The sequence below is a fragment of the Microtus pennsylvanicus genome, chromosome 6 (genome assembly GCF_037038515.1).
Source record: "Microtus pennsylvanicus isolate mMicPen1 chromosome 6, mMicPen1.hap1, whole genome shotgun sequence".
Classification (NCBI taxonomy): domain Eukaryota; kingdom Metazoa; phylum Chordata; class Mammalia; order Rodentia; family Cricetidae; genus Microtus; species Microtus pennsylvanicus.
In genome coordinates, this window is record NC_134584.1 from 57,564,684 (window position 1) to 57,853,041 (window position 288,358).

The 288,358-nt window shown below is 43.0% G+C and overlaps 2 protein-coding genes and 1 pseudogene across 11 annotated transcripts; 2 read left to right on the plus strand and 1 right to left on the minus strand.

The window, feature by feature from the left end:
- The first annotated feature begins 30,702 nt into the window (after window positions 1-30,702).
- Tent2 (terminal nucleotidyltransferase 2) lies at window positions 30,703-82,789 on the plus strand. 8 transcript variants are annotated; one of them, XM_075976306.1, is made up of 17 exons: window positions 30,703-31,308; window positions 31,629-31,698; window positions 40,852-41,025; window positions 41,217-41,306; window positions 43,578-43,815; window positions 52,339-52,453; window positions 52,542-52,633; window positions 52,744-52,776; window positions 53,829-53,907; window positions 59,135-59,204; window positions 62,455-62,531; window positions 62,882-63,010; window positions 70,202-70,245; window positions 75,403-75,539; window positions 79,795-79,886; window positions 81,219-81,298; window positions 82,522-82,789. In XM_075976306.1, exons 3-17 carry the CDS (start codon window positions 40,889-40,891, stop codon window positions 82,594-82,596), a joined length of 1,488 nt encoding a protein of 495 aa, XP_075832421.1. In that variant the 5' UTR covers window positions 30,703-31,308; window positions 31,629-31,698; window positions 40,852-40,888; the 3' UTR covers window positions 82,597-82,789. The 8 variants fall into 8 exon arrangements, with proteins under 8 accessions (XP_075832421.1, XP_075832423.1, XP_075832424.1 ...); XM_075976308.1 differs by having other exon boundaries at window positions 31,629-31,680; XM_075976309.1 differs by lacking the exon at window positions 31,629-31,698 and having other exon boundaries at window positions 30,703-30,993; window positions 31,208-31,308.
- Window positions 82,790-85,684: 2,895 nt separating this feature from the next.
- On the plus strand, window positions 85,685-181,932 carry Cmya5 (cardiomyopathy associated 5). 3 transcript variants are annotated; one of them, XM_075976316.1, is made up of 14 exons: window positions 85,685-85,940; window positions 125,716-127,421; window positions 127,491-135,901; window positions 139,088-139,183; window positions 140,868-141,101; window positions 142,882-142,904; window positions 149,234-149,352; window positions 154,246-154,395; window positions 157,081-157,227; window positions 158,928-159,075; window positions 170,879-171,012; window positions 172,128-172,227; window positions 174,949-175,122; window positions 181,082-181,932. In XM_075976316.1, the coding sequence occupies exons 1-14, from the start codon at window positions 85,780-85,782 to the stop codon at window positions 181,326-181,328; spliced, it is 11,850 nt and encodes a 3,949-aa protein (XP_075832431.1). In that variant the 5' UTR covers window positions 85,685-85,779; the 3' UTR covers window positions 181,329-181,932. The 3 variants fall into 3 exon arrangements, with proteins under 3 accessions (XP_075832431.1, XP_075832432.1, XP_075832430.1); XM_075976317.1 differs by having other exon boundaries at window positions 125,716-127,319; window positions 127,527-135,901; XM_075976315.1 differs by having other exon boundaries at window positions 125,716-135,901.
- Window positions 181,933-245,514: 63,582 nt separating this feature from the next.
- Window positions 245,515-246,746, minus strand: LOC142852015 (glyceraldehyde-3-phosphate dehydrogenase pseudogene; annotated as a pseudogene).
- Window positions 246,747-288,358: the final 41,612 nt, after the last annotated feature.

Genomic DNA, 288,358 nt, shown 5'->3' on the forward strand with positions numbered 1-288,358 from the left:
CCTTTAGACTCCAGAAGGGTATATTACCTAAGAAAACAGAAAGTGCATTGTAAGCAACTTCCAGAACTCTAGAATACCTGGACAGTTACCCAACGTTGTTCTGTACTATTGGGGCATCCATCTTCAGCCTACAGGCCCATAGTATCCAGCAGACTTTTCCATGAAGCAGGGAATTTGAAGATCTCTTTGCCTTGTACTGGCAGAGTTCATCATTTGCTTTCTTTTTTTGTCCTGCAAAATGTCTGGCAGTTCTCTCATGACACAGGAACCCGGAAGGACGGTCTCACCTTAAGGCAAGTTCAGCAGTCATTTTTTCTGTGGGTCCTGCAAGTCTAGTTCATCAAGCAGTCCAGGCAAGAGTAGTTTCTTGCCCAAATGGCTAACAGACTCTATAAGGAGCCATTTGGATGCCCATTATCCTCTTGAAGTAGATTGGAGCATATATGTCTCACTGTCATGAAAAGTCTTAAGCTCTTAAAACAATTGAAATGCCATATTCTGAAAGTCTCTGGAAAATTTGAAGAATACCTATCTAACTGAATTATATCTTTATATATCTAGAAAACTTAACAAACATAACTACACACTTGATTATTACAGATGATTGTCTATTGACTTATATTTCTTAATTATACATTACATTTTTAAATGAGCTGCAGAAACACAATACCTTAATCAAGAGCAGAAATATACAAGTAACAAAACTGACCTAAAACTTGTATCAATAGACCAAGATTCATACCAATGAAAATCTCTCTAGCATAGCCCCCTTTAATTGTAAACAAACATTTGTAAACATTATTTGGGAATTTGGGTGTAGTTCTCTCCAAACTGCTTCCTGCTTTTTGTTGGGCAAAGTAAGTTTTGGGAGTGTTCATGGTGACCTTTCAGGGTGTCTTGGTCCTTCAAACCACATTAGTATGGTAGGATTACACAGGTTCTCATCCTCTGTGGAAACAAAAGAAGAACCTCATTTCCAAAACAACATACCCTGAGACCCAAATTTTGAAGTCAAGAAACCTTTAAAACATATATGTTGGCTTATCTTAGCAGCCTGTACAATGATGTGTTTCTCTGTACTTAGCTCCTTCACAGTTAAAGAAAACATAATAATGTTCATAATCCAGACACTCTGTGTATATTCCATCTTTGTATGGCTCATTTTTCTTTATTCCTATTACTTTTCTACAAGTTTATTCTGTCTCTTTAAAGACTTTGTTTTGTTTTTTAAAAACCATTTACTTTTTATAACTCTCTATACTCTTTTTCTTCTCTCTTCCAATTCTACGTACTTTTTTAAATGTACTATAACTCATTTAGAGTTCTTTTTTCAATCTGAATCTGTCTTTATTGTGTATCTGTAATTATTTACTGACCAGAAGTGCTTTCATTTTTTTAAATGCTAAGTGGCCCTGCCTGCTTGCTCCACCCAGTTCAATGTGGCAGAGTCATATTCTCTGCTTCTGAGAGTAATATACATTGCCCATTTTTAGGCACACAGAGGGTCTATGTTGTCACTAGGCATATTGTAGCTTTCTGCTCACAGACCCTACTGAAATGCTTCATAACTGGACTTCCAGAAAAGAGTCAGAGCCAGTTGTGCTAGTGAACAAAGAAGCCTTCTTAAAGAAGCCAAACAATTTTTGCTGCTACTGCTGAGTCAGGAATCCTTCTCTTAAAAAAAAATACTGCCTCTGCTTGTTTCTAGTGAACAGAGCCTACTCAGGAAAATGCTGCTACTAAAAAGTCATGCTTAACTCTGTTCTTTTGTATATAGAATTTCTTTTTAAGCTTTCTCAAGTTATATGTGGATATAGTCAACCACATTGGCACAGCAATTTGTCTTGTTTTCCTTATTATCTTATTAAAAATGGTTTGAAAACAGGGCCAAGAATGAGGCACTTTAAGAAATAATACAGTCTTTACAGACTAATAATGGACAACTAGTTGAGAAGATCAATACTATGGAGAGGGATATCATCAATTTGACAGAATTTTCTGAAAGGATTTGTGCTGTTGAATTTAACAATCGGAATATCTTGAAAAGTTATAATATATTAATGGACAAGGTATCTTTTCAGGAAGGTAATATGTATACCAACAAAATTATGTCCAAGGATGAGATGTTATCTTTACTGGACAAGTTTCATACATTGGAATCCTCAATGAGGGCATTAGAACAGAACATTGGACAGAAGATTCAGACTTTACAATAGGCAGTAGTGAAAAGAATTGAGAAGATTGAGGAATTTATTGAAATTGATGAGCAGGGGCAGAAGGTACAAGGACAGAATTTAGCCTCATCAGTACGTTTCAGACCCCTGGATGACTTATACAGAGTTGTAAATTTATATCTAGTAATTTTCTCAGAAAAACCACCTGGCACAAAGGTAGTCAAAGAATATGCATGGGAATCAATATATATGTAAGAAATAAAACAAGCAATAGTTTTCTATGGGCTACATTCACCATTTGTCAGGGAAATGGTGAAAATGTGGTCTTCAAGCACTAAAGCACCCCACACGATTGGCTTCAATTAATCTCAGCAGTCCTAGAAAATGAACCTCAGCTGCTTTGGAAGTGTTATTTGAGAGAAGAAGCAAAAATTTTAGAACAACAGAGGAAAGCAAAAGGATTTGAGATTTCCCAAGAACAAATTATTGGTGAGGGTCATTACTCTGATCCTCAGGAGCAAGCTCGCTACGACAAACGTACCTTGTCCCTATGTAGTACAGCATCTTTAAATGCTTGGGACAGGATTCAGGAACTACAAAGGAGGACCCAGTCATATATTAGGGTTAAACAGGGCCAGAGAGAACCCTTTACTGACTTCTTACAAAGATTAACTAAGGCTGTACAATTATGAGTGACAGACCCTGAAGCTAGACATATACTAATTGAATCCTTGGCTTTTGAAAATGCCAATTTAGAATGTAAGAAGATGCTTGGGTCTGTAAAGGTTAGATCAGCACCCATAGATGAGTGCATCTTGCATACAATGAATGTTGAAACATTTAACTATGGTACTGAAGCTGGGGTAGGAGAAGCAATTTCCAGTGGTATAAGGAGACACCAAAATGCCAAAAGTTTTAATTGTGGAAGAGTAGTACATATAAGAAGGGACTGTAGACAAGGAATTCCTAGGAATAATGTCTCCTTAGGAATGACAAAAATAGGAGGACTCAGCCTTTTGGTTGTGTAGAAGGTGTGGCAAAACCCGACATTAGACTAGCGAATACAAGAGACGGACAAGGCAATCTGACACTACCAGGAAACTCCTTGGGGGGCCTCTCACAGATGCCCATGTCAAACAAGGTCTAGTCATTCTGAACATCTGTGGAGACATGTCACACCAGGAAAATTAAACAATCCAGTGCTTACTGTAAAAAAAAAAACAAAACATACTGTTCTGGATGATGGAATAGACCGGAGGATTAGTTTAAAAAATAAAACAAAAAAACCTCTAATAGGAAATAGGAAATGTATGTTTTGGCAGACATTCTATGAATGATCAAAGACCAAAACTAAAAGTGTATATAAATGACAGTGTAATTGAGGGATTACTAGTCATAGTTGTGGATGTGACTATCATTACCCTAGAATCTTGGCATACAGATTGGCCTCATCAAGAAGCAGATATTCAATTCCAAGGAATTGGAATCCTATCTCAAGTAAAACAAATTATGAGGTGGGTTGAATGCATAGGCCCAGAAGGACAGAAAGGAAGGCTGAGGTCATATGTAGCTAATATTGCAGGAAATTTATGGAGTTCTGACTTATTGTAGCAATGGAATACTCAGGTTAACATTCCTGTAGTCCCAAATGCTCATATTTATGGGAAGAATATTATAAGTTATTATAAATGAAGGTTACCAGCCATTCAGGCTGTACAAGAATACAAATAAACTAGCAAACCTTCAGAGGTACTAACAGCCTTGCCTTTAAAATGGTTAACTGAGAAACCCATGTGGGTTGAACAATGGCCTTTAACAGAAGACAAACTGCAGGCTTTAGAACAGCTGATACAGGAGCAATTAGATGCTCACCATATTGAAGAGTCAACCAGCCCTTGGAATTCTCCTGTATTTGTTGTTAAAAAGAAATCTGGAAAATGGAGAATGGTGACAGATCTAAGAGCTGTCAACAATGTTATCCAACCTATGGGCCCTCTACAGTCTGGAATTCCTCTGCCTTCTCTATTATCAAAAGGATAGCTTCTTGTAGTTATTGATTTAAAGAATTGTTTCTTCACTATACCTTTACAAGAAAAGGACAGAGAAAAATTTGCTTTCACAGTGCCTACTTCTAATGATTCTCAGCCTACTAGGAGATACCAGTGGACCCTCCTCCCACAGGAAATGCTCAATAGTCCTACCCTGTGCCAATACTTTGTAAATTAGCCATTGGAAATAATACACAAGCAATTCCCTAATTCTATAATTTACCATTACATCGATGATATTTTGTTATCTGACTCAAATGCAGATACTTTAGAAAGAATGTTTTAAGAAGTAGAAAAAGTTTTGCCTAAATGGGGATTACAAATTGCTCCTGAAAAAAATACAAAGAAGAGATTCTGTCAATTACATAGGTTACAAAATAGGTTTACAGAAAATTAGAACACAAAATTCACAAATTAGGAAAGACCAGTTGTGGACTCTTAATGACTTTCAAAGATAGTTAGGAGACATTTCCAGTCTATGACCAGCTGTTGGGATAATACCTGACCTAATAGTTCATTTAAACAAAACCTTAGATGGTGACAAAGAAAAATGATTTCCCAACCCCTAGTGGCAATCAAATACTAATAGTTTCTCAGATAGAAGTGCAGATTCCTGAGCCCTCTTCTGCCCATGCTAAAATTTTTGGCTGACTTGATTTAGTAGCCCCTGTGAGCCTATGAGGGCAATGGCCGTGTCGTGCTCAGAAGACATTTGTCAGCCCTTTTTCCGTTCTCTTGCTTTTACATCCTTCCTGCCCCTCCTTTTTGGTGTTCCCTGAGCCTTGCAATGAGTGTGTGTGTGTGTGTGTGTGTGTGTGTATGGCAAAAAAAGAGAGAGACTTATGTGTTTTATGTGCAGCTATTTGTCCATGATCCTTTTCTTAAATTAATTATTCTCTCCAAAAATAGAGCTAGTTCCATCTCCCAGAGGCATTTTGTCAAACTCTATTTGACTCAATAACTATGGCAGGATACTAGGTATTCAATAATACTTTATAATAATAAATGGTGTTGGTTGATAGACTAATGAGAAAAGCAGAAAATTCTTAATGAAATAATATGTATCATACAATACAACATATATAAAGTACATAACAGAATTCTTCACAGAAATCAATAATCTAATTGTCTACTTCTTATGAAAACATAAAGAACCAAGCAGAGCTAAAGCAATCCTGAGTAATGAAAGAACTATTAAACACATCATCATCCTAAATTTCAAATTATACTACAGAGCTATAGTAATAAAATGAGCATGACACAAAACAAACAATGAAATCGAAATTAGATTTCAGATAGAAGTCTACACAAATATGGATACCTGATCTTTTTTAATTAAAAATCCAAAATACACACTACAGAAGAGACAGTTTCTTCAACAAACAGTGCTAGCCAAACTGGATGGCTGCATGTATAAGACTGTAAAAAGATTCATACTTATCACCCTGAACAAAATAATACAGAATGAATCAAGGACCTCAACATAAGAGCAAATACCTTGAGTCTGATAGAAGAGAAAGCAGGTTATGGACATCATCTCATCGACACAAGACGTTTAGAGCAGGGCACTGATAATATGGGCACTAATACTAACAGTTGATAGATGGGACCTAATGAAGTTTAAAAGTTTCTGGACAACAAAGGACAGTATCATTTGAGCAAAGCAGTAGTCTACAGAATGGGAAAAATCTTTGCCAATTATCTTAAAGAGTGTCATTATGTAAAATACCTGAAAGAGTATAAAAGAAAACTGGACATCAAAAACAAAAACAAATTGCACAGTTTAAAAATGAGGTAAAGATACTAAACAGGGAGTTCCCAACAGAAGAAACACAACCAGCTGAGAAACACTTAAATCATTCAATGTTCATCATCTCTAGTGTCTTAGTTACTGTCCTATTGCTGTGAAGAGGCACCATGACCAAGGACACTCAAATAAAACATTTAATTGGAGACTTCCTTACAGTCTCAGGAATTAGCCCTTTATTAGCGTTGGAGGAAGCATGGCATCAGGCAAGCAGAAATGGACCTGAAGTCTTACATCCTGATCCCAAGACAGGCAGGCAGTGGGGGGGGGGGCCTGACATGGGTCTTTGAAACTTCAAAGCCCACCCCCGTGCCATACCACTTCCAACAAGACCACACTTCCTAATCCTTCCTAAACAATTCCACCAACTTGAGACAAACATTCAAACATATGAGCCTGTGATGGCCACTCCCATTCAAGCCACCATACATAGCATCAGGGAACAATACACTACTCTGAGATTACATCCTATAATGGTCAGAATTGTCAAGATCAATAAACAATGGCGGTACATGCTAATGAGGATGGGGAAGGGGCACACTTATTTATTGCTGCTGAGAGTGCAAACTTTGTATTAGCTACTATGGAAATCAGTGTGGAGCTTCCTCAGAAGGTAAGCCTTGATCTATCTGAAGATCCAGTTCTACCACTCTTGAACATAAATTCAAAGGACTCTACATCTTACTACAGAGATACTTGATCATCCATGTTTATTGCTGGTCTGTTTTTGATACCCAGAAATTGAAAACAGTCTAGATGTCAGTCAATTGATGAATGAATAATAAAAATGTGGTATATTTTCACAATGGAATATTATTTAACTGTTAAGAAAAAGAAAATCAAGAAGCAAATGAATGGAATAATAAAAAAAAGGGTGAGCAAAGTAACCCAGAGCCGTAAAGATAAATATGGTTTGTACTCTCTCACATGTGGATGACAGCTTCTAAGCCTTTGATGTGCTACAATCAGGATAACCACAGAAGTTAGGTACCTTATAAGGGACGAGGAGGGACAGGGCAACCTCCCAAGGGAAGGGAAATAGAATATATTCTTATGGAAAGACAAAAAGGAAACCAGAAAAGGAAGACTAACAGGAAGGGGTTGGGAGACAAGGGTAAAAAATGGAATATGGGAAGGGGCAACTCATACCAAATGTCATTTGAAAAACTCTATGGAGCCGGGCGGTGGTGGCGCATGCCTTTAATCCCAGCACTCGGAAGGCAGAGGCAGGCAGATCTCTGTGAGTTTGAGACCAGCCTGGTCTACAAGAGCTAGTTCCAGGACAGGCTCCAAAACCACAGAGAAACCCTGTCTCGAAAAACCAAAAAAAGAAAAAGAAAAACTCTATGGAAACCTTCCATTGTAGAAGTTTCCTAAAACATATACATATATAAAAGAAATCTGAATGTATTCACAAAATAATAGGGGAGATAATGCCCCAACTAGACATCCTATGTCACCAAGTAAAACCCCCAGCATCAGCAAAATTATATGTCCAAAATGAAACTCTTAAGTAGATAAGACTGTTTTCAGAGTTTTGTTTTGTTTATTTTAAAATGTGTTTTGTGCTTGCTCTGTTGGTTCTTTCCTCTGGAGACTGAAGGGCCTTTGCAACACAACTGGAGGCCAGGGGAGGACTTACTATTGCCTTCCTGGACTTGTGCTGAGGGGGAGAATTCCTTGTAGTAGTAGGAGCAGCGGGGCTGTGTCCCCAGCACCCCGGCCACCTACCTGGCTAGCTTAGCTAATGCCCTGAAATAATTACACGGAAACTGTATTCTTTTAAACACTGCTTGGCCCATTTCTATCTAGCCTCTTCTCGGCTAACTCTCGCACCTGGACTAGCCCATTTCTTATAATCTGTGTAGCCCACGAGCTGGCTTACCAGGAATGATCTTAACCTGCATCTGCCTGGAGTGGGAGAACCATGGCGATCCTTGACTCAGCTTCTTTCTCCCAGCATTCTGTTCTGTTTACTCCACCCACCTATGTTTTAACCTATGAGGGCCAAAGCAGTTTCTTTATTGCTTAACCAATGAAATCAACAGATTGATATATGACACTCCCACATCAATTCCTGAAGACTTGACCACACCGGGCACTGGTTGTCTAGTGATGGTCCTGAGGATGAGGCAGGAGGAAGAGGAAGGACAGAGCAGATAAGAGTACAAGGGGATTTGGGTGCCCCTCCGATGCTGACTGTAGACAGTCTTTTGTCATTTCATTGTTATTATCTCCTAGACCCTGTACTTGTTCTTGGTAAATTGGAAGACACCCCCACCAGGGAGAGATGATGTATGATTACACTTCCAATCATTCTGAGAGTGGAAGAGGGGGCCGAGCTCAGGTGTTTTGAAGGTCTGATGGCCTGAGAAATAAGAAGCACCAATTCCTGGAACCCAAAGACAGAGACTGTGTATGAAAAGCTCTGTCATAGGCACAGTTGGCCCATGATGGTGCCACAGGCGAAAATCTGGAGAATAAATAACTCAGCCTCTTTCTTCCATTTCTCTGATCTCTCAAGGCTCTACTTCAGTTCAACTTATGTGGAAGACCAGTGGGCAAAGGCCAAATCTTTCAGGCAGAAAGTAGTATAGGCCAGAGGAGAGACATGAGGGCCAATGGAAAACCTCACACTGCTGGGAGATCTGTTCATCTTTCCTTTGTTGGAAGCAATTAATAAAGTCAAATTATAGCAGAAAATGCTTAGGCAGTATAGATCATAGTAAAACAAATTTCTTTACTGGTATTATTAAGCCTTATATTCTAATGCATTCAATTCAAATTTAAAGGTCTAGTGCAGATCTGAGAATTTGAACTCCTGTTCCAAGAAACACATTGCTGTTTAGTGTAGTGGTACAAATGATCTCCTTTTTATAATTAATTTTTCTGCATTTATAGCATAAGTCATTTTTCATATTGCAGATTTCATCATATGTTTTATGCACATGTATATAAAACACTATGATTTATACTTCTAATGGTTATCATTTTTGCAAAGAAAAAAACTTTAAACATTAGTTTACTGCTGTCCCTCTTCTATATATAAATGAGAAGAACATAATAAAGGTGAATTTATATATGTATTGAAGTAGTCAGGTAGGCTCATTCAGTAGCCAACAATCCTGGAGAATCAGTATTTTTGCATGTATCAGTCAAGCAGTAACCCCAGGACTATAATCATTCCAAGTCCAGATGTGATACAGTCAAAAGGTCAGTTCAATAAGACTTATAGTCAGGTATTTTTTTCCTTCCTGCTGGGTACTGGATGCTTGCTGTCAATCAAAATGGGCAAGTTCATGAAATCCGAAAACTGCTGGTCCTGGCTGGATGCTACTCCTGAGGCAAAGTTGTCATTGTGAAGAGCATTGATGATGGCTCCTCAGACCACTCTTACAACAATGCCCTGGTGGCTGGAATTGATTGCCATCCCTGAAAAGTGACAGCTGCCGTGGCAAGAAGAAAATTGCCAAGAGGTCAAAGATCAAATCTGTGGTGAAAGTTTATAAGTGCAATCACCTGATTCCTACTAGGTACCCTGTAGATACCCCCTTGGGCAAAGAGGATGTCCTTAGAGACCAAGGTCAGGTAGGAGGCCAAGGCTGAGTTTGATAAGTTTGAGCAATGATGTAACACAAGGAAGAACAAATGGTTTTTCCAGAAGCTTTGTTTTTAATCAAAATTAGAAGAAAAAAAAAGACATTATGGTTAGGTTAACTGATTTTGGATTTTTGTAAAATTCATTATCTGAAAATCTCTTTGGACTTACAATTTAGTATTTGGTCACTGTGTACAACATACAAAACAGAATAAGTGAAGGTCAGGTACCCATCACTCAGGTAGAAATGATATCACCAGCCTGTGCCTCTCGCCCTCTGTCCCTTCACGGTCTCATTCTTCTCCTACTTCCACCATGATGTGCTGCCCTGAGTTTTGTACTTTCTTTTGCTTTTCTTGATCATTATCTCAAAAATGAATGCACAAATTATTTAATTTCCTACTTCTTTGTCTATATCTGAGATAATGTTATTTTTCCTGTCTAGCCCCTTATCTCAATGTGCAAGTTTATGAAATTCATTATATGAACATATGTTGCTGCAGTTAATTTTGACTTCAGTATTATCTTTCATTTTATGATTTTATGAGCAAGTGCGGTTATTCGTTTATTTTATTTTGGTAGTGGTGGTCCTAGGAAGTGAACCCAGGGTCCCATGCATGTAAAACAAGTGCATTTTCATAGAATTATATCCCCAGTCCCTCATTCAGCTTCTTGTATTTGTGCGACCAGCCTTAAGAATGTATGTACTTATTTATTTACATTACTTTTTTTTTTTTGTTTTTCGAGAGAGGGTTTCTCTGTGGCTTTGGAGCCTGTCCTGGAACTAGCTCTGTAGACCAGACTGGTCTTGAACTCACAGAGATCTGCTGGCCTCTGCCTCCCGAGTGCTAGGATTAAAGGCGTGCGCCACCATCGCCCCCTTTACATTACTTTTGAAATATCTCTTGGTGTTTCATTTCTTGATGGGAAACATCTCTTGGGTAAGAATTTCTGCAGAGTGTTTATGTAGGCACAGAGTTGCCAGATTATGTGCTCAGCTTTATTTGAAATGCTGTCTTTTCTTTAAAAAAAAAATTGTCGGCCGGGCGGTGGTGGCGCACGCCTTTAATCCCAGCACTCGGGAGGCAGAGGCAGGCGGATCTCTGTGAGTTCGAGACCAGCCTGGTCTACAGAGCTAGTTCCAGGACAGGCTCCAAAGCCACAGAGAAACCCTGTCTCGGAAAACCAAAAAAAAAAAAAAAAAAATTGTCTTGAGCAATTGACAAGTTCACTCCAAGTGCTTAAATATTTCAGGCATGTCATTCTACAGATGATAGAACACATAGAAAAACCTATTCTGATTACTCTTGGCATGTCTCTCTTCTCATGACTTCCCTTTTTGACCCATTTTTTTTTTTAACCTAAGGTTTTAACACAAGCTGTTTCTCAGATGCTGAGCAAAGTGTGGAATGGTGTGTAGGTCGATCGATAAATAATCCTGATGTTCATCAGCCTGGTGCCCTCTCAGTGACACGCTGGCCCCATGCTCTACCCCTTCCCTCAGTTACACACACCCACCTCCCCAACAACGAGTTGTTTACTGGGTGACCGTGCTGTGGTACCTTGTAGTAGTATGAGCGGCGGGGCTGGGTCCCCAAAACCCCAGCCGCCTGGCTCGGCTAGCCTATGCCCCGAAATAATTACACAGATACTGTATTCTTTTAAACACTGCTTTGGCCCATTTCTAATCATCTGTGTAGCGCCCCTAGGTGCGCTTACCGGGAAGATTCTAGCCTAAGTCCATCCTGGGTCGGAGCTTCATAGTGTGCGTCTTCCCTGGAGCAGGTAGCATGGCGTCTCTCTCTGAGGTGTCTGCTCTGGAGAGGAGAGCTGCGGAGTCTGACCTCACTTCCTCTTCCTCCCGGCATTCTGTTCTGTTTACTCCACCCACCTAAGGGTGGGCCTATCCAATGGGCCTAGCAGTTTCTTTATTGCTTAGCCAATGAAATCAACAGATTGATATATGACACTCCCACATCACTTCCCCTTTTTCTGTTTAAACAAAAAAAAGGAAGGCTTTAACCTTAACATAGCAAAATTACATATAACAAAACAGTTATCAAGTAAAAGTTACATCAGAAACATTTATACATATATCAAAATTGACCGTAAATCTCTATCAATAAAGCAAAATCTATACTAATGCAAATTATTCATATCTATATCATATCCCCCTTTAAATGTAAAAGAACATTTATAAACATTTTTTGGGAATATGGGCGCAGTTATTTCTCTCCAAACTGCTTCCTGCTGAACAGGGGCGTCGTTAATTAGGTCTTTCATGGTATAACCTGTGTGCTAGTTTCATCTCAGTTGGCAGTTGAGCGAAGCAATTTTCTGAAGATGTTCACAGCAACCCTTCAGGAGGACGTGGTCCATCATACCAAATCGGAATAGAAGAAATGAACAGGGTCTCATCCTCTGTGAAAACAAAAGAAGACTCTCTCCAAAGCATCATATCCTTAGACCCAAATTTTGAAATCATAATACCCTTATCATATCCGTTCTGGTTCCATTTGGCAGTCCATATAATGAAATGTCTGTCTGTACTTAGCTCCTTCACAGTCAAAAATTTTAAAGAAAACACAATGTACATAATCCAGACTCTCTGTGAATTTTCCATCTTTACGCGGCTTATTTTTATTTATATCTATAACTATCTGTACTCTGTCTCTTTAAAAACTTTACTTTTACTTTTTTCTTTTTAAACCATTAACTTTATTCTCTGTATTCTTTTTCTTCTCTCTCCCAAGCCTACGTACATTCGTCCAACAGTGTGACTCATTCAGTGGTCTGAATCTGTCCTATTGTGAATCTGCAATTTTTTACTATCCAGGAGCACTTTTGATTTGCGCCTTTAAATCACTAGGCGCTCAAGAATCTAAGCTGTGACATTCCTAGGTTAACTTTTTGCTTTTTGAGCATATATCTTTGACCTGGAATAACCCTGTAGACCAGGCTGTCTTTGAACTCTCGGAGATCCGCCCGTCTCCGCCTCCCAGGCATTGGGATTAAAGGCGTACACTACTACACCTTGAACTCACAGAGATCTGTTTGTCTCTGCTTTCTAAGCACTGGGATTAAAGGCGTGTGCTACCACACCTTGAAGTCACAGAGGTTTGCTTTAAGAATTTTAACTTTTAGTCTGCATATATTTTAACACTGTAAATCATTTAAAATTTTTCTTTGTCTTTGAATCTCTCTTTACTGTATATCTCTCTTTTTCTGACCACATGAGTCTTTAATTTAGCAAGCAATATCAGTAGAATTAAAGCCGTGGCTTTGCGGGCTAGATGTAGCCCATTCCTTAGCTTTCCAGCCTCATGGCTGAGGTACTGGCTGTAAGGTCCCTGCCAGCCAGCAAGCTACAACAGACAACACTCAAGTCCTCTCTCGGTAGCCGGCCCTCCTGCCTCAAACAGTCAGAGTTTGCCCTGGCAGGACAGCCCAGAAAGCCGGCATTTTTAAACGCGCAGCTTTTTTCCTGCTATGGCTGAAAACCGAAAAGCATGCGTTCAGCTTTTCGTCAACACCATTTAAGTGTTTCGTGGCAGGACCTCTTAATGAGCTGCAGGGTTTTGCAGCTAAAGCTGAGTTAGGAAGCCTCTTGGGGCTACCAGGTAGGAGCGGCACTCAGCACTTTAATTCTGAGACTGAGCATGCAGCACAGAAATTCCTTTCATCAAAGTTACATCCAAATCTGACACGCAGAGCACTGCGCAGTCTGAAAACACATCCCTGTATGGCGGCAGGAATCCGCCATGCTCTTCTGCCTGCCTAAGCCTGATTCTGCCTTCTGCCCAGGAGCAGGCGGGGAGCTCTGAGTCATCGTCACGGTCTCAGAGCACTCTCCTTCCGATCCCAAGCGGGAACACAAACATAAAGCCAGAGTTTGCACTGGCGGCACAGCCCCAGGAAGCAGCGCTTTAAGATAACGCAGCTTTTTTTCTGCTGCTGTTGCCAAATCAGGAAATCTCTCTACAGCACGCCACCAACAAACAGCAAAAATCTGTGTTAAACTCTCCATTATTTTTAAGCCTTCTCAGGTTTTTTAAGTGGGTTTAGTTAGCCACACGTCTGGGCGTCATTTGTAGTAATATGAGCGGCGGGGCTGGGTCCCCAAAACCCCAGCCGCCTGGCTCGGCTAGCCTATGCCCCGAAATAATTACACAGATACTGTATTCTTTTAAACACTGCTTTGGCCCATTTCTAATCATCTGTGTAGCGCCCCTAGGTGCGCTTACCGGGAAGATTCTAGCCTAAGTCCATCCTGGGTCGGAGCTTCATAGTGTGCGTCTTCCCTGGAGCAGGTAGCATGGCGTCTCTCTCTGAGGTGTCTGCTCTGGAGAGGAGAGCTGCGGAGTCTGACCTCACTTCCTCTTCCTCCCAGCATTCTGTTCTGTTTACTCCACCCACCTAAGGGTGGGCCTATCCAATGGGCCTAGCAGTTTCTTTATTGCTTAGCCAATGAAATCAACAGATTGATATATGACACTCCCACATCAGTACCTGAATGGAGGCAGAGCTCTAATGCGCATCATGTGACCTAGGTATCAGGATCCATACTCCTGCCTTTGGAGCCACCTGATAGATTGTGCAATTGCAGAAATTAAAACTGAAGAGTTCAACTTGGCAGACATTTCTTCTAGATGTTAATGCTAAAATCTCACTCAGGGTTCATTCATTAGAGTAGCAATCAAGCAGTGCGGGTGCACATTTCAGGGTGAACCAGAGGATACTTCTCACCTATGCATAAGAAAGAGCATTTTACACAAATCCTGGTTTGGTCTTGTGGTGGATGTCAGTGGTCGGTGGTAAAGTTATTAATAATGGTTAAGATTAATCATGTTCATACTCCAAAAACTATAAAATAGACAAGCAGATGAGATAAAATTCAACTATTCTCAATCAACTTCACTGAATATTTGATAATAGTCATCTAATTCAAGTTTTAATGGCACTAATAACACTAAGCATTATTATTTAGCTTTTAGAATTTTTAGTGGTACTAAGAATTTACTCATCCCAACAAAGAGGTAATTCTGGTATTTCCATCCAAGTTCCAAGTAGGAACTTGCCTCTACTGGGAGACAGGAGGTGGAGGCAGGAGAATCCCTGGAAGTTTGTGAGCTAACTAGGCTGGCATACGCAGCACTTAGCAAGAGAGACCCTGTCCCAAACAAGGTGCAAGATAAAGACTGGTACCCTAGGCTATCCCATGACTCCAACAAATGTGCTGTGGTACATGGATGCTCCCTCTCTCACGCACACAAATGAAGTGAGCACACATGTGTGACACACACGCCAGAAAGAAAGGTAATTTGCCAAAGGCCCCGGGCAGTGAATGGAATGACAAAGCTAAAATAAACATGAAATCCATAGGCAAATAGACTTCATGTTTTTGCATAACGCCATGACTTTGAAGTTCTTTTTCTTTTCTTATATTATTTCAAACACATTTCTGTTTTCTATAAACCAGAAGTCCCACTCCAGAGGTCTATTCTTAGTTTTCTGGCAGCTTGGACAAATACCCAGATGACTGGTATTTCAGTCTTTTTTTCTTTTCGAAGTACTGGCTTGTAGGTGGCAATGCTAGTTTCAAACCCTGCTTTGCATTTTTTTCCCTGTGGAAGATTAGAAAAAGCCATCTGGCTAGTGTCACCCCGAAAAGCACTCTGAGGGGAACTTTCTTAAGGAAAAATTGCAAGCAAAGAGTATAGGATAAAGCAAGGCAGAATATAGAGAAATCTAGACAGTAAGTAAATCTAGATTAAATTCTGATATCTGTGGCTATTGTCTTCCTGTATGATAAAATCTTGTATGATAAAGGTATTTTTGCTAACCTCTCTTCATATTGTTTTCTGAGAAGAGGCTTCTTTGAATGAAATCTTTGTCTTTCATGAAAAATTTTCAAATCTTGCTCAGTTATAGCTTCTCTAGTCTTGAATTTTGGGCTCCTTTTCTGTGCAGCTGTTTCTTCTATGCAGGCATTCATTACGATCAAGCCCATCTCTTAAATGTTGACAACCTTACCAAGAATATTTATTCAGAATGGAATCTGGTAAACAGAGGCTATTAAATATGTTGAATAGTTGAATGAATGAATAAAAACCGAATCAGGGAACAAAGAGGCATGGAGGAAGATTAATGTGGCTATATACTTACCCACATATATTGTAAAGAAACCTTTGTTTCTAAACAAATGACAATACCAGTTGACATGCCAGTGTGGATGGGGGAACTCTCAGAAGGAAATCCTCTAGATAAAGAGCTATAGGCTATTGATGGCTGCTGAGAAAGGGAGGACCAGTGTTCTCCAGACAGTAAGCTCCTGAGAGGTGTTCTAATCCCAGTCAGTTCTAAACCATGTCCATGTGAGCAATGTTGAATGAGTCTAGCAAGTTATATTATACATTTATATATTAGTAAGTGCATATCATATATTGCCTTTATTATTTTTTTACATATATTACAATGATAATTAAAGTAGAAGAGGCATGAAATAAAGAGAAGCCTTTTATACTATTATATTTTTACATAACTTTAGCCTTTATTAACATGTACAAAAATGTTGAAGGTCCACATGTCTATATTTTCAGTTCTTGGTTCAAAATAAAACCCCACTAATTTAAAATATGACTTTGAATTCAGTGAAATTCTTTTGGTCTAATTAACTCATTTAATTACAGTTATTCTCTTCAGCTACTTGGAACTACAATATTGTAGATCCCCATTTACTAGAAAATTCACTTTCCATTTGTAAAATTTGTCTATTATATTTATTTGAATATTATTTTACATTCTAAATTATTGCTCAGAATGCTATTTTGCCTTAGTCTTTTATAGTTTTCAAAGTAATAAAAGCTAAGAATCATGATGTTAGTTTGTCCTTATGGAAGCACACATGTTTTACAGCTATTCCCTGATGCCAAAAGGAAAAGAGGAGAAGAAAATTGAGACAATTTGGACTTATTTTAAAATGACTTCTTATTTTGTTTTAAGTGTGTGTGTGTGTGATCTATTAAGAAGGGGAACAAGGGAGGAGACTGAACAGGACGTGCAGCCCTGTTGTTAGGTCAGTGGGAAATTCCTTAGCCAGATTTACCCATTCTGCATCATGTAGCCATGAGCTAACACCTGGGTCCCTGCCGTGCTGTTGTGTGCTAATTTCTTCCAAACTAAAAGCTTCCATTTTCTAGGAAAGCTTGGTAAGCCACAGAATGTTAAAAGGGAGGTGCAACAACAGATAAGCTAGAACATTCCATCCTGCAGGGAAACAGGTTAAGTTCAGGAAGTAAGCAATTGGATTGCTAGTAAGTCCCTGAAACCCATCAGATTCACTAGGCTTCTCCCTCTCCTGAATATACAGGCAGTAACTACTGCACGTACTGGCTTTGGGGGAGCCTAGGCAGTTTGGATGCTCACCTTACTAGACCTGGATAGAGGTGGGCGGTCGGTCCTTGGGCTTCCCACAGGTCAGGGAACCCTGATTGCTCTTTGGGTTGATGAGGGAGGGGGACTTGATCGGGGGAAGGGGAGGGAAATGGGAGGGAAATGGGAGGCGGTGGCAGGGAGGAGGCAGAAATCCTTAAATAAATAAATTAATTAAAAAAAAAAGAACTGCTAAGAGACTCTCTCAGCCCAGCCAAGCTGCTTGAAAGAGAATAAGACCAACTGAGCTATCTGGAAAGGGCATTCTTTTACCTGTCCAGTTGCCTTCAGGCTGTGCAGTGAGCTCCAGGTTTCCAGCGCTTGTGAGCTGCCACTGATGCTGGGGGTAGTCTTTTAGTGATGCAGCTGTCTGAGTCACTTCTGCTCCTACAAGTAATCCCCCTCACCCATACTTCTGTAAGTAACCCCAACAAAATTCACTGGATTACCAAGTTGGACTTGGGTATCCTTACTTCTGTCCAGCATTAGATCCCTATCTAGGATGACTAGACATGTATTAACATCTCCCCAGGACACACAACACATGCTCAATCATTAGTTAGTTTCTATAGGAGGAGCAGTCTCAGCCATCAGTGTGGTGGTAGCTCCAGAGACACAGTAGCCTGGCTTGTCAGTCAACTGCACCCTCCACTTAGGAGAGCCTAGCAGCATTAGGTGTGGCCACCTTGCTTTCTGTAACAGGTTAGTTGCCCTTGTTATTTGCTCCTACAGTAAAATATATTTTCCTATTCTCTGTTATTATCATGAAAATAATTGTCTTCTAAATGTTAAAAAGCTCCTGCCCTCCTTTTTAACTAGGAGCTATGTAAAGATAGTCATTAGATCCATCTTATTCATCTGCACTTCTTAAGTTGCACGAGAGGCACTAATAGGTACAAATATATTAATAGTCACTATTATTGTGACTATTATTTTTTTCTTTTCTTTTTTTTTTCTTTTTTTGGATTTTCGAGACAGGGTTTCTCCGGAGCTTTTTGGTTCATGTCCTGGAACTAGCTCTTGTAGACCAGGCTGGCCTCGAACTCACAGAGATCCGCCTGCCTCTGCCTCCTGAGTGCTGGGATTAAAGGCGTGCGCCACCACCGCCCGGCTTGTGACTATTATTTTTTACAGGGCTGAGGTTTGGACCCAAGGACCCCACAGCATGCTTGGCAAGTATTCTACTGCTGAGCCACAACCTCCAGTCTGTGTTTGTTATTGCTTGGGTGGTCTTTGCTTTTCTGAGACAGTCTCAGTATGTATCAATGGCTGGCTTTGAATGCATTATGTAGCCCAGGCAGGCTTTGAACTTTTGATTCTCTCGTTTCTGCCTGCTAGGATTACTGGCACATAGTAGTTATCATCTGTTTCCACTCTTTCTGTTGTTTGACACATTAAAGAATTTATTCAAATTAATCTTGCACTACAGAAAAATTACAGGTTACATATTAATACTATTTTCTCCAAAGCATCTTTATTTTTTAACATATTAGCAAGTTTTTTTTTTTTTTTTTTGAGACAGGGTTTCGCTGTAGCTTTAGAGACTGTTCTGGAACTAGCTCTTATAGACCAGGCTGGCCTCAAACTCACAGAGATCCACCTGCCTCTGCCTTCCGAGTGCTGGGATTAAAGACGTGTGCCATCACCACCCGGCTGCAAGTTTTAATTAAAAGTGGAGAAGCTTTGAAGATGGATTTATGGTTGTACTAATATAACTCACACATAAAGAGAGAGCTCTTGTGCTGGGCATGGTGGTTCATGTCTTTACTCCCAGCACTCAACAGCCAGAACACCTAGAGCTTGGTGAGTTCAAGGACAACACGGTCTACCTAGGGAGTTCTAGGACAGCTGGGGTTATGTAGAGAGACACTGTCATGAGAGAGAGAGAGAGACAGAGACAGAGACAGACAGAGAGACAGAGAGAGGGGTGGATGGATGGATGGATGAATTGATGGAGGGAGGGAAGGAGAAAGGGAGAGAGGAAGAAAAGAAGGAAGGAAGGGAGAGAGAGAGAGAAATAAAAAAGGAAGGAAGAGATCTTGGTCCTGTGATAAATTCCTTCTGGTTTCGTTAATGGATATATCATGACTCCTTTCCTCTTTAAGCACAAGAAATATTTTTAAGCTAGTGATTATTAGCATCTGTCTAAATAACCTGCTTATATTAGTTACCTTTTGTCATTATAACTAAATATAGTACAACCAGCAATGTATGGAGGAAGGCTTTCTTTTGTCTCACAATTGGAAATGGCAGTGTTTATCATGGTGGAACTTGTGGTGGTGGTAGCATATGACTAGGGTTTCTCACATTTCCTGAGCACTAGGACACAGAGAAAGAAAATGTGGTGCTCTTTATATTCAACGTAAGTTCCCAGACCATGGGGTGGGTGCTTCTCACAATCAGGATGAATATTCTCTCCTCCGTTATTTCTCTCTAGAAATAACATCAAAACTAAGTAAAACCCGTACTTCCAAATGACCAGCGTATGTTATAACATATAAAAAAAAACCATGCACAGAAATTTAGCCTAATTGCAACACAGACTAAGAACTTCTTTCTAATTTCAATAACATTTTGTGGTGTATTTGAGACAATGAGTTACATATATTCGTACACACAAACACACACACAAGCTATAACGATCAAGGTAATGAACATGAGCCTTACTCTCAGAAGGCTTCGTCACATTCCTTTGCAATCTCCCCCATCTACCCTTCTCTGCTCTTACTCCATCTACCAAGCTACGTGGACATGCTTGTATAATCCATGTTGGTTTGTTAGCATTTGGGTTCGGTCCAGTTTCTTTCAATGATCTGTGTTGCTGCATGCAGCCGTAGTTCGTTTGTTTCTATTCTGAGCAGTAGTCTATTGAATGGATAGATATAGGCAGGCTGGTCTAGTTCTTCTCATCATTAAGACATACGGCCTATACTTCCGAGTGCTGGGATTATATAAATGTACCAATAGGCCCGAACTGTATACTTATCGTTTAAAGAAGCTGCTGAAATGTTTTACATGGCAGTTATACCGTTTGGTGTTTCCAATAGTATTGCATGAGAGTTTCAGTTGTTCCATATTCTCACGAATGCTTCTTGGTATGGCCAGTCCTTGTGGGCCTAAGCAATTGCTCTACCACCGAGTATATCTTCAATCTTCAATGATGGTCTGTAGGCTGGCCTTCTTTGCTTTATGTTTAAAAACCACCTATGAGTGAGTACATGTGATAATTGTCTTTCTGTGTCTGGATTACATCACTCAAAATAATGTTTTCTAGCTCTATCCATTTTCCTGAAAAATTCAAGCTGTCATTTTTTTTCCTGCTGTGTAGTACTCAATTGTGTAAATGTACCACATTTTCCTCATCCATTCTTCGGTCAAGGGGCATTTAGGTTGTTTCCAGGTTCTGGCTGTGGTAAACAAAGCTGCTATGAACAAGGTTGAGCACATGTCCTTGTGGCACGATTGAGCATCCTTTGTCTATATCCCCAAAAGTGGTATTGCTGGGTTTTGAGGAAGGTTGTTTTTTAATTTTCTGAGAAATCACCACACTGACACCCAAAGGGGTTGTACCAGTTTGCATTCCCACCAGCAATGCAGAAGTGTTCCCTTTTCTCCAGCATAAGTTGTCATCAGTGTTTTTGATCTTGGCCATTCTTGCAGGTGTAAGATGGAATCTCAGAGTTGTTTTGATTTGCCTTTCTCTGATGACTAAGGATGTTGAACAGGAATGGTGCGCACATGTTCAGCCCTTATTTGCATATCAGACCCTGGTGGTTTGAGCAGACCAGGCAAGAGCAAGCACCCTGTCCTTAACTTCTCAGTGACTCTGGAAAAGCTGCTGGTCACCTTCTTGCCTTCAGAAGGCCAATGAGGAAAAGAGTTCATTTTCTTTCTTAAAATTTACTTTTATTACTTCTAATTATGTGAAGGTGTGTAAGATTTGTGTGGTTTTACACATGTCAGCTCTGGTGCCCCCAAAGCTAGAGCCTTCCCATGTCCTGGAGATGGAGTTACCGGAGGTTGTGAGATGCCTTACGTGGCTGCTGAGAACTGAACTTGGAACCTCTATAGCGGCATTTCATTTGTATTTTAATAAATAAAGCTTGCCTGAAGATCAGAGAGTAAAACAGCCCCACTCCACTGGTCAGCCTTACAGACTAGGAAGTGGTAACACACACCTTTAATCCTAGTAGCCACTCTAGTTGCCTTAGAAACTGGGTGGTGCATGCCTTTAATCCCAGTGGTGCATGCCTTCGATCCCAGCCCTAGAGAGGATTATAAAATGGGAGGATTTTATATTATAATCCCAACCCTCAGATTCATTTTCATTCTGAGGTTTTCTGGAGACAGGATCACCATTTCAGACTGAGGTCAGGGTAAGAGTCAGTAGCTGTCTGCTTTGCTTTTGGATCTTTAGGTTGAACCCCAATTGCTGTCTCTGAATTCTTATTAATCATGCTTCAGTCCTCTGAAAGAGCAGTTCCTCTTAACTGCTGATCTCTCTCTCCAGGCCCCCTTTCCATTTTTAACAAAAACTTTTAATACAACATAATTTGATCATGCTTTTCTCCTCCCTCAATTCCTCCAAGCCTCTATACCCACCCAATTCTTTTCTTTCTCTCTCTCTCTTCTAAAAAAGGAACAAGAAGGTAAAAACAAAAACAAAAGAAAAAAACAATTATATTCCATTGATCAAATGTCTGTTTTCCTGCCAAGCCCCTGTGATTTTTATTACTGCAGCTCTGTAACACGACTTGAAATCTGGAACAGTGAACCTCCAGCAGTTCTCTTATTACTCGGGATTGTCTTAGCTATCCTGGGTTTATGTTTTTCCACATAAACTTAAAGACTGTTTTGTCAATTTCTGTGAAGAACTGTGTTGGAATTTTCATGGGGATTGCATTTATCTGTATGTTACTTTTGGTAGGAGGGCAATTTTCACTGTATTAGTCCTACTGACCCTTGAGCATGGGAGCTTTTTCGTCTTCTGTCACCTTCTCTAATTTCTTTCTTCAGTGTCTTAAGGTTTTTATTACACAAGTCTTTAGGTTAGAGTTATCCCAAGATTTAGATATCTTTTTGAGGCCACTGTGAAAGGTGTTGTTTCCCTGATTACTTTCTCTGTCCAGTCCGTTTGTCACTTGAATAAAGGAAGGCTAGTGTGGTTTTTTTGTTGTTGCTGTTGTTGTTGTTGTTTGGTTGGTTGGTTGGTTGGTTGGTTTTTCGAGACAGGGTTTCTCTGGAGCTTTGGAGCCTGTCCTGGAACTAGCTCTTGTAGACCAGGCTGGCCTCAAATTCACAGCTATCTGCCTGCCTCTGCCTCCCAAGTGCTGGGATTAAAGGCATGTGTCACCACCGACCTACCGGCTGAGGGCTAGTGTTTTTTGTGAAAGAGTTTTTCAGCTGTAGAAGTTTAGAAGTGGAGTTTTTAGGGTAATTTATCTGTAAAATCATATCATCTGCAAATAAAGATACTTTGATTTCTTCCCTTCCTATTTGTATCCCCTTGATCTCCTTCAGTGTTCTTTTTTTTATTTTTTATTTTTTTCCTTTTTTTTCCCCTTCAGTGTTCTTAATGCTCTAGCTAAGACTTTAAGCACTATATTGAATAGGTATGGAGAGAGTGGACAACCTTGTCTTCTTCCTGATTTCAATGCAAATGTTTTACTTTTCTCTCCAGTTAGGTAGATGTTGGCTGTGGGCTTATGCAAACCACCTTTATTATATTACGTCCTTTGTATCCCCATCTCACCAAGACTTTTATTACAAAGAGATACTGGATTTTGTCAAAGGCCTTTTCTCTTCTGTTGAGGTGATTATGTGATTTTGGTCTTTCAGTCTGTTTATGTGTGGATTACATTTATTGACATACGTATATTGAACTACCCCTGCATCTCTGAGATGAAGCCAACTTAATTATGGTGAATAATCATTTTGATGTGTTCTTGGAGTTAATTTGCAAATATTTTAGTGAGATATTTTCATCTATGTTCATAACGAACATTGATCTATAATTTCTTTGTATGTTTGTGTAGTTTTGTTATGGGGTAATAGTGGTCTTGTAAAAAATTAGGAACTGTTCCTTCAGTTTCTATTTTGTGTGATAATTTGAAGAGTATTGGTGCTAATTCTTCTTGGAATATTCTGATAGAATTTTCCACTGAATCCATCTGGCCCTGGGCCATTTTGGTTGGAAGAGTTCTAATTACAGCTTCTATTTCACTAAGCATTATAGGTCTAATTAGATTGCTTATTTGATCTTTATTTAACTTTGGTTGGTTGTATATATTTTAAGAAATTTATCCATTTCTCTTAAATTTTCAGTTTTATGAAGTACAGATTTTAAAAGTATATTCTTATGATTCTCTGAATTACCTTGGTGTCTGATATATTGTTGCTTTTCCCACTTTCTTTATTTTTTTAAAATTTTATTGATTCTCTGTGGATTTCAAATCATGTGTTCTCACTTCTCTCTCTGTACCTCCCATCCACCCTTTGCCCCTGCAACTCCCCCCCCCCAAATCAAAACCAAATTTAAAAGAAAAACCAAAAACCAAACCAAACAAAGCAATTAATTAAAAAAGGGTGTGTGTGTGGGGGGAAGAATCTTGTTGTGGAAGCTGTAGTGTGGCATGAGTCACACAGTTACCATTAGTCCATTCATCTTTACTTGCCCATGTTCATTACCACGACTCATTGGTCTGGTTGAGGCCTCTGGTTTTTGTTACATCACCCATAATGGGCTCTCACTGGGGCTCCTCTTGGATATCCTGTTGTCCTGGATACTGGAGATCCTGTTGTTTTGGATCTGTAGGTTCATCCCCTTCATGTGTTTCCGTGGATGTTGGGGTGAGCTAACTCATAGCCCTGGTTCTGGGCCTGGGTGGTAGTTGGCTGGGCTGCTCAGCCTGCTAGCTGTCCCTCATCATCACTGTTGTGCTTTCCTGTCGCTTTAAGGGACAAGCCACGCCCACTCCCATTACCTCTGACCTGCCCGCCGCCATCTTGGGCCCTTCCTTTTCTGCTTCCTTGATGTGCGTGCTTTTTATTATAAGGAAGACCTGGGAATGTTATGGTTTTGGTCCCTTTAAGAGACAAGCCACACCCATTCCCCTCCCCATCCGCTGAGGCAGGCTGATCTTCAGCTTCCGACCTGAGCTCGCTCTCTTTTCCATCTTCCTCTCGGAGAGGCAGCTTCGCTTCTGCCTCTCTCCCACTTCTCTGCCTCTTTCTCCTTCTCTCTCTCTCTCTCTCTCTCTCTCTCTCTCTCTCTCTCTCTCCCTCTCCCTCCCTCCCTCCCTCCCTCCCTCCCTCCCTCCCTCTCTCTCTCTCTCTGTCTCTCTCTCTCCCCCTCTCTCTCTGTCCCCCCCTTCACCCTTCCTCCTCCACAACCCCCTGAATAAACATTCAACCTCACCCTTGCATGTCATGTCTATCCATGTTTCTGTCTTCTGCCCGCCCGCCATGTGTCTCCCTGCCTGGAACTAGCCATTGCTCGGGGACCAGCAGCCATCTCTGCCTGGGGCCCACTGCCTGCTGCCACATGGCCCACCACCACTGCTCTGGGACCCACTGCCTGCTGCCACATGGCCCGCCACCACTGCTCTGGGACCAGCAGCTGTCTCTGCCTGGGACTGGCTGCTCCCAGGGCCTGCTGTCTGCCGCCACATGGCCCGCCACCACGGCTCAGGCCACCACTCTGAGACTGGCAGCCATTTCTGCCTGGGACTGGCTGCTCCCAGGGCCTGCTGCCTGCCACCACATGGCCCACCGCCACCGTTTGGGACCTACAACATTTCTGCTGCCTACTGCCGTGGGGATCTTGCAGCATTTTTAAAAAAGAATAACAATCACTACCGGGGTGATCTATCCAGCACTGCCTTGGCTAGTCCATCCAATGCAGCCTGCAGTAAGGAGTGGGACCATTTCTCCTGCTCTCAGACCTGGGTCACCACACTCACATCACCAGGGCCAGCTCTACTGTTTTGCCCAAACAAGGAGTAAGGCCCTCTCTCCTGATTACTATAGGGGGCATATGGTGTGTGTGTTGAGGGAGGGTGTCGGGGGCCAGCCTTGACAAAAATACCCTTTCCAGAGCAGAGGCGTGGGAATTTACAATATAGTAAAGAATAAGAACTGGGCGGTGGTGGAACACGCCTTCAATCCCAGCACTCGGGAGGCAGAGGCCAGCGGACCTCTGTGAGTTCAAGACCAGCCTGGTCTACAAGAGCTAGTTCCAGGACAGGCTCCAAAGCCACAGAGAAACCCTGTCTCAAAAATCCAAAAAAAAAAAAAAAAAAAAAAAAAGAATACGGAGACGTGAACATATAGGATAGTATCGGGAGGGAATTTTTCAGTGAGTACTGAAAATTCACTTGTGTTTAATTTCCAACTGGTTAATATACCCCTGACCCCAAAATGTAGGAGTAAAACAAAAGGCTGCATTAACATACAAATTGAAATTCATGGGCTGCATTCACCGCTCCCGCCCTAGAGTTACACTCTAGACCAAACACTCTGTAGGCAAACCACTCCCTGGACAGAATCCCAAGTTATTTTCATAAAGGGAACTGGAAGTTAGTTGGATCCTTAGGCTTTTGTTTTAGGTAGGAACCAACTACTATTCTATTTCAGGAGCAGGAGGTCCACACCTGTTGACAATAGCCTCAGAGAGCAGAACTGATTTACAACTAGAGGGGAACTTTCTTTGAGTTAGAAGCTCAATAACCTTGAATGAACTAAAAACAAGTCCCAAACTCTCTGACCTTTGGCCTCTTTGTGCCTCTACCGAGAGGCTCAGCCTCTGGCTCTAACACCCTCAGGGCTGCCTCACCTGCACACCCAACAGCAGGGTCAGCTCCAGTTTGCTGCCCAGATTGGGAGCAGAGCGGGCTCTCTAGTGCACTGTAGCGGTGAGGGTCAGGGCTGGCTCTCCCATCTCACTCTTGTGATCCTAGGGCTAGCTCTCTCACCACCGCAGGTGACAGTGGGGGGCGAGGGCATCTTTCTCTGCTCCCCGCCACCACAGGTGAGGGGACCACAGGGTCAACTCTCTTACTCTCACAACCTTGGGGGAGGGGGCTCATTGTGTTTCTGATCACAGGATTAGCTCTAGTGATAGGTGCCTGCCTGTGGTGAGGGGTGGGGCCATCTTTCCACAGCGCAGGGCACAGCTTGCCCCTGAGGTCCAGGGCCAGTGCTCCTGCTGCTGTATCCAGTGAACAGTGGGGCTGGCTCAACACAGCATGGTTCCTATGTGTCATTGGACGTCATCACAGACCTCAGCTGCAGCAGGACCATGTTGACCCAGACATGGACCTTGGCAGCAGCTTAGGCCAGGACTTTACCATGGCCCCGGAGGCAGCACAGGGCACCCAGATGAGTATGGCTCCATTGGCAGCAAGGTTCTTAGGCATCAGCATAGTCTCATGTGGTTGACCAGACCCTGGGCATCTGCAGAGTCCTCAGTGGTAACAGGAGCTATGGAAACCACCCCAGACCCTGGCTACTGCTGGACCATGAACCCAGCCAAGGCCCTCAGCAGTGGCCTGTGCCTAGATGTCCCTTTGGTCCCAAGATAGCAGTACTGGACACCCATATCAGTATGGCCCCTTATTAGTGGCATGGTCCTTGGACACCAACATGGTCGCAGGTGGCTCAACAGGTAGGTAACCTGTCATCCACATGGCCCTCAGTGGTAACAGGAGCCACAGATCTCAACTCAGATCCTGGCTGTTGGGGTCACATAGACCCAGACAAGGCCCTCAGCAGCAGCCCTGGCCTGGATGATACCATAACCCCAGATGATGGCACAGGCCACTCAGATCAGCATGTCCCTGGAGGTAGCACAGCCCTTGAACACCCTCTTGGTGACAGTTTGCAACCCAGACCCCTAGAGATCTGTGGTCTTTGATGGCAACGTGGATCACAGACATCAGTACAGACCTTGGCTGGAGTAGAACCGCAGACTCAGGCATGGTCTTATGCAGCAGCCTGGGCCTGAATGTCACCATGGTCTAAGATAGCGGCGCAGGCCACTCAGACTGGTACGGCCCTGCAGCTGTGTGGCCCTTGGATGCCAGGATGGCCCCAGGTGGCAGCCCAGACTAGGTCCCCGCACAGGCCCCGAGTGGTGACAGGAACCATAGCTATGAACACAGGCCTCCTCAGCTGCTCCAGGGTCCCAGACCAAGACCTGACCCATGGCCCTAGGTAAGGCCTAGAAATCACCCCCGGACTTGAGTGTTCAGCAGGCCATTCATGTCAGCCCTTTCTGCACCACACTGACCTCTCCAGATCTGCCTCTCTCCTCAGCCAATGAACCGTTCCACCTCCCTCTTCTATCTCCCCTCCCTGTATTCTCCTACTGCAATGATGCCCGACTGCCTGGCACCAGGGCTCTGGGTCATAGGTAGTGCTTGGGTGAGTCCGTCCTGCTCAGCTACACGGCATGGCACGGAGCTGTGGTTGTTCCTGTCTCCCATGCCTGGGCCTAGAAACCTTGGGCAGCATTTGGTATGATGGTGTCTAACTGCCCCTACATCCTCAACATTTGTTGCCAGATTTATGATAGCATTCTGACTGGAGTGAGATGGTGTCTCAAAGTAACTTTTCCATTTCTCTGACAACTAGGGATGTTGAAGTTTTAAAAAGAAATTATTTACGTTTGTTTATAAAAAGCGTATGTTCAGCAGCCTGACTGCTGACTGGCAGTTTCTTTCTTGGTGTTTCATTCTTCCAGTCCTGGAATTCTGGACATTAGGCCGCTGTCTTAAGTATAGTTGGCATAGATTTTCTCTGTTCTGTGGGCTGTTCGCTCTGCTCATAGTTCTTTTGCTTTGCAGAAACTGTTTAGTTACATGTAGGCCTATCTGTTGATGCTTGGGGCTTGGTCGTGTGCTACTGAAATCTTGTTCAGGATGCACTTTCTGAACTCCAGTGTCTGAAGGAGCATTTGCCATGTTACCCTCTAGAAGTTTCTGCATTTCCTGTCTTAAATTAAGGTTTCTGATCCAGTTTGGGTTGATTTTTATGGAAGCTGAAAGATATACTAGTCTGGGTATAGTATATACTTTATAAAGGAGACCAAGAAAGCAGAGAGTTAGGAGATGAGGAAGGACAGAATCTACATAAGTCACAGTCCAGCTCGGTCATAGTTGGTTGGCTTTGTTTTGACTGTGTGTGGTGGTTAAGTGCATACAAATATTGACAGTGAAAATGCATGCGGAGCCCTCAGTAAAGCTTCGTGGTTCAGAACAGTCATTCTAATGTACAGACGTCCAAGGGGGTATATAGTTTTTGTTACTGGACAAGTGTGAGCATGCTGTTGCTATCCTGAACTCCCCCATGCCTCCCTAGCTATGATGCTCTGAAACTGCTGAAACCACAAGCTAACAAAAACCTTTCTATTGTGGGAAATCCTTCAGTATGTGTGTTGCTTTTATTGGTTAATGAATAAAGAAGCTGCTTTGGCCTGTGATAGGGCAGAATAGAGCTAGGCAGGGGTGGGAGGTTAGGGAACCAAACTGAATGCTGGGAGAAAGAAGGCAGAGTCAGTGAAAAGACGGGTAGCTGCCATGGCAGACAGATATGCTGGAATCTTGTGGGTAAGCCACAGCCATGTGGGGATACACAGATTAATGGAAATGGGTTACCGGGCTGTGGTAGCACACGCCTTTAATCCCAGCACTTGGGAGACAGTAGCAAGCAGATCTCTGTGAGTTCGAGGCCAGCCTGGGCTACAAGAGCTAGTTCCAGGACAGGCTCCAAAGCTACAGAGAACCCCTGTCTCAAAAAAACCAAACCAAACCAGAAATGGGTTAACCAAAGATATGAGAGCTAGCTAACTAGCAATACGCTTAAGTGACTGGCCAAACAATGATTTAAATAATATAGTTTCTGAGTGATTATTTCGTGGTCTGGGTAGCTGGGGATGAACAAGTAGTCTCCACCAACACCTTTCTTTGCTTCTTCCTGTCAAATTTTTTGGTCTCAGTGAGGAAAAAAGTAAATACAGTTTCCCTTTAGAATGCCCATTAGCTGTATCCACCATCAAGCTGGAATGCCAGCATTATGATCAGATAGAACTTACTCTAGAGCAAAGAACAGATCACTTAACACGGGGGGTGGGGGGCAGTCCATAATAATAAAACTTTGTAGGAGATGAAAACTCCAGCAACAACTGATAGACATACGAGAAATATGGAAGGAGCCACATTATAGTCGTATTTCAGTACTTTTCAAGCACTGGGCATTGAACCCAGGGCCTCACATGGTAGGCTGAACTCTACCTACAGCCCCAGCCCATCAGTACGCCTTTCTTGTAATTAAAAGGATGAGCAAGGCAGGAAACTGTAGGGATGTTGAAAATCTGAGTAATAATATCACCTGACCAGACTTGATTGATGTTTGTAAGACATGCTATCCAATGATTTTATATTTTATTTCCAATGCACAATGACCATTACCTCATTGATACTTGGACTCATGTGACAAGTTTTAATACATTTAAAATGACTAATTAGAAATTATTAATAGAAAGTATTCAGAAATATTTCTTTTTGGGGGGGGTGTTTCGAGACAGGGTTTCTCTGTAGCTTTGGTGCCGGTCCCGGAACTAGCTCTTGTAGACCAGGCTGGCCTCGAACTCACAGAGATCCGCCTGCCTCTGCCTCCTGAGTGCTGGGATTAAAGGCGTGCGCCACCACCTCCCGGCCCAGAAATATTTCTATAATTTCAGACATTACTGTACTTATAAAGCACCCAACAGGCCAAAGAAGAAATAACGTGGAAATTATATAGGATTTCAAAATAGGATGTGGAATTCAGCTAAATCGGTATATAGTATAGTACTATTTAGTATATATTTCATAATTTGTATTCATTATATGTAATCATTATACAATGAGTAATCAGTATGTAGTAAGATAGCATACTATATAGTAATCAGTATATTTTATAATAGTATATAGTAAGTTATTAAATGACCAAAAGTATATGACGATGACCTCTGTGAGTTAAGAGAAAAATTAAAGTTTAATAAAATTTTATTAACTAAAAGCATTGAAAATAATAAAGAAACAACTAGAAAAAACAAAAGCAATAATCACATCTACAAAAAAAATTATCAGTTTAAGGTATAGAAGCAGTCGGATATTGTCTGGGTGGGACAATAATGGGACCATCGTTAACAGATTTACATCAATAAACCAAGAAGTTTAGACAGTTTCACAAGATATTAAACAGCAGTGAGAAACAGCAGTGGCTGTTGGACAAGTGAGACAGGGTACTGGGTGGGTTTGGGGCATTATAGGCCATTTTTTTTTTTTTTTTTTTTTGTCTCCAAGACCAACTAAAACTCAATACTGATCTTCCCAGTAAGGGCGAGGTGAGGCTGATTTTCGACAATCTGGAAGGCCCGCTACGGACAGAGCAGGTCGGCAGGAAATAGCCAACGGAAGAGCAGCTGCACCAGCCCTCGGCCGAGGAGCACAGGCAGCGCACGGTCCCCGTCCGGTCCCTGCCCAGCACCGCGCCGCCGACCGCCAAGCCATCCCAAGGCGGCCAAGCTCGCGCCTGCGCAGTTCAGCCAACGCTCTCCCCACAGGCGGCTGCCGGAAGTCTGACCTTTGGCTCCCGCTGCATATTCCCATCCGGGGTCACGTCGAACTTCCGGATATCTCTGACAGGGCTGTCTACACCGCCTTTTCGGCGACTTTTTGGTCTTCCGCTTTTTTTTCCTTTCTTTTTGTTGTCGCCGCCCCCAACCTTCCACGCCCGCGCGGGCCTGGCCGTGTCGGCTGTCGCCTCGCCGCCGCCCTGCCGGTTCCTGGGTCACCCCCCCGAGCTGGGCCTCGCCGTGCTGCGGGCTGCTCGGGCGGCCGCGTTGGCGGGCGGTGCCGCTGGGCCCTGCTCGGCCCTTCGGCGTGGACGCCGGTGAGTGGGGGTCTCCGGAGGGGATGCACGCGTGTAGGCCCTGCTCCCCGGCCGGGCGCGCGAAACTTTTCTGAAACTGGCGCTGTGTTTTGCGCGGGAGAGGGAGAGCCTGGCGCTGCCCTGCGGCTCCCGGACTAGGGGCGTTCCCCGGGTGCTGGACTCGGTGAAGAATGTTGGCGCCGCTGGCTTCTCTCTGATTCCGCCTTCTCTCTAGTTCTCACGCCGCCTCCCGCGCTGTCCTCACTCCCTAGACCGAAAGAGTAAGACTGGCTAGATACTCCCATCTGGTATTCCAAAAGGCCGTGGCGAGCCAAGGTAAATGTCCACATTAATGTGCTATCGTGGAAGGCATTTATCTTTGAGGCATTTAATTAAAATAGCGTGAAGTCCCCTCGGTCAAAACACAGGTTGGGACGGGCTGATGGTTTCCCCGGTCAGATTTCGTGGCTAGGTGCTCCCAACTTTTATCTGGTTAAGAGCACCGGAGTGGTGGTGGGGCTCCTGTGTTTCCCAGACTCGGATCTAAATTCCCTGCCTTGGTTTGGCCTCTTTGAGCTTTGTTTATGAGAAATCGATTGCGCATAAAAGAAAAGAACAAGATACTTAAGTTTTCTTTCTTGTTTCGCTTCTTTCAGCTTTGTTTAAAAGTAAGATTGTTGATATAAGGAAGAGAAAGAAACGATGCAAGTACGGTTAGAAAATTAAGTACGTGGGTTTTTTTTTGTGTGTCTCTTGTGTTTGAATACAGATGGACTACCATCATATAGTTCAGTCCTACCAGGCTTTGGTGTGCTAACCACGATAACATTTTTAATTTGCACTGACTGATAACTGGTATTAGAAACATTACTTAGTAGTGTGAATAGCCCCAATTGTATTGGATCTAGAAATGTCCCGTACTACATAGACTCCGTGTGAAACAGGCCAGTTTTCAGTTATTTGAGAAATGTCCATTTGGAGCCGTGTTGCTAGAGTTTCCTTTTAACTCTTGGATGGAATTTAATTCTTAATAAAGAAAGGAATGCTCCGTTAAAACCCGAAGGTGGTTTTGACAGTGGGCGAGCAGGATTTAGGAGTTAGACTTTTTCTGTTGTGGAGAAAAGAACTGAACATTTTAGGGGATCAAAGATACTTAGTTAATGTGAACAGAGAACTTGATCTAACCATTCAGTTCTTGTTTGTATTAGGGAGGTGCTGCTTTCCAAGGAGTCTTGGTGAAGAGACCATTATGTAAACTTGAGTCTTCTATAACTTGTCGGAGAGATCAATTGGAGGACAATAATTAAGTTGCAAATTAAGAGACCAAATACTGTTATCATTAGAAATTCTTTCTGAACTATTTATCTTGTCTCATGTCTGCTCATTTGCATATAAATCTGTATTAATCTTGCACTGGTTTAAGCATATTAGACAAAGCAGTCTTTAAGGGTCTTTTCTCAAGGCAAGAACCAGTATCATGGTTTTAAAAGCGGTAATGATTTTATCTAGGTTATTATGTTTCACTGTTCAGTACAGATTAAAAAGCCAGTAATTCAAGGTAAGAAAAGTTCGATGCTATCCATTTCTGGATGTTAGTATAAAATTTATCATACTACCGCAGATAGCAAAGAATAATATTTTACAGATTGTGTGTAGTGAGGAAGCTTCATTAAGACTATAAAGAAACCGGGTCTTTAATCCAGCACTCTCTGTGAGTTCAAGGCCAGCCTGGTCTACAGCGCTGTGAGTTCCAGGACAGCTAGGGCTATTACACAGAGAAACCCTGTCTCGAAAAACAAAGCAAAGCAAACAAACAAAAACTATAAATTAGTTAAAATTTTATGAAGTTCTGGTATAGTGATTTTATTTCATTAAACTATATTTTTATAAAGATTCCTTATGTTTTGCTATTGAGTCTCTCATACCCTTGGCTATCCTGTAACTTGCTTTATGGACCAGGCAGGCCTTGAACTCAGAGATCCTCCTGCCTCTGCCTTTCCAGTAGTGGCATCAAATGTGTGTGGCACTACATCTGGTTCCCTTGTATTTTTGCAATAGATCATTGTTTCAGTATCATTACAATCATGATACTGATTTCATTTCTCTAGATGGTCAGATAGGCTATTTGTGGGGGTGAACATCGAATACTATTTGTTAATTCTTAGGAATGGTTCTATTTTGAAGGTTGCCCAGTTAGGAGTTTGACTTAAGGGTCAAGATTCTTGAGAGAGCCTGAGTAGTATTTTTTTTTAGAAGTACTCCAGAAGAATGAATGCTTCTCAGCGTCAGACTGATCTCTGTGAATTCAAGGCCAGCCTGGTCTGCTTAGAGAGTTCAAGGCCAGCCAGCTTAGGACAGTGAACCCTTTCTCAATAGAATAGTATAATAGAAACTAATGCTCCATTTTTGCATTGGGATATGCTGAACTAGATACATACCCTAGAGTAAAATTTTAATTATTTTTAACAATTGTCTAGGCTTCAAAGCTTTTAAGCGTAGAATCATTTGGTTTTAATGTTATAGAGTAGTTCTGGGTACTGTATCATCTTTTAACTTCTACTTAGTTTGGAGTTGATTGTGTAATGGGATAGAAATATAAGTGAGAGGTGTATCCTTAGCATTTTTGCATCTTTAAGCATATAGGGCCTTATTTGGGTCCAGAAGAAAAAGACAGTTTATTGTTTGTAGTTAAAAGGTTGTCTAGATGTTGAACAGTGAACCTCTGTAAATGAACCTCAAATAGCATTTGTTGTTGTTTTTTTTTTTGTTTTTGGTTCTTCGAGACAGGGTTTCTCTGTGGTTTTGGAGCCTGTCCTGGGACTAGCTCTGTAGACCAGGCTGGTCTCGAACTCACAGAGATCCGCCTGCCTCTGCCTCCCGAGTGCTGGGATTAAAGGCGTGAGCCACCACCGCCCGGCTGTTGTTTTTATTTTAGTTTTTCAGATGTGTCTATTATTTTATGTGTGTGTATCACACACATACTAGTATGTACATGCCTAGTACCCTGGAAGGAAAGAAGAAGGCATTGGGTTTCCTGGAAGTGGAGTTACAGATAGTTATGAGTCACCATGCAGGTGCTGAGAACCATACCTGGGTCTTCTGTAAGAGCAGGCAGTGCTCTTAACTTTTGAGCACTCCAGCTCCCATGTTTGCTTTTAGAGATGGATTTTTACTCCTATGGAACCCAGGCTGTGCTTAAACTTCAGACCCACCTGTCTGAGCCTCCTGGATTCTGCGATTTCAGACATGCACCACTACTCCTAGCTTTGAAATAGAACTTTGGTGTTGTGTTTTTTGAGACAATCTTATGTCCAGGTTGGCTTTGAACTTGATGTGTCTTCCCAACTAGTCTCAAATGCTGACCATCCTTCCAAGTGCTGGGATTCAGGTGTGTGCTACTATGCATGACTTAAAATAGAACTTTTTAATTCTAGTTTTTCTAAGTAGAGATGGCTTCTTTTAGTTAGGTCTATAGTTTCTGTATTCCTGCAAAATGAAATGTCAAGCAAAATTTGTTATAGCTAATCACTTAATGACTTTTTTTAATAACTCCCATGAAAAAGGTTGTTTTAAAATGAGAAGTTAGTTCACGGAAGTGGAATAAAGGGAACCAAATCTTAACCATCATTTCCCTCAAAACAGTGAAATTCAGAGAGTACAGGTCAGCAGATATAAAAAAAAAAAAAACAAAACCAAGCAACCCCTCCCCCCCAATAATAGGAAGTACAGACTTCATGGAAGAATTTGACAGACTTATTTCCTATAGACAATACTTTGTTTCTGGTAAAAATTAGGGTCAAGCATTTGGAATGAGGTATGATAATGGTGGTAAGTTGCCTGTCCACTACTTATGATGAAACTTGGACTGATGAAACTGATTCATAGTGGTCAACCTAGGAAATTTTAATCCCATAGAATTGGAAAACCAAGGAACCAAATTTGTATGTGTGAGTTTTAGTAGCTTTTCAGGCTCCCTCCCATCCCCATTCTGTCCATTCTAACAATTTTTCTAATCCTTTTAATGTCATTCTCTAATACATTTATCTGTTTAGGCTTTGTTTTTCTTCTGATAAAAAATTAAGCTTTTGTAGTTCATTCTCTGATTTGCTTATCAGAAAAGAAAATTTATCATTTTTTGTAACCTGAATAATCTTTTACATACACACTATATACACACCTAAAACTTGACATATCAGTATATAATTTCATAATATAAAATGTGTAAATATACTGTATAATATATAGTAAATGATATATAACAAATACAACAACTAAATTGGTATATTTAATGGTTATATTATTATAAGAAACATATTGCCAGGCTGTGTGTGTGGTGGCTCGTGTCTTTCATCCTAGCATTAGGAAGCTTAGGCAAGCAGATCTCTAAATTGGAGGCGCCCTGGTCTACAAAGTGAGTTCAAGGACAGTTATGGCAACACGGAGAAACCTTTTCACAAAAAAAAAAAAAAGACCCCAAAACCACTGGGCAGTGGTGGCACCCACCTTTAATCCTAGCACTTGGGAGGCAGATTCCTGTGAGCTCGAGGCCAGCCTGTTCTACAAGAGCTAGTTCCAGGGTAAATCTGATAGCTACAGTGAGACCCTGTCTTGGAAAAAAGAAAAAACAAAACCAAAAAAAAAAAATAGAAAAACACTCAGGTGTGATATGGAAATGACGGGAGGAAGGGTAGATTATTGAATCTACTTTACTCCAAAAATTAATCTCAAAATATTTTACATCGATAAGAATTTTAGTTTATTGGTACAAATTTAAAGTTATTTCTGTTATGCTGTATTGTGTTTCTACTTTTGTTTGGGATATTATTTTTAAGCAACTTATTTAAAAATATAATGTATAGTTAAAAATATAGGTTAATAGTCATCTATAATTGTCAAACTTATAGTCATGTAAGGTATGTATTCAAGGATAAACATATATTTAGATAGATGGTCTTCAAATACTTCAAAGACCTACAGAATATGGCATTTAAAATGTTTTAATAATATAAGGCTTTTTATGACAGGGAGACATTTCTGCTCCTGGCAGCACTAATCTACTTTAGAGAAGGTGATGGGCATCAAAGAAACTCCGTATGGAGTTTGTTTTCTTTATGGCAAAAGCTAGCCATATGGGCAAAGAAACTGATGATGGTTTTTTTTATCCAAACTGAACCAGCAGGACACATACAAGGCGACTGCTGAACTTTGCCAAGACAAGGTAGGACAGTCCATCAGAATTCCCTGCTTCACAGGAAAGACTGTCAGATATCCTAGGCTTGTAGGCCAGAGTGGATGCCCCAGTATTGCGAAAGAACTTTGTATGACTGTCCAGGCAGCCTGATGTTCCTGCTATTAGATAACATTTTATCCTTCTGGGGTCCTTGAAGGAGTTAAAGACTAAATAGTTAAACTTACAGTTTTTTTAAAAAATTATGACAAAAAGCAAATTAGGTATAAAACTTTAGATTCACAAAGATAGGATAGATAATAGAGTATTTTCTCTGATTTTGCTAAATACAAATAGATTAGATATTATGACTATAATTCTTATTTAATAACTGTTTTGTTGTATATAATTTTACTATGTTAAAGCTAAAACCTTCCTTTTTAATTAGAAAAAAAGGGGGACATACTGTGGAAAAGTCCGTCTGTACTCTTTTGTAAGTTATGCTCTGATTGGTCTAATAAAGAAGCTGATTGATCAATAGCCAGGCAGGATAAGGTTAAGCAGAAAAGCCAAAATGAGAAGGATAGGAAGAGAAAGGGCGGAATTGGAGGAGTTGCCAGCCAGATGCTGAATGAATTGGACACACAAAATGGGATAGAGGTAAAGGCCATGAGCCTTGGGACAGTACCTGGATTAATAGAAACGGATTAAATTATAAGAACTAATTAATAATAAGCCTGAGCTATTGGCTGAGTACCTCTGTTTGGTAATTTGAATGTTGGCTCCTGGGGCCAGAAAAACTCTGTCTGCACTAATAACTCATTGAATACTCTATAAAGTTTCTTTTCTTTTTTTAAAAAAAGTATCCTTCTGTGTAGTGACTTTTATTAGTACTAAAGCATTATTGTTTTTTATTTTCAAGAGGATTATATCATTTCCTTTTCTTTTTGTTTTCTTCAAATCCTTTCATTTGCCCCTTCTTGCTTTCTTTTGAATTCACCGTCTTTTTTCAAATTTTTGCTTGCATATATGTAAACACAATATATACTTAATTATAACCTGTTCAGTTTGTATATATTACTTGTATGTATTATTTTAGGGCTGACCATTCGGTATTGGATAGCCAATTGGTGTGCTCTTTCCTGGGGAAGACTATTTCTCCCATGCTCAGCATACCTTAGTTGACTGTAGTTCTTTGTGTACGAGTGTAGCCTCTTTCATTACTAGGAGACACAATTTCACAGCAAACTCCCTGATTGTCTGGCTCTTAGATCTTCCTAACCCTCTTCCCACAGTGTTCTCCATGCTTTAGGTGTGGAAATTGTGTTGTAGATGTAGCCTTTGGGACTGGGCTATATGACTCTGCATTTTCATTGGTTGTGGTTTTCGTAATGGTCTCTGTTTATTTTAAAAAGAATTTTCCTTAACGAGAGGTGAGAACTGCAGTAATCTGTGGGTATTAAGGACAAATATTTAGAATGTGGTTAGGCATTATGTTAGTTTAGTAAAGTGATGCTTGTTGGGTCTCTTCTAAGATCCATGACTTCACTAACTCTGGGTAGTTGACTAGTAGGTTTTCAGTACCAGGCATGACCCTCTTGTTGAGTCGAATTAAAGAGCTCTTGGTTACTGCCAAGGCATGCATGCCACTACTTCACCCTTAGGGTTATCGTGCAATGTTAGTGTTTGTTGTGGTTCATAGGCATCATAGCTCAGTTGGACTGTTGGTTGCTTCTCTCCTTTGGAAGCTTTCATGGTATCTTCAGGTACCATGACAGCTAATCTTCAGGTTAGTTCCAGCTCAGGCCTCTGGACTCTGTGTATTAAGTGCATGGTGTCTTCAGGAATAGGTACTTAACTTTCCACCTCTGTGGGGGAAACCAAGGGCAGTAGCAATAGCCTGTAATGCTTTGGGAATCTGTTTGGACAGCTTTGACCAACAGTTCAAAAGGGTTTTGTAGCTGGGTTTGGTGGTGCACGCCTTTAATCTCAGTTCTTGGGAGGCAGAGACAGGTGAATCTCTGAGTTTGTGGCCAGCCTGGTCTACAAAATGAGATCTAAGACAAAACCAAAGGGCAGGGGGGGGGGTTCTTTTCTCATGCCTGGCATTGGGGTTTTTGTTAGTTATTGATTCTTGGAAGGTTTTAGGTTAGTTAATAGCATGATTCCTTATGACCTTTTCAAACATCCTTACTGTTATTTAACCTTCTCCCCTCCTCCTATATATATTTATTTCCCTCCCCCTTCCTAACTAAAACTTTCTCCTTCCCATTTCCTGGATCAGATCACTTGTACCCTGCTAGTCCCCTCTTTTGTTCTCCCACCCCTGTGCCCTAGCAATGGTTCCTTTTTCCTGGTTTCTGCAGTAACTCCAGGGTGTGTCCTCACATCTGAAGATTTGGAGCTAGGAACCTCTGATGAGAGAGAACATGCCACATTTTTGGGGGGGGGGGGTCTAGATTGCCTCTCTCAATATAGTTTTTTGTTTCTCCTATTTACCTACAAAGTTCATGATTTCATTTTTCTATACAGCCGAATAGTATTCCCTAGTATATTTTATATATACCAGTTTCATTGTATATTTCTTAGTTGAAGGACATTTATTTATTTTGGTTTTTCGAGACAGGGTTTCTCTGTGGTTTTGGAGCCTGTCCTGGAACTAACTCTTGTAGACCAGGCTGGTCTCGAACTCACAGAGATCCGCCTGCCTCTGCCTCCCTAGTGCTGGGACTAAAGGCGTGCGCCACCACCAACGGCTTGAAGGACATTTATGTTGTTTCCATTTCCTAGCTACAAGAAGTGGAGCTGGGTCATAACGTAGACTTACTTTTAGCTTTTTGAGGATTTACCCACACTGCTTTCCAGAATGGATAGACCAGTTTGCAATTCCACCAACAATGAATGAATGAGGATTCCCTTTCCCCCATAGCCCCTTCAGCATTTGTTATTGGTTGTTTTGTTAATCTTTGCTATTCTGACTGAAATAAGATGATATCTCAGAGTTGTTTTGATTTGCATTTCTTGAGTACCATCTTGAGACTACCTTTCTGCTCTGATTTTGAACTACTGTTAACTTCCCTTCCTTCCCTTTCTGGGAAATTGCCCTAATGTGGTTTTTCTGGCTTGAGACTCTCCTTGTGTACCGAACTGGTCTTGAACTTGGCGATCCACTTGCTTCGGCGATCCACTGCTAAACAGTTTTGCACCTCAGTCTTAGTGCTGGGACTACTAGTGTGCGCCACCTGCCTCACCTTTCTCTTTTTACGCTTCATATCTGCAAATATTTTCATTTTCCCTTATTGATATTATCCACAGGGGTAGCCTTCTGGCTTTACATTTTACTTAAGCTTTAAAGCTTTAAAGGCATTAATTTGTGTCTTGTGGCTTCCACTATTAGAAAGTCCAAAGACATTTTGATCCCCAACTTTTTAATATTTCCTCCCTTCGAATATTGATAAACTGATTTTCTCTGGATATTCTAAAATTCCATCTCTCTCCCCTCCCTCCCTCCTCCTGCTCTGTGTTTCTGTTTTTCATGGACTTTTCTGTTATAATTTTGACTCACATACTTGGGTTCTCAACATATATATATGTTGAATGTTTATTTGATATAGTTTCTGCTTATTTCCTGTTTCTTTTTCCTCCTTCATTGGTGATCTGTGGATGCATTATTTTGAGTATGAGCTACTAGAAATCTAAATGAAAGCTTCTTATATGTGAGTGGTACCTGGTGGCTGTTAGGATTTCTTGTAGGTAGGCTGAGCACGTAATTCTGTTGACTTTTTTGGTGGTAGACCCTTAACTTTTACTGTGTTTTAATGTTTTTTTCTTATATCGTATACTGTCTCTCAGTTGAGTTATATAGTTTAAGAAAATGGTCACGCAAGTATCATTTTTAATTTGTTTTCTTGGTTTTTTTTTCTTTCTTTCAATTTTCGAGGCAGGGTTTCTCGGTAGCTTTGGAGCCTGTCCTGGAACTAGCTCTGTAGATCAGGCTGGCCACGAACTCACAGAGATCCCAGTGCTGGGTTTAAAGGTGTGCACCACCACCTCCCGGCTCTTGATTTTTGTATGCTATCTCACCCACCTTTTTGAAGATCTTTGCTGGATTAGTCATTGGAAAAAAGCATCTAGTGTCTTACTAGGTTAGTGATGTGTTCTGATTGTCCTCTACAGTTTTCCTCCCTCTATGGAACTGTTTGATTGCAAGTCTTTATGTATAACTGCTGAGAAGAATCTTGGAATTTTATGAATTAGTAGGTGACACATATTACTTGTTTCTTCAGATAATGTAAAGTACCATGTCCTAGATATCAGGTTATCACACGATAGCATGTACTTTTTATGAGTTAGGTTGTGAATAAATGTAAGGATCTGTGCAATTTAATTAAATCTCTTGAATGATTTCTTTTATTGTTTAGAATAGTGGTGGTAAAAGTTATGTTGCTGTTAAGGTACATTGATTAGAGCATATTCATCAGAAAATTTGAAACATGCACACTATTGAAAGCCTTTGAATGTGGTTTAGATTTTAAATGAGCTATTAGTGATTTGTTGCCCATAGTAGAATTTAAGATGCATTAACTTTCAGAAATAACTTTGCAAATGGAATGACTAATTTGAAGATAATTGTTTTAAGTAGTGATATTACTAACCAAAGAGTTCTATGTCTTTAAGCTGTAATAATTTAGTATTATCCTTTAAAATTATAGGTAGAAGAATACATGTTCAACCTCAGTGAGCAAGAGCATGTTCCCAAACTCAATTTTGGGTCGTCCTCCCTTCACTCCAAACCACCAACAGCATAATAGCTTCTTTGCTCTCTCACCAACTCTTTATTCACACCAGCAACTTATTGATGCACAGTACAACTTCCAAAATGTAGAGTAAGTATGCTGTTGTTTTGGACCATGTCATGACGCTCTGTTTCCTCTTTGGTATAATGTTGTTGTATGCAATATTTGAAAGCAAAGAAAATATTATTAAACTTTGTTTTCTTTTTTCTAAGTATTTAGTTTGTGTGGAATTTTTGGTTCTAAAGAAAAATATTTATGTTATTATTCTGTGTTTTTGGTAGCTTGTCTAGAGCTGTGACCTTACAGCCCCTGACATATGGAACTGTCAGTCCAATACAGACCTCCACATCCCCATTGTTTCGAGGAAGGAAGTAAGTATTTTTCAACTTTTTAAAAAAAAATATTATAGTAGACTGTGTAGCAGCTGTATGAAATTATGTGGAGAGTATGGCCTAGGTTTTGTTTTCTGATACCTGTGCAGTTAGATTAGTCAAAGAATTTTAAAACTTCTTTGGGTTCAAACATTTTAATAAATCTGGAGTTGTTTTATTCTTGCCACTGTGTGTTTTAGATGGAATAAAGCTATGTTTCTTTAGAAATCTGTGTTTTAATTGATAATTTTAGCCTCATCAGATGCCTTCTTAGGAATTTACTAGATTTGCCATAGCAAAGTGCTGTAAACTGATACTTGATGCCATAAGGAGACTAAAAATCGAGATCATACTTAGCATGGCTCTGTTCCTTTGCAGCCCTTCCTTAGCATGTAGATTCCTGTTCTTGTACTGTGTATTCTTTCCTATGTGGTGATCTGATCTCTGCAGGACACATTATAACAGATTAGGGTCCATCCTCCAGGAGCCCAGTTACACTTAATTGTCTTTTGAAAAGTTTTATCTTGTAAGACAACTTTTTGTTAGTTTGGATTTTTTTCTGAGCCATGTTTTCATATATATATATAGCCTTGGCTGTTCTGGAATTAGCTCTGTAGACGTGACTGGCCCGGGACTCACAGAGATCCACTTGCCTTTACCTTCCAAGTGCTGGAATTAAAGGCGTGCGTTACCACACCTGGCTGATTTAAGGCTTTCTATAGCCATTTCAGATACCAGTCAATTTTAAAATAAATAATAGAATTTCAGAGGTATTTGTTAAAATAACATTTCGTAATATTTGTACAGTATACCTTTTAAAACCTAGTTTATAGTTTCTGTGTTTAGTTAAAAATAATAGTAATTTAAAATGTACTAGTGTTCTAAAAACTTTAAAATAGTGTCATTAAGTCTCATTGTTATCTTCTTGCTTATACAAAAGCTGTAAGATACAGAAGTTATAGTTATTCAAGCAGAGATGGTATAGCTGCTTCTAGAACCAAGCTTATGATAAACATAGGTTTTTCTGGATTACCATTGGGAAAGTTATATAATGATTCTAAGAATATTGACTTTGTTAGATTTATAATTTTGAAATTGCCTTAGTAACCAATTGGTAACTCATGAGTGAAGATTAGTTTAATTAGTTCATAGTAACAGATACTGTTAAAAATTAAGATTTGTATTTTTAATTGAAGCTACTCAGTGTATATGTTTAAACTCAAGTTTAAAAAAAGCAAATGTACTTTTACGTGTCTAGCCCTATATATGTTTATTTATGAGTAGGAGTTCCAGATCTATAAAGCGAATACTCTTGGAGGAACAGTGTAATAATAAACTTTTAGATGGCATTGGCCCATAGGATTTTAGAGCTTGAAAGATATTGGACCATTTTCTGTGACAAAATATTTCATGTGAACAGCTTAGGTTATCAATGAAATAAATATCATTTTCCCTGTCAAATTACTCATTTTTACTCTTCCTGGTACTGGGGTCTGAGCCCAGGGCTTCACAGGTACTTGGCAGGTTCTTTGTGCTTACCTAATTATTTTCTTGTTATTTTGAAAATTTTTAAACTTTCTGAAAAATGTAAAAGTATATTTTCCCTTGATTCATTAGTTGTAAAGTTTAACTGTTTTTTTCTCTTTTCTCACTCTCACACTTTTTCTCCAAATTATAGTAAAGGAACTGTTGACATTAACTTTATCTGAAAACACGTCAGCCTTTTCCTTATCAAAGTAAAGACATTCCCCTCTGTAACCAGAATGCTTTACTTATGCCCATATATCTGTGTTAATGTATATTATCTGAAATGCAGCTTGTTTTCAAGTGTCTGTTGTCGTCTAATACCCTTTATAGCTTTTATAAAAATGTCAATTTAGTTTTTCCCATTGATGAGCCAGAACATAGGTATATTCAAAGAATCTTTAACAAATGTCACACACACATCACTCAGTTTATTTACCCTCTTGTTAGAATTTATCTTTAATTCTTAGTGCTTGTATAATCCCACAAGTATGCATTTTTCTGTATTGTTTTCACTGTTGGGGATGACTCATTTTGGTAATTCAAAAGCCATTAATTATCTTTGTTTTTGGAAGACGTTGGAAGGCATCTCTTGTTCTTAAAATGAATATTAAAAGTCCACTAGGGAGTTAATAATGTAATTCTATCCAAAGAGCCACAGCTGTTATTATCTGTTTCTATATTTGTATGCTTCTGTTGTCAGAAGGTTGTGTCTCTAGTCACTAAGGTGTATTTGCTTGCTTTCAGGAGAATAAGCGATGAAAAAGCCTTTCCTCTTGATGGTAAACGACAGCGTTTCCATTCACCCCACCAAGAGCCAACTATAATTAACCAGATAGTGCCTTTATCAGGTGACCGAAGATACTCCATGCCGCCATTGTTTCACACACACTATGTACCAGATATAGTAAGATGTGTTCCACCTCTTCGAGAAATTCCACTGTTAGAACCTAGAGAAATCACACTGCCTGAGGCCAAAGATAAGGTAATTATAATGCAGATGTTCATGTAGCCTTTTGGAAATTTCACATAAAAAATGTATTAAAAGGATCAGGAAAACCTAATTTTCTACCATTTAGGATATGTGCTTTTTTTTTAATGTTTAAAGTTTTATTTACTTTCTAAATTTCACTTTGATTTTTTTTTTTCCTAGCATAAGTACATTTGTCAGGATCAGATTTTTTCTGATTTACAGATTTGAGATAAGAGCCTAAAAGATTTCATTTCTTAGTTGTTAGAGAATTCTCCTACAACTGGTTCTTTCTCAAATTAATTATTAATGGTGGTAGTGGTTGGTTTTTGAGGCAATCTCTTTATATAGCTCTGGCTATCCTGGATCTCACTCTGTAGACAAGGATGGTCCAGAACTCAGAGATCTGGCTGCAAGTGCTCAGATTAAAAGTGTGTACCACCATGCCCAGTGAAACTTCTTTTTACTCTAAAAGACATGAATACTCATATGGTAATTGTAATAAAATGTTAAAAAGTATTGTCTTTTGGACTTTCTCTGAGAAGATATACATTAAATGGTGTGATCATGAAAGACTTACAAGGGGCTGAAGAGATGGCTTAGAGGTTAAGAGCACTGACAGCTCTTCAGATGTCCTGAGTTCAGTTCCCAGCAACAACATGGTGGCTCACAACCATCTGTGATGAGATCTTGTGCCCTCTTTAGGCATGCAAGTGTACATGCAGGCAGAATATTGTATACACAGTAGATAAAAATAAATTAATAAAGATTTATCAAAAAATCAGTAAGAATTATTTCGATTAAATGAAAGTACTTGCTCCTCCTTGGACAATGATGTTAGTGTTGGGAACAAAGAATTCTTTACTGTCTAATAGAAGAATGTTGTTCTCCTCTGTAGGTGATTGGGAAGGGTGTGTAATGTCTACCATCCTTTTGTTCGTAGAGTGATACTGTAAACTCCCCCCTCCTTTCCCTCTCCTCTACTCCCTCCTTTTCTTTCTTCACAGAGTCTTGCTTTGTAGTTCAAGCTGGCCTTAGATTGAAACTCACCCTTTTCAAATGTACAGATCAGTAGATTTTACTAAGTTCACAAAGTTGTGCACTTATCTCTTTCCAAAACATACTCAACACTCCCAAGAAAGTTTGTACCTCAACAGTGTTCATTTTCCTTCCCACTTTCTGTAAGTAGAATCCTTTGATCTATGGCCATTTGTGCCCAGTTTCTTTCATTTAGCATAATGAAAGGGTTTATCCATGCTTGTTTTTATTTTCAAGACTACTTGCCATGTCGTTTAGACGAGCCTTGAACACATTATGTTTCTATCTCAGCTCACTCAGTGTTGAAACTGCATTGCTTTTCAGTAGGATGATATTTTGTTGTGTAGATATACTCCATATCAGTCTAATGGACTTTTAGGTGTCTGCCTCTAGCTTTTATGAATAATGGTGCTGTAATGTCTTGTGTACAAAATTTTGCATGGATATTTGTTTTCACTCTGTTGATACATACACAGGAGTGAAATTGTTGGGTAATATGGTAACATATGTTTAACCTTTTAGGAGCATTTTAATTTTAATTTCCCACTGGTTTTGTCTAGTATTTCCTGAACATTGCCAAGATGTTCTGGAAAGTAGATTTTATATGTAGACAGATGTTCCACTTTCTTTACATCCCTGTCAACACTTGTGACATTTATTTGTGATTTTCTCTCTTTTTAATTCCTTACAGTACTAGAGATGGAACCCAGGGCTTTCAACATGCTAGGCAAACACTGAACTACTGTTGAGGTTTATTCTTATCTTGCCTCTTTTTATTAGAGCTGTTCTGGTATGAAATTGGTTTCAGTTTCCATTCCCTAATGTCATTTGCTTGTTGGACATTTCCTTGGAGAGATGTCATTCAAATTCAGAATTTAGTAGGTAGATTTCTTGTTGATGACCTCTAAAGCTGAAAACCTTTTCATTTCTATGTATTCAGTTTATTAGTTTCTTTACTTATTTATAGTTTATTTATTCAGCTTCTTTGGTTGCTTTGCTGTTAATGTTGAATCTCAGAAACCACCACTCAATGCAATGTCTTGAGTATTGATGCCTGTCTGTTACAAGATTTGTTAATTTATTTTGAGACAGGGCCTCATTATGTAACTCTGGCTAGCCTGAAACTTGATATGTAGACCAAGCTGTCCTTGAACTCACATATATCTCCTGAGTGCTAGATTATATTCTAAGAATTTTTTTAATCATTTTTTATTTATATAAAAAGGGCATATTTAGTAAAAGACACACCAAAATTATTCTAAGAATTTTTACTTTTAAGTTCTTACATTTAGGACTTTGATCCATTGAAGTAGGCTTCAGCTATATTCTACTTGTTGATTCATTTGTCATGGGATTATTCATTAAAAAAAACTTTATCCCTTTTGTGCCAACATTTTCCTTACTATGAAGTAAGAACAATTAGACAAAACCAGTGGGAAAGAGGAGAAAGCAAAGCAAAATGAAAAAAACAATATGGGATTATCTGGTGTTCTTTCTTCCTCATTTCTCTGTTTCTTCTTTGCTTTCTAAGTTTGACTCCTATGTCATAATGTGAAAAACCTATGGTATAAGGCCAATGAGGTGAATTCTCTAAATGGATATATAAATAGTTACTACATATCAGAAATACATTTCTTATATATATTTATGTTTGTAGTTAACTAGTAGAACTAACCAAAGAGCTTACTTTTACATATAGCTTAGGTATATGTTGAATCTATAAATTTAATAATGTATAATTGATATTAGTAATAAACATCTTGTAAGATGTGATTCCATATCTTTTCTTTGCTTAGTCATATAGAAAAATTTCTCCTAAATCCTGTCTTTGGAATTATGGCATTTCCCCTAGAAAAGTAGAGATAGATTTTATAATTGAATCAATTTCTCTGAGTGATACTAAAGAAAAGTGCTTCTTTTTGTTCTTTAAATGAATACTTTATTTCTGGAGGCAGGATCTCACTGTATAGCTCAGGCTGACTTTGAACTCATGATCTTGGTTCTACTTTTTGAAAAGTCAGATTACAGGTGTGTGCCACCATACCTTACTTAAGTGCTCTATTTTTAAGCACTTCTCTGTTCTCTTCTCTGTTCATTGATATCTTTGCTCTTTAGACATTCCATTCGTGTTATATTATTCATTGATATATTTGCTCTTTAGATATTCTATTCATGTTATATTATTTATTCTTTCAATAACCTAGTAGCATATAGTTATTGTCTCAAATTTTATGTTGTTCAGAAAGTTAAATGGTTTGCTCAAAGTCATATCTAGTAAGTGCTAAAGCCAAGATCTGACACCTGTGTCTAAAAATACAAAGAGGAGGAATTTAATGTGTTAAAGTCTAGGATAGAGAGACCACATTATGAGACTTGGTTGTAACATCACGTGATCTGTGATAGTAATAACTAACAATTTTGCTGAGTGTCTGTTGTTGCCAGTAATGTGATAAGCAATTATGTTATCCCCTGTAGAGTGTATAGTGAATACAGTATCTGATGTGAGATAAATAGGCAGTGATTTGGGCCCTTGAAGGCATAGTCCAATAGCATTGAAAGTTTTTGAATAGTTGAAATAACATAATTACTTGTATTTTGGGAGAACAGAGTTGTTTGGTTTGGAATGAGGTGGCCTTGGGGGTGGAGAGTCATTTCATAGGTTATTAATGTTTCTGGATAAGAGGCACTGCTGCATTAAGTTGTGACAGATGGTAGTGGACGTGATGTGTGAGATAGTGTCCAAGGAAGGTGGATAGGGTTTTGCTTTGTGGCTTAAGCTTGGCTACATATTCACAATCCTCCAGTCTCAGCTTCCCAAGTGCTGGGATTACAAATGTGCACCATTTTGACCCATATGTAACTATAATGGGTTTCATTTAAGCATTGTTAGAATTTCCTTATTTTGTGATGCAACAGACACTGAGTACCTATTGTAGTGTCTGGGATTATGTTGTTCGACTTCAGTTAACAAACTGTTGTGAGTCTTTCTCTGTCCTGCCTACCAGCTCCTAAATCACATCACAGAGACTTATTATTAATTATGATTGTTCATCAGTAGCTTAGGCTTGTTTCTAACTAGCTCTTATAGCTTAAATTAACCTGTATATTAATCTACATCCTGACACATGACTTTTACCTCTATCCCATTTTGTGTATCTGACTTGTTCTGTGGCTATCTTACCTCTCTGTCCTTCTTCCCAGCATTCTTTGTACCTGAAAATCCGGCCTAACTATTGGCCATTTAGCTTTTTATTAAACCATTTACAGTGACATATCTTCCTATGGTGTGAAAGACTATTCCACAACAACAAGCATTTTCTTTAAATGACCAGATAGCAAATATTCTAGGTGTTCAAGCTATTTGAGTTATTAGCTCTTTTTTCCCTTTCCACTTAATAAAATGTGAAAATAATGTAACTTGTTCATACAATAGATTAGAAGCTGTGTTTGGCCTATGGACCCTAGTTTGCCAATCCTTCTTCTGTCTGGGTAAATAAAATCTAACCCTTATATGACGTTTAATTTTTATATTAACCATTTTTACATAATTTATTACAAATTTGGGTGCCTATATCTTGATATGACAAATAGCAAACATGTACATAAAATGTCAATAATAGTGTTATTAAACCTCTCAGCTTTAACTTAACCATTCCAACATTATGTGACTACAATGTACCAACATAGGAGCAATCTTAATTTAGTTCACATTTTCCTTTTTAATTAGGGTCAGCTTCCAGTTTTTAAGTATTTCTCATGAATATATGCACATTTCTGTGTTTTGTTTTTTGGCTTTGCAGCTGTATCTCTGTTAATGTAGCTTCTTTTTCTCCTCTTTCATCTTCTGACTATTCTTGATCTTTCACTTTCCCACGTAAAACACATTTTCTTAATTTTTTGAAAGAAGGCTTCTGTTTTGTTTGTTTTGATTATTTTGACTCTGTGTACCTGTTTCAGGAGAATTGATTTGTTTACAGTTTTCTCATCTGTTAACATGGTATAGCTATTTATTTTTGTTTGGAGATAGGATCTTGTTCTGTTGACCATGCTGAACTCAAACTCACACCAGTCCGTCCTCTACCTCCCAAGTGCTGGGATTACAGGCATAAACATCCCAGGCTTACCTCTTCACTTTTTTTTGTTTTTGTTTTTGTTTTTGGTTTTTCGAGACAGGGTTTCTCTGTAGCTTTGGTGCTGGTCCCGGAACTAGCTCTTGTAGACCAGGCTGGCCTCGAACTCACAGAGATCCGCCTGTCTTTGCCTCCCGAGTGCTGGGATTAAAGGTGTGCGCCACCACCGCCTGGCACCTCTTCACATTTTTGATGTCTCTTACATCAGTATTTTGGTGGATTTCAGCCTGTTAATCCTGTATAGCTTTTGGAAAATATACTTGTTAATAATTTCATGCAGTTTGCTTCTGTCATAAGGTTTTTCATTATAAATTTTTCTTGTTAGTATATGTAATTTAAATTGTTCTTTATCTTCTTAGCAAGTTAAATTGAGAAAAGGCCTTTAAAATATGTAAAATGCCCTTATGTCTCCAGGGAACTGTTTTTCACTTTAGCAGTGTTTATCTATTCATTCTTATAAAAACTTTATGGAAATTATTTCACATCTTTTTCAGGTATTATTCCTAAGCCTTTTTTGTTTTGTTTTTATTTTTTTTTTCATTTTGAAATTTATTCTTTTTGGGATTTTAGTCCCCTCCCCCAATGTTATTTATGTTTGATTGAGATAGATACTTTTTCTATGCTCCTTTTAGATGGGGAAGGCTAGGCAGGCTAGCCTCATGTTTATGAGCCTTTTCTGTTTTCCTTCTTTTCTTCTGTTGTCTAGACTAGGAATTTTTGCTTTTACATTATTGATGCTATTAGAGCAAATATTTCCAGGGTCAGGCCTGTGTCTTGTAAGATGATTAGTTGTGTCACTGGTCTTCCATGCTCTACTCCTTGCTATGGTAACTAAAATAGTTTCCACACATTACTATAACTATCTCTCTGTAGTTAGAATCATTCCTGACCTTTCCTTTACCTCTGACAGCCCTGCCTTGTTTAGATTTCAGGACCTGACAGTATTTATGTTAGTGTTTTTTGTTTGTTTGTTTCTTTATAAGGGAGTTTTCATTTAAGTTTGAGGTTCCTGAACTTTTAATGGCCTTGGTTTGCTTATAAATTATAGCTTGTGAAGGTTTCTCCTAGAATTGTATATTTTCTGCATTGAGGGAACCCTCAGTTTGGAGGCATAGAAGCAAAAGGTAGTAGCTAGAGACCATTTGATTTCTGGGAATTTGATTGTAGGGCTATTCTAATGCTCTTTCCCTTCTTACTGCTTTACTGCTTTGATACTGTGCCATTCTGGTGTTTGACCTTCACTGGTCATGTTTGGGGTTCATGAAGAATACCTACCAAGTCAGTTAGGTGTGTTTGTTGCCAGTGTTTGGTTTTAGTTTAGTTTCATCTGTTTTATTCTCCTACTTGTTGTTTCTTTTATTGTGGGGCAGGTATTTAAATTATGTCTGTTTCATAGTCTAGTTGTCAACAACTCTTGAACCTTCTTAAATATTCTGAATAGGATTTAAAAAATAACATCTTGCTGGGCGGTGGTAGTGCACACCTTTAATCCCAGCACTCTGGAGGCAGAGGCAGGCGAATCTTTGTGAGTTTGAGGCCAGCCTGGTCTACAAGAGCTAGTTCCAGGACAGGCTCCAAAGCTACAGAGAGACCCTGTCTCAAAAATCAAAACAGAACAAAAACAAACAAAAAACATCTTAAATGATGAATGAGACTTTTTGTCTGGTCATACGTAGATTGTGGGAGGCTTAAGAGAGGCTGAAAACACAAAAAAGATTGAAGAATTGTTGAAGGTGTTTCTGCTCCTGAGGTGAACAACAGGCTTAGATAATAAAAAAAAGACAAAACGAAAAAACAAAACACTGGTAGAGGGCCATGGCAAAAGGACACTTTGTCTTAACAGAAGGAAAGAGGCGAGATTTCCTTCAGAGCTATTAATTTATGTGCTTTAGCAAGATGAGGAATTATATTTGGTATTTTTAATTTTCTTAGTCCCCCCCCCCTTTTTTTTTCTTTTGAGACAGGGTCTCACGTAGTCTAGGCTGTCCTGGAATTCTCTATGAAGCCAAGGATGGCCTTGAACTCCTGATCCTCCTACCTCCATCCTCTTGAGTGCTGGGATTTGCAGATGTGCACCACTACGCTTGGCTTTTCTTAGAAAAATTTTAATATGAGCTATCTGCAAGAGAAAGTAAGTTTAGGCAGTAAACATTTTGGAATGAAATAGTGAAAAATGGGAACAGTATCTAAGCAGAGACAGGAGAGTAAAGGCTGAGTGATGCTAAGGACACTAAACTAGGCTAACCTTTATACCAAACCTTTGAAAGACTTCCCTAAAAGTTTTCAGTTTTATCTTTTAGTACCTTAGGTTTACTTTTAGTGTTTTCTTTGTCTTCAGATGAGGATTTTGCAGCATAGACATTAGAGCCTGAGGGATAAAGTTTCTAAGGCATGATGAAAGAGAATGGTTTGGGAGACGTATTCTGGGATAGTGGCTGCATAGGGTAGGGCATTAGGATCATTTGGGTGCTGATGGAATGGAAGCAAAAGCATCTCAAGGGACTCCTGACTAGGTCTAGAACAGATCCGTTCGAGGTGGGGGTGATAAGAGAGTGCGTCGAACAGGAAATTGAAGCTGAAGTAGTATAATGGGATTTAAAATATCAGGACTAGAACACATAGCTATGAGAGTACACAAGTGAGAAATGTTATAGTGAAAGAATTTCAGAAGTAGAGTATATTGTGATAAGTGTAGCTTACTACAGATAAGGGCATCCTTTATCATCTTACCATCCTGTGCTAATGGCGAGAGTTGGGGTGAAAGGGAAACATAACTATCTAAATAAGGGAGATTGGCAGATGGTAACTTCATTGGAAGAAGTCAGGGTTCAGAGAAAGTTATAAAAAGTAGAATAGAGGGTAGTTTGTTTGAATGTGGAAGATGGAAATGTTCTAAAACCTGCTCTGTATGACATTCATCAGTAAGACCACTAGAAGGAGAAAAAACTTCTTGAGAGAAACCTATAGTAAATATTTTAGAATATGTAATGTACATATGGTTCTATTGACTATTCTTATTTACTTTGCATATTCTTACTTGTGATTATGACTCTTAAAAGTATAAAAATTATTCATGATCCTCATAAAAACAGACAGTGACGAAAAAGTGTTAGTTTGCTGAGCTACAATTACACTCATGAATTATCTGACTACTTTACTGTCAATTAAATAATATTTTATTTTTTAAATTTATGTATAGTTTCTCAGGCCATTCTTTGTATGTGAGTAACAATAGCTTTGAATCAGAAAGTGTTAAGAAGAGAGTATGTATTTATTTTTTAATGTTGTCATTGATTTATACTGCTTAGTAGAGTAGTTATAAATTTCTGACTAAATATTTTGTTTTTTGTTTTTTTTTGGTGTATTCAAGCTGAGTCAGCAGATATTAGAGTTGTTTGAAACTTGTCAGCAGCAAACAAGTGACTTGAAGAAGAAAGAACTCTGTAGAGCACAGCTGCAGAGAGAGATCCAGCTGCTCTTCCCACGTACGTCTGCCTACTTTGCATGCCTTTCTTGTTTATGCTCCTGTTTACAAACTGCAGACTTTCTTACTGTTTTCTTCTGCATCTCTAGAAAGCAGACTTTTTTTGGTTGGATCGTCTTTAAATGGATTTGGTGCCCGGAGCAGTGACGGTGATTTATGCTTAGTTGTTAAAGAAGAACCAGTAAGTGATGAGACATTATTCCAAATCTGTTTCTCAAGTTAAATCAGATAAGGAATGGAACTTAAGTTATTTTATTTTAATTAATTATTTGAAATGTCTGTTTACTCTAGCTCCAGAAGGACATCTTCCCCTGCCCCATACACGTAAGGCACCAGCATGGTGTGCACAAGAGCCGCTGTAGTAGTTCTGAGCTGTTGAAGTCAGCTAGCTCTGAAGTGTGTGGTTTTTAAAGTGTAGCATCTTATTGTGAAATGTCACTGGGCGGGTCAGGTGTTTACAGGATGCGATAAAGCAAAACATATGGCAGTATTCTCGATATGTTTTCTCCCCATTTGAGTTCTCAGTCCCTTTTTTATATCTGTTTTCCCTTTGAAAATGCTGTGGGCTTTGAATTTTTTTTTTATAAAAAAACTAAAAATTTATAAATTTTTAAAATTTGTAAAAATTTAATGTAAGACTATTGTGATTATTATATTTAACAATTTTTCTAAGATATTTTGTTTCTGGTTTATTTTTATTTAATAACTAAATTGTGTTATTTATAATTGTAGTTATTTGGATTTCTTGTTAACTGATCTTTTGACTATATTTTAGTATTATCATAAATAGATATTCAGTAAACTTACTTGCTGCAGCCTCTTGTAGTTGTTGAGGAATGTGCTATTTTTCTGTGATTTGAGATACTATAAAGGGAAAGAAAGGGAAAAACCAAGCAAAGAACCTCTTACATGTCAGTATAATGGAGATTGTAAGCCGTGCAGCTAGACTACAAGACTACATTCAAGCATGTCTTACTAGCTCTGTGGTCTTCATTATATGTTTAAGTCATATTGTCACAGCTTATATACAAATTGACTTTACATTGTATGTAATCCATAAGCCCTTCACATTATTGATAAGAAAGTAACATGTTGCAAAGTTAAGATTTTGTTACATTTTTTTGGAAGAGTTTTTTTATTTTTAGACACCATTTATACAGAAGAGAAAAATGACATGGTTCTTTTCAGTTAAAAAAAATTTGATTCTGAAATGTGAATCTGAAAGATAAGCATTGAGGGTTGACTTTTTCTGTAGTGTATAATTTGAAAAGTATATTTGAAAGAAAAATATGTTTTGTGTTTTGCTGCTATGTTATTTAAAAAAAATCAAACACTAAGCTAAGGAAAAATAATGAATAAACACTTTAACTTTTCAGTGTTTTTTTCAGGTGAATCAGAAGACTGAAGCCCGCCATATACTCACCTTAGTCCATAAACACTTCTGTACTCGACTGTGTAAGTTTTAATGCCTTCTGACTTAACTAGTATTTAAATGTTGACCACTTCATTTTTCTGGGAAGAGTTGCTTATTTTCTGATGAGACTAGATATATTGTGGATTGTTTTCTTCTAACTAAATTCTTTTAAACTTTCTCTTTGCTATAAATTTAGATAGCCCAGGCCGACCTTGAACTTGTGATCCTCCTGCCTCAAGCTCTTGAGTTCTGGGTGACAGGTGTGTACCATCATGCCCATCTTCTCTTAACTTCTGGCTACTTTTCACTTTTGGTTAAAAAGCATGATTTAGCAAATCGTTGTTGAACTTACTTGAAAACTATTCTATTGAATGCATCTTGAGAAGGTGTCTAGTTTTCCCTTCTTCCTCTCAGAAGTTTATAGACCTTCAGGAAGATTGGCATGTATGAGCTGTAAGGCAACTACCTGAAGAGCCAGAAGTGTGATATAAAATGTAAGGTTTACAGCACCGAAGGGAAAGGTCTCCTGGCAGTTGGGATCCAAGGGATATCAACCATAAAGTCCACTGCACAACAAACCTCACAAATACACAGGACGCTAGATACCTTTGCTTGGGAGAGAAGCTCCAGAGATCTGAGTGGGAGGCAGGCTTTATATGGGGGGTCTTGGGGACAGAGCTTTCCAGGGTGACCTGGGGTTGGTGGGATATTTGTGGCCTGATCTTGGACTTTTTACTCTGTTTGGTAAGCCTTGGCTGCCTGGGTCTCTAGGGGCTGGGTAATGACTCTTTAGGGTATCAATTGAAGAGCGAGATAGGGAGTATTCTGAATTGGTTGGGGAAGGATATTTGAAATGGTAAAAGGTGGGCATGACTGAAAGCTAAGTGTAATGTCCTCTACTAATGCTACCGAAGAGAGAGCACTTGGAAAAGGGTTAGTGTTTGAGACCATTGTTAGAAGGTAGGAAAAGACAGTGAGTCATTGGTGACCCAAAGATTAACTTCTTTGATTCATGTATAAGAAGTTCCGCTGTGGTCAGAGTGTTTAGACAAGGTGCCCGTTCTTGAATAGTATGGTCTAATTTTATTTGATAAGTGTTTAGTGTACACAAAGGAAGATCTCAGTTGGTGACTTGGGACCCAGAGAGCATATCTCTCCTTTTCTGTAACATAGGGAGAGAAGGGCAAGTTAATTCCAGAAGATGTACAGCTGGGGCCTAGAGGAGGGCCTGTTGAAGCTTACTAAAAGGCTTGGTAATGGACACAAGGAGGAGCTCATGTGAATGGGCCCAGGGCCACCTTATATAAAGGGTAGAAGAGTAAAAAGAAAGAAGTTCAAGAGCATAAAAAGTCAGCTATCCCTAGGAAGTATCGATAGAATTTTGTTCTTGGTAGTAGGGACTGAAAGCAACTGGATTAGAAGCTTCTTATCTAGGGTAATGACCTTGTGAGTTGGAGTAATAGCTAATCACAGATAAGTAACCTGCAGAGTGGACAGCTGGACCTTAGAGGATGGAGCCCTGTATTGCTGCCTGGACAGAAAGTTTAATACGGTAGAGGTGTCTCCCTGGCTAGTTTGCATGTGTGGACCACAAAGGACAAGATCATCTATGTATTGGAAAGCTTGGATTTAGGAAGAGACAGAGAGTAACTCAGAGGCTAGAGCCTGACCAAATAAATGTGGGCTGTCCTGGAATCCCTGGGGTAGGATGGTCCAGGTGAGTGGGTAAAAAGGTGAGTATCTAGGTCAGTCCAAGTAAAGGCAAAGATACTAGGGATTGAGAGGTGTGGGAAAGAAGGCATCCTTGAGGTCTAAGACAGAGAAATGGGAGTTCCCTCAGGGGCTGGTGGAGAGGAGAGTATAGGGATTGGGTATACTACAGGGTGAAGGGGAACACTGCTGAATTGATAGGTCAGAGGTTCTGAACTAAGCAGGAGGTTCCGTTGGGTTTTGAAAGCACGAATTATGGGAGTACTAAAGGGAGGAGAAGTGGTGTGTGGAAGATTCTTTCTTAAGAGGTCAGAGATGAGAACCTCAAGTCCCCTGAGACTCGGAGAGAGCGTGGGTATTGAGCTGGGTGATGTAATTGGTAGGGTTTTGCAATTGGATGACAACAGGGGAATGATGTTTGGCTATACAGGGTTTGGGGGTGTCCAATACTCAGGGATCCACCTGGGAGGTTGGTAAAGGGAATGGTGTATTAGATTGTGTGGTTTAGAAGGAGGAGCGTAACAGCCTGTGAGCCTGGAGTCAAGTGGATTGAGAGGCTTCCACTTTGAGGTCCTTTCCCAGCAAGGGGATGATACAGGTTGGTACCACTAGGAAGGAGTAAGTAGGGGGATTCCCCTGAAAATGCAACTAGGTGGTGGGGTTTGGTGAGGTTGGTAAGACTGTCTCCTAACCCTACCCAACAATAGGAGAATGAGAAGGAAAGGTGGCTCCCCAAAACATCAGGGCTGAACAGGTGACCCTGGGGTTAAGAAGGAAGGAGATGGATCCCCTGATATTGTGATAACTGCTGCAGGCTCCCTGTCAGGAGATGACTAGGTTGGGCCAAGGGAGCCCAGACCCCCTTAGTCCATGACCAGACCTAGGAAGTTGACTGGAGAGCAATCTGGGCTTGCTATCATCATGTGAAGAGGGACATGGGGGCAGTGGCACTTTGGACACAGTTGAGGTGGTTTATGAAGGCTTGGGCAAATAAGTCCAAGCCTCCTGAGCCTTCCTGACCACATTTTAGGCATAGGTCCTGAGGTCCTTGGGTTTTGGGAGGCAAGGGAGCCTGGTAAGTTGCTATAACTGGCCAGAAGACCCAAGCTCTAGCATCAGTTATTTTTGTTTTCAGACTGCTTTCATCTCTTCCATGGTACATTTTGAAGGCCATCGCTAAGACTTCTGCCTGGAGAGTCAGGGGCTCCTTCCCTAGACGTTTAAGTTTGGCCCTAATGTCAGGGAAACTTTGGGAGAAGAAGTAGAACTTTAAGGCCAGGCTTACGGAGACAGGCCAGGAGGCAAGTTGTCTGGACTTCATCTGCATGTGCTCTAGCCTGATCCTAGACTCTCCTATGCTCCTCAGTGTTGGTGAGAATCATATAAACGTCACGGAAGGTGAGGTTGTAAGATTGGGTAATATATTGGAATTCTTTAATAAAGGTTGAAGAGTTAGGAATGCAGGACCCCAGTCTCTCTTCTATTTAAGAGTTTGCTTAATGAAAAGTGGGCGTGTACCCTGACCAAGTGGTCTACCCAGGCAACTTCCTGCAAAGGAAGAACCATGGCCAGTTTAGTCCAGATAGAGGGGGGTGGACAAAGTGGAGCAAGAAGAAGTAGCAGGAGGACTAGGAACTGCTGGTGAACTAAAAGTAGGTGCCAGGGAATGTCAATTCAGGTGGCCTGTCACTAAGGAGGGAGACGGGCCAAAGAGACTGGAGAGGGAGAGAAGTGACTGGGTTGAGGCCGAAAGGAGTTAGTGTGATTGAAAATAATGGAGCAATCATTTAGTTTGGGCTTCATTGCAGAGTTGTTTTTTCCTTAGTTGGCTTATGTGTGTGGTCACTTTTAAGCAAGATAGGAGTGAAGTTACCTAACAAAAATCCATCCTTTCCAACCCTACAAAGATGGCTGACAGCTATCCCCCTGTGGGGACAGCAGCTAAGATGAAGGCAAGCCACATGTTTCCTTTAAGATTACATATCTATAGATTTTTTTTTACTACCAAGTTTTGAGTTAATCTTTTTGTTACAGATTTTGCAGATTTGTATGCTTGCAAATCTTGAGGTATAGAAGTTTACACTAAATAGTCTTACAAACATTGAGATAAGAGTTATACCTTAGTGAAAGCTTTAGAGAGTTAAACCAAAACCAAGTGTATGAGACAAGTAGGAGTAGTCCCCTTTGGGAATAGTCTGTCCCTTTGTTCTGTTTTGTTCTCCTTTCTCTGTCACATAGTCAGGTAGCTTGCCTGATATTGGATAGAGAATTTAGAGGAAATTTTTGAACATCTTGCTTGGATCTTGAGGAGAGGAATGGCTTAATAGGTAAAGTGCTTACTGGATAAACACGAGGACCTGAATTCAGATCTCTAGCACCCATGTGAAAAATGCTGGGTGTGGTATCTTATGTGTATAACTCCAGCACTACAGGTCAAGGGTGAGGCAGAGATGGGGAGCCTGGCTCTCACTATCCATTCTGTCCAATTATTGAGCTTCAGCTTCATTGAGGTTTTATCTCAAAAAAAAAAAAAAGTTGGAGAAGAGGGAAGATACTGGATTTTGACCTGGACTTCACACGTGGACTCACGTGCATGTGGACTTGCATGTATATTGGAGGAAAACATGGAACTTTACCTTCCCTACCAAAAACCCTAATAAGGATGTTTTTGGCTTTTAAGAAAGAAAATCTGGTATTTTCCTTTTCTATAGTTAAAGATTTAGAATATTCATAAAGGTTTTCATATTTTTTTTAAAACTATTTCTCTTTTGTTTTTAATTATGTATCTGTGTGTGGGTGTGTGCACAGTGCAGGTGCTGTAGAGACCAGAAGAGTGTGTTGGATCCTATTGAGCTGGAGTTGCAGACTGTTAGGAGCTGCCCTACGTGGGTGTGGGGGTCTGAACTCAAGTCCTCTGGAAGAGCAATATGTGCTCTTAACCACTGACATACCTTTCCAGCTTTAATTCTAAAAGTTTCTAATTTTTTGCAGTTTACATGTATTATTTTCTACAGTACATTTTTATACCTTTGATGAAATAAAAAATATGTATTTATGTTTATGTATTTTATTCTTTTTGAGATCATGCATAATTGAATGTACTCTTGCTTTACCAAGTTGCAAGCATTTGCATATTATGACATTTCTGTGGCTACTATTTCTGTGAGTCATACCACAATTTAGTTATTCTTTACTTTTAACTATTTTTTTCACTCAGATGTCCCAATAAATGTCGTTATAGATACTACTATATATTAAGATTGTATTTTCAAAAATAAAACACCTTCAATAATATAGACCTGATCCTTAAAAGGTCTTGATATCTGTCTGTCATTCTTTCTCTGTCTCTCTCTCTCTGTCTCTCTCTCATAGGTTCTCACTGTGTAGCCCTGGCTTCTTGGAACTATTTGTGCCCTTACTCTTCACTTTCTTCCTCAAGACAGCATGCATGTTCTTAAGTTGGTTTTATTTTGTAAAATACTGCTTTTAAAACTGTGCTTTTGTATACTGTGAGCGGGAAAACGTTGGTAGATATTCACATTATCTTTTCTCCTTCAGCTGGCTACATTGAGAGACCTCAGCTGATTCGTGCGAAAGTGCCAATTGTGAAGTTCAGGGATAAAGTCAGGTAAATGATTACCAGTCCCTCTGTTTTCGGGTGCTTTAGATTAACTTTGGACAGTCATCCTAATGTGGCTAATGTGGATTGCCAAGAAATCAAATAGGTTATAGCACAGCAGCTTATCTTCAGTGTTCTAGAAATAATTTTCATATACATATACATATGTATATGTATGCATATATATAAATTTATTTTTTTGAGACAGTCTCATTAATCAGGCTTATTGTGAATTTGTTATAACTGAGGACAGCTCTGCTTCCACTTCTTGAATGCTGGGATTATACTGTGTGCCACTATACCCTTGTCTTTTAGATTATTTTTTAAAACAATCTGGGCAACCTTCATGCCTAACTGATTTATCTACTTTGTTTGAATTTTGAGTATTTGGGACTGTCCAATATAAAAAAGTATTTGGGTTTGAAAATGATTTTCCTGTAGCCCGGCATGTGGCACACACTTGTAAATTGATTCTCTGAGTTTGAACCAGAGATTCATCTTGGTCTATACCAGTGGTTCTCCACCTTCCTAATGCTGTGCTCCTGTAATGCAGTTGCTCATGTTATGGTAACTCCCAACCGTAAAGTTTTTTGTTGTTGTTGTTACTTCATGATTTTAATTTTGCTACTGTTTTGAAACATAATGTAAATATCTGATATGCAGGTGGTTCTTAGGTGAACACAAAGGGGTCTTGACTTAAAGGTTGAGAACCACTGGTCTTTACAATGAGATCCAGGCCAATCAGGTTATATAGTGAGGACCTTGTTTAAAATGTAAAAGATTTCATGTCTTTGGGACAAATAATTCTTTCCCCAAAACCTATCCTTTGATAAAATTCAGTGTGTATTTATATCAAAAGGGTTTGTTCTAACTTTAAGTATCATTAAACCAATTATATATCACTTAGAGAAAGATATAAAGCATACAGGGAATAAAAACAAAAAAGCTGTAAAAACACTTACTCAATTTCAAAATTTTAGATTTTTCTTCATATTCTCCTAGCCAGGATTTTGATTTTTCTAGAAATACTATATTAGAAGCTCTTACATGATATTTGAGTATAAACTACAAATAAATGGTTCGACCAAGTGTTGTAATTGTGGCACTGGGAGTTGGAGGCCGCAGGATGATGAGTTCAAGTGCAGTGTGGGCTACTAGTGAATGTCTGTCCCAAAACAAATGAACAGGCAAGCAGAAATAAGAAAAGTTAAGTGTAGATTGGTATTTGATTTGTTGAAAAGATTTATAAACTATTTTCTACACACAGGATTGTGATAAAGCAGGTTTATTTTTCTAGCTATTTATAGTAAAATTATATGCACGTATATATATTATATACAGAATTGAGCTTTCTTATTTATGGATTTTACAATTAAGAATTATTTTCCTTTTAAATTTTTCTTTTGTCTTTCTGTATTGTTAAGGTGTGGCAAAAATTTGGGGTTAGTTTAATACCTGTGCTCCAAAGTTAGGTTGAATAAGATGACATTCTGGATTTTTGGTTTAGCTTTCTCATCCCTCAGACAGACGTCCTTCCTCATTGTCTAATTAGCACCTTTCACTATTTAGAATGCTCTTAACCATAATTTTCTAGTAGTTCATAAGTGTGAGAAACCTGTGATACGTCCTGTGGAGAAAACATGACAAATGGATATTCAATTCATATTTTTGGAAAATTTATTTATTTTTTTTTGCTAGTGCTGGAAAATGTTTGCATAGGGTGTTAGGTGTGCAGGCAAGTAAGTAATCTACCACCAACACAAAAGGGGTTTTTTCAGCCCCTTTCAAAAGATTCAACTCTGCGGTCTCTACCTATATGGTTGTGTTGAGTTTTGCAGAGGATATCTAAATTGGCTTTGGTGTTTCTTACCCAAGCATAAAGATTAAATATTGTCAGTATAAGTTTTCCAAAGCTAGCTGCTTATATCTTGGTAACACTAACACCACTATCTATAGTCTATGAATAGAAATGTGGGGATGCTTGTAATATTTTTTGGATCTCGAAAAAAAGAAAAACAAGGTAAAGTTCAGATTTTGTAATAACATGTAGAAAGCAATTAATTAATGAACTTTTTTGAGATTTTTAATTTTTTTTGAGATAAGCTCTCACACATGGCTCAGACTGACCTCAGATTCTCAATTCTGCTTTGGCTTCCCAAGTGCTGGGTTAGAGGCATGCTTTAATCATTGTAAGCCTGGGATCTTATTTTTGATAATGTTTTTGGAAGGGCATTTATTTAGTATATGTGTGACCACACATGCATGTACAGCACACTATGGTATATGTGCAGAAGTCACTTCTTAGTTTTCTTCTTCCATCATTGGTTCTTGGGGATTGAACTTAGGTTGTCAGTCTTAGCAGTAAGCACCTTTACTCCCTAAGTCATCTTTCCTTCCCTTTTGTAGTCTTTCCATAGAAAACTGTAATATTTAAAGAAATTAGACCAAGCCGGGCGGTGGTGGCGCACGCCTTTAATCCCAGCACTCGGGAGGCAGAGGCAGGCGGATCTCTGTGAGTCCGAGGCCAGCCTAGTCTAGAAGAGCTAGTTCCAGGACAGGAACCAAAGGCTACGGAGAAACCCTGTTTCGAAAAATCAAAAAAAAAAAAATTATTAGACCAATAGAATATGAGTATAAGTGGAACTAATTTATGTAAAGTAATTCTTGTTTGTAGATTCTAACAATAATTACCCTGTTTTCTGAGTTGCAAGTTGAATATCTTTGCTTCAAAAAAGCATTGTATTGGTGATGATTTGAATGTTGCATTACTTCCCAGATTATCAGCACCTACATCTGACATAGAATTTCCAGCCAGTTTAGAGGGAATATGATATATAGAAGCAGCTTTTTTTTAAACTTGCATTTTATTTAGCTTTTTATTTATATTGTTGAAAGTAGGTAAACCTGTGCTTTGTAAGATATACCTTAGTGGGATGGTTTACACAGAATATTTTGCTCTTGTGATTTTTATTTATCTAGGAAACATTGCATCATTTAAAACTTCATTTGGAGTAATTAGAAACATTAGTATATATGGATCTTTTAAAGAGTAATCTTAGTTTATATTTTTAATACACACCAAGTAACTTTAAATGACATACTATGTATGTATTTTTCCTTCTTTAGTGACTCATTTTAAAACCACAGTCTATGGCTTTTCAGTTCATGTTGCATCAGTGGATTAATTGTAGTTAGTTAATAGAAAGAGTGAATTTTTGTACTTGTGCTAAAATGTGTTTTCCTTTGTTCTTTTAAATAGTTGTGTGGAATTTGACTTAAATGTAAACAATACTGTTGGAATTAGAAACACATTCCTTCTCAGAACTTATGCCTACCGTAAGTTTTTGTTTATTTCTAAATAACCTTCAGCTTTTGTTTTCCTTTTATGACTTTTGAACTATATTTACAGTAAATAGCAATACCCCATTGTGCTTAGTTATATGGTTTCGTATTTTTTGATAATATGTTGCTATAGTAAAATCATATGCTATGATAGTTGCAGATGAATCAAATATTCTTCACTGAATGATGATTTAAAAGTAACTAAGGGAAGCTTGTATCACACTGAGAGTGAGCTCTGCCTTTAGTATGGAGGGAAGCAGTGTTTCTTATTGTCATAGAATTAGGAAATTATATAGATTTTCAAAGAAACGGGTATCATTTTTAAGTGTTAATTTTACTTGCAGTTGAAAATCGAGTTCGTCCGTTAGTGTTGGTGATTAAGAAGTGGGCAAGTCACCATGATATAAATGACGCCAGTCGCGGTACTTTAAGCAGCTACAGTCTTGTATTGATGGTTTTGCACTACTTACAAAGTAAGTATTATGGGAGTTTTTCACTTTTTAAAACTGAAATTCAAATAAAACTTTTTTGCTCATCTCCAGTTTGCATTGTTTTAAAAAGTTTTTTTTTCTAAGGCCTATACAACTTTTTTATCCTGTTTTGTTGCCTTGAACTGATATTTCAGAAATTTCATTCTCTGAAAAACATTGTAAAGAAGTTTTAATATGTTTTTTATCTTTTGATAGTGCTTATTGCACTTTTATATTAAAGAACTTTCACCACTGTATTGTTGATCCACTGTCTTGCAACAGATGAGTGATCAGAAAGACTATTTTTATTTAAGACATGTTATAGCTCTGAGGGGAAAGGTGTCTCCGATGTGTTAACCAATGCTGAAGGGAAAAGTGTCCTGGCAGTAGAGAGCTAAGAAACACCACAAAGTCACATTGCACAACAAACCTCCCACAAGAGATGGTTTTTGGGAAAAACACAGGAGGGTGACTGTCTCTGCTTGGGGAGCAGAGAACTGAGCATAGGGTAGTTTTTATATAGGGCTTCTTGGGGGTAGCATTTTTCAGGATGACCTGGGAATGGTGGGATGTTGTGGCCTGATCTTGGGGAGAACTCAGGGATTAGTGGAATTTGATGATCTGATCTTAGGCTTTTACTGTGTAGGACAGAGCTTGGGGCATGGTGATTGAAGGTCCTCATGGGCTGGGTTTTGAGTTTATAAGACAGAAATTAAATTATATTCTGGGCAAAAGTTTATAATCTGTCCACTTTGGCTCTTTCTCCTTAATTGGGTTTTATGTTTGCTGGACTGTGATGTTATTTTGTTCTTTAACAAATAAAGCTTGCCTGAAGATCAGAGTGCAGAGCTAAGTCACTAGATTCCAGGGAGTGGTAGCTCACACCTTTAATCCCAGCACTTGGGAGACACAGGCAGACGGATCTCTGTTAGTTCAAGACTACCCTGGGCTACATATAATTGATCCAGTCCAAAAGAGAAACAGAGCTCACACAAAGGTGATCCTAGCACTTGGGATCCCACACCTTAACTCCCAGCACTAGAGACATGGAGGCAGGAATGATATGGCTGGGTGGAAAGAGGAATATAAGGTTGTATGAGACAGGTGCTCAGGGCAGTCTGAGAAGCAGTGCCGTCTAGGCAATAAGTCTGGAGATGCAGTCTGAGGAGCCAGTCTGAGGACAGGATCACCCCTTTGGTCTAAGCATTGTCAGAGGTAAGAACTCTCTAGTAGATGGTCACTCTACTTCTCTGATCTTCAGCATTAACTAATCTTATATCTGACTCTGGGTTTTTATTATTAATACCAATTAGAATTTATGCTACTTTGGGCTATTCTGTTAGATTGTCCTCTAGAATGTGAGGGTAGCCAGACTGAGACATTGTCACCCTGTTGTTGCTAGTTCATTTGGATAATGTGGCTGTCTACCTTCTCTTCCCATGCTCCTTCGTGTGTATCCCTTTTAGAACTGCACAGTCTGAGAAGATGACTTTCTGTGAAACAGGAGGACCATTCTTGACTCAAGGATATACAAAAAAGCTCTAGTCCCCTGATGTACCTCCAAATCAGCCCTCAAATTCCAAATCAGTCCAGATTTTAAACCAATTCTATTAAAAACAATTACCATTGTTTATGAGGTCATTCTGATAAGGCTATATATTCTGTGCTTACTGGGTAATTATAGTAAGTGATCACTTATAGTTTTTACCCTTTCATAATGTAGTAGTGGTGCAGGTTCCCCAAAATATAGCACAGACTGATGTGCTCTGGATGGAACCTTTACTTTCGTATTTAATGTTTTGTATACACAGTCCAATAAATAATATAATCCACATATTTTACTCAGCTAGATGCTAAGGGAAATTAAAGAGAAAAACTATTTCTAGTTAATCACAACTAGGAGTCTGAGATGTTTCCTAACTGAGTAACACTTAATTGCAATAACTTCATTAACTGTGTGGCGGTACATTTGTGTAATTCTGACACTCGGGTGGCTTAGGACAGAAGATTCTTAGCATTATAGCCAGATCCTGTCTCAAAACAAAAAACAAACGAATAGGACCATAAGCATTATTAATAACTGTTAGAGCTGATGGGTTACTAACAGAATGTTACCTTTTACTACTACTATATGTAAGTTGCCTGTGTGAGGGAAGTTACTGATAGATCACTATCAGTGCCATGTGGTCTTAACCAACTATTCTAGTGTAGTGGTTTAGAAAAAGTTTTATTGTATTGTTTGGTACTTTCTGCATTTAGATTCTGAAAGAGGTAACAGAGTTCATATATGTTGACTTTCCTTTTTTTCTCAAGAGATTTATCCTAAGACAATGATCAATAGATTTACATATAAAAATATTTTATAGTGTTTATTGAATTAATAAAAGAAGGAATCTGAGCTTTCAAGAGTGGAATGGCTAAATTAAGTATGGTTAAAATGAAAACTATATAGTCACTATCATCATGTTTTTAAGATTTTTAAGGATAAGATACTCTTGATGTACTGTCTTATACAACATAATATCAATAATTTTGTTTAAAGAATGACTATGTTTGTATAGTCATATGTGTGCAAATACCAAGAAGTAATGTGTCAAATTTTTTTCCAATTTTTTAATAGAAAATTAGAATTTTTATCTAATATTTACTATATACTGGGTAGGTGACAAGACAGTCACTTTCATTTGAACATACTTCAAAAGAATTAAGACTTAAAATTGTTTAAGTATACCAAGCATTTTCTAGATGAGTCTTCAGAAAGGCTTGTTAAAGCGTCTTACGCCAATCACAAATTGTGTTTATTGGTCATTGCCTTGGTTATATGTTGACTTGATGATTGATTCACTCCTTCAAAATTATTTGGAATATGGTGTGTGTTGTTTTACTCTATTCTGTATATCACTGTTACTAATCATTTTTTCCAATTGTTTAGTTGTGTCTTCTCTTAGATAATTTTTTCAGAACTGCTCTCATCTTTTGCCTGACAGCTCATATTTATTAAGAATTCAGAGGGTTTCTTACAGATACTATAAAGAACAACACAGAAATCATAGTATCATCCAGAGTTGAATCATTTTAATTTCAGTAGTAATTCATAAATTACATTTACTTTCTAACATGCATGCATCTCTGATATTTTTACTGTATGTTCTGATATATTTCCTGTATGTATCTCTGTTACAAGTAAATGTTTGTCTGGTATATGCCTTGTCCCCTGTCCTTACTGGTCACATTAAAATTTTAATCGGTTAAGTGCATTATTAGCAAATGTACTTTAAGCGGAGGCACTTTAAGGTGATTTGTCAAACAAATTGAAAATTTATCTAGAATTAATATTTTACCAGAATAATGAAATTATTTTAAGATTTGGTTTCTTACTGAAGTCGTCCATGTATAATGACTCTCTTAGCAAATACTTGTATGTAAAAACAGTTCTATGATGTGTAACTCCATTGGCCAACTTTAAGTAATCCTCTACTGCCCTCCCCCCAAAATATTGATGAGATAGGTAATTTTTTTCTTTGTTGTTATTTCCTTATTGGGAGAGAAAATGGCCTACAAGAGACTGAAGCGGTTCAGCCTTTGGCACAAGTTTTTGTGAAATTGATAACATCATTTTATCTCTCTGACCTTCATATTCTTACCTATAATATAAGTTGTTGGATAATGATTATTATTTAACTTTCTAAATATTCTCATACATATTTTTTTGCCACGAAGGAAACAGTTGTTCTAAATATTGGTAGATAAAAGGTCATAGCATTTTTATGGTATATGTTAGTAGTCAGTAATAGACTACATATGTTTCAATAAGTGACTAATCAAAGCATAAGAGGAAAAAGATTCTAAGAGGCAGAGTTAACAGGTAAAATCAGTTGGGTAGAATTAAGAACATTTATGATCAGCTAGCTTCTTTCTGGGATAGAATTTTCTAACATCCATTTTTAAATTGTTCTTCATTTTCAAAAAGCATATTATGTACTTCCAATTACATATAGTGACACAGAATATATACACTACCATTCCAAAAGGGAGACATGGGGACATAGGAAATACTGGACCAAAGCAAGACTGAAACCCAGCAGGATAAACTCTAAACCCTGTAACTATGTGTCTGATGCCAAAGGGCTTAGCTGCCTCTGCCATTCTTTCTGTGTTGCCTGACACATACATCTTTCTTGGACTGGTTATATTCCTTTTGTGCTCTCCTGGTGATGTCTCTTGATTCTGGTATTTCTAACATCTTGGGGTCTCCAGTGCAGTCCTGTCCTCACTTTGATAACTTCGATTGGCTTCTCCAGGTTTCTATGCAGGTACTTCCCTGGGACACGCTTGGGTTTATCTTCTCAGTCTAATTCTTTACTCATGAATCCTTCCTGTTTCTAAAGCCAGAACCATGTGGACAACACTGCCAAGTTTGACCCCTGCTTGGGATGGAACCAGGCTCCCTTGAATCACATTCACAGTTTTCCTTGGTTGTTACTTTTTAGGAGCAGAAAATTTCATAGGTATTTCTTTTGTGCAAGTTGTAAACTTAGCTGCTTGGGGGTCTTGTCTTGAAGGCACCCTTCCCTCTATTGTATTCCATACCAGCCTCTCTTTGATCTTTTCATCTCTTTTATCATAGCCTTAGCTCCCGCATAAACTTTCCTGGTGCTCTTTTCCTACTTCAACTGTATATTTTGTATTTCTTTTTTCTCCAAATGTTCTTTTTCATTAAGGAAGTGCGTAAGAGAAATAATTGATAGCCATATCACAGAATCAGTATTAGGTTGCTTTGAAATCTCTGCCAAAGAAATTAGCCTGCTACTTTTCTATTTAGCTTCAAGAGAATTCATAGGACAGCAAACAGCAGCCATATTCTTTATCAAAATATCGCAAGAATGATTTCTAGCCTAGTTAGTAATATTGTTCAACTCTGAAACCTCCTGAGTCTTGACAGTCAACATAGCTCTCAGTACTACTGCCTTCCAAGATCCTGCTAGAATGGTTCATTAAAATCTACTTAAGAGCATTAAACCACTTCTCTGGAACTAAGTCCCAAATCCACATTCCTCCAAAAACAAAACTTATGGTCAGATCTGTCACATCAATAGCCTGCTCCCTGGTATCAACTTCTGTCTTAGTTACTTTTCTGTTGCTATGACAAAAGACCATAGCCATGGTAATTTATAAAAGAAAGCAATTAATTGAGCTTATGGTTTCAGAGAGTTAGAGTCCATGATAGCGGAACAAAAGCATAGCAGTAGGAGCATACACACACACACACACACACACACACACCACTCTTGTGACATACCTCCTTCAACAAGAGCATACTTCCTAATCCTTCCCACAGTTCCAACAAATGGGGAATGTATTCAAATATACAAGTCTTTCGAGACCATTCTCACTTGAACCACTATAATATCTTTACTTCTAAAACCTTCTAAATTCCTTAGTTTTTAAAGTTCTTTTGTTCTTTGAATGGCTCTAAGCTCAGAGGTTGGTATTTTTTTCTCCCCTGTCCTTCCAAATAATGGTTCTAGAATTTAAAAATATTCTTTGTGAATTTGTCTTCTTTTTTAATAATAATTTTAATTTATGAAGTATTTAATGGAAGAAATTTTAAGTAAACTAATTCCTGGTAAGAGAGTCACATTTATTGAAGTTTATTAAAAGCATTAAAAGTGTTGTAAAAATATAGAGAGATATAGAATTAAAGTGTCTGGGCTTCAGTTTACTTGGAGGGTCTTGTAGAATGATGTCAGAATGCCTCTGGGTGAAAGTGTATTGACTGTGCTTGTATATATCATTACACATCAGGGTAATTTTGGTAAGTAGTAAATTAAATATTTGTCTTTATAGTCCCATTCATACTCTGCACATGCTCACATTGCAAAATTTTATTTCACTGCAAGTTTCAAGTTAGTAATATACAAAAGGGAAATTTAACTATATCATACTACATTTTAGAAATAAAGAGTTGGAGGTTATATAGCTTAGTTACAAGACTTAATTATTTGTTTGTAAATGTAGCACAGAGATCATTTAAATTCTTTTTATAGGTAGTAAAGTATTAGGTATTCTTACTGAGCTTCAATTATATATAGACCCTATTCTTAAGTACAGACTTTATTGTATACTGTTGTATTTGTTCACTAATATGAAAGAAATCTTGGAATTAAAGTACTGGTATTTTATCATACTCCACATATTGTAGGGTTATGTCTTTTGCATTACATTTATAATGATGTGAGATTATTGTTTATACATTTATTGAGATTAGGTTTGCTTAATCATTGAATTGTGAATTTCGTGAGGATATTGCTTTGTTGATAGAGTATTTTTCTAGCATGCATTAAGCCATAGGTTTTATTCCCAGTACTCAATCCAGAACAGGGGCATGTGGGTGCACTTCTGTGATTTTAACACTTGGGAGATGGAGGCCTGAAGACCCAAAATTCAGGGTCATCCTCAGCTAAATAGTGGGTTTGAGACAAACCTGGTTTATGTAAGACCTTGCCTGGAAAAAAAGAAAAGAAATTTAATTTTAAATGAGGGTAACAGGATAATGGTTCCCCTGTGATATATTTTATTTATATTTCTAGGATGGCTGTGCAAATCTCCTGACTTAGATACCTAGTCTATATTGAGGTTCTTTAAAGCAGTGTTATGAAGTTGAAGGTGACTTCAGTTTTGATTATTAAATAGCTAAAAATTTTTTTTCCATAATTTTAATATTGTTTGTTAATAGAAATTAAATAATGAAGGGACAGTAATGACAGTGTTCTCCAATAATACGGGATCATCGAACTAATGGTATAAGAACTCTGAACTTAGTCTTAATATTAGATGTTTTGGTAGTTAATCTGTAGAATTCTGTGGAATTCAAAATCTGTAGAAGAATTGTGCCTTGCTTATTTTGTTTGTGTTTGATGTTTAATTGAATGACTTGTGTACCGTTATTGGTAGAGTCCTAACTCTGAAACGTTGTAGGAAACATTGATTCACATAGGAAGATACATAGACCATTAACAACCTTAGATTGTTAAATAAATTAAAAAATTTAGGAGCTGTGTTCATGAAATACATGAAAATTTGAATTTTAGTATCAACCCTTGTGGTCTCATACCTGGGGTATAACTGACAAACTTTTGCATTGTAATATGAATCACGTGAATCACAGAAGCTTTGAACTTTTTCTTTTTATAGCCCTACCTGAACCCATCCTTCCATCCCTCCAAAAAATTTACCCAGTAAGTGTTTCTTATAAATTATTATAATACATAGTATGTCAATTATATATAGAATTATTATATTCAGTATCAATGTAAATATGAAAGTTATAAAGCTAAATATATAATAACATTTTCTATATAGGCAGAAGCATTGACCGCTAGAATAATTAAATACTTTGTTCACTTTTTCAGAAAGTTCTGGTACTTTTTAGTTATTGGTATATAATCTGGTCGGTTATGTTGATGTTTGGATTTTTCTTGCATGTTATGCATGGCTATATTAATATGGATCACATATACTCAGTTGGTCAAGGCCCATTTGACCTTACTCCAGTTTTCTTCATACTATTTTATGTAATTTTTCAGCATTTGTGTTTAGTTAATACTTGAGAAAAATTCCGTCTTAGTGTATTTGTATTTTGAAAAGAGGGGGAAATTAAGCTGAACAATTGGATAATCTTTTCACATTTTGCATCATCTTGTTAAGCAATAAACCAAAAGGTAACAATAGTACACTATCTTGTTTGTATAATATCGAGACTTCTCATGAAATTGATAGAAAATAAAGTGTGCTGCTAGCAGAAGTTTAGTATGTACTATTTCAGTTGAGAGAAACCCAGATGAAGTAATGTGCACAGTCATCATTTATAGGCATTTTGATGCTTTTTCGTTGTTCTCATATTCTTCCACTCTGTTGTCATCAAGTTCCTGCTTTTCTTTAAAGAAGTTATTCATTGTTGTACATAAAATACAAGGATGCTTGACGTGCAACATCGTTTTAAATAAGTCTGTGATAATTGAGGTAAACTGATAACCTTGTATTTCAGTACTAGTTGTTATGATGCACACATGGGATGCTGCCTAATACAGGTTCCTAGATAGCATAGTGGATCTCCCAGTATCCTGTGGGTCATCTGCTAAAACAGACTATGATAAGAACCTCTGGCCTCTGGCTGTTTTCTTTTTTAAAACAAATTTTTACTGTTGTGAAGAATTACTCTCATGGGCTTTTAATGTAGTTAGAATTAGTCTTTATGTTCTTAGATACAAAGAATGACAATAGCAAGTATAGAACAAAAAGTAGCTTATTTAACTTTTTGTCATTCTTTTTTTAGATAGTAGCAATAGTTTCTTTTTATTTTAATATGCTTTAGGGAGTATACAAATCTGATCATTCCCATCATTTCTGGGGAGCAGTGGGAAGCTGCAGTTACATGAATTTACTGTTTTTTGTCATGGCTAAGAACAGCAGTTAGCCACAGCACAAGCCTCCTTCATGATGAAATGCACTAATAGTAAGACTAGCCTGACTAGTGCCCCTGCATGGAAGGTGGCCTCTTTGTTATGGTTGGGTGTTTTCCTCTTTCCACAAATATTTTATACTTTAGCTCATACTGAATGGTCTGAAATAATGTATGTGTGTTTTATTGTTTCAGCTTTACTTTTAAGGCCCAGTTTTTGGTATAAAAAGAGTGACATGTTTCAGCACACAAAAAAATCCAGTACTTAAATCTAAAAGACTCTTAGTTTGTTGTGGTGGCACATACCTGCGGCTCAGTATTTGGGAGACTGAGCCTGGAGGATGATGTGTTTGAGATTAACCTAAGCTATATTGCAAGATCCTGTCTCAAAAAACCAAAACTATCCTTTACTGTATGTTGAAAGCACATCTCTGGCAATCTCACTTGCAATCCTGTGCCATGTAAAGTGCTTTTTTATTAATAATAGACATCAGTTCGGTGCACTGTGCTTGGGGTGGAAGGGGCAGTAAGCACCCTGTTTTTTACTTCCATGTTTCATTTTTCTAATTGTTTGACTTTTCTCTCATAATAGAGTTCTTATTTCTGGTCACATTCGCTTTTTATGGTTCTGTACTCTCCGTTCTTCTTTTGCTAATAGTTCTGTTTCTATGACTGTGATGAGTAAATAAACTTACTACTAGCTTAGCCCACAGCCTTGAATGATACTAAGTGTATCTGGTACAGAAGAAACACATATATAATCTAGTATATAGGAGACAGAGACAAGAGGAAGCAAGTTGAGCCAGCCTGAAGCAAAAGACAAAAAACTAACTGTAAAATCCCCTATACTCTGGGAGTTCGAGGCCAGCCTAGTTCCGGGACAGGCACCAAAGCTACAGAGAAACCCTGTCTCGAAAAACCAAAAAAGAAAAGAAAAGAAATGGTCTAATTTATATTCGTGTGTGGTTAGGCTGACATCTTAACTGTTTAAATTACAGTTATATTTGCTATAAGATTTATGTTTATATTCCTAAGAACTTACTGCCCCCTCTTAGATTTTTTTTAATATGAAATTTACCTACTATTCAGCAGAATACTTTTTTAGTGGTCTATCTAAGAAACAAGCAAATCACCTTGTTTCCTCTTAATAATAACCATCACTTGCTTAGTGTATAAAATTTATTTAATCCCAGACATACAGATATGTATGATTGATGCCTAAGTCAGTGATAAAACGGCTTTCATAGTTTGATCAAGCTATGTAGTTACAAATGAATGGTTCAGAAGCTGGCATTTCTCCCAATACTGTGTTTCCCAGGGGAAAATTATTGTAGCATTCAGTAATATAACTATAGTTGTGTATTGCATTTTATTAGTATATGGCTCCTATTCCTATATGAACTTTGAAAAAAAAACATGGCATATTCTTAACTTACAAATGACTTAAAAGTTACATTGAAATGGGAAAATTTTTCCCTATTTCTCAAGAATTATAATAAAATATGGACCCCCTCTTTTTGGTCTTGGACAGGACCACTTTTGTAGCCCAGGTTGGCTTTGACTTTTCTCTGGGGCAGCCTTTGACTTGAGTTCTAAGGATTGAATTCATGTCCTCAAACTATTTCCTCAGTCCCTGAGATAAAATAATTTTGAAAATTGATGTATTTCAGTTCACTTGTGATACTAAATGTGACAGGCAACTATAAACATATCATTACCTTCAAAAGAGGGCTAATACTTTAAGTTAAGGAAGAAACAGCCTACATGATAAAGTCTGACAAAGTTCAGATGGCGGAGTGTGGGTTTAAGTGTTTTTGTGTTATTGGTAGGCAGTTACAAAAGGTTGTCAGATATTTCTCGTGGTTTTCTTTAAATTTATTTTAAGTTGGAAGAGAAATGGGAGATTATATTTATCCAGAAAAGTTAACATTTATTTATTATTTGGAAAATACTCTCAGGATATAGAAAAGATCATTACAAATTTTGCTTTTGAAGCTCAAAATAAGAATATCCTAAAAGTGTAAGGAAACCTTTCTTAAATTAAGAAAAGATTGAGCAGCAGTAAATGTTAATATGGAAAATCTACTCCTAGGAACTATAATTGGTTGAATTGCCTTCCATCGATTGTAGTCTGTAATTTTAAGGCTGCTTTTCCCTTTGTAGTGCTCTTTGTGCTTTCTAACATATTAGCCTAAGTTCTTCGCCTGCTTAACGATTAACATTATATATATTTTTCATAAGCCAGAATCTTTTTATAGTGTGAATTATTACCCTAGGCTGAGGATTTCTGCAGAGAAAAAAAATTAATTTCTATTTACTTTTATCTTTTAGGTGTGGTGTGTTCTTTTTTTTTTTTAAGTTTCATTTTCTCCTTCAATATTCTGTCGTCATTGCATGACTCATATAACGTTGTACCAAAAGGAAGTAAGACTGGCCATATGGTTGTTCCAGTCATTCAGTATTTTAGTACAGTAGGTCTCATGTCTCTTTAGTTTAATCTTACAGTTGCTGATCTTTTTCTTTAGCTTATTGAAAAAAATAAAAAGTAATGGAAAGTCAAACAGTTTAAAGAAATGTGTGTTCTGTTTTGAATCGAGTGTTGTATTACAGTGATAAGTGGTATGAATCAATTAGTAAAAAGCCTTCAGAGCAGTGGCTGTTCAACAGGGACTTGCTTTTCTTTTTAGTTGACAAAAAATAATTGTACCTACCACCTTTCTTACATTTGACCTTTATTATATCTGTTTTGCCAGAAAATGTTTTACAGTTCTAAATAATATTGCCCTAAGTCCATATTTTTACCTATAAAGTGAAAGACAAAGTGAGGTAGAGATGGTGCATTTGTTCTTTCTTCTTCTTGAGTCTTTATTATGAAATGGAACTGTTTTTCTGTTTCCACATTTTTCATCTCCAGCTAGACAATTAAAAGTAGTTTGAGTTTAGTGATGCAAGTGCCTTCCTAGTATGCACAAGGTTTGGACTCTAATGCCACATAAAGAAAGTGCATGTGTAGTGCATGCCTGTCATCTCTTCGCGTGGGACACAGGGGTAGGAAGACCAGAAATTCAAGGTCATCCTCAGCTACATACTGAGGCTGAGGCTAGCCAGGGTGAGAGACTACATTTGAGGGGAGTGGTGGTAGTGAATCTTTATGAATATATATTACTTGAAAATCACTCTGTTCAGATCCAGAACTTGCTGCTAATAGAGGAAAGGTCAGATATGTAAATGGGTACTATCAGCTTTAGTACAGAAGGTAATAATTCACATTCTTTATATTGGATGCCTTATTGAGACCTAGTTCACACACAACTAATAACTCCTTCATAAATAACTATGATAAAGTTTACTGAATGTGTGTTGTTTGTAGGTATTCAGTCTTCTTTCCCTCCCATCTTCTTTTCAAGTTCAGCTCACATGGAACAGCTATCTTTCTATTTCCCCTTAAAATACAACAGGAAAATCAAACAGTGTTGAAAGTCTCAAAAACTATACTATTCATAGGTTGACACTTTTGTGACCTTTGAGAGGAGTGTTAAGTTGCAGCTGGGAAGAGCTGTTGCCTTATGCTTGACATCTTCTTCATACATAAAGTACAACTTCACTGAAGAAATAATTAGGGAGGTATATTTTATGAATATATGTCTTTGGGTATAATCATGAAATCCATAATAAAGTTTGACTCATGCTTGAATTATTTTGCTACCATAATGATACACTCAAGCCAAGAACTAGAATATCTGGTTTTTCATTTATTTTATGACCTATTCCAGGTACTATGCTGATGAGACCTTTAATGAAAGGAAGTTTTCAAATTTCTAACTGGCCAGCACAAAAAGAAATCTAACTTCAAAAACTCTAGATAAGGTTTGATAAAAGTTCTTAGTATATGTTTTAAATGGCTTTGTGTCTTTTCCTCTTTTTCTTTCAACAGGAATCTTTTAGTACTTCTGTACAGCTGCACCTTGTGCATCATACTCCATGTAATGTTCCTCCTTACCTCTCAAAGAATGAATCAAGCCTTGGGGACCTCTTACTGGGCTTTCTTAAATATTATGCTACAGAATTTGAGTAAGTAAAACTTGAAATTGTTTTTGTTTTTTTATACATAAGTGACTGCTCTAGATTTAGGGAAGCTGCATTTGTTAATTTCAGTGCTGTAAGTGATTCATGAGATAGAGCACCTAACAACTAATTAATAGCAACTAAGATTTCAGTTCCTATTTTTTTGATAAAAAAGCATTCATAGTTTAATAAGCCTGGTTGTAAGATTTAGGTTTTTAAAATATGTGTGTTTGGTGTAGGTTTGTGCATGTGTGGGTGGGTTCAATGCTCATGGAGTCCAGAAAAGGGAGGTGGATCCCCTGGAGCTGGAGTCATAGCTGTGGGCCGCTTTGTATGGGTGCTGAGTACTGAACTTGGGTCCTCTTCTTAACCTCTGAGCCATTTCTCAAGCCCTGGTAATGCTTGAGGTGTTTTTTTTTTTTTTTCATTTGTGCTTCTATTTCATGTTGAGGACTCTCTAGTAGGGTCTAGTTTGGACTTGTGTTTTAGTTCTATGTAGGTTGTATATTGTTGGAACATCTATTTTCTAGGAATTTAAAATTTATAGGAAAAAATATAGCCAAGGCAAACGGGATTTTTTTAAAAAAAAAAGATCAATATTTGAATAGTAGTTGTATTAGGGTAAAATGCAAATCAAAAAATACATCTTTTATTTGATTTGAAGGCAATATTAAACATGAAACAAACAGTGTACAATCAGACAGCAGAACTTCTTTGGGGAGTTCTAAGTCCAACTAGAGTAAGGCTGGTGATTTGAAATACTCTGGTCAATATGGAAAGTCTGAAGGGGCTGGTCCTTAGGAGTTATACAAAGAGCCATAGTGACTTTAGTATTATTTTTTTGAAGGGTTTGGAGAGGGGAGTGATAGCACTAATAAATGGCTGTTAGTCGATGGAGAAGGGTTTCTAAGCAGAGGAGATCTGTTACCTCATTCAGTTTCTATAATCACTGTATGAACTTGTGTTGTACCTTATATTTTACCAGTGAGTCACAGAAGGATTCAGTAAGAGATGAAGCAATATACCCAAAGAACTTATAACTAGTAAGGATAATGATTTCAGATCATTTGATTCCAAAATTCATATTTAACTAATGATTACAGTGATATTGTAATTGCCTTATTTGATATCATGTAGACAACTCTAAAGAAATCTGACTTGTATTTGAAACATAGGACATGAAAGAAGAAATACAATTCAATATGTTAGAAGTAGAGTTTCTGTGCATCTTTTTGTTTGTAGTGATGACCACAGCACCTCACCTGGTGAAAAGATGGTAAAATGTTTGTTACAGTTTTGGTGCAGAGAGTGAGATTGGGAGGTTTTTAGTGTGGATCAGAGATCCTTAAAATAACTTAGAAGTTACTGAAGGAAGTTAAGGAAAGGAATCAGAAAAGTGCTAGAAGAAAACTGAGTAAGAACAAAGTTAAAATAATCCAGATAAATGGGTGTGGTGAGGGAGGCAGGCAGCTTTCTGTGTTTGAGGAGAGGCTGATCTATAGGGCAAGTTCCAGACTACAAAGAGAAACCCTGTTTCAAAAAAACAAAGCAAACAAACAAACAAAATAATAATCAGGCAGTGGATGATGAGAAAAAAGGAGGCTTCATTAACAAAAGATGTAAAACTATGAAGCATGAGTTACTTTTCTCTTTTCCACCATGTGAGTCTCAGGGTTAAAGCTTAGGTACTCAGTCTTGGTGGCAAGGGTCTTTACATGATGAGCTAACTATCTCATTGACCCCTACACCAACAATCTTTATTGTCAGTATTTATTGTTATATAAGTTAGACATTTGGTGTAAAGTTAAAGGGAAAGGTTTACAGAAAAATGGATTTCTTCTGTATATAGGTTTTTTGTTGGATTGACACAAGAACGGAGATAGAAAGTGTTTTGTGTTAGTTTAACAGTAATAAAGAGTAGCTTGCTGAGTCAAATAATACTAGCTGGGAGGCTAATGTTTGAAATTAGATTTTAAGACTTCCTCATATAGTACTCATGCCAAGTACATTATTTTATACAAGATAATTTCACATAGTTGACTGTAGGGAGCTCAGCCAAGAATATCAAAGTAATGAATTAGGTACCATTTAAAAGATTCCTGGCAACTGCTAAAATGTTTGTAAGGATTTCTTCTGAATTTTATTCAACTAGAGGCATCCTCTTTACTTGGAAGCCAAAGAATTACCTGTCTGCTGAGGGGTGTTTGAGTATATATTGTACATTTTGCAGTAGTTTTTTATGACCATTTAAAAATTGCTGATTTCTTTTTTTTTTACCCCCCTCCAAGTCCTGCTCTCTGAAGCAAAAATTAAGTCCAGAAGTTAAGGGTCAGGCTATGCAATATAGCTGCATTCTCCTAAAACAAAACAAAGGAACTAATAAAGATAAATTAGTAAAAGTTACTTCTGGCTGTATTTCTGCAAGCTATTATGCTGAAAAGGATGAGGCAGAAGGTTCACAAGTTTGAGGATAACTTGGGCTACAGCTTTTAGCATCAGGTATAGTGGGATATGCATGCGTTCCCAGTACACACAAGATGGAGTCAGGAGGATCAGAATTTCAAGGATGTTCCTGACTACATAGCTAGGCTGGGCTTTGTAAGACCTTGTCACAAAAACAAAACAAAAGATCTTGAACGGGAAAGATTAAAGTTGGTTCAGTATGTAGTCATATCATTTTTTTATTCCATTGTTATTAAAGAAACTCTTAGAAGCATTTGTAGTAATAGAACAAAGTCCTCCTTTTCTTTTTGGAACTCAGCTGCAGTACTTGAAGTGTTTGTTACATCCTACTGTAAACAACAACCAGTGTTAGAATGTCTCCACTGACAGTCCACTTACATGATGCATAGTTTAAAGAATGAAAACTCTGTTGATGATGTATTTTCATGCTTAGTTGTCTTTCCCAATCTCCTTCCCTGGCCTGGGTTCAAACCCACGGCCTTGTTCATGCCAGGCAAACACTCTACTGCTGACATACCCCCTTGGTCTTTGATCTTTGAAGATAGGGTCTCTCTCTATCCCAGATTGGCTTTGAACTTGCAATCTGCCTGCCTCTGCCTTTTGAATGCTGGAGTTAGAGGTGCATGCCACCATCTTAGGCTTTCTGCTTCTATTCGAAGCAAGAATAGAAAACTATGCTTGGAGGAAACTTTGCAATGATCAAACTTCACAAGCAGCAAATTATTTCTTACATATTTGAAATTGAAAATGAATTCTATTTCCAGAAACCTTCCATTTAGGACCCATGATTTAGTGATTTTTTTTTTGATACATAGATCTTTCTTAGATTGCTGTTATGATAGAGAAAGCCATATATTGTTGATAAAAAGATTTCACCCCATCTTCAAATTTGTTTTTTTCTTGCATACCAGCTGAGTGGTCATGTACTGGAGTGTTCCTTGGAAAAAAGAAAAGTTATTTATAGTAACTCAGAAATAAAAATAAATGTTTATAATCTTTAAAGAAACATGTAAAAGTGGATACTGCAGACAGAAGTATATTCAGATATGTAAACAAAATTGTTGCACTCAAAATATTTTATTACTAGATGTGGGGTATATATAGCTCAGTTGGTAAACTGCTTCCTAGGGTGCACAAAGCTCTAGGCTCTGTTCCCAGCAGCATAAATCGGCACTGGGAGATGGAGGTCAGAGGATCAGAAGTTTAGGGTCCTCTCAGGTACATAGCAAGTTAGGTAACCTGGGCTACATGAAACCTTGTCTTGGTACTGTTAACTACTGCTACTGCTTATATAATAAGAGAGAAAACATTAATTTTGTTTTCTTCCTTGCTTCTGCTAGCTGCTTTCAAAGATTTATCCTAATTCCTATAAGATGTAGCGAAGAAATGCAGTGTTATCAGAAAAAGAAAATGCCACAAGATTACCTCACAACCAATGAAAAATTCTTATTGAAGTATGAGCAGTAGACAGTGTTTATGTGTTTTCCTTATTTGAACTTTAAAGAAACATTTTTGTACTATTTCCTTTGTTAGTAAATGTGTATTCAGTATCTAGTATATACTGAGGAACTAGCTGAACAGCTAAAGAAATATCTCAGTGTTCTGGAACTTAACTCTACTTGGGAGATGTATACAGAATCACACGTAATAAGCATAAATACTAGACATGGAGAACTGGCGCTGAGGGGTGGAGCCAAGGTTTAGCATTCTGTCAGGCAGTCAAGGGTCAGCTTTCCAGTTCATGGAATTAAGGAGAAATTAGGAAAGCAGTCAGTTCTTTTCTTTTTTCTCCCTTTAGCTGGAACACTCAGATGATTTCAGTTCGTGAAGCCAAAGCCATCCCAAGGCCTGATGACATTGAATGGAGAAATAAATATATCTGTGTTGAAGGTAGGTTTCCCCTGACCACTATCTGCCAACGAATTAGCATCATGGTACTAATTCCAACTTTTATTTCTGCTAAAATATCTATTTATGTTCTGATTTATATGGTTTTACATTTTTAATTTGGAAAAGCTTTTAGAGTTCCTTAGTTATGAGAAATACTAAATGTGAATTTGAGCATTGTAGTTGGTGTGATTTGAGCAATTCATGCATTCTTCATACTATAGTTGATTGAAACTATATAATTCACACACACAAACACACACATCTGCTAAAACATACAAAATTAAGAGTTAAGAATTATGGGCCTGCTTAGATTATATGACTAAAGTGAACATCTCCATCATATTTCTTTGCTTTCTTTAGGTTTTCTTTCTTAGCTACTTTTCTTTTCAGCAACCTCTTTGATTTTTGGCTCTCATTCCTCCCTTTTAGCTTTAAGGCATGTGTAAGACTTGTTTTTGAAAAACAAAACCAAACTTCACGTGATCTGTATGTCCCATCCATTCTGCCTTGTCTCTCTGTGACCTCTTCTGCTGTGTACTATGGGTGAGGGGTACACAGGCTGAGGGCATAGACTCCTGTCTTCCCTGCTTGGAATTCTTTTTCTCTCTTCAATGCTAGAGTTCTCACTGGATCTTCTGCTAAGCATCCATTCATATCATAATGTGCTGCACACTGCCCTCTGTTCTCTTCAGTGTTCTCAATCTGTGGGTTGCGACCATCGGAAAACACAGATATTTATGCTTCATAACAGTAGCAAGATTACAGTTATAAAGTTGTGACAAAAATAATTTTGTGGTTGTAGTCACCACAACATGAGGAACTGTATTAAAGGGTGGCAGAATTAGGAAGGTGAGAACCACTCCTCTACTTAAAGGCTCCTGACCTTTTCCATCCTGGACAAGATCACTTTTTTTAAAAAAAAAAATTGAGTTTAAGCTTACCCTTCTATAATACCTGACATTGTGCCCTTCTCTTAAATACAGTGGTATATTCTTTATGTAACTTTTGATTCTGCTAAATATACGTCCTTAACCGTCTGTAAATCCTTAGAGATCTTATCAACTCAGTTACTCCTCTGATCATTTTTTGTCATTCCTCTGACTTGAATTCCACCTACCTTACCAGACAGCTCATAACTAGATCGTGTGTATGTGTTTGTGGACATACACATCTAGTAAAAATACTAGGTTAAGCCATATGATATACTGGTAGTTTCATATAACTGAACCTAATGTAAAAGTGTTCTTGGACTGGGACATATCCTAATTTTGATCACCAGTGCTGGGAAAAATGAAAAGCCCATTGTACTAATATGTGCATTTCATGATGCAGAACCCTTTGATGGAACTAACACCGCCAGAGCTGTGCATGAAAAGCAGAAGTTTGATATGATCAAGGAACAGTTTTTAAAGGTAAACAGTGTTTCATGTTGACCCTAAAGATGTTAGTGGACTAGTGTGCTTTAAAAATGAAAAAAAAAAAAGTTAGAATACAGCCACTAATGTGACAGAAAAGAAGAGGGTAGTGTCACTTGAACTTAGGGGCACTTTTCCTCCAGAGAGAGCTAGGGAGCTTATTAAACTCAACAGATGATGAAATAAAACTCAGAGGACGCTTTTATTAAAATATCAGGGCATTTATTAAAGAGAAGGATTTGATGTGTGACTTGTACCCTTTTTTCCTTTTTCTGCTACTTCCACTATGACATTTTATCTTTGATATGTTTTGTGTTTGTGTCCACAATGTTAATTTATTCATCAGTAGCTTTGCTAGATGAGCTACCTGTTGGCAATGACTGGCAGTGTGGAAATGTATTGATAATTGATAGACGTATGTAAGTTCAAGTGATACACTCTTTTCCTGTCACACTAGTGGCTTTACTCTTCTAACTTTAGGAAGGAAAGGTTCAGAGGTCAGAGAAGTGAAGCTGCTTTAGAGATACTGCTTTCATTATTCGGATAGACAGACAGACTTTGATGTAATTAAAATGCAAGCAGTGTGCTGCAGGCTCTCTTCAGTCTAGTTCTTCCTCACAACAAGCAAAGTGGAGCATAGTTTTCCTGTTGCTCACTTATTCTTTAGCAGTGGGTGAGCTTTTAGAATGATTTAGCAGTAAAACCAATACCATCAGATACGTGGACACTTAATGTTTTCATAAAATTGTGACCTGAACTTTTAGCATGAATAAGAATTGCAGTATCTTTTATGAATGCTTTCACTGGTTCCCAGGCGCTTGCACAAAATTTTACATTCACTCTTGCCTTCTTTTAAAATACTGGTTTTCGCTTTTAAAAAGCTACAAAACAGTCATTTTCCTCTCTTAAATTCAAATTGAGTACTTTGCTATTTTAGATGAAATAATTTAATCTGTAATTTATGTTATTATTGTCACTTGTAGCTTTTTTGCCACCTGTGTGCCCATTTTTAAAAAAATCATTGCATCGAATATTAAATAATTGTTTCTTTTTTGGTGATTAATTACATACCTTGGGAAATAAAAATAAGAAAAAATCTAAATGTATACATAGAAAGAACCACTACTAATATTCTTTTAAATTTTTCGAAATCAGTCTTTTGTTCTGTATATAGTTTGTATTTTAAGATTGATTTTTAATTTATTGTTTTCCTTTCCTAGTCATGGCAAAGATTGAAAAACAAGAGAGATCTCAACAGTGTTCTGCCTTTGAGAGCTGCTACCCTGAAGAGATAGCTGCCCTCTAATTCCTAAACTCTTCCAAGAAATAAAGAACAATAGTTACATCACAATGCATTTGTTTACCTCCATCATGGTTTATTTTTAATCTTGTTCTTGTTTTTGTTTTATTTTTAAAAGGACATACTTATATAAAGATTGCATATTTTATTATGACATTTCCTAATAAACTCTTTGATTTAAAAATGTATTTTTGAAAATGTTTACATTGATGATTAGTAGTATTATGGCATGACTTTTCGGCATAAAATATATTTTGAGAAATTACCTGAACTAATAAGGTTTTGATATAATTTTAAGTAATTGTACCACATGCAAATGAAGAACCATGTGGAATTTTGCAAAGGATCTAAGTAATACATATTTACAGTGTAACTGGCAGTAGACAGTTGTGTAACTCAGTTCTAGTCAAGGGAAGATTCAAGTCAGTTATTCAGTTACTTGAAGCAAATGAAATCTTTCATTCAGTGAAGTCACTGGAGTCTTGAAATACTGGACAATTGCCTTAAGTCTCCCTCCACTTGACTCTGGGACAGCCTGTCTTGTCCTGTGTCTGTATTCGTGTTTCATTAGCACTTCACACCTCGCTTTGATCCACTCTGGGGGTTACAGGACCACTAGCAGCAGTTGGTGACCTGCTAATGGACTCTCACTTTGGAGAGAGAGCGTTTCCTATGCTTTCTGATAGCATAGTGCAGGGTACACTGTTGCTTTACCTCTGTTTTCCTGATCTTTTTCCTCATGATAGAAAACTGAACATCAAAGTTAATATTATATCCTGTTTGTAGAATCGGATTTCTGTGGATTATAATCTAAACTGGAATTTTTAGGCAGTAAGCCACTATAAAGTGTTTTAGATAAGACAGTAAAATTATAAATAAAAGTTTAATGTTTATACAAAAATCTTTTTTAGTATTTCTTTTCCACATAAAAGTAGTAGCTTCAGATACAAGCTATTCTGTTTCTTAAGATTGTTTTTAGTTCATGTAAATATTTGTAAATTGGTCAGTACCTGTAAATTTAAATATAAAAAGTAATCTTGAAAGCAGTTTTAACTTTTTCAAAGATTGCAGACTTCTTGTAGGCCTATGGTGGTACAGTTTGTACCACTGAACTATTTTTTGCAGATCAATTAAAAAACTAAAAATATTTGCTTTCTTTGACTTATAAAGGGTGCGTATTTTGTTTTTCTTTTAAGTTTAAATTTTTGTATGCTGTCAAATGGAATAAAGTTTTTATCTGGAAATTTTTGAGATGTAATTTTTCTGTGAAAGTCATTGGTTTTGTAATAAGATTGAGGCTGTAATTATCTGAACTGGTCTGAACCCAATTCTGTGGTTAAGCCCGTCAGCCACTGTATTTCTCTGGCTTTATTGGGAATAAACTTTCCAAGTGAGTCAGTTTTTTTAGATTACTTATCTGTAGTACTTTTGATGCAATTAAGCGTTTTATATATGAATTCTTTTTCTGGGAACTATTCCTGAGATTCACTGCATACTGTGCAGCTCCTTCTCAGAATGTATTGAGTATGATGGTTAAGGGGACCCGGTACTGTTTGTAAATAGTGGTCTCTTAGGGACGGTGTTCTGCTTCACAGCTTCATGATGTTAATAAAGCCTCAGAGTTAACCACAGTGTGGACTCTTGCATTGCCACCTGTTCTCGTTTTTCTGTGGCCCCACCCTACTACTTTTGAGCCAATTTGTTGTTACCAAGTAGGCCAAAAAGCTGATACATTTATATCCTGGAACTAATGGGTTAGCACCTAAGATCGTGTACTGGTAACAGTCCAGATTTATCAGGTAAGTGGGCTGTTAGTATATGAGACTTTTTAAAACATTATTTTCTGTGCTGGGATTGAACTCAGCTCATCCTTGCTAAGCAAGTGCACTACCCATTGAGCTAATATCCTCAGCAGGAGACAAATTAATTTTGTGTGAATACTACATTTTATTTTGTGTGTGTTGATTGCTCCATTTCTGTATGTTTGTATGTATTATTAAAGTATTGTTAGTGTTAAAAGTGTGGACTCTATAAACAGTTCTGTTTTGGGTTATTTAAAATAGGATCTTAGCAAAATCAATGGTTAAAAAAAAGCCTGCCGCTCTACCCCCTTAGTCTACAGGCTGCTGTGGCTGGAGAGTAATACCTCTCTACCTGTCTCCTTTACAAACTAAACTGTGACTTGAATCTGCCATGATTAAAAATAAAGGTTTGGAGTTCTAGCCCAAAAGTCCTTCTTAGAAAAGAATACTTTGCTGCCTGTTGTACTACTACATAGGTCTGGCCTTTTTAGAAGCATTCATTACATACCGTGATTTGCCCAGTAACTTCCGAAGAACTGGGTGGTGGGACAAAGAGCATAAACATGGGTACCAGCATACTTAGTAGGCGCTTTGAGTTTCTGGAGAGGAGCAGTGAGTTGGGACTTGGGCATTTCAGAGAAAGGTGGTGATCTTGACTAAGTAAATAGGCGGGCCTTTCAGGCAGAAGGCGTTCTATTTGATATGGTGTAAATACCTAATTTCTGAAAGTGGATTAGTCAGGATTTCATCTCGGAGAATCTTAGGCTTTAGTCCTAGAGCTATGCTGAGAGGTTTAGCACTGGCTTTACTGGCTCCAATGAGTCTTTGCTTAGTGTGGATCTAAGATAGAGGTTCTGTGAATACTTGGGCCTGATATTGTATCGACTAGCAAGTCTAGCAAGTTCCCCCATTGTTACCATACTAGCAGTGAGACAAACTATCTACAAGCTGGCACCATGTCTAGCAAGATTAAGGGAAGCAAGTTCCTGGCTGCGTGCTGCCTCCTTTGGTATAAAAGAACCATCCAGCAGCTCCGCTGAAAGTGTAAAACCCGCCAGATCACTGGATGGAAGGTTGGGCTAGCAGGTCGCTTGACGCCCAGGTGCAGCCCTCAGCACTGCCATCCGCCCTGTTCCAAGGTCTGCCAGAATGGGCGGGACAGTTGGCAGGGGACTGGTACCAAGGATAGCTAAGCCTTGCCCCAGAAGCTCAGTGGCGAAACTTTCTTGACGCCTTCTATTTAAAGGCCTGGGGGCGCCCCCGCCCTGCGTGCCGGGAATCCGAGCAGCCTCGCGGGCCCCAGCAAATTGCAGTCAGAGGGAGAACACCGGGCGCGGGCGGCGTGGGTTGCTCTGACTCCGGCCGGGACAGGCGCGATGGCGAGCGGTGACAACAGACACGCTGCTGAGGGCTTCCTCCGCTGGGGTGCAGAAGAGGAGGCGACCCAGGAACTGGAGACGGAGGAGTCGTCGGAGGGCGAGAATGAAGAGGAGGGAGAGAATGAAGAGGCCGAGTCGGAGGAGGAGCCCGACGCCAGGTAGCCTGAGCCTGTTGTGCTGGGTCCGGGGCATCGCCCAGAGCCTGGCAAAGCTGCCCACCCCACAGGTGTCTCGCTGGACCGCTGGCAGCCCCCCGGGCCTTTTCCTTTGTCTTCACAACCTCAGGAGTTCATTTCCCTGGAGCCAAGCTCTGTCTGGGGTTCGCCGCCTTCTTTAAAAACTTGAAGGTGTAAGGTTCTTGCTGTCAGCTGGAGTGACAGGTCCGCCTGCAGCAAAGTTCACAGTCGGCCCCCACCCCCACCCCCGCCTCCCAGCTCCTTGTGACTTGCTCGTTTATTCTTGGAGACTTACTTGGGGTTCTGCCTAACTGCAAAAACTGTGCTGGAATGCTTGCCGCTGGCTCCCCGCGCCTAATCAATCTTGCCTGCCTGAGCATGGGGAAGGATCTTGAGGCAGAGAAAGCCCTGTCCATTACCTTCAAAGGTATGGCGGCCTCCTGGAATTCTAGCACTGGGCTAGTTTGCTGTATTTGTATATGCAAACTAGCTAGTTGCAAACTAGCTAGTTGCTAGTTTGCATATGCAAATACCCCATACATTTCTTAGAGGAAAGAATCACGAAGGCCAGGTGTGATGACCCACCCCTGTGATTCCAATAATAGACAGGCAGAAGCAGGAACGCCATGATTTTAAGGCCTGCTGGTCTGTATCGAGAGATATTTCAGCAACTTCTGTCCTAAGAATCGTTCTGGTCCTAAATATCTACTTATCAGTAAGCTGAATGAAATTAAGTAATACTATATTTTTTTTTAAAAAAAATGGGACTCTCCATTTTGACCCTTTTCATGCAGGCCTAAAATGAGAATAGTGGTATGGGTGTCAGTCAATGATAGCTCTTGCTAGGTGCTCCTATCAGAAGACTTGGGGGCGGGGCAAATGAATGTGTACCGTTTCAGAATTGCGGACTCAGGCCAGAAGAGCTGAAACTGAAGTAGCCCAACAGTGGCTCAGGAGGCTGGGGAGGTGGCTCAGCTGGTAAAGTGTTTGCCTTGTATGCACAGGGGCAAAAGTCAATCCCCAGTACCTACGTTCAATCCCCAGTACCTACGTTCAATCCCCAGTACCTACGTTCAATCCCAGTACCTACGTTCAATCCCCAGTACCTACGTTCAATCCCCAGTACCTACGTTCAATCCCCAGTACTTACGTTCAATCCCAAACACTGATAAAAATTCCAACATGGTGGCTTGTGCTTGTCATCTCCATGTTAGGGAGATGGAAACAAAATCCCTGGGTCTCACTGTCCAGTCAACCTCATCTAGTTAATGAGTTCCAGGACAGTAACAGCAGCCAGACTGTCTTAAAAAAAAAAAAAAAAAAGAAAAGAAAAGGTAATGTGTCTGTTGCAAGCAAGAAGGTTTTTACTTGTAGTTAGCATGACAAAAGTTATATTATGCTGAAGGTCATCACACAAGGGTCACACAAGATTCCCAATTACAGTCCTAAGCCTATCTCCCCAAGGCTGCTCGCCTGTGTGATGTATCTTAGCTGAAGGTCAGGCCCAGTCTCTAACAGAAGTCTCTGATTTGAGGGTCAGGACCCTGGTCACTCCAGACGTCCAGAGCAAAGCATTGCTCTTGGTCTCTGCTTAAATACTGTCCAGTGGGTGTCATGGAGTCTAGGACTATGTCTGGTTATCGTGAGTGAGTGATGTCACTGGGTTCTGGTTATCAGGGTGTAGTGGGGTAAGAATAAGCCATTCTTACACGTCTAAAAGGTTTTTTGTTTTGTTTTGTTTACTATGCTCATTACATTGACTGTGAGGAGTAAGTCTCCACATGCATACACATGTAATCCCTTGTGTACATTTAGCATGGCACTGATGAGGTAAAATAGTCAGTTGGAAATCTTGAGTCATGGGCTACATGCTCACCAAGCAGCTTCTGCTTTCAAGAACTTTGAGGGAAAAGAGAGAAATCATGAGGAGTATCTGACTACAGGCTAAAGAAGTTAAACTTCGAATAGAGAAGAAAGCATGGTGTCTTAGGGTTTTTTTTATTGCTGCAACAAAAGACCATGAGCCAAAAGCAAGTTGGGGAGGAAAGGGTTTACTTGGCTTACACTTCAGCTTTGCTGTTCATCACTGAAGAAGGTCAGGACAGGAACTCAAGCAGGGCAGGAACTTGGAGGCAGGAGCTAATGTGGAGGCCATGGAGGGGAGCTGCTTACTGGCCTGCTTCCCCTGGCTTCCTCAGTCTGCTTTCTTACAGAAGCCAGGAACACCCATGGGTGTCCCCACCCACCACGGGCTGGATCCTCCCTCATTGATCACTATTAAGAAAAATGCCTTATAGTTGGATCTCTCTTTTTTTTTTGCACACCTTATTTAATTCATTTTCTATGGCAAATAAAATCCTTCTCATGCTTATTACATAAATCAACATATTAGTCTCTGCCTTTTTGGTTTATTTCTTTAGGCAGTTCACAGATTCTTCTATGTTTTTGTCATTTTCTTGATACTTTGCTTTAATGTGTATGGAAACCTAAAATATCTGAGACAATTGCACTGTACAACACTGACACTTACAGAATATAAACTTTTGTGTAATTTTGATTGATAATTTTTCTGACATACTCAAACTAGTAAAGGTCAGAGCTAAAAGGCAAACTCAAATCACACCTCAAATCTATGCAAAATATGCTGTCCTGATTATATTTTTGTTTTTTAAAATTGTTTTTATTGAGCTATAATTTTTCTCCACTTCCCCCCCCCTTCCTCTTCCTCCCATTCTACTCCCTCCTGTGAACCCCATGCTCCCAGTTTACTCAGGAGATCTTATCTTTTTCTCCTTCCTAGGTAGATTTGTGTATATCTGTGTCTCTTAGGGTTCTCTTTGTTGTCTAGGTTCTTAGGCTGTGGACTGTAGGTTGGTTTTGTTGTTGTTGCTTTATTTCTGGAAACCACTTATGAGTGAGTAAATATTATATCTGTCTTTCTGGGTTTGGGTTACCTCACTCAATATGTTTTTTTTCTAGATTCATCCATTTACATGCAAATTTCAAGATGTCGTTATTTTTTTACTGTACAGCTAGATCTCATGGAGGCATTTTCTCAATGGAGTCTCCTTCCTCTCTGATGACTCTAGCTTGAGTCAAGTGGACACACAAAACCAGGCAGTGCACATGGGTGCTGTGGAAGGTCAGAAGGGAGGGTAGAGCTTCTAGAATCATGGAGTATTGGCTACTGGCCGGATTTCGGAAGATGGGCAGGAGACGCATAAAGGAAGGGAGTACAGAGCCAGTGCGAATGGAAAGGAAGGGGGACCCCCAGGCAGGAAGAGGAGATACTCTTCACAGTGATGCGTGTGGTGCTCAGATTCCTGCCCAGCCAGTATTTTCCAAAGCAACAAGAAGCTCATTTACATTACAACGTGGCTATGGGAGTTCAAACAGCACTCCTGGCTTGTCCTTGGCCAAGAGCTAAGGCCTTCAGGTGAGATTATAATTCATCTTTTCTTGGAAAAAGGCCTCTCCCATTGTCCCGAGTTTAATTTTTAATCTCCGTTGAAATAGTTTTCTACGTCAAACAACAACCAACAAACAACCCCCACGTAAAACAAGGACTCAGCACAATTCTGTAGTCTCTGGGACTGGGGCTGTCATCTGGGGATAGTGGTGTTGAGCGTGTACCAGGGATGGGAAAGGGGTGAGGAAGGAAGAGGTGTAGAGAAAAACAGAGATTATAATTCATCTGAGGTAGACTGCAGCTGTCCTGACTCTTGATGGTAAAGCAGACACTGTGAAGGAAACCAGTCAGAATAAGCGGAGGGAACTAAGGCAGATGGTGATGGAGACCTGGAAAAACACCAATTTTTGAGGGTTTTTTTTTTGTTTTGTTTTTTGTTTTTGTTTTGTTTTGGTTTTTTCGAGACAGGGTTTCTCTGTAGCTTTGGAGCCTGTCCTGGAACTAGCTCTTGAAGACCAGGCTGGCCTCGAACTCATAGAGATCCACCTGTCTCTGCCTCCCGAGTGCTGGGATTAAAGGCATGCACCATCGCCACCCAGCGACGAGCTAACTTCTAAACAGGATTTGAGAGAACAGACTCCTTTCAGAGAGCAGATCCCTGACAGGCAGACTGGGCAGGCAGAGTTTCTATAAGGGAGTCAGCAGAAAGAAATGTGATTGCCACAACATGGACCACGCAGGGCTAACAGAAAGGGGTGGGGAGCTCTTTCTTACCTCACTGTGGTCAGGAATCAAACCACCTCACTGTGTGTAAGTCTAGAAGTTCTGTGCTCCCCTGAGAATGGAAATGAGGATTTGGAATAGGTGCTAATAGAGGGAAGGTGAGAATCCCCTGTGCTTCTTTGGACTCCTGCACAGAAGTGAACGCATAGCACATGGTATCATATAAAAAGCCTTTACTATTAAAACTGCAGACAAACTGTAATCTAAATGCTCTCTTTACCCTCCCAGGTATAATATGTAGAATTACTTACCTTTATGGCTGAAAAAATATCCCTTCCAGTGACAAAAATGATTTTGGAGTCCAGAAAGCTCATCCTCAACATTTCAGGAGCCAACTCTTCTCCTGGTTTCTGCTTGCTGTCTCTCACGTTAGGCACGAGCGGGCCATACTGCTGGCCCCAGGTCAGTTCTACTTCCTAGTTATAAGGCTGATGAGGATTAAATCAGCTGAGAAAGCGTGAGAGCTCACCTGGTGCTCAGAGCTCCCAGCAACTTCTAGTTTCTCACCAGCCTTCAGATAGGGCAGCATCAGGAGCGAACCCTACTTTGGCCTGCCATTTACTAGAGAGGAGGGAGGAGATGGTACAGGCCAAGCAGAGGATCTGTCCCAGCGGAGCATACCTATAGATATTTGTGGAGAGCCAGGGATTGTGACACCTGTCGCAGACACAGTAATCAAGAATTTACTGCTGTCCTCAAGGAACTCACGTTTGGATAAAGTGACAGAAAACCACAGTTATGTTATTAGCCATCAAAGGGATTGAAGGGAAAGTTCTGTTGAAGCCTCCCAAAGAGCGGAGAGAATCCTAGGTTCCATCCTAGCAGGAAGGACTTGAGAAGCTGCACCCCCCGGAGAAGACTTTGGAATGAGGTGTCCCAGAAGGCTGGCATTTCATGCTTATGAGAAGAAAATTGTGTTGCCAAAATCTTATCCAAGATCATCTGCCAAAGCAAATTTGTAAAACCTCCAGATCTTAGAGCCAGGAAAGGCCGTAGGAACATCTGTTCCCGGCCAGTCATCTTATAGATTCAGAAACCTAGTGTCAAGGGACAGTTTTTCAAAGTGGAACCGCTTTTCCCCAGGTAGAACTTAGACCAGCTCGCAGGTGTGCTCACTGGGTTCGTTCCATCTGCAGTCAGCTCCACCATCGGGCTGACTCCCACAGTGTGCCGGGTACTTCCTAGGCCCAAGCGAAGAAGCCGCGAGTAGAAAGAACAAAGCGCACGGCTCCTGAAACGAACTTTCCAAAATGAGCAAAGAGATAATATATAATGTCCCAGGTGGATGAGCGTTCTCTGGGGATCAACGCAGTGGGAGAAGGGTGGTGTGTTTGGGATAGGATGGTGAAGATAAGGCCCTCTGCCAGGCCGCATCTGAGCAGAGCCTGCAGGAACGTGTCTTTGGCAAGAGGAAGAGCAGGTGCAATGGCACTGGGGTAGGAATGTGTGGCTGGCGTAGGAGCCCAAGGAGATGAGGCTGCGGGAGCGGAGCGAGCAAAGAGGAGGTCAAGGGTGAGTGCGAGAAACCCAGGCTGCGGATCTGAGGCTGCAGAGATGGATCTAAGGCTGGGGAGACGGCTCCATGGGCTCAGCGCTTGTCAGGAGAGTGTGAGGAGTGGGTTGGGCTTTCCAGCATGTATCCATGGCCTTCCTGTAATCCCAGTGCTCAGGAAATGAGACCCGGAGTCCCTGGGCCAAGCTGTCTAGCTAGACTAGCCAAATCTTTGTGCCCCAGGCTCAACTGGAATATTCTGCTTTAATATATAAGGAAGATAATAAATACGGACTTCTGGCTTCCCCCCGAATACACATGTGCAAGCAAGCACCCACCCCCACATACACAGACCACCCCCACCACGGCCACCAATCCTCACACCACACATACCCCAGGTAGCGGCCAGGACTTAGGTTTTATTCTCTGTAAAACTAAAAAGCTGTGTTCTCTTTATCGTGCCATTCGGGAGTCAAAACAAAGCATTTTTAGAAGCAGTGGTTGCAGCAAATTCCTTAAAGAGTAAACACCAGTGGGATCACATTGTCTTTCGTCTGAATTCTTAGAACACACGCCAGGCGCAAGCACTGCTCTAAATGTTTCAAGCCCACAGTCCCCTGTATGCAGAGAGAAGTGGCAACACACGCAGTTTTCTTTTGTTTTAGCTGGTTTCTGACTGAGGCCCTTCCCATGATCACCCAGGAGCCTTTGGTTCTTTTTGTTTTACAGCAGCTTCCTTGGGTCAAGGTTAATTTTCTCTATCTAAGCACAGGGTGGTGGGGGTGGGCGTTTACAGTAGTGTCTTCCAAAGGGGCGTTAGCAGGGCCTGTGTAGAACACGCCAGTCTGGACCGAGAGCATTTTGCTTCCTAAGGGCCCTCCGCTTAGGGAAGCAAGCTTTCGGGAGATGGAGGTTAGCGCTGCAGGGACTCTGTGTCCCACGACTATCTGTGTGGTGTCTCTCACGGGTTTGCTGTCCAGGGTGTTCTGACAAGTGTGTCATTCTAGCTAGCCCTCTTCTGAGGTCAGTGGAGAGCGCTGCGGGTGGAGGTGCCCGGCTGCCTAGGATGCCAGAGGCTGAGAAAGGAGGGAGGACAAAACCGAGGCCCTTGGAACCAGAACGCTAGGCGCTGCTGAAGTGTTGGCTGCATGGCTGTCCCATGCCCTTGGTGAGACATTGAACATCGACGAAAATGCAATGAACTTGTTTTCCTTGGAAACAGCAAACCTGCCAAAGTGTAGGACACGTCGAAAGCAGCACCGGCAGGAACTATGCTGCCTGGCTGTCATGAGCGAGGACTTGGGGAAAGCAGGGACACTGACACTGGGACAAAATCCTTCTTCCATGTCAGGATATGTAGAGTCAGTTGCAAGAGACCAACTGCGATCTGTGGATGAAGAGAAGCTTCCGTGTAGTCTAGTGTCAACCAATAGAAATACAATGCCAGCCACACAGATAACTTAGCTACTTTTTTCTTTGTCTTTTCTTTTCTTTTCCTTTCCTTTCCTTTCCTTTCCTTTCCTTTCCTTTCCTTTCCTTTCTTTTTTTTTTCTTTTCCTTTTCCAAGACAGGATTTCTCTGTGTAACAATCCTGGCTTTCTTGGAAGTTGCTCTGTAGACCAGACTGGTTTCAAACTCACAGAGATCCACCTTCCTCTACCTCCCTAGTGCTGGGATTAAAGGCATGTACCACCACCACCCAGCCATTTAAGTAGCCACTAAAGTTTAGACAAAGGAACAAATGGAAGTAATTTTAACAATGTATTGTGTTGAATTCAACAGTCAAGGTCCTCTTTGTAATGGACACTTGTAAAATGCAGTCATTAGGGTTACGTCATCTTGTACTATGTCTTGGAAAGCTGGTCACGCTTTCCTTTAGAGAAGGTCTCAGTTGTCCTTCCGTCTCCACACACATTCCTAGGGCTCTGTATCCACATCGAGGAGGGGCAACCACACAGAACACTGACAGCGTGTAGAAATTATCTAGCTTCAGGGACTCCATGGGGCAACTGCTTCACTGATAATGAATTCAGAGGATATGCCAGAGCCCATGCCAGCTATCAGGGACATTAAAATGATAGCGTCGAGGAGGTCCCAGTCTGGGGTGGGGGTGGAGGACCAGTGACCTTCAACACAATGCCAGATTTATTACACAAAGGTAATTGCTCAGCAAAGAACAGGTAAAGAGGCTCTTCTCCTAAGTCAGAGTTAGAAAGGTTTGGTAGCGCCGCACCAGCTAAGGAGGAAGATCAACCAAACATGATGGGCAGCTCAATACACCTCAAGTTCCCACTCCCACCTCTTGGGTTGCTGCGGATTGCTGCAGTAAACTTTATATCCTCCAGGGTCCCTCAGGGTAGCTCAGGGTTGAGAACATTTGTTGACTGAGCGAATGCGTAAGTGGATGAGGGAGTGGATGTCATTGGGATACTGAAGTTGGATCAGGGAGAATATTGCCGGTTTCTGACCACTTGTTTAGCCAGGGATTGATAATGATCCGTGACTCCCGATCCAGTTGGGAGGGGGCGTGATAAGTCCTAAAGGATGCTTTAGTTCTGTTGTCTGCAGGGAACATCCACGTATTCTGTGACCCGTCCCAAAGCTGCCCCTAGAACACTAGCTCTCAACCTGTAGGCAGTGACTCCTTTAGGGGATCACCTATCAGATGTCCTGCACACCAGATATTTGCATTATGATTCATAACAGGAGCACAATTACAGTTGTGAAGTAGCAACCCTATAATTTTATGGTTGGCGGGGCTCACCACAGCATGAGGAAAGGTACCGTATGCAGCATTAGGAAGGTTAAGAACCACAGCCCTAGACTAATCTATCAGCCAGATCACAGATGAGGGATAAGAATAACTTTTGCTTTTCGCTCAGAGAAGAATCCTCTATTAAACCAACTGGAATGTCTTCAGTTCAAAAATTCAACCCATTGATCTGGTAAAGTCCAATACCTGTGGGAAGATGGATCAACACTGCTCTGTCTACCAAGCTAACCTTTAAGACCCACTACCCCAGACCTCCTAGGCCTCATTGGCATGAGCTGTCTTTAAGAAAACCCACGTGCTAAAAGTCACTCATCACTCAGTACCACAAGTATTTCTAATTTTTATTTGCAAATTTAAAAACTTAAGGCATATGCACTTACCACAGATTCCCTCCTAGTGATTGCCCTCACTAGGACACTCAGAACTGCTGATTTGTAGGTAAAATAGTCCCCTCCCCTTACTTAGAACCCATAGTAAGTGAAGAGCTTTATCCTGCAGGTGTTTACTGGGGGTCAACTCTGTGCAAGGCACAGAAACATGGAGTGAGCAAGAGGCAACGTTTCTAAAACATCTACTCTAGACCCTGGAGGAAGAAGATAGGTGTCTGTCACCAAAGTCACTGGATGGTCAAGTGGGTTGGTCCTAGGAAGCTGGGATACGGGTCTGAACCCCTCGTGGTTTTCTCTAAGTCTCTGGTCCCTACTTCCAATCCTCCTCCCTCCACCTACAGCAAAAGATGGTCACTGTTTTGTCATTGACTTGGCAGGAGAGCCTGGCCGCTGACGGCACTCAACCTACAGGGACGCTTTGATGTCATCTCCCTGACCCTCTTATGTTTGGGACCAGTGACAGAGGTGCACGGAAGGGAAGGGAAATCAACACTGGCTCAAGGAACACCTAACTCATTCTGAGTGCTGTCATTGTTATCTGGATTGTTGTTGTGTTTTCATATAATAGTTCAACGATCCCGGCTTTGCTTTTACCCTTATTTTGTGAGAGAGAAACTGGGGTAAAAATGGTAAATGAGTTACATAATTTCAGCAGCTTGCAGGGCATAAACAAGGATGCTAGCATGGCCTTTGGAAGAATAAGTATTGTAACTCTCCTGTTTTTCTTCAGCTCATGTACACACAACATATAAGAGGCTATAGATATAAAGACATATACTCCCTTTACTGCTTATTAAACAGATGCCTGTTCATCATTAGACAACTTCTTTTTGTTTGAGCATAACTTTTATGTTTTAATATTTATTTCTTTATTATTTTACAAGATTATGGGTATATGTATTTGTCTGTTGTGGTTATTCACACATGTATGTGGGTGCCAGCAGAGACCAGAAGAGAGTCTTGGATCCTCAGGAGCTGGAGTTATAGATGGTTGTGAGCCACCCGACCTGAGTGCTAGGAACCTAACTCATGTCCTCTCTAAGAACAACGTGTGCTATCAACTGCTAAGCCCTCTCTCTAACCCCAACTTTACCATTTTAAAATGATTATTTAAATTTATTTTATATATATATATTTTAAAAAAGGTGTAAAACGCCTGGAAAGTAGTCACAAACCCTGACTGGCACTTTTGCTGTATTAGGTTTCCTAATGTGTAATAGAGTCAAACTCATGTTTAAAAATAGACATTAGGCAACCCAGTGCACTTGAGTTTCATAAGGCCAAAGCTGGCACACCAAAACACTCCTCTGCATGCCATATAGGGCCACATGATGCACACCCAGTGGGAACTTACCATAATATCCATGAAATTCTCATACTTTCTTTAAAAGACAGAATTTATGTTAAGTGTGAGGTGTTAAATTTCTTAGTTTTTCTATCTAGCTTTCTTTTTCTTTTGGGTTCAAAAATACTTTTATAATTTCTTTGAGAATTTCACATAAAGTATTTTTTCATACCCACCCCCTTTCCTCCCCTAGCACCTTCAGATCTGCTCCCCACACACGTCTTTCTGAGTTAGGGTCTAATACTTTAGCTCAGGTTGACCTAGAACTCATATGTAGCCCAAGATAGCCTCAAATTCATAGCAGTTCTCCTACCTCAGCTTCCCAAGAGCTGGGATAACAAGGGCACGTCACCTCGCATATGGTCCCCAGACAGGAGGCCCTAGGAAGGGGAGGGTGGCACTTAGCAAGGAGCGGGCTCCATTTGTGCAGTTGTACCCTGTCTTTCTCGCTGGCAGGTGTGCACACAGGGCACCTTCCAGGAAGCTGCAGGAAACAACCTCCAAACCCTTGTCCTCAGGTCCCCAGGGAAAGTGACATTCTTCCTAGGCTCCTTTAAAAATCTAAGGATAGATGGGAGGAGACATAACATGAACAGAATTAGTTGTGCTGAGATGTAAACTAAATCTGCCTGGCAATCAAATATGGGGTTAAATTGATTGGCTGATAATTAGGACTGCTACTTTATTTATATACCTGACTTTTTAGGGGAAAAATACTAGTGGATCCTATGGACTGGCAGAGGGTGAGGTCACAGCTGGTGGGCCAGGGCAGGAGAAACTGAGGAAAAGTTGTCAGATCAGGGCCTCTCGCATTCTAGAAGAAAACTGCAAGAAAGGCCAACTGCTTCTTAGAGCTTTCTATTCCTCTCTGCTCCAGTTCACAATTCTCGTCCTGCCGGTTTCTACTTGTCAGTTCCCTAGGGTTTCCTTAGACCTTCGCCTTTTAGCTGCTTAGAATCCCAGCCCAGACACCTGGGCTCTGGGCACAGACTGGCTACTCAACAGATTGCAGATTGCTATAGAGCCCTACCTAGGTTGTTGTCTCCAGATGAGTGGGCTGAATTTTTGTCAGCTGGGGCTGTGAGTTGCAAGAGTAGCTAACTGGTCAGTGTAAGTGGAGGATGACCTGGTAGACCAGAGGCTCCTGGGAAGGGTAGGAAACAGGATTTTAAAAGACTGGAAACAGTTCCTCAAACCACACCTCAGAACATGTCTGATAGTACTGTAACTCAGTCAGAAAAGGACAAGCCAGCTGGAAACTGGGGAAAGGGTCCAAATGGATGGGTTTCCAAAGAGACTACACAAAGTCCAATGAACGTAAGAAAACATGCTCACCGATGTTACCCATAACACAAGGTAATGGGCATTGGTGAGGGCGGCAGCTCAAGTGTATACCGACCAATGAAGAGATGAAGGAAACATGGCCCATACAGGAGGATGCTACGTCACCATAAACATCATAAGCATTTTGACATGCTACAGTATGGATGAATTTTGGGAACATCAGGCTAAATGAAAGAAGCCAGACATGGAGGAACATATATTTTATGATCCCATTTATATAAAATACCTAGACTAGCAAAACCATAGCGACAGAAAGGATATTAATGGTCTCCTAGCACTGAGAGAGAAATGTGGTGTTTGCCACCACATTTGTGGGGAAGTAATTGGAGAAGACATTCAAAATCAACCCTTGGCCTCCATATGTGCAAACACATGCGTGTGCATGCACACACACACACACACGCTTGCACATACACAGACACATGAGTATGCACACACTGTTAAAATTTGCTAAAGAAACTTCAGTTATTACTGGTCACTAGATGCCAGGCTGCCTGTTGCCACTTCCGTCTCTGCAGTTCAACACTACAGCAACTGTAACCTCCACTGTTACCTTAGAGAACATGGAGAGTCACCAGGCATCTCTTGAAGTGTGAGTGGTGTGCGGGGCACCCCTGGGGTGGCATCCAGCACTGCCAACTCTGTCTCCCCAGAACCTACCAAGTGAGGGATTCTCTGGATGGAGGAGAAATCAGAAGCCAGACTGCCAGGGAAGACTTGAGGGGAGAGGGAAACAGTGGGGTTACTGGGTAAACTTTCTTCCAACTCGTTACTTGGTCCTCAGCTCCTTTCACGTGTGGCCTAAAAGAATATTCTCTTTCTATAAACATGTTGCAGTTTTTGAAGTGTGGAACAAAATAGTTAAAACATCTCAAAGTTGTCTTGCAAACCAGCCAGCAGCAGACAGAGTCTTATGAAGTACCTTTCCCAGTACCTGCAGGTTCTGACTGCTTCTACTGTGAGTTCTAGCATGGGCTTTCCATTTCGCAGTGAAAGCACCCAGGAGGGGGTGCTCAATGCGTTTTCTTGTACATGATGGTGTCTGCTTTGGGGTTTCAGAGCGCTAATGAGATCCCTTAACTATCTGGTATTGTCAGAGAGCGAATCCCATCTAATCCGTATAGTTAGATACCAGACCAGTCCCTTTCTGGAGAATGGCGCCTCAGCTCACAGTGTGGATAACTCCATGGCTTATGTAAGATCTGCAGGGGGTAGAAATGGGGCTCCTGTGGTCTCAGTTCTCTTCTCTGTCAACATAGACATAGAGAGTCAGGGCCCATTTGTTTGTGTTGGAAGAGGGGACACGGGACGGGCACCAACATTTGGGAGACCTCAACTATATTTTGCTTTTCAGGCACTATTGTATTATATGGCATTTGTTATGTCTTTGAAATTTATCAATTACTTTTGCTAGTAAAAAGTGGTAAATATAGGGCTGGAAAGATGGCTCAGTGGTTAAGAGTCCTTTCTGCTCGTTTAGAGGACAATTTTGGTTCCCAGAACCCATGTTAGGTGGCTCATAATTCCTGTAACTCCAGCTCCAGAGAATCTAATGCCCTCTTCTGGTTTCCATGGGCACCCATACACATGTAGCATATACTCACACAGATAAACATGTACGTCACACATACATAAATACACACAAATACATCTTTAAAAGATACTAAGGATGTTCTCTAAGCTATTCAAAGTGGATTTTTAAGAGAATCACATTAGCTAAAATTTCTGGGAATAATTTGGCATGAGATGGTGTCTACAAAAGAGAAAGTATTTAATGTTAAATAAAAGTTGTTAGAATGGGCATTTCAAAGCACAGAAATAGCATCCAGACAGGGTCTGAGTGAGGGCTCACACCCAAGCCTATTTATAAAACTGTAAAGCAGTCTTCCTCATTCGGTCTACCAACAAGGCATCCCCCCGCCTCCGCTCAGAAGTCTGCAAGCAAACCCTCTGGTGTCAGGGTCTGAGCACTATTCGACCTTACCCTACTTCCATGCCAGGCTTCACGCCTCACACAAACAAGGCATGCCAGCACGTGGCACGAGCTTGTATCGCTTCCCTCACCCATTCTTCCCCTGTTCTGGGAGACGGAGATTAGGAGAAGGAAAAGCAAGAAAATAATCTTTTCTTGGAAAAGAGCCTCTTCCTTTGTTTTGAGTTTCATTTTTAATCTCCGTTGAAATAGTTTTCTATGCCAAACAACAACCAACAAACAACCCCCACCTAAGACAAGGACTCCAGCACAATCCTGTGGTCTCTGGGACTGGGACTGTCATCTGGGGATAGTTGTGCTGAGTGTGTATCGAGGGTGGGAATGGGTGAGGAAGAGGAAGAGGAAGAGGGAAGGGGTGAGGAAGAAAGAGGTATAGAGAGAAACAGAGAGGGCAGCTTTCTTAACTCCTTTTGGGTTTCCAGCTCCTCGTCCCCATCTCCGCCATGAGGCCTGGACATGCTCTTGGTATTTGGATTCTATTAGAAATCTCTGTTATCGAATGAACGAATGAACGAATGAACGAATGAATGAATGATGAACAGGTGCTGTACAGAGGAGTAATATAAAATATATCAGTTTTGCTTGGTTACACGTCCCAGAGGCAGTCATTATGAAAGAGATGCTGTCTACCTTGATTATGGCCTTATGAATTAATCAGAGTAGATGTTCAGATCTTCAGAGTTGGGACTGCACATTTGAATTCAACGGTGAGAGGGAAAAGTAGAAGAAACATCCAGAGCATTTGTTAGAACAGGACATTCAGAAATCCCTCAGCTGATGCTGGCTTTGGTGTCCTGATAAACCCCTGGTAAGCTAGAAACATTACAAGTCAAAGTGCATTTAATGCAGCTAAGACAGGGACCATCGTTGCTTAGTAGCAGACTGTGCATAGATGCCAGTCCTTTGCCCTCGGGGTACCTAGCCTGGCTGACTGGGAGCTGCGGTTTGCTGTTACTGCTCAGCATCGAGATAGAGTATTGGATCAGGAAAAGATCAAAATTCAAAACACGAAGTATGGTTTATAATGAATGCTTATTGCTTTCACAATTTATATATTTGAAAAATTGTAAGTCAAATCATTGACAATCTGAGACTGGGGAGTTTTCTACTTACTGCAAAAATAGTGTTAGGCTCCTGTTTAACCTTCAAGCCCAGGAAAGGGAGGAGAAATAGTAAACTTCATTTGCACAAAGTCTTAATCTGCTTTCCCCACTATAGCGAAATGTCTGAGATTGGGTAATATATGATCAGCAGAACCTTATTGTCCACAGTCCTGGAGTCTGGGAAGCCAATAAGCAGGCTGCCCCAGATGTGGGGACTAGTAGAGATTGTTCCTTCTTGCTGAGTCCATATATTCTGGAAGGAGCAAGAAGCCACCCCCACCTCGGGTTCAGGCCCCTGTTTGAGATTACTCCATCCTGAGGGCCTAATTACCTCAACCCTCTCAATACGGTCAATTGCTGACTAATTTTCTTGAATTTTTGGGACATATTCAGACTGTACACAGCTGTTAGTGGTAAAGCCAGGACTCAAACCCGAGTCTTTTGGAAGTAAAGATGTTATTTCTTACACCATCCCATGTTCTTTCTTCCTTCCTTCCTTCCTTCCTTCCTTCCTTCCTTCCTTCATTCCTTCCTTCCTTTCTTTTTTGAGACAGGGTTTTTCTGTGTAACAGCTCTAGCTGTTACAGCTGGAACTAGCTCTTGTAGACCACAGAGATCCACCTGACTCTGCCTCCCAAGTGCTGGGGTTAAAGGTGTGCACCACCATTGCCCAGCACCATACACTGATTTTCTAAAACCAGCTATCAAGACAGAACCCACAGGGTAGGAAGTATTGACAAGGGCGTAGGAAGAGTGTGGGGTTCCTCCTCACACTGCTGATAGAAATGCTATCCAGAGGGAAAACTTGGGAAATATGTCTAAAAAGCCTGAAAAATAATTTTGATTTTGGTTGTCAATTCTGTTTCCTAAAGCATTATTCCATGAAAACAAACGTGTAGAAAGTTGTGTCTATAGGGAGTTTTTGCTAGAGCACTTGTGTTTTTAAAAACAAGAGTTTAGGGGCTGGAGAGATGGCTCAGCGGTTAAGAGCATTGCCTGCTCTTCCAAAGGTCCTGAGTTCAAACCCCAGCAACCACATGGTGGCTCACAACCATCTGTAATGAGGTTTGGTGCCCTCTCCTGGCCTGCAGGGATACACACAGACAGAACATTGTATATATACACAATAAATAAATAAAAAAAAAATAAAAAAAAATAAAAACAAGAGTTTACCGTGTAACCCATGCTAATCCTGAGTTTGTGATCCTCCTGTCAAGGCCTCCCTTGTGCTGGGAGCATGGGCAGGTGCCTTTCTTATAACATGGAAACGATCTAAATGTTCAGAAAGGTACCGTGTAAATCAATGTCATAGTGTATGTAGAGGGAACTGTGTTTTCTTTTTTTTTCCATTTATTTATTTATTAAAGATTTCTGTCTCTTCCCCGCCACCTCCTCCCATTCCCCCCCCCAATCAAGTTCCCTTCCCTTGTCAGCCCATAGAGTTATCAGGGTTCCCTGCCCAGTGGGAAGTCCAAGGATCACCCACCTCCATCCAGGTCTAGTAAAGTGTGATGGAGGAAGGTCATTGGTTAAATAAAAAGAAACTGCTTGGTCCTCATTGGTTAGAAGATAGGTGGGAGGAGTAAGCAGAACAGAACGCTGGGAGGAAGAGGAAGTGAGCTCAGACTCGACAGCTCTCCTCTCCAGAGCAGACGCCTCAGAGAGATGCCATGCTCCCTGCTCCCGGGAAGATGCACGTGATGAAGCAAGCCGCCAGGTCAGACATGCTGAATCTTTCCCGGTAAGACCGGTGCTCACAGATTATTAGAGATGGGTTGATCGGTATATCAGAATTAGCCAGTAAGGGCTAAAGCTAAAGGGCCAAGCAGTGTTTAAATGGATACAGTTTGTGTGTTATTATTTCGGGGCAAAAGCTAGCCGAGCAGGCAGCTGGGGTATTGGGGACGCAGCCCCGCCGCCGCTCCCTATTACAACAAAAGTGAGCATCCAAACTGCCTAGGCTCCCACAAAGCTAGTACATGCAGTAGGATCAAAAATCCACTGCCATTGTTCTTGAGTTCTCAGTAGTCCTCATTGTCCGCTATGTTCAGCGAGTCTGGTGTTTTCAAAGATTGTTCTTTCTGTCACTCACAAAGTCAAAACCATTTTCACGGTGGTCTAGGTCTTATTCCCATTTCCTACTCTTACTTCCGTATGAATGTAGAGTGTAAGAGAAGCACATTGATGACCTCCTGTGTTCCACGAAGCAGCTGGTTGGACTGTTAGTTTCAAGTTCTGTGTAGGATAGAGAAAATGCCCATGGTGACCCGAAGTCAGAGGGGAAGTAATTTCAAGGGTCTGTGTTAGCTCGTAAAACACATTTCAGTGGATGAAAGACTGATTTTTTTTTTTACTGAAGTTTTATGAAATTCTTTTGTGGGTGTTTATGAAGAGATATTTTGGGAAATTTAACTTCATTTTTTGAACTACTTCAGAGATATCTAGGCAGCTTCCTGTCTCATAAAGCTGATTTGGGCGAATGTAGAGCTTTTCGGTAATCCCGTTTATCCCAACCGTACTCTTCAACGGAACAAGTTAAGCTGGTGGACCAGTTGTATAGACCTTCAAGTTTGAGATGGCAACCCACTAACAAGTTGCTTCCTAGTGTGCCAACAGCCAGCCAGGGCTGTATTCAGTCTGTTTCCTGTCCTCCCCTGGAGCTTTAGAGACTCCCTAAAGCCTGGCTTTGCTCTCTGCTGGGTTTTAAGCAAGAGGGCTTTTGTGTTCTTTTTCTCCAGCGCTGGCCTCTATCCTGCTGGTGGGACCACCGGCTAGGCCCGCCGGAGCTTTCTCACTCAGCAACTCAGCTAGGCCTGTCTCCATAGGAACCAGGTTCCCGGGCAACCAGCCTAATGGCAGGGTTTTGACCTAGGGTCATCACCATTTAAAGAGCAGACAGTGACGGGTGTAAAATGCCCAGAGAGCTTCTGGGAAAGTAGAAGAGAGCAGCGCCCGGTAGTGCTCTTTCCAAAGAAATTGTTCAGGTTCCATCCAGCTCTCCACATGGGAGAGAAAAGCCAACGGTTTTCAAAACCAAGGAGCTTTGGGACACATACATTGTAGATAATCACTTCAAGAATGAAGAATGTAATCCTCTCTCTCTCTCTCTCTCTCTCTCTCTCTCTCTCTCTCTCTTTCTCATAAGTGTTCAAACATGAAGAGATCATAGGTGTGTGTGTGTGTGTGTGTGTGTGCATACATGAAGAGGTCATAGGCCAGAGGTCAACCTTGGGTGTCCTTCCTCAAGAATGCTGTCCACTTTTTAAATAGAGACAGGGTCTCTACCTGATACTCACTAACTGGGATAGGTCGCTTGGCCAGTGAGCCCCAGAGATAGGCGTGTCTCCATCTTCTCAGTGCTACGATGCCTGGCTTTTGACATGGATGCTGGGGACTGAACTCGGGTCCTCTAGCACAGAAATGCGTTCCTGACTGAACTGTCTCCCATACAGGACTGAACTTATTCTCTCACACTGTACTTGTGGAAAAGACAAAGCTAGTGCTGTTACTGAGTTACCATCTGGAGCTGATCTACAGAAAATATCCTAAGAGTTGCCAGGAACTGCAACACTGTGATTGATTTCCCTGAATGGACTGCTGGCAGCATAGTTAACAGAACTACAGAAACATTCGGCAGAGGAGCCCTTTGAAAATGAAAGAGAAGGTGTATGGCTATGATCTGTCACAATTTTCAGGGTACGCTCAGGGCGTTTCTTTCCATTGGAGAAGGGTGGCCCCTGGGACTCAAGTGAGACAAACAGACCTGGGACCCACGACATCCAACTACATATATAGACAAAGCCTGATCACATGGACCGGTCACGGTTCTCTGGAGGAGTAGAACTGATAGAAAGAATACGTGTTACAGAGGGAATTTGTTAGACTGGCTTGCAGGATGCATGCTGGGTAACCAAACAATGACTGGTGATAGGTAGAGAGTATGAGAATTACCCCCCCCCCCCCCGGACGTGATGCTGAGTGCCTCCTCTGTCTGTTCTGGTGCTGGAGGCCTGGGCTATCCTGGAGAAGTCCTGGTCCTTAGTTCACTGGGGGAAGGGGATACTGATGGCAGACAGCAGCAGGAGAGAAGGCGAAAGCCCAGGCTTCTTTGTGTCTGGGCTACTGTTGCACACCATGGGAGAGGGTCTTCCTCCCAGAAATTACCCCACAGACTTCCCCAAAGGAAAGTCTCTTTGATAACCTCAGAGCCAAACAAGCGGACAGCTGAGTTTAACCAGCAGACCATCTGATAGCTGAACTGGTTTTATTTTTTTTTCAGTGTGTAATTAATAGCAGTATTTTTTGGGTTCATGATGTGGGGGTTCATTCTTGCAAATTTAGCAAGAAAAAATATTGGAGGGCCACCATTTCCACCATCTGGAAAGCTCACCAGATTTCTCCTGCTTTTTTGGATAAATTCTCTCTCATACTTCAGTCACCAGTTGTAGGTTTAAAAAAGCGGAGCAGCCAAGAAGTATACCCTGGTTTGGTGAGTGATTTCAAAGCTCCCAAACCTGACAGCTCAGATAAAGCATCCTGTCGCTTAGTAACCACCACTAGGCAGTCATAGGTATTTCCCAGCAGGGGTTGGGGGGAGTTCTGCTCCAAGCTAATACTCAGCAGCTGTTGAAGAATCCCAGGGCTAAACAACTCAGCCTGTGTTTAGCTCCTCGGATATTCTTATTTTCCATTGTTTTATGCTTCTATCCTTACCCACTTGTTTAATTTTTGTTCATTCTTAGGTCCGTTCCAGAGGTTCTTAGGTCTACACCAGAGGTTCTTAGGTCAACACCACAGGTTCTTAGGTCTACACCAGGGGTTCTTAGGTCTACACCAGAGGTTCTTAGGTCCATTACAGAGGTTCTTAGGTCTACACCAGAGGTTCTTAGGTCTACACCAGAGGTTCCTTGGGTCTACACCAGAGGTTCTTAGGTCTACACCAGAGGTTCCTTGGGTCTACACCAGAGGTTCTTAGGTCTACACCAGAGGTTCCTTGGGTCTACACCAGAGGTTCCTTGGGTCTACACCAAAGGTTCCTTGGATCTACACCAGAGGTTCTTAGGTCTACACCAGAGGTTCTTAGGTTTACACCAGAGGTTCCTTGGGTCTACACCAGAGGTTCTTAGGTCTACACCAGAGGTTCCTTGGGTCTACACCAGAGGTTCTTAGGTCTACACCAGAGGTTCTTAGGTCTACACCAGAGGTTCCTTGGGTCTACACCAGAGGTTCTTAGGTCTACACCAGAGGTTCCTTGGGTCTACACCAGAGGTTCTTAGGTCTACAACAGAGGCTCTCAGCTAGTACAGATCTGAAGACATTTCGTTGTCTCAGTGGGACTTGGCGTCCTACTGGCATCTAGTAGATGGAGACCAGGAATGATCCAGAAAATCTGAGCATGCAGGACAACTTCCTATAGTAGAGCCATTCAGCCCCAGGGTCGGGCATGTCACTATGGAGGAGTTCCCAGCTCCCAAGACCACAAATAACCAACTTGTCTGTGTACAAGGTGAAGCAGTTATATCCGTGAACCAGTCCTGGTGCCTCTGATGCTGTTTAAATGCTGATCTCCCCATTTCGGGGATCGAATCTAAACTTTCGTGCATGTTAGGCAAATGTTCTCCCAGCAAGCTACGTTCAGCCTTAATTTTTAAAAAAGAATTTTGTATAGTAGCGCTCTATTTAGCTCCCCCCCATTCCTCCTTTTTTTATTTCATCGTGAGATAGGTCTCACTGAGCTGTCCAAGCTGGCCTCGAATTTGCACTCACCTCACTTTGGCTTCCAGAGACACGAGGGTTACAGGTGTGGACTCCCACGGCCTGTGCTGCAGCTGGCATCTTTTTAATCCTCTAGTTTTTAATCATAGTGGAGAAATTGGTGGGTGAGTTTTTTGTTGTTGTTGTCTGTTTGACTGGTAGTTCTAGAGATCAAATCCAGGCCCTCGTGCATGCTAAAATATTCTTACCACTGAGCTCCATCCCCTGCCCTTGGTTTTGGAGACAGAGTCTCCATGTGCCCACTGTAGATATAGCTCAGGCTGGCCACAAACTTCGACTCCTCCAGAGTACTGAGATTGCAGGGGTGTTCCACTGTGCCTGGGGGTGGGGAGGCCTTTTTCCTTTTCCCAGTAGACTCGGGTATTCCATTGCAGTACATGTCATTGAGTCATATACACAGCCCATGGCCAGTCTTTGAGGAGACACTGCTTGAGTGTCTAATCAAAGGATTCTATTGATTGCTACTGCTAAACTCCATTCTTTTTGACTCCAGATGCGTAAGCATTTCACACAGTTTTAGAGTTCTGCATGCATCACCACCACTGGAAACTAGACAAATCCTCCGTGGACTAAATGAAAGAAACAGCTGGGTCAGAGCTTCTACACCTCAACACTCAGGGAGCTGAGGTTCAAGAATTATGAGCTAGAGGCTAGCCTAAGCTACACCGACCGGAGCTTGACTGGGGAAAAATAGAAGATAGCCACTATTTTGAAACTTAATAGTTTTTAACAGATCATTTATGTATCTGGTCTTATGGTTTTTGGATGAATTGAGCTTTATAACTGATGCTTTTAGAGAGTTATATATATAGTTTTTGTGTATGTGTGTGTGTGTGTGTTTAAAAAAAAACTTGATTGAACAGCTGGGAAGAAGTCCTTCTCTGGTAATAGAGCAGAGACAGGGTGGTGGTAATTGAAAGAGACTTTGTCTGTGTTAGATTGTGTGTGTGTGTACATGCTTGCACTAGAGATTGAACCCAGGGTCTTGGGCACATAAAGCACACACTCCAGCTCTGACCTACAACACATCTCTATAGATAATACTTTTTATGATAAGATGTTTTTTATTTACTTATATGGTTAAATGTGTGTATGTGTGTGGTGTGGGTGGGGTCAGAGGACAATGTCGGGTGTGTTTCTCCACCTTAGTGCATTCTCCACCTTGTTTAAAACAGGGCCTCTCGATGAGCCTGGAGCTCACTGATTCTATTCCAAGGGCTGGCCAGCGAGCCCTAGGGATGGTGTTGTCCCTGCCCCTCCCACTCCCACCCTCTCCAGCACTAGGATTACAGGTGTACTTGCCTCTCCTTGTTTTCAAACCCAGGTCTTCACATTTGTGTGGCAAGGCTTTACCAACTGAGCCATTGTCGTAGCACCCCAAAGGTGTTTTCTAGGGTCAGACGTCTGCTGAATCAGGTTACTTAGGCCATTGAGAAGTGGCCCTCCCCTGCCCATAAAGCCTTTGGAAAGTCAGGGCGATAGAGACCTTCCAGCCTGCTTGCTCCTCGGAATGGCATCTGAAAGTGCCTGTAGATGCTAACATTTCTGTCCCGGACCTATAGTTTTCAAGGTGACTCCAGACTGTTTGTGGAGATGCCCATTTTGTACCTTCACACCTTTCCCTACAGCACATGCTTCTCTTCTCTCCCGGACAGCTCATGTTTACCCTGTAAACCCTTACACTAGTCTTCACAGTCTGTGCTTACATTCCAGACCTCTCCTTTCACACCTATAGGTTATCCACCTGATTTCAAAGGCTAAAAAAAGAAACCTTGCCACTTGAGTACCCTATCTGGTGACTCTGGCTGCTGTGTGACACTATTCCTGGGGACACATGAACAAACATCTACTCACCCCAGACAGGGAACCGACGACAGGCCAAAGCAAGGGTGACACCAAGTCCAACTTGGTGAACCGGTTTGCTTTATTGGGGTAGGTTCAGGAATGCAGGTTCAACAGTTACTTACAGGAGCAGAAATGATCCAAAGACAACTGTATCACCAAAAGTCCACGCGACAGCTGGCACACCCTACACAGCCTTCAGGCAGCTCGACAAGTAGACCCGTCTTTTCCAGGCAGCTTGACTTGTCTCTGTCTCTTCTAGACAGCTTAGCTTATGTAAAGAGTGTCTCTCAGCAGGTCTTGCTGCTTATATATGCTTGGGAAGGACGAGCCTAGTGGATCTGGTCAGTTTCAGGGACTTCCTGCTTTGCATTGTCTACTTCCTGAACTTAAGCAGAGTCCCCTTGGGATGGAATGTTTGTTTCATCCCCTTAGGAACAGCCTGGGTCTTCATGAGCCTCCTTCCAAGATGAAAGGTTTCATCTTAGAGGAAACTGTGCTCTTGGCTGCAGTTGGTGTCACTGTATTGCAAGGGTGGGTTTGCCGTCACCACTCCACGTCAGTTTCCACACTCCAGGAAGGAACGGACTCTGTGAGCCCTTTCTCTGTTGCTGTGGGTTAGCACACTGGAAGGTTTCATTAGAACTCGAAAGGAAAATTTCTATGATTTATTTTTCCAGGCTCTGTTTTCATGCTCGCTTTTTTAAATTTGTAAAAATGCCATTTATTAATTGAGTTATCTGTGGTTCAGGACAGAGGTTAAAGTGGTGGGCAATTAAGAAAAGCTTGTCTAGATGCTAAGTTACATAATAAGCATGTCTTTGTTTGCCTGTGCAATTAAAAGTATTTGTATGTACATATACATAAAAAGTGTAGAGAGTGTCAAGAGTACACAGACATTCAGTGTTGGGGTAAGATGCTTCATGGTGACTGAACCCCCGGCTCTCCTAGCCTGAGAAGCTGTCCATTTCTGACTCACAAGGAAATGGTAGGGCTGGTGGTCCAGTGGCAAACTTCTCTCATGTAGTAAAAAGTCATGCCTCCTACAGGTCCTGGTGGCTTGGCTCCTGTCTGTAGCTCTGACCTCATCTTAGATATTCTGTCCTGTTCCAGTTTACTCCCAGTTCTGCCCTTCATTACCCGTGGTGAGCTCAGTCCCGTTTCTACACGCCGGTTGTCATTGTTCTGGTCTTCATGTTTAGTCCCTGTGTTCTTTCCTGGCTCTGCCCACATATCTCCTTAGCTGAGGTGGTGTCCTCGATCACACACATAACATGGTGCTCCAACTCACAGTTGCTCGTTTCTACCCCGTTTGCCACCTTTAATTTTCTTCCTAGCGCTTATCTTCTTAAGTTAAGCAACAAGAGAGCTGACCCTTTCTTTGTTTTCTGCTGTACGTTCATGGACTGAGTCCGGGATGTAATAGGTGTTAAGTTTTGTTGAAGAAACTGAGTGGTGAATGTCTTAGCTGGGTCTGTTGCTGTGTGAAATACCATGACCAAAGACAGTCTGGAGAGAGAGGGTTCGTTTTGCCTCCACTTTCACATCACTGTTCACCACCAAGGCAGTCAGGGCAAGAACTCAAGCAGGGCAGGAACCTGGAGGCAGGAGCTGATGCAGAGGCCATGGACTGGCTTGCTCCTCATGCCTTGCTCAGCATTGCTGTTGTATAGCGCCCAGGGCCACCAGCCCAGGAATGTTGTCACCCACTCACCCACAGAGAGCATCAATCACCCGTTAAGGCAATACCTTACAGGCTTGTACACAACCCAATCTTACGGAGGCATTTTCTCAGCTGAGGTGCCCTGCCCTCAGATGACTTTAGCTTGTGTCAGGTTGACACAGAACTAGCCAGGAAAGTGAATTTATAGAGAAAAGAAAATTATTATGTAAAAGTATTAGGAAAACCACTAAGGAATTCACAAATGTGCCTTTCTCTTGTCGCTGAAAACCAAACACCTGCTGAGTGCCCAGAGCACCAAATTCCAGATTTCTGCCCATGTTATGAGTCATATGGTTCTGAGGATAAAACACTTCTTTCTTTAAAGAATACCAATTTTGCTGGACAGTAGTGGCACATGCCTTCAGTTCCAGCAGTTGGGAGGCAGAGGCAAGCAGATGTGAATTCAAGGCCAGCCAGGTCTACAAAGAGAGTTCCAGGACAGCCAGGACTGTTTACACAGAGAAACCCTGTCTCAAAAAACAAACAAACAAACAAAAAAAACCCAAAACAACAACAACAAAAAAGAATACCAAATTTAACTCTCCCATCATCAAATTCAGGTTGTCAAGCGTAGTCTTTCCAACTTAATAGCTATTTTTTCAGTAAATACATTATTCATCATTGATCACAGGTAAAACACCTTTAAAATTGATCTGTGTTGCCGCTGAAGTATTATGACAGCCACTCTGTTTCTGAAGTTTCTAAAGCGTGTGCATGACGGGGCTGTGTGGGTGTCTGGGGGAAGCCTGCAGAAGTTCAGTATTGCTAATTTCTGAAGGATGGGTAGCTCTTGGTCTGACAGCTTCACGTATCGGTGTGTGGTGCAGACTAACAAGCTTCTGGATGATGTGTCGCAGCTGTCCTTGCTATCAAGAAGTAGCCTTCAGGCCCCAACAGCTGCTGTCATTTACACTGAGACTTAGCAAGGAGAATTACAACATGAGACCCTTCTCCTTCTCCAAGTTCTCCGACAACTGATAGGCAAATCAAGGGATTGGCAGATAAAGGCAAACCTGCCACCTCTGTTAACTGACAAAGCTGGTATCAGAGAGTGTGGCATAGGTATCGAGGACAGCAATGTGCTATGTAGAACCAAGGTTTAGAACTAGACAGATGGGAGCACCCAGTCACAGTGAGCTGCAAGGCTTTCCTCACCTAAGCCATTGCAGGAGGAATCCGGAGAACTGGAGGTGCGTGAGAAAAGGAAGTCAGGCCAGGCAGATCTTGCTAACCAACGTCTCTCTATATGAAGAGAAACGTGAATGTCCCGACTGATTATCTTTTTTTTTTTTTGATTTTTGAGACAGGGTTTCTCCGTAGCTTTTGGTTCCTGTCCTGAAACTAGCTCTTGTAGACCAGGCTGGCCTCGAACTCCCAGAGATCCGAGTGCTGGGATTAAAGGCGTGCGCCACCACCGCCTGGCTTTCAACTGATTATCTTAAGTAACTTGCTGCCATGTATTTTAAGATATTTTACAGATATAATGCTCCTTTAAAAGCACTAAGAAGATGTAAATCTTTACGTCACACATCTTTCCCCTTTACTGTTGTACAGATGGAGCAAGAGACAGTGTTCTTGAGCTCAGCTAGGAGAATGTTGTGTCTGGTGACATGCTTCCACAGACGGAGGCTTAGGCAGATGCCCAGCTCACTTTAGTACGGAGCCTTTCTAGTTGCTTCATTTGGACACGCCCTAGGTTCCAGAAGATGGAACTATGACAGAACTAAGTTTTATTTCTTCTACAAATCTGTAGCTCAGCCAAAAATTGGTTAATTCTAAGTGAACTCTTCAGAATGTTTAGAGATTTTTCATTGAATGGCAATCTTGCTATAAACCATGCTTAAAATAACATTAGTACCTAATTTGGTTTAATAAAGACTTGCTGCATGAGCGAGTCTCCACCTTCCTGAAGTCGGCTGGAAGCCACTGTGGACTGCAGAAGTCTGACAGCTTCGCTTAGCAGACACTGTACAGGGTAACACCAAGGAATCGAAGCTAGCATTGAAAAGAAGGGCACACCTGAGCCACTGTGGCTAAACCTAATGGTTTACCAGAGCTTTCCATTTTCCCTACAGAAAAAAAAACTGATGCTTAAGGCAAGCTAATCACTCTACTTAGCAGATTCCTCTTCAATAACACCTATTACTTTACGTTGTATTTGTTTTAAAGACTTATTCCTAATTTCTATCTTTTAATGGGTTTGTGCATGTGAGTGCAGTGCCTGAAGTGGCCAGAAGGTGGTGTCAGATCTCCCTGGAGTTGGAGTTATAGGTGGATATAAGCCTGCTAAAGGGAGAGCTCAGCATCAAACTCAGGGCCTTCAGAAGAGCGCTGGCTTCTTACCCTCTGAACCACCCTGCAGCCCCTAAGTTGTGTTTCTAAGTAGGGTCATTTTAGATTGCTTTGGAGCCTCTCTTTTACTAGTTGTGTTTGTGTTGTTACAGCACAATTAATTAAATTTTGCTTAAGCTGGTGAAATGTGAGCCCAAGCATGAAAGATTTGTTACTCTGAAAATAAAGTTGAATGCTTAGGAAGATTTATAAAAGAAGAATATTGAAGAAATATCGGTAAGGGTCAGCCAGATGACTCAATATAAAAGGCACTTGCTACCAAATATGGCAACTTGACCTAAGTTAGATTCCTGAGCCCACATGGTAGAAGTGGAGAATCCACTCTTTCAAGCTGTCCTCCCTTTTATTTCTACATATACACTGTAACACACACACACACACACACACACACACACACACACACACACACTAAATTAAATCTATGGACAACAACTGCTAACTGACATGATGCCCACTATAGCAAATTTAGAGTGCAGGAGAGGAGTTTGGAGATGTGTAAAAAGTACTTGAATGTAGGATGACAAATGAAGTCAGAGACAACATCCAGATTCTAGAAGTTGAGAGGAAGGAAATTGTGTTGGCTTGTAGACTCTGTCAGCGCCACGAAGAAGTTGCTATAGGAACTGGTCTTAAAAGACAGAATCGGTAATCTGTACAGAGATGAGCCATTCCAAGAGAAGAGACAGATGTAAGCAGGGGACTAGAGGGTAAGCCCCCAGTGGCTGCATCCTAGCTCGTGAAGGGTGCAGTAACTGGGTTTCACACGGCAGAAGAGGTTCTCAGACTTGAGAAATGTCAGGTCACCATGGAAACAAGACGTGTACTCTTTCCACCCACAATGAGCCCGACTGTCCTCTGGGCTCTCTGTAAAAGCTTTTTCTTGGGGCATCATTTCTTCACTCACTGATTCATAATTTTTTCTTGTGTTCACTTTATCATATTTTTTTCTATCTCCTTAATGGTGAATAAACTGATTTTAAACTTACCAATTTTATATTATTTTGTTTAAGGATTTTTTTTTTTTTTTTTGCTGCTACTGTTTTGAGACAAGGTCTTTCTTCCTAACCCTGGCTGTCCTGGAGGTTAGGATGGCCTCAAACTCACAGAGATCCTCCTGCCTCTGCCTCCCTAGTTAATGTTGGGATTAAAGGAGCGTTCTGTCATACCAGGCAGGATGTCAAATTCTTGATAAAATGAAAACTATAGAATCACTGATTATCTTAAGAATTTTTGATTTTTTAAAAAGAGATGACATAATAAGGTACTAGAAATTTTTCTTTTAAGGTTCAACCCTGCTTGACATTTTATGCTTGAAAATACAGTGTTCAAAGTGAATCATAAGGATCATATGTGACTTCTTCGTTGTTGTGATAGTAAAATAGATATTTAATGTATTTAAAAGATGCGGCTGGGAAAAACATGCCAGCGCATTCTTTAACTCGATGCATTTTCTGTTAGCACATGGTGATTGCTTGCAAGTGAAATGGGCATGAAGACACAATGCATTGGTTATTACCCCTACAGAGACCTTTAATTCAACCTTAACTGCTTATCAGAGAACGGAACTGCAAGTGCCTAAAAGCTAAGTCTGGATGCCAACAGAAACAAAGCCGTTCGAGGACCTTTTCCCCTTGTTCACAAGAGTGGCGCTGTAAGCGACGGACAGAGTCCCAATTCAAACCAGAAGCAGAGACCATTAAGTCAGAGCATTGTTTTGGCAGCTGTACTTTGCTACACCTCCCTCTTTAAGACTTCCTGTTTGGACATAAGTAGTCCCTCTCTCTTGTTTCCTGTGTTGTAGAGTGTGTGTGTGTGTGTGTGTGTGTGTGTAGGAGTGTTTGGCCTACATGTTCATGCCTGATTCTTGCAGAAGCCAGAAGAAAGTGTCAGATCCCCTGGAACTGGAATTGTGGACAGGTGTGAGCTGCCAAGTGGGTTCTGGGAATTGAACCTGTGTCCTCTGGAAGAACAGCCAGTGCTCTTAATTACTGAACGATCTCTCTGGCCCCTGGACTAAAACATATTACAAGACCTCTTTTCATTCTCAATTCTTTTTTCTTTTCTGTGTTTTTGAGTCCGCACACATGCGTGTGCTGGTGCATGTAGAGGCCAGATGAGATTGCCAGGTGTCCTCCTCCACCACTCTAGGACAGTGTTCCACTGAACCCAGAGCTCTCTGTTTTATGGCTAGGCAGACTGGCCAACAGACGCCATCAGTCTCCTGTCTCTGTCTCCCTGGTACCGTACAGATGCACATGACTACATCCAACTGTTGTGTTGCTCCCGGGGATCTGATCTGATCCACGTGCTCTCACCCACTCAACCATCTCCCCAGTCCTCATGATCCTTAATAACTTCATTTAAAATAAGCTACTGGCTTCTGTTCGAGCTAAGGCAAAAGGAAAAGGAAAAGACAGAAGGTTTACCCAGAAAAGGCTACCGAAACATCAGCAGGAAAGATAGAAATTTTTGACGTAATTTTTTTTAAAAAAGAAAACAAACTATCGTTTTTCATTTTACATATCAATCCCAGTTCCCACTCCCTCCCATCCTCCCATTCCCTCCACCTACTCCCCCACCTCATCCCCATCCACTCCACAGAGAGGGTAAGGCACATTGCTTGGGGGAAGGTCCAAGGCCCTCCCTTCTATATCTAGGCTGAGCAAAGTATCCATCCAAAGAGAATAAGTTCCCAGAGAGCCAGTATATGTAGTAGAGATAAGCCCTGGTGTGACTGCCAGTGGCCCCTCAGTCTGCCCCAGCCATATAACTGTCACCCACATTCAGAAGAACTAGTTTGAACCTATGCTGTTTCCTTCCCTGTCTGGCTGGAGTTGTTCATGATCCCAGAGAGGCTAAGTAACAAGGTGAATCCTAAGAAAAACATATATAGATCTCTCTGGAAAGGGGAAATAGACAAGATCACCTGAAAAATTGGGAGCATGGTGGTGGGGGGAGTAGGGAGGATGGAAGGGGAAGATGAGCGGAGAAAGGGAGAGGGGAGGAGAACTTGAGGGAATGGGACAGTCGAGACAGAGGAAGGACAGAGATGAGAGCAAGGAAAGAGATATTTGGATTGAGGGAGCCATTATGGGGCTAGCAAGAAACCTGGCAGTAGAGAAATTCCCAGGAATTCACAAGGGTGACCCCAGTTAAGACCCTAAGTAATAGAGGAGAGGGTGCCTGAACTGGCCTTGCCCTGTTGTCAGACTGATGAATATCTTAAATATTACCATAGAGCCTTCACCCAGCAACTGATGGAATCAGAAGCAGAGACCTGCATCAGAGCACTGGACTGAGCTCCCAAAGTCCAGTTGAAGAGTGGGAGGAGTGAGAATGTGAGCAAAGAGGTCAAAACCATGATTGGTTCACCCACTGAAACAATTTACTTGATGTGATCTTTATATCCCAGACCTGATCATTTTAGAACGTCAGAAATTGCATATTTTGCAGCTTTAGTGAAATCCATGTGATTTAAGTTGATATTGCTTACAAAAACAAAATGATTATAACAGTGAGATACAAGGCTATTAAATTCAGAGTGACAGAAGAGTTGTTTGAGGGAGCGATTGCTGATAGTAGAACACATCAGTCATGACAATGAAGGAGGAATACTGAGGATGGAAAGGTCAAACAGGGAGGTGGGAGGACAGAGACGAGGAGAAGAGGAGGAAGAAGCATAACCAAGTCCAGAACATATGAAAAAGCCATATAGAAACCCATTATTTCAAAAGCTTACTGAAAAATACAATCTGGGGGGGTGGGGGATGCTACAAGGGTGAGGGGTGAATACGGAGGGACTGGAAATGAGTGGAATTGGGATGCATGATTGATTCCCAAAGAAACAAGAAAAAAACTGTTAAAAAATACAACCCAAAAAAGGGGGTGGGATTTGAATGTGCAAACCCTCCAAATTGGATAATGTCCCCCTCCCCAAAGCCTTGGACTAGTAGACAAAATCCCATCATCAGGTGTGGGGTATTTCCCTATGAGTTGTGGAGTAACAGAGGTCCCCTAAGCCCCGAGCAAACAATATAGGATGTTGGCATTTCTCTTGATTGACCACTAGATCTTGATGGTCAGACCCCATTGCTAAAAGTATCACACACTTTAGTTACAGGTCATAGAGAAGTCAAGCTGATGTTTAGATGGAAGTTTCTTCTATAACAGCTAGGCTCAATGGTCCCAGAAGTTGCCATGCTAAAGAAGAAAAGCCGTCAACACTTTTGCTTGTCTGTCTACCTTGTGAACCACGATAATGACCTACTAAGGCAGATGTGCTCCCTAGTGCAATAGTGGAAAGACTGTTATGGAGGTAACCAACCACTTCCCAGTAGGATTTGAGGCCTGCTCCATGGGAGCTCCTACCTGTTTCTGTAAGCCTGGTCCAGAGCCTTTGGTTTGGTGGTCAAAGGCCCTAGAGATGACCCTACTGCTATTGCACTGCTAAACTGCCTTCTAAATACTTGTTTATACCCACAGATTAATGCTGTGACCAGCCTTCACCAGAGAAGCTTCTTACTGTAGCAGGCTGTGGTTAATACAGAAACTCACAACTGGGCCATGTGCCCAGAATAGTGGCAGGTGAAGCAGTCTTCCCTAGCTGGGAGCTGTAATACCCCACGAAGTTCAGACAATATTGTGGAGGAGGATGCAGAAAGAATAAGAGCCCAGGATGGGGAGGTAGACGACATGAAAGATGTCTTCTAGATATGACATAGCTTTGCACTCACGAACTCACTGAAGCTGTGGTTATCTCCTCAAGGCTTACACAACACTGCACCCATCAATGAGTGAAGCACCCATTAGACTCCACCCTTCCAAAGAGACTATTAACAATGCTAGTTAGGGGAGAAATGTCACTTTCTTCAGTGGTAATCCACAGATACATTGCCTTTCCTCCATGCTGGGGTAAGTAAGCCCACAGACAAAAAGACAGGAAAGTAGGAGGGGGCTCACCAAAAAGAAGAGTGTGTGCCAGTGGGAGAGATAAGGGCTGGTAATGGAGGTGAAAGGGGCTAAAATTAATTATATACATCTACAAAACTGTCAAATGATAAAAAAAGTGAAAAATAGCAGCAAACAGATAAAACCCCATGTAGACACCAACATACCTTTTCTCTGTGGGGAGTGGCCACATAGAGGAAGTACAAATGGTTCATAGGGGAAGACCTGGGGAAAAGTAGAGCATTCTCAGTCCTTCAAGCTGTCATTTCACAAAGAGCAATATTCATCCAGGCCAGAGCTAGCCTGCTATAGGAAAGAGGGCTTTCTGCAGCGCAACGATGCTTATGCAATGCTTAAGTTATTTATGGAGTTGAGTGAACAGAAATAAATGACAAGACAGGACTTTGTCAGAGAACTAGAAACAAAGAAACGGAAATTCTAGAGCTGAAAAGTGTCAGAGCACACAATGATATGTTTGATGATTTAGTAAGCAGTTCAGACACAATCAAATACAGAATTAGCATGCTGGGTGGAAAAGCAACCAAACTAAGCACAAATAATATTATAAGGAGAATAATGAGGACATAATTTATGAAAATTTTGAATGTTAGTAGAGATGAGAGATAATACAGCAAAAGTAGTATTTGAAACGAGACTGGAGCTAAGAATGTGTCAGCAATGATGAAAGACATTATTGTACAGATTTGAGAACTCATACAAAGTCTGAGCAATACCGTAGAGCCAAAAATATGAAAATAACTCCTGAAAATGAAAGACAGTATCAAATTTTCCCAAAAGAGTTGGGAGAAAAGTTCACGTTGCTTACAAAATTAACAACAAATTGACTGCTAGTTTATCCACAGAAACAATGGAAGACAGAAGATACTGGAGTGATGATTTAAAGTGCTGAGAGAAAATACCTAATAATCTAGAAAATGTCTTTAGGAAGAAGGGTATAAAAGACCTTTAATGAAAACTTAAGACTTTACTTAAGAATTCGTCATCAGCAAGTTCACAACAGAGGAAATCCCAAGAGGCATCCTTCGGGGAGGACACATATGATTCCAGGCAGAGTATTGGAGATGCAGGAACAAAGGAAGCATGCTCAAAGGTTTAGGTGTAGATAAATCTAAGTAAATATTGACAGCTTTAAAAAGCAAAAGTAATTATATCTTGTGAAACTTTAAAATACATAGAGACTTAAAATATATAATTACAGTGGCCTGTAAGTTGAAACTAAGGTGATTCGTGGTACGTCCATTGCTTAGGAAAAGGTGAAAGTATCAATTTATGCTAGACACTAATTAGTCAAGCAGGCATGCTGAAATCTCTGGGGTCATCACTATAGGAATATAAAATATAAAATTGAACATAACTAATAGAGGGGAAACTTAATAAAAAATATTCAATCCAAAACAAATCAAGAAAGGAGAGAAGAAAGATCATAGGTAATACAAAGAGGAAATAGTAAGATGGTAAATTTAGCCTCAAATATGCTTAAATGAATCAGTCTTCGATGAGAGTTATCAGAAGGAATTTTTAAAAGATTTATAAATTTGTTGTAGAAGATACATCTAAAACACAATTGCCTTAGTTATTTTTCTATTGTTGTGATAAGACAGCATGACTGAGGGAACTTATAGAAGAGTTTCTATGGGGCTGATAGTTCCAGAGGGTAAGGCCATGACCATCTTGTCAGGGACCATGGCAGCAGGCAGACAGGCATGGCATTGAGCTGAGAGCTCACACCAGGTAGAAAGAGAGAGCACACTGGGAATGGTGTTTGAAACCTCAAAGCTCAGCCCAAATGACAGCTCCTCCAGCAAGACCACATCTCCCAATCCTTCTCAAACAGTTCCACCAACTGGGGACCAAGTATTCAAACATGTGAGCCTATGGGGGCCATTCTTGTTCAAGCCGTCACAATAAGGATGTAGGGCAATGAAAAAATTTTCTAAATGCAACAAGATAATCATGCAAACTATCAAAAATATCTGTTATAGACTTATTAATGATCAAAGCAGGGTTTATCAGTCTCAATATTTTGATAGATTAGGAAAAATACACACAAACAAAAGGGACATTTTATTAATATTAAATTTAAATTTCTAGGATAATGTGAGTGTTCTAAACTCATTTTTATCTGTCAATACAATTTCAGAACACAAAAATCAAAACTTAATAGAGTTACAAAGCTTGAAAAAAATCCATGCGATCATAGTAGAGGACATTGATATCTCTCTACGATTAGAATAAGCAGACAAAACTATCACTAAGGGCAAAAACAACTTGGTAACACAACTAAATAGATTATTTTGTTGATATATGAAATGCATTGCTGAAAATATGTAAAATATAAGCTCTTTTTATTAACACAAAGACATTTCAATATGACCATACAGAAATAAAATTTCAACAAAGTTAAAAATATACCATAATCAAAATGAGTCATCCAACCACAATGCAATCAAGCTAGAAAGTATAATGAAAGGATTACAAATCTTCATATATTTTGAAATTGAGAAACAGATTTTTATAGAACATATGGACCAAATAAATCACAAAGAATATTTTAAAACATTTTATAATTAATAATAAATGCTGCATAAAAACTTCTACATGAACTATCTCAAGCTATAAAATGATGGGTAGAACTCTGACTGCACATGTTAGAAAGAAAGCTCAGAAATTAATGATACAAGAATTTATTTTAAGAATTTAGAAAAAGTATTGCCAATTAATCCAAGGATAATTGAAGAAAGAAAAAATCGAAGGCAGTCATAAGATAGAAACATCAACAAAACCATAATTTATTTCAAAATATTAATAAAATTCTTTCTTCAGCAGTGCATCCCATATGTCATCTAAACCTATCTGGTTAGTTCTGTTATCAATTTTTTAAATCAACAGTGATATCTTTGTTCACTTGCTCTAACACTAGAGAGATATGATATGGTCTTTGCTATAATTATACAAACCTTTTTCAACCTTTGTAGTTTTACTAATGTTTGGCTTATATATTTATGAAAAAAAACCCTCAGAAGATAAATGCCAAGAATGAAAGCAGGGTGGATGAAAATTTACACCTTATTCTTAAAAGATATTGAAAGAATGAGCAATTTTAATCCCCCCAAAATTTTAAAGTTAGTTAAAATAGACACATTTTAAGAAAATAAACTCCCACAGAGGTCTGAATATTCATTTATCTACTGAACAAGTTACTTATAAAAACTTTACTATGATCTGGGCATAGTGTACGTGCCAGTTCTCTTAGGATGAGACAGGAGTATAACAAGTTGGAAGCATGTCTGAGTTATAGAAAGAGACCCTGCTTCCAAAAACCAAAACAAATAATCAAATAAACACCTTACCATAGGGGAAAAAAAAGCCTCTAGATCCGAAAGACTTCAAGAAATGTTACCAAATAGTTGAAAAAGAAATAATGCAATAAGCCCCTCCAGAGAATAGTACGGAATAACTTCCAGTTTTTTTGTAATGAAGTAATCTGATCTTGATACAAAATTTGAAAAAACACATTATAAGCAAGGATATTGCAGTCTAGTGTTATTCATGAAAAAAGCAAAAGTTCTAAACACGTAGTAGAAACAAATCCAACATTGTACAAGAAGTATAACATCATATTCATATTGAGTGCAATTCAAGAGTTCAACGTTGGTTTCGGTGTATTGAGCGCTGTAAGATAAAAGAGAAAATATGACCATCTCTATAGCCACATAAATGTTGTTTTAATAAAATTGGCATTAATTCATAATGTTTAGAGAACAGTCTTAGCAAACGGAATAAAAACTTCCGTAGTCAGATAAAGGCAGTTCTCAAAAAACGCCTTCAGGGTTTGTGTTTGACATTGGTCTATTGTCTTCTTGATCTGTTGAATCTTTCTTGTCCAACTCTGAAGGGGTGTTCACCCCACACCCTTACTCAAGTCTACACGAGAAGCTAAGAAATGATCAGAAAGTTATTGTGCAAGAATGCAGTGGGGGAGAGATGATCTTCAGAGCCAGTATTTTTAATTATACAAAAGAAGATGATAGCCAAATGCAAAAACTTGTGTTGTGCAGTGAGAAACAGCCATAGGAACATTCTTGAGCCCTCTGGGGACAAGTTCTCTCCTGTTAACACAGTTTGTTGTTTCTTTAGGTGGAGTGTAACTTGAATTTTGGGGGTTATGGCTTAATGCAAGAGAAGATAGTCATTCTCTGTTCTTGCTTATGGTGGTTTGAATAAAGCTCCTATAGAATCACAGATTTGAAGGCTTGGCCACTAGGGAATGACATTATTTGAAAATATTAGGAGGTGTGACCTTGTTGGAGGAAGAACGTCACTGTGGGTGGGCTTCGAGGTGTTTTTTTTTTCTTTATGGGTTTTTGAGACAGGGTTTCTTTGTAACTTTGGAGCCTGTCCTGGAACTAGCTCTTGTAGACCAGGCTGGCCTTGAACTCACAGAGATTCACCTGCCTCAGCCTCCCGAGTACGGGGGATTAAAGGCGTGCGCCACCACCGCCTGACTGGGCTTTGAGTTTTTGAAAGCCTAAGCCAGGCCCAATATCTCACTCTTCCTGCTGCCTGTGGATCTGGATGTATAATTCTCAGCTATTTCTCCAGCATCATGTCTGCCTGAGTGCCAGTCTTCCCGTGATGATAATGGACTAAACCTCTGAACCTGTGAACAGCCCCAATTAAATGCTTCTTTTCTAAGAGTTGCCATGGTCATGGTAACTCTTCACAGCACTAGAACAGTGACTAAGACACTTCTGGTAGTTCAGCGTGGTCTCTCAGGAAGCCAGGCTGCTTATTCACATACACAGTGCCCACAGCCCACGCCTTCTCCTGGAATAAGCACGACCATACTCACAGCATCCCATCTTCTTGTCCACTCCCCAGCTTCCATGCCTTCCGTAAAATGGCTCCAGACACAAGCATCTTTCTCTGGCGAAACCTCCCCTTTTGTCCTCAGGGGACCTTTCCTTTCCCTCCTCGTAGTATTTATCACACTGTGGTAGGCTTGAATTTCTCGAGGACGGTCCCAGGCTGGAGATGGAGGTTTGTGGTATCCTTGCCCAGCATACACAGGGTTTGACCTTTATGATTGGGGGGCGGGGAGGACCTATGCCTTTATATTTCTTACTATCTAAACTTAATAAAAGTTTGTTAAGTGTAGAGATAATTAGCAAATGAATGCGCGAGGGGTTGATTAGGTGCATCTATCTCAGCAGGGCTCTGTTTTCCTATTACCGCCTTTTGGGTGCTCTGTTCAGCACTCCTGAACTCATTCTAGCTAGTAATGAAACTGTCTCTGCTCGAGGACACTGAATTTACAATCAACAATGAACTCCAAATTGAATTTCTAATTGATTTTTATAAGGCCACTACACTCACAGGTGTTCCCTACACTGACTTCCAAACTTGGGGCATAACTTTCGTTTCTAATTCTAGCCTGTTTCTGTTGAGTGACCCGTTAGAATAGCACGTTTGAAAGTGAGCGTTTGGAGGAATAACCTCACTTAAATATATAAAAGAGTCTGAAAAAAAAATAAGGATTCAGTCGAGGACCAAAATTCCTAACTAGCTTAGTGGTTTAATACCAGAACAAATAAAGGAGAGTGGAGTTGCCAGAGAAATGGAAAAATGAATTCTTCCCACTTCTTCCCAGGCTTTTCCTCCAAAGGAATTTGCAAAACTGTTACTTATAGCAGACTGGAGCACGGGGAAAGGCTAATGTCCCAGTGTGCTAGGCGCTGAGGAGGTAAGAGCTAAGCATACCCGTGCCCTCTGCAATACAGACACCTAGGGGATGCTGTTGCCTACAGGTGTAGGCACTTTCATTCCTGTTCTTCGGCGAAGCCCAGCGCATCAGGAAGGGGTCAGAGCAAGCAAGACTCTGTAAACTTGCTGTGTGAGTTCCTGTGGCAGGGTTGTTCCGGCAATTGTTTCACAGCTCTGTGTGCTCCTTGAAGCTTCCCAGCACTTTAAAGCAAAAGTATAGCAATGCCCAGGAGCTGTCCTAACAGTAAAACCAGTGTGTGCCACGGTGTGGGTAGTGTTGGTATGTTCTCAAGGCTTCCTATAGGTGTTTCTAAAGCACTCCAGTGTTTAGATCCAGTCACAGAAGCAGAGATTAATGATTTTTTAAAATGTTAATGAGGGGCCTAGGTTTGATTTATCTTTCTCTTAAAAAGTGCTTAGCTTTACCCTTTGCATGTAACGGTTGTATAGTTTTGCTTCTTTTGTTGTAGAAGTGTACAATGGGCCAACCAGCATTTTGGAATTATCTCAAATTATAGCTATATTCCTAGGAGAAGAGACTCCTGGAGTCTTAATCTCCAGCTTAGTGTTTACGAAGCAATGGCCAATATCCAACAGAGCTGCTTAAATCAGTCAGGAGTAGCCGCAGCAGAAGTTTTCAAAACAAGCCTTCTGGGTAAATAGACGTTAGACATGCGCAAGAGGTGGGGTATGGTGGGGGAAGCAGTCCAAAGGACTGAACAGCAAAAGCAAGGACAGAAGAAGGAAAACCCAGAGAAGAGGACCACAGAGCCTGATGCTGGCCGTGATGGCAGCCGTAGGGGTAGTCTGGGCAGGTCGTCTCAGAGGACACATAGGAGCAGGCTGAGCACACAGCCCTTCCAAATATCTGTACCACTGAAAATAACTGGGTCTAGGTTTACTTACTAAGTCAAGGATTATATGGAAAACCCGACTGCAAACAACATTTATTGAGTACCTGGATACACCAGGCATGTTTTCTTAGCATTCGGTTTATCTATTATATAATCCTTACAACTCAATAATGTATTCTATCATTATTCTTATTCTGCTGATGATTAAAGTGAAGCACAGAGGGCTGGCATCTGACTTTATTATAACTGAGTTATAATAAATATTTGCTAGATAGTGAATTAGAGACACTACTACAGGAACATGCACCAACAAATGCATTGGGTGGGGATTGCTCTGCAAGCATCATAGCATGCACTGGCACTAGATGGTAGAAGTCAATACTGCTTCTGCCCCCCAGATGCCACTAAGGGGCACAGTAAATGTGGGACAGGCAGCTGCTGGCATACCACGTCATGGCACACAGTCTTATATAAACTTTCCTTTATGGTTCTGGGAATCTAAACCCATAGTCTTTCACATACTAGAAAAATGTCATGTTTTTGTTTGTTTCTGTTGCTGATTTTAGAAATACACTCCAAAATAAAGAGCATGTAGCATAACTAGTAACATATCTTCTTCATTATTAAGTATTTCATACTTTATATGATTGTATGTGTTACATGTTATGAATATTTTTTAAGATGAGCCTCTCCACCAACACAAATAATTCCAATCAGATCAAATTTGACCGAATAAAAGATATCCACATTTAATGCAGTGCTCCCGGGAGGCCTGGGAAAGCATGGTGAGAAAAAGAGAGCAGGGGAGACCACATGAAACCCGGAGACCACATGTTCCTTTGGGTGGCAGCCTCAATAGCCTGTGGGAGTCGTCCACTGCTGGGGGAGGGGGAGGTTGGTCCTCCCTGGGGAGGGGTCACTGCTTGGAGGGCTTTCCCAGAGGTGGAGTCTGGACAAAGGCAACTCCCAGGGGAGGGGCCTTAGGATGGATGCCAGGGGCTGGGGTGATGCTTCCAATCATTATGCTTTAATACAACTGGAAGTGTATTAGGGTTTTGTTTTCAGCATCACAAACATATAGGTAATTCATTGAGCTATGATGTTAAGATGGCTACAGTGATAATAGGAAAAAGGGAGGCCCCAACTCCATTCTAATCTCCTAGGACCATGGTTGTTTATGTGGTCCACAGTTAACCACATGCCATTCTATGGTACATGCCTATATTTATAGTAGAAGTTAGTCATGTAAGAGGAGGCCATGCCAGGTACTTGGCAATAATGGCAGATAGGGATTCAGGAGCCGAGGATTTTGATCTTCCTATTCTGTAAGTACGAAGAGTTTGTTGAGATTTGTTTTAATGAGAAGCATGATAATGAAATGCTACGTAAAGCCTGCCTGGAAGGGAACTAGGAGGGGCTGGGAATGGGCAAATAAGAGGCAAACATCACACCTCTGGCCCTTTAGGAAGCCGATGGAGTGGGGGTTCAAAGCTGGGTTTGGGGGCAATTGTAGGAACCAAGAGCACTGATGCAGAGTCACATTGAGGGTCCTGGTGAGCCGAGGGAGCCTCCGTGACTGGGGAATGAGGGAGGATCAGGGCAGAAAGCCAGAAAAGGGAAGATGCAGACGTGAACTTCAGCCTCACTTTAAAGGCTGTCGAGTCATTCTGCCCTGGGATGTGTGACTGCATTGGCCATCCTGACTTTACTGTTTTAACTTTATTTTATATTGACCCCTATAGTTGAGGCAGATGACAATATCAACTTTTATATTTTTACATTAACTTATTCTAGTAATACGAATCTTATTTTATTACTATAACATAATTATTGATATTATTCACTACAGGTTATCGGATGAAAATGAAGAGGACAAGACCAAGCAGGAGTGTATCATCTCTGACCCCTCCTTCTCCATGGTGACAGTCCAACGGGAAGACAGCGGGATAACATGGGAGACCAATTCAAGTAGATCTTCCACTCCCTGGGCTTCAGAAGAAAGTCAAACTTCTGGTGTATGTAGTTTGGAAGGGTCAGTTCTGAATTCTCCTCCGGGGAACGTTTCCTTTATTGTGGATGAAGTTAAAAAGACGCGTAAAAGAACTCATAAGTCCAAGCGTGGTTCGCCATCATTGCGTCGGAAAGGTAGCAAAAAACGAAACTCTCTGGAATCACAAGATGCTCTGGCAAACAAGGAAGATGGTCCTTTAATTTCTGAAAGCCCAGTGCTCAATACTGAGAAAGAGAAGTCATCCATTGGCACCTATGATAAAACAAGAAGGAAGAAGACAACATCCAATACGCCTCCCATCACTGGGGCAATATACAAAGAGCACAAACCATTAGTATTGAGGCCAGTGTACATAGGAACAGTACAATACAAAATTAAGATGTTCAATTCAGTTAAAGAAGAATTAATTCCTCTACAATTTTATGGGACATTGCCAAAAGGTTATGTAATTCAGGAAATACATTACAGGAAAGGGAAAGATGCGTCCATTAGTCTAGAGCCAGATTTGAGCAATAGTGGTTCTAACCTAGCTTCCCAAAGAAATAAATTAGTAGCCCAAAGCCCAAAAGATGACACAGCAAGAGAGCTTGCTCCACCCTGGAGAGGTGCCTTCTCCAAGGGGTCAAAGTCCAAGACCTCATTATTTAGCCATGAAGAGCAAAAGAAAATGTATGTTGATTCCCCCTTAAAAGCCACGTCTGCAACAGAGCACACCTTGCCTTCTTATTCCAGAAATTTGCTTGACACAGCAGATCAAGAACATCTAAGACCTCCAAAGACAGAGCTACAGCAGTCAGCTGACCAACTGAAGACCCACAGAACTGAGCCACCCAGTGCACCAGCAACCACGTTCCCTGAACACGCAAAGGAAGAATTTGAACCAGACTCACAGGGAACAGAAAGTTCAGAGAATGATGCGTCACTGTTCTCAGGCCCAGCCGATGATGTAAAAGAGGAAGGTATGGTTTCTGCTGGCCATTCCATGTCAAGGGACTCTGAGGAGTCTTTGGAGACAGGACCACCAAGCCTGGTACCATCCATCCTAGAAAGGTTGGAGCCAGAGAAGGAAGAGCTAAAGCTGAATTCAGTAGAAAAGATGGAACCAGACTTTGAACACCTGACCTCATCTGAGCCCACCACCCACAGAGAGGAGCATGCGCCTGAGCCCATAGCCCATATAGAGAAGGAGCATGCGCCTGAGCCCATAGCCCACAGGGAGGAGGAGCATGTGCCTGAGCCCGTAGTCCACAGAGAGGAGGAGCATGTGCCTGAGCCCATAGCCCACATAGAGAAGGAGCATGAGCCTGAGCCTATAGCTCACATAGAGGAGGAGCGTGCGCCTGAGCCCATAGCCCACAGAGAGAAGGAGCATGCGCTTGAGCCCATAGCCCAAGAGGAGGAGCATGCGCCTGAGCCCATGGCCCAAGAGGAGGAGCATGCGCCTGAGCCCATGGCCCACAGAGAGGAGGAGCATGCGCCTGAGCCCATAGCCCAAGAGGAGGAGCATGTGCCTGAGCCCATAGCCCAAGAGGAGGAGCATGCGCCTGAGCCCATAGCCCAAGAGGAGGAGCATGAGCCTGAGCCCATAGCTCACATAGAGGAGGAGCGTGCGCCTGAGCCCATAGCCCACAGAGAGAAGGAGCATGCGCTTGAGCCCATAGCCCAAGAGGAGGAGCATGCGCTTGAGCCTTCTGTCGCTGAACTAGAGCGAGAAGAACTAGAGAAGGCAGTGGAAATCACGGATACCACTGAACCAGAAGATTCTAGTCTAGAAGAAGAGATCATAGAACTTGATTATCCGGAAAGTCCGTTAGTTTCTGAGGGGTCTTTTTCATCACCTGTGTGCCCTGAAGTGGAGCACAGAGAAGAGCCCATTCTGCCATTACAAATGACATTCACACCTGAACATGTCTCTTTGTCTGAGGAGGAAAGAGAGGAAAGCGAGTCTCTTTCTACTGATTCTGCTTTTGTATCTGAGTATTCGGTCCCACAGGATCTGAACCGTGTACCAGAGAAGCAAGAAGCCGAAGCAGTTTCTCTCTGTGATGTGAAATCCCTCTCTGAGCCTGCGGTTTTTTCAGAGGAGGATGACGAACGCGAGTCTTATTCCCCAGCTGTGGCATCTGAATCTGAGCTCTCTCTCTCTGCATCCACCATCGAGAAGACATCAGCATCCCAGTCTCCACTCTTTCCCCCAGTTACTCCAGACCATCTGGTCCTATCTGGAGACGAAGCCTCAGAGAGTAGGTGGCAAACACCAGAGGCGGCATCTGCTACTGAGAATTCAGTTCCAGTGAGTTCTGCGCAGGAGTCGCCGGCAAGAACAGGCGACCGTAAGCCCCCATTAAAGTCCCAAGATGTTTCTGAGCCCATGATTCTGGCAGAAGAAAAGAAAGAAGAAATGGGGCCACACCTCCCAGGCGTGGAAGCCATCTCTGAATACTCTCGTTCTCCATCGTTAAATGAGAAGGCTTCGGAATGCCCTGTTCCACCGCCATCCCTGGCTGCCACACTGAGACAGGCAGTTGTACCGAAAGATGGGGATGGAGAAAGTGAACATGTCACATCAGATTCGAAACTGCCGTCTAAATCCTCAGCTCCCCAAAATGCAACACAGGAATCCCCCCGGAAAGCAATTGATGACATGCCCCAATTCAGACCACAAGGCATTTCTGAACCCGTAACTCTGTTGGAAGAAGAAAAGGGAGATGTTGGGCCATCTCCACCGGATGTGGAGTCTGCATCTGAGCATGCTGTCCCACTGATCGCAACTGAGATGCTTTCTGAATGCCAGGTCCCACTTCCTTCAGCTGCAGCGTCTGAACATGTGGTCCTACCAAAAGGAGAGACCATAGCAGACCAGTGGTTCTCGCTGTCCTCCACACCTGCTTCCGATCGCTCATTACCAACACCATCTGTGACACCAGGGTCCCAGGAGGAAGACATCGTCCCCACATCCCCTCTGCTTCTAAAAGGTGCCTCCTCACCCACCACTCTATCGGAGCTAGAGCAGGAAGAGGGAAACCTCGGGCCCTTCTCCCCTGATTCTGCCTTTGCGTCAGAATTCTCCTTCTCCCCCTATCCGACTCAGGAGACAGAGAAGAGAGAGCTGGGGCGTGATTCTCCACTGTGTTTGACATCGCCATCCGAGCATACTGTTTTGTCAGATGAAGACACGGAAGAGGCTGAGCTTTTTTCCCCAGATTCAGCGTCACTACTTTCCGTCCCACCGTACAGACTCCCAGAAACAGAGCAAAATGACAGCCAGCCAGACTCGTCCCTAGCTACAAGGTCTGCTCCAGAATCCCCCTACTTCTCAGAAGCAGACGAAGAGTCAGGATCAACGGCGCTCACACCTGTGCCCGAGCCTTTTGATCCTTCACAGGAACAGGAGGCCAAACCCTTCCTTTTCATGCCTGTACCCGAAGATCTGAGCCTACCACCTTCAGCAAATAAAACGGGCCAAGCAGAGAGCATCCCAGATGCTCCAACAATCTCAACATCTGTATCTGAATATCTCATCCTGGCCCAGCAGCAGAAAACGCAGGCGTCTCGGGAGCCTGAGGCAGAGAGTTTGGTACCACCACCTTCAACCAGCAGATGGGAGACGGGAGATGTTAGGAGTAGTTCAGCAGCAGCTACGATAGCCGCTTCTTCATCTGCACCGTCCTCGGTGGTAAAGGAAGAAGCCGAACCTGGTTTGCCCACATCTCAGTCCTCAGTTCCACCTGAGTCGGCCCGTGTCCTTAAGACAGAACAGGAACCCAAGGCATCACCCACTCTAAAATCTGCACAGGAACAGATGGCTCTGCCAAAAGTCAGGACGGAAGAAACTGTGCCGGATTCTCAAGAAGCAACAGCATACACATCACAGGATCAGACACCAGAGCCTCGGCGCCCAAATGTTCCGGGATCTGGGATGAAATATTCAGCTCTGTCTGACTCGACAGAGGAGCCAAAGGCGGATGTCAAACCTGATTTAGCTCCAACTGTGACTTCTGAACTAGAACGCAAGGTGTTGTCAAAGAATGAGCCCGAAGTGGCAAAGTCATATTCACCTCCAGAGGAAATGGCTGTTTCTGGACATGAGGTTTTATCTGGAGAGAAAACGGAAGTGAAACAGGGTTCCAGAATAACCAGGGAGCTTCCTGCAGCCTCGTCGGGAATAAAAAGGGAAGTTGAACATCGCCCCCCTGAGCCACCAGCATTTTCAGCTTTGTCAGAAGAAATGTGGGAAGAACCCACAGCCAGCTTTTCTGCCGCCACAGTGCCAATAACTAAGCTTGATTCAAATTTAACCGAATCAGGCAGAGATGAAACCCTGACAGATTCATCTCTCACCAGCCCCGAGGGACACCAGGGCCAAAAGAGAGTAGGAAGGAGTGAATTAGGAAGAGGCTCACCGCCACTCATTCCTTCAGTAGCCAGGCACTCAGTTCTCATAGGGGAAGAGAAAGAACCAGTTAAAGAAGCCGCTGCTGTCATTGATAGCTCCTCATCTGGAGGTTCAGCTTGGCCAGAAGCAGAGCAAGAAATGAAATTAGGTTCACCTCTGAGTCCATTATCTCTATCAGAGCATTCTGTTCAGTCAAAAGCAGACGCTGAAGATGTTAAAGCTGAGTTACCAGTATCCAAAGCGTCAGCAGATGTTCCTAGGGCAGCCAGGGCAGAAGACAAACAAGGCCTTCCATTCCCTCCAGATCTCGATTCTGAACGCTCAATTTCATCCCAGAAAAAAAACTTGGTGTCTGTCTCAGAGGTGTCAATGCCTCAACCCAAACTTCGCACCAAGTTGGCCGGTGAGGTAAAGAAAGAAGACGGTGAGCTTTTATCAGAAACCTCACTGGCACCCAAGCACACAACTCCAAACGACAAGCCTGAGGGGGTGAGAAGGTCTCCTGAGTCTGAAAATTCAGTGTCCGAAGATTTAGCCCCAACATTACTGGCCCACGGGGATGAGATAAACGAACAAGCAGAGGAGACATCTTTGGTCCTGAGGGGTCTCCTGTCAGGAAAGCAAGAGCTGGTAAAGCTGCCCCCAGAGCCTGAGGAGAAACACAAGCAGTTATCAGAAGCAGCACCTGCTGGGTCAGAACTCGTTGGTAGTAGAGGCAGAAATGGATCCTTAAGCATGGAACCAGTACAATTCCTTGTACCTGAACCAGGGTCTTCTGTCTTAGAAATGAGAACCACTGAGCTTAGGAGCAGAGGAAAAGACCAAGAAGGAGACAGGAAGTTCCCTGTGCCTGCCATATCTCTATTAGAGACTGCCTCTTCTGACCTCCCTGCAGGGCAAAGGGAGCTTGAAAAAACCCTGCAGGAGGGGCACGTTATTAAGGTGCCTGACGTGAACAGCTCTTTCCCAGAGAAATCAGATCTGGATATCCAACAACTCTCAGATAGGAAAGAGAATTCGGAGCAGTCCAAATCATTTATGAAAACAGAACTTGCCGATGTTACAGGAAGAAAAGTAAAGGAGACTCTCTTTTCTCCCAAGGATAACACCTGGATTCTGGAGAAGCCAGATGACTTGGCCAATCAGCACGAAGATAGAAAACCAGGGTCCAGGCGGCTGGAGTCCTCTGCTAGCATTGATCTGATTCCATTGGATACAGACCACAAATCTGGAATCAGAAAGCAGGTGTCCCAAGCTGTGGAAAAAACCCATTTGCCATTGCAAGACCAAGAATCCACCCTTCATGTATCTAGTAACAGGGAAGAAACCTCATCCACTGAGACTTCCTTTTCGGAAGAAATAAAGTTGCTTCAGGAACCACAGCTTGTGGTTCCAGCTGGGAAGGTGGAGGGAGGCAGAGCAGAGGAGAGGCAGATCAATTCTTTTACAGAGAGTGAAAATTTGATATCAGAGAAAACAAATGCAGAATTTCCCAGGCCTTGCAAAGAAGAAACTCAGGAAGAAATCAAACTACCTCTTGAAAGAACTCTCCATAAATCAGAGCCTGGCCCATCTGCGGAACAGGTAAAGGCAGAAGCTCCCCCGATTCCCACCAGAGCAGCTCGTTTTCCGGCTGAAGTTGCAGAACCTACACTGGACAAAGACCAAGAGGCAAGCACAGCACCAGTGTCTGGTGAGAAGCCATCTGGAGAACCGAAAGGGGTTCCGTCAAAGGCTGTAAATGATGCTGAGGAAAGGAGAGAGCCAGCCCCAGATGTGAACGTGTCCACTCAAAGTAAACCTGTGCCTGAAGTCACAGCAAATGTTACACCTCAACCCCTGAAGACACCAGAGGTGACACATAGGCCATCTGAGAAGTCATTGGTGGCTGAACAAGGTCTTCCTACAGAGAAGGGGAAGAAAGGAATATCGTCCTTCAGATCATGGATGTCTAGTTTATTCTTTGGATCAAGCACTCCCGATAATAAGGTCAGTGACAAAGAAGACTTAGAAACGCAGCCGAGTCCCTCTGTAGAGAAAGCAACGACAGCCATGGACCAGAAAAGTGCAGTTCCTGCTGAGGTTAACACAGCTGAACTGGCTGAAGAATCCAATGGTGTGTCAGTTAAAGCCGGCAAAAGTCAAGACCTTAAAGAAAAACCCACATTGTTATCAAGTGCAGAAGTTTTAAAACAGCCCGAATCCAACTCTGAAAATTACAGGAAGAAGGAAGCTCCAGGCTACCTGGAGGCAACCAGGGTAAGCTCAGCTACATCAGCTGACGACAAACATCTTGGAATTCAACCTTGTTCCCCAACGGGTGAGAGACTGGTTATGGAAGAAGCCCCAAACACTATTCCTCTTCGTGTTACTGAGAGCCAAAGACACCAGAAGCCACAAATCTCTCCTTCATCTACATGGACTATTTCTGCTCTTAAGGAAGAACCAGGCAGTGATCGCAAAGAAACATTGTTCTTGTCATCTGACAGAGTAGATAAAATGCCACAAGAGCCCAAACCAGCTCCATCCAACTTCACAGGGGTGAAGGACTCAGAGAAGTCAGCACCAGTGATCTTGCCAGTGGAATCAAAAGGCAGTTTAATTGATTTCGCTGAAGACAGACTAAGAAAAGAAATGCCAAGGCCCACTTCTTTGAAACACCATGAAGAGGAAGTCAAACGCCCAATGGAGGAGAAGGATAGCTGGGACATCAGATCGTTTTCCCTGGCAGAGAAGAGGGAGCTGGCAGAGACACAAGAAATCATGGCTCCCTTGGAGCTTAGGGAAAATAAGGTGGCAGGAAAGTTGCAAATGCCGCCGGAATCTCGACCTTTTCAATTCCAAGAATCAAAAGCTACTGAGAAGCTGGAACAGCGCATCTCTCCAGCTGAAGAGCTCACAGAAAAGCCCAGCGTGACTCTTGCTTCGGAGGAGAGGAGAGAAGAGGAGCAGCAGACACGGGCATCTTCAGAAGGAAAGCAGGGACACCGGCTCTACTCTCCAACTGCAGCCCTGCCTGTGCCCCGAGCATCAGCTGTCTCTTTGGGTGAAGCCCAACCACCTTCATTGGTTAAACCGACACCAGTTACTGAACAACCAGAATGCATGTTCACAGAGGTATACCCAGAGATTAGGGAGAGAAAGGCAGCAGAAACCCAACTCCATGCCCTGGAAAGAAGTACAGTCTTAGTAGAAAAAAACAAATCCTCCCATGTGGAGCTTCCCCATGGGGAGGAAATGGTTGGCCATTCTTTGACTGAGAGAGGAAATCTGGAGTTGGAGAAAGCCAGTGAGAATAGAGTGGGCCTCAAAGAGGAGAGGAGCCAGTTGTTAATGCCAGAGTTGTCCACTGGCGCCTCGGTGGCTTCTGCGGTTGAAAGCATGCCGTCAAGGTCTCTCTCTGAGGATGCTGAAAGTGCACCGGAGCTCACTCCGCCGACTCAGCTGTTGCCTGTAGAACCACAAACTCTCGTTTCAGGAACGTCTCTAGAATATACAGTGAAGAGACCAGAAACGTGGTTGGAGAGGCCTACAGTGCACACCATCCAGACTTCTACAGATGGCCTGACCGGGATGCCGAAACAGTCTGCTCTTATTCCAAAGCGTCCCTCAGAAGCTGTGGAGGATGCGCGCAGAGACGAGCCACTCTTTTCAGCCGCGAGCAACTACACTCAGTTTATGCTTCATGCATCAGCCGTCAGTGCTGACAGAACGACTCCCATGAAAGGCTCATCCAAGGAGCCCAAAGGCACCTCAGTAAAAGACGAAGAATTTGCATTAACCAGCAAGCCCGCCGGACTTTCGGAGGATCAGAAAAGTGCCTTTAGTATCATTTCCGAAGGCTGTGAGATACTGAATATCCACGCTCCCGCCTTCATCCCTTCGGTGGATCAAGAAGAAAGTGAACAAATGCAAGATAAGTTGCATTATTTGGAGGAGAAAGCCTCATTTAAAACTGTTCCCCTGCATGATGAGAGTGAGACATTTGCTGCCCGTAAGACACAGAGGGGCAAGTTAGAAGACTCTGGTAGGGAAGTCACATCGCTGGTGGAAAGCGAGGCAAAGGAAGCTCATAAAGCGAAAGAGGAGAGAGCCACCGAGCCAGAAACAGGCGACTTCACTTTTATTCAACCCGCAGCTTCCAGTGAAGAGGATTATTTTGAAAAATACACATTGATTGATTATAACCTCTCCCCAGATTCAGAGAAACCGAAATTGACGGTTGAGGGATTGTCAAAGGAAGTCACGGAAGCAGCGGCTTCTTTCCCAGAAAGTTCAGATGAACGCGCCCTGGAACACGAATATGACTTAGTAAAGTTAGATGAAAGCTTTTATGGGCTAGAAAAGGACTACAGTGAGTTGTCTCAGACAGAGATGCAAACGTCTTTGGTCATCCAAACACCAGGCGATAGAAATGTTCCGAAGGCTATCAGTAGAGATGGGGACTCCAGATCTCCTGGGATGCCTTTGTTTGATGTGGACGAAGGGGTTCTATCAAGAAACCAGATATTCCCTACCACCGCCAAGGCTGTCAATCCTGAGCTTCTAGAGGAGCCACCCGCGCTTTCATTTTTATATAAGGATCTGTATGAAGAGGCATCTGGGGAGAAGAACGAAGAGGAGACGGCCTCTGAAGGTGGCAGCGCAGATTCGGAGGCATCGTTTCCAAGGAGACATTCTGACACTGATGATGGGCCAGGTATGTATTTCGAGAAGTACGTACTCAAAGATGACATTCTTCACGACACATCTGTAACTCAAGAAGATCAAGGCCAAGGCCTGGAAGGAAAACCAGTTGGCGATTATGATTCACATCAGCTGAGAGCTGCAGAAAGGGAAACTGGCAGAAAGCCTGACACTGGTTTTTGGGAGAAGAATCTGGAAGAACAGCAAAAGGCTGTTGGCAGGGAAGGAGACTCCATAGGCCACATGGAGATCTACAGTGAGGTGGCGATGCAGCAGAAAGCTCCCATTACAGAGGAGGTCAGAGCAGTCACCCAGAAGATGAGCTACGCAGTTCCATTTGAAGATACCCGTCACGTTCTGGAGAGTGTGGATGAACCAAGCAGTCAGGGTAACGAAGCAGTGAATGCCAGTCCAGAGGTCCAGCTGAATGTCCCAGTACAGGTGTCTTTCCCAGAGGAAGAATTTGCAGCTGGTGCCACTTACGCTTCAGAAATGCCACAAGCAGAGTTCATCCCATCTGGGCCACGTGAAGAGAGGCTCCGCAATATCCCTGTCCAGGATGAGTATGAGTTCGCCGATTCTCTGAATCAAGACGTGGTCAGCCGAGGCATCTTCTCAGAAGAACCATCTTCAGAATCCACACCCGAAGATGCATTGTCTCAAGGAGCAGAATCGTCCAAGTGTACCAAGGAACATAAATTCATGAAGGAAGAAGGACCTAGTATGTCTGCCGAGCAGAAAGAGTTGGACGGAAGGAGGATAGAAAATGACCGGCCTGCACCAGAGTCCGTTACAGATAAGGCCCAGAAGGAACGGACGAAGGCCCAGGTTGACTATTACTGCTACACCTGCAAAAGCCAGGTCTCTGAAATGGACAAGGTGTTGGGTGTCCACAAAGACCACGAGGTTTCTGCCCTTGACACAGCTATAAGTGCTGTGAAGGTAAGCAAACTTAACACATCACACATGTGCACTGGGTTGCTTCCACGCTTTCTTTAAAATGACCAATATTTGGTATTCATTTTAAGCACAATGTTTTGGAAAAAGTGTGACTATTTCCCTAAGAACTTCGTTAAGATGACCTTATCTATTATTCTTACAGGTAAATGGTGTGTTGGAGCATAACATGGGGGGTCATTGCTATCGAGGAGCTTACTATCCCGTAGCAAAGACCCTTAATGTTATAAAAAAGGAAAATGTTTTTATTCTCAGTAATTATACATTTTCTTACAAAACAAGTTAATTTCTGTCATCAATAATATTGTTTTTTAAATATGCATCTACTGCACTGGCCGATTCTAGCCTAAGTGTTAAAACATTCTTGAAACTGTACGATTTTGATTCTCATCATAGCCCACCTCCCCAGGGATGCTGTTGAGAAGCATGGAGTCTTTGTTCACCCATCTTCCTCTCAATTGGCTATTTTCACATCTCCATTCTACATGTAGCATCCAGAATGATCTTAAAATTAACTAATGTGCCAGGCCAGTGTTGAGTTCTTTGTATACAAAGTACATTTTATTCTCATAGCTCCCCATCACAGTTTGCAGATAATGGCCTGGGCTCAGAGAGGTTAAGTGGTTTGCTGAAAGAGACAAGAGAAAAGCTGGGGCTGATACCCAGGTTGGCCTGACCTTGGAGCTTACATTCCTGACTGTCCATACCGTTAGGGTCAGTGTCTGCCATCAATGGTTCTCAAATGATCCTTCAGTAATGTTGCTGATAAATATTGTCAGGATCATTTTGATTAAATATGATTGCATTTCAGAATCTGGGTATTTTTTCTTATCAAATTAATTCTCTTTTATTTCTCTAGGGTGAAATTTCATTGACTTTTTTTCTGGTTAAAGTTTGGAGGGAAGGGTGAGGCATTCTCTGTTATGAAATCTCACATACCTTTTAATTATGTTTTGTTTTTATCTAAGTTTTGCCAAAAATGTTGACAATTTTAAAAGTCCAAAATTAACACTCTGATCTCTTCAGATCATATAAATCTTTCAATTAAAAAAAACAATTCAGAAGTAGAATGATGGTGTTATCTTTAAAACAACGTTTTAAGAGTTTGTTTGTTTGATGTTCTCTAAAGAATGTGCGAAGGATAAAAGTTAGAATCAGTGACTAAAGTCAGGAAGGCTTGCTTTTTTCTCCATTAAGATACCCATGAAAATGAAGAGTTGGAGACAAATTTCAAAGTAAGAAAAGCTGGAAGCTAGAGAGATGGCTCAGCAGTCAAGAGCACTTGCTGCTCTTGCAGAGGATCTGGGTTCAGTACCAGCACCCATCTGGTGGTTCACAGTCACCTATAACTCCAGTTCCAGGGAACAGAATGCCCTCTTCTGATCAGGCAGGCATGTGTGCACATACACATATGTAGGCAAAACACACATATACATAAATAAGTACATCAGAAAAAATTAAGAAAAAGGGATATCACAAAAATGGTAACTTGAGAATTGGGTGGCATCTTCTAGGTGGACTTTTGTGCCTCCTCCGAGACTGTTGGCTGCGGTTTCCTGAAGCCCTAGCTCTTCCTCCTTTTTCTACCCCCATCATGGTGATTGTCTTCATTAATTCATCTTCATCCTTGATTCAATTCTTTCCCACTTTCCTGGTGTTTACTGGCCTCCTGTTCTATGTCAGGAAGGATGCCAATCATTGGGAGTGAGAAGGAAGGAAAGGGAAGGGTGGAGATGGCCAGCCCTGGCCTTCAGGAGTACAGGATGCTGAGAGACTAAGCTTTAGGAAGCTCAGTAGCAGGGGCAATGTGGGAGGACCAGGGGAGGTGTCTTTAAAAGCTTGGTTTAGCTTTGATGAGATAGACACTGTCTGTTAGTCAGTGGCAGAGAGGACATTATAGAAATGGAAACTATAAGGGAAATATGTGTGAGAAGAATCTACAAAAACATGCAGCCATGTGTCAGGAGCCTAGGGAATGGGGGGGGGGCGCTAGGCAATTTAGATCTACAGGAAATTAGAGGCCCCTAGAAGAGACTTCATCATGGAATGTCATCGCCATTCTAGGGGCACTCGCAGATCTGTTGTTCAGTTTTGTTTTCTGTTAGGTTTGTCAGGCCAGCATACCACTCCACTAGGCTTAGAACTATGGCTGAAGTAGGAACCCTTCTCACCACTCTATAAAATTTCCACATGGTTGCCACTTACTGCAAACCTTGACCCTTCCAAGATGGTTGGAACCTTGAGATTTAGTTGACAGTCCTCTGTATCACTCGGTGTGCTGGTGTGTTGGCTGGTGGTACCCCAATCACCTTCTCAGCTCCATCAGGCACATTGGGGTTGCGCATGCTCATGTGAAGAAACAGCCAAGGCATGGAAGGTCAGTTCAGCCCAAAGGCTGTGTGTTACTGCCTTTCTTGTTGCTGCGAAAATGCCTGACACTAGTAACTTTAGGGAGAAAGGAGGGGTGTTATTTTGGTTTCAAATTTCAAGTGTATAGTTCAACGTGGGGAAGACATGGAGACAGAAGCTAGGGGCAGTGGGTCACGTTGTATCTACAGTTTATCTAGGTGATTCTAGAGCTTGTCAAACTGATAACCAACACCACAGAGTTCTACTTCAGACTGTAGAAAACTTCAGGCGTTATGAACAGTAATAATTCAAATGGAGAGTTTATTAAACAAGAACACCCATGCACATGTGTGCTTCATTTATGTGGAAGTCAGAGGAAAACCTCAAGTATTTTTCTTCAGGCACTAGCCACGTTTTTACTTTTAGCAGGGTTTCTCACTTTCCTGGAAATCATCAAACAGGCTAGGCTGGCTGACTAGAGAGCCAGGAATCTGCTTATCTCTACCTCCCCATTTCTGGATTAGAAGCAAGCACCACCACACACAGCTGGTTTTACAGTGGTTCTGGGAATCAACCTCTTGTCCTCATTCTTGCAAAGCAGGTGATTTGCCAACTGATCTTCTCCAACTCGACAAAACTTGGCTGTCATACATAACTGTGTTCAATCCATTAAGAAGAAGCAGCAAAAATACCCCAAATTTGATTTGTTAGTGAATATGGTATAGTAAATCTCTACAGAGATATTAAGGGAACCAGAATGCCCTGATTGAAATGTTTTCCCCCGATGTTATTCAGTGAAGACACTTTAATTCTTCCCTTCAGGTTCAATTAGGAGAATTTCTTGAAAATCTACAAGAAAAATCCTTAAGGATTGAAGCTTTTGTTAGTGAGATTGAATCCTTTTTCAATACCATTGAGGTAAGTTGGCATCCTTCTTTCTATTTGATCCTGCTTTATTTATTGTAGCAACAGTAAACTATCTGGAATTAAATTGGTGTGTGTATTATAAAGTGTATGTTGTGTGTAGTATGTGTGTGTGGTGTAGTATGTAGTATATATGTTGTATAGTGAGTGTGCATGTATGTATTATGTGGTGTGTGTGCTCAAGAGTGTTTGTGTGTGGGAGGGGTGTACTATGTAGTGTGTATGTATGTGTGTGTGTGGAGTATAGTATTTGTGTGCATGTACGTGTTATGCACTTCACTGTGTGAAGATGTGTCATTGTGACTGGTTTATTAAAAAGCAGAATGGCCAATAGCTAGGCAAGAGAGGGTAGGTGGGACTTCCAGGCACAGAGAGGAACTCAGGGAATGAATCTAGGTGTGGATATTAGCCAATGAGACACAGATGTACAAAATGAGGTAGAGGTAAAGAGTCACATGACAGAACTTAGATTAATAGAAATAAGTTTGAGAGCTAGTAGGACAAGTCTAAGCCAAGCCCAAGCTTTCAGAATTAATATTAAGTCTCTGTGTTATTATTTGGGGGCTGGAATCCAAATAAAATTGAACAAGAAAGACTAATTACATGTATGTGTATTCATGGTGTACAGTGTGTGTATGTGTGTGTGTTATAGAGTGTGTGTTGTATAGTATATAGTACGTATCTTTGTGTGTGATGCTTTGTGTGTGTGTTTGGTTCAAATTGTTGGTTATCTTAATTCAAAGTGAGGTTTCTTATAGTCTCCCCTCCCTGTGAGCAGTGAGATTGCTTTATGTTTAAGAATGAAGGATTTTCCTCTAAAGATGCTCACTTCCTGGGGTCCTTTATGTTTAAGAATGAAGGATTTTCCTCTAAAGATGCTCACTTCCTGGGGTCCTGGCATGCGAAGGCAGATGCTCCCTGAGAGTGAGCCCTCAGACAGTTACTAAGATGTGTTACTGCTTCTACTGCATGGGTGAGAGACGAAGATACATCATCTCCTCCACTTTCCTGCCTCTCACCGCGTGGCCTCCAGAGATGCTCTGCTCACTGACTTGAGTCTTGTAGCTGGGGCCAATGGTGTCTCGAGCATCTCTGAACACACACACTTCTGGCTGTTATCTTCTTCCCTCTTTGTGAAGACCGTGGGTAGGAACATTCTGTCCTCACTTAGAGGTGGCCCAGATACCTGCAGCTGTAACCAGGACTGAAGAAGGCTCTAGGACTGCTCAGGCTGACTGTCCAATCCTTGCTGACACTGTAGATCAGTGAATAAGTGCTTTATTGTCCCCTCCCCTGTCACGCTGGTGAGGATAGCCAATCGCCAATTGTCTCCCAATGGATAGCAAAGTTTCTTCCACGGTGGCAAAACTGCCCCTCCCAGAGAACACTGGTGCAGAGGAGGGAAAATCACGATCCTCCCCAGATGGGATTTTCTTTTCTTTCTTTTTAAATTTTGACGTTTCTGGTCCTTTTTGATGGTATTCTTACAGTGAATTCCATTGCAAAGCTAATTATAGCAAAGCCGATAGAGAAGCTGGAAGTTTAGATCATGTTCTTAATGTTTGACTCATTTGCTGGGATATTAGAGGTCAGTTCTTCCAAAGCAAAAAAAGATGAGGGGCAAACAAAGGCGTTACTTCTCTGTTCAGTAAGAAGTGCTGTCGTCCTGTCCCGCTAGGAAAACTGCAGCAAAAACGAGAAACGCCTGGAAGAACAGAACGAGGAAATGATGAAGAAGGTTTTGGCACAGTACGATGAGAAAGCCCAGAGCTTCGAGGAAGTGAAGAAGAAGAAAATGGAGTTCTTGCATGACCAGATGGTCCACTTTCTGCAGAGCATGGACACGGCCAAGGATACCTTGGAGACCATTGTGAGAGAAGCTGAGGAGCTTGATGAGACAGTTTTCTTGGCCGTAAGTACCACAGGAAGCAGGCCCGATGCTGGTGCCGATGCCGAAACAAGGCTGCTTTGAAAACTCATTCTAAATTTGTTTATAAACTGGGTTCAGAGGCACAACCCTGTAATCACAGCGTTTGGGAAGCCGGGCAGCACAACCCCAGGTACAAGTCCAGTTGGTTCTATACCCCAAGGCTCTGTCTCAAACAACAAATAAAGCAGTGGGGTGTGGGGGTCCCAGCACTCTGTGAGTTCAAGGCCAGCCTGGTCTACAGAGTGAGTTCCAGGACAGCCAAGGCTACACAGTGAAACCCTGTCTTGAGAAAAAAATAAAAGCAAGAAATGACTCCAAAGCAAACCCAGAAAGATCTGTTTCTATGGGTGACAAAGTTCTCTGGTCATCTATGATGCTTCCACTACAGAAAAGGTCCAGAAACCCTAGTGGTCCGATTTTCTAGATCCTGGAGAGATCCATGGGAGGAGGCTGCCCTATCATCATGTGACCAGAAGGTTGATGCTTTCTGAGATTGGAGAACCCCCTCACAGCCTTATTTATGCTTTTCCTGCCCAGCCTCCTGTGATCCAGCATCCTCATGCTGGTCTCTGGGTCTGTCCTATGCACTCTGGCATCTGAGGTGACCTCTCATGTGGCATTCCATCTGCCCTTACCAAGCAGCTGACAGTAACATTTTGCTTCCCTCTTGATATATAAGGGAGACTTAATAGGGACACCTTCCTCAAACAGGACAGTGATATTGCGAGGAGCAGCTTCCTCGTGACAAGTTTCATTAAGTCAAACAAGGCACTTGTGGAGAACAATCCTCTCCTGGATGCACCTCAGGTTGTTCCTCATAAATCCCTAGAATGTTCCTGAAGATGCTGGTTCTCTACACACTCATGATTAACCAGGACTAATACAGATGTTTCCCCAGAGAACAGACACAAGCCTATTTGTCAAGTAGAAACTCTTCCCTCTGTGCTGAGAGGGGACCCCCTCCTTTCAAAGCTCCCCATCTTCTCAGAACTCCCAGTGAAGTTGAGAGACAGACTGAGGCAAAAACAGGCATTATAAAATCTCATGATTGGCCCCTGGAGACACCTCTAGCCAGGGCAAATTCAGATCAAGTGACTATGGCCATCCTCAAAGGAGAATTTAAAATCATCACGTGGCTTTCTGTTTAATTGAGGCGGAGCTTTAATATGTTTAAATTAGGACCTTCTAATGAAGTATGACATTAATAAGGTGCTTTGTGCTTCACAGTAACCTTTGTTTAGTGAGAATATTTCTTTCTCTCTAGGAGAACAGATTAGGAGGGGAGAACATTTGTTTCTGCTTTTGGTCATATTTATCTATCCTAGAAAAATTGGAGACTATTGGAAGCAGAGAGAAGATAGTCACTCTTCAAGATAACTGCTAGTTCCATTATATGTAAAGCCCACACTGAGCCAACTTTTCCTTGCTTTCCAGAATTCTAAAATATTTGTCAATAAATAGAAGTAGACTACAACAGCTCGCCGTCCACCTTGCCTATCAAAGAGAGCAAGGCAAACTGCTAATGAAGGCCCCTCCCTCCACACAGCTCTCACCCCTCTGAGTACCACCTTCCCTGCTTTTTAACCGAGGTCCCAAAGACAAATGGCCTCAAGGATGCTTAGGGGGAAAGATTGCTTAGCTTGTTTGATCTTGATGCTTTTACTCTCTGTTGTTAATTAGCGCCTCTCTCTCTCTCTCTCTCTCTCTCTCTCTCTCTCTCTCTCTCTCTCTCTCTCTCTCTTCCCTCTTCTCCCAACCCAAGTCGTTTGAGGAAATCAATGAAAGGTATATGCAGCATGGTGCTGTGCGGCAGGGCTGAGGAGAGCATGGTGGGATATTTGGGGGAGGGGCGGGGTGAGCTGCCAATTACAACAAACACATCACTGGAGCTGCTGGGTTTTCGCTCTTAGACACAGTGCTTTTAAACACTAAATGACAGCTTCAGGAGAAAATTGCATGTGCTTTGGTTAAATAACAATTATCATAGTGTAGATTTTTAACTGCTTTCCTGAGATGTAGTCTATATTTTCGATCTAATCTCAACCATCTCTCCTGCTACTGAGTACAAAAATAAAACTTATAAATGATTAGATTTATTGGCTAAATATGAGCATTTGAAGCAATCATTCTTTGCTGCCACGGACCATTTTAGGACTTCGGTTGCCCCGATGGCATGTTCACTCATTTTCTCTTCAGAAGATAGCTCTGCGCTTACCCTCCTTGTTCTGCTCAGCTAATCTAATCAATCTTACCCCTTGGTTACACTCTGTTTTGATGATGCTCCTATCACTGGTCTAAGAGATTCTTCATTCTTCTGAGAGGCAAAGCGTCAGCATTATTGGAAAGTGGTGTGTGTGAAGACACAGACATCAGGTTTTTGTTTGTCTCCTGGATCATCTCTGCTGCCATCCAAACATTGATCCAACCCCTTTTGCTTTTGTCCAACAGCAAGAACTTGAGTTCTCTCCTGCTTGTTGAACCCAAGTAAAACCTGTTTTATGATGTTAGTGGAATCGTAAATGTCCATTTCTGAGTTATAAATATTATCTTGAGCTTATTTCTACTGAAGTTCAATGGCTAAGAGTAAACAGCTGAGACTGAAATTGGAAATATTTATCTGGAATGTATATAAAAAAGGAGTTTAAATAGGAAACCTGATATTTTTCAGATAACTGAAGCCACAGGAATAAATCTTATTTACTTATAATATAGTGCCAATATACTTTATAAGACCTATATAAGGATAGTGTTGGCAGTAGTTGGCCAAAGTTTAAAAACAGTAAATAGTCACTTGAGGAGCACTAACCCCGCTGATGCTAAGCCGGGTGTGGTGGTGCATACCTTTAATCCCAGTGCTCCAGGCTTGAAGTAGCAGATCTCTGAGTTCAAGACCAGCCCAGTCTACAAAGAGAGTTCCAGGACAGCTAGGACTACACAGAGAAACCCTGTCTCGGAGAAAACAAAAGAAAACCAGCTACTGAAACCTGCTGTTGCTGATGCTGATGCTGTGTGATTCTTGAACCCTAGCAGTAGGGCTTCATTGGTTTGAAGTGTGTCTGGGCGTTTTCAAAGTTTCCTGGGTGACTGTGATGGAGAGGCATGCCTGAGAACCTCTGAGTGAGAGCAGTCTGTTCTCAGACCCAGCAGGTTCCAGAACTGACAGTGCTGGACTCCCCTGGAGTCCCAACCCCACTCCTTGGAGGGTTGTAGGTTAGTGTGAGGCTCCTTACTTGTTCCCATGGATGCCTTTCAGGAACTCGTACCCAAGAAGTGATCCACATATTTTTGAACTTAAAAATCTTACTGATTTTTAAGTTAAGAATAGGTGGACTCACAGTGCCGCTTCACATATACTGAACGATATAGATGCAAATTTAATTATTTTTATCCCTTCCATATGTGTAAGGTAATGATCAGGAAGAAAACTTGGTGGCTGAAAACTTATAAAAGCCTTTTCTTTAAAAATGCTGAAGGATGGTTTTACTTTTCTGGATACTTGATCACCACTAATAGGAATGACAGCCACTGCATACTAAACACCATTTCTTTGGTGTTATGTTTTAACATGGTAATTTATATGTCATTCTAATTAATCCCTTTTTCACTCCCAACTGACAATGAATTAATCTTTACTATTGCTGCATATCACAAGGGGATATACTTGGGATAATCAATATTTCTTCTTTTTATTATATTTTTATTATTTAAAATAACTTTTAAATTTAAATCTACATCAATCATATTCTTGCTCTCAAGTCCTTCTAGATCCTCTCCCCTCCATATCCTACCTACCTAACTTTAAGTTCTTTCTTAAACAAACAAACACACAAGCAAACAAACAGGAAACCAATACAACAACCTCCCAAACAAGAAAACAATACAAAAGAACAAACTATAAAACACGAAACTGCAACCAAATAAAAGCACACACAAAAATCAGTGGAGTCCACTGTATGTTTGTCAACTACTCTTGAGCATGAGGCCTGCCCTGGAGTAGTTGATAGACTCAGTGTCACTCCATGGGAGAAAACTGATTTCCCCTCTCCCAGAAGGTGTAAATGACATTTCAATGTTAGCTAGTGGCCAGGTTTTCATTAATTCATTCATTCATTTAAAAAATAACAAAAATAAAATACAATAAGATAAAACAGAAACTATCACATCAAAGGTGGACACGACAAACCAGCAGCAGAAGGAAAAGAGCCCGAGAGAAGGCACAAGAATCAGAGACCCCCCTTGTTCACACACAGAGTGACCCCATAAAAACACTAGACTGGCAGTCATAATATACGCCCCGAGGATCTCATGCAGACCTGTCCAGGCCCTATGCATGCTGCCTCCATCTCTGTGAGCTCATATAAGCTTTTGCTCTTGTTGATTTAGAGGGCTTTGCTTTCTCAGTGGCTTTCCCCTCTAGCTTTGAACTCTTCCTGCTTCCTCTTCCTTGGGGTTCCCTGAGGTATGGGGGCGGTGAGGGATTTGGTGAAGGCATCCCATTGAGGGCTAAGTGTTCCAAGGTCTCTTTCACTGTCTGCATAGTGTCTGGCTCTGGGTCTCTGTATTGTTCCCATCTGCTGTAGGAGGAAGCTTCTCGAATGATGGCTGAAGAAGGCCCTGATCTATGAGGAGAGCAGAAGATCTCCAGGAGTCATTTTACCCCTGCATTTTTTTTTCTGTTTTCAGACCAGCATTATTTGGCTTTATCCTAGGTCTCTAGGCTATCTGGTCCCTGGTTCCTGGTCACCCAAGCAGTGTTGGGCATGAGTTCCATCTCATGGAGTGTGTGTGAAGTCTAATCAGTTACTAGTTGGTGTCTCCCACAAACTTGGTGCCACCATGGCCCTAGTATATCATGCAGGGTGGACACCATTATGGATCAGAGGGTTTGTGGCTGGGTTGGTGTTTATGTCTCTCTTTTGGTACTGTGCACAGTACACTGCTGTAACAAACACCAGGATGTAGGGGTGGGGACTAGGTAGGCATCAGTTTGATATCTCCATGTTCAATGAGTTGTGTAGGTGTCGGCATAACCAATATTTTTATGTAGTGAATTAAAGGACAACACAAAGCTAGATTTGGTAGAAATATGAGCACATAAAGAAAACACTATGAACATGAACATACACACAACTGTGAGTCTTCAAGATGGCTTCTACTTCCTCTCTATAGGAAGTGCCAAGTCTAGTTTATTTTCTTACTTGTTTCTTCCCCGCTTTTTTTCCTCACTTCATATCTCTGAAGACAGAGCTTTTATATTAATTGATTTTTTGGCACTCGTATGCTTCAATTAAGGAATGCTGTCAAGCATATTTAGACCCAACATTTGCATATCTTCAACACCACATTTTTGCTTTACAAATGCTGCTGTGTTGAGGGGATGCATTCCCCTGGGTGTCTTGTTCTTCTGTCCTATAATAGTGAACAGGGGAGTCTCCACCATTGTAGGACTGACTTGTAAAAGGATATCAGCTATCAACTTGCTGTTAAAATTGAATGGGTCGGTGTACAAGAGAAAACTCAGACATTTTACTGTGGTATCTACAGGCAGCTTCTGCAGAGTTAGTCAGTGAAACATATTGAGAAGACTTAGTGTGCATATTGTCCACAATTTTTTTTTATTTTTATTTTTTGGTATGGGTGTTTTGCCTACATGTATGTTTGTGTATAACACGCATGCCTCATGCCCAAGATCAGAAGAGGGCACTGGAATCCCCTGGAACTGGGTTGTGAGCCACCATGTGGGTACTGGGACTTGAACTTGGCTCCTCTGCAAGAGCAACAAGTGCTCTCAAGTGTTGAGTCTCCTCTCCGGCCTGATCACCACTTAAAAATTACAATTTTTCCTAGTTTATTTTTATATTCTACACCCCAAAGCCTTAATATGGGCTTTTAATCTCCTCCATCTAGGTTGGGGGGGCTGACAATGAGGGCCTCTCAACACATGCTTTATTGTGCCCTCTCTCCTCACCTGTCAAGAGGGTACCAACTAAGCCTTCCTCCTGGAGTTGGTGTGGGAGAGGAGATGCCTGGCTCTGCATGCTTCATGGGACCCAGCCTCTGTGGGGACTGCCTACCTTGTGTGCTGGCTCTGATCTTTCCTCAGTGGCTAGTCAGGGCTGTCTACCCGTCCCTTAGGCAAACAATTCTGTGACTGCCCTTATCCTAAGAGATAAAACGGAAATTTCCAGGGTGTGTGAAAGGCTCTTCCTCCTCAAGTCACAAAACTTCCCCTCTCACACCCGGCTCTGTTTTTCAGCACCCGTGCGTGCTCTGCTCTGTAGTGAGCTGCACTCCTCAGCGTCTCCGGCTGGTGCTCATGCCATTTTCCCATCTGCAATACCTTTACTCCCTCTCTATTGCCTCAGAAATTCCTGCTCATTTTTAATACCCCGAAGGCCTCACTGAAGCATTCCCCCCCCCCAATCAAATAGTGAATTTGATCATGTTTCACAGTAGTAAGCATAGAAAGGGACTCTAAGCCATTTCACAATCTTCCCCCCTTTATTGTAACACCAGATTTACTAAGCCTGTGAGACCCTGATTTCTACACAGACTAAACCATTGGCCTCTTATTAAATCAAGATATATTTACTAAACGCCTACTACGTATCAAGTAAGGCACTGCGCTATAATATTGAACAAGGCCACCTTCTCCTGCATGTAAATTATATTTTTGTGAAGTTGACAGTTAACGAACTAACTAGGCCTTGATAAATACAGGAAATCAACCAACAAGGAAAGGGGCTGCAGGAAGGCTGGTGGGGACAGCCTTGCCAAATCTGCAGCCATTCTCCAGGGTGCTACATTTGAACAGAGAGCTGAGCTAGGTGAAGGGAGGCACTGAGCCAGCGTATGGGGTGGAGAGTACCAGCAGCCAGCACGAAGGCCGCAGGCTGGTTCTGGTGCTGGAAAACCAGGAGTCCAGGGAAGGGAGCCAATGCAATTCCTCAAAGTTGACTTCCTTGCTAAAAGAGCATTCCAGACCTGTGTGAGGCACCAAACGAGGAGCCCTGGGCCACTCTGAGGCTGCCCTGGCTAAAGACACGTCATGTTGGAAACGCCCCTCCCATTTTTCCCCTTCAGAGCAAACCCGGCTCAGTCCTTTATGCACGCACCTTCTGTGTGGTACCTGGCCCCAAATGTTCAGTGCTTGTGTGGGTGGGTGTAGTATAAAGGAGGAGCAGGCTGTGTCCCGCTGCCTGACGGGCTTACACCTGGGCTGGCGGGCTGCTTGTCGCCCCGGCCACCCGGCTAGCTTATACCGGAAATAATCACACGGAAATCTGTATTAATCAAATCGCTGCCTGGCCATTAGCTCTAGCCTCTGCTTGGCCGACTGTCACATCTTGCTTTAACCCACATCTAATAATCTGTGTAGAACCAGGAGGTCGTGGCTTACCGGGAAAGATTCAGCATGTTTGACTCCGGCGACTCCATGGCAGCTCTCTCTGTCTGCCTTCTTCCCAGCATCCTGTTCTGTCTACCCTGCCCACCTAATTTTCTGCCCTATCAAAAGGCCAAGGCAATTTTCTTTATTCAACCAATGAAAGCAACACAAATATAAGAAGGACCTCCTGCACCAGGTGGGCACCTTCCTTGAGAAGGACTTGGGTTACAGAATCCATCCCTTTGGAAGCTGGGGCCTGTCTTCTAAAATGGCTGGCCTTGCTTTCACACTTAGACTCCCAGGCCCTAGAAGAGAGCCTGCCACTTAGTAGGTGAGTATTATCTTTTGTACGACCGGAAGCTTGGTGTTGAGGGTTGAGAACAGCATCCGCATCCCTATAGCATGGAAATTTCCAGACTGGCTTGGGATATTATACCCTTTAGGAAATAATCACTCGTGTGAAGCCATATTCAGGACTCATTTATTAGAAGTAAATCCAAAGCTAGATAATTTGCAAGTTTTCAACTCTGAGAGTCCAGGGATGAGACCTCTTGTATCACCAGGTGTCTACGAACAAATGGATTTTAGATGCACGTATTTCCAGATGCTTTTGGATACCTAGGGGTGGCGGGACCTTGCTCCCACCGGCTTCGAGCCGAACAGGAAGAGCTGCTTGGGTTCTGTGTTGGTGTTTTCCCTACTGAGTGGAGCTCTGTTCCCTCGGCAGACTGCTTTCAGCGATGGAGAGTACGGCTTCCTTAGAGAACATGCCTGCCGCCTTCTCGCTGTTTGAGCATTACGATGACAGCTCGTCGCGAGGTGACCAGATGTTGAAACAAGCGGCCGGTGAGCATTTTAATGTATTACATACCTCGATGGATCTTGGCAGCTCTTGCTTGACTGCTCTGTCAAATTTCTGTAACTGGGGGAAGATGGGCGTGGGCTGTCAGGGTTGGAAGCTCGGCTCTGAGATGATGCGGGGGCCAGCTGCTCATCTCTGTGATGTCATCCTTTTCCCTTGGAAGCTCCGCGACTCTGCTGGGGCCTGCACAGGAGAGCTAAAGTGACTGGAACTGAAGGGTTCCCTCTTTTTTTATCCTATTTTTTGAAAACTAGAATTTCTCTCCCTCTGTGCAAGAAAATTACTTCATACCAGCGGCCCAGCAGATAGGTAAAAAGGAATAAAATACTTTCACATGCGGTGAATGAATTTTACCTTATAAGTAGTTCTCCCCTCTTCTACTCAGTTCCTTCCTCCTCTTCTTTATTTACCCCGCCCCTCCCCAAGCCAAATAGATTAGCTTAGAGAACTCACAGCTCAGCATCATGGTCTGTAGCCAGGAGCCTCCCACTCAGCTGTCAGCGCATCCTGCCAGCTTTTCAAATTATTTTTTAATGTTCTATTTTAGCAAACAAGGCAATGCAACATTTAAATGCCCGAAGCTGCCGTTTTCCTGGTTACTGAGTTCTGCTTACTGTACAGGGTGCTCAGATGTCCTCATCAAGAGGTACCCTTGTCAAATTTACCTCACAGACAGCAGCTGTGTTTAAAACTCACATTCTTGTTGAAAGGGTTCTAGTTTAGGAACCAGCCAGAATCTGCTGTGTCTTTTAAAAAGACAACCTCCCCCAATAAACACTCCCTCCCTGCAAAATACTCAAACTCCAACACCTTTAGTAAAGTGGACAGTTGAGTCATTTTCACCAATGAATTCTCTTCAGAGCTGTCCCAGATGGAAGGGTATTTGCTGTCCATTTTAAGGTTAGGTTATACACAACTGCCCATTTACAAGACTAGTGAGCGAAGGAGGCTTTTTACATATTTTAGAAGCCACAGAACCACACAGTCACAGACCAGTAGCCGTCACCCCAGGAAGCCCTTCTGGGGAGAGAGCCTGGGAATGGCCCACGCTGCTGTGTGTCTGCCTTGCAGAGTAAGTGGCCCAGGGCCTAGATGTTTTTGTTCTGTGACCAATGAAACCGCTCAGATACAGGCCCTTGAGGATCAGGCTCCCGTTACGAGAGGCAGCGGTACCACAGAGGCTGGGCCGTCAGTCATCTCATCTCCCACATCAGTCCCAGGAGGAAGGTTTAGTTCCCGCTCGACAGGTAAGCATCGTGTTGTTCAGGACTACACGACTGGCTGAGGATGTGGGGGAATCAGGCCTCGAGTCTCTGTACCTCATCCGATGCCCCCATGACAGGGAAAGAGAAGAGCAATATCAACGACGTCATAGCTAGGTCTCTTTGACTCTGGATCTTAGATTTGTTTTTAATTGTGGTAAGATAAAAATATAATTTGCCATATAGGGGCCGGGGAGATGGCTCAGCAGTTAAGAGTGTGTCTTGCACTTGCAGAGGACCTGAGTTTAGATCTTAGCTCACAACTGCACATAACTCCAACTTCAGGGACTCTGAGGCTTTCTTTTGGACTCCATGGGTATCAGTTCTCATATGTACATGTGCCCACATAGAACACACATGTATACCATAATTAAAAAACAAATACAATAACTTTATTTTAAAAGACAACTTTATTTTCTTTAAAAAATAACTTACCATACTACTACTCATATTTATCTTATTTTTATTTTGTTTTATTTGTTATTTATTTTGGTCTTATCATTAAACCCTGGCTGGCCTGGCACTCAACCAGGCTAGCCTAGAACTTAGAGATCTGCTTGCTTCTACCTACCTACTGCTAGGATTAAAGGTGTACACCACCACACCTAGCATATTAGCCATCTTTAATTGTGTACATTTAATGTATAAATGTAACATGAAGTCTGTTTATGTCTTGACAATTACTACCACCATATATATCCCAGAATTTCTTCTTGCAACACTGTATCTCTGCATGCCCTAAACCATTAAACACTAGCTCCCTCTTCCTCTGGACCCCAGAAATAGCCACTCCTTCTCTTTTTCTCTGAGTTTGATGACTTGCAGTGCCTCGAGCAAGTGAAATCAGATAGTATCTTTTTGTAACTGGCTTATTCTACTTAGCTTATTTTCCTCTATATTCACTACTGTTTGTAAGGTGTGTCACAACTTCGGTGTTCAAGACTTAACTACATGCCTAAGCCATGGCTTTATCCATCCATCCATCAGCCATCCATCCATCAGCCATCCATCCATCAGCCATCCATCCATCCATCCATCCGTCCTTCATCCATCCTTCATCTATCCTTCTATCCCATTCATTATCTATCCATCCGTCACCCATCCATCCATCCATCCATCCATCCACCCATCCATCCTGGATGACACTTGGGTTGTTTCTACCTCTTGGCTATTGCGGCTGAGGTTGCTTTCCTGGAGACTTGTATTTGCTTTTTAGAGATAGTGTCTCACTATGTAACCCGAGTTGGCATCAGATTCATGCTCCTTCAGCTTCAGTTTTCTGAGTGGTGAGATCATAGGTGCATGTCACTGTGACTGTATCTTCTGTGGAAATTTTGGAAACCGGGTTGAGTGGAATCTACATTTGGCCCCAGGCACTGAAATCCAAGCAGATTAGTGTTTAGGTCCCTGACTGTGGAAACTCTCTCCTGGCACAGTCAGTCAATCAGAGGGGCCGCACTGGGTGCTTCCTCTGCTGGCGTCCAAGCTCCTGGCGAAGAAACACCAAGATTTCCTTTGTATTTTTTGGCATCACACTTATTCAAGTTTACTCCTGTAAAAGTGTAAGCATAATTACTAACAAGTAAAATCCGGGTTCCAGAGTTCTGCCAAATATGAATTATAAATGTAGTCATGATTGTTAGATTGTGTCTATGGGATATTCTTCTTCCCCTTCGGCGCATTCTTGAGAGAAAATGTATTTCCTGTTTGGAGAAAAGGATATTTTAACTTTAATTCTTTGGACGGAGGAGCATATGTGGAAGCAAAATTACTTGTAGCCTACATACTTTGCTTAATCTCCTACAATGGCTTTACCTTAAAATGAGATGATGGGGCGGGGTTGCTATCAGTTTTAGGCTTGCTCAGCTGTGCCAGAGAGAAAAGGACATAGAAAGATGTTGCCAATTTTACAAGGTTAACTCCAGCTCCATGTGTAATTTATAGTGGGAAGAAGAGAGTTCACATTGTTCATGCTCCAAGCTCTCCACACTGCTTCAAAGAAGATTAATAACAATTGAAATGTTTTGTTGGGCTCTTCCATAATCCTGGGTAACTTGAAAACCTGCTGGATCACCTCTCTTTGGATGGGTACTTTTTGAGGGTAGTTCGGATTCTCTGTTGGAAGATACAGCTGTCAGTGTTTGGGGAAAGGCGGGGCAGGTGGGTATCCACCTTCCCATGCAGTTATTCAGCGTGTCCTGTGTCAGTGGCCGCTGTGACCTACCAGGTACGGGAACTCCAGTTCAGCCTTCACTGTCAGGAGATCCCTGTTCTCTCCTCCGTTTGCTGTGTTCCTGCCAAGGCTGTCTTGCCCTCCAGATGTTGCCCCCAGCCAGGCACATTTATTAAACACTTGATACACATTGTCTTGATTCATGCAACAACCCTAGGATGGAATGGTGTTAGTCATTCAATTTTTTTAAATGGAGAAACCGAGGCTAATATAATACAAGCAGCTGGGGGTCTTGCATTTATCCTAAAGCCAGCCTTAGTTGTGAAGCCTATGAACCTGACCATTCTCCTTGTCTGTTCCTCACTTTTTATAATTGCATTATTCCTCTACCTCTTTATCTCTATTGAATCATTTCAATTTGTCTTTTTATTCCATTCTTCAAATCCATTTATTTTCTTTCTCATTTTGACCTTATTGCTGAGCTTACCTTTATTTTCTTTTCTCTGAGTGTCAACTTATAAATTTGGTCTACATTATTCCGGTAAGCTTATCTCTTAGGAAATTGTTGGCTGGAGAAAGCACATGCACAAATCTTAAAAGTGTGACATCTTTTCAACTGTGAGAATAACCTTTTTCTGTGATGTATAAAATATATTCAATGATCATGTCTAATAAGCTCAGAAAGATAATTGCATAGAGATTGGTTTGTATTGCATTAATGTCCAATAGACATAATTATAAGTTTCAAAAATCTCCAGTAAAACACTCAAGAATATTGTTGTCTTTAAAATTCAGAGCCACGTAATTAGATTAGGCATCTAAAATTTACTTGGAATTCCATTAAGAGGTTACTTCTACCCCCTGTCTAACCTTTAAATATTAATTTAAAAAATCTGTAGAGATACCATGTTAGAAAGAAAAGATGGATTGTGGCTTTAAAAATTCTAGTCTAATATTTAATGCAAGTCTTACTTCACCTTGAAGATACTATAACAATGTTGGGAAAGGACTCACCACTTTTTATTGTTATAAACTATGTCAGTATAGAATAGTTTAGCACTTCTTATCTAAAAATAGCACATCAGAGGGGATTTTAAGAAGTAAAATCAAGTTATTTGATAAACCATTAGTCACTGTCAGTTTCTCTAAGTATAAGATACAGAATAATGTTACGTAGTTAGGGGTCCACTTTTGTTCATTTCTGTTTGTGTTGTGTGTGCTCTTATGCCTGGGAAGCATCCCGGAGGGACATACAACAGTCCTAACACTGACTGTCTCCAAGGAATGAAGTTGGGCTGTGTGTTGGAAACAGGGACTCCACCTATTTTTATCACTTAAGTTTCTATATTGTTGAAATTTTAACAACCTGTTAAACATATTTTAAACAAAACAGTCTATCTATAAAATGACACTAGTCCTAGGGCATTGTGCTTCTGTTCCAGTTCCACAGCCTCCCAGACTAGAACCTCAGGAACCAAATTCTGCCACCAGCACAACAATTGCAGTGTACTGGAGCATGAACAAGGAGGATGTTGTGGACTCATTCCAGGTGTACTGCATGGAGGAGCCTCAAGATGACCAAGAAGTAAACGGTAAGATTGCTACGCACTGACAGATGCAGGCCTATGTTTCTACATCTTAATGTGAAGGACTTAAGTTCATATACATTATACCTGCATATAAATTTATGTATATTTTAATTATAATATAGTATAATTTCAATATATATATATATTGAAATGTGTACATTTCCACAAAGTATTTATAGCCACTTACAAAACAAGAATGATAACAAAATCCCTCAACAACCACATAATAAAATATTAGCAGAAAGGACAATTTGTAAAATGGTATCTGGAAAAAAAACATAAATATCATCATAATGGTCAACATGAATATTATAATTAGGACTCAGATTACAGTTAGACTCTGAGGACCCAAAGCCTCAGAGAGAAAGGAGGCTTAGCCAGTGCTGAAGTCTGAAGAGGGGCATGATGTGTCCTGCTCCGTAAAGGGGAAATGAGCCATACACAGGGCTGTGTCCTCCACAATAAGTCCAACGCAAACACAACAGGAGATGTCAGGTTTGCAGGTTCAAAGAAGCCTGTAAGTTGGTTCACGTCCACAAGCCCCAAGGCAAGGATGAAGGATGGCATAGTCATCAGTGGCCCAAAGTAAGGGGTCAATAGAAGTGACATTGTTTGCTGTAGGAAGCAGATGGCAAGCCTTACAAGCTGAGCTTTTGTGAAGATCTCTCTGCTCAGAACTTCCAGTAAGACCTAACTAAGAGCCAGGCAGCTTGAGGCTGTACTTCCTGGTGAATCAGTGTGGAGAATGCTGGCATTCTGTGTTGCTTGTTGAAGACAGACTCACATGCTTGGGAAATCAGATGAGCATGTGGCAGTGTGAACATCCCGTTACAAACGCAGGAGCCCAGTTTGTAATGAGGAAAAAAATTGTAGACCATTTCACTCTTGTGGAGACTTCAAAATCACTTTTAAAAGTTAATTATTTTTTCTTAAAGACAGAGTCTCCCATATCCCAGACTGTACTGGAATCGCTTTGTAGCTGATGATGACCTGGGTCTTGGCAAAGAAAGACAGCTAGAGTCTTAAGTTTCTTTTGGGAAACAAAAAAAACCTATTCTTTTAAAGGCATCACTAGATATGGTAGGTAGCTTGCACCTGTAACTCCAGACTCCAGAGGTGGAGGCAGGAGACTGGAACATTCCATGCTAGACTGACCTCCAGAGTGAGATCCTGCATCAAAGAGCCCAACATCCCAAACAAATAAAAAAACCCAAAGGGGTGGGCATTCGCAATAGTATTTAACATACTTGCTATAAAAACAGTTAAAGTAAAACCATTCAAGAATTTTTAAAAGGAAAAATTGCCTTGATTGAACCAATTTCAACTTCTTGTAATAGCTCCTCATCCTATCAAATTTAACCATTTCCTATGTAAGTAGAAATTGATAGTTAACAGGATTCTGAAATGTGGGGTGTGGAAGATGACCTGGGTGAATATGTAAGGGAAGAACAAATCCCTGAGTGACTGAATGTGTGTTGTTTACATAAGCACAACCATGCCAAGGACTCCAATGCCTCGGACCCATAGGGATGGCCAAGTCTTCCCTTGGTGAGCAAGTATGAGTGATTAGGAATGATTGACTGACCGACCAACCCTAGGGTTGACTATCAACCCTAGGCTTCTCCTTCCCGACATTTACAGCCTGAGGTGGCTCCCCTTTAAAGACCTACCAAGGTTACCTGAATCCAGCTCCTGTTCAGTTGTCTGCCGTCAACCTGCCTCCTTGTTCAGCAAGAGAGAACCTGTGTAGAATAAACATGCTAAGTTTCTAGCTGCTACTCGTAGTGGATGCCCAACCGAATCCCATGTTTTCTGTATGTGGTCATCTGTCAGTCATTTCTTAATCCCCAAAGCTTGCAGAAGGTGGCACTGAAGGAAGTTCTGGAGCAACTAGAAAGTCCTACTGATAGCAAACTTGTTTACTAGTCTGTAAAGATGTCCTACAGAGTCGTAAGTGAAAGCCCAGAGTGGTCTCTTCCAGTGATGGACTCCCGTGGGAAGTTGGCATTGGGTTCTGAAGCTTTCCTTGAGACTATATTACTGAAATTTAAAGTGACATAATTTTCTTTGGAAACAGGTTACTTTAATTGTGGATTATGAATCACAGACATGTACTAGCATGCTATTATTTGTGATAAATGTTCACATATGTCAATCTAAGTATCAGTTTTTAGAGTGTTATTGCTTTCTTAATGTATCCTAAAGAGATAATTATCAATTATCACACAATAATATTTGTAAAGTTACCAGTTTGAGCCCTTTGCAAAAGTGATAGACTACTTTTTCTTTCTTTCTTTCTTTCTTTCTTTCTTTCTTTCTTTCTTTCTTTCTTTCTTTCTTCCTTCCTTCCCTCCCTCCCTCCCTCCTTCCCTCCCTCCCTCCCTCCCTCCTTCTTCCCTCCCTCCCTCCCTCCTTTCTGTCTTTCTTCCTTCCTTCCTTCCTTCCTTCCTTCCTTCCTTCCTTCCTTCCTTCCTTCCTTTCTTTCCTTGGTTTTCCGAGACAGTCTCTCTGTGTAACAGCCCTAGCTGTCCTGGAACTAGCTCTTGTAGACCAGGCTGCCTCTGCCTCCCGAGTACTGAGAATAAAGGTGTGCACCACCACAGCCCAACTTTGGCTACCTTTTCTAATAATTAATTTTTAGTTTACTTTAGAAGTCACCCTTGAACTCATAGTTGTGTCTCATGCTAGAACTGGTGGAAGAATACAGATTGACCGTGAAGGAAAGTTACTGCATTTTTGAAGATCTAGAACCTGACCGATGTTATCAAGTGTGGGTGATGGCCATCAACTTCACTGGATGTAGCCTGCCCAGCGAAAGAGCCATTTTTAGAACAGGTAAGCGGATGCCAAGACATCATTATGAGGTAGTATTCAATTCTTCACAGACTCTTGAGGTCAACCAATGTGTATTTAGGGAGGATTGGCTCTGTATTGAATGTTGGGCAAAATGATGGTATAAAATAAGACCGAGGTGGGGCGTAGGATGGAGCTCAGGGTAGAGGGTCGATCCAGAAACATGAGGCCATATGATCACTCCTCAAGCACGATAACAACATGATTGAGTTCCTATTTACAAGACGATCAGAGTTGAGCTGAAGAGTTAAAAAACCAGGAGATCATTGGGAATGTTTGGTAAGAGTCTAGATCATCGTGAGCGCCCTCAAGGGAGTACCAAAACAGATCATCGTGAGCGCCCTCAAGGGAGTACCAAAACAGACAGGGCAAGGGTATGGCTCCCCAGAGCTGATAGTGCCCGCACAGAATGCTTTACATGGTCAGTGGGACATGATGTGTTAACTGGAGCAGAGTCTTCTTGAACAAACAGTGAGCAGACATGAAGTATACACTGGGGCTTGGGACTCTATAAGACCTTTGCTTTTCCTTAAGTTTGAGAATAAGGAAAGACATCATTTTTAAAAGGCTTAGCCCTGGGATAAAACCGGACTCGCTGAACATAGCGGACAATGAGGACTACTGAGAACTCAAGAACAATGGCAATGGGTTTTTGATCCTACTGCACGTACTGGCTTTGTGGGGGCCTAGGCAGTTTGGATGCTCACCTTACTAGACCTGGATGGAGGTGGGGGTTCCTTGGACTTCCCACAGGGCAGGGAACCCTGATTGCTCTTTGGGCTGGCGAGGGAGGGGGACTTAGTTGGGGGAGGGGAAGGGAAATGGGAGGCAGTGGCAGGGAAGAGACAGAAATCTTTAATAAATAAATAAATTAAAAAAAATAAAATAAAAAACCCAAAAAAACAAAAATAAAATAAAAGGCTTATTATATAGAGCTTTTAACTGCAAGCTAGTAGGACTGGGCTTCATTATACAGATGCAGGAAAACACAGAATAGTTGAAGCCATGGTGTTCAAGTGGGAATATAGTCTATTGGTTGAATCTTTACACACGGAGCTGCTACAGAAGAAACAGTATTGCCCAAGGCTGTCCCACCTTTACAGTCATTACAGCCACCTCAGGAAGGAAGCAGCTTATTCTTAGTCCTGTATCTTTTCTTCTTGCCTTTAAAAACAAATCTTTGGCTCAGCATGGTGGCTCACACATATACTCCCAGCATTTGGGAGGTGGAGACAGGAGTTCAAGATGCATAGCAAGTTCCAGGCCAACCTGGGCTACATGAGACCCTGTTTCAACAACCTGAAACACAAAAATGGACAATCTCCCCACCCAAACCTGTACTACTGAGGACAAAATCATGTCTACCTTTTGGGTAAAAGGAGAAGGTAACAACTATTTCTATTTGTTTATGTAGCAGCTCTATAAAGAAAACAGGGTAGACTTTATAGAAAGCAACTGTGAGGGACTGGGATGAGCTAGAATCTGACAATATGTAATGCAGAGGAGGGAGGGAGACATTTAACTGTGTAAGTGATCTTTTTTATCTTTTGTTTCTTTTTTATCTCTTTTGAGTTTTGAGATTAGGATAATTTTTTGATGCAAAAATTAAAAATAAAACCATACCCAAGGATTGCCCCGAGAGCTGGCTTTACTCTGTTACTGCCTTGTTTCTGTCCCGGCAGCACCTTCCACACCTGTGATTCACGCAGAAGACTGTACTGTGTGCTGGAATACGGCCACCGTCAGATGGCGGCCTGCTAACCCCGAGGCCACAGAGACCTACACTCTGGAGTACTGCAGACAGCACTCTCCTGAGGGTGAAGGCCTGAGGTAAGGGTCCCTCTCCATAGGGAGACTGCCTGGAGCCCAGAAACCATGCTCCAGGTCTCCAGCTACCAGAGCAAATGCTTAGCCAGCAAGAATAGCACCCTTGAACCCCGCTGAGCCAATTAAGCTGTTGACTTGATTTGCAGCCCCATCACTATTCATCAATGAACCCTGCGTTTACCATAAAACACATGCTACAGCGCAGAATAATAACTCCCTTGGAAGAAAAATGTATGCGAATTTTAATAAGATAGAACCCTCTTTGAGGGATGTTTAACTTCAGTCATTAGTCAGGATTTATGCACATTTTGTGCCATTTTTACTAGCTCTATCAGAATAGGTTCCACCTATCCCTGGAAACTAATAGTGAGCTGATGTGTAATGTAAATCAGAATGTCTCCACGATATACTGGCAACAGAAAGGAGCCAGTTACACATCTGTTACCACAGCGACAGGCCTGCCTCTCCAAGAACATGAAGAATATAGAGATTCTTCTATAAAGGAAATGCGAGGCTCTCTCACTGAAACCACGAAGCTAAAATCCATCAAGAAAGGACCACACATCTGTTGGTCAGTTAGAAAATATTAGCCCATCCATGAGGTGGTATTTCCTTAACCTCTGAAGTCCCGGATGTATAAAACCCCTTCACATGCCATGATGAACATTCAGATTACTCTAACTGATATTTATATTTCGATAGGAGAGATTTCTGGTTTCCTTTCTAGCCATGTTTGTTGAGATAAACTATTTTGGCAGGAAGTTGGGAGTAATGGTATGAAATTAAACAACCTTTTAATAAAGTACATTCAAGCTCTTGATTAGCGCCGTGATCGAGCAGCTGTTTATGTAGTTATGATATAAGGGTTCATGCGACTGAACAATAATTATAGTTTCTTTCAGGTTCAAGACAGGCGTTGCTAAGTAATGATCAGCGTGTGTATTGGGGCTGGGTGCATGGGAAGGGGTGGGATGCAGGCATTTCTGCAGAAGTGAAGTGTGGTAAACACACAAGTAGCGGCCTGCCTGCTTGTATTCTGACTGCTGGAAGGTGAGCTTCAGGAATCATTACGTTATCATACATTACATTCTTCATGTTGGTCGGTTGATTGCTATGTAAAGTCACTAATTTGTGTCAGTCTGAGAGTCCAGACAAGCATGTTGTGATGTCAGTATGCTTACAGAGCCGCCTGAGAGAGCACTGTGCTGACAGCCAGAGCCTTTTCTTAGTCCTGCTTTACCCTTGATTCTGGTTCCTATTTGCTACTCACCCTAAGCTGGTTACCCCTTGTGCAATCCTTACACACCTTATCTATCTCAGCAGTCATTAGTTAGCCAGTCCCTGATACAGACCAAATGCCAGGTAGGGTAGAGGCTAGGCTTGGGGTCTGTTACCTTTTGGGGTTATGCCAATCACATGAAGCCAGGGATCAGGAAGAGATCTGGCATTGTGAGATGCTACCCAAATGCAAGGCTTTAAGAAGGAAGCCTTCCTTTGGCACCAGTGCTGCCAGATTCCCAGAAAAGGTTGCCAGGTGTCAGACAACATCTGAGAGGTGAACTCTGGCCAGCACAGAGGGTAAGGGACTTGAGACCTTCCTCTGTAACGGCACTAGCTTCAGGTGTGTTGCTTCAGGTCGTCCTCACAAGGTCGCTAAGAAGTTCCTCAGCTGCTGAAAAGCAAGCAGAGTTCAATCACAGGCTTGTCAATTTAAAGATCCAAACTCTCAACCCCTGGGAGATTGTTTAAGGTGTCTGGGACCCTCTTTGTAAAAGCGTAGGTGCTCTGAGGGAGATACTTCAGGAACCCCTGAGTCTTGGGGGGGGTCTCTCTCACCATCCGTGAGGAGGCCCCGTTCTCAGGGACGATCAGCCCGTTCAGAAACGCTTTGAATGACTCATTGGTTGTGGCAAACTGTCCCCAGCTGTCACGCACATAAATCATTTCCACACAGTTGGGTACTTGAATCAGCAAAAATCTGCGAACCCAGGGCCCTGGCAGTGATCTCAGCTACTGATCGTGTTGTCAAGTATTGTCATCTCCCAAGTGTAGTTACAGTTAGAGCTCTGTCGGAGATGGAGCTGATCCAGTTAGGTGCTCGAAGGCCCTGGGGGGCAGGAAGTGCAATGTCCAGCCCACAGCTCGTGGCTGGCTTTCCAGGTCTGGATTTCTGCTGAGTCTGACAGTAGATAATCTTCTGGAGGAAGCAGAATTTCCTTGGCTACAGATTACTACCATGCCCATCTGCCAAGTCTATTGCCAGCTACCACAACAGGGCCGTCTCTTCTTCACAGAAGCCTTGGTGTTTTATACCCCAGGTTACTAGATTCTGAAATAGCTCATCCTTGATCTTGGAGACTTGGGATAGCCTTCATCTTTTGGTTCCCTGCTCTAAGAATCCAAGAGGCAAGGGAAATGCTGTTCTTCGGAAGTGGCCTTGTGTCTCAGATCTTCTGAGAGAACATCACTTCAGAGCATGGTATTTTGAAACTCTGCAAAATACATTTATCTGTATTATATATAGCTTAATCTTTATGGTGCCAGCTATGGAGAACTAGTCAGGTTGTGCAATCAATACATAAGGAACATCAATTGTTCCTGTCACCTCTACCTAATAATTCCTACTTTTTTTTCACATCGTATTAGAACCTCAGTTGGCTCCATGCATAGAAGCCAATAGTTAAGGTGGTGGTGTTTCTTGGAAGGAGCTGTGCTGAGTGTTGGCTGGTCTCCCCCATTTGTTGACTCCTTGAAGGGATTAGCATGTACAACTGTAGCCCGGGTGTCTGAGGCAGTATCTGGCAACCTAGCGGCACAATGAATATGTGTGTGATCCTGAAATGGATAAATTATCCATTAGCATCACATACATAATACCGGCCATCAGAATAGTTGGATCAGCTTTAAGGATAATCTCAAACTAATAAACTGCCAACAAAGAGGAGAAGAACGGTGAATGGGTTCTCTCCAGAGTTCAGATACATAGGAAAAGATGAGTCTAATTTGCTAGCAGACAACCCTTCTGCGGATCACTGATAGAGAAAACCATGTAGAATTCCATTTAATCATTGGTTATATAACCCCTACATGTGTTCCAAGTTTGTAGAAAAACTAATTTAGAGGTTCCTGAAGGAGAAGTCAACCAGAGGTGGCATATTTCTCATGTGGCTCTGTTTAACAGAGCCTAGATCATAAAAAGGATGAGGATTGAAAATTCGTCTGTGTAGACATCTTCAAAGGTTTGCTAATGAATGGGGACAAATGGGATGAGTCAATCTCTCTTGGTCTTTGCCCACTTCAAGTCATCTAAGTAGCTGGAATCTCTGGCAGAAGAGAGGGAGCAAGAACTATATTCATTTCTATCTTTATCCCGCCCTAGATCCTTGGGTGGTGGGGAAGGAGCTTTAAAGACTCTGTAGTGCTGTAGGAGAAAGAGTTGAAGTGAAAAAAGAAAAGGAAAGAAGAATGAGTCATAAGGAATCATACCCACCCCCATGCCCACACACACATTGGCACTCATGGAGGGTGGGCACGGATTCATTGATTGTGCTGTAGGCTGGGCACTCTCATTTCAGCTGCCAGAAGGAAGCCATCCACCCGAGGACCTATGCTCCTTCTCCCAGTGTGATGACCTCTTTGATAGTCTCATTTAAGACCAATGATGCTGGTTGAATTGGGGGGGGGCGCTGTTTGAATGGTTGAATTGGGGGGGCTGTTTGAATGGTTGAATTAGGGGGGCTGTTTGAATTGAATGAGTGATCCTACTGTGCCCTATGATCCATGACACAATATCTAAAATAGATGAGCAATGGAGTCTCTTTCATAATTATGCTAAAAATTTGCAGATTTTTTTTTTGCATGTGGGCACCAAAGCTAGGTCCCAGCAGTCAGTCCCTATTGGGACTGGAGGTGGGTGGGAGGGAGTGACAGTCCCTGGCTTGTGTGTGAGATGGAGGGTCTCCTACTCTTCCTGTTTTGCTTTGAATGCTCTCCTCGGGTTGGGTGGGCTCAAAACACTTTGAATTTCTTCCACTGCTCTGCTGTTTCCTCAGCTGCTCCGTCTCTCCTGTGCAGAGAGAAGTCAGCAGAAGTGTGGGTGGAGGAGGATAACTGAGAGAAATATAGTACAGGGACAGGCTGTGTGGGCTGTGTAAAGAAGTTGTGCACTGAATGGCAAATCTGTGAGACGCAATTCTCCACCAATTAGTTGGGGGTGAACTTCCTGTCCTGCCTCTGCCTTAGGCTGTGGCATCCAGAGATCCTCTCTGAACCCTAACCTTGAGGGTGAATATCTTTAAGAAGGTCTTCGTGGGTGCTGGGTCTGTGAGTTCATTATCTTGCACCCAACTGCGGGACCAACCATAGAGCAGGAACAGAATTGCCACCCAGAGGCAGGTGCTCCAGCTGGGGACTCATGATGCTCTGTCCTTATGGGCAACATGGAGGAATCACTTCAGAAATCTCTTGAAAAGCTTTCTTAGTATGTTTCCAGGTAGATAGGTGATGGGTGACTGACCACCAGCCAGCAGCAAATATTTTGACCTCCTCTGTGGCCTGTGGGCTCCAGACATGTTTCGCCTGGCCCTAGGACAATCACGGGTATGGCAGAGCCCACATTCACTGAGTGATTAAGAAGTAATGGGCTGTGTTTATGTGGAATTGTTTTCCTGGTCCCTTTGCAGAGGCCTTTGGGAGGGGCGTGATGGGATGGTTCCCCCTAGTGTTCTTGGCATTCAGCATTTTCCAAGCAAAGCCTTTTACCGAAAAGACTCCAACTAACTGACCACTGGGTACCTCACATCCCTCCTGCTTGTGCACTAGAAACTCGGGTAATGGGATTGGAACCTGTCCTCCACTGCACGGATGTTATGTCAGTTTCCCGAAAAGCAGATCTAGTGAAGGACCCTGACGTAGCAGAGCCCCTGAGGTAGTTCTGTGAGTATGAGAACTGAGGAATGCCAGGGAAGAGAGGACTGTTAGAAAGATGAGGCCGAGCACAGAACCTCAGTGGGAGATAAAATCCAAATCTGAACTTCCTGGCAGCTCAAGTGAAAGCCGGAGAGAGGGGGGGGGGAGATGGAGAGAGAGGATGAAGGAGGTTATATAACTCATTTCTCCTTAGAAAGGGAGTACAACACTCCGCTAAGAGAGACAGTTATATTCCATGACATTCAGCGCAGAGATGAATTTTTCATAGAGATCTTTATGTAAGGGCGGTTAAGATAATAGTGGCCGTCTTTAAGAGCAGTTTTACAGAAGATGCGCACACACCTACTAATTGTTTCCAACAGTGTCTGAAAGCATAGTGTTAAATCGCTGTTCTCAGCGCACTGGCCTGGGGACCTCAAGCAACTGTCCACATAGACGACCAGGGGGCAGTAAAGGAGAGCTTGGAGGAGCCGGAGAAATGGATATTACAAGACTCGGAGGAATCTCTGAAATATAAACAGCATCATCCAGGCTTTGGAGAGTAAAGATAGGGAAAGCAGAGATGCAGGACCCTTCTTCCGGACCCTTTGGCTCACATTGATTTTCTGACAGATCTGAGCCGCAGGAAAGCCGATGCCCTGTGGCTGTCAGCGTGGAGTGCCTGTGTTGTTTTCTGCACTGTTATGAAATAACGGTGCTATTTAGCAACACAGAGTCCCACAATATTCTTATTTATCAAAAGAAAAATGTTTCTATTAAAATTTTATTTACCGAGTCTTTTTAATCATGGAAAATTAGTATATAAAGAATTTTATTCTTAACCCCGATTTAACTGATTTTTGCCATCTTAAAAAATTTCTATATTTATGATAAGTTAAGGGTTTATAAACAGCTTGAAGCACCCACTGACTAGTGTGTCTTTTGTGTTTGTACTTAGTTTTATTGTTGTTTTGAGAGAGGCTCAAGCTAGCTGGAACTCACAGCAATCCTACTACCTTAGCTTTCCAGGCACAGAGGTCACAGCCACGAGCCACCGGTCCAGCTTGTTTTTATATTTAATGTTGCTTATGTTATGTAATTTCTCCTTTCCTTCCTTTTTCCTCTCCATCTCCTATCAGGCTGTGTTTCCCAAACCTCAGCGATCATAAAAGTCAGCTAGGATATTTGCAAATACAGATGCCTGGGCCCTTCAGGAGCCCAGCTCAGAAGCTGGGTGTGGTGGCCAATGCCTGGAATCCCAGCACGCTGGAGTCTGAGGCAAGAGTTTCAGGAGATGGAGGCCAACATAGATTACACAGTGAAGGCCAGGCCAGCTTGGACTACAGAGTGAGACCCTACCCAAAAAAAGAGTTAGATAAAAAGTGAAAATTTCAAACTTGCCAGTTTTGGTGTCCGGGCAGGTTGGGAAATGCCGCTTTGCTCCCTGCTCCCACGGACCAGCATGCACTCTGTTCACGGTTCGCAGTAAGTGGTATTGACTGGCTGGTTGGATGTTGGTGCTGCCAACATGAAAGCCAGTAAGAGCCAACTGTGTTTTTAAACAACAGTTCGTACTTAGCCATCTGCTGTGCACTCTGGTGACGGCACCATCCCTAGGCTGCTTGCGGGTGCGGTGGCTCTGGATTCCTCCGTACTGTTTGTACACAGGCCACCTCCTCCCCAGGACACAGCAGGAGGCAAATAGCTGCCCCCCACACTTGTCAGCCTCTCTAGTCACCTTGAATATGTATACTTTCCCTCAGGGTCACATCATCAGATGCATGAGAAGCTACTTTAAAGAGCTCAAAGGCATATATGCCTCCAGATTCTCTAAACATGCTCCAGCTGCTCTTGGACTCTTCGCTGTCTAGTAATAGTTGTTTTTGTTTTTTTTTTTTTAATTTTGGGTCCATTACATATACTTATGGTACAAATTCAAAAGACAAAAAGGAAGACAGAGAACCTTAATTTTCTTTGTTTCTATCCTTCATCTCTTAATTCCCATCCCCAAAGGCAATGACTGTCACTTGGTTCATTTTTAACCTTTCAGATAAAAGCATCTATAATTTCCCAACAAATGCTGGCAATCCTGCATCTATTTCTGCCAGTTTGCTTTTCCTGCTTAAGCATATACCTTTGTGAGCAACCATACCCAAGCGACTGCCTCAATTTTTAAAAACAATTCCATTGTATATTCCAGGATGTAATTTTAACTTATCTGACCAACTGAAGAGACACTTCCTCATCTCTTGCTGTCCCAACCACGCTGTAAGAAACAACCCCATGCATAGACAAGCTCACTGATCGACAATTTATTTGTAGAATGATTTCTCAAAATAGAAAGACTGTATCTTATGAATTTTGAAAGCCGTGGTAAACTTCATAGGGATTACGGGGCTTCTTCCCTGGCCCGCAGTGCTAGGGATACCTGGTTCTCCACACCTTGCCTGACTTTGGGCAGTTAGATAGCTGGAACACACAACCACAGTTTAAGTGTTCGATTCTGTTGTTGGGCTGCACACTTCCTTTTCTACGGCTGTTCACTTCTCTTCCCTTTTCTCCTCCGTTAGATTATGACATTTTCTTTTTTATTCATAGTTCCTCTTCTTTGTGCTTTTTTTTTAAAGGAAGTTAGCTTTCATGTCTGAGTTTGGGATCTTAAAACATATTTTGTCATGAATATTTTAAAATGCTAATTTAGTTGAATTTATCAATTTCTTTTGAAAAAGTGTTCAGTTTTTTTGTAATATTTTAAAATGTCTTCTCTCTGAATATATGCATGTATATATTATACATGTCCTCCCATTTTCTTAGTTTTGTTTGAAAAATCTGTTTTATCATTTGGAATTACTTTGGTAGGAAGTATGAAATCGAGATTCCAAATTTATTTGATTGGTTGACTGATTCTGAGACGGGATCTCACTGTGTATCCCCTTTCTGGTCTGGAACTTGCTATATAGACCAGACTGACCTTGAATTTCTGCAATCCCCCAGTTTCTGCCCCTCAAGTGCTGGACTACAAGTTACAGGTACGGACCACTAAACTCAGTTCTCTTTCTCTTCCCTTCCCTCCCTCTCTCCTCACATGCTCTCTCTCTCCCTCCCTCCCTCCTTTTCTCCCTCCCTCCCTCCCTTCCTCCCTCCCTCCCTCTTTCCCTTTCTTCTTCCCTTCCCCCCTCTCTCATATGGTAATCTGGTTGTCTCAAAAAGAAGTTCTTATTTCTTCTTGTGATCTGAAATGCTTACCCAAGAGTCTGTGCGCTTGGCTCCATTTCTGACCTTGAACTTCACGCGTGAGCACAACACTGCGTTCAGTGCAGAACTTTCCTGTCTAGGGTCCGTGGGGCTTAGGTGGCCCACTCGTGATGCTTTTTTCTACTTCTAGTTTGAATTTTATTTTTAGAGTTAGCTTGTGTAGCTTCCTCCACCAACTGACTCCGGATAATTTCTTGTTTTCAGAGAGCATGCTGAATTGATAGATTATCTTCGGGGAAACTGAAGGTGCAGTGGCCCCTCATTTTCCTGCAGAAGAAATGGCGTGTGTCTTTCAGTAGCATCGACAGATGCCCCTAATGTGGGTCTCCTATGTTTTCTTATCTGTTTCCACACTTCATATCTGTTGCCGTTCTCTCAGCTTCAGTTCTATCTTCTGTCTGGTTGTAATGTTTTCTGAAGGTGTTGGTGGTACTGGGGTTGGAGCCTAGGGCTTCAAGCTTGTGAGGCAAGTGGACCCTGGCTTCTTATGTTAGTTTCGTATCTAGCCATCCTGCGGGATCCTCTTAGGGAAGAGTTTCCCAGCTGATTCTAGATAAACAGGCATCTCATCTGCAGATGGCAGGAGTTTTTTTACCTCCTACCTCCCAATTTAGTTTTTAACCTTATCTCTCTTTCTGACTTAGTGGGACTGCTTCTAGCAATTTCTCTCCTAAACACGATGTCCCTAAAGAGTTCTTCCTGAAAGTTCATTTTCTTTTTTTAAAAATATTTATTTATTATGTATACAATATTCTGTGTGTATGCCTGAAGGCCAGAAAAGCCCTACCTGAAATGAACTGTTCTCCAACATCAGTCACGGAGCAGAACTCCTAATTTTTTCTTGGAAAGAGTAGAGTTATAGGGCTCAGGTTAGGTAGGTCTTCCTTACCTTAAACACCATTTTCCACTGGCTTCCACTCAGCTGCTCTCCTATGCTACAGAGATGGACAGTGTCTTTCATTCGGGAAGCAGCCCTGTGGCCTGCTGAGCAGGCCTTTTCAGTCTCTGCTCTATGGCTCAGGAACCTAACCAAGAATTGTCCTGCTGCCGGGGAGATGAGCAGGCGAGAGTCCTTGGAACACTTGCTGGGCGCAGCTTTAAGTCTAGTTCCAGGCTGCCTGCAAGTCTACTGGTGTCTAGGTCAAGCTCCACATGGATTCAGCTGAAATCCTGACAAGTTTCTGGTTTTGAGGCAATAGAGTCCTAAGCCATGCAAGGGAGTAGCTCTTCACATTACAAACTTGGTTTTCATTTGGCTGAAGAACGGTCATGGCTGACTTGAGAACTTGGGTGGCATCTAGGTTAGTAAGGAGACAGGGCAAAGCGCAGTTGTATCTGCCTTTGTCCTGGTGCTCAAGCAGAGGGCAGGGACTTGCGACAGTAAATACCACCACATTTCACGTTCCATCTTCTGTTTTGATGCTTGGTGCTCTTGTTTTACAGACAGGGTGAGGGCCCTGCACACACCTGTGTGGCCATCTCGTGTGATGAAGGCGGGATAGGATGCTGCGGTTTGAGTTCAGCGCCCTTTCACCGTTGTGCTTTACCCAAGTAACGGTACATGGTGTGAAGTTAATGATGGACGTGGCGTTTGCTCTCCTCGACAGACTTCAGAAAACAGCCTTGATATATAACACCCCTGCCATTACAAAATGAGGCCGCTGTATGACGTGTAGTCTCTGGGGCTGAAGTTTCCTCTCCTTCCCCTACCCCTTCCCCCCACCCCCAAGCTTTAGGGTGGCAGGGCTGGCACAAATGACAAGTGAACAATCCATAGTTATTTAATGAGCAGACGAAGTGTAAAATTCAGTTCATGCTGAGCGTGTGTATTAAAACAATAATTTTATTACTGATTCTTATCAGTGTTTATTTAAAACATTCCTTTGGCTGTCAACTTAAATAAGACAAGCAATGCATCTGCCATGGGCTAATATTCTAGAATATTAGTTGGGAATTACACTTGCCTCTGCAGGACATGGGTTTTCACCAATTAACTATAGCGCAGTGAGTCATTAGTGGTCAAATGGCTCAATTTCACCCCTCCGCTCTCAGCGTAGCTAAATATACCACTCTCTGGAGGCCTGGCGAGGTGGTGGGTCCAGAAATAACAACCGGTATCATTTGAGGAGTGTGTGCTGACCTTTTCCAGGCACTGCCCAGCAAAATTGCAGAACCAACCTGCTCGCTACCCCCACCCTCCTGAGGCCCACACTGCAAGTTTTGTGTTTGCAGTCATGGGCCGGGGGCCAGAGTTGCATTGCATACTTTGTTTTTTCTTGAAGACATTCTAGTCTTCAGATGTCTGAGCCTAGAATCTTAGCACCCCTAATCTTAGCACCTAGGAGGCAGCAGCCAGGAGGATTGTGAATTGGTTTGAGGCCAGCCTGGGTTATGTGGTAACCCTCTGTCTCTACAGAGCAAGGGCTGAGAATGCAGCTTAGCTTAGCTAGAGCACAGGCATGGGCCCTAGGTTCAACCCCTAACGCTGACGATAATCTAAAGTAGTTTATTTTCTGAATCCACAATGCATTTTCTCTTTTTCTGGTTCTCCATGTTATTCTTTTCCACAGGTATTGAGCAAAAAAATATGTAGAAATCCCCTTGGGCTGAAAAATCTTATTTTAATGCTTTCATACCACATTTCTTTAATAACAACAATAACGAACTCCATGGTCCCAAGAGTGAGCTACAACAGGATGCCTTTGTCTTCTGAGAAAAGCACCCCACTCCAGCAGCCAGGCCAAGGGTAATTCCATCAGCAAGTAGCCTTGCTCACAACTCTGCAGGCCGCTCCAAGTGCTTTCTGAAGGAGAGGCCTGAGGGCTTGTATCCACACTCTAGGCCAGATTATCACACAGAAAAGAGACTGGGAAAGAAGCCCAAAGCCATTCCAGCTCCAGAGAGCTCCACCTTCAAACTCAGCAAGTACTCCTTGGCTTAAATGTAGGGCTATCACAGTTCGCTTGCCGGCCAGTACCACTTAGGCGCACTTCCCCTTTAATTTAAGTGGGCAATTTAGGAATAATAGCAGCTTTGAGGACTTGGGGAGGCGGCAATTAGAATCCTCTTTTCTTGCCAAAATCGTTTCTTTGAAAAGATACTGTCTTCTTTGAAGAGCTGCTGTCTTGCTAACCTGGGCAGCACCGGCGCAGTCAGGTGCAAAATCATCCCGTACCCTGAGGTTTTCACAGTTTGCATCTGATGATGAGATAATTGGGGTCCTTTGTGTCGTAAACAGACTTCCCATCATCTTAATCCAAAACTGTCACCTCATCCAAAATCAATTAAGAAAACAATGTGTTCCTGGGGCTCATTAAACACAAGATCACTAATATTCTCTTTTTTTTCCCCTCTCTCTTTTTTCTGAAGGTTTTTCAAAATGGTGTCTGTTTTTGTCCTGACAAATATTCTAGAAAATATATACTGAACAAAAGGTGATCAAAAATAGAAACAATTTAGTGAAGTAATCTCAGTGGACAATGGCGATTTTTCTGTTTTTTTCTTTTTTAAGTTTTGCTAAGTCGGTGATTAGAAAGGGAAGAAAATAAGTTATTTGTTGATAATGAAAGATGTCCATTCCCTACAGAAGTAAAATATTAGTCTTGTGGTGTTATATTCAGAATCATCTTGCCTTTGTATTTAGATCCTTCTCTGGAATCAAAGGACTCCAACTGAAAGTCAACCTGCAACCCAACGACAATTATTTATTCTATGTGAGAGCTATCAACGCATTCGGGACGAGCGAGCAGAGCGAAGCTGCCCTCATCTCTACCAGAGGTACTTTCTGCTTAGCACCGAGCAGGGATGTCTGGGTGTTTCCATTCCTCCCCTTCTGCTATCCAGAGGAGACCCCTGAGGCAACTTCACAAGGGTCCAGCTGCTGTCAGTGAGAGGTTTTGCCATAAGGCCGCCAAGCCTGATCCTGCAACAAGATGGCTCCTTTGTTTGCAATCCTCAGAAGTTCCCAGTCTTTGCTGTGCTTAGCGATCAGCCAGGGTATTTAAGATACCGATCTCCTGGTCGCACCCCAGAGAAATGAATGTATTTGATCTCGAGATGGGTTGCAGCATTTGGGGTCTTTGTGACTCACTCAGAATGCACTTAATTTGTAGGTGCGGGCTGTGTGTAACGATTTTCTCGTTCTCTTATCCTTTGAACTCTGTGACGGGTTTCTAGTTTTGTTCTACTTCTCCTCGTTTGCGCTCATTAATGTTTGTCAAATGAGCCAACAAATTAATGAACAAATGAATAATTCAAATACATGATAAAACAGTTCAGTAACATTTCGGGGGGACGTCCCCAGAGAATGTTAACCAAAAACATTGGGCAGTTTTCAATTATGAGGAGTGACGGATGGGAGGGTGGAAATTATGCTGCCTCATCCTAGATCCACAGATGGCACAAAACTGAGGGGGGCACATTACGTCACTGTGCCATGCCCTGCTTGTGATGGCGGTAGGGCCTGCATGAGTTGTAGGCAAAGATGAGGAGAGCTGCCTACCCAGGGATGGTTTCCCACCGTCTCAGTACTCTGCGCCCACTTTCCATCGCTGGAGCCTCTGTGGGCTCTTCTAATATGCCCCCAGTTTTAAAGCACACCCAGCTCTTTGAGCATTTGTTCAAGAGACATTCCGACTCAATAGGTCCAGGGTAGGGTCTTCATTTCCAGGTGATGAGGATGCTACAAGGAGCAGACATTGCCTAGCGCTGCAGGTGGGTGTGACCAGCCCAGGGCATCCACTAAGGCTTGCTCATGAGGAGTTGCAGCTGTGGCTTCCAAGCACAGAGTCAGGACATTGACTTCGGGAGAATGGGAGCCCGTGGTTTGACATGTGTGGATCGGCCTAGTGCTTGGCGTTGTGACAATGCTGTCATCATATTTTCTCCCGTAGGGACCAGATTTCTCTTGCTGAGAGAAACAGCTCACCCAGCTCTCCAGGTCTCCTCGAATGGGACGGTGATCAGCTTCTCTGAGAGGAGGCGGCTGACGGAGTGAGTAGAAGCAACCATCGCTGGGATGATGCTCGGCTCTAGATGGGTTTCCCCAGGACTGTATCAGCTGAGCGCATTCTTGGCTCAACGAGCTTGCCCAGTTATGTGATGAATATATGTGCAACAGGCACTGTTCACTGTGAGGTGTGCAGTGACACACATAGCTCACAACTTGGAGCAGTGTCAGTATTTTTACTGGGACCCTAACCACAGATGGTTTTGGTTGAAACACTGGCTACTTTAAGGTATTATCTTTGGTTCAGTGGAAAACAGAAGCCAGTGATGATTCTGTTTATTTTCTGTAGCAACCCAGGTATTGATCACTTGGATAGGAACGAGATACTTTATTGAGTTCTTAGTTCTAGCCACAGAATCTTGCCCTCCAGTAGCCCCCACAAAAGGCAGTAACATCAAAGAAAACAGGATCCAAAAGCTTTGGATGCCTGGCAGTTTACTTGCTCCCCCCATCTGTCTCCATCTCTATTTCTCTCTGTCTCTGTCTCTCTTTCTCGCTCAGCTATCTTGAGGGTTGAAATGGCCAAATGGGAGAAGGTATGGGCAAAGTGTAGGCAGAGTTTCTCTGTCCTGGCAGCCACTCCCAAATAACCTCACTGAGACTTATCAATTATAGATGCTTGACCAGTAACTTAGGCTTTTTTTTTTTGCTAGTTCCTATATTAAACCATTTCCATCAATCTATGTGCAGCCACAAGGCTTTTATTGTTTTATTTTTTTACCTTATCTGCATACTTCCCATCCTGCTTGCTCTGCATCTCATGGTGTTTCCTGGCAACCTTGAGACTCTGTCTTTCTTCCCAGCAGCCTCCTAGTCTGGCTCTCCTGGCCAGCTATGGGCCAATCAGGTTTTTACTGACCAATGAGAGTGATACCTATTTACAGTGTGCAAAGACTGCTCCATAGCAGCAAACTTTTCAGACGCATGCTGCAGAGGACACTGATATGCCCAGGTGTAGGCTGCCAGCAGGAACAGAATCACTCCAGTCCCTGGTAACTTGCATGCACTCTGGTCCCATCTCAATGCTCGACTGTCCACTGCAAGATTTACATGTGACTTGTTCCTGGAAATGGCCAAGTCTTTCCAGGCCCCAGAACCCTCTGATTTGTATCTATAAGGCTGATACACACACACACACACACACACACACACACACACACACACACACACACACATATATATATTAAACCTACCATCTACTCATGAATAATGGCTCAGCAGAAGCCCCGTTTTAGGCTTCTTGGAATCACCAGTATCTAGCCTGAGGATTGGAACATTGTAGGTGCTAAAATTATACCCATTCATGGATCGAGAAAACAAGTTTAAAAAATGATTGCAGAGTAGATATGGTGGGGTGGATGCTCAGAGGTTAAGATGATCTGAATTAGATCAGCACTCACGTTGGGCAGCTCACGACACCTGCCACTCAAACTTCTCGGGGTCTAATGCTATCTTCTGGCCTGTGTGGGCTCCTGCCCTCATGTTCACAAATTCACACGCAAAACAATACATACATATAATTCAAAAAAATAAATCTTAAAAAGAGAAGTATGTGGAATTTCTTTTAAAAGTAATAAAAAAGGAAGTAGACTGGAATTGTTAAGAGTTCACAGATGGTATCTGATGGAAACTGGAATGTATTTTTATAGAATTTTGTTTATTTATTATTAGTATGAAAATTAGATCGTAAATATCAGGGAGTCTGGCTTTACTCCAGGGAGTGAGGGTTTGTCAATTGGCACTTCTCTGAAATGAAGTTATTGGGTAAAGACACAGAGCCTGTGAAATACATTTACTTGTATTAATCATTTTCTCATCTGTTCAAGGGCAGAGGGAGGGGTGCTGACTGAATATCCACACTGAGAAGTTAAAAATGCCTCCTTGCTGTCTCAGCCATTTTCCAGCACCATTGAGCAACCCATGCATACAAGGTCATGTGTCCGTAATTGCAAGGGCTGGGGCTCATTCCAGGCTCAGGCAGAAAGAGGCCTTGACCTCACCTCCCGGAGGCCCCTGAACCACGGAGACAGTAGAGCACCTCCCCAAAGCCACGGTCACTCTGCTCACTTCTATATTCTGCTCTGGCTTTGCCTGCTGTCTTGACATTTAAAAGCTGTGCCCCATGGGGTCACTGCCACAAGGAAGGACAGCTCATTCTGGAATTTGGTTCCAGAAGGTTTGAAAGGCTGAATCTGACCATGCACATCTATAATCCCAACATTCAGGAGGCTGAGGCAGGTGCAGCACAAAGTTTGAACCCTTGCACCAAAAATCCAAAATATGAAAAGTTCTGGAGATTCCATCTTTATTTTTGCAGGTTCTGGAAGAGGAAAACTCTGTAAGCCATGCTCTCCCACCTGCCTCTGTTATCTTCCTTCCGCTTCCCTAAGAGCAGAGGTTATAGCAGCTCTTTCCCTTCCTGCCATTGCTAGTCATCGCCTGGTGCCCAGACCCTTTACTATACACAATGTACCATATGTGCATGCATAAGACAGTGGGCATATGTCAAATGCACGCTGGAGGCTGGTGAATCCTGGGGCGGTTTGGCCAGGGTTCGGAGCATAAGGAACAGATGGTATCTTTAGTCAATTGTCATCAGTTCCTGAAGTCAGGCCCCTGCCTAAAGGGGTGTGTAAGGTTGATGCTCACAGGGCAAAGGCTGGTGATTTCTGTGCTAACCTTGAGCTCATCAACGTTGCTTACAGGATCCCCTCCGTGCTGGGGGAGGAGCTGCCTGCCTGTGGACAGCATTACTGGGAGACCACAGTCACAGACTGTCCAGCTTATCGGCTTGGCATTTGCTCCAGCTCAGCTGTGAGGGCTGGGGCCCTGGGACAAGGGGAGACCTCGTGGTACATGCATTGCTCTGAGTCACAGAGGTAAGCTGGCACCCTGCCTTTTCTAACTTAATCAAAAGGTCACTTGCAGTATCTAGGCAGGGACCTAATTGGGAACTTATCATGTCCTTGCCCAACTTCTAAACTAAGTAAGACAGCAAACACAAAGGGTGTGGCAGTTAAAGCATCATTCTGATTACTACAGAAACTAAACAAGAGGGCTTCTTATATTCAGCCATACAGACCCAGCCACCCAGAGCCTGGATGGGACCAGCCTTCCTGCTCTGTGGGGCACAACTTATCTCTGAAGAGGCAGAGAGGGTATTATGTTCCCTCATCAGCCAAGATAAAGAGGTAGGGAAAGGAGGAATCTGGCAGTTTTCCCATCTAAACTCAATCCAGGGTGGAGAGAAGTACCACAATGATGCTCAGAGGGACCCGGGGTTGAGAGAAGTACCACAATGATGCTCAGAGGGACCCAGGGTGGAGAGAAGTACCACAGTGATGCTCAGAGGGACCCAGGGTGGAGAGAAGTATCACAGTGATGCTCAGAGGGACCTGAGGTCGAGAGAAGTACCACAATGATGCTCAGAGGGACCCAGGGTGGAGAGAAGTATCACAGTGGTGCTCAGAGGGACTCATGGTGTAGAGAAGTACCACAGTGATGCTCAGAGGGACCTGAGGTCGAGAGAAGTACCACAATGATGCTCAGAGGGACCCAGGATGGAGAAAAGTACCACAATGATGCTCAGAGGGACCCGTGGTGGAGAGAAGTACCACAGTGATGCTCAGAGGGACCCAGGATGGAGAGAAGTACCACAGTGATGCTCAGAGGGACCTTGGATGGAGAGAAGTACCACAGTGATGCTCAGAGGGACTCGGGGTGGAGAGAAGTACCACAGTGATGCTCAGAGGGACCCAGGATGGAGAGAAGTACCACAGTGATGCTCAGAGGGACCCAGGATGGAGAGAAGTACCACAGTGATGCTCAGAGGGACCTGAGGTCGAGAGAAGTACCACAGTGATGCTCAGAGGGACCCAGGATGGAGAGAAGTACCACAGTGATGCTCAGAGGGACCCGTGGTGGAGAGAAGTACCACAGTGATGCTCAGAGGGACCCGTGGTGGAGAGAAGTACCACAGTGATGCTCAGAGGGACCCAGGATGGAGAGAAGTACCACAGTGATGCTCAGAGGGACCCAGGATGGAGAGAAGTACCACAATGATGCTCAAAGAGCTCCCTCTACAGAGAATGACTTGGTGGGAGTGATAAAGAGGTGGCTCCCTAGCGCCCTGTCCAGCATTGACTTATAACAGAAACTGACAAATTATAGCACATAAGTCAAACCTGGTCCATGCTAGCTTTTTGGTAAATAAAGTTTTATTAGAAGGCAGTCATTTTCATTTATTTATGTATTGCCTATGGCTACTTTTGCAGTAATGTGGTAGATTGGAGAGGGACAGATTAGCTGTCACATGCCAAGATATTTTTTTTCTGTCTCTTTATAGATAACTTTACAAAACAAACCCATATTGTTTGGTGGGTGCATATTCAAAGCCATTAGCCTGTGTTAGTCTTGAGGGCACAGGAGAACATACCATGATTGCAGTATGCTTACAGGATAGTCTGAATTTTGTCCTGGCTTTACCCTTGATTCTGCCTCCTATTGGTTACTCTCCATTAGTTCGTTAACTCTTTGATCAATCTTTCATGCATTTTGTCTGTCTCAGAAGGCCTTGGTTTACCAGTGCTTGACATAGACTAAGGCTTGGTAGGGTTGAGGCCTGGCCTACTACCTCTTGGGGTTGTAGGATTTCATAAAATCAGAGACAAGGAGGAGCTTTGGCATTGGAAGATGTTACCCAAGTGGCAGGCTTTATTCCAGTGTGAGACTTTGACAAGGAAGCTGTCCTTTGGTACTCCTGCTGTGGGCTCTCAGGAAAGGCCCCCAGACTGGGATTTTGCATATCTTCAGCTGTGCATTTCCTCCCGTGTTCTCCTTGACAGCTTGACTCTCTGAGGTGGTTCATGAGGGTGCCATCTCCAAGTGCTATTTAAAGTCACACTGCATCAAGTCAGAGCAATTATGATTAATTGATATTCAGTGCCTTGACATGCTGAAGGACTCAGCCCCTGCCCAGAGTTTAAAATCATTTAAACTTGGAATTTACAGTCAGCAATTATAGGAGCCCAACATAGGTATTAATAAAAAACAAACCTCTTTAGGCTGGTAAGATGGTTCCGTGGCTGAGTGCTTCCTGTGCAAGCCTGCCAACCTAAGTGCAAGCTCTGGCATCCATGGTATAAGGAGAGAGCCATCGCCAAAAGCTCCGCTCTGACCTCTGCATGTGTACAGTAGCATTCAGGCATGGTGGCTCATAGTGTTCCCTGCAGTGGTGGTGGTGGTGATGATGATGGTGATGATAGTGATGATGATGATGATGATGAAAGTGAAGATGATGGTAATAATGATGGTGATGATGGTGGTGGTGGTGATGATGGCGATGATGATGGTGATGGTAAGTGATGATGTTGATGGTGATGGTGATGATGATGGTGGTGATGATGGTGGTGGTGGTGGTGATGATGATGGTGATGGTGGTGATGATGATGGTGATGATGGTGATGATGGTGATGGTGGTGATGGTGGTGATGATGATGGTGATGATGATGATGATGGTGGTGATGATAGTGATGATGATGATGGTGATGGTGGTGATGGTGATGATGGTGGTGATGATGATGGTGATGATGATGATGATGGTGATGGTGATGATGATGGTGGTGGTGATGATGATGGTGATGGTGGTGATGATGATGGTGATGGTGGTGATGATGATGGTGGTGATGATGGTGATGATGATGGTGATGGTGGTGATGGTGATGATGGTGTTGGTGATGGTGATGGTGGTGATAGTGGTGGTTGTGGTAGTGATGGTGATGATAATGGTGATGATGATGATGGTGATGGTGGTGATGATGATGGTGGTGATGATAGTGATGATGATGGTGATGGTGGTGATGGTGATGATGGTGTTGGTGATGGTGATGATGATCTTTTACATACTCGATAATGATGGTGATGGTGGTGGTGATGATGATGGTGGTGGTGATGATGATGATGGTGTTGGTGATGGTGATGATGATCTTTTACATACTCGAGAACACAAACCAAAGGCTAACCTTAAACCCTCAATCACAAGTTCCCAGGACTGACTTTGTAGGAAATACAATTGTTCATTTTGTGACGAGTTCTTCCTTTTCAGGCCTGGTGTGGCCTTCTGGGAGGCTAATATTCCTACCTTTGTGGTTGCAGCACAGTGGCCAGTCTCAGGTGCCTTGATTCCATGCTCTGATGGTGCCGCACGAGGCACTTGTGCCCTTCAAGATTCTGGGGGTGCAGCGTAGCAAGCCCTCCTGTGGTTCTCAGTTTTCTAGTTCAGTGACTTTAAACCGGTTCTGTGTCTCTTGATTGAACTTAAGCATAAATGATCCTGGGAGGGCTGGAGAGATGGCTCAGAGGTTAAGAGCATTTCCTGCTCTACCAAAGGTCCTGAGTTCAATTCCCAGCAACCACATGGTGGCTCACAACCATCTGTAATGAGGTCTAGTGCCCTCTTCTGGCCAGCAGGCATACGCACAGACAGAATATTGTATACATAATAAATAAATAAATATTAAAAAAAGAGATGATCCTGGGAGACACCAGTGGTTCCATTCCTTGTCCTCCACTTTGCTGTTTACCTCAAGGCCACTCATCCTCTGCCAGCCTCAAGCCAGCTATGCTTGTCTGTGCTCCACCTGCCCTGCCTGCCACAGCTAGACAGTGTTTTCAAACATTACTTTATCATACCCCCCCTTTTCTTCTAAAATATACCCACAGATATCTCTGGTGCTAACAGAACTTACAGGACACATTGAAGAAGGGCAACTAGGAAGTAATAACCAGGCAAAGGGAGGAGGGAAGTTGTCTGTTGTGAAAAAGGGGGTCAGCTGTGTTCAGGGTGATGGAAGCCCGGGGGCAGGCAATCTGAGAGTCATAGTCACAGTTAGGCTTCTGGAGGGTTCTTGTTTGAATAGACATCAGCAGTCCCAAATGGGGATGGGCAAATGGGGGGTGGGGTCATGCCCAAGTGAGCCTAAAGAAACCTACTCCAGCAGAGGAATGCTTCCGTTTAGCTGATGGTCTCTTTTCCTAGTCACGTGGCCAGGTTGCTTTGGGCACATGGCAGAGGAAAACTGCCTCTTAAGGCTGGTGTGCAAAAACAAGGAGGATGGAATCACAGTCTCCCTACCCACTTCGAAGGGCTCCCCAGTGGCCTAACTGCCCTCTATGGAGCCCCTACTTCCTGAGGGACCCACCGTCTCCCATTGCACAGGCTGGTGACCAAGACCGAAGGGGACAAAAGCCTGTGAGAATCACAGGTTCCCTCGCTGAAGAGTTCCATGAGGAATCGGTGTGCTAAGGAAGGAAACAGCAGAAGCAGAAAGGTACCCCAGGTCTCCTGGGGCTGATGGAGTCAAGATTTTAAGGGGTATCTTTCCCTCTTGCCGCCATAATGGGGATCATCTCGGGACTGATTGGTTGGTGATTGGCCTTCCAGGATTAGGAACTTTCCCAACCATGGGTGAAGGACATCAGTTCACTGGGTCATTCAGAACCTTCTAGACCAGTGGTCCTCAATATGTGAGTCCCGACCTCTGGGAGAAGGGTCAAATGACCCTTCACCAGGGCACCTAAGACCTTCAGAAAACAGATAACTTTATGAGTCCTAATAATAGCAAAATCACACTTATGAAGTAGCAATGAAACTAGTTTTATGGTTGGGGGGGTCACCACAACAAGAAGAACTGTGTTAGGAAGGTTGAGAACCACTGGTCTAGACTTGTGTTGTACAATAGTACCTTCTATAATAATAATAAAAATGGTGTCACAGCTCTTCTTGAACTGTGACTGGTAAGGCTAAAAATCTGAATTTTATACATTGTTAAATGTTAGTTTTAGGTGGCCAGATGTAGTTAGTGGCTACTGTCCCTATTTGGGACTGCTGGTCTCTATTCAAACAAGAATCATCCAGAATTCCAACTCTTAATACCCATGTGATCCCATGTGAGCCTGGGGTCTCTGAGACCTTGAATACACTACCCAGATCTATTGTCAGGGTCCCATGTCCTCGCCAGCCTGCTGGGCAGATGGCGACTGCTCTTTCCCACGCCCATGCCCATTTTGTTCTTGCTACTCTATCTACTGAGCTTTCTCCTTCCTCTTCCCACACACTCCAGTCCTGCCCATTTCTGGTAGCTTAGTGTGAGCTCGTCTGCCCCCACATCCCCAGAGGGCTTAGAGAGGAACGAGGTATATGGTACACAGTACAACCCGTGTGGATGTATTTGTGTTGGAGGGTAACACCAAAGCTCCCCCTGGCTGCTGAAAACTTAGAGATAAAAGGAGGAAACTGGTCTGGGCAAAGTGGGGCTTTATTCAGAGCTTGAAGTGGCAAGAACTAATGGCATTGCTCTTGAGCTTCATAAAGGCCCTTATGTAAGTTACCTATAAATCTTTAAAAATGTAAAATTAATATGTTGTATGGAAGGCCAGCCCACAGTGCCATTTAAATGCATGGCAGCCTCAAAGGAGTTTTGTTGGGAAGAATGGCACGCCGCGAATGCGACAGTGAATGCACGTGGGCAGCAGGGAAAGAATTAGAAGGTGGAGAAGAATCACAGGGGAGGCACAGGCTGGTTATTCTGGGACTGCCCCCTCATACGGAGCAGCAGAAGGATGACGAAGCACCTCCGCTGGATGCGCTAGGCATGCCAATGCCTACAAGGGCTCCAGCAAAAGGCACTGAGGCCAGCACCACTGCAACTCATCCCCGTGAGCTAAACTGACGAGCTGAGGCCCTGATTATTTCCAAGTGATTTTTTTTTTTTAAAAATCAAATCTTAAGGATTCCCAAAGATTTTGAAAAACTGAACTTCTCATTCTGTTTCCTTTCAGGTACACGTTTTTCTATAGTGGCATTGTGAGCGAGGTACAGGCGACCGAGCGTCCAGGCCGAGTGGGTATCCTCCTGGACTACACCAACCAGAGACTTCTATTTATAAACGCGGAGAGTGGGCAGCTGCTCTTCATCGTGAGGCATCGATTTAGCGAGGGCGTCCATCCTGCCTTCGCCCTGGAGAAGCCTGGGAAATGTACTCTTCATCTGGGCTTAGAGCCCCCAGACTCTGCCAGGCACAAGTGATCCCGGGTCTTCAGAGTTAATGAGAGTGAGAATTTAGGTTTGGGGTGGAGAGCTGTCATTCTCTCTCAGGTACTGTTATTCAGGTGGTCTCCCACACACCTGCTCTAACAATAGCTAAGGGTGCCACGGTCAGCATGGCAGGAAAGCCAGGGACCCCGTGACCTTACAAAGTGTGTAAGTGGAGAGGGTGCAGACACAGCCTCCACCCTTCGGTTCACAGTTGGCCTTGTTGACTACATTCAAAGGCTTTGTACTTGACCTGGGAACCAAATCCAGAGAAATGGACTTCTGCCTGTTTTATCGGTCAAACAAATCCCCAGGTAGCCAGGCTAGAGAGGAGAGGTTTGTTAGTGTCACATCTCCACTGACAAAGAGACACAGGCTTCTTCCACAAGAAAATGTCACCTTACTTCACTAAAGGATAATGAATCCTAGTCATTAGAGAAAATGTTTTAGCTGATCTAAATTTACAATGAATTCCTTTATTATTGTATATGCTGTTGAACATAAACCCCACTTCTCTGAAATTTTCAAAGTAGAAAAATACTACATAACAGAGATTTCCACTTTGTTAAATAAATGGCTAGACTCTTATAAAATACAATCTATTGTGTGAACTTATTGAACATAACTTCGTCCAGCATCTCTGGACCAGGACACAGTGGAGGAAAAATGCCATCACATCCAGGGGGACAATGCTACTATTGACTCTCATTAGCCAGTTTTGCACAGAGATTATTTTTTTTAGAAATAAAAATGCTCTCAGACCATAGAACCTGTGCAGTTGTTCATAAAGTCAGCCATCAGGAGTTGTTCATCTCTTCTTATGAAAAAGTAGGCTTGTGTATTTTTTTAGATCTTTATACTGAAAGTTCTCAAAAATCTTCCTAAAGTATGTATGCAAAATTCCTGGACCTAGAAGGCACGCAGAGCTGATTGATTCTGCTCTCGATGATGGAAATGCTTTAATTATATTTAAGGTTTTATTTTAATATTATACACTCAAGTTATTTTTCTCTCTCTCCCTCCCTTGCTTCCTTCCTTCCTTCCTTCCTTCCTTCCTTCCTTCCTTCCTTCCTTCCTTTTATAAAAACTAGGCTCTAGTCCTGGCTAACTTGAAATTCACTCTGGAGACCAGGCTAGCTTCATACTCAGAGCTTTGCCTGCCTCTGCCTCCTGAGTGCTGGGATTAGAAGTGTGTGCCTCTGTGCTCGGCAGTTCAGTTATTTTCTTGATTTCAGAAATAACATTTTACCTTTTTCTCCTGATACATTCTAAGATACATTTTTAATACCTAAAAATCCCAGTCTGGACCTATACCTGCTCTATAGAGCCCCTTGAAAGGAAGAATAATGCTGTGGTTGTGCTCTCTCTCTCTCTGTCTCTGTCTCTGTCTCTGTCTCTCTCTCTGTCTCTGTCTCTCTCTGTCTCTCTGTCTCTCTCTGTCTCTCTGTCTCTGTCTCTCTGTCTCTGTCTCTCTGTCTCTGTCTCTCTCTCTCTGTCTCTCTCTCTGTCTCTCTCTCTGTCTCTCTCTCTGTCTCTCTCTCTGTCTCTCTCTGTCTGTCTCTGTTTCTCTGTCTCTGTCTCTCTCTCTGTCTCTCTCTCTGTCTCTCTCTGTCTCTCTCTCTGTCTCTCTCTGTGTCTCTCTCTCTGTGTCTCTCTCTCTGTGTGTGTCTCTCTCTCTGTCTCTCTGTCTCTCTCTCTGTCTCTCTCTCTGTCTGTCTCTGTCTCTCTCTCTCTCTCTCTACATGTAACAACAGTAACAACAGTGCCCCTTAACAACAGTAAGGGGGCATATTCTTCATCAAAGTTAGAGCAAAGTAGAACATGTTCCTATTGTTCTTTTGGGAACACTTCCCTAAAGCCTGAAGTATTGTCACCTTAAGTCCACAAACCAACACAATACTTTAAAAACCAGACACCATCCCTTTTAAACTGGCAGCTTTCTTTCTATCTCACAGGGTTTCTGAAATCCCTTCTCAGCTCACTGCATTTCCTACCCATGAATGAACACGTGTCCAGTTGCTGAGAGAACCCTTGAGCTCCCAAATATTCATGCTCCTGGGACAGCATTGTTTCTGGTAAAGATGTATATATCACAGTCATAGAGATGAAACTTCGGCAACACAGGGTTCCTGACAACTCATGTATTAGCATATTTACCCCCCCCACACACACTGTTGATTCATGTGGTTTCCACATTGTCTCCATGCTTAAATCACCATAACTGTGTGCTGGAAGCCTTGATACCAGGAAGCTCAAATCTTGTTTGTGGTAGTGAGGATGGTTTGTGGGAGACTCTAGCTCTGCAACTAGCCCTAACCTTTGAAATTCAGCTCTCTGACCCTCCCATGCTCCGCCAAAACCATGTGCAAGTTATAGATCCAGTGATTATTATTCAGTCGTACAAACAGGCCAAGACACTGTGCTCTGAAGTGACCAGTGATGACAAGATTGTAGAAGGTCACTTGTTTTCAAACGTTAGGGTCCATGGCATTGCCCAAGTGTCAATAGCTCTGTAGAGATGCATGTGTTTAATAAGAGTGGCTGAGCATTTTCTAGAAGTTTATGGTATTGTAGTGCTGAGTCTAGTTCCTGGAGTGTTTCAATGATACTGTTAATAAGATCAAGACAAGGGCACAGCAGTTCGTGTTCTTTGCTGAAACCAATGTCCTGAGTTTGTTCCCTAGACTCCACATGGTAGAAGGAGAGAGTCAATAAAAACTAACTCAAACAAGTTGTCCTCGGGTCTCCAAATACGTGGCAGGTATGGTGTGGTTTTTTTCATATCCTCCTCCATACACCCTGTAGCGCATATGCGAATACATACACTAGAAGAGAAAAGCCAACCAAGCAACAACAAACCCGACAGACCCCAGCTTTGGGGTCTAGATCCATGGCTTGAAACTGCTCCTGAGTGTGGGACGTCATTGCACAGAAATGCCTGTAGCCTGACGTGGCATCCCATGGGAAAGCCAAACGGACAGGAGTTCAAACCCCTTCTCATCTCTCTGCTCACTTGTTATATTTTGATACATGGGTTAATACATTTGATAAGAGGGCTTCTGTTGTTAAATGAGGTCCAAAACTGATAGCATCTTCTGACTCCTGTGATCCAGGGTGACCCAAGGGGCTCTATTCTCCCAGTCTTTAGAGGATCCATCCCTTTCTATTCCAATTCAGATATAACCTTGACCATACGAAGTTTTGTACCCTAGCCCAAATTTCCAGATTTCCTGTCCACAGTACATTTTCCTCTGATTCCAGATTTCTCTTTCCTCACCTCTGGTCATTTCATCACTCCTTCATTTTTCCCAAGCCTATTTGGTCAGGATTGTCCCCAAACATATCCATGGAGCCTTTGGGTGTCTAACAGGATGCTAACACAAAGCTGTGGTTGACACAGTTAGGTTAAGACATAGGGGTGCATATGGGCATCTTGACTCACACCTTTATTCCCAGAATTCTGAGGCAGAGGCAGGTGGATTTCTATGAGTTCAAGGCCAGTGTGATCTACATAGTGAGTTCCAGGATAGCCAGATAGACCCTATGTTAAAAAAAAAAAGAAAAGAAAGAAAGAACAGAAAAAGAAAAAGGAAAAAGAAAGCGTTGGGGCCAGTAGGGGACATTTTCAAAGTACATAAGCACGCCACCGATGTGAGACACTACCTTTGTTAAGTCCCTTCTGATCTGTCTTCAGCCCAGCCTTCTGCTGCAGCAGGCAGGCTTGGCCCCTTCTGGTTAGCTTTGTTTCTTTATACTTCTAGCTTCTGCTCACTTAAGTTTCTTTTTTAGGGCAGACAGTGGAACTAGAAAACATCAAAACGGGCAGATCTCTTACTAGAATAGACATCTTTTATAACTGTCTGAGAGCAAATATGCCTTCCTTATCTCGGCCTCTTTTATCTCGCTCAGTCCCAGCCTCACAGAACTAAAAGGCGCAGTAAAGCGATTCCTCATACTCAAGGACTTTCTTCTCCCCAAGATGGATTTGGCTGTTACCTCTTCCAATGGTTTAGAATTCCCTTTGCACCCTCCTTTAACGCATTTTCACAGAGCCAGTGAGTAACTAAAAAAAAAAAATCTGTTCTCGACCCAAGTGAACCTCCTAGGCTGTGCTGAGCTACCCCAATACCTTGAAGGATTTTACTCCTTGGAAGATGTTAAAGAGAAATGACAGCCTGCATGACCCTGTGTGGCTTCGAGGATCACCATAACTGGAATGGGGAGGAGATGAGGACACAGTAAAGCTTGTCCCTGGCGGGCTGTGCTCACTCTGGGGGAGGGCGCCAACTTCAACAGCAGCCTGGACCCTTAGCTCATTTATTTAATGCACTGGAATCAAGGAGCTGCGTTTACTGTATATGGTTGAATGAGGATGCAGGATTAGCTGATTTCTGTGGAATTCTCTTAGGGCAAGGGTCACCTGGAGGAGACAGCCATGGCTGCTAGTTTCCACACCCATAGCCAGCACTGGTACTTGGACCAGAGAAAGGGTCTTCCATCCCTCTGAGTCTCAGAGCTTCCCCCAGGGAAGGTTTTCCAGTCCCACAGTCCAAAGCATTGGGGTCCTTGACATGAGCATGTTCATGTCAACCAAACGTTCACGCAGTATTCATCTGCTTCTTAAACATAACTCAGGGCGTCCTCCATACCCCTCAGGAGCCCACGTGTTATTCAGGTATTTAAAAACTTCAGGGAAAGCACGTGAAATAACTACAAAAGGAGGAAGAAAGAGGAAATGGGAAAGGAACGCCACGGTTAATTCATTCAGCGCACTTACTGTTGCTGACTGTGGCTCGGGGGGATGGGAATCTTTATAACAGAGAGGTTGCTCGTCAGGTGTTTGTGAGTTGTGCTTCTCAACATACAACAGGCATTTCCCAAAGGCTCCCCGGGCTGGCCTTTGCTAGGTCTCAAACTCTGCAGAGAATGGTCCAGAAAGGCTTCCTGTAAGCCAAGAGATGAAGAGGCACCCAATTGTCTACATCTCAGCTCTGTCCAGGAACCCTGTGGCCCTGTTCACCTTCTGCTTCAAAAGGAGAAGCCCCCTGCTGCCTGGTTGCTTTAGAACTCCTACCATTGTATCCAGGCTCTTTGTGCTGAGAAACCTGCTCACCCTCCCGACAAGACAGCACCCCCAAAGATAGAGAAATACAAGCTCATAGGGTTCCTAGCATTTCGACTGCACCATTTTGTTGCTCCAAGGAAAGTGAGATGATGTTGTCACCCAGGGAGGTGGTTGACCAAGCAGAACCTCAGAGGTATCCATACATGTGTGCCAGGGTGTGTACATTCCTCGTGTATAAATATGACTTGTTAATGTGTATGCATATATGAAATATGTGTGCTCAGTGGGGTTGGGGGAGTAAAGGGTCAGAGTTACCACTATAGTACAGGGTTGATTTTCCCACGGAGGATCCAGAAGTTAGATTTATTAGTGTCCTCCAAATTGTCACAATCCATATTAACCAACCCATGAAAACTGTATAAATCAGAATGCTGATGTGGGATTCCCCTCTGTATGCTGTGCATATCATTGGTTAATAAAGGAACTGCTTTGGGCTTATAGCAGAGCTATAGGGGAACAGACCTAGGTGGGGAAAACTAAACTGAATGCTGGGAGGAAGAAGGTGGAAAGAAGCCATGTATCCCTGCCAGAGATAGACGCCAGTTGGAATCTTGCTGGTAAGCCACAGCCTCGTGGCGATACACAGATTACTAGAAATGGGTTAAATTAAGATGTAAGAGTTAGCCAATATGAAGTTATTGGGCCAAGCAGTAACTTAAATAATATAGTTTCTGTGTGATTATTTCGGGGCTAAGTGGCCGGGAACTAACTAGTGGCCAATAACTACAGAATGCCAATTGTGTGGCTTGTATAAAATCAAATGTCCAAAGTGACTACAGAACACATACCTGTTGGTCAAAGCATTGACTCTGTAGGCCTCCAGGTTCTGTCGCCTGTATTCTCACAACTTGGTTTGGTGCTGGACTGTACACTGCCTCAGACTGCCTTTCTTTCAATGTCCACATACCCTAGAGAACTAGCTTATGCGCACACTGGAAGCACCAGGCTTGATGAAGGCTGTGCAGTGGTTAAGGCAAGTGGATGATCTTCATGGCCGGTGTTACTGACCCAAGTGGCCACAGACCCAGATACATTTGGGTTTACTTGTTTCTGTTCTTCCTATACTGGTACTGGGATCCCCTGAAAACCTCGTGTTTTGGGGCATTCCTATCTCTTCTACCCGAGTTCTCACATTCACAGTGATCTGTTTCTTAAAAATGGCCTTAAATAGAGACCCTGGGCTGAGTATGAAACTTGCACTTGCCTCTCATGCAAAAGATCCCAGGTTCAATATCCTTGCATCGAAAAGACAAAATATTACTTCTTTACTCAGTGCATGCTTGGTGTGAGGTTTGGGGCTCCTGCCTCCTACTTTGGATGTGAACAAGCTCATGTCTGTCTCTTTGACTATTGCAGAAGATGGAACACAGTGTATTATGTGCAAATCTTCCTAGCTTATTAGTCAGAAGGAAGCGTCCCTGGGAGAGGTCATGTCCCATCTCACTGTCTCTCACTGAGATTGACTACAGGTGGGCTGGAATTGATGTGAGAGCACCGCTCAGAGCTCAGCTCCTGGCATCTCCGAGATCTGGGGTTATGGCTCTTCTTCAGAGCTCTGTGGCTTTGGGTAAACTTTAGCCTCGCTTACAGACCTCACTGTAAAAATATAGGATTAGTCACAGGTATCATGTCAGAAAGTTGCTCACACATGCACATAGCAAGCATTTTCCAACTAGGAACTATAGTAGGTACCCAGGGGCATGGAAGTCATCAAATAGACAGGTATTCTTTTTTTTTTTTTTTTTTGGTTTTTCGAGACAAGGTTTCTCTGTGGTTTTGGTGCCTGTCCTGGAACTAGCTCTTGTAGACCAGGCTGGTCTCGAACTCACAGAGATCCACCTGCCTCTGCCTCCCGAGTGCTGGGGTTAAAGGCATGCACCACCACCGCCTGGCTAGACAGGTATTCTTATTCCCATGTTCCAGAGAGGAGCAGTAGACAGTGTGCTGGTTTGAATAAGAAATGGTCCCTAGAGACTCAGGCATTTAAGCACATGATCCTCAGTTGGTGGCGTTGTTTGGGGAGGTAGTGAAATCTTGCTTACGGCCGTCCACCTGCTGGGGATGGACTTTGGGAGTTCATAGCCTTGCTCCATTTTCAGTTCACTCTCTCTGCTTCCTGTTCTCGGTTGAGGATGTGATCTCTCAACTCTTCCACATTTATGCACTCTCCTTCCGGAAAACTCACATAAACCCTGTAAATAGCCTTGTGGTGTTTATCACCGCAGCAGAAAGGTGGCTAAGACAGACGGTAAAGGGGATAAATAAGCAACCTGTTTAATATCAGAAAGTGATACATGCTATAAAGAAAAATAAAGGATAACAGGGATGTTATGACAAACAAATGGAAAATACGCATTATATATGTGTGTGTGCATATGTACATTTAGTAGAGTGTCCAGCATACAAAATACAGCTGTTCTTGATCCAGCTACAATTACAGAGCACAGTGGACCCCTCAGAAAACCCCACGTCTCTGTACTTTCGCACGTAATCAATCACACTATCCATGATCCCCGTAATCCTGAAGAAAATATAGTATTTTCCTGGTTCTTCTAACTATAGAAATCTAGGGAAATATTTTGAGCAGAAGATAAGTTTACTTCCTTCCTCAGAGATAACCAGTGTTTGTGTTTGACAAGTATTATCCGGGGCTCGTCTTTTGGACACATTTTTAAAAATGCAAATAAATTCGTGTCCATCACTGTGCTCTCGGCCATGCGCCTCCCCCAGCAGCCATGGGCTCACATGTCTGTGCTTGGACACAGCCCACGGAGAAGATTCGATTCCAAACTTCTCAGCCACTTCTCATGCTACACATCATTTCCATCCCAAGTTTCATTTCTAGAGAATTCTTTTCTGATGAAGGTACCTACCCCATTGTTTGACCTGAGTATGTATTGGATTTGTCATGGGAAACTAAATATTGTTTCTATATTTACATGAATTTTAATTGCTTTTTATAGACCCATCTGTGGAAGAATAAATAAAACACTCTCATGGGATATTTTCATGCCAACTTTGATTTTTACAGTCTACTCAATGTGATTGATTTCAACTTTCAACTTAAGTGATGCATTTTACATCTATCATATCAGGATACCATATTGGTTTCTGTTAGATTGTCTTAATTAGGGTTTCTATTGCTGTGACGAAACACCATGACCTAAAGCAGCTTGGGGAGGAAAGGGTTTGTTTGGCTTATACTTTCATATTATAGTCCATTGCTGGGGAAGTTAGGGAGAAACTCAAATAGAGAAGGAACCTGGAGACATGAGCTAATGCAGAGGCCCTGGGGTAGTGCTGCTGACTGGCCTGCTCCTCGTGAATTGACTGCTTTCCTATACAACCTGGGAGCATCAACCCAGGGGTAGCACCACCCACAATTAATTGGGCCTCCCACATTAATAATCAATCAAGAAAATGCACCACAGGGTTTCCCACATCAGATGGGAACATTTTCTCAGTTGCAGTTCCCTTTTCCAAAATGACTCTAACTTGTGTCAAGTTGACATAAACTAGCCAGGACAAGAATGAAGAAGAGTAAGATGTGATCCTTGCTGTAAACTGATGTTTCTTTCCCAATGCTGGCTGCCAGTCTGACTACCTAGTCCCAAATAACTGATTTAGAGGCTGAATATTAATTATAAATGCGCAGTCAATAGCTTAGGCTTATTACTAGCTAACTCTTACATTTTAAGTTAACCTATATTTCTTATTTATAATCTTCCATGTGGCAGTACCTTTGTTAGCATGACACATTTATCTCTCCTGTTCCCTCTCAATTTGACTTGGCCACCTAACTTTATCCTGTTCAGCTACTGGCTAGTCAACTTGTTTATTAAACCGATCATAGTGACATATATTCTCACAGTGTACAGAAGGATTATTCCACAGTACCTTGCCTTCAAGGAGTCCATGGCAGGCACACAAGTATCTGCAACACAACATATGGATAGAATTACGGAGGTTCAGAATGGGGAGACCCCGTTGACACAGCCATCAAAAGATGGGAATGTCCTGTATGTGATGAAAACCAGTGGCGATGAGAACAAGACATGAAAAAGAAGTGTATTTGTGGTATTGGTGCCTCATGTATGCTAGACTGGGTCTCTATCACTGTCCTACCTCCCAACCAAGAATCAAGAAGGTCTAGATAGGGCAATATGATGAGATAAACGTATGTGACCAATGTTTTGGGGAACTGTCCTCTTCAGCACAGAGAGGACATAAGGAAATAGACAACAGGCCCAAAGGGTACTTTGAGCCCAAATGGTAACACTGTTTTTGTTTGGTTGGTAGTGCCACCTCAGCTCCCGAGGGCCCCTTATTCACAGAGACTGGAATGTTTGTTTGGGGGCTTCACCCTAGCTCCTGGCATCCATTTCGGAATGTTGGGTGGAAAGCTCCATTTCAAGCCACCTCCCCTGGAAGTTTCCACAGTCCAGATTCCACCTCCAAGGAAGCCAGCCAAATGGGCAACCCCTCCCCAGGGAGGGTCAAGACCACTCCCATATGCTATCTAAACTGCTCCCCAGAGAAGGAACATGTGGTCTCCCCTTTTCCCTCTCCGTGTTTTCCTGGGTGGCCACCCAGGAGCGCTGGCAACCATTAAACCTGGGCTTCTTCTAATTCGGTCTGATTTGCTCTGGTTTGCATTATTGTGTCCGTGGAGAGATTTATCAGGTCACAAACAAACAACGGTTTTCACTTGGTTCTAGCTTGCAGCAGGGTTAAATAAAGATCTCAGGTGTGTGAACGAAGTGGAGGCAGTAAGAGCCATTACAGTTGTGGTTGCCAGAAAGCCTCACAGACATAGTGATGACATTCTCAAGTAGAATACACGCGAGGAGAAAGGAAACCAGCAAACAGACTCCAGACCATTGTGCTATGGGATCTATAGGTTATGGGGGTGGGGGAATGGGGGCAAGAGCAGAGTCACTGACCACTTGGGATTCTCAGGCGTCTCCTAAGTCAAGAGCAAAGGACTGCAGTGTGGAGAGAGAATTGGTTCGTTTGGAGACATAATTGAACTCGGGACGAGTACAATCCAGTTCTCTGTTAAACCCCAGACTCCTGGGCACACTCAAGGCCAGGGGGATGTATTCTGGAGTCTGCACTAAATAACTCACTTGCTCTGTGCACTTGAAATGATGTAATCCAACCTTTTCTTACTTGAGTTTCTCCTGCAAGACTGTGACACTAATAGATCTCCTCCTCCTACTCCTCGCGCTGTGGCGAGGAATGGCATTTGAGATGCTCCGTGCTCTTAGCACAGAGTCTGCTGCATAATAAGACAAGTTAGCTTATGTCGTCACGCTGAGTGACAAGAGTCCTACAAAATCATCCAAAGGGACAAATGATTTTTTTTTTGTCTCTTTGCGTCCTTTTAAAATTTATTCAGGGAAGAAGTTCTAAGTGAGAATGTAGGTAGCGGAGCTCAGAGAATTTCTGTGGTCTTTCTAGGAGAAATGTCTAAACTGAGGCCCAACATGACTGGCTAAAGGCTGACCAGTTAGAGCCGACAGCATGCCAGGGTGTGGGCCATCTGTGAGGCCCCGTGGGAGGTGGCTGTGATAGTTAGCCCTGACTTCTGGGTGTGCCTGGGAGGATTTTCCAGACAGACAGGATTAGCTAAGGGGTATGTATGGGCGGCTCTATTTCTTAGCCTGAGGACCCAGTTGTAATTAAAGGGACAGAAGAGTATAAGTTCAGACGCTCCCTTCTGTTTCCTGGCTTCCAGATGAGGGCTGCTCAGTGCCGCCAGACCTCTTTCCACCGTGATGGACAGAAATCTCTGAGATCGTGAGCCCGAATAAACCTTGTTTGTCCCTCACACTGTTTTTCTGTTGGGGGGGGGCATTCTTATTTCACAGCAATCAAGGGCGTGACTAATCCAGTGACTGGTGGGGTGTCTTTGGAGACCGCGAAGGGAGCGATTGTGTGGGGTGGTTTTGAAGGTACCGGTAGCGAGTGATATTTTCTCTGCACAGGTCAGGCTTCAGAAGAGGCCTCACACCAAGAGAGCAGGAAAAACATACTGCTGACAGTATTTTCTGAAAAGATTACTGTTTCTTTTTGAACACCATTTCACTTTCTCATAACTTAAAACTACCACGCATCAACTTCCTGCTTATCACCTCTGGAAGATTCTAGGGCGCCCTTGAAATAGCTCTCGGGCTACAGGTCAGTGGGAGGTAAATGGTTTCTTTTGCTTCACAAAAGTGCCGGAATTTGCTAGCTGAAGCCAGGTTCTCTCAGAGGGAATGTTAGTGGAGAAGGGTTGAAGGCCAGGGGTCAAGAATTCTCCTGAGCGAGGTGATACACTCAAGTCTGCTCAAAACACGAGCTACTTCCAGGGTGATTTTCTTCAGAAGTGGTGATCAATGATACCTTCCGGGAAATCAATTCTGCCTTGAACTACGATTTACACTGTCTATTACTTCGTCTTCTGTTAGTGAATTAAACTCTAGTCAAGCTTATTTCTTGGTTTGCATTTTTTCCTTAATTATTCTGAGCTAAGCTCTCCCCCACGGAACTCCAGAAAGATGGATAAAATATGCGTTTGTGTGTGAAGCAGCAGCGACAGACACCTACACAGCAAACCCGGCTGTGTGGGACGCCGCCTTTCTCGCAAGTCATTTCAGGTCAGAAACACCTCTGCTCCCAAAGGATGCCATTCAGAGACCCCCCGCCACACACACACACACAGACACACAGACACACACACACAGCGACACACACACAGACACACACAGACACACACACACACACAGACACACAGACACATACACATACACACACACAGACATACACACACACACACAGACAATCACACACAGACACACACACAGAGACACACAGACACACACACGCCTCTCTATGTACTTTAGAACTGTCATGGAGCAGTCTCTGTGCTATACCCTCTCAAGACTATGACCAAGGCTGTTTTTCTGCCCCCAGAGGAGTATGGGATACCAAGGATTCTCAGATTATTTGGTCCAATGGGAAATCCAATGCATTATTTCCACAGGACTTAGAGTTCAAACTCAGAGGAGTTTGCTTCATTATCATCTCATTAGTAAAAATTGCTTAAAAAATAGCATTAGTACTTATCACTGTGGGACACTAGGAAGCAGCAAAGAATTTCAGTGACTAACTTGGCAAGTGACCTCTGTGCCACAGACAGAAGAGGGGCATGGTGTTTGAAGGTGGTTTTGTTTGTTTGTGTTTTGTTTTGTTTTTGGCCTGTCCCTTCTCACGTACAGATGCAAGGAAGGCCTCAGAGTGTCACAGACATCTTGGCACCCTGAAGATAAAGTTCACACCCTGACCATCGTTATGCCTGGATTGTGGAGTCCCCCAAAACCCTTCAAGAAGACCGGGTTCCATTTGTAAAAGCAAAAGCCTTTATTTAAGCTTGAAGGTGGACTCTCTGTGTGCCCAATGCATTGGCACAACCAGAGTCTCGAGCTCAGTGGGGATGGGGTTTTTATCATAGCAGAGGTTGAGGTGAGGGATTTCTAAGGTTCATGACCCCTGATTGACTGGCATTTGTCTAGGGGTGTCCTGATGAAGGGAGATGGGTGTGTGCTGGGCTAAGGGATATCAGCTGCTCCAATATACAATGGTTGGAACATTAGGTATTTCCTTTGGAATGTTAGGTATTTTCCCCTTCAATGGTCCTGTCATGGGTAGTGCCTGGGTGGTCTCTGTTGAGTTAGTCATGGTTGGACCCTACAACGGTAAGGGAACACAAAGGTTTCTAAATGGTACTATGGAGACACCACTCTGGTTCTCCACTGCATGTGTCTCAACTTCCTGCTGTCTGAGAGAAAGAATGAAAAATTATAATGGGCTTTATTTGCACTGCTATGGTTTGAATCTGAAATATTCTGCATAGGGTCATGTGACTGGACACGGTTTCAGCTAGGAAATGCTGTTTTGGGAGGTGGGGCCTGGCAGGTGGAAGGGTCAGTTGAAGAACTGCCTTTGAGGGTTAGAGACCAGCCTTGCTTCTACCCATAATCTACTTCATGGTTGACTGCCATGATGTGACCAGCTGCCATGAAATGAATCTCTCCAGCCGTCATTTCTTCCCAGCCCTGACCAGCTGAAATATCCTGAAAGCAGGAACTGATAGATAGATAAGTAGATAGATAGAGAGATAGATAGATAGAGAGATAGATGATAGATAGATAGATGAATGGATAGATAGATAGAAGAATGGATAGATAGATGAATAGATATATAGATTATAGATAGATAGATAGATAGATGATGGATGGACAGACAGATGGATGATAGATAGATAGATGATAGATGACAGACAGATAGATAGATAGATAGATAGATAGATAGATAGATAGATGATGGATGAACAGATAGATGATAGATAAATAGATAGATAGATCCTGAAAGCATGAATCAATAGAGAGATAGTGTTTAGTTGGAAGTGTCACCCCAGGTCCTGGCATCTATTTTGAAACGTTGGGCAAAAAGTTCGATTTCAAGCCCTTCTCCCTGGGAGTTGCCTCAGTCCAAACTCCACTTCTGAGAAAGCTTGCCAAATGGTGACACCTCCCCAGGGAGGGTCAAGACCACTCCCACAGGGTATTTAAATTGCCCCCCAGAGAATGAACACATGGTCTCCCCGGTTCTCCTTTCCCCCTCTCTGTGTTTTCCCGGAGGGCTTCCCAGGAGCGCTGGCTTCCATTAAACCTGGGCTTCTTCTAATTTGGTCAGATTTGTATTATTGCGTCGATGGAGAGGTTTGTCAGGCCAGAAAAAATTTTAACAGATCAATAGGTAGATAAAGACATATAATATGATAAAGAGATAGGGAAATAGATCCTCTCTTAAGTTCTTTCTGTTATGTGTCTTGACTTAGTGATGGAAAAAGCTGACTGGTGCAGGCTGATCTGAGTTGCCACTTGAGAGAGAGAGAGAGAGAGAGAGAGAGAGAGAGAGAGAGAGAGAGAGAGAGAGAGAGGTTGGGGGATTGACATGTGCCTTAACGGTTTTTATCAAGTTTTAAAGGGGAAAACCACAAGTAGGGAGGCGGTTGTACCAACTCAGACCAGTGCAGAGGGTGAGCAGCTAGGTGTTGTGTGAAAAGGGGTTGGGGGACAGGATACAGATGATACAGTATTCAGAAAGGGAGAGAAAGGGATAAGAACAAAGACATTTAGGGGAAAGAAACAAGGAATGAGTGGGGGACCCTGGTGTCATGGAGCAAAAAGCATTCTGTGTGATTCTCTTCAGACAAAGTTCAAGAACAAGTGAAGGGAATCTGTTGTTACTTCTGGACACCACATAGTCTCTGCTTAGTGATACTAATGGTTTCCCCTTGTTTTGAAAAGTGTCTACTCCCATATTAGCTATGAAAATTCATTAGGCTCTAAAGTGTGATGTGCTTCTCTGAACATACAGGAGTGCAATGCCCTGCTTTACTGGGAATGGCTCTCTCTGCAGAAGTGCAAGCAGCCATGTGTGGTGCAAGCTCATTGGGAGGAATCATGACTGAAGTCCAGTCTCTGGTCCTCTAGGACTAACCTTCTGGGATCCCCCAATCTTTCAGCGATTTGATTTTTATTTTTCCACAAGTTAGATAAATTGGAGGCCGTCACAATAGCTTTCTTTTAAAACCGTATGTTCAGGAAAGTACATTGGCTTCCAACTCTCTGAAACTGTTATTTTTTGGAGCACTTCTGCACATGAAGGCTTTGTGAGATGCCCGCACTTCCTCCCAGTCCCTGGGGACAGGAATGGGGGCTGTGTCAAGTAGGTGCTCAGCTTTAGGGGACCCTGCAGGAGCCTCCAAAGCTGCACCCAGCTCTGTTCTAACTCTGGCCTGGGCATTCCAGAAGCTTCACATGTCACATCCTTGCTGTCAGTTGGTGCTGCTGCTTGGTTCTTATTTTAAGTGGGTGAATATGGAGGGGACCACACTGTCATCACTCGGATTTACATCTTCCTCACAGGTATGCAAATTGAGCACCTTCACAAGATGTATTCCGCACCTGCATCTTAAGAAGCATCCTTGATCAACTCTTGCTCATTTTCAACACTTCGCTTCTCTTTCTACCGGAATTTCCGTGTGGATTCTAAATGAGAGTCTTTCCTTGGATATGTGCTCGTGAGCATTTTTCTCATTTCTACAGCTTCAGTTTCCAGCATCCTAATGACATTTTATAATAAGTGAATTTTTTTTATATCTTGGTAAAATTCAAGGTATCTTTTTTCCTATGGTTAGAGGTTCTTATACTCAATTTAAGAAAGTTCTGCCTATTGTATGACCATGGAACTATTAACATATATTTCTTTTTAAAAGTTGTTTTAGTTTTCACATTTAGACTATGTTAATGTATTTTTTCTTATGAATATTAGCCTCATGTTATATTTTTTGTGTACGGTGTGAGGCAAAGGTCAAAATGGATTTTTAAATTATGGGTGGGAAAGACCCAGCCCTTATTCATAAAAGACGACTGCTTGCTTCCTCCTCCTCCTTCCCTTCCAGATTTATTTATTTAACGTGTATGGATGTTTTGCCTGCATATATGTCTGTGCAAATGTGTGTGTCTGATACCAACAGAGGCCAGAAGAGGGTTATGGATCCTCTGGAACTGGGATAACAGGTGGCTGTGAGCCACCATGTGGGTGCTGGGAATCAGGCTTAGGTCCTCTAGAAGAGAAGCCAGAGCTGTTAGCCTTAGAGCCATCTCTCCAGCCTGTAAGTGCCGCTATGAATCCATCGTGCCCTTCCTTTTGCCATAAGTACGGAAACGCTTGATCTGTTCTAACTTTATTTATAGGTGGTTCTGGGGCTGAATCCAGAGCTTCCTGTGTGCTCGGCAAGAGCTCAACCACCGAGCTATATGCATCCATCGTGAATTATTTCCTACTAGAAGAAGCCAGAGACTAACATTGGCGTAGATTATGAGTTTGTATATCTTTACATTTTCCTCCATATCTCTAAGTCGTCTCAAGAACATAGTTTTAAATATGTGTCTAATAGTCTACCACAGATATGTGCAATCATTTTCCTGATAGAGATATGTGTCCTCTAACTTCTATTTATAATAGATGATTCTAAGGTCCTATCCTTATTAATAACTATTCACACACACAAGTTTTATTACTTTCTTTAGGTAAGCTCCTAGACGTGGAATTGTGGGTTAAATGCACAGAATGTGGGATGCGGAGCTGGCTTAACAGGAAGAATGCTTGCTATGTAAGCATAACGACCCGGGTTCAGAACCCAGCATCTATGTCAAAAAGCTAGGCTTGGCCACATACATGCCTGGAACCCCAGTGCTGTGGTGGGGTTTGAGGAGGAGGAGGTGGAGACAGACAGACGGCTAGGGTTGCTGAGCCACCAGCATGGCTCCATGTCCGTTGAGAAACCCGGTCCCAGTGGAATAAAGCAGAGAAGGATAGAGCTATATCCCCCTCTGGCATGTATCCCCCCTCCAACACACGTGTGCATACATCATACATGTACCACACACACACATAAACACACGGAATTTTCAAAATTCTTGATAGGAACTGACAAACCCAGCGCAGAGTTAAACCCCAGCTGAAGGGACAGGTGGTCTGTGCATGTTGAAGTCTCTCACTCTGCAGCCGAGAAGCCAACCAATCACTTTTCAAATACAAATAGATTTGCTTAACTTTTCTTCTAACACACTACAGGATTTTTCTACTATTTTCTACTATTTCCACAGATTGGAAATTATTCGATATAAATGTGAAGTTAGCTGTCCCAAGAGACAGTAAAAAATTCCAGGAACTGGAGAGATGGTTCAGGGGTTAAGAGTACTTGTTGCTTTTGCGGGGCAGTGGTGGCACACACCTTTAATCCCAGCACTTGGGAGGCAGAGGCAGGCTGATCTCTGTGAGTTGTGAGTTCGAGACCAGCCTGGTCTACAAGAGCTAGTTCCAGGATAGGCTCCAAAGCTACACAGAGAAACCCTGTCTCGGAAAAAAAAAAAAAAAAAAGTACTTGTTGCTTTTACAGAAGACCCGGGTTTGGTTCCCAGCATGTATCTTACAACCATCTTAGCTCTGGTTACAGGGGATATGATGCCCTCTTCTGGCCTCTGGAGGCACTGGGCATGCATGTAGTGCACCTGCATACAGGCAAGCAAACACTGATACAAATAAAATAAATCTAAAGAAACCCAACATTTCTGTAAACTTTTTGCTTTACTTTGCTTTGCTTTGCATTTTTATCTTATTGGTCTCTTGCTTGTTTGTTTTTTGTTTTGTTTTATTGGTTTTTTTTTTTTTTTGCGTTTGTATTCCTTGTTTCGCTTTTGAAAGAGAGAGAACATAAAGTTGGGTAGGTAGGGAGATGGGGAGCATCTGGGAGCAATTGGGGGAAGGAAAAACGTGATCAAAATGTATTGTGTAAAAAAAGTAAAAAACAAATACAAAGTAATGCAACGTTGAAGACTACCTATGTTTTCTTGTACTTGAGTTCCCCAAATGCAGGTAACAGCGAGGGACACAGTGCTCACACTCAGCACGCTCCCGAAACCCTTTCAGGCCATGAGTTCCTTCCCTTCCTTTCATCCGTCATCAGCTTCCCTTATTTCCAGGGCCATGCGGGGGTCAATAGTGAAATGGAAACATCACAGGGCGTGTTCTCGAGGAGCAAGGCCTCACGGGAAGGCCTTAGCGTAAAGGGGATATGGCCGCAGAGAAATGCTTAGCATTCCACGGGGCTTCCTGCTTCACCTTTTAGCTCAATTAAAAAGAAAGATGAGATAAAAAAAAAAGGGAAGCAGGGTCGAGAGGACGGGGAACCCCATCTCTAAAGTCCTGTTTTGCAAAAAAGATCGAAAGTGACTGTGGTCACTTTGCCATCCCAGAGTACTCCAAGACGGAGGACCCATGCCAGCTGCTCTGCAGTTTCAGCACACAGCTCCTTCTGGATTAGAGAACGGGACTCTTGGTTACCATGGTGATGGAGGGTTTCATGGGAAGGTGCCTACTTTACAAAGCTAGAGTTTATTCTTCAGAACAAAGTCAAAATTACATACCTTATGATTCAGGGAGAGGAACCTTTGTGCTTTGCACGCTAACCAGGGTCACAGTGACAGCACCTACCTCCCTTCTTCTGGCTGGTCGGCCACTGCCACCTGTGCTGGCACCAAAGGAGGATTCGTGTCTGTTTTGTGTGTGTGTGAAGCACAGCATATGCATTTAGAGGAATGTTCTTCCTTTCTCAGTGAGGAAGGGGATAGAGCAGTCAATGGCCCCATGCAGAAGCCTGAAGGTGTAAATCTTTTGGAGAACACCTATGGGACACTACTGTCTTGCCTGTTGGAGCCCTGGAAGGCAGATACTGCCGTGGTCCATTGGGGCGGGGTTTCTACTTGAGCTTCCTGAGCAAGCAAGATGAACGAAGGCCATCATTAAATGAACATTTCTGCTCTCATGGTTTTGTTTTATTGTATGTGTGTGCATGTGTGTATACATGTGTGAGCATGTATGTATGTGTACTTGTGTCTGTGTGTCTATGCGTGAATGTGTGGATGTGTATGAAGATATGTGTGTGTTTATGTGGATATGTGGATACGCATGCGTGTATGTGAATGTATGTGTGCATGTGTATGCATGTTTATGTGTGTATTGTGTATATGTAGTGTATGTGTGTATGCATGTGTATGTATATTGTGCACATGTATATATGTATATTAATATGTATATGTAGATTGTGTATATATGAATGTATTTGTATGTCCATGTGTGTGTTTGTATATATGTGTATTTATAGGTGTGCATATGAGTACATGTATGTGTTTGTATATATGTGTATGAATGTGTTTTGTGTATGTAAGTGAGTATATGTATGTGTATGCATGTGTATATGTTTGTGTATTGCTGTGTGTATTGTGTTTGTATGTGTGTGTTTATGTGTGTCTGGTTGTATGTGTATTTATATGTGAGTATGCTGTCATCTTTCTTTATTAGTTTTTACTTTTCTTGTAACATTACTTTCAAAAGCTTCCAATTTTTGCCTTGATCAAACATATCTGCGTGAGAAAATGTCTGAGTGGCTGGATAAATATCAGTCAATAAAGTGCTGTCCTGTAAACACAAGGACAGAACCCTGTAAAGGGCCCTGTGTGTGGTTCTGTGCATTGTAACTTCAGCCTGGGAGGTGGAGAGAAGTGGACTCCTGGGCTAGGTGTCTGGGCCGCCTACTCTACTCAGTGAGCTGAGGTCCCAATGAGAGACGGTATCTCAAAACACAAGGTGGGGCAATACCTGCAGGCCTTGGTCCAGTGTTGTCATGGGCAACCTGATATAGAGCCTACAGGACAGAGTGCGGTGTGGGGACCCCACACAGACAACCCTAACACATAAGAAGCTGAGGCTGGTGCCTATGGGAAAAGCTCACAGACGCAGCGCATCACCGCTTGCCCTCTGGGGTTTGTCTCCTGGATGTGGCCATATCTGTAACACCGAGGTTACTGACTATCCTGGGGGAAGATGAAGTAGCACCGCACCGCCCTCCCCCCAGCCGCATGTCTATGGAAGCCCGAAGGCAGGCTTAGGCCAAGCACCTTGCTACACAGGAAGTGTGAGCTCAGTGGGACAGGCTTGCCTGCATTTGTCACTGGTAAGGCACACAAGGGCTGAGTGGTTGAGTGGTTCCATTTCAAGGAGACTGGGGAGGGGAGTCTGTGTTTTCCTTGTTTTGAACCCCAGCACCATAAAAAACAAACATAAAACAATGTATTTTAGAGAAGTGTATGTGTCTGAAATAGAGAGGCCAGGACTCTGGGCAGGACGGAAGGAACTGGCTCCAGAGGGCTCCATGGGAATGGGGGTGTGGTTAAGAGGGGGTTCATGAGGCCTCTCGCTGTTTCTTCTATGTCTTCTACATAATTTGTAAAGTTTCTTTTCTTGGAGTGCAATTAAAAAAAACACCACAGAACATATTTCTCTACTTTGTTTTGTTTTGCTGACAAGAGTGGGCTCAGGGGCATTTCTTCTGGTCTTCAGCCCTTGGAAACCATCAGGAAACTTCCAGGGATGCTTCAGAGTCTCATTCCCACTGCCCGGTCCCCACATAACATTTTCATAGAGTTTACACTGAATACTTGCTTTGATTTGCTCATTATAGTCTTTGGGTCTGCCTGTTACTTCAACCTTTTACTTATTCTTTCTCTCTCTCTCTGTCTCCCTCTGTGTGTGTGTGTGTTTGTGCATGTGTGTGTTGCTGGGTTGTGCATGTATGTGCAGGCACACCCATACCTAGACGCTAGAGGTCATCCTAGATATTGTTACTCAAAAGCCAGAGTCACCCACTCTTATTTTGAGGCAGGATCTTTCACTGGCCTGGACATTGTCAATTAAGCTAGGCTGGTCAGTGAGCCCCAGGGATTCCCCTGTTACTGTTTCCTTAGACTGGAAGTGGTACCACTAGGCCACACCACACTCAGCTCTTAATATGGGCTCTGGAGATTGAATTCAATTCTTTGTGCTTTTCGAGGCAAACACTGTACCAACTAAGTCACCTGTCAAGCCACAGCCTAATAAAGAAGGCTTCAACTATATTCTGCTGGGGCCAGAGACCTACATCTCTGTGCTTGCCTGGCGTGCATGACGTCCTGGGTTTCACCCCAGAGCCATAAAAACTGAAGATGGCGGTATATCTTCATCTGTTAGTTCAGATCTTAGGAGACAGAAGTGGGATGATAAGAGGTTCAAGGTCATCCTTGGATGCAGAGCAAGTTTGAGGCCAGCCTGGACTACATGAGACCAATTTCATGGTCCCTTAGGTAGGCCTATTAGAGGGGTACTCCAATTGCCACACCCAATTGTCTGGTGACTCCACCCAACAAGAGGAAGTCAGATTTAGTCAGCCATCACCTCAACTCCCTAAACAGAAATTGGGGTTGCCTTTTCAGAGGGTGGAATGATAAGGACCGGAGACAGAAATGAGCAAGCACGTTAGGGGTGGGGACCTTGATTCATGTCCTCATCTATAAGCTGATGTCCTGGTTCTGTCCCGACTAGAGGCTGGGGTGTCATGAGTGTTCAGGAGCTCCGGTCCTGGCTCCTAAAATTTCAGAGTTACCTCTTCAGAGGAGGAAAAGTTACAGGAACATCGAAGGGAAGATGTTGCCCCCTGGACAAAAGAACGGAACCTACCATGGGTGGGGACTTGCCCTTCTGCCATCCCATAAATAAGTTAATCCAATCGGGCCGACCAGTCACCTGGCGAAAGGACCACCTCTAGGGAAGGCAGACTTACCCAATGCCCCACTAAAGAGATAGGAGGAAAGCTTAGGTCTTTAATGACATCCTATACTTTCCCTTCCCAGAATTCCTGCACCCAGCACAGCCCACAAGCCACCCTGAGGACCCAGGAAGGCCTAACTTTGCATTGTTTCTTGTCGTCTCTCTCCCCACACTCTGGATGCTTGCCAGAGCTCAAGTATGCTTTCTCTGGTATTTGGTTTTTCACTCTTTCTCAAAGCTCTCCTCCCCACTGTTCAATTGTCCACCGTCTGACTGACTTCCATGTCTAACTAGACGGCACAGCCTCTTTCTCCCCTCTTAAGCTCCTACCTATGAATCCTGTAATAAACTAAAAAAAAAAGTGAAATGTTCTTCTGTGGAGAATAATGACACCAAGTTCTATTTGTGTCTGACCTTTATTCTCTAGAGTTCAGAATCCTGAGAACTCACCTCCTTCCCAAATTCTGGGGGATAGGAGACCCCCTGAATTGGTGGCTAAGTTCTGTCCTGCACTCACAAGTCCCCAAGCTGAGGCTGGATTCTGAGCCTGTCCGCTTTCCCTCAGTGCGTCTGGGTTTTGTGTCACCTCTGTCTTCAATGAAGGCTAAGAGAGAACCTGGAAAATGCTGACTGCTTTGACATTGCTGAGTTGAAGATTTAGAACGAGATTCAGGAAGCTGCCCTTTCACAGTGCGCAGCAGATTGCTGGGCTGTGAGTGGTGGTTGAACACAAGTCAGGAGTCATTCCTCATCTGTTCCATGCTGGGTGATGATTCGTAGAGCCCCGTGCCTTATGCAAGAGACCTCGCCTTTCATGATGAGCTAAAAAGTCCACAGACCATGGCCATGTTTCTGCGTAGAGCTCTGTTCATCCCACTGATGTCCTCCCCAGTCGCTGTCAGAGTTTTTGTCCTTCATGGCTTGGGTGGGGATAAGGGTACAGACGGAGGCCAGAGGCCCCAGCCACCCGATAACTAAGAAGACGCCAGGGCGCTAGCACAGGTCTCAGAAGCACTCGTAGCGTTAATATAGGTGTAAAGAATTCTCTTCGTTTACTGTCAGACCTGTAAGGTGAAAAATACATTCATCTGTGCAAAAAAACAGCACAAATGTAGAACTCCCTCTGTTTTTTACTTGTTAATGGTATGAGTTACAACTGTTACATTACAACCGCAATTATTTCCTCAACAGAGGCGGCCGTCATCCAATGGTTTATGAACATGACAGACACGAAGGGAGAGAGGAGGGGCGCACATGGTACGTTCTCTCGGCCTTTTAGGAAACATGGAGTTGTCCCTTTGAACACGCGTAGCTACAAGAAGGGTGCTGTTGTAGACATCAAGGGGATGGGCGTTGTCCAAACAGAAAAGCCCAGAAAGTGTTGCCATGGCAAAACGGGAAGTGTCTACGTCACTCATCGCGCTACGAGCATCTCTGTAAATAAACGAGTTACGGGCAAGATTCTTGCCAAGAGAATTAATGTGTGCATTGAGCATACTGAACACCAAGATGGCTTCCTGAAAAAGGTAAAGAAAAACAATTAAAGGGGGGGGGAGGCCGAAGAGAAAGTTACCCGGGTCCAACCGGAGTGCACCCACAAAGTGCACACTGGAAAAGAGCTGCGGGTGCCCACTCCCTATGGCCTCATGGCTTAATGTACAAAAAGAAATAAAGAGCCTAGATGGCAAAGTGCTTTTCTTAAAAAAATAAAAGAATATAACAATTAAAATTAAAGAATAAAATAAAAATCAAGCTTTTTAAAAACGTACGATCTGATGGATTTTGACAGGTATGTCCATACATCCCACTAAGACAAGGGTCCTATCCATCAGTCTAGGTTTCTTTGGCTTCTTCATAATTGATCCCCATTTCCATCACAAAACCTCTGACCAGGTTTCGGTCACCACAGACTAGTTTGCATTCTCTAGAATTCAATATAGCTGGAATCAAAGCATACGTTCCTTGTTTAGGTAACTTTCTTCACTCAGCCGAAGTATGTGGGGATTCTCTTCCGTTATTGTATGTAACTAGCTCATTGCTATTCACTACTGAGAAGGAGTTCACTGATGACTTTACACAGCACACTTCTCTTATTAACCTGCGGGCAGGCTTATGGGTTCTTTCTAGTTTGGCGTTATTACAATGCAGCTGCTACAAATAGTCATGGACAAGTCTGTGCACAAGAAATTCTTTCATTTCCCTTGGGTGAATTCCTGGGGTTAGAATGTCTGGGTCGTGAGGTCATTTGTAGGTAGCTACACTTCTAAGAGAAGTGCTGACTTGCCAGAGAAGTTCATGACCTGGCGACTCTGTCTTTCTAGCTCTTACATCCGGGTCACTCTGATGGGCTCAGATTAGTATCTCTTTGTAGCTTCAGTTCATATCTCCCTGACAAAGATGACCACTTCCCCTGCAAACTTTTCCTAGCTGTTTTTTTTTTTTTGTGAAGTTCCCTTTTTATCCCATAATATTCTGCTTTCAACCTGGGCCTTTCTCTTTGGATCTTCACAGGGTCACTTAATGAACAAGAGTTTTTATTTTATTTTAACAAAATCTAGTTCTCCAACTTTGTCTTTTTCACGGTCCCTACTTAATAATTCAAAAGTACCAAGATTTTATCCCAGAACTATGGCTTTATGTGGTAGTTGTGATGGCTATTGGTTGTTAACTTGACTACTAATAGGCTTTCTATAATACAATAATAGGTTTCTCTGCCAACTCAGTAAGCCAAATCAAGCTGAACTGAAAAGCAAAACAAAAGAACAAGTTTAGTCGAGCAATACAACTTCAGGGGGAACCCCAGCCCCAGAGACTGGGGCAGGAGAAGTCACATGCCCCATCTAGTAGTGAGCTTATATAGCCCATAGGTGAGGGGTAATGAGGTATCTATCCTCCACAAGTTGGATTTGTGCCCAAGTATGGTCAAAAGCTGACCGCTTTAGCAGGGTCTTGGGCCACTGGCAACTTCAAGGGAGGAGCTGCTGCAGCTGCCAAGAAATCAAAACTGGGCTTTTTGGAGCCTTTTCTTTGTTGGCGATTCTCTGAGAGGGCAGGGTTTGGAGAGAGAGGAATGGAGCTTTCTGAATCAAGCAGGAGTGAACTGATTGTTCCAGCCGCACAACCAGCTCTGGGATTGATTAAAAGTCCCCAGATGGAGAGCACAGCTGGGAAGGATTCTTTCTGAATTCGAAGTGGGAAGGTCCACCTCTAGTCTGCATCTTTGAGGTGGGAAGGCACACCTTTAATCCAGAGGTTTTGAAGTGGGAAGAGCTACCTCTAATCTGGGGCGCACCTTCTGCTGAAAGCCTATGTAAGGACTTGGAAGAAGGAAGGTTCACTCTTTGCTGGCTTGCTCTTGCCTCCATAGCAAGCCTTTTCCTTCACTGACATCAGAGCATAATTCCTCAGGATTCCAGGGGATACTGAACACCAGCTGGGACATCCAGCCTCATGGACCCAACGACTCCTGGATTGTTGGAACTTCTGTTAATAGCCAGTCATTGTTGGGTTAGCTAGACCACAACCTGCAAGTCATTCTAATAATGATTCGTTCTATAAGTTCGGTTACTCTAGAGAACCCGGATTAATACAGTGGCCAGGATGAGAATGGCCCTCCAAGGTTCACATATTTGAATGTTTTGTCCCCATGTAGTGGAACTGTTTGGGAAGAATTAGGAGGTGTGTCCTTGTTGGAAGAGGTATATGTCCCTGGGAGTGGGATTTTGAAAGTTCAAACCCATGCCAGGCTCTCTCTCTCTCTCTCTCTCTCTCTCTCTCTCTCTCTCTCTCTCTCTGCCTGCTGCCTGCAATTGCAGGATTTAGTCCTCATCTTCTGCTCCAGCACCATGCCTGGCTGTCTGCTGTCCTGCTTCCTGCCGTGATTGTCAGGGACTCACCCTCTGAAACCATAAGCAAGCCCCAATTAAATGTTTTCTTTTATCAGCTGCCTTGGTCATGATGCCTCATTCCAGTAACAGAACAGTAATTAAGACAGAAGTTGGTACCAAGCACTGGGGTATTACTGTGACAGGCCCGACCAGGTAGTTTGTTGGAGAAATACGGAACATTTTGTTACTTTGGACTAGAAAAGTGGTTGATCACTTTAAGCAGAGATTCGTGGGCCATCTTAGGAGAAGAATGGAAGAAAGTAGTTCTGAGAGCAATACGCACTGTGGAGACCCAGCTTAAGAGGTTTTAGGGGTGATAACACTAGAGACCGTTCTTGTGATATTGGCAAAGAATTTGACTTCTTTCTGCTTTTGTCCAAAAAGATCTGCCAGAGGCTGAAATTTTGGACTAGTTCAGTTAGCGGAGGAGATTTCAAGACAACCTGGTGTTGACCGTCTCCCACGGTTACTAGTGATTACTCTTACTCAGATCTTGAATGAAATAGAGCACGTGGGGAAAGAGAAATACAAACCCCATACAGTTTGAGGAGAAATTTAATGTGGGAGCCAACTCTTCTGCTTAAGGAAATGAGAAGTTTAAAGAAAGCCCAGATGCTAAATGGAGGGAGTGATGTCCTCTGGGCAAGATCATGCCCAGCTAATCCTGCAGCCCACGAGGGTAATAAACCTGAGAGGTTTTCTTTGCTTAAAAAGCATCAACCAGTCAAATCTTATGCAAATGTAAGTCATAGAGTGAGGCAGGTTTCAGCCTAAGCAGGTAGCAGAGCTTGGCAGCTTCAACCATCAAGAAGAATGCAGAAATAAAATGCCGTGGAAACTTCTTTTGTGGTTAAGGACAGTCACTAAGGCCAGACTTCTGGCAGGGGTGTCCCTGCATGGAGGCCCAGAAGGGCCATTGCATGAAGCTGTGCAGGTGAAGCCTGGATTGCATTGGAGACCCCCCCAAGACATGGGGAGACACCAGGGCTGCCAAAGGGAGCTGCAGATAGGGAGTGGAAACTGCCTACGAGAGAAGTGTGTTGCAGTCAGGAAAGCTGGAAGGAGTAGGAAATATGATAAGTCATCTAATAAGCCCTGTAATATCAGACATGGGCGTGTAGAATTTGAAGTTTGTCCAGTTGGGTTTCATTCTTGCTCTGGCCCAGAATTTCCTCACTATGCTCATTTCCTCCCTTTTGGAATATATATTTTGTGCCATCCTGTGTTGGAAATATGTGATCTGTTTTTGATTTTGCTTCTACAGAGGGTTACACTTAAGAGATGGCCCTGAGTCTCAGAAGAAAGTTTGGACTTTGAAGCAGTCTTCAGAAGGTGGAAGACCATGGGGCCTTTTGAAGTTGGACTGAATGCATTTTGCATTACAATATAACTTCAAGCCTATGGGGGCAGAGAATGAAATGTGGTGGTTTGAATGAGAATGGTCCCCACAGGCTCAGATGTTTGAAAGCTTGGTCCTTAGTCAATGGAACTGTTTGGGAGGAGTTAGGAGGTGTGGCCTTGTTTGAGGAGGTGTGTCACTGGGGATGGTGCTTTTGAACTTTGGAAAAAGTAATAAAAAAGATTGCTAGGCTCTCTCTCTTTCTCCTCCCCCCAACCCCACTGCCTGTAGATCAGGATGGAAGTTCTCAACTGCTGCTCCAGCATCACGCCTGCCTGCCTGCTGTCATGCTCCCTGCCACAATGGTCATGGACCATCTGAAACTTTACACAAACCAGCAATTAAGTGCTGTCTTTTAAAAGTTGCCCTAGCCCTGGTGTCTCTTCATAGCAATAATAACTCTGCCTTGGGTTGACCTGGTTTGTTTTTGTTTTTGCTTGCTATTGTTTTGTTTATTTGCACAGATCGAGTTGTTTGGGCATTGTTCACTGAGAAATCCCCTGCCTATGCTGAAGTGCCTTAGCATCTTTATCAAAAGTCAGTTGACCAGACTTGTGTGGATTCCCCATTTTGTTCTACCAATCAGTATCTACCATTATACCAATACCTCATTATCATAATTACTTTGCATTTCCATATATGTTTTTACATAATTACTTTTTAGCATTTTCAAATCAGTTGGTTCAATGACCTCTAAAATAGTGACCAAACTCTTAAGAATTTTTGCAAACATAGTTAAAATCCCCCTAGCATAGCTATGTTGCTGCAGATGGAAAAGTCTTTGTGTGTTCTTCGTCTGTGTCCTGAAATGTGATAAAGTGTATTCTAGTGGTTCTTCATCACATACATACACACACACACACACACACACACACACCACATAGTAGATAAAAGTCATTTGCATATGCTGATGTAAAGCCCAGTGCTTGACACAATAGAGTGGGTGGGGTAGAGAGTCCTCCTTATCCTTGTTCTCTTCATGAAGGCAAACATACCTTGTTTCCATGGTGCTTCCAACACACGCAAACCATCCCTCTATCTTTACTCCACTTACTGACCCAGCTGAACTCTCTCTGTCAGATTTCAATGATTCCTAGGTTCCAGATTAGAAACTGCAGCAGACACACCGAAGCAGCTCCTTGTGATTTGAATTTGCATTTCCCTATTGATTCATGGTGTTGATCAGAACAGTGCTGTGCTCTGCTCGAGACTTAATAGAAAACTCTGCTGTTATTACCTTCTGAGTACAATTTAAATTTGTTCTTTCTGGAGTTATAACTGAACTTTCTCATACTGATCCTTTCTCAAGGATCTTGCAGTCACCTATCTGTGAGAATATTCTGAATTTTTTCCTGATACAATTAGCATTTCATTGCCCAAATTGATTGCTGATAGCAAGATTTCATGGTGTATGTTCTCCTTTGGATTTAATTTCCTTCCTCCCTCCCTCCTTCTCTCCCTCCCTCTTCTGTCCCTCCCTCCCTCCCTCCCTCCCTCCCTCCCTCCCTCCTTTCTTTCTTTCTTTCTTTCTTTCTTTCTTTCTTTCTTTCTTTCTTTCTTTCTCTTTTCAATTTAAATAAGAGTTGTTTTGCAAAAATCCTGGGAAGACCCTGCTGTGGTTTAATTCATTCCCATCATTGGGGTTCTGCTGTGTATCAGTGTTCTATGCAGGACAAATCTTGGCAATCCCTGACATACAATCCCCAAAAATAAAGTTTTAAAAAATAGTGTGTGTGTGTGTGCGTGCGTGTATGTGTGTGTGTGTGTGTATGTGTGTGTGTGTGTCCGTCCATCCATGTCAAAGACTTAGGAAAGGGCAAATAATGAGGTCTAACTACCAGGGTTCTGTCTCTACCTCGTTGTTTGATGAAGATAGTCAAATTTGTGTTCAAATTTCAGGAAAACTCCACTCTAAGCAGTGTTATGACTTTCAGTGGGCAAAGCTCCCATGAGCTCGCTCGTTCAGCATTTGGAAGGGAAGGAGGGGAGGCTGACAGGCAACACTGCTAAATGTTAAATCAAAAGCTGAAAAGTCATTGAATGCAAAATAATTCAAATTCTGAGTGAGAGAGTTCAGGGAAGGACTGCTCAGTAGAAGGGGAAAGTTGTCAAACCAGCAGTAATTGAGGGAAAAGTCAGCAGAAGGGTGGATGGCTTTCTCCCCGGGAGTGAAGGGCTAAATTAGGATGAGGAGAATGATGAGCCCTTGAGAAGACGGATGGGGGAAACCAGGAGATACTGCTGGCTGAGCAAGAAGTGAAGGCCAGAGGCTGAGGGGCCCCACCCTGGGCGTAGGAGGATCTGAGAACCGGTGAAAAGCTGCCAGGAGCGGGGATATGAATTAAAGAGGTGACCTTACAGAAATGGGAAAAAATGACCTTTCTGTAAAATCTAGAGAGAAAAGATGAGGATATTAACTAGCTAGGAATAGAAGTCATTGCAGGTTGGGATTCTAAGAGTTCCTTAGAGATCACACGGCATCCAACCCTTGCATTTTCCTGCTGGGCCAATAGCCAGAAAGAACGAGCCATCTGTCCAAGCTGGTCCACACGGTATAATACGTTTGCATGTTTTAAAAATAAATAATCCCTAATCTTCAGAGCAACTGCATACTTGTTAAAGACACAGAGTTTTGCTACTGTTTTTGTTGTTGCTGCTATTGTCTTCCTTTTTTTCTTTTTTAAAAGGGGTCTCATGTAGCCCAGACTGGCCTCAAACTTGGTCTGTAACCAAGGATGACCTTGAACTTCTGATCCTCCTGCCTCCACACCCCCAGTGCTGGGACTGAGGTTGTATGCTACCATCCTTGGTTTAGGCAATGCTGGGATTTTGTGCTTGGCAGACAAACACCCTCCCAACTGAGTGAGGTACTCCCCTGGCCTAAGCTGCTTTTGAAAATGTCTTAGTTTATGTAACTCTCAGTGCCCTCACACCCCTCTTTGAAAAGCAGCAACTTCACTAACTTTCCTGAGAACTGGTTCATTTTGTGAGATTCATTTAAATGCTGTTTTTAAATTCTTTAAAATAAATATCACCCGCATATTTGGTGCTACACTGAAAATTCCATATGCCTTAATTAAAAAAAGTGAACAGGCACACTATTTGAACAATGTCACGGCATACAAGTTCAATATTGTGTGCCAGAGGCAGGGTGGATAAAACCAAGAGAGAGCTCATGGTTTCTGCCCACCCCCTCACCCCCGCCCAAGCCTCCCTGGAGCTGCAGGAAGAGTGGGTTCTTCCTGCCTCTCCTCTGTCTTTTTCCAGCCCGCCTTCTGCATTACCCTTCAGAATTACCTTTCTCTCTCTCTGTCTCTCTGTCTCTCTCTCTGTCTCTGTCTCTCTCTCTCTCTCTCTCTTTCCTCTGCTAGTTTCTTTTTTTTTTTTTTTGAGGTGGCATTTTATGAAGCCCAGGCAGGCCCAGAAGTCACTATATAGCCAAGGCAAGCCTTAAACTCCTGATCCTCCTGCCTCCACCTCCCGAGTGCTGGGATTACAGGCATGCACCTGCACAGGTCACAGGTACCTTTCTTGAATGCATGTCTCGTCATAACTCTCTCACATACGAACCACAGTGCAGTTTGACCTCCCCCTCCCCCCACATCCCTGCCTGGGCTCTCGCTCACAAGTCCTGCTTATCAGCTTGTATTTCTTGCCCGTCAGGCCAGTTTACTGTTCCATTAGGTTCAGGGATGCCCTGGGACCCCTTTGAAGTTGAGCTATTGAATCAGCATCTCCAGGGTGAAGCCAAGACACGCAGCTTGTCCAAGGCTCAGAGTAGCCATATTCTGTCAAAATGAACCATCCCATGCACAGCATCTCACTCCTGTCTGACATTCATTTGAACGCCTGTAATGTCTCATTGCGTTTATCTGTGTGCACACGTGTGTCTCATTCCATCTATCCGTGCGCACATGTGTGCTAGAGAAAGCAGTGCTCTTTAAGCTTCAACAGTGCTTATAAGATTCATCTAAGGAATCTCTTTAGAAAGCAAAGTGCCTTGGTCTCACCCCAGAGATACTGATTCAATAGTTTGGTGTCAGAGGGGTCCCCAGGCACCGAGAAACCTAAGGGGAGCTTATTTGAAAGCAAGGAAGTCTTTTCTTGTTCCAAGCACCCATTTGCCAATGGTGGGGCGCGAGCTGGTTTGTCCCACCCACTTCTCCCCGATCACTGGATCCCCAGAGTATCAACTCCAGAGATTCCAACACCTCCTCTCTCCCTTCCCACTCTCTGGGAGGTAGGATATGCAGAACTCATTTATATTCCCCCAAGTAGGTGAGAATACATTCCGGGCCATCACCATTCAATAATGGAAGCTTTGTGCAAAGTGGTGACAGGTGAGAGGAATGATTTCATTTTTCACTCTGACAATTGGGTGAAGCAGATAGCTGGCAGTTCTGCAAAGGTTTTATGCCCACATAGTTACCCAAGGGATCTGCTTAGCAACCAAGAGTCGCTGCAAGGAGAAGATGAAGCAGATGCTTCTCCCGGCAACATCTTGGGATTGAGCTGCTGAGGAGCAGGGCTGGAAGGGGGGCAGCCCAGATTCAGGTCTGCTTGTTTCTCGGTCCCTCGAAAGTCCAGTCCTGAATGCCCAGTCTCAACCCCAGGGCGCATGAAGAGCTTACCATGCCAGGAGCTTCTCTCCCACTGAGATTGGCTGTGTTTTATTATATTTCCTCTTTGTGTAACCATTGTTTAACTATAAAAGTCAACCAATTTGTTGAAGTTTTGAAGGGTTCCAATAAATAGCACGGGTCTTCCGTGCTTTACTTACCATTCCTTGGTGAGACTGATATCACAGAGCTGCACTTAGGACTGCAGGAAGCTGGCTTCCAAACTCTGAATTTAACCCTTCCACTCTGGGGACCTCCCACCCCACCACCCATCCTTTTCATGGGTGGGGTCACTGCTTCCAGTCTTGTGAGCTGGGGTGAGCTGGGGTGCTGGTAGGGTGTCCATAGAGAAAGGGGAAGGACAGGGGCTAGAAACTTCCAGGTTCTTTTAATCCAGTCTAGAAAATCTTTCTGCATCCCAGAGGAAGGTGGGGCCCATGAGGAAGCCTGGTAGGAGCAGGATCCAGACTGCTGAGCTGGATTTACTGAAAAAGATCTGGAAAACGTTACAGAGTCAAAGAACAATGCAGAAGCGACAAGGAACCCCAGAGCTGTTTCTTCTCTCTAAGACAAGCATTCCTTACCTTCGAAGGCCTCTTGAGATGGAATTTTGCATTTTATTTTATAATTAATGCTCTATTATTTCTTCACAAAACATTTTGTTGTTAAGCCTCTGGTTCTTCTTTCAATTTCATATCTCAGAAATTGAGAAGCATGATTGGTTTTGATTTTTAAGTGTATCTATTATATTAGAACATCTCTCTGTGTTAAAAGAGAAGCCGTGATGCTGGAAGACCATGAAATAGTCAAGCTTCTGCCTGTACAAGCGTGGGCTCAATAAACCCCGCCTCTTGGTACTTCTGTATGGCCATTTCTGCTGTTTTACCCCTGCATTGTAGAGTAGATAATGTTGTGATGAACTTCCTTGTCCCTAGTTTGCCCCAATAATTTTTCCCTTTAAAACTTGGTCTTTGAGTCAATGAGATGGCTCAGGGGGGTAGAGGTGCTCACTCCCTCAAGAGAGGAAGCTCCACAAAGCTGTCCTCAATCTCCACACTCACACCATGGTGCAGGTGCTGGCACTGACCCCCACTCCCCCCCTCTCTCTCTCTCACACACACACAAATAATAATAATAATAATTTTAAAAATTAAAAAGGAACTAAAAGTTGATCTTTTAATTTAGAATATTGATTTTTCAAAAGCTCTTGGGTTCATATGACCAACTTACTCCACTGAAGCTGCCCCCCCCAATCTGGAGAGCACCTGGCTCAGGGCTCTAAACAGTGTGAGGTATAGGCATTGTCAAGGACACCTATCGTGGGATGAGGTACTGTGAGTCAGTGCTGTAGGAAAGATGAAATTTCATAGCCGTTGAGAGATGTTTATAGCCTTAGTTCTCTGGATCCTCACCTCTGTCCAGCCCATTTGCTGACCTCTTGGTTAGAGAATGAAGATTTCTGGGTGGAGTTCGGTGTCTTCCCCAGAAGCACAGGCAGATGCAGACTGAATTGTGATAAATACAAATCTATTATATTTACCAGGGAAAAAAGAATGCACTCAGTTCTTGGCTCCCCCAAAGAACAACATAACCTAGTAAAATTAATCTTGTAGACATTGCTTATCTTGGTGGCTCCTGCTAGGATAACAGGAAGATTCCAGATGCTAAATGTGTTTAAAGCTTTGGTTCTTTGCTGGGATACAGATTATCTGGAGACTCAGATATTTAGGGGGTTTAGGCAAAGGTTTTAGATTGGATTTGGTTCATCTTTTCCCAGTAAGATGGTCCAAAGACTTAGTGGAGTAAGCTCCTTCAAGCTATAACAGCGTGTGTTTAAATATTTCTAAAATTAGGGGCATATAAGATTTCTGGATCAGGCAAGCTACACAAAAAGAAAGCTCTCTGGTACAGGAGCTGAAGAGTTCTCCAGGCTCACTAGCAAGGACAATGGCTTTGGTGTGAGATGAGGGTAGTCTGTACAGACTCTTGGTAAGGAAGGGTCCAAATAGGGTGGGGGTTCAGAGAGCTGAGCTACGTAGTAGTGGGAGTATATACTGCTGGAGAAAGATAGCCTACCCTGAGACTTCCTCCAAAGGATTTTGGAATCAAATTGTCTAGAAATAGCATCTCATCTACCTAGTAAAGCTCTGAGAGTTGGCTCAGGTGTCATCTGAAACCTTGTTTCCCAAGGAAGCATGGCAGAGCAGATAGAGCAAGCACTTTGGGGAAACGGAGATTCAGACACAATCCCAGACCTTAAAGATCATCTGTGCTCAGGGGAGATGGAAAAAGGGAGGTTGTTTTCTTGGGTTCTCCTCTTCACAGTGAGATCTGCTTGGAGCAGTCCCAGACTCTCCAAGTCGGGGTGGGAGCTGGGGAGGGAGGGTTGGAGAGGGGGGAAAGCCTTTGCCAGACAACCCTGACTTGAGATGGCTTCTCTGTTAAGCTCAGAGACAGCTGAAGGGAAAGTGGCCTCTAGTCTGGCTGGGTTGAACCTTCCTATATTAGCGCTTCTGGAACCCCACTCTTTCCACTCTCATTGGAAAGACAAAGATCTAAGAAGAACTGGGCAGTAATTCAGAAAATTTAAGTCAGATACTGAAAGAAGTTGGAGAGCTCAAGATGGGCTTAAAGCCCAATACATGCTCAAACAAACAAACAAGCAAGCAAACAGAATCTTCATTAACATTTCAATCTAAAGGAAAAATAATTCAAATACCTTAGACTTAAAATGAGAGAAATTAAAGGCTTCAAATTAAAAAACTAAAACATAAAAGACATTTTGTGTATAGGAAGTTAGGAGAAAAGTTGGAATTCTAATTAAAGAATGTTCAGAGTATATTTAAGAAAAACACCAAGATACAGCTAGAAGAAGAGATTTAAAATAACATAAATGGAAGAACTCCAGTAGAGATTGCAACCTAAAAATCTATGCTACACATGATTAAAATAAAAGCCAAGATCCATGAGGTAGGTATTAAAAAGTGTGAGTAGCGTTAACAGCTGAAGACTCACACGTGTGGCTCTGTCCTGAGACAACGCACTTGCACAGAGAGAGCTCATCATTTAGAGGCTCAAACCCATGACTGAGGTCCCACTGCTCTGTGGAGGGAACAAGTCACGGCAGGAGTGAGCAGTTGTACAAAACCACTCACCAGGAAGTGTGTGAGAGAGAGTGTCTGCCATTCCACGGTCCCCATCCAGGGTACACTCCCAGTGACCTGGAGACCGCTCACGATGCCCCATCGTCTAAAGTTCCTATCCCTTCCCGAACATCTAAGGAGCAAGGTGACATATGAGGCCTTTGGGGGCACTTAAGATCCAAACTCTAACAGCTAAACAAAAGGTGGGCTGCAGAGGGGACTGGAGAGAGGTCTCAGTGGTTAAGAGCACTGACGTCTCTTCCAGAAGACCTGGCCTCCATTGTCAGCACCCGCTCCAGTTCCACGTGATCAGACCCCAGAGAAGAAAGAAAAGACATGGAGGGGTGGAGCAAAGACCCAACCAGGTTCGAGGGTAAGGAGTCCAGAAATGGAGCCATCCGGTAGCATCACCTCTTCCTGTGTCTGCCTCACAACACAAATGCCAGTGGCAAGGAAGTTCATCTCACAGAAAGTTGCTAAAGCTACTCCATATGGAATTATATATTCTTACTGTATTGGCTCAGAATCGAACAGAAGAAAGTGGAGTCTAAAGAGGAACCAGAAATAGTTCTTTGGTTTCCTTTGCCAAATTTCCTTGAAAAAAAAAAGTAAATGCGTGAGAATCTAAAATTAGATAATCAGCTAACAAGTATTTGCTGAGTATCCCATGTTGGGGGCCTGGCAACCTTCCCTGGAAGCAACTAGAACAGACATCCTGGCCTGGGTTGCCACCAGACAGCCATGAAGCTGAATCAAGGCCAGTGTTCATAACAAGGGCCTATTGAGTGTCATTCTGACAATGTGTTTGAGGGGACATTTGATCCCTGGGACTCGCTTAGGTCCATGTTTGTTTATTTTTCCAGTGGACACTTTACAAACGTATTGGGCTGTATTTCTCCCTCTCTCCCTCGCCGTCTCTGCCTTAGATGGCATGGCAGACTTGACTGTACGGTCTAAGCAACAACAGGAGGGACACACTGCCAAGAGCCAGGGATAGCGTTTGACATTCATTCAGGCCTGGGCTTCTCTGTGAATTACCTCATATCTTGTCTGTTCCTGCTGCTATAACGAAGTATCTTAGTCAGGGTACTGTATAAACAACAGAGATTGATAACTTAAAGCTCTGAAGGCTGGGAGAAGCGAGGTCAAGAGGTCAGCAAATCCCGTGCCTGGTGAGGGCTTGCTCTCTTCTGCTTTCCGGCTTAGCCCTCATATAGCTAAGGAGCCAAACAAGCCCCTTAGTACTCAGTTGGAAGTGTCCTGACTCCCAGGCAGGGTGGATCCTCACGACCTAATCATCCCCCACAGATTTCACCTGTTAATGCCATTGCTAGCTGGAGGTTAGGCTGCCACATTTCAACACAGGAACACCGATGGAACACAGCATTCAGACCAGAGCTTTGAGTGACTCAGCTCCTACAAGTCTCATTAGCCTATTGGTAAAGAAAAGCTGCAGGAGCAAAAATAACCCAAGCGTCATTTCTTGTCTCCGACCTCGACAGATGGCCAAGCACATTCTGTTCTTTGAGGGCCTGTCTGTGGTGTCTCAGACCATGTCTTTGGTGTCCTGTGGTCCCCTCTGTGCCCCACCACCCTGGTTGTAGGGTTTGAGTGTCAGTGTCACTTATGGGTCCCATGTGAGTGGCAAGTGGGAGCTGGGGAGCCGTCTACACCTCATTCCTGAGCCTTCAACAGACTGGAAGAGGAGGTATCCCAGTCATCCTGACATGGACTCTCCCTCTGCTGGTCAGTGTTGGCGGACATCCGATCACACTGTGAACCCCAAGTTTGCATTGGTGCTAATTAAATAAAATTAACCTTGGGCCAGGAGGCTGAGTTAGCAACTAGTTGACAGAAAGTAATCATAGAGCATCAGAGGGCTTCTGGGGGGCGGGGGAGAGAGAGAGAGAGAGAGAGAGAGAGAGAGAGAGAGAGAGAGAGAGAGAGAGAGAGATAGGGAGGCATTTGGAGTGGCAAAGCCTTTTCTGGTTTGACAAAGTGGAAGGAAGCATTGGTCTTTTGAAGACACCAGCAAGGAGAGAAGATGAGCTTTTTGCTACTCAGCCTCTCTGAGCTCACAGCTTTTCACCCCAGCCCTTGAATTTTGAGTCTTATTTATAAATAGAATGAGAGACATTTAGTTAAAGCTACCTTTAGTGACAGCGACAGAGCCAGTGCCTGTGGGAACAGAATCCCCACCAGGCTGGGGCCAGAGTGACCTGGCTGCTGCTGGAGAAACAGACCTGTAACTGTGGAGTTGCAATAGTTGGCTGAAATAGTGGTAGATTAGGGCACAGCCACTGTGCCGAAGTTAAAACAACAGGTCAGATGGACTCCCAACTCTGGATCTGCTCTTGGCTTCAATCTTGGAATCCTGCACCAAGCAGAAAATGAGCTGTGTGATCATCTGTAAAGCATCTGCCTATTCTGAGCATCTTTCTCTTTGTCATGTGACCTGCCCTTTTTATGTCAGTTTATGACATTTGAGTGAAAAAATGATGGTCAACCCCTCTTTAAAGTGTACCAGTCTCTCCAACAACCAAGCTGGAGAAAAATGGAGTTGATTGCTTGTGTTATCTATCAGCCCAGAGTGATAAATTTGTGCGAAGGCTGGATCCTCTTTTCTTAATAAAATTTCACTGGCCTACCTCAGCCTTCATCCAACAACAACAATAACAAAATTAAAATAAACTTAACTCCCTCCCCCATCTATGCAGTCAGAAGAACTGGCCTAGGAGCATGAAAGAGAACACAGATAGTTTCAAAAATCAAAATGATTTCCTTATTTTCATTTTATCTTGTCAAGAGACTTAGTACATTAAAGCTATTGGGAAAAGAGAAAGAAAACATGAAGCAGCTACTGTAAAATACATTTAGTTCAATAGTTCTTGAGGCAAAGCTGCAAAGACCAATGATGGGATCGGCCAATAGGAGAACCAGCCTGACTATTTCAGCCATGGCTCCCACCTCAGCAGACATGGCTAATGGATTGCAGCTCTTTCACTCTCTTGCTCCCTCTCTGACCTGAGGCTGGGCTCACGATCCTCCTTAACAAAATGCTTTAAGGTTTGCATTGCAGCTAACATTCAAATGAAACAATTGGATTTTATTATTTTATCATTACTATTTTATTATTGTTCTAGAATATTTGCAGAATATATAGTTATATCAGAAAAGCCCATGCAGCAATAGCAGTTTGAAACTATAATCATTTTTTAAAAATCAATGTGGCTATATGCTACAGGAAGCTGCTTCGTGACATGTTCAGATAGTTGGTAGTGGTTTGTGGAAAGATTATCCATCTACCAGGAAAGGGCCAGAAAAAGTGGGGAGTGGGCCTGGGCCTGCTGCATTTGAAGCTCAGTGATTCCTAACTCCCTGAAGCCCCTCCTGCATGTAGATTCTTAAACTGTGTCACATTTAAATATCTGTATATTGCATTTAAACTGGGAGGTAAGCTAATTGAAATGAATTAAAATTTAAAGTGTAGTTCCCTCCTTGAAGTAGCCGCATCTGACCATTGTATTGACGCCATAGAGAGAACACTTCCATCGCCTTGGTTAGGTCTCCTAGCAATCTAAAGAAAATTCCACTACTGTCTTCTAATTCTACACAATAGCCCAGCAACCTAGGGCTCAGCCTTCCCTGGTTGAAGTCAGTCTCTTTGATGTGATAGCAGAAACTGGCCTCTTAACTCCCTCCTGCATCTATGCAGTCAGAAGAACAGGCTTAGGAGCATGAAAGAGAGCACAGACAGTTTCAAAAATCAAAACGATTTCCTTAGACAAGAAAGTCACAGGAAGAACAGATGGCACTCTCTAAAAAATGAAAATCTGGGATCAGAGAGAAGGGAAGAGCCAAGATCAGGCTCACGGTTGCTGTCAATCTTTCTCCCTGTCCCCTCAGCTTACTTCAAGTGATCATAGATGTTTCTGTTAAATCCACATATGAACTTGAAGATTCAGGTCGCACAGGGAACTGTTAGATGCAGTTGGAAAGACGCTGCTTGCTCTTTCTTGCCCAGGCTTCTCGGGATTGTGATTGTCTGAACTCCTATTCCGGCTGCCAGTCTGTTGTTTTGTGCCGGAGGCAGATCAGATAGCTTTGACCTTGGAAACTCTGCGTGGAATTTTCTGCAGATGGTTCTCAATAATAAGGTGTTTGCTCATTGGTTTCTGGATTCTTTTTCTTTCAAAGTAAAAGTGCAGCCAAATTGACCCTTGGGGAGAAAACAGATTAGGCAGAAAATGGTGTCTCTTTAGATTTCTTACTCGAATGCACTGGTACCACCTCCCCGTGAAATTGTCCCACCAGGATGCTGGCAATAATAGAACAGGCAGGCCAAGGGAGAGGGAGGGGGGCTAAGTAGAGATCTCACTTCTGGGATCCTGAGATCTCAGGAGCTGAGAAGACAGAGGGTGAGTCCTGAAGATCAGCAGAAGGCTAAGTTTGAAGTGTCCCAATTGACAGTCCCCTAAGAGGTGGGGCATGGGCTCTGTCTCTGTCTGTCGGATCCAGGCAACCTTGAGAACACAGGGATCATTTGGAGGCACACCCTGCCCCTAACTGAGGCAAAGGGATGGAACAGGGGTGCATAGTAGCTAAGTGGGTAGCAGCAAATGCTGCCGAACCCTTTTATAGGAAACACTCTCGATGATTGATCTCATCAATCTCGACAATAACTCTGTGAAGTAGGTATTACTATGATTCTTCTCCAAGGTCACACAGCTAATAAGTGGCAGAGCAGGAACATAACTCATAAAAACCCTTACTACAGTGTTATCCTAACCTTGAGGAAGCTCTGCTGAACGCGGTCTGTGCTATTGGGTGCTTACAGGATTTAAGCTGCCAATAAAAGTCCTATTCATCCCAAATCTACCTTTTAGATAAAAAGAATTCATGGTCCAACTAATTGTGGATGAGTCATCATGGACACCAGGTCAAAGGACAGAGGTCAACCCCCTTTTCTTGGTGATTCTAAGCTGGGCACTGTCCTGGGCCACCCATTTGCACTGGGTCAGCATGGTCTATGACCTTCCCACCTGCAGACTGGGGGCCTCCAACCCATTTCCCAAGGCAGACATAATCCGCCAAGAAAGAGTTATGGCTCCCATTGGGAGATGAATCTGCTTCTAGGGACATTCAGCCAATGTAGAAAACAGGGGTCACAACTTTGTGTGCGTGCATTTTTCATCTTGTTACAAATGACCATGACAATAACTTATCTCGCACAACTGTAGTATCCCTACCTCAGCCATGGCAATCTGATCCCTCTTGATCCTGTTCTATGACCAGGTAGCCGAGGCTTCCTGAAACAGTGAAATATTTTTTTTAAAAGTGGCTATATTTCAAAGGCTGGTGCCATTCCTTTCTGCCCTGGGACAGGTTCATCAATCACTTAAAGATATTTTGCAAGCAAAGGACAAATGCATTTCTCAGAGGAGTGGCCTCCACCCCAGTACCCCAATCCAAGAGCAGGTCAGGGAAGGGCTTGGGGTCCAGCCAGTCCCCTGTCTTCCAACACTAGCCATCTGGGAAGTGAATATGCTTGCCTTCTGTTCCCACTGGGGGGTGGACATACCACAAGATGTCTGTGACTTCTGCTTCTGGAATATGTGGGTTTCTGCCAACCTACTGTCCTCCTCCCAGGAGGAAAGTTTTATAATTGAGGAAGCTTTACTTGGAGCATCTAGCTGATTTATTTGCTTGAGTGTTCTAGGCATGGTATTTTCTCTCCCCAGAGCTACAGTGAAAGCTAAGAACTGGACTCTCATAGTGTGTTTGGGAAAGACCTTTATTTTGTGTCTATTTCTTGAGTGGTGGCCTCTACTATTCTCTCATGGAGGGGCTTACAATAGACAGAGGAGGTGTGTATATTTTTAGGGGCTTTGGGTCCTCTTGGGTTTCCAAAGAAGGCAGTTCTTTCAGAGAGCCTTTGCATACCCCTTCTTCCTGCATGGCAGATGGATTGGGGAGAACTTCTGTATATGTTTTCGTGGTTTCTACATCTCCACACATCTCAGTGGAAAATCTCACATGAAGCTAACCAAACCAAGGAAATCTGTCATTTGCAAGAATGATAATATACTGACCCCATACTTTTGTGGGAAAGTCTTGAAAGACGTGGAGAGATGAAATGAGGTGTGAAGAGTAGGGGGCACGTGGCAGGGACCAGAAGTATAAACGGAGGTACCGCGAGACGGTGGGTGACAGCTCTGGTCCTCAGCCCACTTGTCTCCATTTCTAGCCATGCTTCTTTCCAGCTGGGACTCTGCGTGGTTCTTGGTGGCTTGGTCTGAAAATGTAAAGCATGTCATAGAGTTGCTAGAATTAGGGTCAGCAAGATGTTTTATTGGTTGAAGGTGCTCGCTGCTCAAGACTGATAACCCGGGTTCAATCCCCTACCACATGGAAAGTTGGAAGGAGAACAGAAATCCCATACATTTATCCTCCGACCTCTTTACTCCCCCACTACAGTGCGCATATGAGCCCACCGTGATAGCAATAATAATTATACGTTACATGAAATTTAGTTTAGTTTTGCGTCTATGGGGTTGAATTTATAGGACTGTTTATCTTACATTTGGAAGATGTAATATAAAGCTTTGAAAACGTCAGGAGTTAGAGGATTGTGAAACACCGAGAGGGGTGCCTGGCATAGTGTAGATTCTTGGGCGGTATTAGCTGCTATTATGTGTGCCTAATTAAGAGACAATAGTGGCGGCTGTGGAGACCTGGCCAGCGAGGTTTTGACTTATCCAGGTTGACTTCTCAACCACTTGGGCCACCCCATTTTCAGGGAGGTTGTCCAGTGAGTTGGACCACTTTAACCTTCCACAAGCTAAGAAGCTCGGCTTCCTAAGAGCAAGGTATCTGAAAGGCAGGTGGTTTGGGAAAAGGTGCCACACACCTCCCATGCCCACCCTCCTCTGTCTCCATTTTCAAAGGGGATTTCTGAACCGATTAAAGGCATAGTCGGCATTCCTCCGCAGAGAGAGCTGCAGGGGTTTGGATGTCTTCCCCATCCTCTCCGTCTCTCTTCTCCCCACCCCACCCCAGGCCAGAGCACCCTGTGTTTCTTTTCAGTCCCTTCAAGAGGAGGGTGAAGGGCACTCAGGTAAACACAAATGGGAAGGGTAATTGAGTCTGGCAGTGTTTGAAACGCCGCTCTGACCCACGACTCTGCTTGTATCTCTGACAGGCCGCTCATCTGAGGCCTGCGCAGAATCCACAGGCAGAAATCAGTAACAAACAGCCCTGGCACTAAACAGAGAGGTGCAGCCAGGCATGTTTATGAGCCGCAGGGAAATTCTCCCTGATAGAGCCTCAAGGGCTGGCCTATGGCTTAGGCCAGCTGTCTAATAAAAGACCGTCTTTGTAATCAGCGCTCAGTGGAAAGGTACCATTTTCATTTATAGAAAGAGCGGAGCTGCCTGCTATTTAAAGGGCCCCTCCTCCTCTTCTTCCTCACCCCAGGGCTGAGTTTTCCAGCATACTCCCTCAACCAGCTGTGTCTTGTCAAAATCCCAGCCCAGTGCCCTGGGAAGCATGATTCTGACCAACGATCCCATGTGTTCTCTGCTTTTTATACCCGGCCTGGAGTCCAGGGCTGTGGCCTCACTCACAAAAATAGCTTCCATGAAAATGGTCAGCTAGGCAGGAACAAGATGTGCTGGCTGGACTGGGGGTAGCCAGGTGATCAGTCCCCTTCAGCGTCTCCGCTGGGTGACTCATTCCACGCTGGTTCCCACACAGCTCCGGCTGAGTCAGGTTCTGAGAGCTGAGAAGGCGGGAGGGAGAGAAGCAGGCAAGACAATGCTGCTGCAGAGGCAGGAGCTCCGTGGCCCAGAGCGGAAGGTGTAGGGAACCCCAAACTCAAATTCTCACTTAGAGAATGAACATTGGTGAAGAAATGCAGAGTTAACTGTAAACAGAGGCACGGTCTCTTTGTTTTTAACCCCAAGTTTATAAAAAGCTTTCCACAAGCCTTTAGCTCACCTTAAAAAACAAAAATTACTAATGGTGAACATAGGACTTCTTGGTATTGTCAAGGGCAGTAACTGGGACATGAATCCTAATTGCATTCTGGAAGGAAACCCCACCTGGCTGAAATAGATGCCCAGTCCCACTGCTTGTACTACAAGGGAGACCCCGATTCTATCTATCATCTATCTATCTATCTATCTATCTACCTACCTACCTATCTATCTATCATCTATCTATCTATCTATCTATCTATCTATCTATCTATCTATCTATCTATCTATCTATCTACCTACCTACCTATCTATCATCTATCTATCCTATCTATCTATCTATCTATCTATCTATCTATCTATCTATCTATCTAACCTATCATCTATCTATCTATCTATCTATCTATCTATCTATCTATCTATCTATCTATCTATCTGCTTTACTTATCTAAATCATGGATGCTGAGGGCCCTTGCTGGTGTTTAAGTGTGCAACACACTCCCATGCATCCTTCAGGTCTCGACTTGAAGCCCCTCTCTGTGAAGCATTCCTGCCGCCACCTTCCACACAGCCTCCACGTTTCCCTTCCTACTTAGCTTGCTATGTTTAAGTACTTTGTTATCATGGCAGGCAGCAGGCAGATGGTCGAGGGAAGGCTTCATTTATGAGTTTCCTTGTTAAGCGGAGCTCCAAAGCTTTTCCTGATGACAAGAATCAACCCCAATTACTTGCAGGTTCTTGAAAGGAAGAAAACAAGCCCTGCTTCGCTGTCAGACCCGCCGTCAACCAGAAACAAGGACAGGAAGCGAAGAGGGATGGATGAAAAGAATGTTTACTTCAGGCTTGCTGCTTTAATTGAGAAGACAGTTCGTATCCACTCCCCTCTGACCCTGGAGGAAAGAGCTTCCGCAATTCTTTTCCGTTGCTGTTGTTTAGAAATCACTCATAACCATATTTGATTCCATAAGGTAATACATTCCTTACAAATATTATAGAGAACAGGAAAGTCGTCAAGATTTAGGAAAGAAAACTTGACAATTGTTAATAAAACTCAGTAGATATGGGTCAGACTTGTGGAAGTCATACTTCAAGGAAGTTCAAGACCAACCAAGAGACTGACTGGCTAGTTCACTCTGTTTGCCAGGCTTCTGGATAGCAGCCTATGGACAGAAAGTTACCAAACCCGTTTTTACTGGGCCATGTCTGTGGGCTAGGGGACAGCTGCCTGGCCACTGGCCCTGGGAGCATTAGAAACGGGAGGCCCAGGAACGAGTAGGCAGGCTGTCGTCTGGGGGAGATCTGCTCCATCTGCCCTGAGCTTAGTGGAAGCATCTCTCGGCCTCCTCTCCCCTGGGCCTCCTATCAGTGTCTGCTGATCGAGCAGTCCCTCATGTCCACCTGTCCATGACATCAAGTCTAATTTAAGCTAAGCCTATGTGCTCCATGGAAACACACAGGCACCGGGTCTCTTATTCACATGCAGGGATGCCGGAAGAAGGCTCGTCCCCAAGGGCAAAACACCTTGTTCTTCAGGATTGCCGGGGTAGTGAGTACGGCAGTCCCAGGGACCGACTGCCTGTAATGTGTACAAGCTGTGTGTGCAGACTTTCACCCACAGGCACACCGCGGGCAGCGCGAGGCACACTTCCTGGGCAGGCTTCCTCTGGTCTCCCAGGTGGCAGGGCTTGTTCTTATTCCCTCTGTACTCCCAGTATCTTGCATAGAACCTGACAAAGATGCTTTCTAGATGAATATCATACTTCTCTTTTCAGGCTTTAATTATGGCTGGATAAAGTCTGGCCCAGTGCTCGTTCATAGCGATGAACTCATCAAATCTCCCCAGGGTCTCAATAACTCACCTGTCATTCAGCTTTTGCCTTTTCAGTAGGAAGAGGACTCCTCATGCCACCAAGTCAGAGTGTAGGGGCTTCTGTCCCAAACCCATCTGAATTTCACTTCATTCACTTCCTACCCTGTCTTTCCAGTCTGTTTCCCTTCTTTTCTCCTTTGCTCTCCCTCCTTGTTAAGATGGTTGTTGTTGTTGTTGGTTGTTTGAGTCTTGTGATGTGCCTTCAGATCTAGGCTGAACCAGGTTGCCTGCCGTGGACACACATTTCAATAGCGTCTGTGCTCATCGTGTCTGAGTCCTGCATCAGCATGGCTGCCCACGGGAACTAGATGAGATGCTCTCTGGTAAGCTTGCTCATATCTGGGTCATCGTCTCTGCTGCCTGGTGGATCAAGGACTTTGTGTTTCTCTCCTTTGAGGGGGGCCATTGTTTCTCTGGAGCACTGAGTTCGGAGGCAGCAGGAAGTGATGGCTCAGAATCCATCTCGTGATTCAATTATTCAATTTAGGATTATTCAACTTAGAATTTTTATTCTCTTCATTAAGTTTTGAGTGTTTTCTTGTCCTACATTTACTTACCTTATACCTACATGTGAGCTTATTCTCATCTGATCTCCACACTGTGGAAGCCTGGCTGTGAGAAGGCGATGTCTTCATCCGCTGTGGAGATACAGTTCTACGGAGCATCTTTAGGAAGTCAGGCGGCCGTGTTTCTGGTCCTGCACAGTTGCTGGCTGAGTTACCATAGTTGTATGACTGAGGACCTGCTCAGATGCCTTAGAAGAGCCCTGAGCTATAGAAGATAGGGCCGAGTTCCCTGTTTCTCAAGGGCCAAGAAGACCCTTGGCAGACTATTTATCAGTACACAGAACTGCTGCCTCCTTCAAATAACTTCACCAAGAGTCCTGAGAGGAGCCAGATGATGTTGAACTACCTTGCTGTGGGATGCTCCTCTCCCCACCAGAGGCTTCCCTCGACTGAGTTCTGTTGTAATTTATTTATATAATTCCTTATTTATTTTATTTTATTTTTGGTTCGAAACAGGGTTTCTCTGTAGCTTTGGAGCCTGTCTTGGAATTCACTCTGTGGACCAGTCTGGCCTCAAACTCACAGAGATCTGCCTGTCTCTGCCTCCCTAAGGCTGGGATTAAAGGCATGTGCCACTACTGCCTGGCTTTTTAATTTTTTTTTTGGTTCCTTTGCAATTTATTACAGAACCTCTATTGGGTATTCCCTGCTTAGACTACTTTCACCTCACCTATTCTTCTGGATTCACAGATGCATTCAAATTAAAATGTAGATTTGTGGCTTCACACTGCCGTCGTGGGAGAGAACCCTGGACTAAAAGGGACAGTGAGCACAGCTTCTCTCCTATCTTCTTCCCTTTGTCTTCTTTCTTTTGAAACGTGTTTGGTTTTGGGTGGAATTAGGGGCAGACATGGAAAAGGTTATGCTGAAGTTTAGGAAACAGGTTTAGCGACTGAGTGTGAAGCCCAGAAGCAGAGAAAGGAAGGGTTCTCCAATTCTGGCAGAGTTCTACAGCAAAATCAATGCGTCTTTCAATAAAAATACCCCCAATTTGTGTTATATACAACGGCATTTGTGGTAAGACAAGGCTGAGGGGGAAAACACACTAGTCATAATGACACAGCTTGAGTGGCCAAGTGCCATGGGCAGACCTGCCAGGTTACTGGTTTAGACTGGGCATGTCTGACAGTGTCTTCAGCATTGGCATATTGGATTAGTTGATAGAAGCCACTTAAGCTGTGTCGAGAAGCATCTGCGATGCATCTAAGGTCATCTGCAAAACCATGAAATGACCAGTCAGTGGCGTCAGATGTACCCTATCGAGGAGAAGGGAGCAGATATGCAATGTCCTTCCCACCTATGCAGCTTAAACTGTGGTTAGTTTGTATATCTCCTCCTTCCCAAAGGACTTGAGTCACATTACTTATATTTTGGGTATGGTTATTTTTGGAAGCTCCGCTGCAGGTCTGCTGCTCTACCTTCCGTGGCGCTCTTGCTCCATACTGAGTACTTTGCCTCATTTTTTGACTGCGTTAGTCTAATACCCCAGAAGGCCAGGATGGTGGCGTTTTTTTATGGGAGTCTCCTCACCTACCGCCTCTCTGTTTCCTGTGGGTATATAATCAGGTTTTTAGCAACAGGGCTGATGTCATTATGATTTCAAGTGATTTGGCTCCAAGACAACACCCACTCTCTGAATAATGTCCATGAACACTTGACACAGTCATTTGGGTGAGTCACATTTTCCCTGTGGATGTGAGCTGCAGATGTTGAGATGGAAGCTCACCAGGTTTCCTCCTGAAATGGGACTTCCAGAAGCAGCCCCAGAACTGCAGAGCGTCCTTCTCAGAAAATGAAAAACCTCCAATGGGCCAGCAAAAGCTCCAGCCACGTGAATGCCAGCAAGTGTTCTAAAGCAATTCGAAAGATAACCGAGAGAGCAAGGGAGACCCTCTGCTTCTTCACGGAAACCCTCAAATTCACCTGAATAAAGAGTGCCAGCTCTTAACCCCAACTGCAGCCACAAACACTGAGTTATTCGATTTTCACAATAACCTTTGGATCCAGACCATGAATCCAAACACCAAATGTTTTGCAAACTCCGTCTTCCATTCTATAATGAGATAACAGTAAGGGAATGTCGTAGAATAATCCTTTTTTTTTTTTTTTTTTGGTTTTTCTAGACAGGGTTTCTCTGTAGCTTTGGTACCGGTCCCGGAACTAGCCCTTGTAGACCAGGCTGGTCTCGAACTCACAGAGATCCGCCTGCCTCTGCCTCCCGAGTGCTGGGATTAAAGGCATGTGCCACCACCGCCCGGCTTTGTAGAATATTACTTTATGCAAAGATGTGTTACATATGTTTATGCTGCATTTGTTCAACTATGTAAAAAGGTGTTGTTGTTTTACCTTGCCTGCCTAAGGCACCTGATTGGTCTAATAAAAACTGAATGCACTATCTAGGCAGTAGAGGGATAGGCATGGATGGTGGGCAGAGAGAATAAATAAGAGACAGAATCTAGGCTCAAGAAGAAAGAGAGAGAGAGAGAGAGAGAGAGAGAGAGAGACAGAGAGAGAGAGAGACAGAGAGAGAGAGAGACAGAGAGGGGGGGAGAGAGAGAGAGGAGAGACTGAAGGAGAAAGAGAGGGAGAAGCCTGAGGCCAGACAAGCAGGCAGCTGCCCTCCAGCCAGCATGAAGGAAATAGTGGAAGTAAGAGAAAGAAAGGGAGGAAGGAAGAAATAAAGGCAAAAAAAAAAAAACCCTCTGAGGCAAAAGGTAGATGAAGAGAAACAGGTTAAATTAAGTTATAAGAACTAGCAAGAAACAAGCATAAGCTAAGGTTGAGCATTCATAACTAGTAAGAAGTCTTCATGTCATGATTTGGGACTGATTGGTGGCCCAGGAGAAAGCCTGCTACAAGGGGACATCAATGATTTTTGCCACAGGCACCTGATTATTGAGCGATTATGAGGCCCAGGTCTCTGTTTTCCCACCTTCCCTTGCCTTTGCTATCTGGAGACAGGCCAACTGAGTAAAAGTTCATTTCTTCTTCCAAAAAAAAAAAACCCAAAAAACAAAAAACGTATCTTTAGAAGAAGAAGCGCGTCAAAATCATATTAAGTAAACATGAAAAAATACTGTAGATGGGGCTGGAGAGATGGCTCAGTGGTTAAGAGCATTGCCTGTTCTTCCAAAGGTCCTGAGTTCAATTCCCAGCAACCACATGGTGGCTCACAACCATCTGTAAAGAGGTCTGGCGCCCTCTTCTGGCCTTCAGGCATACAGACAGAATATTGTATACATAATAAATAAATAAATAAATGTTAAAAAAAAGAAAAAAATACTGTAGCTCTTTTTTTACATAATTGAAGGTTTTTTTTTCGGTCATGGACAATCCAGGTTAAAGACTCATTTTAAGAGCTTTGTCCAAAAACGACTGACTGAGGAAGAGAAGGTGCATTGAGCAAATGCTGAAGCCAAACTGCAGAATGATCAGGTATGGTAGCCAAGAGTGGCCAAATTTGTCTAGATTGCACTTCTGTGGACCAAGATGGGAGTGTCAAGGGACTTTATTGGAAACGTGCGTAGAAAAACATGGCGCTGCCTTTGTTTTTCTGTTGTCTGAGACAGGTTTCCAGATATAGTCCAGACTGGTCTCGAACCCATATTTCTACTGTCTCAGGAGTGTGCCATGATGTGCAATTTAAGGTTTTGAACGAATTCTTTTTTTGCGTTTGGTGGTTTGGGGAACTCAAATCCAGGACCTTGTACACGCTAGACAAACATCCCAGCACCGAACCCCTCTCCCCAAGCTGTTCTTCCCTTTGCTTCAACCAAACTTATTTTCTTTTTCTTTTTTTTCTTTTCTTTTTTTTTAATTTTTTTTTTTATTGAGAAAAGGAAAAAAGTTTCAGCCTCCTCCCAGCCTCCCATTTCCCTCCCCCTCCTCCCACTCTTCTCCCCCTTCCCCCACACCTCTCCCCCTCCCTCTCCAGTTCAAAGAGCAGTCAGGGTTCCCTGCCCTGTGGAAAGTCCAAGGTCCTCCCCCCTCCATCCAAGTCTAGGAAGGTGAACATCCAAACTGGCTAGGCTCCCACAAAGCCAGAACATGAAGTAGGATCAAAACCTTGTACCATTGTCTTTGGCTTCTCATCAGCCCTCATTGTTTGCCATGTCCAGAGAGTCCGGTTTTATCCCATGCTTTTTCAGTCACAGTCCAGCTGGCCTTGGTGAGCTCCCAATAGATCAGCCCCACTGTCTCAGTGGGTGGGTGCACCCCTCGTGGTCCTGGCTTCCTTGCTCATCTTCTCCCTCCTTCTGCTCCTCATTGGGACCTTGGGAGCTCAGTCCAGTGCTCCAGTGTGGGTCTCTGTCTCTATCTCCATCCATCACCAGATGAAGGTACCCTCATCCATTGCTGGTGGGAATGCAATCTTGTGCAACCACTTTGGAAATCAGTGTTTCGGTTTCTCAGGAAATTCGGGATCAACCTACCCCTAGACCCAGCAATACCATGCTTGGGAATATACCCAAGAGATGCCCTATCATATGACAAAAGCATTTGTTCAACTATGTTCATAGCAGTATTATTTGTAATAGCCAGAACCTGGAAACAACCTAGATGCCCTTCAATGGAAGAATGGATGAAGAAATTGTGGAATATATACACATTAGAGTACTACGCTCCGGTAAAAAACAATGACTTCTCGAATTTTGCATGCAAATGGATGGAAATAGAAAACACTACCCTGAGTGAGGTAACCCAGACCCAAAAAGATGAACATGGAATGTACTCACTCATAATTGGTTTCTAGCCATAAATAAGGGTCATGGAGTCTACTATTGGTGAACCTAAAGAAGCTAAGTAAGAAGGTGAACCCAAGGAAAAACATATAGTTATCCTCTTGGCTATGGGAAGTAGACAAAATTGCCGGGGAGAAAATTGGGATCTTGGGGGTGGGGTGGGATGGGGATAAGGGGAGATGGGGAGAGAAAAGTGAGAAGGGGAGAATGGGGGGAACTTGGGGAAACAGGGTGATTGGGATAAAGGAAGGTTGGATAGGGGAGCACGGAAGCACAATTCTTAGTTAAGGGAGCCACCTTAGGGTTGGCAAGAGACTTGAACCTAGAGTGGCTCCCAGGAGCCCAAGGCAATGTCCCCAGTTAGTTCCTTGGGCAGCTGAGGATAGGGAACCTGAAATGACCCTATCCTATAGCAATACTGACGAATATCTTGCATATCACCATAGAACCTTTTTTTTTGACTTTTGAGACAGGGTTTCTCCGTAGCTTTTGGTTCCTGTCCTGGAACTAGCTCTTGTAGACCAGGCTGGCCTCGATCTCACAGAGATCCGCCTGCCTCTGCCTCCCGAGTGCTGGGATTAAAGGCGTGCACCACCACCGCCCGGCCTCCAACCTTATTTTCTAATGAAACATTTGGGAGGCCAGAGGAAGGGTATTCTGCCTTGCTTTCTCTAGTTTTGGCCTCACTCCACCTTAGAGCAGCTGGGGAGAAAAGATTCTCACCTGACAGAGAGCTTATGTAGAAGCCCTCAGCCTGCCTTTCTCTCAGAGAAAGTACCCTGGCTGTGACAGCACACCCCAAGACTAAAGAAAGTTGGTGGCAGGAGGGTCCGGAGTATAGTGTGTGATGAAAATAAAAACCAAATCACTTTCTCGTACTTTTTCTGAAGCTGAATCTAGATAAGGAATCTTTTTCCTTTTTTTTTATTTATTTATTTATTAAAGATTTCTGTCTCTTCCCCGCCCCCGCCTCCCATTTCCCTCCCCCTCCCCCAATTAAGTCTCCCCCCAGCCCGAAAAGCAATCAGGGTTCCCTGTCCTGTGGGAAGTCCAAGGAACCCCCACCTCCATCCAGGTCTAGTAAGTTGAGCATCCAAACTGCCTAGGCTCCCACAAAGCCAGTGCGTGCAGTAGGATCAGAAACCCATTGCCATTGTTCTTGACTTCTCGGCAGTCCTCATTGTCCACTATGTTCAGAGAGTCCGGTTTTATCCCAGGCTTTTCCAGACCCAGGCCAGCTGGCCTTGGTGAGTTCCCAATAGAACATCCCCATTGTCTCAATGTGTGGGTGCACCCCTCGCGGTCCTGAGTTCCATGCTCGTGCTCTCTCTCCTTCTGCTCCTGATTTGGACCTTGAGATTTCAGTCCTGTGCTCCAATGTGGGTCTCTGTCTCTGTCTCCTTTCATCGCTTGCTGAAGGTTAATATTCAGGAGGATGCCTATATGTTTTTTTTGGGTTCTCCTTATTTAGCTTCTCTAGGATCACTAATTATAAGCTCAATGTCCTTGGTTTATGGCTAGAAACCAAATATGAGTGAGTACATCCCATGTTCCTCTTTTTGGGTCTGGCTTACCTCACTCAGGATAGTGTTTTTTAACTGATCTGAATAAAGTTTTGTGTTTGTTTAGATCAATGTTGACAGATGTCAGCAGCTGGTCTTGAGCCCAGGCAGGGGGGTCATTAGCATCCTGTCCTTGCAGTCTGTTAGTGTAGCTGAGCCAGAGATCTTAAAGCCGCGCTTATTCCACTTTCCCTCCCTGGAAGTGCAGCCTGGCATCTCCTGCACTAACACCTGAGCCGCGATGCATATGAACGAGATGTTACTACAAAGCTCATTATTTTGTGACTAATGCATGCTTTAGGAGAGCAAACGAAGGTATAAAAATGTTTCGCCAAATGGAGGAGTCAATAAATGCAAACTATATTTTAAAAAATTATAATTATTTAGTTATATATACACATATTAAAAAGCCTAAGGTGTTGAGGGAACTAAGGTGATGGAAGGAGTGTAGAAGGCCAAATTCTCCCATGTCACCTCCTATTATGACAGAGTAACTGAAAATGCTGTCCGTAAGTACAGGCTCCGAGGAGGCATCTCCCCTTTCCTCCCAACCTTGTTCAGAACGGAGCCAAGGAAGAGCAGAGTTGACCAAATGAGTTCTTTTGAAAAATATGTGCATTTGTATCTCATGGAAACAACCGAAGGGGCGGTTTCTTTTGGCTCATTGTTCAATCCCAGTCCATCATGGTGTGGATGACACAGTAGAACGTCTCAGCTCTTGATGGCTGCAGCAAACCGCACAGCTGAGGTTGTTCACATTCTGGCTGATCAGGAAGCAGAGTGCAACAGGAACCAAAGGCTGGCTATCATGTTCCAAGGCCACATGGACAGCCAAAGACCCTCCCCTAGTGACTCACTTCTCCCAGGTCCTTACTTCCCAAAGTTTCCAGAATCCCCTAAAACGGTGCCACAAGCTGGAGACTATGAGTTTTAAAACTGAGCCTGTGGAGGGACTTTTCAGATTAAAACATAATGAATAGCAAGAAAGGTTTATTAGAGATTGTAAGTAAGCCTTTATGAGAGCAGGGACCACCTAGGTTGGGTCCAGAGCTATGACTGGGGTATATCTGTACATCCATAGCCATTAAAATGAGCTCTTAGCCAATATTATTATTATTTCTTCTTCTTCTTCTTCTTCTTCTTCTTCTTCTTCTTCTTCTTCTTCTTCTTCTTCTTCTTCTTCTTCTTCTTCTTCTTCCTTCTCCTCCTCCTTCTGATTATAATATAATTACATAATTACATCATCCCCCACGTCCCTTCCATCTTCCAAACCTTCCCATATATCTTTCCTTGTTCTCTTTCAAACTTATGGAATCATTTTTCATTACATATGTGATAATATATTCATACATACATATTCCTAAATATATAAATATAATTTGCTCAGTTTGTATAATGTTACTTATGTTTTCATAAGCTACTTATAATGTTACCTATGTTTTCAGGGCTGACTTTTGGTTTTAGACAAACCCATTGGTAAGTTCTTCCCTGAGGAAGACTATTTTTCTGCTCCTGGTTCCTTGGTTACCTGTAGTTCTTTGTGTATGGTCGAGACCTCCAGGTCTTTGGCTGTCCACATTGGCATCTCTGCTGTTCAGCTCATGTTTGGGCAAAGGCTCTTTGCTCTGACGTTTGGTTCTGACATTTTCAGCAGACACAATATCAGTGCAAACTCCCTGATCTCAGACTCTTACAGTCTTTCTGCCTCTTCTTCCGCAATGTTCCCTGAGCCTCACACATGGGAGTTATTTTGTGGATGTGTCCGCTGGGACTGGGCTCCAAGACTTCTCATTCTGTTTGGTTGTGGTTTTCTGTCATGGTCTCTATCTGTTGCAAAGAGAAGTTTTCTTGTTGAAGGGCGAGAGCTACAGTTATTTGTGTGCTTAAGAACAAATGTAGTTGGGGATTATCAACCACTCTATCTTAAAGTTTAGCCTTATTCAACTAGGTCAAACTCTATTTCCTCAAGATGTGAGTCTCTGGTACCCAGACCCCTTACAAAATTGGCCCAGTTCATATTTCAGTTGCATTGTCCTTCTTCAGCTTAGTGCGAATACACAACATGACTAGATCAACAAAGACCCTGGCTACTGTAGCCTGGAATGTATCACAAATATCGGACATGCTAGTCTGGTGTCTAGGGTATGGGGCAACAGGAGGTTGGAGACCTGAAATGTCCCCTAAGGTAACCACCCTACCACAGCCCGTATACAGCCCTGCAGAAGCTGATGTTTACACTAAGTACACATCAGGTCTCTACAGAGAAAGGAAAATATTGAGTTTGACTGGTAGCACAATCCAGAAGGTTCTGGAAGTGTCATTTGAAATAAAAACCTTTGGGGGTACAGGGCGGGAGACCTGAGAACAGAGGTGGTCACATGGTCTGAGCTTACCCTTCAGCCCAGGGAAGCTCCCTCAGCAGTGTGTGGAGGACTGTACTGTACCGCATGTCACTGACGCTTGAAACACTTTCCTTGAAGTCCAGGGAAAAGATCTGTGATGCCGAGGTCTGTTCTGGAAGGCCTGTCTCCCTTAAAACGATCCTGAGAGTAGGATTTTTTAAAAAACTAATGAGAAAATTCTTGTTTTCTGAAACAGTAGGTCCTGAATAAGCCCTTGGCGCTCATCTGAGGCTCTGGAAAACTTGCCACCTCTGAACGAATGTCCACCCAGATGCTTATGAACAACGACTTGGAAGCGCGCGCCTCCTTCCCTCAGAGGCATGCCTTTTCTGTGGCTCATGTATAAAGTTCCCAATCTGCACCTCCCCTGATGTTCACAATTAATGACATTGGGCCAGCGTTCGGAAGGCAGGGAGGGTGCTTGGAGCCTCATGTATAAAGTTCCCAATCTGCACCTCCCCTGATGTTCACAATTAATGACATTGGGCCAGCGTTCGGAAGGCAGGGAGGGTGCTTGGAGCCTGGCTGGCCCAAACAGACAGCAAGAGCAGGCAGATATATTGGTCAGGACAATTAGAGAGGGGGGGGTCAGGGCATTGGAGGCTTTGGCCGCGAGCTCTGGCCATCCTTTGGACATGCATTAGTGTCGGCTGATCTAACCCAGTCAGACAAAGGGAATTAAAAGACAACTTTAATCAAGACGGAGCCTCTTTCCCCAGCCAGGCAGCACTGTCAGGGCCTAAGAATGTCTGATCTGGGATGTCATGGTCCAGCTTGCCTCGTGAGTGGGGGTCCTGCACCAGCGCTGGGCAGCAGCGTGCTCAAGTGATTCAGGTTGGGGAGGACAATCTAGATCATTCTTGCTGCTTCCCAAAGATTCCAGCTGTGAGCACGTTTTTATTTGGAGGTACCAGTAGTTGAACCCAGAGCGCCATACATGTAAAACAGGTGCTCTACCCTTAGCCACCCCTCAGCTGTTCCAGTTCCCATTTGGATACAGATGGGAGCTGAACTCTGAGTTATAAAAAAGAACACTTTTAATTTGCTGCCACGAACTGCGTGATTAACCCTGGAATTCAACTGTGGTTTGATAGATCATGACTTTCAAAACCTTCTCCCATCTCTAGAGCCTCACCAAAGGCTCCTGGTCCTCCACTTGAGTGAAGGAGCCTGCGGGGGGGGGGGGGGTGAACTGGTGCTTCCTATGTGTTCTCTCCTCTTCCTCACACTCAGATGGCTTGATCTGAGGCTTACTGTCAACTCTTCAATGGAAGTCCAAGGGACCTGAGGATCACTTAACAGCACTGACTGATCAACTTCTGGCTGGGGAAATCAAGAAAGGCAAACTGATCTCTGAAGGAAATGTAGGCCAACGTTTCTGAGCTCAGACAACACCTTGCAATCATATCACGGGCAACGCTTTCATGCTGGGCCACACCCAGCCATTTCTCTTTTAGCTGCCTGGGGTGAGGCTCCAGTACTGATACTAGTTCTCAGTTTCTCTGGCTGTGTGTAAGAACCCCCACCAGAGGCTTCCAGTTGAGAGGAAGATTGTATGTGTGGGTACGTGTCCCATCTCTCAGCTTAGTGTGTAAACGCCTGGGACAGTGCCTCATGCCTTGGCATCTTTTCCTAGGGTTTCACAGAGCACACCCATAGTGGGCTCTGAGTAATAGTCAGGCGTGAGTACTTGATGCACGGATGCACAGCGTCATCTCCAACTCAGACCTCCCGTCCCCTCCTCCGACCTCCCATTCCTCCCTCAGACCTCCCATTCCCTCCTCAGACCTCCCATTCCCCCCTCAGACCTCCCATTCCCTCCTCAGACCTCCTGTCCCCTCCTCAGACCTCCCATTCCCTCCTCAGACCTCCCATTCCCTCCTCAGACCTCCCATTCCTCCCTCAGACCTCCCATTCCCTCCTCAGACCTCCCATTCCCTCCTCAGACCTCCCATTCCCTCCTCAGACCTCCCATTCCCTCCTCAGACCTCCCATTCCCTCCTCAGACCTCCCATTCCCTCCTCAGACCTCCCATTCCCTCCTCAGACCTCCCATTCCTCCCTCAGACCTCCCATTCCCTCCTCAGACCTCCCATTCCCTCCTCAGACCTCCCGTCCCCTGGAGGCAGAGACTACCACTTTAAATACGCTGCAATGCAGAGAGGGCTTCTAAGAAAAATCTGGGCCAGCTGGACCTGTGATGACTCTTCTAGTTGCTCAAGGCATGTCTAGACAGAAAAAAATCCTTGCAGACAGAGAAGGCAGATGTCTGGTGGGGATTTTTGGTGGTGGTTTCTATATTTTGGTGGAGTGTCTGATAAAGGCAGAAAGCTTCCCTCAGGCAGGTCATTGGCTTCTGTCACTTTGCGGGGAGGGTTCTCTTGATTACTAAGACTTCTTGATTACTAAGGTTTTCTCTAGGAAGGGTAGGCCATGGTGCCTCTCATCTAAAGGACTCTGGGAGTATCCTCTGCAATTATTCCCTGCTACACCATTGAAAGCCAAGTACCTGTAGTCTGAACACTCAGTTTAAAATGTTTATTAAAGAAGCTAATAAAATCACCCCTTCCAAAAACAAAACAAAACCAAAACCAAAGCAACAGCAGCAAAAATGATGTAAATGAATCAGAAGAGAGAGCAACTGGGGTTTAGAAGGAAGACTTTCTGTGCAAGTCTTGCCGCTAACAACACAACAAGCTATATAGATAGATCTCATGGTTTTTTGTTTGTTTGGTTTGGTTTGGTCTGGTTTTGATTTTTGAGACAGGGTTTCTCTGTAACTTTGAAACCTGTCCTGGAACTAGCTCTTGTAGACCAGGCTGGCCTCAAACTCCCAGAGGTCGGCCTGCCTCAGCCCCCTGAGTTCTGGCATTGGCCTGTCAGTGGTGCCTGCCACTGTACCCAGAGAAAAGCAGATTTCTTGGCTTGCGTGTCTTCATGCTTTCTGCTCTCCTCATTCCTCTTCTCCCCACAGACACTAACTGAACTAAAATAAAAACCTCACAGCAGACACTCACTGAGAGCAGTCACAGTGTGTGTGTGTGGGGAGGGGGGAGCCGAGAAGCTCTGGCACAGAGGCTCTTATGAGAGGCACCGATCTTCCCAAGGTGGGAAAGAGAGTGTGCTCCTGGGGAGAGGAGATGCCCAAAGAAGCCCAGGAATCACCTTTGAGGTCCGGCATTTGCACCAGAGTACTATGGCCTTTCTTAAGCAGCTGTCTTCTGCTCCATTGGGCTGGCATTGGGAAGAACAGCACAATCAATGTGTCAGCAGTGAGCACAGCTGATCTTGCCTACAGGAGACACAAGACTGACAGTCTGCATGAAACAGCAGGGCTCACACAACTGTACTGAACAGGGAGGATGTGTGGGGACAGGCAACGCTGGAAAAGGAGCTCCAGCTGGTTCGATGAAAAGGGGATATATAAATTCATGGAATTGAAAAGACTCATTATTTTTACTCTCTTCCTTTTATTCTTTCCTGTGTTGGCTCGGGGACTTCTTATAGGGACAACTCCTGTTCTAGGTCCTCCAACCGGAAGAACAATGTATCTCCCACCAGTTCCACCAATGGTATCTGCGATCAGCTGATCGTGATATGGCTGCTCTAAGCCGGCCTCTGTGGCCAAGATGTCACTCTGCCCTGATGGTTAGAGCTAAGTCCACATTCATCTTGGGTCACAATTAGAAAAACAATACTTAAGTTGCAAGGGCTGAAAACATGACAGTCTGTGCTGTCTATAGAGGACTGGGGACAGTCTGGGCTGTCTATAGAGGACTGGGGACACTCTGGGCTGTCTATAGAGGACTGGGGACAGTCTGGGCTGTCTATAGAGGACTGGGGACAGTCTGGGCTGTCTATAGAGGACTGGGGACAGTCTGTGCTGTCTATAGAGGACTGGGGACAGTCTGGGCCGTCTATAGAGGACTGGGGACAGTCTGGGCCGTCTATAGAGGACTGGAGACAGTCTGGGCTGTCTATAGGAGGACAGGGACAGTCTGGGCTGTCTATAGAGGACTGGGGACAGTCTGGGCCATCTATAGAGGACTGGGGACAGTCTGTGCTGTCTATAGAGGACTGGGGACAGTCTGGGCCGTCTATAGAGGACTGGGGACAGTCTGGGCTGTCTATAGAGGACTGGGGACACTCTGGGCTGTCTATAGAGGACAGGGACAGTCTGGGCTGTCTATAGAGGACTGGGGACAGTCTGTGCTGTCTATAGAGGACTGGGAACAGTCTGGGCCATCTATAGAGGACTGGGGACACTCTGGGCTGTCTATAGAGGACAGGGACAGTCTGGGCTGTCTATAGAGGACTGGGGACAGTCTGTGCTGTCTATAGAGGACTGGGGGCAGTCTGTGCTGTCTATAGAGGACTGGAGACAGTCTGGGCCGTCTATAGAGGACTGGGGACAGTCTGGGCTGTCTATAGGAGGACAGGGACAGTCTGGGCTGTCTATAGAGGACTGGGGACAGTCTGGGCTGTCTATAGAGGACTGGGGACAGTCTGGGCCGTCTATAGAGGACTGGGGACAGTCTGGGCTGTCTATAGAGGACTGGGGACAGTCTGTGCTGTCTATAGAGGACTGGAGACAGTCTGGGCTGCTCACAGGAGGACTGGGAGCTGCCTGGGCTGCCCGTAGGAGGACAACGGGCTGCTCCAAGGGGACAGGAGCTCGGGAAAGATAAGTCCACTGGAGAAAGCAAGGGAGGAAGTTCAAAGAGAAAGAGAGATGGGGCCAACAGTGCATGCGATCTGGAGAGACTGAAGACAAAGGGAATGGTTACGGTCTCTAGAGAGGGTGGTTGACTCATCTTTCTCTGAAAGGTCAGAAGTATGGGAGGGAAACAGACGGGAGCCCTGCGAGGGAGATTGGGAGTTCCCGAGAAAGAGGCTAGGGGTTGTTGTCGGCAGAAGTCCTCAAGGAAGAAAGCAACAACTTTCTGGCCCCCAATTCAGCCCCTAATCACTGAGTGAGTCAGGGTACCCCACCCTGGAGCACTCTCGGTTTCTGTCCTCAAGGTCCTCAAAGCTTGCCGTGAGGAAGGACCGGAAATACGAAGACGGAGGGAGGAGAAGCAGTCCAGACTTCCAGGCTTTAGAGAAGGAGGGGCTACAGTGAGGAGCTGACATTAAGTCACATTCATCAAGGCACGGGTGCTGGCATCAGTCCAGGGGACCAGAAAAGCTTTGCCGGGAAGGTGGTGCCAGAGCCATGCTGGAGCAATATGAAGAGAGAAGTGATAGACGAGAACCACACGTTACCTTACAGGGCTCACCAGTGTGTCCCAAGTCTCACACAGGGGCTTCTGAGTATCATCATAGGCACACTCACAGCTCGGCATCACCGGAAGTCATGGGACTCCCAGGTTTGCTATAGTGTGTGAGAAAAGGGGGTGGAGTCAGTGGCAGAAACAAGGCGAGTGAAAAGTGACCCAAAAAAAGACAAGGGGAGTAGGTGCCTGCACCGGCAGACTTGAGGAAAAGGTGGGGGTTGGGAGGCTCCCCACTTTCCACCTCTTGCAGTGCCTATCCCCACCCTCTCAGCCGACAATGCCGTCACATGGCATCTGAATCTGTTGCAGCCGGCAGAAACAGGCAGGATAACAAAACGCACGCATCACAGGCAGATAAAGCCGAGCAGTGTCTCACATTCCTAAAACGTCATGGCTTTTCTTTCAGAGACAAGTAATTTAAGAAAAGGGGGTGGGGGGAAAGACTCCAAACTATGGACAATGTAGAGTCCCAGGGAAGCTTCCAGAGAGGCGAGGTTTGTGTGCAGCACTGCCCTCTGCTGGCTACAGCTAGCTCTGCAGTTGAATGTCACTAATATCAGCCATCTTGACAGGGAACCACAGAGAGCGCAGGTGAATTGGGCTTTTCAGTCATTGTAAATTGAGTAACACGCTAGCATTAAATCCACACTTCCTGCTCTTGAGGGACTGATTCCGCAGCTTTGGTTTTCAAACTTCCTAGTTGACTATTCTAACAAGACATGTGCTCTATGAAAAACCTTAAGGGCTTGAAAAAAAGGTTTGTTCTTTTATCATTTTAATGTACCTATAATGGTCACAGTCACTTGGAGATGGGCTATAAAAGTAGAATAATTTCCTAGAATTAGCTAACTTTCAGATAATGTCTGATAATTTCGTGATGTTAACAATAATGACCAACATGGATTGAGCATGGTACCTTTTGTACATCATATCAATTTTTTTTTTTTTGGTTTTTCGAGACAGGGTTTCGCTGCAGCTTTTGGACATCACATTAATTTTTATATATATGTACAGGTGAGAGAGAGAGAGAGAGAGAGAGAGAGAGAGAGAGAGAGAGAGAGAGAGAATGTGTTATTCCTTAGGCACAGTCCACCTTCTTAAAACTTTTATTTATTTATTTATTTATTTATTTATTTATTTATTTATTGAGGCAGAGTTTCTCTGTGTAAATGCCCTGGACTTTCCTGGCTATCCTGGAACTCCCTCTGCAAATCACATTGTCCTTGAACTCACAGAGATCCACCAGCCTCTGCTGGGATTAAAGGCATGTGTCAACGCCTCCCAGCCTTAATACTTTTTAGATGGTTCCTCTCACTGGCCTGGAGTCTGCCAATTAAGCTTTGGGAGCTGGCCAGCAAGCCCCAGGGGATCATCTGTTCCCACCTCCCCTGTGCTTAGCTTACAAGTACCAACTCCACCCTGTGGAGGAGGAGGGCGGAGATTCTGATGACCAGCTACCCATCTCTGTCATCCCTCCTAGTATAAGCTGGTTCACCACGCTCCTGAGACAGCTACCACCCCAGGGGGTCTTTAGCATTACACCATCTGTAAGCTTTTCTTGGTGATGAGGCACTTTATGCCTGTCGTCTTGTTTAAACCTGGCAACCCCTGTGAAACAGCTAATTGCCCGTATTGTATTTCACAAGTAAGGAAAGTAAGACCAAGCACTCCGATTTCACCCATATTCTCACAGCCGGGTCAAGTGGTTTATTCTGCTCCTGTAATGGAGGCACTAACCTGGGGTAAAGTTTACCCAGAGGCCAGGCAGGGAGAAGTAGGCAGGGCTGTGACGAGGAGCAGGTCCCCACAGCACCATGACCCAGGTCAGCCTTGCTCATTGTATCTGAAGCCCTTTGATCCGGTCTCATCAGAGATTCTAAAATTGAGGGGGTGGTTAGGGTTGGGAAAGAAGGTGATAACGAAGAGGAATGCCAAGTAAAGGATGCTGGGAAGAAAGCAGGGTTCTTAAAGGTTCTTCTCATCTTCTTTTAATAGTTCAACACCTCCTGCAGAATTGAACCCTTGGTTGCTATGCCCTGTGTCACGGAACACACGGAGCCCTGACTTGTGTCTCACGTGTGATGACCTGCGTGGAGAGTTTCTTTCACTCATGTAGTTGGTTGTTACGGTTTGTCCTTCTGGGAGGCTGCAGGAGGTCCTAGGTTGCTTTCCCATCTTTCTGTCCCCCACCCTTTCACCACGGTCTTTATCACTGAGAAAAGCTGCAATGATTTTACGATCACCAAGTTGTCATTTGGGGTCGGTTTATAATTGTTCAAGTTTTATTTTCATTGTGAAGTGTCTCCACCCAAAAGCCAAGGGACACAGAAACAGGTAGATACCTGACAGCAAGTTTCAAATAGCTGCATTTTCCAAATGTCTTTACATTATTGATTTCCGTATGAACCCCATGATCCTTGGAGATTAGGCACTGGCTTGCTGAAAGGAACATTCTAGACTAATTAAGTTCCGTGGCGTTTCTCTGAGCAAAGCAAACAAAACAGAAGGATTCACTAATTAGGCCGCTCTCAGAACCAAAGAAGGCTTTTTTGGTGTGTGTGTGTGGGGGGGGGGGCTTTCAAATCTTTATTTTTAACCAACACATAAAAATATACTAAAGGGTACCATATGACATTTCCATATATGTATACATTGTATAATGTTTTAAGTTAAACATACCTGTCCTCACTTATCCTCATTTCTAGTTTTTTTTTTTTGAGCACACAGTACCTTGCTGTTACCCACAGCCACCATTCTGTGTGATAGAGCAGCACAGTTTCTTGCTCCTGTCTGACAGGCCCCCTCCTGCTCCAGAGTGCTTTCTGAGCACGCCAGTCAGCAACGTGACCAGGCAGCTTCATAAGAACAAAACAAAGATGAGAAACAGAAAACAACTTAATTGATTATAACCTCATCAATCACCCTGCCAATGGTCACAGGCTGTGTGGTCTCTCATGTCCAGCCGAGGCTCAGTTTCTGTGCTTAATGTCTGTATTGGTTTATCTGTTCAGCCCAGTGCACGAGTCTGGCCTTCTGGAAAGGTCCCTGTGCAGTTTTCCAATGCTGTTACTGTCACTGGTTTTGATGGTGGTATATATTGATGTGGACTGTCTTGGAGACTGTTCTGTGGACGCTTGACAGGAATGACCGTTGTGCGGTTCCTGGAGAAAGTGTTCTAGATCAACACTCCAAAAAAGGGGCTGACGGAGCTCACATCGTCCACAGCGCTGCTGATTTTCTCTAGATAAATACTCTAGTCAAGGTAGCCGACAGAGCTCAGAGCTTCCTCATTGCTGCTGAATTTCTTCCTGCTCTTTTTTCTTTTGAATCACTTGTTACTATTTCATACGTATGAGTATTTTGTCTTTGTGTGTACCATGTGTGTCTCTGGTGCCTGCTGGGGCCAGCAGACGGTGTCAGGTCCCCTAAAGCTGCAGTTACTCGATGGTCACGAGGCACAAGGCAGGTGCTGGGAACCTGAGTCCTCTGGAAGAGGGGTCAGTGCTCTTAACCACCGAGCCATCTCTCCAGCCCCTCTACCTGTTCTCTGAACAGCCAAAGGGTGTTGCAATCTCCACGACCATCATAGACTTGGTGATCTCTTCTTTAGGTTCCTCCACTTCCAGTTTCACACACTTTGATAATCTGTCTGAATTATGCTGTGTCTTTGGTTGAACCGAACCCTGTTATTCTGAAATGTCCCTCATTATCTCTGAAATATTCCATGCTCTGAATGCCGCTCTGAGGAGAACATGGCCATTTCAGTTCAGCGTATTTCCCGCATCCTTTGTCTGTCTTTGTGTTGAAGGTAGAGCTCTTAAATTCTGTTTTTCATCCAATTTTTATTCCTCTGTTTTCCAAATTAGTTTAGATTATTTGAATATTCAGTATTATATTGGGCTAACCTGTTTTGGGGTAATGAATATTCCATTTCAATTCACCTATTGGTTTTTGATACTTTAGGGGTTGCAATGTGCACCCCCAAACCATCACACTCCACCAACAGGTGCCATTTCACCATTTCAGGTGAAATACAGGCCCCTTCAAACCTCTCAGTCCCTTTACCTTCCTTCTTATGTCTACAGACAGTAGACATAATATCCACTATACATTGTTTTCCCCTTTCAACAGTCATGCATGTTTTAAAATCTGATAGAGAAGAGTCGTTTTTGCTGCATCTTTGTCTTCTGTGGCTCTTTGCATCCCAAGCCCCCCTCTATGTCATCTTTCTATGTCATCAGCCCGAAGATCATCAGCAATTCTTTTGGGTAGGTCTGTTGGTCATAAATTCTTTTGTTTTTGCTTCATGACATAGGAAACCACAATGATCATGATTAGACCCTACTTTTGATCAAACGAACAAAAATGGAAAGATTAAAAAAATCCCCTACTTGGCAAACTAATTTTAAAGTATACGTTTTAAAAGGACTTTGAAAGGAGGCACCCGCATTGAAATGCCTTTCCTTAGAAGGCTAAGGTTGTTTATTAGATGAAAATCCAGGGGCCCAAGCATGGGATACCCCTGTATGAGTTATTGGTCAAGGAGGCCCAGAGATCCCCAAATAACAGACTGTTGTCTTTCTCTAGGTTGTGCACTCTAACGAGATGGTAAAACCCTATAGCTGTTGACACTGTGCACTTCCATTGCAGGAGAAGGAAACCAAGCTGCAGACTTCTTCCTGTCGACTAGTTTTCATTGTGGGGTGGGCGAGTGTTATCCAGGCTCCTGGGGAGAAACGGTCACAAATGGGTTCACCTAGCACTGGACCCTGTCTACTACAACACTGACCTTCTGGTCAAGATGTGCAGACCAGTGCAATAGTGGCACAACTGTCATTGGAGTAGCCAGCGGCCTTTTAAAAATTGTATTTCAGGCCTGCTGCACAACAGAAAATTCATGCCTGTACTGTAAATATGCTCACATGCTCATGCTTGGAAGGCCTTAGGACCTAGACAGAAAACCCACTACTAATATTTTATTAAATGGATGTGTTGTCAGACTAACCACCTTCTCTATATAAATGGTTATTCCTATAAATCAATGCTGTTGTCAACCTTGATCAGAGAATCTTTTAAAAAATATTTATTTGCTTGTTTTAATATTTAGTGTTTGTTTTACTTTATGCATCTTTTGGCTGCTTGTATGTATGTGTACCATATGTGTGTGCCTGGTACCTGAGGATGTGAGAAGAGGATGTCAGATCTTCTAGAACTGGAGTTACAGACAGTTGTGAGCCACCTTGTGGGTGCTGAGAATTCAATCTGGGTCCTCTGCAAGAACAAATAATCTGAACTGCTAAGCCGTCTCTCCAGCCACAAAGAAACTCTTTTTATTTTTGAGGGGTGCAATAAACTTTATTGATGGTATTCAAGAGAGTAGGGCTCCCTAAGCCCCCTCCTGCTATTCTGGGGGTCTGGGATGGAAACTGTGAGGGAGATGCTCAGTGTCAAGGGTTAGTTAGGAAAGGGACTGCTCAGCAGCCGAGGACCTCTCTCTTGCTGTGTCCTTGCTGGGATGGGTGGTCCAGGGCGGGCTTCTTACTCCTTGGAGGCCATGTAGGCCATGAGGTCCACCACTCTGTTGCTGTAGCCGAATTCATTGTCGTACCAGGAAATGAGCTTTACAAAGTTGTCATTGAGAGCAATGCCAGCCCCAGCATCGAAGGTGGAAGAGTGGGAGTCACTGTTAAAGTCACAGGAGACGACCTGGTCCTCAGTGTAGCCCAGGATGCCCTTTAGTGGGCCCTCCAATGCCTGCTTTACCACCTTCTTGATGTCATCATACTTGGCAGCTTTCTCCAGGTGGCATGTCAGATCCACTACAGACACATTGGGGGTAGGAACGTGGAAGGCCATGCCTGTGAGCTTCCCGTTCAGCTCTGGGATGACTTTGCCTACAGCCTTGGCAGTGCCAGTGGACGCAGGGATGATGTTCTGGGCAGCACCACGGCCATCTCGCCACAGCTTCCCAGAGGGGCCATCCACCGTCTTCTGAGTAGCCGTGATGGCATGGACTGTTGTCATGAGTCCTTCCACGATGCCAAAGTTGTCATGGATGACCTTGGCCAAGGGGGCTAAGCAGTTGGTGGTGCAGGAAGCGTTGCTGACAATCTTGAGGGAATTGTCATACTTGTCATGGTTCACACCCATCACAAACATGGGGGCATCGGCAGAAGGGGCGGAGATGATGACCCTCTTGGCCCCACCCTTCAAGTGGGCCCCAGCCTTCTCCATGGTGGTGAAGACACCGGTAGACTCCACAACATACTCGGTGCCGGCATCCCCCCATTTGATGTTGGCGGGATCTTGCTCCTGGAAGATGGTGATGGCCTTCCCATTGATGACAAGCTTCCCATTCTCAGCCTTAACTGTGCCTTTGAACTTGCCATGGGTGGAGTCATACTGGAACATGTAGACCATGTAGTTGAGGTCGATGAAAGGGTCATTGATGGCAACAACGTCCACTTTGCCAGAAGTGAAGGCAGCCCTGGTAACCAGGCGTCCAATACGGCCAAATCCATTCACTCCGACCTTCACCATCGTGTCTCTGGAACGAGGCTGGCACTGCACGAAAAGAAGCCGCTGTCTCTAGAACAGGGAGGAGCAGAGAGCCACAGAGAAACTCTTAAAACAGTTAGACAACAGCTAATGCAGAGACCCATCCCATAACAGGGCAAGTCCTAAGAAAGCGTGAAGTTGGCACTCTGCCCTCAAGAGACAACTACATCAAACCCTGGTGACTCAGGAGACTGCAGAAGAGAGAGGGTGCAGACAGGGGAAAGGCCAGAAGGTAGAAGAGGAGCAGTGTTGTGAAATCCTGTCTCTGGACATGATAGGACCACTGTGCTCACGAGCTCACTGCGGCCATGGCTGATTACCTGCACACGACCAACATAAAATCAATCTTCAACATTCTAGTATGAACTTGAGAGGCACTCAGAAGGCCTCACCGTAACTGAGGAGCTATCCATAGTTAAGGGCTGCTAGAGGAAGGGAAGACATTTTCTTTCCAGGATGTGGCTACTGCTAGGTATCCCAGACTCCAGAGGGTGGCCCCACACCCATGAATGTACAGGCACCATTGGCTGGGCTCAGTCATATAAAAGAAGAGTATATGAAGCTGGGAGGGGTAGGTTGGAGTGTGTCCTGAGGAAATTAGGGTGGATACAATTAAGATACGGTATATAGATGTATGAAAATTATCAATGGATAAAAATATTCCTTAAAAATGGGAAGACCACCACAGAGACTCATCTCTGTGGATCTTGTAGACCTGGAGTCTTTTTCTCTTGTCCAGTAATTTTGATTATAATCAACACAGCAGACTGTACTGGACTTATTCTATTTTGGTTCGAGTTTGTTTCTTCTGTGTTTGGTTTTATCACCCCCCTCTAGCCCCTGGCTTCTTAATATGGAAGTTGGGTTATAGATTTGAGGGTTTTGTTTCCAGATAAACATTTAAAGCTCTAGATTTTCCTCTGAGTACAGTTTTAATTGTGTTCCATTTTGATAGACTATGTTCAAAATATTTTTCAGTTCAAAATATTCATTAATTTCTTTGTTCTTGTTTGAGCCATGAATTAGCTAAAGTGCTTGGTTTAAGTTCTAAACTTTTATTTATTAGTTTAAAAGTTTATTTTTATTCATGTGTACAGATGTTTCGTCTACATGTATGCCTATGCACTGTATGTATTCTTGGTGCCTATGAAGGCCAGAAGAGAACTTTGACCTTCCTGGTACTGGAGTTACAGATGGCTGTGAGCCATGCATAGAGGTGCTGGACTCTAACCTGGATCTTTTGAATGAGCAGCCAGTGGTCTTAACTACAGAGCCATCTCTTTGGCCCCCTGATATCTAAATATCTTCTCCAGATAGGGTGTTTTGATTCTTGAATTCTAATTTAATCCTAGTGTGTTAATGAAGAAGTGTTTCTGCTAATTAAGTATGTCAAGTATACTGAAGCTTGTCTTATGACCAATACGATTGTCACCATAGTGGATGCTGGTGTGAAATTCACGAAGCAGTCAGTGATTTATAAATGTTAATTGCGTGGAGTGTGGTCAGCACCTGTTTATTGCCCCTCATTTTCCATCTTTCCTGTAAATTGCTCAGCAAATGTCACAGTCTTGCACTTCTCCCCTTGTACTAGTTTTTGTTTTGCTTTCCCCGTCCCATCCTGGGGATTCCACACAGGGCCTCGTGCATGCCTGAGGTGCTCAACCGCTGAGTCACGTCCTCAGCTCCCAGTTGATCTTTCCGTGAAGTTCTGAGCCTGGGTAGACAGTTGGCCTTCTGACTCTGTGGGTTATGTAGATTCACCCAAGCACAAACCAAAAGTACCTGAAAATCTACATCTGTACCAAACACCCAAGACCGTTTTCCTTGTAATTATTGGGCATCATCCTAATTGTGTTATTATTGGCAACCACAATAACTCCAGAGGGCCCTAAAGCATGCGGGGTGTATGCACAATTCATGTCAGACAGGGGCTTGAGCAGCCCCAGGCTTAGGTATCATAGGGAGATGTTGGAGCCAACCCCCACAGACACCCACAGGCTACCATATACACTGGAAGGATTCTCTTCCTTCAACATAGTGAAAGGTTTCTTTTGTCTTTGAGGGCAAACATCATCTCCTCCTGGTGATGATATAAGCACAACCATGACGGTTTTCTCACAGTTACTTCTTTTCTGGCGTGTCTCCTACCCAGCTTTTAACTTCTCTGAGGTCTTTCTTATTTAAACTGAGAAGTAGGCTTCCTTATAGGAACCATTTATGGGCATGATGTTTTCCCTCATTCGCCAGTGTCTTTCCCTAGTTCGGTCATCTATAGTTAATGTGATTATTACATAATTGGGTTAAAATACAATAGCTTGTTGTTTGTTTTCTAATTGCTCCAAATGATCTTTGTTCTTTATTTTAAGATCCAATTTCGAATCCATTGACTTTGAAAAGAGAAAAACACACTGTACTGTTTCTCCTCTGTTAATTTTTTGCTTATAGCTTTTTCCTTTTTTAAACTTGTTATTGTAGTGAGTGCTCCAATATGAATTTTTAACCTGGCAAACCTCTCTTCAGAGATAATCTTTTCCTTCATAGTGTTGTATTTCTGCTTCTTTCATCCACCCTCTGTAATTACCCTTGTCATACATGTTACATGCATGTAAACCTTGCATGCACGGTTACCAGAAAGTTTAGATAATAAAAACATCTTTTTTTTTCTTAAAGGTTTAACTTACAGGTTCTGTGTTTCATACACGTTCACTGCCTGGCTTTCTTTATTGCTGTGTGCACATCCACATTCCTATCTGGAATTGCATGCATCTGTTTAAAAATTACCTCCTGGGGCTGGAGAGATGGCTCAGAGGTTAAGCGCATTGGCTGTTTCCCTAGAGATCCTGAGTTCAAGTCCCAGCAACCCACTTGGTGGTTCACAGCCATCTGTAATGAGATCTGGCGCCCTCTTCTGGCATGCAGGCATACATGCAGGTAGAATGTTGTATACACAATAAATAAATAAATCTTTCATTTCTTTCCCTGAAAGCCTCCCTAGGGATAACTGTACCCAGCTTCAGTAGCCTAACAATGCCTTATTTGCTATCTTTACTTTTGAAGGTATTTTTGCTGGATGCAGATTCTAGGTTATTAGTTTTTTCCCTTTAGTAACTTCTATTATTATTGTGACTTATTGCATATTAATTAGTAGGGTGAGTTCCTCCTCAATTCTTTTGTTTTTCCCTCAAATTTATTTTTCCCACAATAATCTTAGACATCTTGTCTAATTAAAAGAACTTACCATTAATATTTTTAAAAATTCCATGTATAGGTTACCTTGGGAGTAATCCACATGTTTTTGATCCTATACCTGTGTATGAAGCAAGCTTGTCTCTTCACCTTTTCTCAAGCGTTCATTTGCATTACAAAGAAATGTCCCCCAACAGGTCTTAAATATTTCTTACTGTATTTGGCGGTCTTTCCTATTTTTGTGATTGTTCCTGTAGTGGATGGCACCTCCTTGTTATCTGTTCTCAGGTGCCTTTGTGTGGGAGGCCACTCCTCTCCACCAGTGTTGGCCCAACCGCCCGGCTCCACACACTCCCACTCCCCATTCATTTGCTGGTGCTTTTTCAAGCCTGCGTTGTAGCGGTTGTGCGTTCTTGCAGCTGAATGTCCTTTTCACACAGTCCTGAGGGTGCCTTTTTTAGTCCCTTCTGGTTTTGAATGCTTTAGTCTTCACCTAAAACCCTTTTCATCCTGTTGCATTATGTTTCAAGGTAGCTCCTTTTCCACATGGTTAGATGGGTTTCGCCTTGATCCCATCTGCAGTAGGAACCACTTCCCGTGGAGTCCCGCGGGCCTGTCTTGTGCCGGCATCTGCGTGACTTGGTTCGCATTCCCTCGGCTGGCTCCGTTCTTAGATAATTTTTATGTTTATTTTTTGACTCTGACTTCCTTCAGCTATGGTTAGGAGAAAACTCTGAAGAACACCCACACATGGCACAATTTTGGAAGTTTGATTTCTGGAGGTCTCCTCTTCTGCCACCCACAACGGCAGGCAGACAGTCAACTTCCTGCCACAGCCTTCCACCGGTGGACAGAGTTTTTCTCGTCCTTATATGGACAGAACAGCCGCATTTGGCTTTTAGTTCTCCTCAACAAGATCAGTTCTGTCTCCTATCACTTGCAGCCCGAGGCTCGGGCCCTGCTCCTGCAGCTCTTATTGACCCTGCACCTAGTTGCCGCATCCCTCTGTGAGCCATTTGCTTTCAGCATCTGCTCAATGCTACAGTTTTCATTTTCTATTGTCTTCTTGGCGTTTGGGAATTTTCCTTGCTTGTTGAGTTTGGCTAGGAGACGATGGTAACAGCAACAGTGGCAAAGGCATTTTGACTTTGCAGTAAACAGGGTGACCCTTGTCCCTCTTGTGCCCTGATTTCCTCCACACAACAGGAAGCCGCAGGCAGTTTGCAGAGGTAATCTTTGACTCCAATCCATAACAATCGCCTGAGAGAGGACTGGCGGCTTTTGCAACAGTTGCCATGGTTGTTTTTGTTACTAATACCATTACGTAATCTCACTGATTTTTAGAAGCTTAGATAGTGTTTTCCTGAGAGAAAGGGGTCCACAAATTCAAATGGCAAGCGGGCTAGATTTTCTGTCCTATAATGTGTCGTTCAGCTTCTCAAGGTAAAGAATGGGAGCTGATGAAGGGCAAAGCAGTCAGAGGCCCTGATTGACAGCTTCTGTCACACAGCGGTGAGGCTGAACTCCCGGGTCTGCAGAATCCACCTTTACTGACTTGCATGCCACCTCAGCGGGGTGGGGGATGAGGGAAGGCACAGAGCGCCAACAGTAATTGTTAGTAAGCCCAGTTGGAGGACGCAGGGGAGATGCTCTGAAGCCAAGGTTCTGAATGTTTCTCATTAATTATCTTCAAAACAAACTCTCAGCCTAAAAACCCCAATTAGAGAGCCATGTATGGCTCGGACAGCCGTCGTGGTAAATTCGCGATGTGCTGGTTTTCATTTCAGAAATTGGAGTGGTCCAGTGGAAACTGTGGCCTCTGAAGACTGCCAGACTGGCTTCAGATTCCTTCTCTCCCATTTGCCAGTTTGAGGGCAGTGGACAGAATACCTGGCGGGAGGCCGTGCACCTCGGTTTCCTCTTCTGAAATAGAGATAACAGTATGGCGGCGTACACTTCTTAACGCTATGGCACAGATGAAACCAACAGATACCTGAAGAACCTAAGCTGTTTCGTGGGAGGGCTGGCCATCATCCGGCCCCTTACAGGGTACCTCTTGGTCCTTCCATGACCTTACTGGGACACAAACCACCTCTGATTTGGTGGGTATGTCAGCAAGGACTATCATGAGGATCCTAAAGACAGACCCTCCTGCCTAAGCAGAGGACCTGGGATCTGGAAACCGGTGGCTCTTTTCTTCCTCTGCCGCGTTCCCCTCCTTTTTGGCCTCTTCCGGTTCCTTTTCATTCTTTTGGCTCCAACGTCCTCTCCATCGCCTCTGCTGGCTTTTCACACCAAGCCCCCATCTCTGAGTGTCCCTGGACCTGCAGCTTGCTCTCAGGGCCCAGAACTTCAGAAGCCAGACTGGTGCTAGCCCTTGAGTGGTTTCTATGCTACAGCCCTACCCAACCAAAATGGAGCTCCTAAGCCCAGTGATGGCTTCTTCTCAGGAAAGGGCCCAGAAAACTCAGCTGAGGGTGAGTCTGCTACTTCCCCAGCTGGAGAGTTCTCTTGGCTAGGAAGGGGTGAGTGATGGCTTCAGTCCCTGCAAAACCCTTTTCTCAAATGAGCATTTGATGTGCCAAGCTGACTTCACCTCTCTTTAACTGCTTGCAAGGCGTCCTGTCCACTTTGGCTTTGATTAAGAGATGCTGAAGCTTGGGTAAATGATGAAAGATACCGGAGCAAAGAGATTAAAGCTGTGCTTTGTTCTTACTGGAAAGTTTAATGTTTGAGCCTTCACCATTATGTCTGAGGGGAGGACAGCAAAGCCAGCCTGTGGGGGGCACACTGATTAGTGAGTCTTTCTGAATGAGTTCTTAGCAGCCTGCTTTGGTACTCTCACTTGTCACTTGCTAACAAGTGCTGCTCACACAGATCCGACCCTTCGATATATATACGTTTACACACCTAGAACTCTGCTTCCACCAGGATCGCAATGTGAAGAAACTGAAGTCAGTGAGAAAGTGGTGCGGCTACTGTTTGTTTACCTGTGTTGCTGTAATCAGGCACCTGAGTACAATAGAAACATACACCTTGCTGTTCTGAGACTGGGGGTTGCTGCTGTACACCCCCCTTGGTGTGTGTGTGTGTGTGTCTGTGTGTGTGTGTGTGTGTCTGTGTGTGTCTGTGTCTGTGTGTATGTAGAGTGGCCTCTCTCTTAGCTCTGCTAATGTCTTGGCTTGTGCGCCATAAACCCAGTCTGCATGTGGCATACTCCTGGCGTGCGTGCCTGTGTCTAGATTTCTCTTTTATAAGGACATCAGTCATATTGGGTTAGCCCACCCTTCTCCAGAATGACATCATCTAACTAATTACATCTGTCTTTCTCTCCTACTTTTAAGACTCCCTGTGATTGCACTGGGTCCTAGTATACTCGCAATGAATAGTCCAGAACACTTCTGATGGAGGTTCTAGCTCCATAGACTGGGTATTAAGATTTTAACATATAACCTGGTTGGGCTGGGGTGATACAACTCCATCAGGGACAGCCTCACTGCATTCTATCCATGTGACTGTACGGAATCAAGAGGATCTGCCTGTGCATAGCCCATCCCACAGCACCCTCACCTGTCCTTTGACCAGAGCTACCTGGGTGCTAGTTCATCACATGGGGAAATGAGCCACAGGTGTGGGCACAGGCTGAGTCATATAGGCCTGTGGAGACCTTGTAAAGATTTTGCATTTTTTTTTGAATAGCCATAGCAACCATGGAATATTTACACACAGAACGGGGATCAGGCTCTGGAAAGCTCTTTCTTCCAACCCTAGCTCTGAGAACTGGGTTGACATAGGATGTGACCTAAGCAAGTGGGGGCCCTGGCCTGCCCCTCCATTGTGGTGTTGGGCATATAAAGCAGATCATGTGGAGAAACATCCATGACCGACAAGCCTGTCATGGCATTTGAGAGGGACACCAGTAAGTTATTTTAGCCAAGTTAGACCCACGGTTGAGGTTGTTGGCAAGGAGAACTGTCATTTGGGTTTCTGCAGATGGACACTTTCCTTTTGGGACAGAGAGCTTTGCCAGCTCAGAAATCACCAGGATAAACAATACGGCAACACCAAAATAAAGGAACTTTATACCGTTCACCTGTACTACGTGATGGTACATGAGCTGGGAAAGGGGTTGGAGATTTAAAAACATATGCACACAGACAGAGGCGTGGGGACACAGGTCATCCTTGAAACAAGAATGCCCCCTTTATTGTGTTCCAGGGTAGCTTATATAGAGATCCTTGACTGATAGCCACGCCCCAGCCAAACCCACTAGAAACCACTCCCCTGCCATCGGGAACTCCCGAGGGTCTCGTTCTCAGAGCAGCTGCAAACACAGGAAAACAAGTTGTTTTGCTCAGAGCAGCTGCAAGCATAACAAGCTATTTACAGGAAATTCAGGGTCCAGGGGGGTTCACAGCCCCCAACAGAACTTGTTCTTGGAATACAATGGTGACCTCACACATCTGGATGTGGCAGTCGCAGAATGAGACAAGAAGAGTGTTTCCTCAAGTGAGGACTTACACCGGCCTATTGGTATCTTGGTATTAGTTACCTGTTTGCTGCTGCGACAAACTACCATGAACTTGCTGTGTTAAAGCATGAATTTATTCCCGTAGCACTGTTGTTGAGAAGTCTGAGGTGGCTTTCTCTAGGTTACAGTCAAGACTCTTGTTTTTTGAAGGCTGCTCAAACTCCTTGGCCTGTGGCTTCTTCAAACCTAGCAGTAGAGTATCTCCCTGGTCCTTCTCTGAGCCTTCATTTTTCCTTTGTCCTCTACTTTTACAAATTTGGGGCATGGTAGCATGCTTCCCATTCCACTGCAGAGAAAGCTGAGGAAGAATTTTGAGATGTGGAACTGTTTGAGTTGGATAAGGAGTCCCTATCTTAAACCTCAAAAAATGGTAACAAGAGGGAGAAAAGGAAATCAAGGACAGTGGTTCATGCTTGTAATCCCAGCACTTGGGAAGCAAAAGCAGGTTTAGGAGTTCCAGACCAGCCTGGGACTGCATAGCAAGACCCCATTTCAAAAACAAACAACCAAGAGCACAGGATTTCCTTGCCTGGCACTCTCCTGAGCGCTGTGGGATAATGCTCCTGTACTCTGTAAGGACTTGTCACTCGTACTGGTTTAATAAAACACTGATTGGCCAGTAGCCAGGCAGGAAGTATAGGCAGGGCAACCAGACTAGGAGAATTCTGGGAATAGGAAGTCTGCAGTTGCCACCCAGACACAGAGGAAGCAAGATGAAAATGCTGAACTGAGAAAAGGTACCAAGTCACATGGCTAAACCTAGATTATAATTATGGGTTAATTTAAGTTGTAAGAACTATTTAATAATAAGCCTGCGCTAATAGGCCAAACAGTTTATAATTAATATAAGCCTCTGTGTGTTTCTTTGGGACTGAATGGCTTTGGGACCAGGTGGGACAGAAACTTCTGTCTACAGCTGTAAGTGATACCAGATGTTCTTCCTAGCTCATGGTCAGTCCTGAAAGAAAGGGGAGTTCCCACAGCCAGGTGGACTGGGGGAGCCTGAAGACATATTAGACCAAAAGAAGTCATGGTGGCTTCCTGCCCTCTGGGGTGACAGGTTGGAGGAGGTTATGGCAGTTAGGTTTTGGCCATGGTGGCAACTACAAAGGGAGGAAAGATTTATTTTGTCTCATGGTTTCGAGCTGTCATCCATGGTCATTTGACTCTGATGCTGCATGGCCTGACATGAGACAGGACATCATGGCTGGGGACAGGAGGTGGAGAGAGGAAGATGCCAAGGAAAAGAGAGACCCCTCAATGACACTAGGTCCCTCCTTTGAATAGCTTATTCAGCTGTAAACTTGAAGAGGCTGCTTCACTGATGGGTTAATATCCTATGATCTAACTGCCTCTCGAGAGTGTTACCAGCTGGATGCCAAGCTTTCAATAGATGGGACTTTGTGCGTCTGAAGGTCGGGAGGTGGATAACATCTTCAGAGGAAAGTTTGGACAAGAATATGCACTTCGTATTTTGACTTGTTTTTTTTTTTCTTAACATATTTTAAGTGAAAAAAAAAAGAGCTGTTCAAGTTTTGGTCTTAGACATCCAGCTCACAGTGGTTCACAGAGTTACAAGTTCCTATCAGTTTTGATGGTCCAAAATGCATCTCCAGGACACACACACACAGAGTAATGAGATCATTGACAGCTGGGATTCCACTGGTCACGGGAGCAATGAGAATGATGGTAGGCCTTGATTCACTTCAAAAGGACATTTTGTGTTAGCTGTTCCTTACCCTAGATTTGTCTCACATTCCCTTATTTCTGGTTCTCTGATTTGGCCACATGATGTGAGTTTTTATTCATGGGGAAGTGGTAAGTAGCTCCATTCAGCAAATTGCTATAGGGAGATACATGTGTGTATGGCCCAGCTAGCTTGCTATAGGGAGATACTTGTGTGTGTGAGTGGGGCCAGCCTTAGCAAGACTGGCTGGAGAGTCTTTCAGAGCTCACAGAGGGCAAGAAGGACTGTAAAGGCTTGAGGAATTAGAAGACAAAATAATAATGATGGCTACATTGTTGTTGTTATATTATATTTAGAGACAGAATCTGTGCTGTGTTGCCAACACTGGCCTTAATCTACTGGGCTCAAACTAGAAGAGTGCCTGACTCCTAGCCTCCCAGGTAGCTAAGACTTTTTGAAATCAGTCCTTAAAGGATTAGCTCGCCGGGCAGTGGTAGTGCACAGCTTTAATCTCAGCACTCGGGAGGCAGAGGCAGGCAGATCTCTGTGAGTTTGAGGCCAGCCGGGTCTACAAGAGCTAGTTACAGGACAGGCTCCAAAGGTACAGAAAATTTCTGTCTCAAAAACCCATAAAGAAAAAAAAAAAGGATTAGCTCAGTAGAAAGAAGGTTCTAGAAGACAATGAAGATAAATTATGGGAGAGAACATACAGGATATAGCAATATATTGGACACATGTATAACAATTATATGTGTAAAGACAAAACAAAATTCAAGAGGGTTTATATGAAACACAGGGTCTGTGTGTCCTCTGTCACCTGATTCTTTCTCTAGAGGTAATCTTGATACTGATATATATTTAGCAGAGAACCCATCCACTCCCTCCCTCATGGCTAGATGGTTGAACCATCTTTTAAGAACAGAATCAAGCATGTCTGTTTCCGTTGTTTTCTCTGTGGTGAGTTCTGTGGCAGCTCTTCCCAACCACCTGCTCCACATAAAAGACTCCACACACCATTCTGAGGGTCGAGTTCCTGCCTCAAGATGCAGAAAATTTGAGACCAAAGGTAATTATCCAATGTTAACCATCCCTGCCCCAACCCTGAAATCCACAAAAATCTCCAGAGACTTCTGGTTTCTACTGGGCATCCATTGTGGGTTTGAGCCAAGAGGAGCAAGACCCATAGCTAAGGCACTGGAGCCCCAGATGGAGACCAGATAGGCTCAGGTGGGACCGGGGCAGCTTGAGACACAGGCAGGGACAGGGCTTCTTTGTTTGCCAGGAGCTAGTGTGCAAAGGGGTCTCCAGGGGGCCCTTAGAAACCACTGACATCCAGCATGGCGCTGGAAGAGAGGGCTCTTCAGACTAGGGAAGAAAGCCCACAGCACACAGATGGAGCCCAGCTCTCCCCAGCCAGCTTTCCTGACCAGAGAAGGCCTCCCTCATGGAAAGGTTACAAGGGAAAGATACCGAGTTTTCTTCCCCTGCTGTGAAATCAATTAAAAACAGGATGGATACAAAATGGTTTTATAACCTCCTCCACCTCCTGGCTTGCTTTCTTCTTGGGGCTGGGCCAGGCCAGAGTGAGGAGAGACAGGAGTCTCATGGTCTGAAAATTCAGCAGCCGTTTAAAGAAGAGTGGCCTATTGCTCTAGCTCTCCTCAGGGGACCTGAAGCTGGCTGGGAAGTGTCTCCCTGGACGGTGCACTGGGGGAGGAGGTCTCAGGGAAGGGGAGTGCAGAGGAGCCTTGTAGCCAGCCTCAGCTTCTGTGGCCCACAGCTTCCTCCAGAATAAAGCAACCAGATTCAAAAGAGAATTTATTTCCCACAGAATAATTCAAAGGACTTGTGATATTCAGACATTATTGATTTATAGGAACTAGCATCAATAATTTTTCATTGTTGCTTTGGTCTATGAAAACTGATCCCGGGTAATGTTTACTGAGGACGACTTTGATCCAGACACATAATTAGGTACTTTCTTAGATTAACTCTGATTTGTATAATACCGTGCCAGATTAAATAGTATCTTCTCCAATTTCAATATAAGGAAGATGAGGTCCAGAGAGGCTAAACGATCTGGCGAAGACAAAAGAGTTAGTGAATGTCAAAGCCAAGTCCAGTTCACGCTGTCTGCTAACAATAATAATGCTACTATAACAACAGCAATTGTCATAATGCCTGTGTGCCTGATATTGGCTCTTTGGAATGTGATACCTGAGATCTTCATAACAAGCAATGACAAAGGTCCCCGAGATCCTCTTATAGATGAAAAGGTCATATAGTTCAGCAAACTGTCGAAGGGCATGAGCTAATTTGGTGAACGTGGCTTTGAAGCCAGGTCTTCTTGGGTTCTTTGATGTTGGTATTCAGTCCAATGTGAATGGATGAAACCTCAGGGACTCAAGATGGTACGTTCGTTCCTAGGTGCTTCTGATGCTCCCCTGGTCCCCAGACAGAGGCCCCAGCATGTCTGTGGTTCTCTGAGACCGAACTGGGCTGTCCACACAAACATAACAGCCTCTGCCAACACGCATTGTTCTCAGCTGCATGTAATGTTTCCTAGGGCCTTGGCCAACTTGGCTTCAGCATTTTAGACATCTTGAGGGCCAGGGTTCTAAGTATCCTGAGTGGATCGACAGATTTTGTCAGGACATTCTGCCTCAAACCGCAAAGCTGCCTACGTTTTCCCAGTGAAGAACATTGGCTGGAGCTGACTGGTCCCTTCAGAGTCTGGCGATCCAGATTGCCCTTTGCACACGCGGTGAGCAGTCACGTGGATGAGAGTCTGTGCTTTCCAGGCCCTCCCCTGCTCAGCAGATAGCTCTGCTCTGCTCTGACTGATCCTGTCTTCTCTGAACCTCCACTTGCCAAAGCATTGCCTCCCCCACATCTTGGGGAGTCTTGACATTTGTACCTTAACTCACTTGTCCCCACATCTCCTTCACGCTCAAACCTGTCACCCACGAACAACGGCAAGGCAGTCTGTGTTCGGGCTGACTTGGAGAAACGACCAAGCCATTATGTCCTTTAGGCCCATATTGGCCGAAGGGCTGTCCGGGACTAGAACACAAGTTCCCTCCGGGCTGCAGGAACATTGCCTTAACCTGAAACAATTCCCCCCTAGGGTCTTAAAAAACTCAGCCCCAAAGTCTAAATCGCTGTGAAAGTAGAACTTATTTCCAGAACAATCTATTTCAAAGGCTTAGTTCTTGAAATTGAGATCGCCATACAATTTCAGTAATCTCACTAGTACCAGTGATCGATCATTCATTCATTCAATAAAGGTTTACTGAATGTTCTCCAGGGACTAGGTACTGGCAAGCACTGTGATCAATGAATGTAATTGATGAAAGGCTCTGCTGCGTTCCCCAATTCATCGCCACCTCAGTACTGGAGCCATGCTACCCATGGGCAGCTCCCAGCCTCTGAATGTGACTAGGATGCTAAGGCAGCCTACTCTGTGGGGGCATGATCCGCTGGTGCCACCTTTGACCTAAGGTGCCTCGACAGCCTTGTTGAAAAACTTCCCATCGCTGCATCGTCTAAGACGCTTCTGCCCAGCCTTGCCCACTTTCTCCTTCACTCAGAGGTGGACTTGCTCCATTCTCCTGTGTGCCACGGAGTGGATGATGTTACCCAGGGATGGTGAGGGGTAGCTGAGCAGGGCCAAGAAGCAAAGGCAGAGAAAGGGGCAGGGGCTTAGGGCAGGTCTGCACACTTTCCTTCCCACAGGAGATGTGTCAAACCTGCAAAGTCCTCCTTCAAAATTCCAGACCAGCTTTGACAGGAAGTGTGGTTTTTCAGGACACAACTTCAAAGGGTTCTGGGCATAAGGAAGTTTTTTGCAGAATCATTTTGTTTGTTTGTTTTGTTTTGATTTTACCTACAAGATCTTGTCTTCAATCCCCTAACAGTTCTTAGTCTTTATGGTGGCAGAAGAAGGTGCCTACAGTCATCTCTGTAGGGTCAACTGCAGACTTGGGAGAAGCCTAGTCAGACCTCAGGCTGGACCACTCCAAAAATCAGGCATGTTACTATGCAAACAGATACTGTGGGCTCTTGGTAACTGATGCCGGTCAGCTTCTAGAATCTTCTAAACGACAGTCCCAATTCAGATCCCTGGAGGCTGCATGGGGAGGGCATCCTAGCACTGGCTGCTGCGAGTCACTTGGCAAATCAAGTTCTCACTGCACATTCATAAATAGATTTTTCTGGTTTTATTTTTAAAACAAGGAGAAGAATAGCATTAACATCAAGGGAGGTCATCAGAGAGAACAGGGTAACAAGGAAGCCACGTGAAGCCTGTGGGTGTTTGGAGAAGGTAAGTGAGGGTGGGTTGGGACTGTTGGGTGGGTGTGGCTTCCTCAGGCAGGATTTCAATGGTGTCTTTCAGACCCTTTCTTCCTCTGAGTGGAGCCTGGAGGTTCGGTAGGAGTGTGAAGGAACAAATGACCCTGCGGTTGAGGAGATATTTTTGGACATTTAGAGGAAGTCAATCTTTACACAGCCTGCAACCTCTGAATGGAACCCATCATCCCCCTGGGGTCTGAGGTGAAAATTAACAACAGGCCCCGGGAGTCATGGCTGTTAGCTGTACTGGTCATGAGGGTCAAGCTATGAAGAACAAAGCACCATGTTCCTGAGCTTAAAGTTCCTGGTAGCTCTCTGGAGGAAACCATCTTATGTTCCTGGGGTGCTGGGCTCACACTGTCTCCTTTCTAGTTGGTCTTACCACCTTTCCCCCAGTTGGTAACACAGCTCAAACACAGTGCTAATTAGACCCTCTTCTCGGAAGCCTTGGCGTTCCAGAGCATGTCTGCTTGCTGCTTCTACTCTACAAAGAACCTCCATCATCATTACTTATCTATACTGGGCTACAAACGTCTCTGGGACAGAGGCTGTGCCCTGAGCAGGAATAAATGTTGACTAAATGAGGAAGCGTTGAACTCTACCGCTTAGGGTATGGGCAGCCTACTTCATGGGCTTTCCAGACCCTTGTGTCTGTGTGTGACCAATCCTCTTCTTCCTCCTGGACGGACGCCAGCTTATCTCAGCTAATATACATGCTTGTCTCCAGAGAAGCCATCCACACGGCTGAAGTGAAGTAGCTAAGATGCTTGTTGAGAATTTAGTGTCTTTAACTGTGTTTCTGAGGCAAGGGAGCCAGTCCCCCAGAAATCTGGCCTAGAAGTATTGCCAATGCACATTCCAGAGACTGGGAGATTCTAGAAAAACAGACATATCACCTTTCAGGCTGAAATCACTGGGCACTGTGTTTGAAAGTCGGGCTTCCTTCCAGTCCTTAGGTTGTGAATGACACACAGTTGGTGGAAGCATTATGAGATCACTAAGCACACTGAGGTCTGAAAATTTCAAAACATGTTTAACCAGAGTTCAATCAAACACTGTATATGCATGTTAAAGAAGAAAAAGAAAGAAAAAAAACCAAACCAAAACCAGCAAGCAAATCCTCAGCCCTCAGGAAGTAGAGGCTGAAGGATTACAAGTTCAAGGCCAACTTCAGCTTACTAGGGTGTGGAGGCCACACTAGGATACGGGAGACTCCGTCTCAAAGGACAATAAAGCAAAATCCTGGAAGCCACAAACCTTGTTTGCAAATCCCAGTTTTAATCCATTTCAACAGATCATTTGATCTGAACTTCTGGAAGATTTCGATGATCAATTTTAAAAGAAACATAACCATGCTGTGGTTACTTTGGAGCCTGTCCTCCTTCCCAGACTAGATGCCCCGTAGTGGGGAGGTGACCTCAGCATGCATCCCCAGAGCCTGGCAGAGCATCTTGACCACACTGGCAGCTTCAGAGCTCTTGGAGGAACGGAGGAACGAACCAGCACTTGCGTGCATGAGAACTGAATAGCAAATGTAAAGTGGTTTGAGGAGCGCATGTGTGAGAACCAAAGTTAAGTGCCGGAGGCTATTTATGTTCTCACTCCCCTAAACAAATTTGTTTGACCCCTCTGCACCGCCACTGGCTGCGCTTGATCACACATGGGCAGGAAATACGCCATGATGTATCCTTGCCCCTGATTGGATGTAGGTACGGGGGGGGGGGGGGGGGGGGACATACGCAAGAAGCATGTCCATTCTTGCCCCTGATTAGACTTAACGGGAAATACGGTGGCCGTGTGTGGTGGCCCATTTTAAGCCTCTGCAAGGCATGGCTTGTGGTCATTTTCTAGGAACCCAGAGATAGACCTGGCCAGAGAGCCTATCAATCTGGCCAGCATTTAGTGAAAGCTTTCTTCAAATTTGGTTTAAAATGTGGCAGTGATCTTATTCTCAGACAGTGGGATTAACACGTGCAGATGCTGGCTCATTCCTCTGAGAACTCTGAAGCTGCCAGTGTGGGCGAGGTTCTCTACTGGGCCCTGGGGATCTGTACCAAGGTCACCTCTCACTGTGGGACACATAGTCTGGAAAGAGGGACGGGGCCCCCAAAAGTGACCACAGAAATAGCTCATGAGGTTTTTCTTAGGGACAGCTAGAAGGGTCTACTAGTGTACAGGCAGGGGTTGGGGACAATCTACCCGAGGAAGTGGTTTATAAACTAATGGTAGTGATTAATAAGCATGAATTCTCATTGAGGTGATGAGAAAAGAATACTGTAAGAAGGTAGGATCTGGAGACCCTAAGATCCCCAAGAGCTGAAGATTCCAGAACTGCTAGGACAGAGACTGGGAAACGGTGAGAAAAGTCTTGAGACACAGGCAGAGACAACATAAAAATATTTAACAACTGAGTCATGAATATGAGTTCATAAACACATAAACTCCAAAATTTAAAGTATATGCCATTTTGCCCTCTAAACTGGCTAGATTATAGATATCATCCAGTCTCCTCTTAAGAGATTTAGAGGATAGTACAAACTATTCATAGATTTGACTCTTTTTGCTCAATTATATACCTGCAAACTAGATAAACAGTGCCCAGAGTTCTGATAAAAGTGTCTAACGATTTCCCACTGAATTGCTGGGCATTAAATAACGAGTCATCTCCAGAGCAGGAGAATTCACTTCAACAGTATTTTGCAAGATGCTTTTCTCTCAACATTGGCTGAACTAACAATTGTGTTAGCAAAATTTCTTAGCCCTTATAATACTGTCTTAGATTTTTATCTATTCAATATTCCCATATTGACTAAATCATGAAATTTGCACATTAGAATACCGTAATACTCTGCCATGATTGGCTGGGGGTTTCTAGCTGGCAGTTAAGGGCTGGGCTGGGAGCTTAGAATTTTGGCTCAGCCACTCAGCTGAACCTCTATACGCTTCCATTTCTCTCATTTAGAAGATGGAGATCATTATATCTATAGTCCCCAACTGAATCCGCATACATTAGTGGAGCTGGCACTCTCTACCCATTAGCTCTCACTTCCAGGAATTAACTTAATTTGGTGAATGCCAGGCCAAGAGAGCATTGGGTAAGTTTTAGCCAAGCCTTACAAAGACCTCCACAGAGATGAGTTTCACACTGGTTTCCACAGCACCCTTATGGGTACAGGTTGCTCTTGAAGAAACCCTGACTAGCTCCCGAAGAGAGCACGGCCATCTTCTTTCTCACTTTTTGCTGCATACTCTGGGAATCAGTCCAATAGAAGCCTGGGTGTTCATATGTGACCAGGCGAGGAAAGCATCGAGAGAGCCCTGACACAGCAGTTGGTCACAGCCTTGGAACACCCTGAGTACCACTGCCTCCATCAAGGATACCATTACTGCTTATCATGAGTTTTGAGAGCATTATAGTTAGAAAACCTCACTGGGGGGAAGGGCTGGAGGTTTTGAGCTGGTCTGATTAATGAAGAACACTATCATAACTATTATAGATAACTCTACAGAATACACATAATTATATATAATAAATAACTTTAATAATCCCTGAGCAACACTCTCCAGGGGTAAGGAGGAGCAGAATTCCAAGACATGGGACATAAACACGAAATAATTCTCTCATGGTGGAGACAACGGCACAGCATCTGCCAATCATCAGCCAATCAGAACAGATTCAGCGTAGGAGGTAGGAAGGTGGTTTCAAAGTAAGGAAGAACTCCAGTGTTTAAACAGTACAACCCAGGGAAACACCAAGTTGGATACTATCCTTGAAAGTCATATTCATGGCTCTGAACTCCATCTTAAGGGGATGGAGAGCTGTGAGGACTTAAGAGGTCTGCACTGTTTCCAGCAAGGTTTTCTGAGAAACCATGAGAAGGAAGGACAGGCTAGAGTTTAGGCTGCCAGCTTTGATGCCTTCTCAGGAGGCCTGGCAGGGAGAGTAGATTTAATACATCTAATTCTCATGACCCTACAACTGATTAGATGAGGCCCCCGAGGGGAGGACCAATTAGATATGACTCCTAGGTTTCCCTAGTAGGACTTTAGCTCATTTATATGTAGCCATCTGCCATCACCACAGGGAAATCAGGAGTCTAGATGCCTTTGGTTTAAGACATGCTCCCTTTGGCAAACCTAAGGACATATCCAGGCAGAGATTCCATAGATGGTTAGAGATGAGAGTCCCACAGGGGAAACAGGCCTGGCTGGAGATGATAATGTTGCAAACCTTGCACACTTACCAGATGGAATGTCCCAGAAAGACTCTGGTACAGAGTGAGAACGGGAAAGTAGACCACAGAGAAACAGCATGTAAGGCGCAGGCAGCAGATGAGACGGCACGGGGTTGGGAGTAGGAGACAGATGTGCTGTACCAGAAGGCAGGAGAGCACAGTTGCTGAGCCCTTCCCGTCCCTCCTTCTTTCTACCCTGTCTATTTTTATTTCCTGGACATCGCAGGGCAATACAGTCAGAGACCTGGGTAAAAATTGCAGCCCACCAATAAATCCCACTCTTGATGTATAACAGGGAACTGAGGCAGAGGGTGATCCTGTCGCTGGGGCCTGTTTTTTTAGGAGGTGTGGAGCTTTTTCAAAAGCAGTTTTCCACAGACTCTAGCTAGCTTCGTGTCTGCTTGTTGTCATGGTGACGGCAGCAGTTTGTTCAGGCTTAGACTGTAGCCATAGTCATGTGCTCTGCATCCTTCTCATATCTTCTTGCTTTGGACAGAGGTACACCGCTCCTTGCAGCTCACTTAGGATGAATATTCCTGGAGGACCAGTTGCATTTCAACACTTCCCAGCATTTTAATAAACATTTGGATCCTAGATTAAATCATTTCTGCTTAAAATACCAAGTGGTTTCTCTTTCTCTTATTTAGTCTTAACTGGTACAGAATCTTTAAGGAAGGAATTATTGATTGAAATAAGTTCTGCCGAGAGAGCAATAAGAAATAAAAATGTCCATTTGAGTTTGGCAGTTTAGTTGAGGGTCATTTTGGTAGCAAAAAAGAAATCTCTGAATTATTGAAGCTGACAGGAATATGTGCTGCAGCTTCTAGTCTGTCCGCGTGCTTCCGACAGGATCGCAAAGCTCACAACTTCACGTGCCATTGTGTGGGGCTCTGAATTTGGGAGGCCGGTGTTCTAATTCCAATCTCATCCCTGCCGAGGAGTTGAACACGGCGCAGTCATGTTGCTTCCCCTTTTAACAGATGGACAGCAAAACTCTGAACTGCACTTACTGCCTTCTAGCATTTTCTCCAAATTGGCTCCCTACACAGCTTCCTTAACTCCTCAAGGCACAGAAAACACCAAATGGTGATGGTGGCAGTGACAGCCAGAGAGAGGAAAACCCAGCAAACTTAAAATATGATACCAAATTACTCTTCTAGAAAGCACCAGCTCCCCCACCATATCACTGAGAATCTGCTGCAGAAGCTCCTTCCACTCCTTCAGCCAATAGCCTTTAAGATACCAGCCCACTTGGGCGTGGTCTCTGCTGCTTTTTAAAGCAGTGGTAGCCATGAGCTCTCTCTCTTGCTTCGGACTCCGGACTCTGTTTCCAGCTACTAGACCCCTTTTCCTGGTTGTGCAGAGGGCTATTGTCTAGGACAATGATCTGTAAGTTTTTCCTTTAAATAAACAACCCTTTTATTAATTATAATTCCAAACTGGTGTGGGATTGTTTTGTGACTTACATCTTCATCTGGTGCCCCACGTGGGGTGCCACCCTGTATCAGGAGGAGCAGGCTGCTTGTCATCCCAGCCTCCCAGCTTTCTTACACCTGAAATAATCACACAGAAACTGTATTCATTTAAACACTGCCTGGCCCATTAGTTCTAGTCTCTTATTGGCTAACTCTCACATCTTGCTTTAACCCATTTCTAATAACCTGTATGTCACCACGAGGTCAAGGTTTACCGGGAAAGATTCAGCATGTCTGACTTGGTGTCTCCATGGTGGCTCTCTCTCTCTGACTTTCTTCCTCCCAGAATTCAGTTCTGTCTCCCCACCTACCTAAGTTCTGTCCTATCACCAGGCCCAAAGCAGTTTATTTATTAACCAATGAAAGCAACACAAATACAGAAGGACCTCCTACACCAAGAGCCTCCAAATGGGATTGTTCTGAACATCTCCCAGGGCTCTGGGTTCACTCCCAGCTCAATTTTCTTCAGAAATAAAGAGGAAGCTCCCCATCAGAAGATAATGAGTTCTGAGGTGGTGTGCCTTACCTCAAAGTTGACAGTTCACAACTTGGCAGATGTGTTCCTTCCTCATTGCCACCTCCCTGCTACACTAGAGAACGAAGTGTATGGCTCCTCTTTTGATATCAAAAGACTCATGGGAAGGTACTGGTGGCAGTAGTCTCTTAGGGAGTGGCACTATTAGGTGTGGCCTTGTTGAAGTCAGTGTGGAATTGTTGGAAGAAGTGTGGCCTTGTTTGAGGAAGTATGTCACTGTGGGGGCAGGCTCTGAGGTCTTTTGTGCTCAAGATACCACCCAGAGTCAGTCTATTTCCTGTTGCCTTTTGATCAAGATGTAGCCAGCACCATGATTCCTGGGTTCATGTCCCACCATGATGATAAGGGATTAAACCTCTGAAACTGTAAGTCACTGCCTTAATTAAATGTTTTCTTTATAAGAGTTGCTGTGGTCATGGTGTCTCTCCACAGCAGTAGACACCCTGACTAAGTCAGTTCTGCTCAGGGCATTCCCTCTCCCAAATAAGTTTTCTCCTAAATTTGAATTCTTCCAGCTCTCCAGGAGGGGCAGGCTCAAAATTGCCCAGGTGCTTGAGTTATATGCTCTCTTACTACCTGGGGATGAAATGATCTTGCCATGGAGTCTCTTTGGGATTCTATTGCAAATTAGAAGTGTGTTCAAACACATGATAAGATTGCATAGAAATATTGCCACATGCATGTATTCACAAACATACATGTAACTCTGTCAAAAATTAAAGTCTGTAGTTAAAAAAAAACAGCATTATCCCAAACCCAATTTCCTAGTTCTGATTCTATATTGTGGTTTCATTAGACTTCTGCTGGGGTAAACTAGGCAAAGCATTCTAGAGAATCCTGGTATTGTTTTACAACTCCACACGTTTATAATTATTTCAAAACAAAAAATGTAAAATTGAGTTAAAGGGAGACAAATTATTCCCCTGAGATAAAATGACCTATGAATATCAACAATGAAGTCGTATTGCCCCAATGTATGATCTGAATCTATTTGAGCCATTAGATTTTACCTCTGATACAGTAAGGAAGTAGGTGAAAGTGCACTATAGGAGCAATCAAGTAAATACAGAGCGTGCTTTGCCAGCCTCCATCAGTCTCCATCTTCCTTCTCGATTGTTGGTTAGAAGGTAACTTGTGGAGCCATCTTTAAGCTCCCTGGCCCACATCTGTCTGTTCAAATCTGCTTTTGAACCCCCAGGTGATTTTTTTTTCCATTTCATTTTATGTAGTTTTATCTCTAGATTTTCTTTTCATTTCTGTTTCCATTTTCCATATTTTATTGATATTTCTGTTTTGTTCATACATTAAAAAACAAAACAACAACAACAAAAAAAACCCCAAAACCCTTTCCCACTGTTTTATTTTGGTCTTTGGATAGCTTTGCAGCAATTGTTTAGAAGTTTTGTCTAGTAAGCTTACCATCTGGTCTTTCTCAGAAACAGCTTCTCTTGATTTTTTTTTTATTTTAAATAAGACATTGTTTCTGGTTTCTATGTCTTAAGATTTTTGTTGTTGGAAATGGGACTTCTGCATTTTTGTAACTCTAGAGGTACAATTTTATGCCTTTGGTTTTTTTATTTTTATTTTTAAGTGTTTTTCTTCTTCTTTTTTTTTTTTCTTTTTTAAATTGGTATAGACCATCCAGCCTTAGCCTGAGATATTTGCAACTCTAGAGATCTGATTTCTGCCTTTGGTTTTTTACTTTTAGTTTTTATATGTTTTACTCTTCTTCTTCCTCCTCCTCCTCTTCCTCTTCTTCTTCTCTATCTCCTCCTCTTCCTCCTCTTTTTTTCTTCCTGGTAGACCATCCAACATTAGCTTGAGATACAAACCTAGATCTACCCAAGTCCTTTCTGAGCCTGAGATCTTCTCTAGAATTCATGGTAACTTTCTAAATTCTCTCACAAATGTGATTGCCTTTCAATGGCTGCTAAGTCCTTATGTTTCCAGTTTTTAAACAGAGATGAGAGAGACAGAGTCCGGGGATGGGGTGGACACACAACTGGGCACAGGGAAAGACATGATTCCTCTAAGTCTCTTGAAAGTCACTTTAATCAGGCAGGTGAGACCCTTTCAATGGCGGTGAAGGCTATGGGAAGGTTGTTTCTTCTGGGTCTGCATGTGTACAGATGGAAATCCCAATCACCAGTCAGAACAGAAGCTCTTGATGCTGGATAACAGATCACTATCATCTGATTAGGCTCCCACAGCTACATGTAGGCTGCTGTAGAATATGTGCACAGTAGCTTAACATGAATCTCACAGGTAGGGATGAGTGTGCATGCTAAGAGCTGATATTAACTGTGAGTTACCATCCATCTCATGGATGTTAAAAGTTTTCAAACAGGTTCCAGTGTTCCAAAATATTTATATCAGGTAGGTCCCTTCAGGAATAGAAATAGGCTCAGGGGGCTTTTTCCTTTCCCATTTGCCCAGAATTCTGTACTGATTAGTGGCTTACTAACTCTTTGACATAGAGTTACAAAGATGTTTGAGATGTGGGCTCTATCTCACCAAAGACTGAAGAATGGCCCATTAACAGCACTTGCTGCTCTCACAGAAGACCACAGTTCTGTTCCCAGCACCCACACGGAACATCTCACAATGACAACACATTGCGATCACTAGGAGATGGTAGACACAAGACATGTGGTTTTCTGTTTGGGTTCCAGTTTAGTGATGAGACAGATGGCAGGAACCATCTACATTTTTTCACATAGATTTAAGCTATCAAAGAGAGTTGGGATTTTATGACTCAATCAACATAAATGTCAGAATCATCAAGATATAGCTCTAATGCTACCTAAAATGTGTCTCTCTCATCTATGAGCCAAATGGAGAGAGAGAGAGAGAGAGAGAGAGAGAGAGAGACAGAGAGAGAGAGAGAGAGAGAGAGACAGAGAGAGAGAGAGAGAGAGAGACAGAGAGAGAGACAGAGAGAGAGAGACAGAGACAGAGAGACAGAGAAGGAGAGAGGGAGAGAAACTTTGCCAGTATTATCAGATGGAGTCATTGGAAAGGTAGAAAGGCTGGAAGGGTGAACCTGTCAGGGCAGCTGTTGGTCAGTGTTCTGGGCAAAGTATGTGGGGCCGAAACCAGGGCAGTGGAGATGTTAGAAGAGACTGTATGGTAAGGCCCTTTAAAAATACAGAGTGAGCCATGAGACTATCTCTAACTTAAGAGTGATGGCCAATTGGTGACTTCCAGGACAGGGGGAGGCAGTTTCCTTAAGGGTGTGACCCCTGAGAGTTTGATCACGCTCCAGTGGATGGTCCCATACCTATGAGTTTTGGACTTAGTGGGTTATTTAAAAAAAAACAAAAGATATCAAGTTGGAAAGGGGTTGGAATTAAGAGGGTAGATATAGGAGGAGTTGGGGGAAGAGTAGAGCAGTGAGTATGATCAAAATTCATGTATGGAATTCTCAAAGAATTAATAAAAAATATTCTATTAAAATAATATAAAAATTGTAAGTCCCAAGTGCCTATTAACCTCAGTTAAAATTGAAAACAGTTCACCGTGGTGTTTTATGAGAATCTCTATAAAGAAAATAGATCACACTGTTGACATGAGCACTTTAAAAAATTAAGTGTGTTATTAATAGCCCTTCTGCAAAACGAGGAAGAAAAATTTATAGAATATTTGCATTCTAGCTACCCCAGGACTATAATGAAAAATTAATTCAGATGGGGCAAGGGTTTCAAGTAAGATTAAGATGCACATGTTTTGAAACATGAATTATGGCTCCTTTCTCTGTGGTTAAGACCTGCAATGGAAAGAACAAGAGCTCGGGGAAGACACACAACTGTTTGTGAAGTTGTGACTTAATCTCTCAAAACCCTGAGCTTTACCGGCTTCTAAAGATCCCAGAGGATAGAAAGCCTGTTCTTTAGAGAAGCTGTTTACTTAAACTGGAAATGTGTTTGGTACAGAAAGTAAATTTACTTGTGTAAATTGTGGGTGAGCTCTGGGATTGCATTAAGTAAGCCACTACTCAGAGCATCGTGTGAGCCAGAAGGCATCGGTTAGCTTGCTCTAGTTTGCTTTCCTTGCAAAAGGCTTGGGATTAAAGCATACCTTTGATGGATTCTGACCCCAACAAGGGACAAAGCCGTGTGCTTTTTTATGTTATGGGAAAGTCAGGACCTGGTGTTTGGCTTGGGGGTGTGAGCTGTGGTTTGAATGTGTAATGCCACTGTAGGCTCATGGGGTACAATATGGTGGTCCCTGGATTGTGGTACTATTCGGGAAGGTCATAGAACCTTTAGGAGGTGAAGACTTGCCAGAGAAAGTGGGCCAGTAGGAGTGGAACTTGAAGTTTTGTAGTCTGGCCTTACTTCCTGTCCACTCTCTGCTTCCCGACTGCAGAGGCCATGTGAGCAGCTGGTACCCTGCCCTCGCTACCATGCCTTCCTTGCTATGGTGGAACGTAGCCCCTGGAGCCAGAATAAAACTTTGATTCCTTTGTGCCAAGTATTTAATCAGTGCAGCAAAACTACTAATAGAGTGAGCAAAAAGAACTCTGCAGGATCAATGTCCACGATGCCCACCAGGCAGGCATGGAGATGCTCAGGGACGGGGAGTGCCCTGGAGGAGAAGGCTTGTAAGGAAAACAGTGAGGTTGATATTAAACGTAAGGATACAGGTTTAAACGTAAGGATACAGGTTAAACGTATAGGACATCCGAACATGAGCAATCCCAACGTGTAAATCTGAGCTAACTGTGAACGTATCTAGTTGATAGTCATTATCAGCCAGAACAGGGAGCTTTGTAATAGAATTTGACCCAAGAACATTTAAATGTTTCTTAATGCCTTAGTAATTTTCTCAGAAATTACTAATTAGAATAGGATTTATTGACTTAGGAAAGGAATGAGGGTTCACGGTGGTGATCAGAGGTAGAAACCAGACACATTGTTGGTGTTCACTGACCAACAGGGCGCCTCCATTTTGCCCTCACCAGGGTCCAGAGCGGGATGTGTAGATGTTAACTGTTTTTTGAATGAACAAATGGTTAACTAGTCCCACACCCCACAGCTTTCCTTGAATCCACCACTATGACAAGGCGACATTGAAAATGCACAGAATTGAAGCCTTTTTTTCCATTCTAGAGTGGGTCCGGGGACTTCTTGGGTTTGGTAAGATATCAATTCCTGGCATTCGCACAATTCCCCAGTGACATAATTCTGGAAAGGGGGGAAAGGAATGAGCATGGGAAGGCGGGATAGATGGGGAGCGAGAAGGGGGCCATAAATGCCAAGCTGCCTCCCCTCCACTTTTCATGGTGTTGATCTAGCTCCGACTTGAGGCACTCCTTCAGGTACTTTTAAAGATGAAGAAAAAAAAAAACAAAAGCAAAAAACCCAAACCCCCGAACAAAACAAAAAACCTTGTCATTCTTGTTCACACTTGCTTCCGAGACTCCCTCGGGGACACAAACAGTCTGAGGCCTGCCTCCCACCACCGCTCAGCTTCTGTTACCTGGCAGTATGAATCTTCGTGAGTAAGCAGCCCTGTGAGAAGCCAGGGAATAGCCTGCTTCTAGCCGAGGTCCTGAAGCCTCTCAGGGGACTACCAAGATCCCCGGGCTGAAAGTGGTAAAACATCTCTGCAGGAGGGAGGATGTGTGGATGGAGAAGAGGTGGGGGAGCCAAACCTCTGCTCAGTAACAATTCTAACAGAGACCCCCAGGGCAGCCAGGGTGGAAGAAGTGACAACCTGGGTGGGGACGTGGTCGTCACACCCCACTCTGGGTTCGGTCATCACTAACCCCTGTGTTCCAGCTTCTTTTCTCCTTACGTCATTGTTGGCTTCTGTGTTGATGAGCAGAAAGCTTAAACCTGTCTCTGGAGCACCACCATTTGGAGACAGAAGTGGGGGAATTTCTGGAATAACCTTTCCGCTGATGCCTGTGTATAGCCTTGGCACGGGCAATTCTCTGACAGGGGACTGGAGAGTGTTGGACACACCTATGGTGTAGAAGCTTGTAAAATCATTCTGTACAGTGAGATGATTAACACAAGCACATTGGGGCAAGTGGTGGGTTTCTGAGCTGGCAGGACAGGAGCTTCACTTACAGACCTCTTCTTGGCAGCTGCCTTGTCTGATGGTAAATTTTAGTAACTATTTGCACTGTGCACTGGAGGCTGAACTGGGTTTATCTGTTGGTTCTGAAGTGCCAACCGGTCCCGCTCCTAACAGCTTTGGTCCAAGAGTTTCTGAGTCCTGTCTTCGAGAGCTGGATAAAGGCTCTGCCAGGCTTCTTCTCTTTCCCCAAATCCTAGTGGATTTATCACCTGAGTTAAAATTATCCTCTCCTAACACAGACCCCGGACACTTAAGCTGTTTAAACATCAGCCAAAGCCAATAGACTTCATTTCAACGGAGAAATGAGTGTTAATGCTGGAAATCCACCACTCTAAGAACGACCAGGAAGCCAGGCAGTTGTACTCGGGAGGCAGAGGCAGGCAGATCTCTGTGGGTTCAAGGCCAGCCTGGTCTACAAGAGCTAGTTTCAGGACAGGCTCCAAAGCTACAGAGAAGCCCTGTCTCAAAAAGGCAAAAAATAAAAAAATAAATTAAATTAAATAAAGACTCAATCAAAGAGTCTAGATCAGTGCTGTGCCCTCAGGGATGCAGTGGGATGAGGAGGATGGGTGGCCATAGCCTGTCTGAGCAACGCCTGTTGTTTTGCAAGCTGAGAGTTTATTTACTGAAGTGTATCTGAGGAGTCAGATTTGGTTTTCCTGCTTCCATTCTGGGCTTTGATGCTTGATTTGCATTGTGAGGTTCCCAAGGGACAGATGCTTCCCATCTGCCGACTTGATGGTGGCCCTGAGGTGACACCTTCTCATGAAGGTAGCTCATGTTTAGAGACTGTATCTGCCTGTTCCAGTCCCTGCAACTGCTTTGCCGGTTTCTTTCCCTCCACTGATCTCATTGGATCTGAATGGATGAGTCCCCACTCTTCCTCTGTCAATCCAATCCCGTCTGTGTTCCATCAGTATGGGATATGGCAACGATTTATCCATCTCTTAACTTACTGGACTGTGAACAGGGAAAGCCAGCAACTCCATTTTCCACTGGAAAATGCCCAAGGATTGGTTAGCAACAGAAGGATTTACGGGAAAATAAATGAACAGTCTGATGAGATTTCAGGGTGTGTATGGGGAGAGTCAAGGAACAGGAAGTCTCTTCGCTGCTGCTGAGGCCCTGAGTATTCTCTATCCCAAAACAGGATTGAAGAGTAGGTCCACACTTAATGCGTGGTCTTTGCCTAGGACAATTACACCCTAGGGGTTCTCTCAAAAAATAGGTATTTAACTGGTTTGGGGTGTTTTTATCTCTGAAGTGGAAGGAGTGGGATACACTCATAATTAATCATTGTCGTTATTACTACCATCCCTTGTGCGTTGGGGATATTATTTTCAGGTGTGTGACTTTTGTTTATGCTGCATTTGTTTATCTCCATGCAACTGTGTTACTGTGCCTGTCTAAAAGACCTGATGGTTCTAATAAAGAAATGAACAGCCAATAGCAAGGCAGAAGCAAGGATAGGCAGGCTGGCAGGCAGAGTATAAATAGAAAGAGATCTGAGGAAAAGGAGGAACGAGAAAGGAGAGGAGGATGTCAGGGGCCAGCCACCCACAGAGTAAGACTGAAAGTAAGACACACAGAAGTAAGAAAAGGAAAAATCCCAGAGGCATAAGGCAGTCAGGATAATTTAAGATAAGAAAAGCTGACAAGAAACAAGCCAAGCTAAGGCTGGGCATCCATAACTTAGGGTAAGCCTCAGTGTACGATTTATTTGGGAGCTGGGTGGTGGGCCCCTCAAAAAGACAAAAGAGTGAAACAGTACACAGCAGTTGTTGAGAGGAATATGACTGGCCTTAGCCCCTAGTATCTGAGAGGTAGCCTCTAGCTCAGTGGAGCTTCATGAGTAATAAGGGTATTATTTTTTTGTGGTGGGCACCTAAGACTATGCCTGAATGTATGCTTATGAGATGATTCAGGATGGGGGCTGGCTAGGCCAGAAAGACTAATTACATGATTCAAAGGCTGCTACTTTTGCCATGTGACATGGGCTCAACCTCTCAGATCCGGGATCTAAGGACTGTTGTGAAATATTTGTTCACACTATGAAGATGTGTCTCTGTCTAAGGAGCCTTCTGATTGGTTTAATAAATAGCTGAATGGCCAATAGCTAGGCAGGAGAGAAGATGCAGGACTTCTGGAGAAAGAGAGGAACTGAGAGGGAAGAACATTGTGATAGAGCGGCGGGGCTGCGTCCCCTGGCGCCCGGTCACCCGCACAGCTAGCTTTACCCAAAATAATTACACGGAAACTGTATTCTTTTAAACACTGCTTGGCCCATTAGTTTCAGCCTCTTATTGGCTAGCTCTTACGTATTGATCTAACCCATTTCTAATATTCTGTGTAGCACCACGAGCTGGCTTATCAGGAAAGATCTTAACCTGTGTCTGTCTGGAGTGGGAGAATCATGGCGACTGCCTGACTCGGCTTCTTTCTCCCAGCATTCTGTTCTGTCTACTCCACCCACCTAATTTTCTGTCCTATCAGGGCCAAGGCAATCTCTTTATTTAACCAATGAAATTAACACAAAACAGAAGACTCTCCCCCATCAGAAGAAGAATTTAGGCATGTGGGGGATGCCAGAAGGGATGCAGAGCAGGTTAGACATGCCGTACTAAGAAGAGGTAACCGAGCCACGTGGCAGAATGTAGATTTAAAAATGTGGGTTAATTAAGTTATAAAAGCTATTTGGGGACAAACCTAAGCAAAGGTCAAGTTTTCACAATTAATAATAACCTTCTGGGTCATTATTTGAGGGCTGGCAGTCCAAAAGATAGTTGAACAAGAAAGCATGCTGCAAATAACACACCTGGTGTATCTGTCAAGGTTCCAGCTTCCTGGTAGCGGTGCCAGGAGGGTGATGGGCCCTGAGAACACAGACCCTCTACCCATGTGACCCTTTTAGGCCTTGCCCTGTTGATCTTGGTTTGTGTCCTTTATAGAAAAGTCACAATACAAGTGTACTACTTTCCTGAGTTTTCTGAGGTCTTCAAAGGGATTACTGAACCCGAGGAGGTAGGAAGAACTTTCACAATATCTAGTTGGTTAGAAAGTGCAGGTGGCCCAGAGTCCTGGAACTCAGCAAGTGATATCTGAAGTGAGAGGAGATTTGTTGGAGCTGTGACCTGAAACTGTCAGCGTCTCTGCGAATTCTAAGGAGGTGGGGTCGGAACAGCATGCAGTGGGACCGCTGTTACCACTGCTGCCATGCCTGTTACCATCGTCGCTTTATTGCGTTATTGGATTCTTTCCTTGAGGCACTGTGCATGTACAGTAGGACTCCCCCAGGTTTAAACAGTTCACTCAAAAATGCAAAGAAAATGCCACCCATGCCATGGGTTTTATTTGCCTCACAATCTCCACGCTTGTTCTCAGCCACTGAATGGCGTGAGAAGAACGAACAGAACCTGAGCTAGGTCATTTTTAGTATGGGAATCACTTTCAATAAACACATTCCCTTACCACTCTGGCTCTTTAGAACGTACTGTCAGCCTTTCAGATTTTCTGCTTTTACCTCTGGTCTATTTATTTTGGGGTAGAATCATGGCCTAAATACTTGCTGTACAGTGGCAGAACAGGGAACTCAAATCTGTGGATACCTAAGCAAGAGTGGACTGTGCCCTTCCTGAATGAGCTTCCTCTGCCTTTCTAGTCATGGCCACACCAAAGACACAAGTCCATGGGTCTAGGGGATGTGCTCTCTGAGTTATGAACCTCCACTTCCCTACTGCACATCAACTTACCAAAGCATTGGCATAGTTTCCCAGATTCCTCCAGTCTACTTCCAGGGCCCTTGCAGGCCTCTTCCTGGCTCTTGAGTTCATCCAACTCACCACTCAGCTGGATGCATATCTTAGGGCCTGTCGTCCAGGTTCCACCTGTTTGGATACACCTTCCAAGCACATCTGGGTATAGAAAGAAATGAGAAGAATGTGAGCCCCAGACTGCATTTGTAACTGCGTGACTTTGGGTGCATTGTGAATATTCTGGTTCAGTTCTAAGACTGGCAACCACTGGAGTGGCAGGCTTTTGTGATGATGAGCAGGGACCTATCAGTGTGCTCTGTGGTTCTTGATACGTATTATCAGTCATGGTGTTCATGGACGCAGGGTGTGCCAAGGGATGACTCTATATTCAATCTACAAACCTCTCTTTTGTCTACTTACTTAAACACAGGGAAACTTCTAGAACCCCTACACTCTGCATGCCAGTCAAGTCATGTGAAGGCGTAAGTCATAAACAACCCCACACCAGTTTGGAATTATGATTAATAGGGTGGTATTTATTTAAAGGGGAAAAAACTTACAGATCACCGTCCCAGACAACAGCCCTCTGCGCAATTAGGAAGGAGTCTAGTCGCCGGAAGCGGAGCAGGAAGCAAAGAGAGCGTGAGGAGGGAAGTGGTCACTTTTTTAAAGAGAGAGACCACACCCCAATGGGCTGGTATCTCAGGGGCTATCGGCTGGAGGAGCAGAAGGACCTCCCACAACACCTCCCTCTTTTGTTTAAGTAAGAGAGTTCTAAACCTACTACAAAATTATATACAATAAGTACAAATATCCTATTCTAACTTAGCTTAGGTCTTGTATAATAAATAGCTTGGCCAAGTCATGAGTGGAAAGTAACTACATTTATATAGTCTTCAACCCCATCGAAGATCTGAGAAGGGAAATAATGTTATCTGAGTAATTAGGAAGTGCAATCAAACAACTTCCAAAACATGCAACAAATTACAGAGACAACTAGCTACCTGGGCAGTCACCCAAAGTCACGTTTGCAGTGTTGAAGCAACCAACTTTGGCTAAGGCCTAACATAACTGACATACCATTTTCAAAGGCAAGCAACTTTTCAAAACTATCTTACCCTGTCTTGGCAGGATATGACAGTCCTGTTTTATCCATTGATGCACGTTCTGTATCTGTCAGTGGTTGAGGTATGGGCAATTCTTTGCCTAAAGGCCAGTTCTGCCAAAAAGAAAGGCTCCAGGTGGAGTGTATTTGGTGCTCAACATTCTCTCGGGAATAGAGCGGTGTTGCCAGGAGCAATTGTGTCTCACTACCACAAAACTCTGAGTTAGATTAAAGGCCATTTTCTACAGCTCTTTGAAGAGGTTGAAGATTTTCTATCTATACTGAATATAATCTCTATGTATCTAAAGAACCTGATTAGTCTAATTATAAATGACAAACTTAGAATAGTATTGATCTATATAATTCTCAATACCTATCTAACTTAAAGAATAAGACAACAAACGACTGTGAAACAAATGAGGACAATGACCTCCAAATATAAACAATGTACAAATATACATTGCAGTATGGTAAATATATATCAATACACAAACAATATATAAGTATCTTAATCAGAGGTAGAAATGTACACTGCAATATGGTAAATATATACAATATATCAATACAATATATGTCAATACATAAAAAATGTTTTAAACAGAGGTAGAAACATGCATGCACACAATAGTCAATATACTTTAACTTTGTATCAATATACAAGAATCGATACCAATATATTTGTCTAAAAACAGTAACTCACAATTACAAATCTATTATCCCATCATCCCTCTTTTTTCCTCCAAAATGATCCCTGAGCTTATAAAATTCATCCCCCAACCATCAACCGTATACTAATTATAATCAACCCCTAAATGATGTCCCTAAACCCAAGGGCAAACTTTACTGGGAGAGGGGACATCGTCCTCTAGAATTACTTCCAGCTGTCATGGGGGTGACGTTCTTTCTGGGGGATCCTGTGAAAGTAAAATGATGGTTAAATTTTAAGATCAATGCCTTTTTAAATTGCAAATAGTCTCTGAGTATTTTGTGCAGGTCTGGCAAAAATGTTGTATAAGATGTGCACCATTTCAGCTAACCAAGTTGGAACTGTCTTGTGCAGCTGGTAACCAAAACAGGTCTTGTAGTAGTGCAATCAGTATCATGACGTCATATCAACCAGGTGGAGTTGTTGTTATGGGGCTCCATCTTCTTCCTGGAAACTTCAAATGTCACTTCAGGAAAAACTCATTGTTCATTGTGAAAAACTTAAACATTAATCATATACACACACACACACACACACACACACACACACACATATATATATATTCAATGAAAGGCATGATAGATATATTCAATGAAAAGTATGATAGATATGAAGAAAAGCAAAGATGTTTTCTAAACTCATATTTCTTTATGTCCCATATCATGGCTCTTGACATGAGACAGAAACTCCAGAAACTCTGGGTTTTTCTCTTACTAACAGGCTTGGAATTGGAGAGGGACTGAGCCAGGGTCCAACTTCAAAACCAGCTTTATAAATTTAGAAATATGGTTTAATATATTTTACTTACACAACCCATTCAGTTTTCTTGATATTTCCTATTAGGCAGGTATTTTTCCATCTGTCAGTATCCAAACACCCAGGGTCCCTTGAATTTTTCAAAGATGAGTGTTTTCCTGTGGAGATAAGAACAGAACCCGGCCCCCATTCTATATGTTTTTCTTACCACCTGTATGAATATCATCATTGTGGATGAGTTGTTATTTCTCCTTTCCAAGAGGTTTCTCCTCTTCAAATCGAACCTTTATTAGTTTTGATGGTATCCACAATTTTTCTTCTCCTGTGGAAACAAGAGCAAAACCCCTTCCCCAACGTAGCACATCTCCTGGCTTCCATTGAGAGGTCAGCACATCTTTGAAATAAATCGGTTGATTTAGTTCAGCAGACTTTTCCATTATCCAATGTCTTTTTGCTGTTGTCGTTCCTTTCTCATTAGCGTTAAAAAAATTCAAGGTTAATAAAGCATTATGTAATCTATTTCTGGGGGTATTTTCGGTCCCTTTCTGTTTGTTCAGCATATCCTTTATAGTATGATTTGATATTTCTATAACTGCCTGACCTGTAGGATTATTTGGTATACCTGTAATGTGTTTTATATTATAATAATCAAAAAAGCGTTTCATTTTCTTAGATACATAAGCTGGACCATTATCTGTCTTTATTTGTGCAGGTATACCCATGATGGCCATAACTTCCAATAAATGTGTGATTACTGAATCAGCCTTTTCTGAGCTCAGGGCAGTAGCCCATTGAAAACCTGAATACGTGTCTATGGTGTGGTGTACATATTTTAATTTACCAAATTCCATAAAGTGGAACACATCCATCTGCCAGATTTCATTTCTCTTAGTACCGTTTGGGTTACTCCCTGCAGGCAATGGTGTTTGATTATAGAAAGAATAAGTAGGACATCTCTTTATAATGTCCTTAGCTTGTTGCCAAGTAATGGAAAATCCTTTCTTTAGGCCTTTACTATTGATATGATGCTTTTTATGAAATTCTGAGGCCTGCAACACACTTCCAATCAATAGTTGATCAATCTCAGCGTTGCCTTCTGCTAGAGGACCAGGCAGACCTGTATGGGACCGGATGTGTGTTATGTATATCAGATAAAGCCTGTTCCTGATTATGTCTTGTACCTGGATAAACAATGAAGTCAACTCTGTGTCATCTGGTATAAATTCAGCGGTTTCACTATGCAAGATAACTCTTTCTGCATATTGTGAATCTGTAACTATATTAAGAGGTTCTTTAAAATCCCTTAGCACCATAAGAATGGCATATAATTTTGCCTTCTGGACAGAATTATAATGGCGTTGTTCCACCTTACTCAATTCATCTGACTTGTAACCTGCTTTCCCTGATTTATTTGCATCAGTATAGAACGTACGAGCTCCAGTTATTGGAGCATCACGTATAATTCTAGGAAGAATCCAAGAAGTTCTCTTTATGAGGTTAAGTCTACCACTTTTGGGATAGTTGCTATTAATTTCTCCCAAAAAATTAGCACAAGTTCTTTGCCATGGTTCATTGTCTTCCCATAGCTTTTTTATTTCTTCAGTAGTAAAAGGCACTATAATTTCTGCTGGGTCTATACCTGCTAGTTGACGAAGTCTCAGCTTACCTTCTATAATTAATTCAGAGACTTTTCCACATAAGTTTTTAATTTTTTACTTGGTTTATTAGGTATAAATATCCACTCTAAAATAATATATTCCCTCTGCATTAGAATCCCTGTAGGAGAAATTCTGGAAGGCAATATGACTAGGATGCAGCTAAGATTTGGGTTCACCCTATCCACATGTGCCTCCTGTAATTTTTCCTCAATCATTGTCAGTTCCTTTTCTGCTTCAGCTGTCAGTTTTCTTGGACTATTCAAATCTTTATCACCATCTAAGGTTTTGTTTAAATGAACTATTAGATCAGGTGTTATCCCAACAGCTGGTCGTAGACTGGAAATATCTCCTAACAATCTTTGGAAGTCATTAAGAGTCTTTAACCGGTCTCTCCTAATTTGTTCCTTTTGCATTTTAATTTTCTCTAACCCTATTCTGTAACCTAGGTAATTAATAGAATTTCCTCTTTGAATCTTTTCAGGGGCAATTTGTAATCGCTACCTAGACAAGACTTTCTTTACTTCTTCAAACATCCTTTCTAAAGTATCTTTATTTGAATCAGATAATAAGATGTCATCCATGTAATGATAAATTATGGACTTGGGGAATTGTTTACGAATTATTTCCAATGGCTTATTACAAAATATTAGCACAATGTAGGACTATTGAGCATACCCTGTGGGAGGATAGTCCATTGATATCTCCTATTAGGCTGAGAATTATTATAAGAAGGCACTGTGAAGGCAAATTTTTCTCTATCCTTTTCTTGTAATGGTATAGTGAAAAAACAATCTTTCAAATCAATAACTATAAGAGGCCATCCTTTTGGTAATAGAGAAGGCAAAGGAATTCCAGATTGTAGTAGGCCCATAGGTTGAATTACCTTGTTGACAGCTCTTAAATCTGTCACCATTCTCCATTTACCAGATTTCATTTTTACAACAAACACAGGAGCATTCCAAGGGCTGGTTGATTCTTCAATATGGTGAGCATCCAGTTGCTCTTGCACCAGCTGTTCAAATGCCTATAATTTATCTTCAGCTAGAGGCCACTGTTTGATCCATATTGGCTTCTCAGTTAGCCATTTTAAAGGTAGGGCTGTTGGTACCTCTAAAGGTTTGGTATTTGCTGTATATTCTTGTACAGCCTGAATGGCTGGTGACCTTTTTCCATAATACCTCATCATATCTTTCCCAGAATTATGAGTTCCTGGAACTACAGGAATGTTAATCTGGGTATTCCATTGCTGTAGCAGGTCACAGCCCCATAAATTTATGGCAATATTGGCTATATATGGCCTTAGTCTTTCTATTTGCCCTTCGGGCCCTATGCATTCAACCCATCTTGTGCTTTGTTTTACACGACATAGGGTTCCAATTCCCAGGAACTGAACATCTACCTCTTGAAGAGGCCAATTCGGATGTCAAGATTCTGGAGTAATGATACTTACATCCGCACCTGTGTCTAATAAGCCTTCGATAAAAGTGCCATTTATACAGACTCTTAGCTTTGGCCTTTGATCATTAATAGAAGTCTGCCAAAATATACGTTTACTCTGTCCTACTGGGTTTTTTGACCCATCCTCCACGCGTAATTCATCATTTAGACCAGTATTACTTTTTACAGCAGAAATTGGAGCTTTTAATTTTCTTGGTGAGGCACGTTCTCCACTGTGACTGGGAATGACTGGGCCACTGTTGGCTTGGGGGCCTGCGAGAGGTCCCTCAAAAAGTTTCCTGATGATATCAGGTTGCCCTGTCTGTCTGTTGTTGACTTGCATTCATTGGACCAATGCCAGCCTTTACCGCATCTCCTACATATACCTGAAGGCTAAGGTCTCCTATTTTTGTTATTCCCAGAAGAGATATTATTCCTAGAAATTCTTTGCCTGCAATCCCTTTGCAAATGTCCTAATTTACCACAATTAAAACACCTGGCAGTTTGATGTCTCCTCATTGCTTTGGAAATTGCTTCTCCTACCCAAGATTCATCATTATAGCTAAACGTGTCAACATTCATGGTATGCTGAATCCATTCATCCATAGGTACTGATCTAGACTTTAAAGGCCCAATTATCATTTTGCATTCTATGTTTGCATTCTCAAAAGCTAGAGATTCAAGAAGTATTTGTCTAGCTTCTGGGTCTGTTACCCCTATGTCCAGAGCCTTATTTAATCTTTGCAAAAAGTCAATAAAGGGTTCTCTCTGTCCCTGCCTAATCCTAGTATATGATTCAACCCTTTCTGCTGGATCTTGTATCCTATTCCAAGCATTTAAAGCTGCTTGGTGACATAGACACAGTACTTCTTCGTCATAAAGAGCTTGGACCTGTGGATCAGCATAATCTCCTGCACCAAGAATTTGATCTTGGGAAACCTCCACACCTTTTGCTCTTCCTTGCTGTTCCATATGTTTGGATTCTTCTCTGAAATAGATTCCAAACATCAAGGAAGGTCCATTATCTAAAACTGCAGACACTAACTGATGGAAATCATGGGGGGGCTCTAGCATTAGAAGCCCAAGTCCTTATCATTTCCTTTACATATGCAGAGTGCAAGCCAAAATTAACAACAGCTTGCTTAATTTCTTTCAGATCATTCATAGCTATTGGCGTCCATCTAGCTTCTTTGACTCCCTTTGAGCCTTTAGAAGTTGACGCTTTGTCAGAATTAAGTACAGGGTATGTCGCTAAAACCCTGGGTAAGCCAGTTCTAATAGCTGGTGGAGGCATTGTATCTTATCCTCGTGCCTCCTTACTTTGTTCACCATCTCCAATAATTTCTCCAATCTTTTCAAATCTTTTTAGCACTGTCTCTCTTAAATCCTGAATCTCCTGACCTGTATATATTTCCAGTGATTTCACTGAGGTATCAATTTTTTGGTCCCCATTCTGCACCTGTGATTCCAAAGTTTTAATTTTTTCCTTCAAAGATAACATGTCCTCCTTAAACTTTTCTTGTATATCATGTAGATTCCCATCTTGGAGGTACATTCTGTCTGTTACCTTATCAAAACTTTGTGATAAAGTCTGAACGTTAAATTCAACAGCCTGAACCCTTTCAGGTAACTTTCTAATACCCTTGGATATGGAGTCAATTTTGTCTGTCATAGTATCCACTTGTTCAGATAACCTCTGATTTTCAATAATTTTAATCCCATCAATTAGTTGTTCATTATTAGTTCGTAAAGATTTTATCATTCTTAGGAGTACCATATTCTTCTGCTCATTATTAGTTTGTAAAGATTCTATCGTTCTTAGGAGTGCCATATTCTTCCTTAATGATAGAATATGGAAAAGAAAACTGAAACCTAGAAATAAGCAAATTAAGATATCCCCATAATCATATAAACCTTGTATGACATAATCCATTGTATTAGTAAATACAAATTTACTAATCCATTGTGTTAGTAAAAACAAAGCAGTAAAATTTGCATTAGAAACGAAAACTGCCATATTACCTATTATCCAGCAGGTAGCGCTGTTGCCAAGTCACGATGAAAACGGGGTCCTGTTTCAGTGTCTGCCTTAGTAGATGTTAAAAACTTGAAAATGTGAATTTCTCAACAACGTAAATGTAATTAAATCAATTCCATAGACGGAACCAGAAACCCAGAATCCAGGGGTAGAGAAGAGCAACCTGGAAGCCGCTTATGCCTCCACGTGACAGAGTCTCCCCGAGAGGTTGTAGCTTTCGGCAACTGCTTGTGCTCTGGTTCGCACCACTCAAGCGCTGCACTTGCAAGGGAGATTTAAAAATGACTCAGAAATGAGCAAACCACGCGGGCAGAGACTACGGTGGGCCTGTGGAGTTTAAATCCACGTGGGGAGGCAAACGATAGGGTGCGTGGGGACTTGAAGTCAATCTGAGGTGTCTAAAGGGAAATATAAAGAACTTCAGCAAGAAAAGCTGGCTCCATGCACAAGGCACAGGCCGCAGCTGAGGGAGGAAGGGCTCACGCCAAGCCGAGCTGGCGGCAGGCAGCTGAGGGGGGGGCATGTAGGATGGGGGGGAAAGGAGGGGTCCTAAAACCAAATGTCAGGTGCCAGATGAAGGCGTAAGTCATAAACAACCCCACACCAGTTTGGAATTATGATTAATAGGGTGGTATTTATTTAAAGGAAAAAACTTACAGATTACCTTCCCAGACAACAGCCCTCTGTGCAATCAGGAAGGAGTCTAGTCGTGGGAAGTGGAGCAGGAAGCAAAGAGAGCGTGAGGAGGGAAGTGGCCGCTTTTTTAAAGAGAGAGACCACACCCCAATGGGCTGGTATCTCAGGGGCTATTGGCTGGAGGAGCAGAAGGACCTCCCGCAACACCCATGGGACTCGAGCAGTGCTGCCTCCCTGTTCTGCATGTGGGCCGCATATGAGGCCTCTGCTAATGTTGCACCATCCAGAACACAGTCTATATGTGGCATGCAGAAATTCTATAAGTTTCCCTGTAGACTCAAATGGATTGTTATCAGTAGAGGTGGTAGTGGATGAGGCAGCGGTGTGTGTATAGCCTCGGATATAGTAGCAGAGGCTAGAGGAAGTGGAGTCAACTCTCCCTTTCTACCTTTATGTGTGTCCTAGGCACTGAACTCAGGTTGCTAGGCTTGTGTGGTGGGTCCCCTTTCACCCCCTGCACCACCACCTTGCTGGTCCTCATGATGAACTAGAAAAGAGTGTTTATAACTGAGATGTGGCATATCAAATTCACATCAGGTTCCAAAGACGGAGATGAAGGAAAAGAATAAAAACCTCGTTTTCAGTTGATTGCATATGAAAGATTTTGGATATACTGGGTTTTAAGTAAAAACCTGTTACTGAAATCAGTGTCTTTTGTTATATTCCGGTGGCTTATACTTGATTTTGTTGGTGGCAATGGTTTTCTTTGGTTATTTGTCCTGATGCATTGGTATTCCGGGTAGTCAAAGTGTTTAACTTAGAGCTCTCATCTTGAATAAAGGGAAATACAAAGATGAAAACCCATAAAGAAGAAGACAGCTACAGATACAAACATGGCTAGGTTGACACAGTTTAGCAGATGGCCTTGAGCCACATCAAGGACCAACCATTTTATTCATTTCTCTCTGGGGCCCATTGTGGTTACAATCCCGCCTGAGAGTGAGTACCCAAGAGGGACAACATTTGACCCATTGCTGATAAAGCCAAGGAGCCATTGATTGACAGACCAGTGAAGGCCTGAGATGGCCTCGAGCAACTACGCTATCCAGTAAAGGCCTTTCCACTGGTGGGAAAAGCTGACCAGCGGGATGAGAGCTCCTGGCGTTGACACAGACAAAGGCTGCTCAAGTGGTACAGAGGCACAGGCATGCCTCTCCATCATGGTGAGCCCCATGGGGACCCACAGGGCCTAGCTGACGTCACCCACTGGGGATTGGCTAGCAACATCACCAGAGCATCTACTGGGATGGTGGGACCACAGCTGCTTACTGGACCATGCCCTAGTTTGGGCCATGTGGCCTGAGACACTCCCTGTGTGTTTCCCTATGTTATCCTATAATTACCCCCCATTAGTGAAGTGATCTAAGGGTATGGTTGCATCCAGAAGTCTTGAGATCAACTAATCTAATAACATATAAAGGCCACAGAGGAAGCAGCCCAAGGTCTGGTCACGGTTGGGTTCCCCAGGAAAGGACTGGTGACTCATGTCAGAGCCACAGGGTGGTTCTCTACACACATGGCTGGGCTTAGTTCATCCCTGACTTCCTCCTGCTTTGCCAGCCTCTGTTTAAAAAACATAAAAGCAAAATACACATTTCCCACTCTTCCTTACAGATAGGGATCACTTGTTTGTTTTACTCTCAAAATATAGCTGTTAGGAAAAGTTAGAGTTATGTATATGGTTCATATAAAATTCCTATAGGACAGCATTTTAGAAACACATGGCAGCTTCAACCAAACTGTCCTCAGAGCAGACTGCTCCCAGGGTCTCACCCAGTCTTCTCTCCCCAGCTCTGCCCTCCCCTGTAGTAATAAGGGCGGCGGGGCTGCGTCCCCAACACCCCAGCCGCCTGCTCCGGCTAGCTTATGCCCCGAAATAATTACACAGACACTGTATTCATTTAAACACTGCTGTGGCCCATTCCTATCTAGCTTCTTCTAGGCTAATTCTCGCACCTGGACTAGCCCATTTCTTATCATCTGTATAGGTCTTACCGGGAAGATTCTAGCCTAAGTCCATCCTGGGTCGGAGCTTCATCACGTGCGTCTGCCTGGGAGCTGGGCATGGCGTCTCTCTGAAGCATCTGCTCCAGAGAGCAGAGCTGTCGAGTCTGACCTCACTTCCTCTTCCTCCCGGCATTCTGTTCTGTTTACTCCTCCCACCTATCTCCTAACCAATGAGAGCCAAGCAGCTTCTTTTATTTTAACCAATGACCTTCCTCCATCACTCCCCTGGGACTCCCCCTCCTCCCTCTCCATTCTCTCACTCATTTATGACTGTGGTCATTGGGAGGGTCAACTTCTTACTTCATTTTCATGTCTCCTGTGAACTTTATCTTCTCTTTCTTCCCTAGAGTTCTCAGGTGCAATCAGGGCCAGTTACATTTCAACTACTACAACGGCCAAGGACACAGACTCTTCCCTAGAGCCTGCAGGAGTAAATACAACCCTGTCAAAACCTTGAGTTTGGCTTTAGGAGTCTTTCCAGAAAAGCCAGCTGAGCCCATCAGACTTCAGACAGAACAGCAAGATAGTAAGTCGGTATTATTTTAAGCTACCAAGCTTTGGGGATTTCTGGTGACAGCAAATGGAAGTGAATACATCAGTGTGTATAAGGCACAACTGATTCAGGCGACATCCATCCAGGAAAAGAAACCACCCTAAATCCTTAAAACCGAGATTTACGTGCAGGACTGGTGAGAACACCACAGAAGGGCTGGAGGACCTAATGGAAGGTGTTGTCTAATGCTGCACCCTCAAAGCGTCCCTAGCCCCCAGCCACAATGCTTCTAAGAGGCTTTCAGAACCCATAGCCTGCGACTCTGAATTAACTCCTCTGAACGTGGAATACATGTCCCTGCTCAGTGTGACTTATGGTACAGAAGTGATGAGCTCACACTGAAGCCAGGCCTGTGAGACCCTGCATATTCCACCCGAATCCTCTCCCAGGTCTGTGGTCACCAGGAGAACACCCTGGTGGACCTGGAAGGAAGACAAAGTCCAGCTGCTGCAGTGATATACAGCCTAGATAACCATCAGTCTAGATAACCGTCAGCTAGCCTGCAGGCTGCAGAGTCACTCAGCAAACCTGGAACAGACCTCAAGCAGAGAAGTAATAAACGCTCACACTTTGGTTTGCTGTTAAAGTTACACAGAACTATTTCAAAAACAAGTAACTGTGCACCTGGAAAGTATTATCTACTACTGATTTGGAGGGTAAAAGGTGGAGGCATAGCCCAGAGATCAGGAAGCTGCTAGAAGCCCAAGTCAAGGCCCACAACCTGGTGTTTACCATTGTCTATCTGAGACCTGTTACTATTACCAATGATGTTGGAGACACTGTGGCTGGTGCTGTTGGGAACTCTGTGGATCCCACTGCAGCCATTCTGGTTTCTAACTACAG

Coding starts and splice junctions, on each gene's coding strand:
- Cmya5 (XM_075976315.1), top strand. CDS start 85,780: ATGGCGAGCGGTGACAACAGACACGCTGCTGAGGGCTTCCTCCGCTGG. Junction 139,184..140,867: donor CCTTTTTCAATACCATTGAG/GTAAGTTGGCAT, acceptor CTGTCCCGCTAG/GAAAACTGCAGCAAAAACGA. Junction 159,076..170,878: donor CCTGAGGGTGAAGGCCTGAG/GTAAGGGTCCCT, acceptor CTTTGTATTTAG/ATCCTTCTCTGGAATCAAAG.
- Tent2 (XM_075976306.1), top strand. CDS start 40,889: ATGTTCCCAAACTCAATTTTGGGTCGTCCTCCCTTCACTCCAAACCAC. Junction 52,634..52,743: donor TAGTTGTTAAAGAAGAACCA/GTAAGTGATGAG, acceptor TGTTTACTCTAG/CTCCAGAAGGACATCTTCCC. Junction 75,540..79,794: donor TATTATGCTACAGAATTTGA/GTAAGTAAAACT, acceptor TTCTCCCTTTAG/CTGGAACACTCAGATGATTT.